The following is a 282,739-nucleotide window of genomic DNA, read 5'->3' on the forward strand; positions in this document are numbered from 1 at the left end:
CAATAGAAAAGGAGAGAGTGATAAAGAGAAAAAGAGAGATAGATAAGAAGAGAGAGAAAAAAACAAAAAGAGAAAGAGTAAGGGACAGAGGGAGAGTGGGAAGAATAGAAAGAAGGAGAGAAAATGAAGGAGAAATAAAAATAAAATAAAAAAACCTTGCGTTTGAAGCCGGCTCCCGTAATTCACTTCCAAGAGCCGGCTTTTGGAGTCCTTTCGTTCATGAACGACGCGTTGCCAGTCGCATGGCAGAGAGAAGTCGGACCACTTGTGCGTCCTGGAACCAGTGCGAGGATATGTGCGCGTTATTTTCAAAGCCCGAGTGAGAGCGCTCACAGGAGCCTGACATTTGACGGCGGAGTTAGAAATCAAAACCCCCAAACAGCGCAAGCGTAAAAACAAAGTGATAACTTGGGACGTTTGTTTTGGCCGTGGAATACCCGGAGTAGTTGTGTAGCAGCACGTGCATCCATGACATTTGTACTTGGAGACTATTTATCACACTGAGGACCACCGCGCACCATCCTGCCACAAAACAGAAGGAAGGGAAATCCCACCGAGAAAAACGTAGATTCTTTATTTTTGTCATTTTTAGCTGCACGTGGAGAGTGCGTTTTTTTCCCTTCTTCGCTGAGACAACATTGAGTTTGAACCAAACTGGAAGTGATTTGATGCGTTCAGGCTCGCTCACCGTGAGATGGACGTAAGATTTTACCCTGCACCCCCGGCCACTGTGGGTTCATGTTCCCTACCTGCTGACCCAAGTTGCTTGAGCTCGCTGGACTATTATCACTCAAACAAGGTAAAGTATACCTCTAAAAGTAATCACCATGTTGTGTATTCGTGGGTGCTGTATGTTTGTGCGCACCAACCTTAAGCACTAATCCGCGACGTTTTTCCGCGCTGCTTTCTCCCCTATCAACCACAAAAAACAGTCTTTACTATTGTTCTAGTCATTGCAGATTAAAGTTTAGTGTAACTTTCAATTTCTATATTGTTTCCCGTTTCGCTTAGGGTGACGCACCGGACATACCTGTCAACCTGTACGGTTTTGCCGTACAAAGTACGTTTATTATGCATTTTAAGACCTGTACGAGGTACAAGAAAATCTGTACGGAAAAATGTGAATTTGTTAATTATGGGTGCCATCCGGTTTACACCGACTATCACAAAACGGCATATCAATCAAGCCAAACGAGTTCGAGTTGTGTAGTGAAAGGAAGTCCGTCTCTTTGTAGAGAACCGGCTTTTTCGGCTCAAGTCATTAAAGAGAGCTGGCTCTCAAACGGCTCGCTTGCTTTGATGCATTATATTACGAATTATTATTTTGTATAAAGAAGTTAAGAAAAAAAGAAAAGGAAGTATAAAAGGAGAAAATGAAAAAGGGCAGGTTTGTGGGTATCCCTTTAATCAGTATATTACCAACAATAATTTAATGCAGAAAATTGATTCATAAATTGAATAAGAAAATGTATTGTTCTACTTAATTATATTTGCAAGTATTTTTTCCTTCTACAGTGAACGTCCAAGCGACTTCATTTTTGAACTTTTTTTTTACAATAAACCTCATTCATGTCGAGCAACTCCGGTTCTCACAACAAAATGTTAATTAACAATATGTATATAATATAACGAAACACATGTACAATATAACACGTTAAACTACATAAATAAACACGTTTGAAAAAAATAATATGGTGTAAGATTATTTAGTATTTTCTGAGGTAAAATAGGACAGTTTGTAAGGGCGTGGAGCTGTGGAGGTTGACAGGTATGTGGACCGCTAAAATCTGGCGTGAAAGAGCAGATCAGGTTGTAAAGATTCCATTGGGGACTCTGTTGAGTCGTTCCTTTTTTCCTATAAGGTTAACTGATTAAGTAAAGAGTAATAATGTACTAATTGTGACATGTACCACATGCCTCAAGTTTCTCTTTGACAGTACAAAGCATATTTTAATAAAATCTATCGAGAAGGGTGAGAACCAGTCCTCGAATTGTTTACATATGTCACGCAACAAACAAATATTTTGCTAGATGTACTTCTAACTAAAACCGATTTCTCCGAGATGGATGCTCAGTTTGATTGACAGTCAATTGACATAATGTTCGTTGCAGCAACACACCAACCGAATCTGTTTTATATGTTTTGTACATGCCATGTTCTTATTTTCAAGTGGGTAAAGTGTAATTTAACCGTGCAGGATTCCATAAAAAGTTTTATCTTTCCAGGCATTTCAAGTAATACCTGTTAACTGCTCCTTTTAACGATAATTGCTATTCCTCTTATTAAGCAGTAATACATTTTACAAACAACGTGGTACCTATTTACTAACAGCAAGAAAAAGTGTGTAGGAAAAAAAACTGGTATTTTTTGTAAACAACGTTATTATTTTTTTTTACCACATAAACAACACAAATAATTATTTCAGCATATCTTATATTTCTTTCCCCATTGACACTAGGAGGATCCGTATTTCAGCCCTAATCGGCAGGATGTGATTGATCCAACAAAAACCAGTTGTTTTTAAATGTTTTAAGAATTAATTTCCTCTACAAAAATTGGGATATGGCTTTCACAATTGGAAATTATTTATATATATAAAAAAACTATACAAAATACAGGGAAAAGTTGTTGACGGGTAGGAATTTTGCTTTTATGCCTTAATCACATTGAAGTAGCACACTAGGGTCCTTTCTAAAATGTTAAATTAGCAAGATAAGTTTCAAATACGGCCACTCACCCGTTCAGTCCGGCAAGTTGAGTTGATCTCTCATGAACTGTCTTTACAAAAGAGACTTTTCACCTTTTTACAGGGAATGATAGATGACACAGGAACTGACAGTGTGGGCAATGGAAAGGGCAACTGAATGGAAAATTTCAGTAATGAGTCGAAAGAACAGAGAGTGGCTGGGGTAGAAAAGTTCACAGTCAATCACATATTTACACCTGTTAATCAAATGACTTCCCTCCGGCTCGCACTTTTGCGGCTAAAGATCATCCAAATGATGTGTTTAGCGCATAGTCCAGGGACTAAGGGCCGCAAATGTGATGACACTTCTAGGATAGAAGGATTGAAATACCCGAGCCAGGCCGCATGACACGTGTAAGTACGTTTGCAATCAATGCCGTGTTTGTCTTAGTAGCGCGATGAAGTTCAAGGTTGTCGCTCATTAGTAGAGTCGGGTATTCGTTCTGCTCAAAATCCTCGAGATCAAAACATCATGCCTGACATTTTGATTTTACGCTTTCTTGTCCACTGTGGAGCCACAATGTCAATTGATATCATCCCGGTTTTGCACATTATCACAACTTCTTTGTTTGATTATTTCGATTGCATTAATCCTTCGCTTTTTGATTGGGTTTGCGTTCCTTAAAGCAGTTATTTTCACGACACACTAGTGTGCCGTAAGAGATCGTCAGGTGTGCCGTGAGAAATTATCCAATGTCACTTTTTAAAAATGTAGAAAACATTTATGATTCATTTTCTGCAAATATGACGTCACTGTCATGTATCTGTGCTGTAAAAACTGGGGGTATTATAAAATGTCTGGCGCTGCAAAATTTAAAAACATTGTATAAGCCTTATGGAAACATACAGTATACTGTATCTATGTATTGTTCATTAGTAAACGATGGGAATGTGTCCTTTTTGTGCTTTCACAGAAACCATATCTTTTTTACCATAATCAATATTTTTTTGAACAAGCCCTCGAGTGCCAATTGGGCACAACAAAGACCTGCTTATAGCTCCAGAGGAAAATTATCAGGGCGAGAAGTCAAACTTTGTTGGTTTTAGAAAGTATCTACCACAGTCTTTTGCTGCCTTTGTCGGTCCAGAGCATTTTGTTGACAAGGTGGCTTTAGAAAAACTTGAAGTTGAATAAAATTAGGGCGTACATAAAGTTGGTTTGTCGAGCGGTTTTCTGTATGTCTACAACTCAGACTGCAAAGTTAGAGATGCGCAGGCAGACACAAGCAGAAAAGGGGCGGGGTGTCGATTTAGCCCATCAGAATGCGAAACACATTTTACGATGAAGCTCAGAGAAGTAGTAAAACAGCGATACATAAACCATGTTACTTCAAGGGATTACTGAACTCATGATAAGGAATTAAATACCTTTATGGCTTAATGTGAGCTTGTGTTTTTAGATCATTCTTACGGTGACTTTATTTACAAATCCTGCAGTGTGCCGGGTTGGTTAACGGATGCTGCGCGGATGCGACCGCAAGCCGACTTTGAGCAATTAGCAAGTTTATGTGACAGCAAACACGTGCAACCGCTGCATCCCACTGCTCATTTTTGCGACTCCGCTGATTTCATTCATAGTCGTTTGCTTGGATCCTGGTTGATGATTCTTCACCAACTCTGTCAAAATCCATTACCTGGTTAATCAGTAAGAAAATAGTATGAAGCTTACTGAGTTCAAAACACAAAAAATTGTATGCATGAATTTTTGCCTCAGGCTCTACAATCCACTATTGTTTGTTGTGCCACTTTAGTCGGTTGAATGACAGTACAGTGGAACGTATCTAAAACATCCAAAACCAAGTTGTCTCTGTTTGATTCAGAACCAAATTGCGGATAGTGGATTGAATTGTCGTCACTAATATTGTCACTCAAAAAGGACCGTGTTGTGTCATAAGCATATTGTACAACAATTGTGCAAAATACAAATTATTACTCCATTGGCAAAAAATTCTGGTAAATTTAAGAATTTTTTGAAACATTTTTCTTGTGATTAAAGGCTATACAAATAAACACAACATGACTTAAGTTGTTCCTCAAAACAGAAAGTCCCTGAGCTAAAAGGAGTAGATCATTTTGTTTGTTTTAAAGGGACAGTGAGTATTAGTTAGCACCCCTAAGTGGTAAAAAAACATTAATATTTATTTAAAAATAAGCAAAACAATTCAATTCACGGGCTATAATATAAGTCTGATTATTGAAAAATACTCGTAAATTGAGAAACTTACATTTATTTTGCAAAACATGAGCCTTACCTTGAGGAAGTTGACATAATTGTCCTCCATCTTGCTGCTACGGGTACCAGAACAAGCAAAAACCGTGTGAAAGGCAAGGTTTAAAAAATGAAAAAGGAAATTATGTGGTTTGGGTCTCTATAGTTTGTATTCTTCCTTTTTCTTTTTCGTATTTGTTTTTGGTTGCACAACACAATACAGCAGAATTTAGTTGTCAAATAATACACACAAGATATTATTTTTTCTTTTTTTTCTTTCTTTCTCTCATATAAGAAAAGCCTTAATACAGATACGACTTTTTTAGCCAATGGATGGTAAACAGTTTTTTTTTAATTTACTACTTTCATCCACGATCCCAAAAAGATCTATTCATTTATCTATCTACCCTGGTCATATCCCTCGAGAGGGGTGACCGACAGCAAGACAAAAACAAAGAAAACAAAAAAAAGGGGAAAAGTAGAAAAAAACACACAACATTTTTTTGGGACTATGGTCAACCCAAATGCCCAAACACCCAAAAGAGTTAGGCACCTCGGCACCCAAGTTGGTCATGCCTTCGTCTCTCCAGATGAAACAGGGCACAAGAAAGCGGCTGTGTCAATTGGGACACAACACATTCTTCTGTACAACAGCAGGGCCCGACAGCTTTCACTGGTTTACCCTTGATGCATCATACAGGTGCCCTGCCCATCCCTTAGAACAAGTCCAAACATCCCACTATCCTTTCACAACACCTCCCCACTCATTCCTATCACCAACAACAGCTCTAGCTTCCACTATATTTAGACCTCTTTCCTGCAAAGCACTCATAACACTATCCAATTAGTCAATCGTGGCCTTCCTCTTGGTCTCTTTCCATTGACTTCTGCTCTGTAGATCCTCTTCAACATTCGCTCCTCATCCATCCTCTCCATGTGTCCAAACCAACCGAGTACTCTCTTATACACACGCTTGCTCAGTTCCACTACTACTCCAGTTCTGTCTCTCACAATTTCAAGTGAGAAAAAATACAAAAACAATGTTAAAACAATCTTCCATCTACTAGTTAAGGCAATATTGCACATTTCAAGTTTACGTTGTATTACTCTACAAGAAAAACAAGTAAAAATATCTTTGAAATTTCGATGTTAAACAAGTATAATTAGCTCAGCTAGCAGTTGTTGAATACATTTGCTCATTTTAAGGAACACTTCCAACCAAATTGAGAAAAAAAGTGAAAATACTCTAGGCGAGGGGTCAGCAACCTTTTTGGTTTGGAGTGCCACTCTAAAATGTCTGTGTAAATCAGTTTGCCACACCTAGATTAATGACTCGCACAACTTTTTTTTTATAACTAACAGAGCTGTAATTTTACACCAGTCCAAATATACAACATGAAAAGCACGGCAGCTGAGTGGTTAGCGCGTCTGCGGCACAGTTCTGAGGTCATGAGATCGAACCTTCCTGTGTGGTGTTTGCATGTTCTCCCCATGCTTGCATGGGTTTCCCCCGGGCTCTCGGTTTCCTCCCACATTCTAAAAACATGCATGTCAAGTTATTTGGCCGGTCCAAATTGTACCGAGGTGTGATTGAGCGAGTGAGTTGTCCGTCTCTGTGTGCCCTGCGACTGGTTGGCAACCAGTTCAGGGTGTCCCGTGCCAACTGCTCGAAGATGGCTGGGATAGGCTCCAGTACCCCAAGGACCCTACTGTGGGTAAGCGGTGCAGATAATGGATGGATGGATGGATAAATATACATTGAAATTGTATAACTGACAAATTTATATTCCACTTGTCTTGTTCATCAATAAACTCAAAAATGAATGTGAGCAACATGAGGAAAGGCCTGTAGACTTCCATGACTTCAACCATTCTTCATCAACAATGAATTACAATCAAAAAACAAGTGATATCGACAGCAACCATAACATTGATCGATTAAATCTTATTGCAGAAAATATCAAAACTTACAAAATAACAGCAGCAAGGCAGAAGGCTACTTGTGCAACAGAAATAACCACTGAACAGGAGCACGCACGCACGCACACACACGTGCGCTTCTTTAATATATTCGCCATCAGTAAATGTTTTTTTGTGCTTTGCTATGCAGTGAGCAATGTGATAACTTTTGTTTTTAGCAGTGAAAAAGGTTTTCAGGGTCCGTGTTTGTTTGCCGTACCTGGATACAGCGCGTTTTATTGTCTCCGCCTTGTCAGACCCATGCTCGAATTCATCTTCATATTTCGTCTCGTAATGACGTTTAACACTTGACGTGCGAGGTACAACACTCTCGAGGCATAATGCACAAATACGGCCATTTTTTTGCTGTTGCAAAAAGCCCCAGTCATCCGTCCAAGCTGGCTGGAAAGGCTGATTTTTTTTCGCTGGAGGAGCTTCCACGATTAATTCATTTATCGCGCGTCAGTGTTTCTGTGGTTGCGATAAAACACGGATCTTTCCTCCTCTGCGAGGTGCGGCGCAGACACACACAGAGCAGAGGAGGAGGAGTAAAGCCCCTGAACAACACGGCGCGCAACTGAAAATGTCTAAAATGTAGGTAAAAATGTGCATTTTTAAAAATCGTCATTATTATTTTTATCATTTTGCCGTGCGCTCTCGCTCCACTGGTTAACTCCTGGCACGCCGCTGCTGGGACGCGTGTCATTGTCACAGACCAGAACGGAAACAGGACTCAATAGCGCATTTTTCTCAGTTTTTATATGAAAAGAGAGGGAGAGTAAGGCTTGCTTGCTTGATCCGAGGACTGACAGAAAACAGGAGCGAGCGAGGCGGGAGTGACACTTCCGTGTCGGATGGAGACAGCCGGGAATGTTGGAATAGTGAGTCGTTGGCCGGGGCTGGAGATCAAAGGCGATGTCGTGTTCGTAAGCAAGGTTGTAGGCAGGAGGCAGGCAGGTAACAAGGCAAAACGGGTCAGGTAACAGGAGGCAGGCAGAACGGGCGTAATCAGGTCCAGAAACAGGTCAATAACAAAGATCAGGCAGGAAAAAGGCTTAGCAGAAACCGCATCGGACGAGAATGCTCACTGAGTGGAATGCAACAGTTTGCAATGATCTGACAGTCACTGAGAGGAAGCCGGGGGTTTAAAAAGGGGGTGTCCACCAATCAGCTGTCTGGGCTGTTGGTGCCAAACAAGCTGCCGCAGGTGCTCCAAATTGGCAATCACGACTGTCATAGGCAGTGCCCCCTCTAAGCTGCGCGCGTGCGCAATTGCGCACTGCTCGCACCTTCTCAGCGCACAAGAAAATCTAGCCACCGCACAAAAATGAGGGCTCAAAATTACTAATTAAAAAGCGACTTAAGTCAAAGTTACAGTGCAGGAAGGTAAAAATACACGGGTTCCCCTGACGTTGTCTCCTAAATGCGGTATTTTGAAGTCAATGTCAAACGAAGTTGAAAAGTAAAATCAGTAGAGTTTGTCGAGAACCGGCTTCTTCGGCTCGGCTCATTAAAAGGAACCGGCTCCTTCGGGTCCGAAACGGCTCTTCAGGTTGTTTTTGCTTCTTAATTCCCAACATGACCAAATATTATGTAGAATTATGCACAAAATAACCTAAAGGAATGGGGGAACAGAACAAAAAAGAAAAAGATACCAGAATGAAAAAGTAGTGAAAATCAGAGAAAAAAGGAAACAAGAGGAAGTGAAAAAAATAAGGAAAAATTTAGAAAAAAGCCAGAAAGAAAGAAATGTAAGAAAAAAAGTAACAGCACGGAAAAAATAAACACAACGAGATTTTTTTAAAAGGAATTTAAAAAAAAGTAGAAAAAAACACGGAAAAAATAAGAAAAAGTTTGTGTCGCATTCAAATGATTTCCAATTATATCAAGTGAATCTTGTTGCCAACATTGTACTTCTACTAAAAAATGTGTTTAAGTACAGTTCTGTATCTTACAACCGACTAAATAAGCCCCCAAAAATGTTAATATTATGCGACAAAATATGTCAGGAAATAAAAAGAAATGGATATCTTGTGAAAGAATTGTAAGAACAAACGATGTTTGTAGGCCGTACAACCTTTGCAATAGTACATGAGTCAATTCATTCAAAAGAGAAAAATCATTTTGCATTGCCGGAAACTCAGCAAAATGTAACTTGATGTCAAGTTTCGGACATGTTTGATAATTAATTATCTTGCCACACTTGGGATTATGGTTGCTCACTGTTGTTTCAAGCGTTGCTCACCGACTTTGTCTGAACGCTCAGACCCGTGGAAAATTAGAGGGAACATTGGTCATAGTGCTCATTTTAAGTATGAATTATTTTGATTTTACGAGGAGGATTTAGACCTGCACGCACATCTAAATCAATTAACCCATTTTGTTGATCAAAAACATCCCCCTTCCTGTAATGAACGCTTGTCGCGATGTTTTTGGAATCCCTTGCAGTTAGATGCGAAAGAAAGGCTGCAGAACTGTGGAGGATACTTCATGTGCAGCATGAGATGATTCAGAAAGATCCATAAATAACACTAAAGATTTCTACTTCACTACTTTTCAGCTCACGCATTTTCACTATGCGTTTCGCGTCTTTTATCTCACCGGCACTTTTGCAGCGCCTGGGAGAATTTATACTGAATAATAGCTCCGCAGCTTTGAACGGGGACAATATGAAACTGTGTCATTTGTTAATGCTGTCTGTTGCCTCATGGGCTGCACCCATACGATTATTACTCATGCAGTGTACAAAAAGACACTTTTTGAAGGACCAGATACATTTTCCTCTCTCTTGTACAATTGAACAAGTCCCTAGAGAAAGTATTGGCACCCCAAAATTTTTTTGTCATAATGCCACATTTCAGGCTTCAAACTTAAAGCTAAAAAATATTTTCCAAGATTCAAAAACATGTGAGACAAAATTGGGGACGGGAATCAATTTTTTCAACATTTATTACTATAGTTACAATAAAAAAACTGAAAATAAGGTGTTGTTATTATTGGGCCCCTGTTTTCTCAGCTTAGCCAAAGGACTCTAGAAATTCCTTGATGTCTTCTTAAGGATCCTATGTCGACTTTAACACGAACAATATCAAACAGAGAGGACCTGTACATCATTGAGGCTAGCTTCACACTGCAGAGCTTTGCTCATTTATGATTTTTGGGTGAAGGTCTAGTGAGATCATTCACATTTCTGACTAAATATGACTTGTATGCGACTTTATTTCCTGTGTGAACACCACAAGTGTCTCGCATGCGCAGAAAATGACACGTGACGTGAGACGAAATGCGTTCAGTGTTTGCAGAAGTATTCATGGATATTAACAGTGCAGCTTTTCCCCCCGAAATATAAATCCTAATTCAAAATCTCGCTTTCCCTACATTAAATGCTCTCTGTGTGTGGTGTGAATTAAATGTGAATATTGTAAAGTACCACTAGAGGATACTATCGCTAAGAGTGAACTCCACTGCTGTGAATCCAGTTGTATTTGATGCAATGTCGGCTGTTCCGTAGTTACAGAATAAACAAGTGTTCGTCTTCCACAAATAACACTCCCCTTTTTCCCCCACCACGTTGAACGCAGAATATTGACTTGTGGTGCTTATCGATGACAAGCAGGTCACATGAATACGTCTCGACCGATCACACAGCAGTCAGATTCCAAAAGATTAAATGGTAAATGGTCTTCATTTATATAACGCTTTTCAAGTCAATGAAGACTTCCCAAAGCGCTTTACAATGTGCTTCACTCTTACCCATTCACACACACACTCACACACAAATAGGGAGTCAGCAATGCACCTACCTGCTTATAGGGGGCATTAGGGATTCAGTGTTTTGCTCAAGGACACTTTGACATATAACGAGGAGCCGGGAATCGATCCTGCGACTTCTTGATCCCAAGACGAGCCCTCTACCTCCTGAGCTAATGCCGCCCAGATTAGAAACGTATCGGATTTAGGACCACATATGAAAGTGGCCTGGGTCTGGTGTGAAAGAATATATTATATGTGCCGTTCGGACGGACTTTAACAAATCAGTTACAGGTCGCGTCGGTGCAAAAAATCTGATTTATCCGCAATGTGAACCACCAGTCTCAGTTTAAATGCACCTGCTCTTTGATGGTCTCAAAGGTCTGTGAAAGCAAACACTAACCAGAAAAAAACCGGGAGGCCCATGATCACATTGGATGACCTGAAGACTTAAACAGTGGAGGTGGGACAATTCGTGCATAAGACAACCATTAGTGGTACTGTGTATAAATCTGCTCTTTGTGGAAGATTGACAAAAAGGAAGCCCCTTCTGAAAGAATACAAAAGAAGAGCGCATTTTTAAGAAGCCACATGGGAGGCAAAATATACACATGGAAAAGGTGCTTTGGTCAAATGAGACTTTCTGGGCTAAATACACGTGCACTAGAATGACAATAAAGTAGATCTGAATCTGAAATCTGAATCTAAATGTAAAGTTTGGCAGAAGAGTAAAACTGCATATCAGCCTGAAATGACCATGCTCACCTTCAAAACTTGGTTGTGGCAGCATCATGCCCTGGGGTTGTTTTTTTCAGCAGGGATTGGGAAGGTTGGTAGAGTTGATGGGAAGATGGATAAAGCCAAATACAGGGCCTTTCTGGCAGAAAATCTGTTAAAGTCTAAAATCTACAATGGAGTGGTTTAAAACAGACACTATAAAGGTGTTAAAATGACAAAGCCAAAGTCCAGACCTCAATCGTAGAGAGCATTTGTGGAAAGAACTAAAAAATGTTTAACACAAACGATCACTATCAAACTTGAGCAGTTTTGTAACAAAAATGGGCCAATATTTCTGTTTCAATTTGTTCAATACGTACAGAGACATACGCAAAAATATTTTAAGTGGCCAATATTTTTGCAATGCCTACTTTTTTTTAAACACAATATTATATTTTGAATACATTTGGTTTCTTCCCACGATTGTGTCTCACATGCTGTTGATTCTACTTGAACTGTGCAGGGGAAATTTGTTTATCATTCTCCCTTGGTTTGCTCTAGGAGAAGGGAACACCTCCTTTATTTGAATACCTTCATCAAACAAGGGTGACTTCTCGAGTTAGGCATTGGCTACAGTGCCAGAATACAGAGAGAGCTGGCCTTGGTGTTGATAAACACAAACCACACCCAGCTCATATATCCTCTCAACAACTGATATCTGTCTGGATAAGACATGACTGAAGAGCTCATGCTTTGTTGCCTGGTGGTCCTCTGATAAGCTGGGAAATGATGCGCTCCATTTGAATGCCTTATCGTTCACCTGCTTTTATTAAAGTACTGGCTTGTATGCATGTGCATGCGTGCGCGCATTTTCGTGTATGTGGTGCAAAGGTTACTCGCATTTTACATATTCAGACTGTTTTCATCCAGGCTTGTCGTACATTAGGCAAGGTCGTAAGGTGTGAATACAAGCATATAAAACGGATAATGTCAATCAGTGCAAAATTTCCCTTGTGAAAAGAAAGAGTATATTTTTTTCATTAGGCGTTCACAATGTACCAAATGGTTTGTAAGCAGTGTTAGTTGTAACGCGTTACACCTTCCTGGAATGCAAATACTTTTCTCTGTTTTGAGTATTTTAACACTTTACTTACAAGGGAAAATCATTAATCTATTAACTACCAATGACAATTACAGATGTCATGGACCATTTTGAATTTAGTGCCATTGACGGATTTAGACCTGGACCCTCCATTTTCTGGATAGTAAAAGTTCATCTTTTTGGCAGTGACTGAGTTAAAAGCCACAAAAACTAGCGTGTAACTAACTTGACTCGTTTAATTAGTTAACCGGGCTAGCAGTGAACGCCCTAATGACGTAATTAGCTTGTAACTAATTTGCTTAAAAGACAGAATGACCTAGTTAGCTAAAACTATCTATCTTAGCTAAAAGCTAACTACCAAATAAACGTCTTGAGAGGAAAATAGAAGATTGACATCTAAATCCGTCAATGGCAATGAATTGAGGTGAAAAATACATTTAAAATTCTGCAAGCTAATACTGATTATCAAATAATAGCTACTAACTAGTTCATTATTGCATGTATGCAAATTAGTTACAAACTAACTAGTTATTTATGGAATTAACCGTCTGCCCAATGCCAGGTTTATATAGTGGAAAGTACAGACTTGATGTGTAAATCTGTCAGTTGAACATATTTAAAATGCATTATTGATGTCTGTATCTCTCATTGGTAGTGAATGAGTTAATGACAACGTTCTCTTTTCAATGATTATTTTGCTTCTTCTATAAGTTCAGTTTCTTCATCTTGTTAAGATCCTTTGCAAAATGATAGAGTTTGATCGGTCAACACTTGTCCATGAAGTTGTGCCCCAAGACCTTTGCTATTGGCTGTTTTTGTTTTTGTTCTGCACAGTATAGTGTTACTTATTCATACCAGCTTAATATGTTCCAGGATCGTGCTTGTAGCTCATTGTTAGAATTGATTGTCTAGCAAATTTGCCCTATATGAAATAGTTAGAAAACAATTGGCCCGTTCCAGATCTTCCAAAAGCCTCAAAGTCAACCTTAAAAAGCAATTTAACAAACCTTTCTGATCACTAAAAACAAATTTGAATCAACCTTGCAGAATACTTTATGTACAGAGGTCTTGTGCAACTTACAAACCAGGGGCTATTTTTATATGCTGTACAAAAATGGAAACACAATTATGCTTGTTTCGAACAATAATTTTAACAAGCAGTTGCACACTAATGTATTCTGTACTTTATTCAACCGTCAATTTGCGAATCCTTAGGACAGCAGAATCTCGGGATACAACATTAATCCATTCGGAGGTAAGGATCGCAAAGCTTGTAATTTGTATGTTTTTTGAGCACGCAAAACAAATGTTTTGTAATAGGTTGAGTGGGGAAAATGCTGTAAAGAGGGGCTGAAAAAGCTTCTTATTCTAAACAGAATGTGAAAATGTTGGAAGGTTGGAATGTCGTATCCCGGGAACTACTGTATTCCAAATGAATGATTCCAAAACACTATAATTAAAAAAAAAAAGCCTTATTTTTTCCTGAACCCATTGCGGCGGTGTGGTGCTCTGCCACGCCGGAAGGTTCTGGTTTAACTGCATACAGTCACTTCCTCTGCGCCCGTCGCGCTGAGCCTAAGAGGACTGGGAGCACACGGGCTTTAGGGGTTGGGGCAAGAGGTAGCCGCAATGCGCCGGTGCGGCCGGGTCGTTGCCGGTGGGGTTTACTTCCACCGTGTGGTCACCAAGCCCCCCCCTGGGTGCGTCACATTCTGCGGCAGTCCCTTGGCCTTCCCTTGGCCCGTCCTTTTGACGCCAGCGGCTTGCGAGTAGCCTTGGTGCAAGGGACGGTCTTTTCCTGTACCCGTCAGTCCCACCCTTTTTCCAGGCCTGGCTGCGGCCGGGTCAGGGTTCAGTCCACCTTCGGTGCCAGCGCGGTCCGGCTGCCCTTGCAAATCACAACTCGGCCACCGGTTACGCAATACTTTCCCTGCTCCTTTGGCGCTGGGCGGGGCTTTAAAGCTGTGTTCAAGTCGTGACAGGCCCTCGCACTAGACTCGCGCGTCTATATACCAGAAAAGGCGCAAGATTGGTCTTAAATTCCATTGGATGTGGTCTTGGAAAGGTCTTAAAAAATCTTAAATTTGAATGGAAAAATCAAGGAGGAACCCTGCTACTGATTCCATCAGAATGACAACTGAAAGTCTGGATCCGGCCCCAAGGCTAAACCGAGTTTGACATCCCTCGTAACAAACAAACCTTATGGTAATATCGTTGAATAATTGTTCTGGTTACCAGAACGCACCGCCCACCCTGTCGCCCATATACCAACTGTATCAGGAAGGCTGTAGCATATTCATGTGCATGTTAACTGTTGTTGCTTTTAGCTGATAACAAATTTAGTGGCATGTCACTGCAAAGTGGGAATTCAGAGTCAAAGGATGACTCAAATGGGTTGAAATAATCAGTGGCCCGGTATGTGAGCAGTGCCTGTGTGTGTGCATGCTTGTGTAAGTCAGGGCCATTCAAGTGTTTTGCTGACTCAGGAATCACAATCATAATTGTTTTCATAGCTCTGTGCAGAGAAAGGCTCTGTGTACCACTGTGAAAAAACTAGTGACACACAGTGAGGGCCACAGGGGGGAGGGTATTGGTGGCAAGCACAAACAAAAACTGCATTCTCATCACTATGAGACAGAGGTTGCCTTCTATATGTAACGGAGACCAAATGAAATATTGGAATATGAAATACAGGTACAATTTGAGTAAAACCATAATTGGGTGTGTTCAAACAGTTTTTGTCTTCCTTCTTTTCAACCTCTGTGATTATAAGTGCCTTGTGTCACATGCTAGGTCATTTCCTACTATTATACCTACTTTGGAAACCTAGTGCATTATGAGATAGCATTAACAACATTCTAACCAACACTACCGCTTTATGCATTAGCTCACCATTTTTCTCCCCTTTCTTTTTTTTGGTTTCTATTATACAGTTTTTTCAAATTTAGACAAAAAAAGATGCATATTTGAGTCTAGTATTTTGGTCTACAGCTGCTTTATTTACTTGGTGCATTTTGGTCACTTAGAGTCTCCAAAGGTTGTATTTTTCTTTATGCTTTTTACTATTATCTTGCTGTGACGGGCACCCAAAAATCCCCAAAACCTCAAGAAAGGCTAGGCAAAAGAAAAAAAATTGCTGTTTAGTCACTTCATATGTCTATAGTGTCTATTCATTGTTTCTTTTGGCACTCATTTTTGATTTCACTCTACCAAACAACGACATTTAGTGGTCAACAACCGGTCCCTTTGAAAAAATAAATCCGAAGATGTTTATAATTCATTCAGTTTTTGTGAATGTAACTTTGCCAGGAGGATTTAATGTCATCAGTTGGTTACCAAAATCATCAGGTGATTTTAATACTGAACCACAACACCCTCCCAGTGGCGAGCTGGCAATGGTGGCCAAATCACTGACATTTCCTCCTCCTGGCTCCCTCCAGCTCCATTACCAGCAAGAGGCTCTTTTTCTGCTGCCTCACCCATTCTGCGAGCTGCCATTTTCGTTTCCCTCCCTTTCACTCCCATGGCTGTAAGCATCCTCTATACTGACTTGGCGCGGAATCGTCTACAACCGACCTCACCTGGGGACAACCAACCCTGCCATCCCTCCTCCCTTCAGTCATGCCATAGGTGCTGATATTTGGCTCTCTTTATTTCGGATGACTCCTCACATCCCCCTTTCCATGGGACTGTGAGTTCTATGAGGACAACCTTCTATGCCGCTTCAGGCCACATTACCACATCTGGCCTTAGGGTCATCTGGACAACCGAAGGAAATTACAGTCTTCCCCGCAGAAAAAGGTGGGGAACGGTTCCAATTGTCATAGATCTCCCCATGTGATCTTTTTCTTCCTTAGGTACCATTTGGGCCATGCTACCTGGGACACCGGCTGCACTGCTTTTACCCTCCGGCCTTCCTCTTCTAAGCTTTGTACACCCTCCTAGATCATGGCTCCTTGGTCCTTGGTTCCTGCCTTCGTCCATTGTTGGGAGTTGGAAGGCCTAAGGCCCTGTCTTTCTTTGCATGGTGTTCCGATGATGCCACAGATGAAGGTTGGGCTGCCCATATCTTATATACAGGCCTACTAATGTGAAACTTGGAGGGATTCCCAACCGTTTCTGGAGGTTCTTGTGATCTTCTTATTCATTCCTCCTACGCTTGTTATTGGAACATCATACAGGGTCATCAACCTCATGAATCTTGGCAGCAACCCATGCTGATACAGCCATGCCTTGAATTTCCCTGGGAGCCCTGATTTTTCAATCCCCTCAGAGTCCTATGTCTGCTTTTCTGTTTTGGTGACACTGTTCCATTCAGTAAGTGAATCATCAAACCACCTTTCAAGCCACCTAATTGGATTAATAATAACTTCTTCTTGCACCTGCAGCCCTTGTCAATTTACCTTTTCTGAACACCATTGCCCTGGATTTCTGGCCCAGGCCGCCATTTTGTCCAGAACTGTTAGCACCCACCTCACCTCCACATGGGTTGTGGTTGTTACTGTAAGATCGTCCATGTACCCTAGTATTAGGAGTTGTCGTTTGCAGATTTCATTTTTGGCCATATAATAGTGCATGTATTTTGCTTATTATTCAAATAATATTTTTTTTACCACTGAGAGTTGCTTAATTATGCACAATGTCTCTTTGATCCACATCTGCATCTAAATATGATCTCTGCTTGGAGTTGCTCATGCACAGTAGCCAAATGTGTCTATGTTTTGAGTGGAAACATATAGAAATGGCGTCATCATCATCAACTAAGCATACCAAACCTTCTTTGGTTTGGTATACAGTGAAAAAAAAGACTACCGTATTTTCCAGGCTATTAGGCACAGCTTTTTTGTGGTTTAGCCTGGGGGTGCGAATTATACTCCGGTGAGATTTATACGTGAAATTATAAACACCAGGTATTCCATTTAAAATGTTAATTTCACACTAAAAGCCTGTGTCGCTAATTTGAACCTTGATGTGTCGTGCTGAAAAATGTCGCCCCCGTGTGGAATGCCCAGCAGAATGCCCAACAGTAAAGCACAGAGAATTTGTACACTGTATACAAATCACTTTTGAGCAAGTTAAAAATATTTACTTTGGCGAAATGACAACTTTTCTTACCAAATGGAACACCAACATTCAGAAGATAAGGGATCTTCTATATGGTTTTTCCTTCTGAATCATGCATTTTAGGATGTTACGACTTATACTCCGGACCGATTTACATTTCGGAAAATTTCGTAATTGTAATGTTTGCAACCAGACCTTGCATATCATGGCGGTAGATCTGTGACGCACAAACATTTAAAGAGCACGTCAGACAGACTCGGTAAGATTCAGGTCATATTAGTGGTTTAATGATGTGATTGTCTATTTAATCCACGTGTGTTTCTCTTCAAAAAGGCTTGAGCGTTCTGCCAGACTGTGTTTTAAATTAAATGCATGCAGTCCTAAGTACAAAAACTTAAAAAGGTTAAAAACGACAACTGTAATTTGTTAAAACTTCCTAATTTCACACTGTTGCTAATTTTTAAGTTCTTTTGTTACAGATTTTGCAGCAGACCACTGAGTCAACTTCACAAAATGCACCCAATGTTTGCTTTATTTACTGTTCTACTGCTGCTAATGAGCCTGTTCATGGTTTACACTCTTTACAGTGATACAAATGTTCACTTGATTTTGATTTGTTATTTAAAATTCTGTCCCTAAATATGGACAGATGTTTATTCAAGGATTTATGTCTTTACTGACTGAGCACTGCTCCTAATTGGTTTCAGATTTGTATTTAATTTTTGCACAAATCCACTGTATGTTCATTAAAATATCTATCAGTATTTTATCTATTTTTCTTGTGTTTATTATCGTTTCCCACGTAACTTTATGCTATAATTAGGAAGAAATATATATTCAACCGATTATTCGACTAATCGTTTCAATATTTTGGTGACTCGTCGACTATTGAAATAGTCGTTAGTTGCAGCCCTAGTTTATATACGGGACATGTACTAAACGTACGGTATATGTTGGCCATGTATGCATATGCGTATGAATGGAAAAGGCAGGAATCTGCACAAACATTCCCGGTTGTCTCAGCTTCCCGAGGTATGTCCTGTGCAAACACAGTGCGCCCTGAGCTCAGCTCTTTGCCAAGGTTGTAAGGCTTTTTTTTTCTTTCTGTTTTAGTGGAATATCCTTGACAAATACAATCGGCTCCAGTGTTTGCACTACAGGTTGAAGAAACACTGCACACCCGCAAGTGGATTCGATGCCCGTTTACTAAGATACGACAAAACTGCAAAGTGGGTGGGCCAAGTCCATGTGATCTGTCAAAATACTTCTTTATCATGCCTGACATATTTACCAGGCTGATATAATTGCCTGGCCAAGGCTGAAATTGTATCAGAGGCCACACGAGCCCACAGAAGAACTGTGGGAATCTAAGTTCTGCTCCTTGTTAAGGGATAATAACTGAGCTCCATGATAGTTAACAAGTGCTGGTGAAGAGTTTGAGGATGTCTGCTATATGGAAGTTACAGTGCCTTGCAAAAGTATTGGCCCACCAATAACCTTTTAACTTAACTTATTGCCGTATTTCAGGTTTTAAACTTATAGATAAATATTGATATTTTATACGAAACTACATGTGTGGCACAATCGTGAAAAGAAACCAAATTTAGTCAACATTTTTTCTTCTGCTTAACGCTTTGCATTTAGCTCCACAAGTTCAATTTTGGTCTCACCTGACCAGAGCACCTTGTCCCACATGTTACTTGTGTCTACCATGTGGCTTCATGCAAACGCCAAACGGGCCTTGATATGGTATTCCATCAGAAAGGGCCTTTTTTCTTGCCACTCTTCAAAAAAGGGCAGATTTTTGCCGAGTATGACTAATAGTTGTTTTATGCACAGATTGGCCCATCTCAGCTCTGTATGCCTGCTGGTTTTCTGATGTCATCACACCGCTTGGTTGCTTCTCTGATTAGTTTTCTCCATGTTTGAGCAGAAAGTTTGTAGTTTTGCAGGGTTTTATGTTCTCACCATTATTATATCGCTCGCACAATGCTCTGGGAAATATGTAAATCTCATGAAATTAGTCATTTAGGTCAATATTGGATCATCCAGAAGTCATCAGGGAACATCTGGAGTCAGTTGGCTGAGCTGAGAAAACGGGGGGCCAATATCTAAAAGCACAGTTATGGAAAGAGAAAGGATTGTGACTGAGGTTGTTGGAAAAGAAAAACAGAAGTCAGAGGGTGGAGAAAATGACAAGAAAAGTAAGGGAAAAAAGTCATTTTTTGGTGTTGTCCAATTGCACTATATCATGGCCATGAGAAATGCAGATGAGATAAGTGTAGAAAGTGTAGAATGAAAAGTGTCATTGTGGAAATTATGACATTAAGGTAATGTAGGCGCATTTCCATGGTCTCTTTCTTGTCTTTTCAAGCTTTAGCAACTTAAGATCCTATTGCGAGGGTTGTTAACAGACAGGGTAGGGTAACTTGAGCTGATCTTTTTATAGTTTTCTTAATAACACACCAGACAGTAAAATGAAAAAAAAAATCCAACTAGCCTAAAGCAGCACTTACTGGCACAACCCACAAGAACCACGAAAGCGCACTGTATGTCTGTGTGTGAGTGTGCCAAGCTTTTGTGTGTTGCTGTATTTCCAGAAACGCATCTGTATCTGCATAGGTTGTGTGCAATTGCATCCCACACCACACTGATATCAATGCTGCGTATTGTGTATGCCATGGATACTTTTTCAGCATGCAAACTACTTAAAAATGACGAGGTCAAAATGATCCACCAGCCTCAAAGAATGGAAATTGTAATCAATAACATACAAGGTCATATAAATATTTTTCTTTTCAGCTTCAATTGGGAAATTAATCAACTGTGTAGGAGTGCTGCATTGTCTTAGATGTAATTGCTTAGCTAAGGAGCTCATATTATTGTGTACCGTGAAATTTGCCCTGGTAACAGGTGGTGTCATTTAACCTGGGAAAACAATAATCAGGGCTTTCATTTCTCCACAACAAACCGTTAAAGCCGCAGCAACATCCTTTCGGTCATATGTGCCACTGAATGGAAGACAGAAAACAATTTCAAATGTAACCATTTTATAATGTTTGCAATGGAGCTCCTTCTTGCATCAAATAAATAATACATTTGGAGGGATTTTTTCAGGTTTCCAGTACTGTTATTATTAGTAAAGTTGTACAGTATTTGGAACTTTTTTACTTGTGCCGGCCATCTCCACGCTTTTGTCATCATTGCATCCCCTGTCGTCCCATATAAGATGCGGGTACGTGCATTCTTAGACCCGCTCAAATAAACTCTTGTTTTGTTTTCATCTTTCTTGGAGTTTGGGTTGGGTTTGGGTTATTACTTTCACGTTTTTATGCTACACTAACAAACAGAAACAAAACATAAACCCGTAGGAACAAGTATGGCTTTACTCTTCAAAATTCCCCCTACTTTCTCCTACCTAATGTGTTCTGCCTCAAACATCTTTGCTAAAAGTAAAATAAAAACAGATAGGTGTGGTGGAGAATGAAGTACAAAGGGGCTTTAAAGTCATTTGGGCATTGTTAATAACTACTAAATAGAGAAAAGAGCTATACGGAGAGTTTGTTACTCTCTGCCGCCATCTTCTGACTCGTGTAGTCATTACAGCCTCAGTTAACTCATTCACGATGCACATGTAAGTACAGTGGAACCTCGGTTCTCGACCATAATCCCTTCCAGAACCCTGTTCGAAAACCGATTTGGTCGATCACGGAAAATCGTTTTTCCCATTAAAAGTAATGTAAAATCGTTTTAATCCGTTCCAACACCCTGAATGTTTAGCAAGAACTTAAACATGAAGCTAACCCAGGCTAATCGTACGTTTGCGTTAGCTAACATGAACATGTAAAAATAAAAAAAATCAGGTCGTTTACACGTCATTTAGCACCCGGGTCTCCACAACAAGTGGTGAGCAGTTAAAGGATAAAGAAAAGAATTATGAATAGGATTTCTTACCTTTGTGGTGCTCAGCAGAAGCCATGCTATATGTATAGCAAGATCAGAAACTCGCACACCTTCTTCATATTTTGCTATTATTTCTTTCTTAAATGCAATAGTTGTACGACCTACTCTTCTTTTTCCACCTGGAGCAACTTTGCTGCTTGCACCGAACTTCTTCCAAGGCATAATTAGGGGTTAAAACACTCCGTTTACCGATATTCAAAACGAAAGCAAAAAGAAGTGCGCGCTCACGTGACAACAGTTCTTCAGGAGGGGTGGGGGCAATCTACACCCGTACGCCGCTCAGCATCGCCCCTAGCGTACCAGCGTTCAAACTCCGATTTTTTGAACGAAAAGCGAAGCAAGAATTTCTCGAAATTTTTGGTCGAGAACCGATTTGTTCGAACTGAGAGGCGTTCGAAAACCGAGGTTCGACTGTACGTGAATTTCTTTGACACGCTCGAATAAACTTTTTTCATCTTTCTTGGGGTAATAAATCAACATTTTTTGAAAACTGCGGGGATGAGCATGACGTCACTCTCCAGCACTCCTTCCAGCTCCACTCCTTGAACGTATCCTGTCCTAAACAGCTTTGCTGAAAGTAAGATAAAAGCAGATAGGCGTTGTGGAAAGTAAAGCATAAGGGCTCTTTGAACCCAGTTAGCACATACAACATTCTACATCCCATTTTTTAAAAATACCTGAAACGGCGCATCCAACCTTTAAGCAAGAACCATATACAGTAATCCCTCGGTTATCGCGGTTAATGGGGACCAAAACCACCAGTAGTGACGCCCCTTCAAAAATGCTTAAAAAAAGTTTCTTTTAATTATTTTATTTTATTATTATTATTTTTTAGATCCGCGAAGCTCTGAACCGGCGAACGTGGAACCGCAAAGTAGCGAGGTCCCACTGTATTATATGCCATTTTCATCCAAACAAAACTAGGGCATTTTTCTATAGTACCAAAGCTGAATATGTACCATTTGTATACCTGAAGGAGAAACCGCTTACAGTGTCATAAGCAGCAACGCATGTTTGTGTCGCAGTGGTGAAAAGCTAGTGAAACTGAGAGATCGTCATGTTTTATTAAGCCCGATTATACCGCCTAATCTGTGGTTCGAGTTACACAGTGCTTTTGTGGTAATTAGAGATCATGTCATTTGCCTGGCCTTGCTGAAAAACTGCACTCCACCCTAATCCCCCTTTCTCCGCCTTTCTCTCTGCACCCCCATTCTCCCCCTTGGTTGTTCTGTTACTCGCACGAGGTATTTTGCAGGCTTCTTGTTAACAAAGCACATCCATGCCCGTACAGAGGTAGATGCTCATGCAACGATTATTCGACGTTGTCGACAAATCGATAATAGAAGTAGAAAAAAATTAACTCCATTATTTGCTACTGTCGCCAAATACAATTATTTCAACACAGTGAGGCATCCCTACGTGAAACTAATCTCAACAGAGAGTTGCTTATGGGCAATAGCGTCTTTGGCTCACGCGGTAACATAAACATACAGAAATGGCGGAGTCAACATCAGGCACGTGTACAAAAAGTTCAACAGATTGGGAGCATTTTAAACGTACAGCGAATCAAAAGACTACTTGCAAAGTTTGCAAAACAAAAGCTGCGTATCATGGCAGTACCTCTTCGATGCATAAATATTTAAAGAGACAAAGTGGGGTTCAAGCCAATACGGTTTTGATGACGTGATTTTTACATTTTATACGTGTATATTACGCTACAAAAGAGAACTTGTGTGTTATGACAGACTGTGCCTAACAAACTTATTAGAAATTAAATGCATGCAGTCCAAAGAACAATTGTCAGTTGATAACACGTTAAAAACGACAAAAGTCAGTTGTTTATAGTGTTTGATTTCAAACTATTGTGAATCGGTAAGTACTTCTGTTACAAACTTTGCAGTTGACCCCTGAATGTAATTCACAAGATGCTCATAATATTTGTTTTACTGCTGCTAGCAAGGCTGTTCTGGTATTTCAGGATAACAAATGGTTACTTGATTTTAATTCATTATTTATTTGCCTATCACTAAAAAACTGAAATAATTTTTATTAATGGATTTATGTCGCTAGTGACAGAGCACTGTGAGTAATTGGTCTTAAGTGAGCATTTTTATTGAATTTTTATATGCTGTATGTTAATTCAAAGATGTATTTTCCTCATTTACCTTCTGTTTATTTATAGTTTTCACATAATTGAATTAACCTCATGCTGAGTTTAGGAGAGAAAAAATAATTATTATCCGATTATTCAACTAATCATTTTGAAAGTCGGTGACTAGTGGACTAATAAAATAGTCGTCAGTTGCAGCCCGACGAGAAAGAGAGAAGCCATTTGAAATAAAATTCAGGCCATACTTGCCCAAGACACACCACAGGAAACGATGCCCCTTCCACCCTAGTCGTTAAGGGAAACCCCCCTCACAAAATATTTTTGACCTGCTCAGAATTCTATTAGAGGAAATGAATATTTGAGGCCACTGTGCTTTTGTGGAACTTGTTAGATGGACGACTTAAGCCCGTGTGGCAAGCGCTCCAAGTCTAGTATGAGCTAAACACTGGCACTTGATACAGAGCACATGTAGCTTTGGAATCTATGAAGCTGAGCAAGGTCATTTTTATTATGATTTTTAAATGCGGTCCATCATTTTTAACCCACATAAAAACCCAGGCACTGCATGTTTTCCCCAAATGGAAAACATAATCAACGTTTGTCTTGCCCAGCGTTTGCCAAGGGAATAAAATGGTAACAAAAGAAAATAAAAAGAAAACTGAAAGAAAGTATGATATCAAAGGGAATTAAAGAAAAAAGAAATAAGAAAAAGAAAAAATTCAAAAACATGTAAAAAAAGAAGAAAATTAAAGACAACAGGGAAGCAACAGAGGAAAAAAACGAGAAAAAAGGGAAAACAGAAAGAAAGTAAAAAGACCGGTTTTTGGGTACCCTTAAACGCAAGATGTCGGAACAATATGTCAGGCCCCTCTAGATCAGACTTTTGAAATATAAGAAAAAATGAAACGTTCTCGATGTTCCTACTGCACCACACTAAGTTTTATTAACCTCCTCGATTCCTCTATAGCCACGAGATGAGATCTCGTAAATTATTATTCTAACACAAGGGAGGAGCGTGTGCTGTATCATGAATATTATACGGCTGTCACATAAGTAACTGTCTCGCACATAAGACCTTTTAGAGCATTTGCATATAATTGTATTAAAATGCAAATGATTCTTCTATAGATTTGTCTTGTGATTATTGCCTCTGCGGCATTCAAGAGTATTGATGGAAAAATCATATGTTAGTGAAAATTTTGTTAAAAATAACATAACTAAACCACAGATACATTTGCGCATCTGCAAAAAAACATGATTCAAACCAGAAAATTGAAGAGTTAGCTTTTAATCTCTTTAAAATGTAATTCATTTGGCCATAAAAAAAGGTGTTCGAGCCCTGCTTTTTAGGACTGAACATTAAAAATACATCATTATAATCATACTTTACACTTAGGTGCACAATTATGTGTTACTTTAATGTAACTGTATTGTTGGGAGAGTATTGTGCTCCTATTTTACGCTATTAACTCCCATCGATGCCCCTCACCCCGTTCAAATCTACACATCTTTTTGGACCAGTGCATGAGGTGCAATGTCTGCACGAGGAAGCTCAAAGGAAAATGATAATCCCATGTTGCCCAATTAGAGTGGTAAATTTTGAACCTTACAGTACCCTCCCTGCACACACAAACACATGCACAGTCATGTACACGCACACACTCGCAAGCATATAGCTTCAAGGCATTTCATTTCCTTTCCTACTATGACAACATCACAATATAATAGGACACGATGTCACGTGACACCGAGAACATGGAACAATGAAATCACTCCTCTGTGTCTCTGTCTTGAAGGGCAAAGCTGGTATTAAATGAATAAACTAGAACAGGTTCAAATATCTCCCAAAAATGTGCTTTGTGCCCTTGAACGGAGTTGATAAGTTAGTTTGTGTATTTATCTTTGTCGGGATTTGTTTGATTGCATACTTTGGGCTTTATTTGTCCATGTTTGCTTACGGTCAATCCTGATAAGACTGGAGCTTTCGAATATGCTGATTTCATTTAAAAATGATTCAGTTTTTATTTGAACATGACTGTCGGGCATAAATTTAATGTGGCGGCAAATAGCATTTCCAGATGTCATTGGAAATCAGCGACTTTTTTGTTGGATGCGTGCAAATAGTTTATTGTGTGTTTTTGTTTGCTAATGATTGATGTTGGGGTTTTGTTGTTGTTTGCCTCATAAAAGACTCACACAAAAGAATTTCTAAACTAGAGGTTGGTCGCACGTTTACCCAAATAACCTCCCTTTAAAGCTGTCTGCTTAACTCCTGACCTTGCAGGAAACTTTATATCTCATCTGATTGTACATTGAGTGTTTTTATACAGCACCTTGAGTTGCATTTCAGTGTCTGAAAAGTGCTATACAGTATACAAATATTTGAATCAAAATGACCTCGTCTATTAAAATACGTTCTCAAAGCGCCTTTTGCCGGACCAAATTGCTCCTACAATTTTGTCATCAGGTCAAGAGAAAATGCAATACACTAACTTATTTGCATTGATTTAACATGCTGAGTGCTGCATAAATCGCGTGACACAACAAATCGATAATGAAGTTGGCTGCCAACACTTTTAGTGGGGCTCCCAAGGATGCTTGAAAAGTCTTAAAATGCATTGAATTAATTATTCTGAAAATAAGGCTTTAAATGTCTTAAATCCAATTTTCGAAAGTCTTAAAAATGTGAACACATTACTAAGATGATATATTTGTTTGGACAAAACAGATTGAGTAACATCTATCATTTGTCCTTTTTAATAATTCACCGATTTACTTTTGTGGCAACCTCGCGTGATCACAGTAACGGAACAATCAAAACAGTGATGTGGTTTCAGTCTGGCCTTTGAGAGCAGCCGCATGTCGCTGTTTTACCCACAACACCCATAGTAACCAAGGACAGAAACGTTTACTTTGGACCATGGAAAAGTGTACATTTAATGAGAAGTGACTGTGCGCCGAACATTTTTCGCCATGGCTAAAAGGTGTGCTAGGTAATGTGCATGAGGCACGATGAATTGTGCGCCAGAAATATTTGTGTTTTTTGCCGACTAGGTCTTAAATTTGAGTTTAAAAAGTCTTAATAAGTCTTTAATTTAAATTCTCTTGGAAGAACCCTGTTCAATAATTCCTTTTAATTGATTTTAATATTTTTTTAGCGAATCTCTGGGTCAGCCGTAATCTTTTCATTATATTTTTATCACTTTTGTCTGGCGGGCTGGATTAAAAAGCTTGCCGGGTTATATGTGGTTCAGAGTTTGCCCGTCCTTGCTTCAAATGGTCATGCTAATACACTCCTTCGGAACTCTTTTCTGAAAGTTGGCCCACTTTTTGACCTTTTGTTGGTATGGCAGCACTAACGTCAAACAATGAAGGAAATGTGTCAATCAAATCAGCAAGTCAAAGAGTGAGAGACAAGCAGACACTGCCTGAATTCTTGTTCTTATAAACTGCTCTTCTGCCAGCATATAATGTTTTGTTTTTAGTATTTAAAGGGTGGCGACAACTTTGATTAAGCCATAAAGTGCAAACGGCAAGTGGCTTTCGACCCGCCTGCAACAACTGTTTTTTTTAGAAACCAAACTATATCGTCATCACCTAATCAAATCATTATTACGTCAGCCCCTAAAGCATGTAGAAACATAATTCCCAAAACATTTCATTCTTTACATCTGTGGCGTGCACAAAAACACATGCTTATTATCTTAAATCCAGCATATGTGTTTTTTTTTAAATGTCAGCAAACCCAACAGAGAATTTCAAAGAAATAAACATAATGATGTGTGAATAATATGGTTATTTTACATATTTTGGTTCATATTTTTCATATTGTAATTATATTTATGAAATCTGGTTATGTTTGCAGTCATTTATGATATAATGTTCCTCTTTCCTGTCAGAGAGTCAATAGTGGTTTCAAATGATTTTTCAGTAAAAATGGGATAGAATACAGCAAATGAAGAAAGTACAGGAGTTTTACAGATCTGAGACGCATTTAAACCGTTTCCACGTCAGGAATTCAATTCAGTGGTTAACATTTTTCCGCCAAGCAGTTATTTTATTTATGTTATACCTTCAACATGTTCGTTAGTTGAATTTATGTCTTAACAAAAACAAAACACAGCCTTCCACATTTTCTTAACCAAGGCTATCACCATCCTCAACAAGCACACGAGACTGTGAAAAATATAAATCTTCTCTATTTGTAGAAAAATATGTGTTCATGTCATACATATCGACTTGTTTTGGGAATTTTGTTACCGCTAAATGTGTTATTGCACTATTTTTCATCGCACTATTTTTACAATGCACCATTGTTACATGCAACATAGGCCAGTCTCCAAGAACTTCCTTGTAAATATGTAAATATGACATTCTTTTCATCTTTTTTTCCCTCTTTGAAGTCTTCATTATGTGTTTATCCTGGCATTCTTGGTCTAATCTCGTAATAAACCATTTTCACTAAGTTGCTATAAATGACAATAAACAAAATTCTAATTCAGGTCTTTAAATTTCCCAATGGATCCTTGAAAAAAAAATCATCATTCATGCAAATCACATTCAGATAGAAATGTACAAAAATGGGATTAGACTATAACCTTATGCCGTGTTTATTCTGAGGCATTTGATTGGCAGAGAGAAAAGTGCCAATTTCTTCCCATCCTTTATGGGTTGAAGGTACAAATTTTCCATTCCATATGATTTAAAGTGCATTTTTTTCAAGTTTTGTATGGGTGATTAGAAGCCTTCAAAATGCTTGAATTTTAATGCTGTGTTGTCAACAATTACCAAGTCTTTCAAATTGGGTGAAGTGCTTGTAAATGCCTGAAATTGTTGCCATGTTTCTCAAAAATGGCACTTACACTCCTCTTGCTTTCTCATTGTATTTCTTTCTTCGGGATTAATGGCGGATGGCATTAGTTTTACTGGCATTGACCCATGAAGTGTCTAGAGGACCGGTGTATGCCTCACCAAAACATGGCATTATAAAACGTGTACTAGTATAAGGATTATGTATCAATTACGTACATTTTTATGGGCCATGCGTTATGGTAGTGTTTCCCAGTAGTATATTGTAATGGGAAGAACTTTCTGCTAGTGAAAATGTAGGCTACATATTGCCAACATTTTACCCAACACCTTTATGAGGAGATATTTGTCAAAAAATAACACGGATTATTCAGAATTACCGTATTTTCCGCACTATAAGGCGCACCTAAAAGCCTTTATTTTTTTCAAAAGCTGACCATGCACCTTATAATACAGTGCGCCTTATTTATGGATCAATTTTAAAATTGCAAAGTTTTCCAACTAACTTGCAGCCGCCGACTCGATTTTCCCCCGATCGCCAAGTAGTACGCGGTGTATGCTGGGATTTATTTACCGGTGTTTCATTGGCTAACCAATGTGTCAATCATCATTTGAATCAATCACTATTGGCTAAAGTTATTCCGAGGTCAAGGGGCGGATCCTTTTTATCATTTACAGGCTGGCATTGGCTTAAACGGCAACACAAAGCCTGCAATTTGTCCAAAACAACGGTGTATGCTGGGATTTATTTACCGGCGTTTCATTGGCTGACCAATGTGTCAATCATCATTTGAATTGATCACTATTGGCTAAAGTTATTCGGAGGTCAAGGGGCGGATCCTTTTTATCATTTACAGGCTGGCATTGGCTTAAACGGCAACACAAAGCCTGCAATTGGCCAAAACAACGGTGTATGCTGGGATTTATTTGCCGGCGTTTCATTTGCTAACCAATATGTCAATCATCATTTGAACCGATCACTATTGGCTAAAGTTATTCGGAGGTCAAGAGGCGGATCCTTTTTATCATTTACAGGCTGGCATTGGCTTAAACGGCAACACAAAGCCTGCAATTGGCCAAAAAAGATGAATGTTTATGGCACGTCGCTGACGGCATAGAGAAAGCATTTTTTTCTATTCTGTATTTGAAATTATTTTATTCTCCTGGATTTACTACCCTCACGGATATAAGAGGACATTGGCTGCACATTATTATGAACACAACGACTTTGGTGAGCTACTTCGGGTTTTATATTGTCCCTGTATCTTGTTTCAGACTGAACTCGATGTTTCTGTGTTAAGCGGTGCAGATAATGGATGGAATGGAGTGTCTATTTTTAAATTAAACTCAATTCCAAGTGTTTATTGTCATATGCACAGTAAAGTTGCGAGCGAAAAAGAAAATAGAAACTCAGGAATGGTTGGCATTTCTTGAATCCCAAGACTTGAACCTTCCGAATGATGGAACGATGCATTTGAGTGACATCGTATGGACACCGCATCCGCACGTGTTCTCGACACGTATTTGCGTCTTTGCAAGCTTTGGGAATGTTAAGGGGGTAATAAGTTGGACTTAACTATCTGACTGTTTTGTCCACGTTCCCATTATAATCCGGTGCGTCTTATCTATGTCAAAAATTGGACCAAAAACTATTTTTTCGGGGTGCGCCCTATTACCCGGTGCGCCTTATAGTGCGGAAAATACGGTACTCAAGATTTAATGTCCTGATAAATACACACACAAGCTTAAAAATCATATTTGTGGATTTGCAAAATACACGAGTCAAATTGTATTTCTTCTTTTAATGATAGTTACGACATTGAAAAATTGGCTTTTAAAGTCCTTAAAAGTGCTCGAATTTGGCCATTAAAAAGGTGTACGATCCCTGTTTTTACAATCCTTTAGTTTGCTCCACAAGCACGCAGTAAAAAGATCTCTTCAAACATTTGCTCTTTCACCTTAGATCCATGCTTATGTCTTCACATTTCTTCGCATTGTAACCGTATGCTCCTCCATAGCACAATTTCCAGATGAGCCTGTAATTAAGTCATTTCGGAGCCTTGAGAAGCACTCTGTCGCGCACTGAACTGAGACCAATCTGCCACTAATTCTCTCTAGTTTTAATTTCTAATGGAATTAGGGCCGGAGGGAACGTAGCTTAATGAGATGCACTTATGGCGAATGCGTGCTCTCTTTTATCTGTTTACTGTAACTGATTTGGCCCCAGTGGATAAGAGAACGAGTGAGTTGAGCAAGATGTTCCATATTGATGTTTTAAACGTGTTTGAATTTATAGCACATAGCGCGGTGAGTAAGCAAGCACCTCTCTAAACTGTTAATTTACAGACTGCGAATGATAAATGCAACATCAAATGGCTCATTTATGAGTGTATTGCGGGAGCAAATTTGGGTTAAGATTAAATGGCGGAACCGGCTCCGCTACAAATTTGTGGGACAATGGGGATCCTTTCCAAAGACTTTTTGGCCTTGGCGTCAGATATAGTGCTTAGTTAGCGCGGTTGGAGGCTGGAACTGTGAAGGCTGTTTACATAGCCTTGGGAGTGTTTGTGTCTTGATTTAGAGTCCAGACATTTCAACATCCAAATAAATCGCCTTGGACTTGTAAACAGACAAGTAAACCACTAAAGGAGGAGAGGTTCCAGCTGTGTTTGAATTTTATTTGGCATTGTTAAGGTAGATGTCAAAAGTCAGAATGTGCGTTCATACACAGTGAAAAATTTGGACGTGGTTCATTTATTTTGAGTCTTTTGAAGCTTACCTGGGCTGTTCTTAAAGGCAGAGTGTGTTATTTGGTGCTTTCTTGTGGTAAAAAAAAACTAAATTCATCAAAGAAGAAAAACAAACAACAGAATTTTGTCATGTTTCTATACAAAAGGCGCACCAAACTAGAAGGTGCTATCAAATTGAGAATACACAAAAGCTACTTGTTTATTCGTGTCTGTTTATACACTTACGGTATATGTGTAATAATTGATCGATCATTAAGTTGTTTTTGATTAGAATTACCCAATATTTTTTGCTACATGAACTGAACCCAGGTAGTGGTGGTGAGGGCACCAACATATTAACACCAGACCACCAGTGGTTCAGATGATACACGAAAAAAGCGTTAGAGCTTATCTCATAATCCCACTATTTTATTCATGATGCCAGAAACACTTATTTGCCTAGTACATTTTGCTATGCATTCTGATAAGTTAAACAGTCTCTCCACTTCTTAACTTGTGTGTCAATATAGTACGTAAAAGAGATTGTATAGTATTTTGTCGAAAGAGTGTTTTTTGTTGGTGTCTGGCAACGTTGTTCTCAGCGCCTAAACCTTGTTGCATAGAATGTATTGCGATTTAGGTCGATGATGATTGTTTATTGATACATGAGTACTCAAATACTGTAGTATACTGTAAAACCTTATGTAGTGACGTATTCTTATTAATACTGTATGCATCTGCAATCATAGCCACCGTATTCTGTGGTTAATAAAGTGCCCTGGGTTACAAGTCCTTCTTTTAAATATCTGGACAATTTGGGGTTTTTAGGTACGCCTTATAGTCTGGAAAAAACAGTACATTGGAGAAGTTTTGCACACTATTTTCCTCTCTTGGATGTTAAGTTAATGACGCATACACATGAGCACACAGCGCAAAGTGATTTACAAGCAACAAATGTATAAAACAAAAATCAGCCCAAAGACAAATGACTTTATGAATATTTCAAACACTTTAATGACTTCACTGTAATTTTTCTACCTTATCGCTTCTGAGTGCAGTTTGCTTTTGCGACTGGCTCAAGGCCCTTCCTCTTATTGTTTCAATATGTCAGAGCATTGTTTGAATGAGGTCACCCATTACCGATCTGGCCCCAGGCCAGTTTGACTTCAGCTGATTTAATTGAATCTCCAACATGAGTCAAACTCAAACAAGCAGAGACTGCCTTGCTATGACAGTCTCATTACTCCACATTAAGAACTCATTTCACAATGCATTGTGACTTCAGCTATGACAAATGGTGAAAATAGATGAAATCAAATAAGTGAGCACATTTTGCCAGACTTTTCTTGGAATTTGCAAGATGAAAATCCTCAAGTGCTACTATAGGCAAATTATCAAAAAACTAAAAGGTCTGCCTTTTTTTTAACTCATTCAATGCAATAACATATAATTACGTTTGAGAGTCAAAATGTAAGTTTTGTTTTGTATAAAGGGTTTGGCGCACCTCATCAGTTAGTATCACGCCTCTGGGAATGATTTCAATATGATAAATCTCCTTGAAATGGCTCGGGTGGCTTCGATCAGATTATTGTTCACACATCAAGGAAACCCCCACTTCATAGTTTACTTCCTTATCCAGCAATTGAAGTGTGTAGGCGCTAGTGGGCACCCATATGGCGAGTAAGCTTTGTGAAGCAGTGTTGTGAGATAAGCAAATATATGGATAAGTACAGACAATAAGCTCTTTTTTTTTTCTTTTCTAAAAAAGATGACAAAATCCCTTGAGCATCGTTGGTGCAGAAAGGGATGAGGTTTCGTGTACGTCCGCAGGAACGCAAATGCCATTGTGACTGAAATCGTGAAAACATCAGGCGTTGAAAGGTTCTAGCAAATTTCACACATCGCTCATGCATCTGTCCAGTGTTCTTGCAATTTTTAAAATTTTGCTAGACAAGTGCCCGTGTGTTTATGGAAAGCATGGTTTAACGATTGGAGATTTCACAAATGCAAATTGGAAAAAAAGCACCAAAGTGAAAGTTCTGCTTGAAAAGTTTTCTGTGAAACGAGTATTTAAAAAAATGTTGCAATGTTCAACTGTTGTTTATTAAATGATGGTAAAAGCTACTTTTTTTCTTATGCAAGATTAGGGCGGAAGCGTTCTTTTGATATGTCCTACGTCTTTATAGCTGCAGAACTAAATCTTAGGCCTTTAAAAATGAGTCAAAATGGCAAACATTGGCAGGCTCTTCCCATTTGAGAAAAACATCTGGCATTGAATGAGTTAATATAAACAAATCTAAATGGCTTCTGGGTTAAGTGTTCCCATGTTTGCCATTTACAGTAATGGAATCACAGCCAATGCCATTTCCCCTCTAAAATTTGTCAAAGCATTCCGAATTCAACCTGCCTTGTCACTCAAGTTGAAAACAGTGGTGAAAGAATATGTGAATGGAACCTTTCAGTTCACATTTTCACTGTGAGAAATAATGACGCCTTAATCACGTCTGCCACACGACAAACAAAGAGGCCTTTCTTGTCACATACAAGATGTAATATCAGGCTCTAAAATGGCATACATTATGCATATAACATTCATAGCATCCCGAGAAATATTTCAACATTACATCAGCTCTAACCTCAACATAATTTCCCAATTAAGCGTGCATTCTTTGCGATCTACTTGAAACTTTGCCATATCCTACAGAAGGGGGAAAAAGGAAAAAAAATCTACAGGAGGAACAGTGTGCCAGTGCTTTCACCCCCCCTACAATGGAGAAGGAAATGTTGAGACTGCAAGGGCTGCTCAGTAGAGATATGGCAGTGTTTGCTTAGGGCTAGGTATCGGGCACAATAACAAACATGGCTGCCCTTAATGAGCCTGTTTGCCTGCCAAAGGTAAATACAGCTGTTGTCTTCAGACACAAAAGGTACAACAAACCTCAGTGACCATAGTAACACCGCTGTGTGTACTCTAAAGGGAAATGATTAAGTCCGCCTTATGAAATAACAGTAAGTTATATTTAAATTCTCTATAGTTTCTGTTGTTATCTAGAAACATGGTCGGCAACCATCTGGCCGCCGACCCACCAATGTCTTATTTTTTGCTCATTCCATTTATTTGTGTATACAGTTCATGCTTTTTTTTTTACCCCAAAAATAATTCAATGTTTGCGTGCGCTGGTGAAAACGTTTTGTGGTAGTATATTCTCGTAAATCAGCACTGATTGATCAATGGGTACGTATCGCTGATGTTGTTATTATTATACTAGACCGACCCAAGTGAAGGGGAAGCAGGAGCTAAGGCGGGGGTGCCCAAAATAAGGATCATATTCAATAAAAGAAATAAAAACAGGAACAAAGTAGCAAACGAACAAAGGGGCACAAAACAAATGTCCAAACAAAAATTAAATCAGACAAAGTCCTAACCAGAAACAAAGACTGAAACAGGAAATGGAATATTCAAGGAACAAATTGACAATAAAACAAGTGGGTGCAAAACAATAAACAACATGTTCAAACCAGAAGCAGGAAACAAAAAAACAAATCTGATGTAGCAAAAACTCCTAACATAATGTCAAAACGAGAAACCGGAAACAAAGACCAAATCAGAGGTAGCAATAACAGTGGAAATTAAAACGACCTGACGATGTGTGCTGTGCAAAATTTCATTGTAAAGGCTCAGATAACTAAGGACAAGTGTGTGGCAATATTCCGGAATATATGCAAGTTTAAACCTTTGAAAGCGATGATACATTCAGTTGAAAGTGGTAAGTACTTCAGATTTTCAATTGTATTTAATCTTGTTTGACTTTTTCACTGGGGCAGCACGGTGTCGCAGTGGTAAGCGCGTGTGTGGCACAGTTCTGAGGTCGAGAGATCAAACCTCGTGTGTGGAGTTTGCATGTTCTCCCCGTGCTTGTGTGGGTTTCCTCCGGGCACTCCGGTTTCCTTCCACATTCCAAAAACATGCATGTCAGGTTAATTGGCCTGTCCAAATTGTCCGTAGGTGTGTATGAGCGAACGAATTGTCTGTTCCTGTGTGCCCTGCGACTGGCTGGCAACCAGTTCAGGGTGTCCCCTGCCAATTGCCCGAAGACAGCTGAGATGGGCTCCAGCATCCCCGCGACCCTACTGAGGATAAGCGGTGCAGATAATGGATGGATGGTCTTTTTCACTGCTTCAAAATACTGTTTTCTGACGAAGCTTTTGGGCCTGTTTATTTTTCTGTGGTAGCGTTTTAGCATGCTTGTTTGCACGCTTGTTTGTGTGTGTAAGCATGTTTGTTGACTACGGAAATCACGCAGTGTATGTAACCTATGCATGCCATCCCCTGTTTTATATCACCAAAATCAGTCTTGCAAAAGTTTTGCGTTTCAGTGTTACATGTTTCACTTCATTGTCAAAAAAAACAAAATTGCGGTCAGATCAGCTCATAGTAGGACGTCTCCACAGGGTTGGACATTTCGTCAGAACACCAAAACTGGTGGTCAGACTATCCATGTGTTCGCCTGTGACACTTGCTCTAAATAGCCCATTGGTGTGAATGTCAATGTAAATCAGTGTTTGTCTTAAAGTTCTGGCTCAACTGCAACCAAAATTGGGAAACAAGTACCACATGAACCGGGCAAGTTGATCTTTGTGTCTTTTTTCCTCGCTAAGTAAAGTTATAAAAAACTAAAGAAATTAATTTAGCACCTCCTGCAGAATACACTGTACGTGTAAAAACAAACAGTGCACATTCCATTGATTATTACTGTGCAAGGAATATATTTGTACTGTACAAAGTCCCATTACTTTGGGCGCATGAAATAGAAAACAATGTTAAAAAACTTTGCATTCACTGTTTGATAAAGAGGACCACTCATCATTCAACTGTTTGAAGAGGCCTCACCTCCTTTGCCTTTTAGCATCTGTCCTTTGAGAGCGCCATAATCGCACTAAAAACCTCTCCTCGTAAAAGTGTCTCCTCTTAAGATCACTAATGCACATGGATTTAGGCAAAGTGGTGGCCACAGTGAGAAAATTAGTACGTTTCTAGCTGCACTTGTCCGACTCAATCCGTGCATACTGCGAGCTGCGTGCTACGCTAATTCTAGACAACTCTAGCAGGAAGGTTGAGATGCATTAACCGTGAGAGATAGATTGCAAGAAAGTGTGCTTGCTAAATGTCCACATGTCAAGTGCTTGAATGCAACCTCCATTGAAACAGAATTCCCCCGATTGGCCCCACCATCACTTTCCTGACTCTGTTAACAACTCTAGGAGCTATTGGCCATGCACACTTCACTATTGTTGTTCTTGTTTCGGATTGACAGTGCTACAATGGACTTGTTCTGTAAAGCGTAATGAATTATAAATCGCACCCCTAAATGTTTGTCTTTTATAGAATCTTTTTCATATATAAGGCACACCGGACTATGAGGCGCATGAAATTAAAAGACCAGTAAGAGGTACATAGAATAAATGCAGTTAAGTACCGTTTTTAAGCATTGATTAATCAGTCAAAATATATCGCTGATCACAATAGTAAATATTGAATGCAACGAGAACCGAAACAGTGTCAATGTGGGGAGTGGGCTAGACCTTACCCACAAAACTACTAGGAATACAGAAGATACATTCATTTTTAAACTTTGTTTCAATTTTTAAAACCTACCCATACTAATTTGGTAATTATCAGTTATGCAGATGACAAACGAAAAGGTTTTAGGTTTTATGTCATCATCACACTATTTTTGATGTTATTATTGAGCCGGCCTTTGATAATATTGTCAGACATTAAACCACTCTGTGGTACAAAAAGGTTTGGGGCCCACTGAAATACAGTATTGTATCGCCCACTTGGAAATTCTTTATGAAGGGCACAAGGTTTTGATATAATAAAGAGAAAGGCAGTGTGGGAAGTAACTTGGTCTTCCTGAAAGATAGAAGTAAATGCATAGCCTTGCGTATTCAACAGTGTTTGTCATTTACAATGCTTAGTTTAAGCGAAGAGAAAGTGAAACTTTACACCGATTTTTAATAACTTTCTGATTTATTATTTCTCCAAGATTTTATGTGGTACCTTGACTGATAATATTGTAATGATATGATTGTGGTCAGTGCTAAATATCGACAGATCAATAATTGCGCAAACATGATAATACACTGGTATTCTTTTCATATTTTTCCGCACACAAGTTATAAGACGCACACTCAAAGTTCTGGCCAATTCGGAGTTTTTTTGGATACGATTTATAGTCTGGTAATTGAGATACTGCAACACTCATGTATATTAGAGGTCGACTGATTATCTGGCTGCTGATTATCGGCACCAATATTTGAAAATTGCTCTCCATTTTTATGGCTCAATTATGGCTCAGATGGAGCCAAGCCTCTCTCGCCTTCTTTTCCCAGCCTCTGTCTTTGACGCTACCCACGGACGGTATTTTATTAGATATCGTCCAATATCTCAGATATCCGCTCTCATATTCAAGCAGTCCATTCCAGTTTCCTCCTCTTTTTTATGTAGTTTTTTTGTTGGCCACTCGAATTTGATTAAAAAAGACTAAAATTAAGGTCGATATAATAATTTAGAGGAACCAGAATCGTCTTAATTGTGGGTTGGCAAACTACTACGGCCTGTGATCCGGTTCACAGGCCCTAGATGAGGGTTAACTTTTAAAAACAACCTTTTTTTTTAAGATATTAAATTTTGTGCAATAATACACTTCTGAAACAATCGTATTGCATTGATTTTTTTCAAAGCAAGTGATCCAGTTTGGTGTTTGAAAAAGGATTAATTTACTTTGATTTTACTTTAATCAACATTTTTATTTATAAATAAATATATTTATTGTATATTTTGAGTGTTTCAAAACCAGTTGCATCAAATAATCCCATTGAAAACACATACGCAACGAAACTTAACTTGTGCATGTAAATGCAAACGTAAAAAAAAATGATTGGCTTATGTTATGCAGTTTCCTCATTTAATGCCGAGGTATCTGATTTGAGACGCTCTTTTGGCGTATACAAAATATTACATACATCAGTCGGCCCATATGCAAATTCCTTTCAAACTAATGCAGCCAGCCACTTAATTCCCTACCAAATTCAAACTGCACTGTGACTAATTTAAATTTAAAAAACAGTCACAAAAACACAACAAACAGCATAATTTATCATTTCTGCTGATATTGGATTGGATAGTACAGTTATCGAACAATATTGCGGACTGCAATCGCAGAATCATTCTGGAATTGAAAAAGCCTTCATTTTAATAAGTCTTTTTTTGAAACTGCAATGGCAGACTGTTTATTCAAGTAAAGATTTGGTCTACAGTAAAATATATCTCTGAAATAGCAAGGCGATGTCCAGTGACAGTTAAATAGGCATCGATTCCACTGGAATGACTTAATGCCACGTAAATAACTTTTTTTTTAAATATTCATTGATTCGTTGCCCAACCATTTACTGTCACAGGAGCTTTGTGAGCAGCGGGTAGTACATGAACAGTTTAGAATAATACTTCAAATGAATGCACACTTAAGAGTAGGACTAAATTAATAAAACAGGGTTCGTACAGGTGCTTGAAATCCTTGAATATGTTTGAGTTTTAATGTAGTGTTTTCACTGTTTGAAAAGTGCTTGATAATTGGGTTAAGTGCTTGTAAATGCTTGAAATAGTGGCTATGTTTCTTGACAGTCTGACTCCGACACGCGTGCTTGGCTGTTTTCCCTTTGTCATTGCATTTCTTCGTCCTTCGTGATCAACGCCAGCTGGGATTAGTTTGTATGCCGTTGTCATGTGAAGCGTCAGAGAGCACTGGTGGATCAGACCAAAATGTTTTAACAAATGATGGCTAAAAAAGAGAAAATAGAAAATATGGCCAAAATGTTGAAAAAATCCACAAGCTGAATGCTGCAAAGTATGCAAAAAAGGGACCCAACTCATCACAATATCATAGTCAGCTCGCTCATGTCATATGAAAGGTAATTCACAGCGATTAACTATAAACTTGCTACTTAACCATACATTTTTTGCTAATCATTTACAACATGCTACACCTAAACAAACAGGGTACTTTGAAACTAATAAAATGTGTATTAGTGCAAGGATTAGGTATCATCTATGCACATGTAATATGGGCCATGTAAAAAATTAAGTTAGTGTTTCTCATTGGTAAATTTCTTCTTATAATGGAGAAATTGGAAAATTGGCTTTGAAAGGTGCTTGAATTCGGTCATGAAAAGGTGTATAAACCCGGGTAAAAGGGATCTCATCTCATCTCATTAGCTACACCGCTTATCCTCAGTAGGGTCGCGGGGGTGCTGGAGCCCATCCCAGCAATCATCGGGCAGTGGGCAGGGGACACCCTGAATTGGTTGCCAGCCAATCGCAGGGCACATGGGGACAGACAACTCACTCGCTCATTCACACCTAGGGACAATTTGGACCGGCCAATTCACCTGAAATGCATGTTTTTGGAATGTGGGAGGAAACCGGAGTGCCCGGAGGAAACCCACGCAAGCACGGGGAGAACATACAAACTCCGCACAGGAAGTCTGGAGCTGGATTTGAACCCACGCAGGAGGTTCCCAAGACATGAACTGTGCCGCACATGCGCTAACCACTGCGCCGCCGTGCTGCCCGGTAAAAGGGATAAAATATAATTATTTCATACAAAAAAGTATGCAGCAAGTACAATAAATATTTTCCAAATGCATTCTATGAAAATTAACAAAAAGAAAATCAAGTAAACTTACATTACTTTCCTATTCCAGCCTGTGTGTTAAGTGGCCATTTCAACGTCTGACCGCTTGCTGCTACAATAGAAATAAGGCAAAAGTTAATGCAAGTGATCCCTTTGAAGTGACAATGTTTCCTCATATTGTTTTTGGGAGACTGCGACCATTATCAAACTTGTAGCGTCTGTTATCTTGTTTCCTTGCATGTTGGAGGAACTAAAGTACTACTGTATATTGAAATTGTGCTGTGTTCGCTGCTTCTTGTCTTTTAGGATGCTAAACTTGATACATGTTTTGGGTGAAAAGAGCACGAGTTAGAAATGATAATTAAATAGCTTGTGTTGGTTGTTGATTGAGGATAAAAAGCCAATTATCATAATAGGATATGGGACATAATGACAGAATTAAATGAGTGTGACGGGCTCACAATGGCATGCTCTGTCATCGCCTTAGACTAGCTCTCCTATTAGAATTAATCTGGGTTGATTAAGAATGCAAATGTGTCACTCGCTAACAGAGTTTACATGTTTTTATTGCAGTCAAATGATTAAATAACATGAAATATAAGTTGTAAGAATTGTGCAACTGGGGCTTTTCGTTATTAATGTTTACATATGTTTACTGACATCACCTTCTAGGCATTGCGACAACAAAATATGTATTTTCTCAGGGGCAGAAGATAGCATAATCAGATTAGTCCTTCTCTCTTTTCATTATAAACTGACGGTTCAGTTCATCGAACCAAAACGAACAGTTAAATTGTTACAACATGATGTGAATTAGCAAAGTCTTAGTAATACCTACCTACTTTAGCGATCTCGGACGAGGCTTTTTTTTTAACCTAATCATTTTATTGCATTATAATATTAATAATAATGAAAACAACTAGTCTCTAAATTGCAAAGTTGTGGTTTATGCAACTGACCACATTATGAAAGAGTCTATCTGGGTCACGTGGGTGTTAGGTAACTTTCCAACTGTATAAACATGCATTTAACATGACTGTAGAGCTTTAGAAACTCAGCCAGCAGATATCTTTTGCATGTTTGATCTGTCTTGTACTGTATAATGTCAGTCTGCTAATACAGGAAAAGTTTGACATTTTTCTTTTGTTACTTTTATAGACTTGAGTTTGAATTTGGGGCAGTTCGGGGTAGTTTTTGTTGACTGAAACCTTCAAAATCCTATTACCATGCAAACACAAAGTCAATGGTGATTTTTGTTGTAGTTTTTACTCGCATGCATCCTTGTTAAACGACATCTAAAGTCATATGTCTCAAATATTGACTGATGTTAAAACAACGATCTATGAACGTGCAGTGTAGGGGAAATCTGGGCGCCATGGCGATTGCTCTATTTTCCATGTCAAGTCAAGTCAAGTCATGTTTATTTGTATAGCCTTTAATCACAAAGAGTCTCAAAGGGCTGCACAGACCACATATTATTGCAAAACCACAGACTATTATTACACCATCTCCTGATCTAAAAACTACATGAGGGCAAGGGAAAACTCAAAAACCCCAGCATAAGGAAAATGAAGAAACCTTGAGAAGGGACCGCACATGAGGTAATCCCCCTTCCAGGATGACCATGCTGCAACAGATATTGTCAACATAAAATATAGGTTATTCATATGCTATAGAATAGTGTGTTTTAAGCCTAGATTTAAACAGTTCCACTGAGGTTGCAGATCGAATCTCAGGGGAAAGAGCATTCCACAGCACCGGGGCCCGAATGGAGAACGCTCTCGATGTGTCTTTTTTACATTTCTTGTCACCCACATGTTTTTGTCTTTGACAAACAAGTAAAAACTTGAAGACTGTAACCGCACAGCTCCAGTCAGACTGGCTGCCACATCGCTTAAAGTCTTTAGAAGCATTACAACTGCTTTTTGCTAGATTTTTTTTGAATGTGACTTTGAATTTAGCTGCACAAATATTCATACATGATGTGGTGTGAAAAATGTAATACAAAGTGTATTTGGTGTTTAGCGCTGAAGCAATCGTCAACAGTTTTAGGTGTGTTACTGAACAACAGCAATTAGTTACAGTTACTAGTTACTTTGTTTAAAAAACAATGGGGCAACCCCTTAAATTACTGACACCCACCAAAATAGTTGTTTTTGTCAAGGTCTCCTAATGTTTTTTAAAGTTTCATCGCAGTTGAAGACTTGCCTAGTAACATCGCCTTCAGCTGCAACAATGCTGTTAAAGTTTTCAACAAACCCCTCCGCTGCCATCTTGTCGGAGCTGGAAGCCGCAGCGTGCCTAATGGCCTGCGTGATCGCGTCTCCAGCGAGCTTTTTTTCTAGTATCCAAATCATAAGAAGCGTTTCCGTTTTTTCATCTAATGCTGTCCTGAAACAGTGATACCCATCGCTACTGTCGTAGACTTTATCGTCTCTTTTTGTCTTAAGACGGTGGAGATTTTCGACATGCATTGCCTGTATTCCTTCGCCAAATCTGCGACTTTACCCCCGCTCTCATATCCTAATGATATTTTGCTCTTTTTCGATCGTAAGTGGAGCCCTGGCTCTCTTTTTCTTTCTCCTTTTCGCCACACCCATGGCTGGAAAAATAAGCAATGCACAATGGCGAAAATGAACTGAGCCCTGGTGTTGGAGACCCCTGCTCTAGGTCATTTCTATCTTAAGGTATTATTTTTTTTTAATTAAAAGCAAATCAAATGCTCTCTTTGGCTGCCAGACGGCATTGTTGAGTTTGTATTGCGTGGTGAGTTGGTTTAGGAATAAAACTGTATTCTCTGAAATGTTAAAAAAAAAAACAGTTAACACATTCAATGCCAAACATGAAAATATTTGTCTCTGATGTTTCTGATTGAATGCATTCATCAAATCAAATTTCAAAACAAATGTACTTGTCAATCAAATTTAAGGCAAAAAAATTGAAATTGCCACTCGAAGTGCTGTATAAAAGCACTCAGCACACAAGACAATAAAATCACCCCTGACACACGCAGTAGTTAAAATGCCATAAAATCAAAATAAATGGTCATACAGATAAAGGATTATGGTAAAGCACAGACTAACCATGTAAGGCGAGGGACCTGGGGGAGGCTTATCCACAATGATGGGGATGGTAGCAGATGGCCTTGGGATTTTCAGCCATTGAACCATACCGTACCAGTGTGGTACCCCCAAGTGACGAAACAGTGCAAAAGGTAAATAGAAACAAAAGTTTTAGATTCCTTAAAAAAGATGGCAGGTGTTTTAAGGGGAGAAAAACGGTAGTCTAATACATAAAGCGTTAGTGTTGGTAGGTATGTAAATGTGTTGTGTTTAGAAATCCCTTGTCCTCTGTTATTCTGAGATCCAGGCTAGGTTACTAGTGTCGGCTAAATGCTAAGCATCATACTTAAAAATAATTTTAAAAATTTAAAGTTGATATTCTTTTACTGATCCGGCCCGTCTAAGAACAGGAAGATTGCATCTGGGACTAGGGCCAAACTGAGTTTGACATCCCTGTCCTAGAGCATGGACATTTCCCATCGTCAGGCCGAAAAATAATTCTGGTAATTTTGGTGAAAACATATCATTTCGTTTGTGAATTAAGAAAACAAATGTCTCATGATGTGTTGACAGTAGTACAGGATCAATTCTAACTCAGTGTCCGAATATCAGCTGGATATGTTTTAATGGAAAGTATGCTATTGATCTGTGTGCATTAGTGCTCCACAGCAACATAAGCAAAGAGTGGCAGAACAAAAGAGGCACTGTATGTCACACTGTAGGCAAGCGCCTGTTCAAGAGGACAGCGAGCTTCAAGCAGGCTTTTGGCATGTCATCGTTTATCGTTTCAAATCTCAATGTATATTTGTCTTTGGAGGGAAGAATTTTATCCACTTTAAAACATCTGGAAAAGATTTTAGCCGGTTAAGACTACAAAAGGCCAATCCGCTGTTTGCCCTGCAGTGTGGGCTTTTATTAAGTTCCCATATTCCATACATTTGAACACCTGTAATTCTATTAACATTCTACTTTGATCATATAGGTAGAAAAAGCATTTGTATTAGAGCTCGCACTAAGGTCACTATGTGTGTTGCCCAAAGAATATGGCCAATAATTGAAGTGACTGCAATTGATGTATTGTAGCTGTCTTTCCTCACCATCATCAGCCAATTTTTATTGGAAGGCTTTACTCAAAAAGTTACAAGGTATATACAGGTGCTTGAAATCCTTGAAAATGTTTGAATCTTAATGTTGTGTTTTCAAGGATTGGAAAGTGCTTGAATTCCGGGTGAAGCGCTATTGCATGCTTGGAATTTTTGCTGTGTTTCTTAACAATTTGCTTAAAAATTAGGTCGACACTGCTCTCTGGAGGCTTTGCTTTGCCATTTAATTTTTTTTTACTGTAATTAACGGCTGCTGGCATCAGTCTGTATGGCAATGTCCAATGAAGGATCAACCCCCCCAAGAAGACAGGTGCCTGCTACTCCTAATCGAAATGTGTATTAATTCAAGGATTACTTGTTGATTAATATTTATTATGGACCAGGCAAAAGAATTATGGTAGTGTAGTGTAGTTTCCAGTTGTGAATTGTAATGAGTAGAGTTCCTGCAACTAAAAATGTAAGCTAAATATTTCTCACTTTCCCCACACCTATATGGGGAGAGTTTTTTCTCTGAAACAAGTATATTCATTATCAACTCAGGATCTATACATAAATGCACACGAAATTTAAAAATCCCAAAAATAATTGGCAGAGTTATCTGTTGCTCTGCAAAATGCATAATTGGCGCAGATTGACTGAACAGGAAGAAGGGATTAAGCAGGGCATGATTGCCATCTATTGGGGCAGCAGTAGCTCAGGAGGTAGAGCGATCGTTTTAAGGGATCCCAGTTCGAATCCCGGCTTGTCCGTGTTACATGCCGAAGTGTCCTTGGGTAAGACACTGAACCCCCAATACCCCCAATAAGCAGGTTAGCGCCTTACATGGCTGCACAGATCACGGCCGCTATTGGGAAATGTGAAGCACTATGTAAAGCGCTTTGGGAAGTCATTGACTTGAAAAGCGCTATATAAATGCAGATCATTTCATTTCATATTCTTAAAGAGTGTAATTGCCCCTTCATTTTTTCTCCCCTTTATGTCGTGGACCATGGTTTTCCACATTTGTCTGAAAGATATCTCAGAAAGTCTTGACCAGATGCTTCATTCACATTATTATGTTTCAAGAATTTTAACGTTAGCTTGACAATGTAATGGAATTGGATTTTATAGTTGAGGGAGTTTAAAGGTCAGATACATTTTAATAGTCGCTCGGATATCGGTCATGCATGCAAAACAGCCGAACTACAGGTGATCTTGTAAATAGATTGTGTTTTTGAACGCATACATACATCCCATTTTGGTATTTGCAACTGAATCTTATTCATTTCCACCAGGTGCAAAACACAATTACAATATTGTTGTGTTCTTCCTAATTTTGCACATTTTAGTCAGCCAGGATAAAAGTGTCGTAAGGTTGGAACTAGTCACGCATTGGCATGTAAAATTTTTCAGTATCATATTGTAGTTTCAGGTCAAGTCACATTTATTTGTATATAATCAGAAAAAGAATCGTGGGATCAAACCTCCTGTGTGGAGTTTGCATGTTCTCCCATTCATGGTTCCCTCTAATTTTCCACAGGTTTGAGCGTTCACACAAAGTCGGTGAGCAAAGCTTTTCTTCTGGCATTTTTTCTGAATTTTTCCTGCTCTTTTTTTCTCTTTTTCTCTCGTTTTGTTTCTTTTTTTCCCAACTCTTCACTACTTTGTCATTTTGTTATTTTTTAAATTTTTTGTTCTATTGCCCCCGCCCCTTTCTTTAAGTCATTTTGTGCATAATTTTAGATAATATTTGGTCGTGTATGGATTAAAGAAGCAAAAACAACCCGAAGAGCCGTTTGGGACCCGAAAGAGCCGGTTCTTTTTAGTGAGCCGAGCTGAAGAAGCCGGTTGTCAAAAAAACTACTGACTTTCCTCTACTTCGACCTTGACTTCCAAATACAGCATTTAGAACACAACGTCAGGGGAACCCTTATATTTTTACCTTCATGCACTGTAACTTTGACTTAATTCGCTTCTTAATTAGCAATTTTGAGCCCTGACTTTTGTGAGCTGGCTAGATTTTCTTGTGCGCGGAAAAGCTCTGGACAGTGCGCAATTGCACACACACGCAGCTTAGAGGGAACATTGCTCCCCGTGCTTGCGTGGGTTTCCTCCGGGAACTCCGATTTCCCCCAACATTCCAAAAACATCCATGTCAGATTAATTGGCAGGTCCTAATTGTCCCTTGGTGTGAATGAGCAAGCGAATTGTCTGTCCCTATGTGCCCTGCGACTGGCTGGCAACCAATTCAGGGTGTGCCCTGCCCAATGTTCCCTCTAATTTTCCACGGGTCTGAGCGTTCACACAAAGTCGGTGAGCAACCCTTGAAACAACAGTGAGCAACCATAATCCCAAGTGTGGCCAGATAATTAATTATCAAACATGTCCAAAACTTGACATCACATTACATTTTGCTGAGTTTCCGGCAATGCAAAATTATTTTTCTCTTTTGAATGAATTGACTCATGTACTATATTGCAAAGGTTGTACGGCCTACAAACGTTGTTTGTTCTTACAATTCTTTCACAAGATATCCATTTCTTTTTATTTCCTGATATATTTTGTCCAATAATATTAACATTTTTGGGGGCTTATTTAGTCGGTTGTAAGATACAGAACTGTACTTAATCACTTTTTTAGTGGAAGTACAATGTTGGCAACAAGATTCACTTGATATAATTGGAAATTATTTGAATGCAACACAAACTTTTTCTTCTTTTTTTTGTGTTTTTTTCTACTTTTTTTAAAATTCCTTTAAATAAATCTCATTGTGTTTATTTTTTCTGAGCTGTTACTTTTTTCTTTTTTTTCTCTATTCACTTTTTTCCTACATTTCTTTCTTTTCTTTTTTTCTGGCTTTTTTCTAAATTTCTCTCTTCATTTTGTTTCTTTTTTTTCTCAGGTTTTCATTACTTTTTGATTTTGGTATTATTTTCTTTTTTGTTCTATTCCCCCCTTTCTTTAAATCATTTTGTGCATAATTTTACCTAATTATGCACAAAATATTTGGTCATGTTGGGATTAAAGAAGCAAAAACAACCTGAAAAGCCGTTTAGGGCCCGAAAGAGCTGGTTCCTTTCAGTGAGCCGAGGCGAAGAAGCCGGTTCTCGAGTAACTCTACTAACTTTACTAAACTTCGTTCTAATTCGACTCGACTTCAAAATACCACATTTAGGACACAACGTCAGGGGAACCCGTGTATTTTTACCTTCATGCACTGTAACTTTGACTTAAGTCGCTTCTTAATTAGTAATTTTGAGCCCTCATTTTTGTGCGTTGGCTAGATTTTGTTGTGCGCTGAGAATGTGCGAGCAGCGCGCAATTGCGCACGCGCGCAGCTTAGAGAGAACACTGCCCCTGCCCACTGCCTGAAGATAGCTGGGATGGGCTCCAGCACCCCCCGCGACCCTACTGAGGATAAGCGGTGCAGATAATGGATGGATGGATAGATAATCAGAAAAAGTCTCAAAGGGCTCCAACGAGCACCATTACAATATCCCCTGATATCAATAAAACCTCAGCCTGAGGAAAATCTTGAAAAAGGAGTCACACGTTCCCCTTTCAGGAAAGCCAGGCTGCAATGGATGTTGCAAGGAGATCAATACGCAATACCCAGTCAAAATCAATATTAAATGTACTGTATTTATGTGTATAACTCAAAGTTTGGGTGGGCATACTATTTGAGGTTTTACGGCGAACATTCAAAAAATATTGCTTTGCAGAATCGCAAAACATTATATGCTATGGGTATCGAACCTGGAACTGGCTGATGAGAGCGCCAAATCCTAACCACTAGACCAGTGTTTTTCAATCTTTTTTTAGCCAAAAAAAAAAAAAAAGTTGGTAAAGATCTCATCTCATCTCATTAGCCGTACCGCTTATCTCATTAGGGTCGCGGGGGGGGCTGGAGCCCATCCCAGCCATCTTCGGGCAGTGGGCAGGGGACACCCTGAACTGGTTGCCAGCCAATCGCAGGACACACGGGGACAGACAACTCATTTGCTCATTCACACCTAGGGACAATTTGGACCGGCCAATTCACCTGAAAATGCATGTTTTTGGAATGTGGGAGGAAACCGGAGTGCCCGAAGGAAACCCACGCAAGCGCGGGGAGAACATACAAACTCCGCACAGAAAGTCTGGAGCTGGATTTGAACCCACGACAGGTTCCCATGACATGAACTGTGCCGCACAAGCGCTAACCACTGCGCCGCCGTGCTGCCCCCGTTGGTAAAGATAAATGTTAGAAATCTTTTTAATTCAAACGAATAAAATTGTTTTAAGACTTTTCAAAATTGAAAACATTCCGATGCCTTATTCATAGAATTATAAATTCAATGCCTTTTTTTTACAAATGAAAAATAGCTTTCGCTAGACCGCACAGCCTCCTAGGTGGAATAATTTCCCACGGCCCAGTACGACAATTAACTGCAGTAGATGAAAAACACTGTTATAGACCACCACTGATATAAATGACATATGAAAAGACATTATAATTTATCTGATCACACTTTTTTTATTCACTGTACCAGAGAGGATTGTTAGAGAATGGACAATTAGAATCTTGTCCTGAAATATATAAGTAAACAAAAGCGCGACGAGAGAAACATTTTTTGCTGTATTTGATCATGAATTGGACTCTGAAAAACATTGAATGATTTCATTGCAAATTTTATGTTGGTATTTTGTTCATACTTTACGTTGTCAATGAATTATTTTAATCATTCCCGCACGTATTCAACGGGGTTTGTCACTTACAATGCAGGTTAAATCAACACCTACAATTTTTTGTATTGAAGTGAATGCTATAAGGAGGTTGTGGAAAACCTGCAACCACATCTGAGCATGTCATTGAGACCTATTTGGAAACTGCGCTGAGTATCTGTACCTCTGCAATGACGGCAGGAAATGAGGTGGTGACAAGGAAAACTTTCATGCGCCACCACACTCAGGGCCAAAATGGTGGAGTTGATGTGACCACAAAAGAACACTTTGCTCTAGGGACTTTTTGCCAGCCTTTTAATGATTATGACCGACATAATAACATAATTTACCTGACCGAGTTGCAACACATGTAACATTTCGTTTTGGAGAAAAACTGGAACGTTTTCACAACATAGGGAGTCATATTTGCTAACAATCTTTTTTTTAAGATTTTAATATCTTAATTATTAGAAAATACCTAAAAATAAATAAATAAAGCAATTGCAGGTCACAACAAGAGCCCTGACTAAGAGTTTAAAATTTCCAAATGGCTTTATAATTCGCGAGTGAGTGTGTGTGTGTGTGTGTGTGTGTGTTTGTGTGTGTATGTGACTTATACTAAAACGGCTGAACTGATTTTTGTAAACTTTTTCTCAGTTTCTTTAAGCCTCCGCCAGCGTTTTTAGCTAGGTTTCGTGTCAAGGCAACCCCAATTAATACCAAATTAGTTTTGTGTTGTCTGGTTTTGCAGGGTCTATAATGCCCTCTGGTGGCCAAATTGGGCACTTAAGTGCATTACAATTGACCACTTCAAGCAGTCAAATCCAATCTTCTATCGGCCAGGCATCGCCTGGCCATTTGGCCTGTTTGAACTAAAGTAAGATTGCGACTGACTACCAGGCCATCAAAAAACATATTAAGTTTTAAGTAGTTAAGGTGATATTTTGCATAATATCAGAAAGAGTCAGAAAGAGTCAGTAGTTAAGGTGATATTTTGCATAATATCAGAAAGAGTCACGCTTTTTAATTCGCAATATTGTGAACCAAACTCACTTACTCATTCATTGCTTTACATTGAGGCATATTTGAAGATTAATTAATTCTGGCCTCGACCAAAATAGTTGTAATAATCTCGATATCAACGTTGTCTTTGGTACGACTTAGGGGCGGGCAATGTGTATAAGATTGTTAATGACTTTAAAGATATTGCGATCTAAAAAAAAAAAAACAACCCAAAGATCGTTTTGTTACCCACTTATTAAATTTGAATTCACATTCTAGTCTGCAATTAGTTTTCCTAGTTGATTCATTTACTTTTTTGAGTCTCACTGAGATTTTCATATAATTCATCTTAGAATTAAAAGCTATCCGCGACCGTTGGGAGGTTAAGGGTTGGTAATTGAATGAATGAATGAATATAACTATTGACTAAGCAGTGCTTTATCAAGTACGTGAGTACACCCATGCTCCACCAAGCCGCTGCCGGCTTACAAATCCAGAAGTCCATGTATGGGCAAACGGTATGGATCTCTAAAGCTTTGAGCACCTGAATACAACTCTTCTTTTCAATTTTATTTTTTATTTCAGAAAGAAAACTTGGTTGCTGAAAAATTGTTGCATCCATTGTTAGAATCTATTATACTCTACATAGGCAGAATGTTCTGCCATCTACACTTTTAAATACTTTTTCATAGATTCGGTTTGGGTAAGGCAGCACGGCGGCTGAGTGGTTAGCAAGTCTGCGGCACAGTTCTGAGGTGAGAATGAACATTCCTTTGTGGAGTTTGCATGTTCTCCCAATGCTTGCGTAGGTTTCCTCCGGGCACTCCAGTTTCCTACCACATTCCCAAAAACACGCATGTTAGGTTAATTGGCCCGTCCAAATTGTCCCTAGGTGGGAATGAGCGAGTGAGTTATGCCCTGCAACTAGCTGGCAACCAGTTCAGGGTGTCCCCTGCACGCTGCCCGAAGATGGCTGGGATGGGCTCCAGCTCTCCTGCGACCCTTCTGAGAATATGTGCTGCAGATAATGGATAGTTTGGGTAAATTCTTTGACATTGTAGATGGCAGATAATTTTGCCCATTTTAAGTGTTACTTAGACTCTTAGATTGTTCTCGAAATAAACCCTTAAAAACACGTATAACAATTTTAAAAGGGGTGAAATTGGCTAGAAACAGAACAAGAGAATTTTCCTTTCAAAAATGAGAATGAAAATGGGAATTAATTTACTACATTTGTCTTTCAACTTGTCTTTTCAAATGAGTTTATATTTTAAAATTGCCCATTGGAAAAAGAAAATAAAGCCTGATTTTCGTCTTACAATATGTTTAATGATCTGTAATTGGGCTATAATTTGTTCCTTTTAAACCCGCTGCTGATGGTGAAGAAGAAAAGATAGCAAGTAGTCTTCTAGTTCAGCACAACTTCAAACGGGCAGAACTTGCTTGAACTTTTTCGATCCACTCTGCTTTTCTCTTGCACTTAGAAGCGAATCTCCAGGAGAAACACAGACTTGTTGAAAAGATGGCGACTGTCAATCTCACTGGATTTCAGGATGGGCAAATTTAAACATAAACTTGCGTTGGTGAGGAAGGAATAAACTTCTTTCCAGGCCACACCGAAAATATGACCGGTTCATTGTACATACCGTTCGTAATCTTGACTATTGTTCCAATATTGGGTACCTGTTTTTTTTTTAAAGTTTTCAAATAATACTTGTAAGAGAATAAAATACCTTGTACCTAAATGACCTTGATCTTGCCTACCTTTTGCTGGATGAATGCAGAGAACACAAGACTTATATAGCTTTTGTCATTGCACACTTGAGTGAATACCATCTCTATCTGTGTCCAAACTATATCTACCAGCTCGTAGTTTGGTTCTGTTTATCTAGAACGGGGTTGTCAAAATCAAATGGAAATGAATCAAAAATTATACTACAAGCTGATGGCCGAACCAATGGAATGTTGACAAATTTCAAATGCTGCATAGTCTAGTGAAGCTTATTGAAACTACTGAAAACCCAGGAAATATATATAAATAGAATTAGATAAATAAATACATCTTTTCTTATGGCCTTGTCTGTCATTTGAAATACCCAATACATGGACATTGCATTAAATAGGCTTGTAATGCTAGTTGCAGCCAATGACCCCTAAATATAGTGTGAGTGTCCGTAATGTCAGCTGCTGAACTTGCTAATGAAATGTTAGTCGACCCCTTAAGCAAGGTGTGCTCATTACATGGATTTCGATCTACCGCTGGATCACTGAGGTAGTACTGGTGGATGCAGGAAAATTTAAAGTGCATCGTATTTCTTGGGATACTCTGCAATCTAGCGGTAAAATGCGACATTTCAGCATAAACATCAATGTTGCTTAGCATCATTAGCAAATTGGAGAACTCCAAATCTTGTAGATATAAGGTGTAATTTATAACAATTTTTATGTCTTTTATTTTTTTTTGCTTATGATGTAATATGTCTTTATGATTAAGAGTCCAAACAAATGTAATTGCCTTTACATTGATATATGATAAAAAATAAAATAATATTAAATTGGAGTATTTCAATATGCCTTACAAATATGTAGAGGAAAATACTGTTCATCAAATTGCTCTTTAGGTATATGTTGGAATTTTGATTTTTAACCACAAATGTAAGTATCTTCCTAGTTTGAGTACAGGATATTTAACTTTTTTCCAGTTAATCAAACCGCACTACAGCAGTAAAGTAATACTTATTTATTGCAAGATCAAAAACACTTGCAATTTCATGGTGTTTACTATTGTATTAGATATTTCAATTACCGCAAATACTTTCCCAAGCTTTCATCCCTGCGACTTATACCACTGTGCGGCTAATTTAAGCATTTTGTCTAACGACCGCTAGGAGCACCCGAACAGTAAAAGCTAGACTGAGACGCGTGGAATATGTGTGGCGAGGAAGACGCAGGTTTAATGTAACTTTGAAGCCATTATGGCGGCCATTTGAAGAAATGGAAGACAGCCAGGGGACATAATGGTGAGTTACCTCAGCTTTATAGTTTTCGGGTATCTTGTTTCAGACTGATCGTGATGTTTCTCCAATGAGTATATTTTGAAATGTTCAGAATCCCACAAGTTTAAGCTTTCCAATGATATGTGGCATGACGTATTTCAGTGACTGGTGACATTGTACAGACACGTTTTTGTTTATCAAAGGTCTGGCGGCCCAACGGCGTGCTGTCAAAACTCTAAGGGTTTAGGGTACCGTATATTTTTAAAGCTCTATCTGTGTGATGTCTTTCTTTGTAAATATCCCACGTTTCAATGTGGGCATATGTGGCATAATCAGGTGCGGCTTATGCATGAACAAAATGTTCTTTCCTTTTAAACAATACTGGGTGCCTTATAGTCTGAATTTTATGGTAAATGTATTTGATTAATCAAAGCGGGCATTGAGAAATATTGTGAGCGTTCAATTTCACTATTAGAATACTTTCTTTGAAAGCTAGACTGCTCTTGAATAAAAATTCTCTTGAAGTGGGTAGATCCTTTTTACTTGGTCAATTCGCATGCTGAAAAAGTGGGAGCACCTTAACCAATGCTAGACGATACAAATACTAAAGCTAAAAGCTAAACACTGAAGCTCAATATGTGCTCACTACCTAAAGGCCCGGTCACACAGCCTTTCACGGGCGTATCGAGGCTGAATCAAGGCCAGAAGTTTCTGCCCGTGAAGCAGACGCGGTGGAAAATGTGCAAAATTGGCTAAACCCGCTGTTTACCCGTGGTATGCCCACGAAACAGACACCGGCGACTGTTCCGCGTCCTTATCGCAGGTAACCGCGGCTCCATCGCGTTTGACCATGCTTACACTGCGGTACACACGCTAATGCACGTGATAACACCGCGATACAGGTGCAGAACAAACGTGCTATGACCGTGCTCCACCCGCGATTACCCGCTAAAATTTCGCGTCCTACCACGTCTTGGCCGCGGCCGTAGCACGTCGTTCCGCGTCCGTACCGCGTCATTACCCCGTGTGTACCACGTGTGCCGCCCGCGGTTACCCGTGGTCTAAAGTTTTGAGCAGCGCAAAACTTTTTCGCGCGGCCAGCCGCGTGTGAATTTCTTACCGCGTGTAAAGCACTGCTGTATCTTGTCTGTATCGCGATCTCAAAGCGTCCAACAGCGTCTGCTTCACGGGCAGAAATTTCTGGCCGTGATTCAGCCTCAGTACGCCCGTGAAAGGCTGTGTGACCGGTCCTTAAAATGGGAAGGATATGATTATTTGAGCGGTGTATTATTTCCAGCCAGTTGGCCACAATTTTTCAGGCAATGTCAGTAGCCTAAAGCCTCTATTTGAGCAAAAATGGGACGATTTACTTTGAAGAAAAAGGTAATAATAGCAATTTTCTGTCATTCTTTCAACTGAATTTTTTTTGTAAATCGAATTAGACTTAAACACAATAAAGTTAAAACATCTGTTAACCATAAACAACCATTTTTTAATGGAAAGATATCAAGCAGTTTAAAAAGTTCTTAACGATTCCTGGTGTATGTGTTAAGAATTTATCAAGATCAAGATGGGCAGTAGAAAACCTTCTCGCAGGCCATATCTCCCCCCGGGGCCTTGACTTTGACTTATGTGATTAAAAAGATTACATCTGAACGGTCAAGCTGGGAAAGCCATCAGGCCCTGTAGGAATCGTTTACCAATTGCCCTAGGGGCCCGTCCTCATTTACATATCTACCCATTCATTCAGGGCGCTCATTAAAGGCTAATTACTTGAAATTAGTGTACGGTATTGTGTCGCTTTAATGAAGTCCTAGAAGGCTTGTGGGGTAGGGAATACTTCAGGGGGAAGGAGGCTCTCCTTAATTCAGATTGATACTCTGAAATTAGTGGTGGAGAGATATTCAATAAAAAAGAACAGATAAGTATAACATTACCATCTGAGATTGCTGCGGGCTGCTGTTTTGTGCGTATTTCAGCCTTTTTATTTCCTCGCCTTTTTCTAGCCTCGCAAGCTTGATATCTAACTCTGGACCGAGTTAAATTTAGTCCAAGTCAGAGCCCAAACCGACCTGAATTTCGGGTTGGCTCAGGCCTAAAATGTCAGTCGTTACATTCAGGATCGGGCCGGGCTTCTTTCTCACTGACTTTGAAAAAAAGAAACATGTTTTTTAAAATGTATACTAAAATTATGTGTCGCTACTACCAACTGCCCGAAGATAGCTCCAGCACTACCGCTACCCCAGTGGGGATAAGCGTGCACATGGTCCCAATGCATTGTATTGTATTGATGCAGTTACAAATTAAAGCTTTGTTAATACCTCCTCTCCTGTGGTCTCGGTGTCATATCGATGACACTCCAATTACCTCCTGTGATTGCTGCCGGCTGCTTCCTTTTCTTAGCCTAGCAAGCTTGACACTTAGTCCTGGAGGGAAAGTACACGTTACTGTATCAGAGGTGGCCAATCAGCATGATGGTGACGAAACCGCGTGTGTGTGTGGGTTGAAGAGTATGCGGATTTGTGTGTGTTGGCTCCCTGGCGGCGTGGTGAGTGTTTAATCTGGCCCGGTGGTGTGCCGTTGGCCTGGCTAATCACAGTGTGTCTGCAGGAGTGCGCCGAGCCAGGGGAGCACGCCGTCGCTAACAGTGCCTGACAGACTCATTAAAGAGGCCTGGCACTGAGCTCGCAACACACACACACAAAACCACACACACTGGAAAAGGTTCTCATATTTGGAGAAATCCCTAAGCTTGTTCCGACACGCTTGCCCACATGCATGCGCATGTACTGTACAATGCTGTTGAATAGAATAGAATAGAATAGAATAAAATTGAACACCTTGATTATCATTACCCAAAGTGTCAATAAAATTCAAAGTTGCACCATTGTACAACAGTGGTCTGGAACCACGAGTCTGCGGTATGGTACCGGGCTCTGGTTGGTTTGGTATTGGGCTTCACAGAAAAAAAAAATAGTTCCATTATTTTATACTACGTTGTCAGGGCTCCACCCAGAATGGTTTAAAAGCACAATGCAGAAACACAGATTAGTAATTTGATCTTCATTTCGGGGTAGATTCGGTACATGGAGAGGCAGGTTCTGAGGCCATCGTGTCAAGAACACCAGAAGCGGCAGTCATGGTCCAAGAGGCAGGGGAGGACTTGTAGTCCAGGAGGCAACAATAACGGCAGTCCAAAAATTCAGCTTGCATTGCAGCATTGTTAAAACAAAGTTAAGAGCAGATGTATGCTGTGGGGAAAAACATAATGGTTCATGGACCTTAGTGATCATTGTTGACACAAATATAGTCTGAAAAAATGTACTAGTTTCCACAAATGATGCACCCCACGTTCAAATAGTGAAGAGGGAGACGTGTGATTAGTTGTGCGTGTAGTAGTATGTACAGAGAATCAAGTAGTGTTTGTGCATGGGTATGACAGTATTCGTATGAGTATCGTGCATGTATGAGAGTATGAGATTATATGTGAGAGCAAGTATAATTTACTTCTCAAATGGCCTCTGATACACACACACGTGTGTACTTATGCTGTACAATGTGTGTGGTGCTTCACTGTGGAGGAACCACACACGCACATAAAAGCGGACACACACGCACACAGTGTTCTGCGTGTGAGAACAAGGCAGGCAGTGACCCCTCACAGTCGCAGCCCAAACACAGACAAGAGCCGGGAGCATCTGAGAAAAGCTGTGTAGAGGATGGAGGAGGTGTGGAGGGTGGGAAAAAATGATCAGTGCAAGTGAGAGAGAAATTCCACTCACTGTTCCTTCTCAAAGATTTACTGTAAATTCCGAACGACAAGCCGCTTTTTCTCTCCTACAATTTAAACACCGTGGCTTTAAACAAGATGCAGTTTTGTAGTTGATTTTTTTCTACTAGCCGGATGGTGGCATGGGTATTTGCCCTCGCCGCGGATCTGACCAGCTGCGGTGCCTGTCTAGGCCCCACGTCGACGCATCAACACTTTCCAACCTGTCCGGCGGCCGGCCCTCCGACGGTTCAACCTTTGCCGGCGCCGAGCAGTTAAAAAAAGAATCGTGATTTCTACCAAGAGCCATGTATGTCAAAGTAAAGAAAATGACGTTCTTTGGTAGCCCAATGCCTCATCTTTTGATCAGTGACACGCTTGAATGGATGAACAAGTTACCCGTTGACCCTATGGAATAAGATTGCGATCTTGGCAGACTCAGCAGGGAAATGTCCAAGGAAAATAACACAATGTGCTGCGATTAAGACACTCCTTTGCTGACTCCTTTGTGGATATTTTGCCTAATATGATGTAACAGTTTTTGGCCCGGAAGGAAATATATAACCGATAATTAGTCATCTTCTGCCACACTATAATGTTCATTCAGCTACTTGTTAGATATTCATTCAGCCGACACTACTTGTTAGAATGATTCCAAGTATTTATGTATGAGAATTTTCGTCGTACTCGTGCATCTATGTTTATGCAAATGTAATCAATATAGACTGATGCGCTAGTTGCTTTAGATTGACAGCTGCAAACAGTGTCAAAATCTGGCAGGCCACCTTCTCTAAGAGGATGCCAAAAAGGTGTGGAACTGGACAAAGCTATGGCTTATCCCCCCAAACACCTTTTTCTAATTATCCCAGGACTTTGTATTGACTGTCCGGACAGCACACTGCGTCGGGTCATTCCCATTGTCATCCTATTTTTACCATGTCAGGTCTTATTTTTGACATATAGTTGTTTTCTGACCACTTCTCTGTATGTTACTTTTTACCTCATTTTGTTATTAACTCCATTCCTCTTTGATAGAAATGCCTTACATTTAAACAAGAGCCCTTTGCTTGCAAACTAGCAATAGGATCGGGCCTAAAAAATCCAGCCCGACCTGACCTGGCCCGCTGGAATCAAAGCCTGGCGCAGCCCGGCCTGACTAATTGAATTGATTTGAATGACCAAGCCCGAAGAAAACATAATTTTTCATACTTTATGAATGGTGATTTTTGCCAAATGTGATTTTGTCCGCGGGCGTAGGATCTTACCTCTATTGCAAAATAACATTGTATTGCAAGAACTCTGAAATGCATGAACTTTGCAAAAACTTTTTTGCACACGATGTTTCTGGTGACCTCATCACACGATTTCAGTCACCATAGTGATTGCATTTCTGTGGATGTGCATAAACTGACCAGACTATAACGATAGCTCATCGTCGTCTTGATTTGAAAAAAAATATATATATGTTGAAGCGTTAACTGTCTGTACATATCCATATGTAAGCTCCTCTCACCAAACTGCTTCTCTACGCCTTCTCGCCACAAAGGGCTGCCTACACACGCTCAATCGCTGGATACAGGAAGAAAAACTAGGAATTGGGGGCTTCCTTGATTTTTGGACAAAGGTTTGACCCAAGCCAATCATGCCATTTAATGGTGATTTATCAAATAAGACTTTCTTTCGGTGAAATTAATTACCACTCAAGTGGCGCTAGAACAGCAAGTGGAAAGGGCCGAAGAGCGGGTGGATGCAAAAGCAGGTCAGTAGGTAGTTGAGCGTAAGCTTGCCAGATGTTCTGTCCCAATGCTCTGCTACAAATGATTGGCCATTCAGCAATCTACAAGAGAGGCAGAAGGGAAAAATAAGCATGACAGAATTTGTTTACTTTATGAGGTAACCCCCCTTCGAGGATGACCAGGCTGCAATGGACGTTGCAATAACAAATAATACATAGTTATTGTCAAGAGGAAATATTGACCATTCATAAGCTAGATAATGTGAATTTCCTTGCGGGGATGACTAAGTTATCCATCTATCTATCTATCTATCTATCTATCTATCTATCTATCTATCTATCTATCTATCTATCTATCTATCTATCTATCTATCTATCTATCTATCTATCTATCTATCTATCTATCTATCTATCTATCTATCTATCTATCTATCTATCTATCTATCTATCTATCTATCTATCTATCTATCTATCTATCTATCTATCTATCTATTTATCTATCTACAGGGTTGGGTAGGGTTACTTTAACTTGATTACTTTCAATTACTTTTGGATTACTCCAATACCAATTATGCTAATAAAAGACAAAAGAAACTAAATATGAATACAATTATGACTCACAACACGTTGTAAGATTTCTCTCCTGGCTTTGATCTCTTTGATCTCCGGCAAAACTAACATAAAATGCGACAGAAACTAAATGAAAATAAATCCAAACAGCTTGACAACATCATTTTTGCCGTTCCATGTGTTCCTTTACTCCCCAAGCCTGCAAAATGTAGTAATTTTATTCATATTTAGTTTCTTTTGTCTTTTACTAGCATATTTGGTATTGAAGTAATCCAAAAGTAATTGAAAGTAATCAAGTTAAAGTAACCCTACCCAACCCTGTCTATCTATCTAATAGAAGTGTGTTTTAAGCCTAGATTTAAACAGTTCCACTGAGGTTGCAGATCGAATCTCATATATGGGCAACTGCGCCTGCCCGTGCGAACCACACTAAATGATTTAATTAGTATCACCTCAAAGCTCCAATTTAAGTTCAGAAATGTATCGCTGTTAGTAAAACAACAATAGGTAAGAAAAATGGAGGACGTATTTTTCTTTCCGTGCAGCCCAGCACCAAACTACCAACAGGTGTGTGACACAGTGGTTTCCGGCACTGCTGTATACCTTCTTTCTCTCGTCTAAACCCTCCGAATACAATAGCAGCTTGCTCTTTGCTCTCAAGTATTCTACCTAACTGTCTCTCCTCCCCTACCCCCTCTCTCACTCTTTTCCACTATGGTGCTGTGACATTGAGGGAATGTGATGTGATATATTGTAGTGAATAATGTATTCAGCCAGGATTGTACAGAGCGCATAGAGCAGATGGCAGCGGGTTGATCTTGTTGTGTATGTGTATGCGCATGCACGTGTGTATTTAATGATGAGAGTGTGTATGTGTGACATGCATAAGAGTTTTTGTGTGTATGTATGTGCATGCTGACCCAGAATGGGGGAGGGGAAGGATGAAAGGTAGGGTGGGTGAAGGGGTTTTCTATGTGTTTGTGTGTGCGCAAGTGTGTGTGTTTCTCCTTTGTGAGATACAAAATGCAAATGGTGGATTATTTTAATGCTTTTTTCCTTTAACCCCAACCTTAATCCCTGAAGCAGTTGGAATAAAAATAGTATGCTTATTTTTTTTTATACTCGCTTACAATTTTGTTTCTCCTGCGTCATTCCCTGGTTGTTATTTACAAGCTGTCAAGGAACAAGATCCTCAACAACGTACTTGCATTTTGGTATTTCTTTCGGCCAATCAGCTAGGAGATAGAAAATAACCAAACCCTGTCAGCCCTTTACTGCAATACCCTTAACGTCTGTGAGTGGATTTTGTGCTATGTAAGGGTGAGACACAGACGCATTTCAAGGAAAGCAATGATTTGAATACATATAAATGAGATGGGAATAGAAAGTACTAAAAAAAAATCAGTCCAGTAGTTTTCAAGAGGAGTCACCTTTTTATCCGTGTATAACATACATTCGTGTATCATGTCGCACCATTAATTTTTTATTGAAAATCGGTGCAAGATTGTGTTTCACTTTTTCTAAGCTCCAACTACGCATTGTAAGTGACAAACCTTGAATACGTGCCGCCAAGATAATCATCATTTATTGACAACGTAAACCAGGGATGTCAAACCCTTCTTCTATCTGTTCTCAGCCGGGCCAGATCAGGAAAATAATTCCAACTCAGCGGTAATATACTTCCGTAAAAACCTCGTGTGTAACGTGCACCCAAACTTTGAATTCTATTTTAAGTTTAAGAAATGTTCGTCATATACAAATAAATACGGTTACTATCATCTAAGTAAGAATGAGTGAATCTATCATCTAGTGTTTTGAATATCTACTATACTTTTGTTGCATTGTCATGTTAATGATAATGAGACTGCCAGCAGATTTGCAGGGTGATTGCCGTTCTTTGATGTGATTGACTCTGTTCTTTTTCAGGACACAAACAAGTGGCAGCCACTTTCCTGCTGCAATTTTCTTTATGTATTTATTTTTCAAAGGTAACATGATTGAATGAGTCTTTATTGCTTTATTAAGTCATCAGCCAGGCTAATATCTGCTGAGAATGAAGCATGATTAGCGCAGTCAAGCAGCAGTTGTCGCCTATAGATGAAAAAAACAGATGGCGCCATGTGGATGATGATTTTTAAATAGTGAAGGTTATGAAGCTGTTATGCAAATTTGACCTTGATAGCTCAAAATCCGTAGATAATCATTGCGGCAATTGTGGGGTCATACAGAATTCCATATTTCTGTAACATTCTTCTGGTTATGACAAGTGCCAAAACTTGCTAGCTGTGAAATGATTTCTTGATAAGTAATGAATAGAGTACTTTTGATTTGGTTTCATTCAATCTTTTCTTTGTGATTTTCAGTTCTCAGATTTGATAACCCGAAATGAAAAATTTCCGCTTGAGAACAGAAAGCCTTGATCTGGCCACAGCGCAAAATTGTGATTTAAATGAGACATGACATATCTTGCTTTTAAAAAAAATAATGAAAACATGACAATCCCTTTAAAAAAAAAAGTCAGCCAGTGTCAATTTTCTTTCTCCAATCATGTGCTTGCACAAATTCCAACACATCTTTGCATTCCAAGCTCCCATCTCATGAAAACAGCTTATTGTATACACTTGACTGCAAGATACAGTACGTCATACCTGCCGATTTCTCTTTACTGTGTGGAATAATAATGTTTTGGGGCCCCTCTTTACAGCATTTCCCCCACTTTGGGACACCAACAAAAGTGTTTATAATAGCATCAGCCGTAATAAATCCATAAAAACCTAATTAAGAAATATGAGATAAAAAAAATCATAGTAACTGTGGATATCAGGCAAATGTTTCCCACATATTCCAAATGTATTTTGTTTAAGAGCCAATTTTAGCAAGAAATGTAATCGCTGGTGACATTAGTAGAGCAATCATTCCCCATCAATAACACTGGAAACATTGTTTTCTCACATTTGATAGAAGGAAAAGAATCATCCCAAATTACATGAAAGAAACCTAAATCTTGTTATGTTTTTTGTTTGAAGTCTAATGGTTGCTTAGATGCCTGTTTTTGGAGGTGGTGAAAAACTTGTACATGCATTGTCTCTTTGGCATTAGGGACAATGAGCATAATTGAGTAAATGTCTTTAAGTATTTCAGCGAGCTAGCGTAGCCTCTCTGGGATGGTTGATATTGTACTTGGAATGAATATTGCCTGAAGCTATTCATTAGTGGTAAATAATTGAGAGGCCCAGATAGTGCTAAGGTAAAACGCCTGTTATTATTTTATGTCGTTTGTGTTCTTCTGGCCCTTCAGTTTAAGGATATTAAAAATGCACAAGTCTTCCCACAAATCACTTACTTCAGAGACTCTCACTTGACTCATAACTACAATTCCCCATTGTAGTTCACATTCAGGGTTTGTACCGGTGCATCTAATCCTGGAACATGCTTAAAGTGTGGTTGAATGCTGAAAATTGTTGCCATGTTTCACAAGTCTGCTTAAAAATGAAGCAGCACTGCTTTCTTGTCACTTTGCTTTGCCATTGCATTTCTTCTTCCTTTGAGGGTAACAGTAGCAGGCATTAGTTTGTATGCTGTTCTCCTATGAAGCATCCTCGACCACTGCTGGTTGCACCCAAGATGACAGGTGCAGGCTAGGGCACTATGAAACGTGTATTAGTGCAAGGATTACGTATCACTTATGGAGATTTATTATGGGCCGTGCAAACAAGTAAGGTGGAATTTACAGTGTTAAATTGTAATGGAATTAACTTCCTGCAACCTATCTGGAGGGATTTGTCTTAAAAGCAAATGTATTGGCGATTTACTCAAATCATATCTATTGATAAATGCGCACACAAGGTTAAAAAAATGTATATATAAATTGCAGATAATATGTGGCTCTGCAGAATATGTGATTGAAATCTGGATTTTATTATTTTAATGATACTAGACAAATTGGAAAACTGGCTTTAGAAGTCTTTGAAAAGTCCTTCAATTTGGCAATGCAAACCCTATAAATTGTGACTTGACAATTCTGTATTACCTCCGACCAAGCTCTTTTAACATACTTATACTTTTTTTTAAATTCTTCCATGCAAAGCTAATATCCAGGCTCCCTCAGTTGAATTTTCCAACCAAAACAAAATGGTATGATGCTAAATGAATGACAAATATGTATGGTAAACATAGGGCATCCATTGTTATTGAGTTATCACACTGCAAAAGAAACAGTGTACACCTTACTGATGCCAGTGATGACTAGTCTCTATTTAAATTGGCTGTCGCTGAATGATGTGGCTATTCTAGTCATGCAATCTGGATTCCGAATACACTGGATGGCTACCTTTTTGATTGTGTTCTGTGGTCCAAGTTCTGGTTGGACAGATGCATATTTTTGTCAAAAGTAAGGCTTGTTTCAGATAAGTAATGTCGGCTTCAGGATGGTTTGAGCTAATTGAAGGCTAGTTCGTATAAACTGTGTTTTAAGGTGGTTAGATTGGGTTTTAAGCATGTATGTGGAATTGTAAATATTTTGCTAGCTTGGAACTATTTATGGAATACTCTTTCTTGCTTCTTTTACTGCTTGTAATCAACTATTCAGTGAGGTTAGACATCCTATTTTAGGCTTGTAGCCTGCAGGGTTATTCACAAGCCCGATTGAAATTGCAGTTGTTTTTTTAAACAAAATTAAATATTTTGTAATCAAAGCTACCTTTGAGATGAACTATTTGTGCAATTGTGTACAATTGAACACATTTTACAATTCCATTTTACCACATATAGGTACTGGACAGGTGATTATTCTAAATGATACAATCCTGGGACAAATAGAATAAGTTATCATAATTCTACCAGTGTCCAGGACCAAAGCAGGACAGTTTTCTTGAGAGTGGGACAAGCAATAATCGTCTCCAGAGTTACTCTAAGAAAAGTTTTTCCTTCTTTCTGATGATGAGGTACAATTTAAATACGGTATTACCAGCACTACAAGGCACAGATTGTAAAGTTCACCTACAAAAAGTAGTCATCGTTTTTATTTACAGTTGTACGCAAAAGTTTAGGCACCTGTGATCATTTTCAAGATTTTCCATTATAAATCATTGGTTGTTCAGATCAGCAATTTCAGTTAAATGTATCAAATAGCAGACAAACAAAGTGATATCTGTGAAGTGAAATTAAGTTTATAGGATTTACAGAAAATGTGCAATGATTTCTGAAACAAAATTAGGCAGGTGCATAAATTTGGGCACCCCAACAGAAAAATTACCTCAATATTTAGTACATCCTCCTTTTGCAGAAATAACAGCCTCGAAACGCTTCCTATAGCTTCCAATGAGGGTCTGGATTCTGGTTGAAGGTACTTTTGACCATTCTTCTTTACAAAACATCTCCACTTCAGTCAGGTTTGATGGTTTTAATCACACCACAGATTTTCATTAGTACTCAGGTCTAAGAACTGAGATGGCCATTCCTGAACATTGATCAGGGGTCAGCCACCTATGGCACGCGTGCCAGCAGTGCCTCTCAAGCGGTTAACCAGTGGCACGCTAGCGCACGGCCAAATAATGTTTTTTTTTTTTAAAGCGCATTCACCTGAAATTTAGACATCTTCAGTTGCGCGCCATGTTAAGTAAAGGATTTACGTTAGGTTTTACGTGGGGTTTTCAATGTGAGTTTGCCCGGCGCCTCACAGAGAGAGAGAGCGAGAGAGAGAGAGAGAGAGAGTGAGAGAGAGAGAGAGGGAGAGAGAGAGAGCGAGAGAGAGCAAGAGAGAGAGAGAGACCCAGCCAACGAATAAATGAACGAATTATGACGGTAAACAGGTGTTATGCCGAAAAATGCACCCCTGTCGAAATTTGCATCCCGTGACGTTGGATCATTTGTACTAGCAATAAATTACACCTGGGCAGCACGGAGGCGCAGTCGTTAGCGTGTGTGCGGCACATTTCTGAGGTCATGGGTTCAAGTCCAGCTACCAACCTTCCTGTGTGGAGTTTGCATGTTCTCCCCGGTTTCCTCCCACATTCCAAAAGCATGCATGTCAGGTTAATTGGCCGGTCTAAATTGTCCCTAGGTGTGAATGAGCGAGCTAATTGTCTGGCCTTGTGTGCCCTGCGACTGGCTGGCAACCAGTTCAGGGTATCCCCTGCCCACTGCCCGAAGATGGCTGGTATGGGCTCCAGCACCCCGGCGACCCTACTCAGGATAAGCGGTGCAGATAATGGATGGATGGATAAATGACACTTTTGATGTGACAATGTTAGGCACATCTCTCTTTATTCAAGTAAAATACAAAATACAATTATTGACTGTTACGTCTCGTTTGACGATGAGAAAAAATCAAACACGTTCGTCTCCCGTTTATCTATTGATGATTTGACAGTTCATTTCAGCATAATAAGCTTTATGGTAGAGTGCTTAACAGTTTCAATACGAGCGATTTGAGTAGAAAAAGGCAAAATAAACACGTTACATGCTCAAAAGTGATCTATATACGGTTTGCATTATCGTTCGATTGCATTCACAACAAATAGAAGACGGAATGGTTTAAGTTGTATTACATTCCCAACAAATGCAAGACGAAGTGTTTTTTGTTATGTGTTCGCAATTACATTCTCGAAAAGTGATATAAAAGTGAGATAAAACGAGGTAAAAGTGGTTATAGTAGCGGGAGTGACGTGTGCGCGCTCCCGCTACGGGATGCAAATTTCGGCAGGTTTGCATTTCTCGGCATAACAAAGCTCGCGCTCTCTCCAGCCAGCGTGGACAGATGACTGGGGCAAACACAGATCCTAAAAACCTTTGTCGCTCAGTTCAAAAAGGGTTGAAAAACACTGAGTTATACGATTAAAATGTCTATCCATGTTGTATATTTGGACAGTGTAAAATGACAGCTCTGTTGGATATTCAAAAAATGTTGCGTTAGTCATTAATCTTGGTGTGGCACACTGATTGACAAGGAAATTTGAAAGTGGCACCGAAAAGATTGCTGACCCCTGCTCTGGATGAATGCCTGAGTAGAATTTGAGCGGTGTTTGGGGTCGTTGTCTTGTTCAAGTATCCAGCCCTGGCACAACTTCAGCTTTGTCACTGATTCTAGAACATTGTTTGCAAGAATCTGCTGATACTGACTGGAATCCATGCAACCTTCAACTTTAACAAGATTGCTCGTACCTGCACTGGCCATACAGCCCCACAGCATGATGGAACTACCACCAAATTTTACTGTGGGTAGCAAGTGTTTGTTTTGGAATGCTGTGTTCTTCTTCCGCCATTTATACCGCCCCTTATTACTTCCAAATAACTCAATTTTAGTTTCATCAGTCTACGGCACCCTATTTCAAAGTAAAGCTGACTTGTCCAAATGTACTTTAGCGTACCTCAAAATACTCTGTGGCATGTGCGCAGGAAAGGCTTCTGTCGCATTACTCTCCCATACAGCATCTCTTTGTGCAAAGTGCACTGTATATTTGAACGTTGCGCAGTGACACCATTTGCGGCAAGATTATGTTGTAAGTCTTTGGAGCTGGTCTGTGGGTTGAGTTTGATTGTTCTCACCATCCTTCGCCTCTGCTTATCCGAGATTTTTCTTGGCCTGCCACTCCGAGCCTTAACTAGTACTGTGCCTGTGGAATTCCATTTCCCCACTATGTTCCTTACAGTGGAAACTGACAGCTGAAATATCTCAGCTAGCTTTTTGTATCCTTCCCCTAAACCATGACGTTGAACAATCTTTGTTTTCAGGTCATTTGACAGTTGTTCTGAGGCTCCCATGTTGCCACTCCTCAGAAAATGCAAAGAGGAGAACACTTGCAACTGGCCGCCTTAAATACACTCTTCTCATGATCGGCTTCACATGTGTATGTAGGTCAAGGTTCAATTAGCTTATCAAACAAATTTTGTGTTCCAATAATTAGTGCTAAAGGTATTCAAATCAATAAAACAACAAGGCTGCCCAAATGTATGCACCTGTCTACTTTTGTTTAGGTAATTATTGCACACTTTCTGTAAATACTATGAACTTCATTTCATTTCTCAGATATCATTGTGTTTGTCTGCTATATGATATATTTAACTGTAATTTCTGATCCGAACAACCAATGATTTATAAAGGAAAATCAAGGGTGCCCAAACTTTTGCATATGACTGTATAAGGGGCACTGGACTATAAGGCGCACCGGACTATAAGGCACATGTGATTAAGGCTACAGTAAGAGAGCCTACAGTAAGAGCTTCCGTGTGTACGGTTGCATATTATTGAGATGCATTATTTCCAACGCCTGTGCGTCAATAACCTCTCGGTTTAATTTGTAGGCGTACGCAAAAGAGCTTGGATAATATTTATTTCAAAGACTAGCTTATCTCTGTTCCATATCATATGTTGGTGTAGAAGTAGGGAGTGTTTAACCTTTTAGAATGCACTATGCAAATCAGTATTCCTGGCACCGCAAGTTAAAGCTGACTGGTAATAGGTCTTGTTGTATGCAATTTGTACCTCTAGTGGTCTAGGGGTATTCTCAGCGTTCACCGCTGTTATTTATGTTTGACTCCCGTTGCATACCTTGATTTGTAATTCAGGTAAAGGATGTTTGTTTATTTGATCAATTATTGCACAATCATTGCTCAAAATTTGGTGTTACAGCAAAACTTTGTATGGAAACGCATACCTATAATTACTACTAGCCTTTCCAAACGTAACTGTGTGCCTTTCCAACTATATCTGGCGTAATATGTATGCTATAAGGCGCACTCTCAAATTTCTGGCTTAACTAGGGTTTTTATGTATGCATTATAGTCCAAAAGTACAATAATTTTACAATTCCATTTTGCTATATGTAGGGACTAGTGAGTTTGTTAATCTAAACGATAGCAGGATGGTACAATATAAAATAGAAAAATATTTTTATATCAATGTTCAGGACTTAAGTGGGAACGGGTTTTTCTGAGAGTGGGAGAACTAAGAATTGTCTTCTGTCTAAGAAACGTTTTCTTTCTTTTTGCATGAGGCAAAAGCTGAAGTTTACTGCTGTGCTTTACAGTATTTCCGTTTTTTCTGCTCGATACGGGTGAGAATTGTAATTGTGTGTGCGTATAGCGAATGACGGGAGAGGCGTTGTTTTGGGTGGGGGCGGCTGTCAGCTCTTTGACCTCCACTCTCGGACAAGCCCCCCAAGGTGGAATCACTATGTTGTCTCCTCCCCTGCATGTGTGCATTTGGCATCGGAGTTGTAAAGGATTAGAGGTTTAACCGTATGCATATGTGTGTGCATGTGTGTTGAGTAGATATGTGTGTTTAACTTGACATGTTCCTTCACAAAATCCCTGCTTGTACCTCGCGAACTAAAGTCCACCATGTCATTTCCTTCCCCACTTTTGTCTTTTCTGTCTCCTCTTTTCCCTCTCGCTACCGTCTTTCTGTCTGGCTCTGTTTCTATATCTCAAACCACAGGCCCGCTACAGTGTGGGAGAGCGAGGGGTCAGGCTTCACTCTGCCCCCCCTCCAGGCATCAGTCCAGCTCGGAAAAGACTGCCCAGTGCTGTGGTGAGATACATGAGGCCTCTTTGTGTTGTACGGTTGTTTGGAGACCTTTGACTACTCATTTGAAGACAATAAATTGATGATGTCAACTCATAATAAAAATCACTAACAAAGATATTTTTAGGATAAAACAGGGACACTTTTTGTAACCAGTTTTGGGCGTGTCACTGAAAAAACTAATGCTTTCCATTTACCAGTTAATTCATTTAAAAAGTAGTTGTTTTACCACCCAGATTACTGACACCCAAAAGTAACTGCATATACTCACATCGAAGCAACACCCTAAGACTGGCTAAAAATAGCCTCATCATAAAAGAAGTAGTAGTGGAAGTGGTAAACCCTTCATATTTCTTGGCTTGTGCAATCTTGAAAGCTTACAAACAAACAAGCAAACACTTAGCCGAGACACTCCATATCGATTTTCCATTTCTGGGTAAAGTCTAAGATGATTCATTTCTTCTCTCCAGGCATGGTCTTTTGCAAAACAAATTTTACAAATAAAAGCACCAAATTCAGCACTCTTTTGTCGTAAATGCTGTGCTTCCATTTGCTCGATTTGTTGCCCATTAGTTGTTACTCTTGTATAAGCCAAGCCCGTCTCCTTACGCGCTGTCTACCATTTTCTGGTGGTGACACACAACCAATTATGTGCATACAAATTGACTCCCTGATTTCTGTATTTTGATTTATAGTTATGGCATAGATGCAAATATGTACAGTAAGAGGAATATTAGACTATTAGTAGTGAGAAATGAAACCTCATACTCTATGTGTGGGACGGCGCCACTGTAACTGAATTCTGTGGTATATTGTAGGTAGTTTTAAACATCCCGGCCTTTCTTACTTGTTGTGAAAAGTGTTGCTGGCAGAGTGAGGGTTGTGTATAACTTCATTTGTGAAGAAGCATCTGCCACAGTACTGAAGACATAAATTAATTATTGTCACTTTTAACCACTATAACAGCCAAACAGAAAATGTTGAGGAGTACGACAATTATTACTTAAATTCATCCCTAAATTTTATGTTGCGTCCCACCAAAATAGGGTTGATGAATCAGAGTTCATAGTTGACAAGTCCATAACCCAGGAAAGGCAAACTAACAACAATTCAATGAAATCAATTTCATGATGCTCTAAAATCTCTTAAGATCTTAATTCACATAGCAGTCCAATGACCAAGGGTAAGGAATTGTAGAAGCATAAATCCACTAATCAATGTTATGAAAGAATCCCATCTCTTTGTTGAAAAAAAAAACCATGCCACGAGTTAAAGTCGACAATGCAGAAAAAAACAGGCAAACAAGCAAATCCTAATTACTATTCATTGACTGTTAGCTAGCAACTAGTTTAGCCTGTATTATGTCTATTAACCAGAAAAAAATGTTGATCACCGTTTTCCGAAGTATAAGCTGAAGTTATTTGACTCAATATAAATGCATTTCTAATAAAATACATATATCAATAAATAAGTAAAAACAAATAAAAAAAGAAATTCCAATATATTTTGTTTGCACATCTGTCTATAGTATGGCTCCAGTCTTATCTGGCCCTTTTTTGGAAAACCGTCACATTTACTGGATTTTGTTTAAAGTTGTAGTGTGTAATTTCAAAAGCATGCATGATAGTAATCACTGTAAAGAGGAAACTAGCAGTTATAAACATATTGCACGGTTTTTCCTTGTCAACTGCACTAAGAGAGTTCGCACTAACGACTGTCTCGTGTAAATATTTGCGTATTTATCTACAACACTATTTTTTATTCTACTTTTTTTAAGTGTTTCATTACATATTTATCCCACACCGCCTCGTCTAATCCCATTGTGAACAATATTCACGATGTTGTTATCCATGACAATTAAGACAGTTATGTTCTATTCTGATGCCATAAGTTATTGTTGATGGATAGAGCAATGTTCCTTGTTCTGCAAAGTGCAAAATTGACATGGGGGACACTTATGAAAGTAGGCAAGTGTTTCCTGCGCTTGTAATCATTTGTCGTTGTCAGTACCACGACCATCAACCACTTTCTTGTTTCTTTCCTACTTGGTGCAAATGCGGCAAGCAGAAGATTGCAATGAGATAACCAATAATATGATGGAGGAAATCCGACTTATTTCCCTCCATTGCTGCTGTTATCTGATGCTGTGGTTAAGCCAGGCAAAGCGCTCTGGGTAACGTGACATCACCTCTGCCCTTCATCTTATCCTCGCCGATGTTTACCAAAGTTAAAAGTGCTTTGTACTTTGCATCCTCTCCTAAGAAAACCTCAACTACATACAGTACTGCTTTGGCAGGCTGTGCATTTCACACCAAGCCCTTCAGTGATTTAGAATAGAATAGAATATGCCTTTATTGTCATTGTTACAACATGGGATATGCTGTGACAACGAAATTGGACGACTCAAGTTCCACATTTACAGTGAGGATAAGGAAACAAAGAGATAAAGGAACAAAGAACTAACTGTCTTTGTTGTAAGTAAGCTTTGTTTTCCTGCGGAAGGGGGGGGGTGATGAGGGGTTTTATATTTAACCTTTTTTGTAAATCTGTCACTATTTTAACGTATGTTGCTTATGTTTTTAGGTGATCATTATTTTACATAACAAAAGTAAAGTTTATTCTTGTATTTCGTAGTTTATTTGATGTTGCATTTTCTTTTGTGTTTTTTTTGGAGATTCTGAGTTGCATGAACTGACATTTATTTTATATAAAAAGTTAAGCGGTAAAACGAGTTAGAAGTTCACTGTAGAGTGAAAAAATAAATGTTATTTTAATTTAGGGGTACAATAGATTTCAGACATTGGTGCATTACCGGCCCTTAGCTGACATTTCCTAAGGTCCAGCAAGAAGGCCTTGATGTCACCAATGAGGTAATCTGACAGCGTAATCGACATCCTTGTTATGCTACAAGGGCCTTCAGATCTTCTTGTGAATGCCTCCAGGCACATTTCTGAGCCTGGCAACAAGTAATGGCTGTAATTTGTTTGCTTAAATATGAAGGCACACATCTGGAAGCAGCGCAACCAGGGGGGGAAGCAAAGAAAGAAAGCTGACAGACAATTTGGAATTATGTAATACGTATTCATGGGTAAAATATAAATACATCACATGATTCAGATATGTTTAGGCCAGCAGAGAATGTATTGCAGGCCCTGACGGCCCGCTACTGCAGGATTGTATAGTATAGGTACACATTTACACAAACACACACATTCTCACATCAGACTGTGTAACTGTCAGGCAGACTGGTGGGATAATTACGTCCTTCCTGGTGGCACCTATGTAGTTAACTATAACTCCTTTGTGCACCTGCCCTGCTCAATGCTCGTGATGCTGCTGAGCTTGAAATTGGTCAAGTGTTTAGCATGCGGGTATCGATTATTCGCCGCTGCAGTGTGCAAAGCACTATCTATATATATATATATATATATATATATTTTTTTTTTTTTATACATCCGTGAAGCGCACATGATTTCTCATGGTTAGAACTACAGAGAAACACAAAAGCATTAGACCAATGCTTCAATTTACAAAAAAAGGGATCCTGCATTTTACTACACACACATGTACTAAACCGGGCTGACCGATACAATAAACTAATATCTGCTTTGTTTGGTAACGGATAATCTGACTGGCACCATTTGTAAATACAAAGCTAATCTTTTAGATTCAACATTTCGATGGATAAATAAAAGGATTTGATACAGCAGTGTCTCCAAAATAGTTTGTGACGGCTTTGTTTTTCATGTTTATGCATTCTTGTGTAAAACATTTTTTTTTTAAAAATGACATTTTGGTCAACATTGATTTGGAAATCCAACTATAGATGGGTTCTATAGTAACATTTCGATTTTAATCGATCAATCCGTTAATCCTTTGTCATTGTTAAATCAGCTCTGTAATAAATGACAATAAGATATTGTTATACGAATCAAAATACGGACTAAGAATGGACACAGAGTATCATAATGGTGGCAATACCAGTGTTTTTTTAAGGTATTTTACTGTTATTCAGTGTTTCCCATAGAATTTTGTGAGACCCCGGTAGGTGGACAGTCAAGGGAGGTCCGGGGAGATTCCCAGGACAGTGCCCGTGGTAGTGTCTATGGGCATGTCTGGGAGTTGCCCGCTCATATGAACCAATTAACCAAAAGTAAGTGGGAGAACTAAAAGAAAATGTTTTTTGTTTTTAATACAAGTTTAAGAACCTGGTACGGACTAATGAGATCCTGGTGGCCCACCAGAGTTTTATATGGTATGGGAAACACTAAAATTTGCAATGGTAGACAATACCAGAATCAACTGCCTTTTAGCGGCAGAGAAATACACCAATGGTATCAGCATATAATATATGTATCATTGACGACTTAAGATTTGGGTATCAGTATCCGTCTGAAAAAAATGTGGTATTGAACATCCACACTGACTTTTGTAATAACTATACAGAAATCCACCAAATGTATTAAGTGCATAAAACATATTAATTCACCATTGCCAACACAATGGTATTGGAGTTATGATTTTTTTTTATTTTGGCCTTTTTCGAAATGTCAAGTCTGGCCTTCCTGTCAATTGACCAATGCGCAAAGCACAGACAAAAGAAAAAGTAACTTCTTGTAAAACAAAACTCATATGTTAGTTGGTAGCTTAATGTATTATTTTTTTTTCTGCAACCTGAGTTCTTGCAGTATTTTCAAGTTAAAAAACTATAGAATTTAACTTGTACTGAGCACTCTGAATTTTCAGAATCAGAACTGTGAGTAGTTCTGATACAAAATTGTGATGTAATATGTGTAATATGAAAACAAAAAAGCACTGAAGGCAATCTATCCAAGTAAACCAAACAAAACGGTATGGTGGATCCGTTTTTGAATCTACATTTTATTTTTTATGAAAAATAAACAGCAAGAGGAGTGGTTTGTGCACTTTTAAGCAGGAAAGTTTGTGTTTTTTGTTGATAATTAAAATTACTTTGGCCACCGTTACAACCATAGCGATGCAAATCCATAAAGTATACTGAGTAAATTGAGAAAAAAATAAGGGAAGTATCATCTTAAGGTCGGTAAACATCACAAATTGTAGCATAATGACGTGATTATTTCATTTCTCATTCCATTATAAGTTACATTTTGGTAGTGGGAGGAAAATTAATCATTGAAATCGCTTGCCGTCTTGAAGATTGTGCTAGAATGTCCCAATGATGATATTTCAATTTTAATGAGAGCACAAAATCTCACCAAACCCGAGTTTAGAGTAGAAGCAAAATTTTCAGTTTTGCCTTCCTTCTCTTCCCATCTCAGCAGTTGAAGGTTTGAGATATTCACGGCTGCTTTCATGCAACAGACAGCAAATGAATAAAGTGGTTGAAACCTGTGTTGTGTTTTTTTGGGCATTAAATGTTCTTCCTGGGCTCCTTATTGAAGTTCTGCTGTTTCTTTGGATGTCATTTCATTTGAAAGTGCATTGGGGAGAGTTCAAATATACAGATAATGTGAGCAGCTTTTTTACCTTGGTACTAGTTTTCATGACAATTTAAGGTCTGTCGAGCGTTTTCTATTTAAGTTAGGAATGTCGCTGATTGATCCATGTGCCCACACATAATTGTGACTTTCTGCAAATAAATGTAAAGTCCCTGATACATTTTGAAGGCTTTCATATGTGTGTGTGTGGAAGTCAAGTCCATCTGTAGGTTCAGGAAGAGGCCCTGTTATTTATCATCCAAAAATCATACTCTCCAGGCTTTTTTTGCTTTCTTTTAAAATAATTTAAGTTATACTTTGGTAAAGCTAGCAATATTTAATGTGCATTGCTGGTTTGTATTAAATATGTTTAAACATTGATGCGCACAATTAATTGAGGATGAGGGGTGACATGCACAGGTTTATCAGAGGGTGCAATATGCTTTAGACCAGAGAGGGCGGACATGAGTAAAAAGAGACAATGCAAGGAAAAAAATTAGAGAAATTCAAATCAGTTTGTGGATCATTACTTGAATATGGTTGGTATGTACGTATCTTTAAGTATCTGATGCATCAGAAACAGTTGCACAGTCAGGGTAGGCAACTGAGGCTGTGCCTCACCTGTCAATGCAGAAATATAAAATTTAAAAAAAGCTTATTTTTGTTAATTTAATCAGAATGTAGTTCTTCCTCATTTAACTTAACAATGTTTGGATATTTTTTTCCAAAATTACTGAATTTTAACTTTATATTAACAATACTATTAGTACGTAATGTAATACTGCACTGAGCATCTGCAGATGCAGAGTGAGGCATGCAATTCTTTTGCGCCATCAGAAAGCGATTATGAGACTATTTGATTTCTGATTTGGTGCATAATTAGTGATGGTATTAGAAAGCTAACAGCAAGTCCAGCCATCCAATAATGTTTTTTTTTAGTGCATGGATTTTTTTTTTCTTAGTAGAGGATGCAAAGTACAATATATATATATAACCATTGCCAACACAATAGTATTGTATATATATATATATATATATATATATATATATATATATATATATATATTGGAGAATTACCTATTTATCGTTTATTCAACAGTAGGAGCACATAGAACTGGGGTAGGCATCAGGTGGCTCTGGAGCTGCATATGGCTCTTTAGCGCTCCCTAATGGCACCCCGGCACTTTTTCATTACCATGGAAAAATATATGGTTTCTGTAGGAGGACAAACATGACTCACACATTCATAATGTTTTTCAATTCATATAGATAAATAAAGATGTATGTGTTTATATATATATATACTTCATAACCATATAAGTAAAAATATTCTCACTGTTTAAACAATAAGGCATGCACGCATGTTATACATATTTCTGCTTATTTTCCCTGACAGTTTTTTATTTTTATCTTCAAAGTCATGGTAACATGTCTACCCTGAAGTGCCATGTCTAATCGCGTTTTACCACATTGATATAAACTACACTAAAGACAATTCATTATAAGGTCCATTGACCTTTACAAGGCAAAAGCTTAATGGTGCCACACATGAAATGAAATGAAATGAAATGATCTGCATTTATATAGCGCTTTTCAAGTCAATGACTTCCCAAAGCGCTTTACAACGTGCTCCACATTTCCCAATAGCGGCCGTGCAGCCATGTAAGGCGCTAACCTGCTTATTGGGGGTATCAGGGGTTCAGTGTCTTACCCAAGGACACTTCGGCATGTAACACGGACAAGCCGGGATTCGAACTGGGATCCCTTAATCCTAAAACGATCGCTCTACCTCCTGAGCTACTGCCGCCCCTGTGCTAGCTTTATTTATTTTCCTCAATCTCGTGCCAATCGCTGTCTTATTTTGCATCCTCCTTTCTAATATTTTAATTGTGGGTCTTGGGAAACATCAAAATTCAGGGGCACATTGTCTCAGATTGAGGTTTGTTCGGTGTCTCCTGCAGCTTAATTGAACACAGAAGGAGAGAGCGGGTGAGAGATGTGGAAAGAGAAATCAAGAGAAGAGGGTGAGGATGAGGAAGGAGTGTGCTCAAATAGGCATGCATATTGCATGAGGACACCCCCAGCCCCTACCCCCTTCGACACACCAGCTTCACCACCACCACACCCCTTTCTTCACAGAATGGCTGTGTACTGTTCTGAGCTTATTAATTCCGCTCGGTGAGAGAATTATTTTTAGAGACTTGCTTTGCTGGAAAGGGCTTTTAAAGTCACAAGTATTACACTTTCTGCTTGAGATTCCCTTATATACATTGAAAACTTCTTCAAGTTAGACAAGTGTCAAGAAATTGCACTTTTTTCCACCTATTTTCACGGCAAGGACTTATTTTGATGTAGAGTAAGCTATAAGTACAACTTTGCTTATAATGGGTTTCTTTTTATAACCACAGCCGTAAAAAATGTTAAAAAAAAAAGTTTTTAGAAGTGTAGTAGTGGATTTGGTAGAAAAAAAAATCAAATAAAATGCATTTTGATGAGCACAGATTGAGCCAAAACTGGGCACACCACCTGCATCTGTGAGGGCATTACAGTTTTTTTTAGCCATTTTGACATGATGATGATACGTTCACCTCATCTCATTAGCTGCACCGCTTATCCTCAGTAGGGTCGCGGGGGTGCTGGAGCCCATCCCTGCAATCATCGGGCAGTGGGCAGGGGACACCCTGAACTGGTTGCCAGCCAATCGCAGGGACAGACAATTCGCTCGCTCATTCACACCTAGGGACAATTTGGACCGGCCAATCCACCTGAAATGCATGTCTTTGGAATGGGGGAGGAAACCAGAGTGCCCGTAGGAAACCCACGCAAGCACGTGGAAAACATACAAACTCCGCACAGGAAGTCCGGTAGTTGGATTTGAATCCACACAGGAGGTTCCCAAGACCTTAGAACTGTGCCGCACACGCGCTATCCACTGCGCCAACCACTGCGTCGCCGTGCTGCCCTGATAGGTTCACATTGTCGAAAATATTTTTCCAAGTATTGACAGATGTACACGTGTCAACAAAATTCGGTCAACATTCAAGAGTCAAGTCAAAGTCAGCCTATTGTCAATTCTTCTGCAAAATCAGGGAATTGAAAATGCGTTTTTCTCAGCCCTCGGTGTCTAGAAAATAAAAACAAACACAAAAACACAATGCTAGGACACACTACACTAAGACACACATGTAGACAGTACGGCAGATAAATAGAGAGTGCTCACATAAGTCATACGTCTTTACATCTCTGGTCTTTATTAATCAGGTAATATCAAACAAAGGATGCAAATCCTTGAAATAGCAAAATCGTTAAAAAGTAAACCGCGTTAGTGATAATCTTTTGCACATGAATTTTGCTCTTATTTAAATGTCGAAGCTATGCAATACACATTACAGTCTAAAACTGTGGTACTTAACCTTTTCATTCTCTGTATTTGGCACTATAAGTTGAATTCGAATGGAACATTTTAATAGTTATTTAAAGGTGATGAACAGAATTTTTTTTAAAAAGCCATTCAAGCATAACCTTTCTGTGCGCCTTCTTAAAAGTCCATGATCAGCTTAGTTGTTGGGTATAGATTACTTGCGAAAAGGCAGTCATTATCACACTATTTTTAGTCCACTTACCAAAGATCAATGTAAACTTTGTAGAGCATTTCACATGTTACAATGACAATAAATGTCATTTGTCTTGGGTAACCTGACTAAAGAGTGTGATAGTGAGATAAAACTTAATGCTCTTTCATATGTTAACTATATCAGCGGTAGTCCAGTGGTAAGAGTTCAGTGTTCTTTCTGCAGTGATATGGGTTCAAGTCCCGTTTAAACCAATACCTTGGACCCAGATTTTGACAGTGGGCCATAGTTTGGGGTCTACTGATGTATGTCTTTCAAGCGGCCACACTCTATCTCACCTTTGACTTAATGATACACTGCAAGCAGTGCGCTGTTCCGTCAGCTCTGTGTAAATACTACACAATTTCCCTGGATGTGCTAGTTAGCGTTACTTCCACCTCGTGGCTTTATTAGCTTGAAGAAACTAGGCTTTGTCAATAATTGCGTAGCATGACCTAGTTGTGGGCCTCGCTATCTGCGCTACTTTTATCCCTATTGACTTCCTCTCTCTCTACCCCTCACCCCACTCAGTCCTTATTATTTATTGTCCCTCTCGATTTAAGGGCTCACCTTTATGTTCTTTGGTTTCCCCTATTATCCTTTTATGTGTGCATTCTTTAGTTTCTAATTCATCCCTCTCCCACATCCTATTATTACTGTCTCAAATCCTTTTGCTTCCTCTCTGACTGCATCACGTGTCATGCATGGAAACGTTGCAAGCAGTGGTCCCTGCTGAACAATTACCATGCAAGGCAATCCAAATAGAGATGTTTGCCGAAAACAACATGTGTGTAATTACTGCTTAATGAGGCCCTTGTCTCAGGCAGAATGCCCAATTAGACTGCCGGGGAGCGAGCAATGCCAAGGCGCTCCGAAGAAAGAGCAGAAAGAAGGAGAAGCAGGCTGAAACGGCAATGAGAGGTTTGAGATGATGAGAACATGAGAGGGAGAAAGTCACAAGGGGTGTGGAGAGAAATGGAAAAGCAGTGAATGAGAAGATGATTTCAGCTGTAAATGTGGAGTAATGGCAGAGCAGATAGCATTGAGTCCAGGATAAATTGGTATTTTAAGTGTTATAGTGAATCGGTGAATAGAGGAGATGGAGAAGTGGGGAGGAGGGTGGGCGTTGTCAAGGTGCTTTACGTTGCAATATATGAGCAGCCATGTTGAAGCACAAAATGTCTGACCTTTCTTATTGGATTCTGTCTTCTTGAGTAATGTTTTTTCCAACCACATTTAATGTGATTTATTATTATTTGTAGCAGGTCACCGAGTGAGTGTTAATTTTGCATGGTTTCAGTGTAAGGGAGGTGTGTTTACCCATTATTTAATGCTGCTGCATATTACTGCTGGGGGACATGGACGATTTTCTTTTTTTAGTCTGGATTATTATTGTTGCAATACATTTTAAATAAAAATTAAACCTAAATTAATTTCGCATCATCGTGGTAAAAAAATACATCATTCAAACAATATTGATTAAGATAGAAAGAATACATGAACTATAATCCAAACATGAATTTTTAAAAATACCACCATCTTGCTGCTAAGGGTCACGAAAAACTCAAAAAATGGGATTTTAAAATGAAAAGTACAATGGTGCATTTTGGTCTCCTTGAGTCTCCATAGTTTGAATTATTCCTTGTGCTTTTAGCATCTGGTTTTGGTTGCACAACACAATACATTGACACATAGTGGTCAAATAACATCATCCTTAAAAAATATGGATATTGGATATGGCATATGAATAACTTTTGTTTTTATTGATTCAAATTTAACACTTATATGTTTAGCCTTGTTGTCACTTAAGAAAATAGTTAAATCTTGGATTTTGGAAATAATGACCGAATCAAAGTATTTTTTGCCGAGGTCTATTTCGTGGATAGAGAGCAAATGCTTGTTTGTCACATGATACCATGCATGCATCTCACTGGTGACATTCATGGGAAATATTAAATGGGATAAGTCAAGTCAAGTCAAGTCATTTTTATTTGTATAGCCCTAAATCACAAAGAGTCTAAAAGGGCTTCACAGATTATTACACAGACTATTTTTCAGCTGACGAGAAGAGTAGGTTATTCATATGCTATGGAGTAGAAGTGAGTTTTAGGCTTAGATTTAAGCATTTCCACTGAGGTTGCAGATCGGATCTCAGGGGGAAGAGCATTCCACAGCACCGGTGCCCGGATGGAGAACGCTCTCGAACCAGCAGAACACTTCTTTGCTCTTGGGATCACCAGAAGACCGGCACTCTCAGATCGTAGGCTTCGGACCGGGACATAGGGGCAAATCAGATCTGAAAGATAAGAGGGAGAAAGTCCATGTATGATTTTGTATAATACTAAGAGAACCTTGAAATCACATCTAAGGCTAACTGGGAGCCAATGCAGGTTAGCCAAAATCGGTGTTATGTGATCGTACTTTTTTGTCCTAGTTAAGGGGCCTGTCACACAGACATTTGCGGCTGAATCACGGCCAGAAATTTCTGCCTTTGAGGCGGACACTATTGGACGCATTGAGTTCACCATTAAGACGAGATACAGCGGTGCTCAACACGAGTTCGCAAATTCGCGCGCGGGTGGCAGCGCGAAAAAGTTTTACCCTGCTCAATTCTTCAGGGTACACAGCCTTTCACGAGCGTATTGAGGCTGAACCACGGCCAGAAATTTCTGACCGTGAAGCAGATGCTGTTGGGCGCTGTTGGACGTTTTGAGACCGCCATATAGACGAGATAGAGCAGTGCTTTACTCGCGGTCGGATATTTTCACGTGGTTGGCCGCGTTCAAAACTTTTGAGCTGCTCAAAAGTTTGAGCACGTGTTAAACCGCGTGCCGCACACGTGGTCAACACGAGGAAATGACGCGGAAATGACGCGGAACGACGTGCTCTGGCCGCGGCCAGGGCGTGCTTACACATGGGTAGGACGGGAAATTTCAGCGGGTAATCGTGGGTGGAGCATGGTAATAGCATGTTCTGTGCCTGTATCGCGGTGTTATTACGTGAAATTAGCGTGTTACGCGTGTGACAGTCAAACACCTTTCTCCGCGTATAAACAGCGCGAATGCCGAGCACACGTCAGTTGTGCTCATGACGTCAAGGGGGTGAACATGGATCCCCGTCAGCGTAGTTTCTCTTCATTTCGAATAAATCTTTCGGTGCATTCGCAATGGTCACAGCAAGGCTTTAATGCTAGGACCTTAACTTGGCCTTTTAGCTGAGAGTAAGAGTCCCGGCTCCTAAGCTTTGTATCGTATTATGAACTGATCGATAATGGATAATGAATAAAGAAGACCCTTAACCCTTAAACCCCCCCCGTCAGCGTAGTGACCTCGTCTTAATCCATTTATATTTCTTGACATTTCTTTTCAAGATAATAAAATTAAAATGATGCCATAGTTTGAAATCTTGATCTTCACGAGACTGTGTCTTGTGCGGTTATGATTTCTACAGCCCGGTGCCGAGATTTGCATCCCCTCGCTACTACATCCACATTTACCTCGTTTTATCTCACTTTTAGGGAATGTAATGGCGAATATATAACCAAAACCACTTCGTCTTGCATTTGTTGGAAATGTATTACAACTTAAACCATTCCGTCTTTGTTTTTGTTGTGAATCATCCCCCCTCGCGTGAACGCGCATTCTGCTGCGCTTCCAACGAAAGCGATCGTATTCTATATAAAACGCTTATTAAAACAATAAAGCGAGCTAATTATAACAATTGGGAGATCCTAGTCTATATAACGCGTTTATTTAAACAATAAAGTGCGATCGTATTCTACAAAATGCGTTTGTTAACGTGGATGAAAAAGTCACGCGAGGGGGTGGGGCGGTGTGGGTGTTGTGTAGGAGTCGGATTTGGGCACAACACCGGCTCGGGAGCTTTTATACCCGTGATCCACGCGAGAAAATGACGCAGAAATGACGCGATGAGGAAGCGGAACAGTCGCCGGCGTCTTTTTTCCGGCCATACCACAGACGAACGGCGGGTTGTCAAATTTTGCGCATTTTCCATCCCGGGCAACCACGGGCAAAAAAAAAATGCAAAATTTTAGCCGTGATTCAGTCGCAAATATCTGTGTGACAGGCCCCTAAAAGCCTCGCTGCGGCATTTTGTACCAGCTGAAGAGACTTGATTCTAGACTTCGGGAGACCAGAGAGTAGTGCATTACAGTAATCGAAACGGGAGGTAACAAATGCATGAATTATAATTTCCGCATTAGACTGAGACGAATGGAGAACGCTTTCGAACCTGCGGATCTCTTCTTGGCTCTTGGGATCACTAGTAGACCAGCATTTTCAGAGCAAAGTCCCCGGACCCGAACATAGGAGGAAATTAAATCTGAAAGATATGAGGGAGCAAGTCCATGCATGATTTTGTAAACTACCAACATAACCTTAAAATCAAATCTTAAACTAACAGGGAGCTAATGCAGGTGAGCTAAAATCGGGGTAATGTGGTCAAACTTTCTTGTCTTAGTTAAAAGCCTCGCTGTAGCATTTTGTACTAGCTGAAGGCTCTTGATTTTGGACTTCGGGAGACCGGAGGGTAGTGCATTACAGTAATCGAGACGGGCGGTAACAAACGCATGAATTATAATCCCCGCATCCGACTGAGACAGCATAGGGCGAATTTTAGCAATGATGCGGAGATGGTGAAAAGCTGTTCTAGTAATATTCTTAATGTGTGTTTGAAAGAACAGGTCAGGGTCAAATATGACACCTTTTTGACTGAGTCACTCTGGGTGATATTACATTTGTCAATGTTCAGAGCTGTTTTTGGGAACAAGTCACGGCATTTAGATGTACCAATAACTAGAATTTCGGTCTTTTCAGAGTTAAGGCGCAAGAAGTTGAGTGGCATCCATTCTTTTATCTCAGTGAGGCAGGCCTCCAAATTTCCACAGTTTAGTGTGGCAGATTCCTCCATCGGAAGATATAGTTGAGTGTCATCTGCGTAGCAATGAAAACTGATATTATACCTGCGAATAATATCACCTAATCGAAGGATGTAAATGCTGAAAAGAAGGGGGCCAAGTACTGAACCCTGCGGAACACCAAAGGTAACACTAAAGGGCTCAGATGTTATTTCACCTTATTTAACACAGTGCGTCCTATCTGAGAGGTAGGGTCTGAACCGTAAGAGGACGGTTCCTGAGAGATCAATCCATTTTTCCAACCGTTCTAGTAAGATATTATGGTCCACAGTGTCAAAGGCAGCACTAAGGTCCAGCAGCAGCAAGAGTGATGAAGCGCCGGAGTCCATTGCCAGAAGATCATTGGTTACCTTAATCAGGGCTGTCTCATTAGAGTGTTTAGCCCTGAATCCTGATTGCATACATTCGAAAAGATTGTTCTCGCATATAAAATCATTCAGCTGCTGTGCCACAACTTTTTTAAGTAAGGTGCACACAATACAAAATCCAACTTATTAAATATTAGTTTCTACCGTTTTTCGTAAGTCAAATGGTTGTAAGTAGGGGGGCGTCTGTATTGTCATTGAATCATCATGGTGAAAGATATTGCCATCTATTCTAATTTAAATTTATTTACAACGCTTATTTTAAATAAATTACAAGATTGATCCAAACATGGTTGGTGGTACTAGAGAATGGCGTGATCTTGCAGGGATTTAACCTTTTTTTGCAACGCGCTAAAACAGTGCAGTTACATGGGTAGAGAGAGGATAGTTACTAGTAAGTTACTCTGAAAAACAATTTGGCCTACTAAAGCTTATATCTTTTGCGCTTTTTGTGGCCAAAGATCAGACCACAGACAGACCTTTTTTTACAAAAACATGTTTGCGTTTTTGTCACTTCGAGTCTCTGTAGTTTGTGTTCTTCATGGGGCTTTTTAGCACTTGTTTTTGGTTTAACTAGACAATACAGCGATATCTTGTGGTAAAAAAAAATACACACTTTCCCCTTAAGGCAGGGGTCTCCAACATGATGCCCGTGGGAACTAGGGTGTCTCCTTAGGACAGGTGAGGTGCCCACGGACTTGTTCTGAATATAACTCTGTCACGAGGCGTGGTGGGATCGAAGGAGTGACCGGACCAGAACGGAAGCAGGAGGCAGGAAGGGAGAACTCAAATGCGTTGACAATCCATAGGTTTTATTTAACAAAATAAAAGTTGTCCATAACTCTGGGACATGACAAAACAAACAAGTTTCTTCCAACTCAACTAAACAAGACAAGGCATAACAGACGGAAAATGTTTAAACCTAAAACAGGACAAGGCATAACAGACCTGGGATTGTGTAGATATGTATAATGAGCCAGCGCCCGCCAAACCCAAAATCCAGCCTTAAATAGCAGACCAGCAATCAGCTGATCTGCTTCAGCTTGAGTTCGGGGGCGTGGCATACTGGTCGTCATGGCGACCGTGACAAACTCACTTGTTTTGTATATTTAGGGATCAGAATTTTCCGCGGATCCGCGGATTTCCGCTGTTTTTGAACCCCAAAGGCATTCCGACTTTTTCACTTTTTCTCTTGCGTAGCAAACAAATTCAAAATCCGACTGTCTCACTCTTTCCTTTATTGCTCTGGCGCACCCTGGCGGCCGTTAGAAAAATTGGCCGCATTGTTCCTCAAGGCTGAAAATGAAAATCTCCATTCTGATCCCTGTATATTGTGATTTTCTAGTAAAATTAATTTTGCAGTGGTTGATTGAGTATATTTTAGCCTACTTCCAATGAATAACATGGTAATAACATAGTAGCATCATACTAATAACACAATAAGTTGTTATTTTAGAAATGCATATAAAACTGTGTGCCCTCTGCGCTAATTAGAAACAAAAACTTGCCCTCAGATTTAAAAAGGTTGGACCAATGTGAATATATTGCCATGCAAAGATCATTTTAGTCTAAAGCAATTGGAAAACCAGGTGTAAATCCTAAAATCTCCAAAACACTGTCATTTTTTCATCTAGGATTCAGGGGATATTCCGAAAATAGAAATAGGACCTTGGATCCTTGTAATTTCAAGTGTATTGATTTTGCAGATGACAAATGCTTAAACCTTGATGAAGGTCATGGTTTTTAACCAGCTATGTCATCTTTTATTTCTTCTCCTCGCTTTTCCAGTATGGCTTATTTTGTCTTCAAGGCTTTTCTTTTCTTTTTTGCGCCTGTGCGTGTGTGAGCAAAGATGGCCACCCGAATTTAGAAAGGGCTTCCAGTAGCTTCACTTCTGAGGAATCCGGAGTGGAACGCTGTCGAGTTTGATCATGTTGTCTCTGCTGTCTGGCTTCTGCGCAGTGATATTACAAAGAGTGACCTCAGTCTGCAAACAAAAAAGGGGACTTCATTTGACACATTGAGTTTCTTTGCGTGTACATGTGTGTGCGCGCCATTGTTATTACCTGGCCCAGTCAAGGTTCGTTTCATTTGCTTTGTGAGTGGCATGAAAAAGTGCGATGCCTTTGGAAGCCAAGGGCGTTTCACAATATGTCTTCTCCCTTTAACAGTGTAACAGTTTCTCCGTTACCTTGACACCGCACCTGTTCACTTGCTGAGCTGTTTGTGGGGAAGGAGTCTCATTTTCTCCAGAGCTAAAAACAGAAAGCAACTTGTCCACATCACCTTTTTGTCACATCTGATCCCCGCAGGGAATTCCTCAGGGATTACCATAATTTCCACACCATGAGGCGCACCTAAAAACTCCAATTTGCCCAGGAATTTTGAAAGTGCACCTCGTAACTCGGTACGCCTCATTTATTGCAGAATGCGGCAGATAAGCTGGGAAATGCTTTACCATACAAAGTGTTGAGGTTACACGGTATTCGATCCAAAATTGTTCATATTGATTAATATCTTATAATAATAAAACATTGTATGTAACGATCAATCAAACCCGAGTACCAGCGATGGTGAGGGTACAGTCACTGTATTACTGGAACACCACGGTACAAATGACTTGTTATTAGACCTTATCCCATTATCACACTATTTTTGCACACAATGCCTAGAACACCAATTTGCGTAGTGCATTCTGATAAGTTAAACCTGCCATGTCGAACACAATGCCTGCAGACAGGATCTGGCGCGTTGGGTTATTTAATCTGACCCGCCATAAATGTCTTACTATGTCCAAAAAGAAGCGAGTATCTAGGTCATTTCTGTCAAAAGTTATGACTTCTCTCTCAGGCCCAAAAAGGTAGGTATTTACTTTTTATAGCGTGGTGAGTTGGTTCATGTATAAAACTACATTCACTCTATTCTTAAAATAAACAAGTTCAATGAGATGAAAATCGTTTTCCCCATTGTGAATAAATGCATTCATGCCAACCTTTTGACACGAAAAAAACAGTATATTACATTGCTAACTCTATTTTTACACAATCGGTCTAAATACAAAAAAACCTACATGCTTGTTTAAACAGGAAGTGGCACAATTTTACCAAAAATCTCGTGCAATCGTTGGAGCAGTTCATTCGCGCGCAAAGACTTTCAAAGAGTTTCGCTTCAGAATGAAGAAGCTGTCGAATAAAATACTAGTTTTGGGTCAATATTTTGTTGTTGTATACATTTTAAAAAGTTATGGATTATTTTTTTTTACAGTGGGCATTTTTGAGTGGTATCCTAACACATAAAAAGGTAGTTTTGACGGGTAATTAAATGTGTTGTGTTTTGAAAGGTATAGTCTTACATGATTACAATATGTAGGGTGGGTTACTAATGATTAAGCATGACATGAAAAAAAGGCTAAAAATTTGGAATTGACCTTCTTTTATTAATCTGCACAGCCTGAGAACAGAAGGTCTGGATCAAACCTCACAGCCAATTTTAGCATGACATACCTTCTTAGAACATATCTCATTATAAAACTATTTTTACTCACGCTACCAGAAAGACTCATTTTCACATTGCATTCTGATAGGTCAAACAGTTGAAAAAGTGGCCATACTGCTTAACCTAACAGAATGCACTATACAAATCCGTGGTGTGGCACCGTAAAAATAGAGCGATAATAGGATAAGCTCTAATGCCATTTCATATGTTAGCCGTACCACTAGTGGTCTACTTTAAATTTCTCAGCGTTCTCACTGCGACTACTCAGGTTCGATTCCCATTGCATACAATGTTTTGCGATTTTGGTCTGTGGCACATATTAATTAATGCATTGAACTAATATGGAACTGTACACACAAAAGTTCTTATTGTAGTCTCAATTTCATATGCCTTTTGTATGAAAAATGAATTACAAAATACAAGTGCAAAAAAATACGCTATTCCTTGCAGCGCACTTGACATACGAGCTAGCGTGTTGCTTGGAACACTCAAGCGGCAGCCCGACACTCTCGGTGGGGCAGGTTAAGAGGGTCACTGTTGGAGTCCTAACCCCCGTCAGACAATGTTTTGGCACCTGCAGCAAGTTATCTTTCAATGCCTCGTTAGCTTGCTCCAGAAGAGCCGGCGTGTCGCCGCTGCTTGCTGATTCATTCACACTCTTTCTCACAAGCCACAGGGCCCACACGCGGAGCAGCAAATCTCTTAACACTAAGCTTGCATAGCCCCATTACTAACTCCACTGATAAACAGTTATTACGCACAGTTCCATGCCACACATCTAAGGTTTAACCAAAGTGACTAATTCATTAAACTCATACATGAGGACACTTGTAAAGGGCTTTCCTGCCAGGGTGCCCCTCTGCTGATTCTATTTGTGTGCCTTATAATCTGGAGCACGTTGCGTTCTGATAACATTGGAGATGCGAAATACCATTGGAGAAAACATTGGAAATACCATATTTAGGCAATTATTGATCAGTTGATAAAAGATAACCACAATGGCATCATGATGGTGGCAACAGGGATTAAACCTGAGGAATGGTAAGAGCACCAAATCTTAACCACCAGGGCGCTAGGGACCTAATTACATCCCACCATGCCTTTCTCTTAATTCAGTTATGAATCTAGTGAGCTTTGTAAAGACTTTGCGAGTCGGCTGTACCACGGACCAGTTTAAAGACTGACAATATTCCCACAGCCTGTTCCAATAATAACATCAGCAATTTGATAACGGGTTTAAAAATAGTGTGATAATGGATCAAGACCTAATGCCTTTTCATGTGTCATCTGTATCCCTAGCGGATATGATCTGGTTCACTCTATCACATGAACTGGTTTTGATACCCGCTTCATCCTATGTTATGCAGTTGTTATTAGTGATATATTCTGACTGATCAATAAATATGCAAATATGGCACTTGTCTATTTTCTGTGCAACACTAGCCCCTGCTGTAGGTTTAATTTCATCCACTTTATTGTCAGGTGCACCTTAGATATGACAATAATATCCCAAAAGATTTTATTTTGGGGTAACACCTTATAATCTGGTTGGCCTTATCGTGTAGAAAATACAATTGTCAAATTTATCTGGATAGCATGCTAATGTCTCTATTTGTTTCCTCCCCACAGTTTGATGGTGACAACATGTACATGAATGATAATAACCAAGAGTTTCGTTCACCAAACCAGGTATGTGGGGACATTTGTCATCTTTTTATGTGACATCATAGACCTGAAATAAATATGTGTCTTTTATATTTATGTGATTGGATTTTTCAGTTAGATGGTTTAAATTGACAGTGTGTAGTAGATCATCACTACGGGTCTTTCTAGTCATAGAATGTAGCCAAAGCGTGTGCCTTCAAATAGGCCGCATTATAGAAGGCCAAAGGGTACAAAATTTTCAAGCCTAATTCAACATTTACATTTGCATGAGATAAGGAAAAAGGAGGCTGGAATCCCGCAAGAGACAACAATCATGAATCATGCGACCTAGGTGTGGAAAGGGAGTGACAGCAAAAGAGAAAGCTTTTATTCAAAAGAAGCTTCTGCTTAGTGGTGAACCTTAGGTCACAGCCAAGTCGCTAACATTGTCACAGAGCAGGAACGGAGACGGGACACAATTGCGTTCGTTTTACTCAGTTTTTATTAAGAAGGAGAACAAGACTTGCATCCACGATCTGATGATCGTCGATCATGGGTGGCAGATAGCTGGAACGCGGAAGAGGCACTTCCGTGTCGAGCGAAGGTAGTCGTTGACAGCGAGAACAAACAGGTCGATGGCCGGGGGGGAGGAGCAAAAACTTAACATAAAAACACAACATAAAAGGGGCGATCTGGATTCTTACCCTGTTGATGCTGGGCACTAACAGTCGCATTCACAACTTTGGCATCTACCATGCAAGGTCCTGGAGTGGCCTACACAGTCTCCAGATCTTAACCCCATAGAAAATCTGTGGTGGGAGTTGAAAGTCTGTGTTATCCAACGTCGGCCCAAAAACATCACTGTTCTAGAGGATGACTACATAGAAAAATACCAGCAAAGGTGTGTGAAAAGCTTGTGAAGAGTTACCAAAAACGTTTAGCCTCCGTTATTGCCAACAAAGGGTACATAACAAATGATTGAGATGAACTTTTGGTATTTTTTTCTAACCATGATTTGCAAATAAAGTCTTTAAAAATCAAACAATGTAATTTTCTGGGTTTTATTCTTTATTCTGTGTCTCATGGTGGAGGTTTACCCGTGTTGACAATAACAGGTTTTTCTGATATTTTCAAGTGGAAGAATTTACACAATTAGTGGGTGACTAAGTACTTATTTTTCCGACTGTTCAATCAAGCTTCAATACAAGAATCTATTTTTTGCCCTAAATTAAGTTAACTCCGATTTATTTTTCATTAGGGCCCGGTCACACAGCCGTTAGCGTCTGTATTGCGCAAAATTGGCCAACCCGCTGTTCATCCGTGGTATGCCCGTGAAACAGACGCCGGCAACCGTTCCGCTTCCTCATCGCGTCAGTTCCACGTCATATTCGCGTGTGGACCACGGGTATAAAAGCTGACGAGCCGGGCTGTAGAAATTATTACCGCTCAAGACACAGTCCCGTGAAGATAAAGATTTCAAGCTATGGCACCGAAGAAGAAGCCAATATATTATTATTGTAATAGTTTTTCATTTTTATTTTATTATCTTGTTATGAAATGAAAAGAAATGTCAAGAAATAAAAATGGATTAAGACGAGGTCACTACGGTGACGGGGATCCATCTTCACCCCTTGACGTCTCGAGCACAACTGACGTGTGCTCGGCAAATCGCGCTGTATATACGCGGAGAAAGGCGTTTGACCGTCACACGTGTTACACACGCTAATTCACGTGATAACGCCGCGATACAGGCGCAGAACAAACGTGCTATGACCGTGCTCCACCCGCGATTACCCGCATGTAACCACGCCCTGGCAGCGACCATAGCATGTCGTTCCGCGTCTGTACCGCGTCATATCCGCGTGTGTACCACGTGTGCCGCCCGTTGTTACCCGTGGTCTAAAGTTTTGAGCAGCGTAAAACTTTTTCCCGCTGGCCAACCGCGTGTGAAGTTCTTGCCACGTGTAAAGCACGGCTGTATCTCGTCTGTATCGCGATCTCTAAGCGTCCAACAGCATCTGCTTCACGGGCAGAAATTTCTGGTCGTGATTCAGCCGCGATACAGACGCAAACGGCTGTGTGACCGGGCCCTTACGTTGTTGATTGGGCTTGTAGTTTTGATTTAATTACTGGAAAAATGGCTTTTGAAAAAAGCAAGTTGTTTTACTACGTGTACAACTCAGATCAAAACATCGTTGACACATAATCCGAAATGGGTTGGTGCGAATGTTAAGCCGATCAGAATGTACAACACAATGCACAAGGAAAAATCCACACAATTTCAAAAGATCAATAAATTAACCCCAAAATAATAATATTTCTGTAACTAGAATTTAAAGCATGTAACTAAGAAGTGAATCAATTATTACTGTTCTACTGCCTTTACCATCACCCACTCAAAGCGACATTGGTGTTTTCACTTTTTCTCCTAATGTAAGAGATAACCATTACATCAATCTCAACCAACCACAAGTTGTGTGCCTTTTGAGAGATTATGTTAGTTTAAACATGGCATGTGGATTACACCATTCTCAGTGTGATATCACGGCATGAGCCTACGTGCCACTGCTAGTTTAGAGCTGCCACATCACACCACTTGCTATGGTTGCACAGTCATGGTCACAGTCGGGGGGTACGGGCAGGAGCGACATTGAGTGCTCCCAGCTGCCAGGCATATGCTACGTTTTGGAATGCTGTGATTTGTTGATCCAGCAGTCAGAAAAGACAGTTAAATCATGGTGAGGTTGAACCCCCTTCCCTTCAATTAACACCTTAATAAATACCGTCAATGACAGGCCAGGACCAGCGGGTTTGCAAAAACACACAACCGCTTGTCACTTTCTGCGCTGTAATTGCATGTGACATTTTTTTTAGGTGCTAAATGTGTAAGCTGTGTTAAACCTTTATCCTTTTCTCTTCTGTCATAAAGATGAGCTAAAACCCAATGCACTGATCATTTATATTTCCACCAATTTATCGTAATACCTTTCCTTAGTTCAGGGGTCAGGAACGTATGGCAAATGCAACATAAAAGCCCCAAAGTTCTGCTTGAAACACATACTTTCACAATAAGCTGTTTTTCTCTGAGGTCTTCTTAGAAACAACTATTTTCAAGAAGCAAGAAGCAATTTTCTTCCTTTGGTAACTAAACAATGGTAAAAGCTAAAAACTTGTTTTCTAATAAAAGATGAGGGTTCAAGCTTTCTTTTGAAGTGTCCTATGCTTATGTAGTGACGAAAAAATATTTTCTGTAGGTCTTCAAAAATGGGTCAAAAAATGACTGGCACGGGGTTTCCCAATTACGATAAAAACATCTGGCGTTTAATGAGTTAGCCAATACCGTCATAATCAAGTGTGCAAAAATGTGGAAACATATCCTGAGACATATATTGGAATTTCTGTTGTTACTGCTGAATGTTTTTTTTTTTTTTTCGCGGCTGATAAATGTTATTTCACTTGGGCCATTCTCAAAGGTCTACTTTATATTTAGTATTGTCTATTTATCCTGACAGTATTTTATATCATCATCTCTTTGAAGTCTATTCGACACATTTACTCTGGAGTGCCATGTCTAATCCCACTGCCTACAATGTTTCACAATGTTGATATCAATGACAAAAAAAGGTAATTCAATTGAATTCAAACACACACTTTTGATTACCGTACAGTCATAAGGTTGTCTAACCTTCGATTTAGAGATTGAGTGAGTGTAATAAGCGGTTGAGAGGTAGCTTTAAAGCTTTGTCGTCTACTTATAGCTCACAAAACAGACTGGGGGTCAATTATTGTTCGCCACATTCACGAGCCTGCCCTAATTATGTCACTTTACATGCATACACGTTCATGCGCTAATTGTGATTAATATCCGGTTTGGGACTTTCTCCGCTGCGGCGGCCATGCGTCAATCAGCGGCTGCCTTGGCTTGTCTGCACTGTTCTGTCAACAAACAGCTTTTTAGTGGATAAAGCAATTTGGACTTTTCAAAACATCTCAGCTGCACTTGATGCTCTGTCAGTAATGTCAAAAGAAAAGCTTACTTACCAGTCCTGAAACTCTGAAACACAAACACAAAGTTCACTCTATGGCTTTCATTTTCAAAACCCTTCAATGCACCACGGTAGTTTGAAATGCGAAAGTATTTTGCATGGTTTGGGTGGAGTGTTGATGGTTTCAAATACTAAGCAGAATAATAAATAACTTGACCTTCACTTTCGCTAATGTTGATGAAAGCCTAAATTTAGAGCCACCTGTCAAATTGGAGCCTGCTGTTCCTTATTATGCAGAAGAGAGTTGTTACCACAACACTTGGCAACCAATTTGGAGTTGGTGCTTGATGTTACTTACAGTAGAATTAGAAGGCATATCATTTTCATTGAGTTACTGTATTTTCCAGAATGTAAGGCGCACCTAAGAACACCAAATTGGCAACATTTTTGACAGGGCCACATATTCTGTGTACAGTGAATTTAAGTGTCCTGAAAGTCACTTCAAAATAAAATGGTATAGTTTTCATTATTATAATAACCTGGTCCATCTTATATACCCGAAAATACAGTGGATCAAATAGGGAAACGCATACAGTATTTATTTGTTTGTGATACAACACAAAGCTGTATAGTATACTACCGTATTTGTGCAATGATAGATCAATAGAATAACATTTCGGACCAAAATTGCAAAACCCTGCATCCTACAAAAATCAAACCCGAATCGCATTATATATGAAAAATATATGACAAAAGACAATTTTTGGAGGTCTCCCTAGATACCTGTTGTGCCTTATAGTGCAGGAAATACTGTGCATCCTCATAAAATAAAATGATCTACAGTTTTTAATATGAATATTAATCATCTGAAGTGAGGTATTTGTAGTTTCTCCAATAATGTCTTTTGATCAATAGTGTATTTTTCCTTTTTTTAATATTCAATTTGCAGTAACTGGACCTAGTCAATGTCATTTGTATGGCACAATAGCCAGTGGTTGGTTTACTACTCTACGGCTGAAAAGGTTGGTTACAAATGACCTTTTATTGGTAGCCTGGTGATGCGAAAATAAAGGCCTGGTGGCCTGCTGGGCTTGTAAAGATTTTTGGCAAATCATTCATGCATAAGAGTGAAAACAAACTTTCCAAATTTGATTCTGTTTCTTTTGCAATGGCACTTTTGTTATATTTTGCAGGTAGAGCCAAGTAAAGGGAAGCAGAAGCTGGAGGCAGGGGTGTGCTAAAAATAGATGGTATTTAATAACAAATCCTAAAACAGAGTAACAACAAGGGGTCTCAAAAAAAATTGCATGTCCAAACAAAATCAAACCTGACCATTTTTAAACTTGAAACATAGACTCATATTGAAAAGCAATTATCCAACCCGATGTGCTGACAGAGCAGTCAATATAAAGTCTTTGGATGATTCGCAAATAACTATAGTTTTATTATTTAAATATTCAATAATTTATAATTAGATGCAATATCCGTGGAGTTTGCATGTTCTCCCTGTGCTTGCGTGGGTTTCCTCCTGGCACTCCGGTTTCCTCCCACATTCCAAAAACATGCATGTCAGGTTAATTGGACGGTCCAAATTGTGAATTGTCTGTCCCTTTGTGCCCTACGACTGGCTGGCAACCAGTCCAGGGTGTCCCCTGCCCACTGCCCAAAGATAGCTGGGATGAGGTCCAGCCCCCCCGCGACCCTACTGAGGATAAGCGGTGCAGATAATGGATGGAGGGAGAGATAGATGCAATATCCCGAGAAATTTGATGTCCATTTCAATCAGTGCTTAATTTTATGCATTTCATTTAATTAATGGTTCAACATTGCATCAGACAAATCATTGTAGTTCCTTAAGTAGCAGCCTACGGCAATGCATTGCTGATGTTTATATATTTGAAGCTCACCTCCAGTCTTAAATATGAAATAATGCTGTCGTTCCATTTGAAACAGGTATGATATATTCATGTGGAATATATCTAATCCTGTATAACATTTCCTCGACAGGCGCAGTAGATTGAGCATGCCCTTAATGAAAGAAGAGCCACTTACTGCGACTTTTGACTGAGGTTTCAAGACCTTATAGAAGCTTTACCATGATGCATGCCAGTGAGAAAAGTGCATGTAGCCAGAACAGAGTGTCCATTGTTCTCATCTTCCACAGTCTGCATAGTGAGCTCGCAGTTTGACACAGCCAGGAAGATTGCATTACACATAACATCTCTGTACTCTTAAAAAGAAAAAGCCACTAATCAAGAACAGCTTTAAAGTGGGCCGTTTACTGTCTGTTTGGACGCAATCACTTCATTCAAACAAGATGTTTTCAAGGTTTTGACCACTGTATAGTTTCTATATCATAGTGATGTGTTCCATGTGTCCCATCTTTCTCACCGTGTCAAAATGTCGTTCAGTTTGCACAGTACTTCTATCAAGAACCATTACAGCAATGGCAAAATTAGGTACCGTATTTTTTGCACTATAATGCGCACCAGGTTATAAAAAATATGATAGAATACCGTGAAACCGTAAAAATACTGAATGCATTTCCTATTTTGTCCACAATATTATCCACTGTATAAGGCACACCTTCAAATATCTGGCCAATTTGGAGCTTTGAGGTGTGACTTATAGTCCAGAAAATATGATAATGCTAACTTCAGTGTATGGCTGAGTAGTTCAGGCTCCATGTAGGATTTGGTTTTATACAACCATAACGTGGTATTTTAAGACAAACTTTTACAAGGAATTAGCAATTGTAACATTACACTTCTTATGATGTTGCAGAACAGTTCACAAAAATAATGATTGACTTTTATCTGTTAAAATGAATTTAAGTGCTATTCTTGTGGCAATTAAAAGTTGTCTGTCACTTTAGAGCATGAGAGCTGCCTCAAGCCCCTCCCCAGTACCTCTGTAGCCATCCTTACCATTGGTGAACTATTCTCACTTCATTTTGATTATTATGCCTGTGTCAAATAATCTAGCAGTGTATATTTTGTTTGCTGGATAATAGCTGCACGACAAGACTGACCACTAAACCAAAATGGCTACCTTCAACTGTTACCACACATTTTCTAATTTGGTACAATGGACAATAAGTGGTTGTTGGATTCATATCAGGCCTGTTCATTGGCCGTTTGTGTATACATGCCCATGTATATTCTGGAACATTTTGGCTGGTTTCTGTTCACTCTGTAATTAGCCTGCAAGCATGTGCGCACTGAACACATTAGATAGTGAAGGGAAAATGAAAGACAACAAAAGGAGGACTTAGAGAGCAGCTGTGTATGTGGAGAAGTTGGTTCTTATTTTCGTTTTTGAGGGGGGTTAAAATTAGTCTGTGTATGTCCCTTTAGGTTGCTTTGTGTTCATATAAAGCAGAGGAACGGGCCACTAGTCCCTGAAAATGTACTAACAGGGTTCAGACGGGTCCTTGAAATCCTTGAAAATGCTTGAATTTTAATTATTTGTTTTCCAGGACTGAAAAGTGCTTGATTTTTTGGTCAAGGGTTTTTAAATGCTTGCAATTGTTGCCATGTTTACCAACAACTGCTTAAAAATGATGCTGAATCCGCTCTCTGGTAGCTTAACTTTTTTATTGTATTTCTTTTCCCCTCGTGATTGAATGCAGCTGGCATTAGTTTGTACGGCATTGATTTTTAAGCGGCATCACCCCCTAGAGGTAACACCAAAGAGGACCGAATCATGCTACACATAAACAGGGCAATATGAAATGTGTATTTGTGCAAGGATACATACCAATTGTGGACATTTACTGTATCACGGGCCTTGCAAAAAATTAAGGTAGTTTTTTTTCAGTGCTAAATTGTAATGGGAAGAACTGACTTACAACTTAAGATGTAATATAATGTTTATTGAAAGTATTGTTAGATACATTAATCAAAACATGACACAAAACTAATGCTGAGAGTGAGCATGGCCAATTTGGTCACCTGACGCTCCCTCCCCTAAGAAAATTTGAAAAATCTATCTCTGCCAACCTTTGCTTAAAAGTTTGCACCGAATTTGCACTAACAACCCGGTCAGGCAAAAAAATTCCAAATTTTTGGTATCCTGAAAGAAATAAAGTTTCCACGCAAGTTGCTAGTAGGTCTAGGCACCTGTAACTTACTATATATCTGTGGCCACGTAAACCATCGACACGACAGAACTCAAAAAATTGATCAAAGGGCACATTGATCATTCCATGTAGTACTTTGAACACAAAAATTAAATCAAATCGAATTCTGCGGAGCTCCAAAAAGTGCAAGTTCAGCCTTTGTAGTCTTTCCGGATATGACAAATTGTGCATCCCAGGTATCCGCTTCGTATACCGACGTTGAACTCCTTCCAGTAGGTTGATGTCTTTGAGTAAGTAAGGCTTCCACACAACGCTGTTATATTCTAACCCGGGTCTAACATACACGCAAAACATTCGAACTAAGAATGCTGGGTTCTTGTTGTAAAAATTTCTGTAAATGTTTGATGCTACGTTATTGGCTTTGTTAGTAATTTTGGCGATATGCGTGATGAACTTTAGGTTTGAAGTAAGAGTGACACCCAGATCCTTATGTTCAGTAACAACATGCAAATCATGATCATTAATGCTATACAGCGGAACAGAACCATGAAAAAACGACTGTGCTAAGCATTTATCAGATGACGGTTGCAGTGGCCACTGTTTGGCCCAAAGAAAAACTGATTTAATGTTATTTTGAAGATAATCAATTGTTCCTGCAACCTGGGTTTTTGGTAAGAAAGCCGACAGTCTAGCATCATCGGCAAAAATTGAGATTTCACTACTTTGAATGACCTCGGGTAGGTCGTTCACAAAAAACAGGAATAATAATGGTCCTGGTACTGAGCCCTGCGGTACCCCACTACAAACTTCCGACCACGCTGAAAGAACATCGTCAATTTTTACGCATTGTTTACGATTTGACAAGTATGCAGTTATCCATTCAAGCAGTTTTCCACTAATACCATAACATTTCAGTTTTCGTAAAAGCTTGACATGAGACACTTTATCAAAAGCCTTGCAAAAGTCTAAGTAAACAACATGACCAGCCATATTGCAAACGAAAAACATACTGGTAATATTATTCAAATGAGCTATCAAGTTAGTCATGGTAGAATGTCCGGACCTAAACCCATGTTGCTTAAACGTATAAATTTCAATATGGCATTTGAACTAATTCTCTCAAACACTTTACAGATGCAGCTAGTCAAGCTAACTGGTCTATAGTTAGCTGCACTTGTTGTGCCCCCCACACCCCCCCCCTTTAAAAAGGGGTAAGACAATAGCACTAAGCCAGTCCTCAGGCCGATGTGAATCCTCAAAAGATCTAGAAAACAGGTAAAATAATGGTTTGTGCACATAAAAAGTTAGCTAGCTTTTTAAGCAAGAAATTTGGAATTTTGTCAGGGCCGGCTGAAAATTTGCTGGGAAGTTTTATCAAGTATTTATGAATTAACTCCTTTGAAAGTTCCACAGAATTTAGAACAGCTGAAGTTCTGCCGGGAAAGTCGGGTGAAACACCATTGTCACGACCAAAAACACTGCCATACTGATCATTTAATATACGGACATTATCAACATTATCAGTAGCAACGGTACCGTCAGATGCCTTCAGGTTGGGAATAAATGCCTTAGAAATTAGTTTACGGTTGATGTATGAAAAGAATTTACGAGTATTATTAGACTCTAAAACTTTATTTTCCTCAGCCACCCTTTCCCTTGCCAGCATTTCCTCCATTAGGCTAGTCGACATTTTGGCAACTTCTGGCATCATTATTTCCCGGACAAGGGTTGGAACCATGGCCTTCACGGTTTCACGGACAGTGGAGACCAAATCAGCAGCGTTCAGGGTACCGGACAGTCCAGACGACCCGGATAAGGGTAATGGAGTGCTGTCCACGTAGGTGAGCACCGTTCCAGAGCTACTCAGAGAGGCGTAAGAATCCTTATCATCAGCAGATAAACTGTAATTACATATTGCTGTTATTTTTACCCAACACCTTTATGGGGATAGATTTTTCTCCACAACCAATATATTCACAATTTACTCAATTATATGTTGATGTAAGCACCAAGAGATTAAAAATTGCACATGGAAATCGTAGAAAAATGTGTGGCTCTGCAAAATACATGATTCACCCAGATTCTTTCTCATCAGATAAATTGGCAAATTGGCTCTGAAAGTCCTTTAAAGTGCTTGAATTTGGCCATGAAAAAGGTGTACGAACCCTGTCGTAAATTTCTTCCTGTGAATTCTTCTGACAGATGTCTTGCTGTGCCATGCGTCAAAATTGATTTGGACAACTTGAAGAGAACAGTGGCCGTTGTTATAATAGAGAGCTCTGTAGTCGCTCTTGTGATCCCTATGATATTTTATGTCACTCTAGTCTATTTTTGTCTGTTTATAGACTCTCTGAATCTCTTTTATTGGGGATCTTTCTTCTTCATGTTTTTATCTCAGGTGGATTGACTTTATACAAGCAAATTCATTTCTTAGCTTTGCATTCATTATAAAAAAGAGGACTATTTTACCATGTATACGCATAATAAATGCTCAGCCATCTAAAAGTGTAGATAATGTTTAGCTTGTGAGGTTTAGACCATTGGTTGTGGTTCTCATCTGATTTCAGGACCCACCATCTCATTCTAATGATGAGTTTTGATGCAAATAATAAAAAAAAAAACGACTTTTCAGATAAACTGAATGAAAGAATTGTGGAGTTTAATCTGGAGATAGTTGAATGTATTCACTTTTGATAAATATGAACACAAATTGAACACCAATCATCACGACTTTGAGCAATAATATTCCTTTTAAGTGACAGTACGTATATTTTAGCGCTTCCTAGTGTTAAAAAAATGTATAGATTTAAATAAAAAGCATAACTAATTTCAATACATATGTATAGTCATTTTCTAAAATACATGAAAGTGGGATTTGTGCATTCATTTTTCTTAACATAAACCTCACCTAGAGGAACCTGGCTCAACTGTCTGGCATCTTGCTGCTACTCCTACACTAAAAAAATCCAAAGCTCGCAAAAGGAATGGCTAGGAATGATGAGAAAAATGTCTCAATTTGGTCCCTTTGAGTCTGTATAGTTTTTATTCTTCTTTGTGCTTTTTAGCACTCTTTTTCAGAAACACTACACAAGACAGCGACACACTGTCCCTTGATTGATCAATTAGCTGCATTTTCAATGGAATCTAAAAATGTTATACTTCAGTTGCTTTCGTGTTCAAGATAATAAAATCCGTGTTTAGTGTTTATTCTCCACTAGATCTGTATTTGGCCTTGCTTGACATGTCTAAACAACCATAACTTTTTTTTCTGTGGTGTGAAATGGCAGGTGTCAACTTGCATTTGCAGGGTCATCTACTTCATAGGAGTACTTTGTTATTTCCTTAGCATTATTTTGCCGATATAAAGGTCTGCTTCCCACTCAAAATAGGTCTGCGTTCTACTTTTGGGTCACGACCCAGCAGTTGAGAAAAAGAGATTAAGACTAAGCTAAGTTTACGTTGAGTAATAACTAAGAATCTTGTGAAATAAAAGATCATCATTAATTTAATTATGAATTCATATGTGGATATGTAGGATAACTAAAAATCCCTTTTGTACTTTCCAGTATGATAGGAAATTGATCTTAGCACTTCCTTAAACTGTCATAAGGTATTGGAACATGATGTTTGTACTGCAGATATTGTGGGACCGTACTTCATATTTTGTTAGGTGATTATGTTAGCAAACTTCCTCTTTTTGTACTCGTCACTCCTTAGTTCACCTTTTTAAAGTTAGTTTGGACTTTTGCGCTTCAGTTATTGTTGGAGGCTCCCAGTTTAACAGTATATTTATACAGAACCAGTCTTGATACAAAGGGTGTGTCTTTGTATTCCACTTCTTGAATACTGGTACACAATGAAAACAGCAGAGTGTGGTTAATTGTTTACAGTTTGGATGTCCTTCTTTGTTTCTGAGATGTTCCATTTTTTTCAATGTTGATAGTTTGACATGACAATGTTCTCTGTAGGGAGCTTCCTGTGTTGTTTTCATGCTACTTAAAGGCCGATCGTAGGCTTATTGTTTTTACTTTCAAGGTTCCTAAATGAAGAAGTGAGGTTAAAATCTTTTTTGAATTCCACCGTGGCTAACTTGTCAGAGCTAGTCAACAAATGTTAGATTTGCCCATCCAGTTGATTATTCGGACTTCCATCATTAAAAATTCTGATTCGATTCGGCCTGTAAACAGCTAATTTCCGCCTTTATAGGTAATCCCAAATTCTTGAACATGCAAAATGTTCTGAAATAGTCCAAAAAACACATGTTAAACAGCGAGGCTAATAGGGAACCAACAACGGAAAAAGGCAATGGTTTTGATAAATGCGAAGCTGGCGAGGAATAAACCAAGGGACACGGCTAAATTGACGCTATTGCCAGGCTAACCGGTCAAACAACACATGGTGGGCAGCCAACGAGCACCAACGGGGAGCAAAACAAAACAGAAAATCCCATAGCAGCCCCGACGCTAATGGGGAGATGTCCGGACAATAACACCATAAAATAGCCACAATCGTCTACTTCCATGAATGAATGGTACCCAATCGCTGTACACTACAATTGCTGTCTGTTTTATAGCTGGCCTTACATGTCGTGTTAGTGGTATTCGCCATTTTGAAAGTGTTCTGTTCCTTCAACGTTGTCACCGTTCTTCAACAAACAAACCTGATGGGTCAACTTTGAGACTAAATTTCCCAAGTCCCCCGGCGCGTGAAATAATTTGCAACATATTTGCATAATTTTAGGGAGGAGCACTACACGTTCTATGTCGAACAACAAAATATCGCTTTGAAAATACTTTTAACTCTTCTATCGCTGCCTCCTCCTCCTCGCCATCCATCTCTGAGTCACTTCAGTACACCCTTGCCCCACACACCCTGATGTAGGCGAAGGCATGGTTACTCAATAGTGACTCAGAATGCACCGTAATAGTCCTACTGCCACTCTCCTCACCCTTATCTTTGAATCTGCGTGTCTTTCGCTGCCATAAAGGGACATTGAAGTAAGGACAAGCAATAAAAATCAAGTGTCTGAAAACGCCAACACACGTTTCAATCTGACTTTGAGGTCACACAAAGCCGCTGGCGAGGTCGGGAGCGTCTAGAATTATATTCAAATTTGAAAAGTTTAGTGTTGTCAAGTCAGGCTAAACACTTTTTTGAGACGATAAAAATCAATATATGAAAAAAGAGCTGCAGGAACATCAGTTACATCGGCGCAACATCAACGGCGATGCAACGGGAGGTTCCAAAGAGCCATAAACAGATCCGTGGTTCTTTATGTAGGTCAGCCCATGCCCGCCAATAAGTCCAATTACCGTCAGCCTCACAAATGGAATAAGCAGCGACCTCTGCTCTGCTTTCATGAGCATGAAATGGATGCAGGACTTGATGTAAGGATGCTACATTGTTAAAAAGTAAAAAACAAGGGGGGGTGGCTTGAGAGAGCACTGGCTGGTCTTAGTTTCTTCAGAACGCCGAGACTCCATCCGGTCCAGACCTGAAAGCAGAAGGCCGGCGTCTTCTGGTATGCCATCCTTCTCAAAAAAGTTTTGCAACAAGATACTTTTTTTTGTTCCCGAAAGGTAAACTAAGAAAATATATCATGTTTTGGTGCGAGGGCAAATAATACTTCATTTCTGGCATGTTTTGAAGGAATTCCCGGTCCTCTAAATAAGTTGATTGTTGTAACTAGGTTTATGGATCAATAATTCCATTATTGATAGTGAATTTCTTTCCTCGTTCCTGTTTTCGAAGACTGTGAATGCTTGTGTCAACAATGTCCTTTTATTCTTTTGTGTCATTCAATTATCCTTTGTCATGTACTCAATTGTATTTTATTGTATCAAACACATGCATTATTTCTTTGTGTGTCTCTACTATTTTCCTTCTGGACTGATCAATCATTATCCATATCAATTTACTGAAAAATCCATAATTGAAAACGAAAATTAAAATATGATTATCTTATTACTTCCTTCATGATAAATGCGAGAAACAATATGAGGCTACGTCGAATTAATTCGGGTGGGAAACCGTTAACACTACCCAAGTAATATACTGAATTACATAAATGTAATTTAAAGCAATTTACTCTGTATATAAAGGAATTCATCAATTTTTGCGGTTATGGGGACCAGAACTACCCGCAAAAAGTGAAAATCTGTGAAGTAGTGTCACACTTTCATAAAAGACCTCAAGGGGTAAACTTACCTTGAAGTGACGTCGTTACCGACTGAGAGTTATATGATTGTTACAAAATACCAACCACAGATAAACAAATAATAACACAAAACACATATTTGCAGTTAAATGAATGGTTTTAATCCGAGGATATTCATCAAAAGCACGCGCATTTTCAGGTATGAGCGAAAAGCCACAACACACCATCACCTCCAATCCCCAATTCTTTGTGTTCTTCTGACCTTCTTTAGAGTCTGATTTAATTGATAAAATTATTTTTAATGTAACAATCCGGCAAAAGCTAGCAGCCGCTATCCTTCTGAGTTTTTTATTTTTTTATATGGGGAGTTGACTGGCACACCCCAGCTGTTGGACTGACAACATACAGCAGCCTATCATAGTCCCCCACACAATCACACCTATCCAACAACTAAATGTTCTTGTTTCAATCTAAAAAACTAGTTTAAAGGGTTTGGCGCTGCTCATCGGTAAGTAACAGGCCTCTTGGAATTATTTCAGTATGATAAATCACCATTAGATGGCAAAAGTGACTTTAATCATATCCACACAATGAGCTAGCCCAACTTCCTAATGTTTCTTCCTTTTTCCGGCGAATGAGTGTGCATAGGCGGCCCCATATGACAAACAGGCAAAGTGAAGCAACACAACTACTTTTTTGAATGTAGTCCCTATTAACGGGAACCAATTACTTCTTTTCAGTGTTGCGCCCGATACTGCCCCTCGCCCCGGCTCTCTCCGGGATGCTGTTTAAAATGCACCATCGTCCCTCCCTGCAAAAAGCAGAAACTTATCAGCACCAAGAGGGCACTCAATGATTCATATACTCTTAACTCTAAACCTTGCCTCTATTTTGGTCCCGGCATCCCGTGGTAAATGCGGCACGATGGAGCGGAGGGATTTAGCGCGACTAAGTTGTTGGATATTCCTATTGGCTTTCTGTGTGTATTTCCTGTTTACTCTCGCTCACTCTCTCTCATTCTACTAGTGATCTTTCTCATCACATGGAGACCAAGGTCATGGCTGATTGAAATATAATAGAAGTTTAGACATCTGGCCTAATACTGTGGGAAGTTAAATCTATTTTAATGGCCCCTGCTGCAGTGGATTCTCTCTGATGCACTCTTGCGCTTCGCTGACAGTAAATCACAATGTTCTCTTATTACCCTGACTGGAATGAGGGCATGGAGAAAGAACAATGAGGGATCCACATCATTTGTTTTCCCCCCGCCCTTGCTTTTTCCTCTCATTTTCACGCCGCCCTTTTTGCCTTCTTTGCTCTCTGTTGCGAGTCATAAAGCAAGGTGCGAGATCTGTGACATCATGAAAATAAAAATAAAGGCGATTATACGCCAGCTATTGTTCCATATGTGGTTACTGAGGCTTCTACTGTATGTGCCCTGGGGAATGAACCTCTGAATTAAGCTAACTGTATTTTCAAGACTATAAAGTGCACCGGATAATAAGGCGCACCCCTCAAAAAAACAAAGCTGTCCTCGCGTGTTTGTCTATCAGTCGTGAGTAGGATATGAACAATAGATGTACGTTCTGTGGAATGTACATATTGCATGTTTCTGACATCCTGTAAGGCAAATTATTTCTTTAACGTATGTCTTCATCTGTGCTTTTACAGTATATTAGAAAAGAGGGGACATTTTAAGCTACAAGTTTAACATCTATTGAATAAATTGCAGTGGCAATCACAAAAGCAGAAGCAGTTGTATTTATTTAGGGTTTTTGCATGAGTGTGATTGCAGCGTATGATTCTAAACATTTCTAAGACATAAGCATTTATCAAGAGGGAGTATGGAGTCTGAAAAAGCGCGGATACAAAATATAATTTAGAAGCACAAAGACTGTAAAGATTTTAGGGAAGTACTTTCATAGAATGTTGAAGAATACGGCGTTTTCCAAACTATAAGGCGGAACCCCAAAGAATATTCTTTTGTGATCTATGTTTCATATATAAGGCGCAAAAAATAAATTAATTTAGATTAAGATAAATTATTTCAGAGATCATAACTTAACAGTATGACATCTGGTCTCACCACTAAAAGTCATTGATTCATAAATATTTACTGCGCTGTCCTCTCTCCGCGGTATCCCCTTTTTCCCCTGCTAGACAGCTAGTGAATAACCAGACTTCTTTTCTGTCCTTGCAGTTTAATGGGACAGTGGCCTCAACCTTAACCCATAAAAGATAAGTCCAAAAAGTCCCGTTAGCTTGCTAACCATACTGATGATACATTCTCAGCTAAACTGAGACATGCTAACCGCAAATCAAAAAAGAGTTGGTTGGTTAGATCTCTTAACCATTTAGGTCGTAGGGGCATCGTTTCCTGTGGTGTCACACATCCCTCTCGAGGCCAACATACAAAAATCTTTATTCAATCAATCACAATATGTTTCATACTTACATGAAACTATTGTTCAAAACAACAATAAAAGATCATTTTACAAATGAGCTGCCATCGAAATTTTGCATGTCTATTTAGTTTTGTTTTAGCTACAAACGCGCTGCTTTACTGCGCATACTTGGGGCCCATTCTCAAGCGCTACATGAAGGGAACACTAAGAAGTGGGGTCTTCCTCGATGTGTGGACAAAGAGCTAATCAAAGCCACTCCTGCCATCTAATAAGGTTTTTTACAAAATGAATTCCCAGAGATGTGACACTTACTATTGAGCTGCACCAAACCTTTGATAATGGTTCTTTTTTAAAATAGAAAAACGTTTTTGGTACGTTTTAACACACAGAGACAACGCTTCTGAAAACTTAATTATACGTTTTGGCATTGAATGAGTTAGTTGTAACTATTCATTTTCCAATTCTATCCACAATATTCTCCAATATATAAGGCGCACCGGATTATAAGGTGCACTTTCAAATTCCCGGCTAATTGGGGATTTTTAGGTGCACCATAAAATTTGTACCAATAGAACATTTCTCAGAGCGCTTTTAGTGTAGAGATTTTTTTAAATTATCCAACAGAAAGAAATACAAAAGGCGAATGTGGCGAAAGCTAGTTTTCTGACTTCTTCATCCGAGTCCACCCACATCTGCAATTGTGGGTTGTGTGTTTCCTAAAATGAGATCCGTTTTGATGTGACATTTGAGACAATTACCAGCGCACGTTTAAAGCAAGAAAGAGGTTAGCTCACTTTTTGTAGCCCACCTTCCTTCAGTGACGGACAGGAACTTACGACCCTGTCGTATTCTCGTACCACCCACCCAACTCGCACAATTCACTTATCCCCCTTCTGTCCTGCTGTCAGTCAACCAGGTGCTATTTTATTCTTCTCTATCGCACCGTCCGCTGCAGTTGATACCAAAATGCTCCCTTGTCTTTTCAAAAGACAGGGTCAGGTCGGCTTTTGGGACGCATTGTGTAGCTGATGATGAGCGTGATTGCTTGCCACAAGGTCACCTTTGAAGGTGAATTGTGAAATTTCCCATAAGATGTTTTCAAAAGAGTTACTGTTTCCATGTGTCTATCTGATATGCACAAACTGGACGTAAGTTCTTTATGTATGCATGGCCAGCTGTTGTTTGTTGCCAAAACCATGCTGCACTGTCATTTTATTCACAGAGTAGCATATGGCTGAATGACTTTTCATAGGACATTGTATACTCATTCAAAGTTGTTTCGTTTTATGAGGGTTTTGTTTTGTTTTGTTTTTCTATTCTGTTATTATCGTTGTCCTCCTGGTGTGCTTTTGTTCCATTAAACCAGTGTTCCCTGAATGGGGCGCATGTACCTCTGTGGGGTTGTGAGGGCACTTCAGGGGTATGTTAAATTTTGAAGAAAATTAATTAATAAAACTAAAAGGATTTATTGACATTTTAATTTATTTCCACTGATCATCAGTTGCAAGTTTATGGTGAATTCGAAATTAACAGCTTTAACAAACAACTGACTGAACAAAAAGGAAAAAAAAAGTACAATGGGAAAAATTGTGAGAGCACTAGGACTCACAGGAGCTGAAGCAAGCCAGATTCCCGTTCATTTTCTTTGGCGGTGGACTTCACGACAGTTGTCCTCATCCAGATGACTGGATTCCAAGCCCGGAGACCTGGTCAGCCATTTTGATCCAGCCCCTATACAAACTCAGCACTGCCCTCGAGCGGTATTAAAAATAAATGATATATTTTGATAGAAATGAAACCTAGACACTTCACAGGCTCACAGGCCATATTTTTGACATGCCAGGTTTACACCATTTTCACTATCCACCAGTAATGTTGCTGTTCTTTGATAACCACACCTTTTTGGGAAGATCAGCTTTTTGTAACTCAGGAGATTTGATAAAAAGAAAGTGTTCAGGAGAGGGCTTTTGGAACAGAATTGGAAATTGGCATTGTGACGGTTTCATTTAAGTCTACTCACCTTATTTTGATTGTCTACTAAACAATAAACTTATCAAGTATATTCAACTGGTACAATATTATGTGATTGAGGATTACTGCTTGAAATAAAATTATATATGGATTGTAGGAAAAATGTTGTAGTGCACTCATTTATTCTGATAAGTGTTCAGAATGGACATTTGTTAAAAAAATGACTTGTAAAATTTCTCCTCCGAAAAGGTTAGAGTGGTGAAGGTTAGGAGAGGGCTGAATCAACATTTGGTGTTTCATTTTGACCCCTCTTTGGTTCACTCTCCTTCATGTTATGCAAGACAGTATATTTATGAATTATTTATCTTACATTTGAAAATATTAAGCATGGAATGTCCTTGTTCTGTGGCTTATCTCCAAGGACATCATAGTAAGCCATAAAGATGGGGCGAGGGACTATTGAATAGCCTCAAAAAGCATTTACACCAGTGAAATTGCAAATGTCAACATTTGTGTTTTATTACAGAGTGAAGGTTTTTAAAATACAGCGAGTATGCATCCGTTATTGACTAATAAATAATGTTTTTCCATTTGAATGAATGCCTACGAACAATTTAACTTTGCCCTACTTGCGCTTATGTTTCTATTAAATGCACTTCGACTAAATGCACTGCATGTTAATGGACTCAGTTTTGACTAAAGAGAACATTTCATTTGATGTTCACTCATCAGAAAATTACGCGGTAGCACATAAACATGTACACGCACGTAAAACTTCTGAAAGCAGTTCAAACTAAGACTTAGTTTTTCCTCAATAATTTGATTCTTATCTGCACTTTCATCCAAAGAACAATGTCAGCTTTTATGTTTACGTTGTTTTTCTTGGAGTTATCCTCGTGTTTGACAGCTCCTAACAATAGCTTAATTGGCTGGTAACTGCATTTTAAAATGGCTGCATTCACTCTATCGGAAGAGGTTACTTGTCAGCAATGTTAAATGCAAACTTGAAGTAATTAAACTGAGAAAGGTATTCATCTCACTTAGATGTGTTTTATCAAATAATCAGTATTTTTGAAAAGCTTTATTTAAGATCGAGGTTGATTTGAGCAGTGAGACTTGAAATGAAAAACAAGTAGTAGATTTCTATTAAATAGATTTGTATAATATTTTTCTTCCTATTAAAACATAATGACCAGGGTTGCCAGGCATTTTAACTGGGAAAGGTTGTTGGGGCTGTGGTTTGTTGAAACTTGTGCACAAGAAAAAACTGCATCAGTGTTCCGATAGAAAATTGAATTTGGCCGCTTGGTGTGGTCTTGGTTGAAACTACAGTACCTAATTTGGCCACCAGAGGGGTGTTAGAAACTTCACAAAAGTAGACCACACAACAGCAGAAGTTTATCGATTATGTTGGTATATACTGTATTGGGGGCGGCATGGCGGGGCAGTGGTTAGCGCGTGTGCGGCACATTTCTAAGGTCTTGGGAACCTCCTGTGTGGGTTCAAATCCAGCTACCGGACTTCCTGTGTGGAGTTTGTATGTTCCCCCCGTGCTTGCGTGGGTTTCCTCCGGGCACTCCAGTTTCCTCCCACATTCCAAAGACATGCATTTCAGGTGGATTGGCCGGTCCAAATTGTCCCTAGGTGTGAATGAGCGAGCGAGTTGTCTGTCCCTGTGTGCCCTGCGATTGGCTGGCAACCAGTTCAGGGTGTCCCCTGCCCACTGCCCGATGATTGCTGGGATGGGCTCCGGCACCCCCGCGACCCTACTGAGGATAAGCGGTGCAGCTAATGAGATGAGATGAGATACTGTATTGGGGGGCCTCGATGCAAAACCGAGCTGAAGACCCTTGCAGAGACATAAAATATAACAATGGAGGTTTTCATGAAAATCAGTTCAGCCATTTTAGAACTTATAAGTCACATTCAAACACACACACACACACACACACACACACACACACACACACACACACACACAAATCAAGATTGCTAAAATACCTTAGCTTATAAAACCCATTACTTTTTCACACGTGAGACAGGAGAAGTGCCAGATGTATCTTTGAGGATAATCTTAGCCTAGTTGTTAACCTGTTCATGAGAAAGCTAGCTGTAGGGAATACATCACCACAGTTACTGAGCAGAGCAAAACATGACCTGCTTTCATGCTAGTGACTTTAGGCCGAATTCGGCCAAGAAAATAAACTTATTGGTATTATGTTTTTGTTGTACTGTGTACCGAAACATATCTCCTCCACACCCACTCACCTTTTTAACCACCGACCCATTTTCATGCCAGACTATGAAATATGTATTAGTGAAGGATTACGCATCAATAATTGACATTTATTATGGGCCATGTAAAAAATTAAGGTCGGGTTTCCCAGGGGTAAATTGTAATGGAAAGAACTTCCAGCAACTGAGAATGTAAGCTACATATTACCGTCATTTTTACGGGAACACACACTGCATTCTTCTTTTAATGGTACTGGAAAATTTGGAAAATTGGCTTTGAAAGTCCTTAAAAAAGTGCTTGAGTATGGCTATCAAAAAGGTGCACGAACTTTGTTTTTCAATTCAGGAGTTATTTTTCTTGTATTAGTACAAAACTAGTACAATAGAGAAATGGAAACCATAATTTTACCTTTCATGGTACACATTGACAGATTCCGTACATATTTCAACCTTGGATGATTGTAGAAAGAGTGACCATTTATTTTATTTGTACGCCGAGATTCCGCCAATCGTAATGTGAAATGACATCAAGCGTTGCAAAAACCTTTCATTGAGAGGGGGGGGCAACTGTAAGTGATCATTTTAAGCAATCATCAAGGAAAAGACCTATTCAGCGCTCATAATAAAATGTTTGAGTGTTATTACATTCTTTGCAATAACGACATGCATTAGGAGAGTTCCAGCTTAACTCGAGGCACCAGTTGGGTTTGGGCAATATCATAGCTGTTATGCTTCCACATTTTCTGTTTGCTTTAAATGTTTATTTGTAAGATGAATTGCTGCACAGGCGGGCGGGATGACAGGCTACATGAGGAAGCTATTGAATTGATTCCAGAAATGTTGCAGAACGGAGCAGTTGATATGTACCACGAGACATGAATAATAAAAATTCTATTAAAAAGCTCTTGAATGGCTGACACCGGAATATTATTTGTGAAGATTAATTTTCCCGAGTCATTATAAAAGGGAGTTGGCATCAGATTGCTGCTGCCAAAATTGCTTTTCATTCCCTGTTGAATACCCTCAGTATGCTTTTGAGAGCAGAAAACCATCTTTCTCTATGCAGCATTATGTCAAGACAAGCTCTGCAGAAGACAACCTGAGACGCATCTCATGCATCACCCACAATGCATTTTGTTTTTACACGTGTTATTTATACACGCCATATTTGTTTTATAATGAAACTCTTTCCCCGCTTTTTGTTATTTGACCGTACAGTAGTTTTTGGTTGAAAAAAAACTTTTATACAGTACTTCTATTTGTCCAACCAATGCTTGAGTCTACAGAAAAAGTTTGTTCTTTGGTTTTGGAGCATTATAGCACATTTTATTGTATAATAACAAGCAGAATGGCGGCAGATAGAAGATTACATTTGGCTGTTTGGAGTAGTCGGTGGTAAGGAGCTGCAGTATCCAATTTGGCCTGCAGAGGGCATCAGAGACCCCATGGAGCAAGACTATATGAAAGCAATTATTTATCGATTTTATTGGGATTTATTGGAGCTGCCTTGACACAAAACCTGGCTAAAAACAGCCATGGCAGCCTAAAGTACAACTGTTAATTTTTAAAGAAAATTGTTCAGCTGTTAAATACAGAAATCGGGATTTATAGGTAGGTTAGATTAAGAGAGATTAGATGAGATAGATTTTGAAAAAAATAAAGGCTTACTACTTTACTTAGCGGATTTTGCCTATCACAGGTTATTTTCGTAACGTAGCACCTGTAATACACAAGGGATTAGTGTATGTATATATATATATATATATATATATACAGGTATATATATACACACATAGAGTGGAACCTCGGTTCTCGACCATAATCCGTTCCAGAACCCTGTTCGAAAACCAATTTGTTCGATCCCCGAAATCATTTTTCCCATTAAAAATAATGTAAATCGTTTTAACCCGTTCCAACACCCTGACTGTTTACCTTGAATGTTTAACGCAAACATAAAGCTAACCAGGGCTAATCGTATGTTCGCGTTATCGTAATCTTCCGTACGAAAGATTACGCTAACATGAACGTGTAAAAATAAAAAAAGGATAAAGAAAAGAATTATGAATAGGATTTTTTGACCTTTGTGGTGGTCAGCAGAAGGCGCAGGTGGACGGTGGGGAGAGGAAAATCATCAAAAGTTTTTCAACCTCTTCCAAAACTTGCGGCCGTTGCTTGCTTATAGCACTCACTCCCTTAGCCACATCACTAGATTTCACAGCCTCCTTATTCTTTAGTATCGTACTGATCATAGATTTAGCCATGCTGTATTCCCTAGCAAGATCAGACACTCGCACACCTCCTTCATATTTTGCTATTCTTTCTTTCTTAAATGCAATAGTTGTACGCACTACTTTTCTTTTTTCACCTGTAGCAACATTGCTGCTTGCACTGACTTTCTTCAGAGGCATAATAAGGGGCTAAAACACCGGTACCCCGCTCAGCATCGCACCCTAGCGTACGCACTCACGCATCACCGGCGTTCGAACTCGAATTCGAATTTTTTGACCGAACAGCGAAGCAAGAACTTCTCGAAATTTTTGGTCGGACTCCGATTTGTTCGAATTGAGAGGCGTTCGAAAACCGAGGTTCTACTGTATATATATATATATATATATATATATATATATATATATATATATATATATATATATATATATATATATATATATATATATATATACATATATAAAATCACATAAACACAACGTTAATCCCCCATTTTATAATCTAAAACAACAACAAAAACAGCTGTGGAGTGTGATTGGTCTTGAGTATTGAGTTTGTAATGGCTCACAACATTGCAGGAGTTGCTGGTTTTGTGAAATTCCAGCAGTCTGGGCCAAAAATGCAGGAATTGTTGTAGACGAGCTAAATTGCAATAATTGATCGTTTGACTTGAACATTGCATTTTTGCTCTCACTGATGTTAAATCTATCGGTGGTGAGTTTTCTAACATGAGTATCGGTTCAGCTTTAGATTGAGGTTCAAACTTTTAACAATTTAATTGTATTTTCATGAATTTCATTCCGTACATGCTCCGGTTCCCACCCACATACGTAAAGCAATGTATGCCGGCTGTAAATTGCCCTTTGGTATGAATGGAGGTCCTGTTTGTAACCTGCATTGCTCGTGTTTTTCGAATGACCCTGTCGGCATTTATTGGCAAACTAGTAAGCATGCACAAGAAGTCAAGATCACGCTTCATTATTTTTTTTCTCCTGTACATTTGCAGAGCTACTCCAGTCAAGGCAGAGGCAGCAACGGCGCTAGCGGCGGTGGAGGAGGAGGAGCAGGGGACGAAGACTACGAAATCCCCCCAATTACGCCCCCTAATCACGCTGACCCTTCTCTGCTGCACCTCATGGAGCATGAGTCAGGGTACCCCTTTCACTCTTTGCCTCACAATGGCCTGCTCAACACCTACTCCTACCCCGAGCTGCCCGCCCTCATGATGTCCAACATGCTAGGTCAGGACACCCACCTCCTCTCAGGGCCTATGCACTCAGTAAGTATTAACCTTGCCCTATTCCTTGCCAAGGGTTCGCACGGGCGCCTGAAATCACTGGAAATGCTTGAATTTTATTATCGTGTTTTCAAGGGTTGAAAAGTGCTTGAATTCTGGATATAGTGCTCGTAAATGCTTTAAATTGTTGCCATGTTTCACAACAAGTCTGTTTCAAAAATGACGCTGACGCTGCTCTCTGGTGGCGTTGCTTTACCTTTGCATTTCATCAAGACCTAAAAATCATGTCTTGACAAATGCACACACAAGACTATACGAGTTTTACAAAATTTTTTTACAATCCTCTGCCACCTTGAAGTCATGATTGCAGCTTTAGTCAGATTGTTCGGATGTGTGTGCATTTACATGCATATTTTAGAAGCGCTCGAGTAAACTCTTCTTCATTCGTCTTTTTGGGGGTTTTGGCTGGTGTTGGACGTTACTAGAAGCAGCATTTTTCTTACCTTCACTTTGTTTTCTTGCTACACTGTCAAATAGAAATACAATAAAAAACTTCAAGGACGAGCATGACATCCCTCTCCATCACTCCTCCCAGTCCCCATTAGTCGAACATAATGTGTTCCGCCCTGAACAGCTCCGTTAAAAGTGACTTAAAAGCAGATAGGCGCAGTGGAAAATAAAGCATGAGGGCTCTTTGAACTCAGTCCGGCATTGTGAACAAATAATTTATAAAGAATGTATTTAACTTTCAACGTTTTATTGACACCTCAAACAACACAGGCTTTGAACGTTTTGGCTTTGAACGTTCTTAAAACTTGTTGGAATTTGCCATGAAAAATGTGCCCTTTTTGTCGCAACATCCCTTCCCCTGCCGTTCTGGATTGTCTGTGATCATTTTTTCATAATAGTAAAACGTTCATCCATTTGCGCGATGATTAGCACTGTTAGAGGCCACGGAAGCTAACACGGTGCAGTCAAAGACGAAGCCTGGGGTACGTGTATATAATATTTATAAAAAGAGCATCTTTGCAGCACACAGCTCCTCTAATATTGCCTCGGTTGCGCTAGTCAAAGATTTCACTACTTCAAAGCCAGCAAAAAAAAGAAGCAAGACACTCTTAAGTTGCACATTTTTATTTGTGACGACCAGCGTTTGAAGTAACCCGTGGCAAATGTTCCAGGAATGCTAAATCTTTTTTCGGTGAGAATTACTGTAGTGCTGTTAGGGTCCACCAGAGGGCGCCTAATTAGTTTGTATGGGAGTGGGGAGATTGTACACACCTGTCCCTAATCAGCCTCACCCTGAATAAGGACAGCATTCAGTGTCAGGTGGTTTTCATTTCCACTTTAGTTTTTCATTGTCACATTTTACTAGGTCATCCTGCTTTCTAAGGGGCCGGTCACACAGCCGTTTGCAGCTGAATCACGGCTAAAATTTTGCGTTTTTTTTTTCCGCTTCCTCATCGCGTCATTTCCGCGTCATTTTCTCGTGTGGACCACGGGTATAAAAGCTCCCGAGCCGGTGTTGTGCCCAAATCCGACTCCTACGCAAAATACACCCCCCCCCCTCGCGTGAACGCGCATTCTGCTGCGATCGCTTTTGTTGGAAGCGTGCATTGACGTTGGTGACTTTTTCATCCGCGTTAACAAACGCATTTTGTAGAATACGATCGCACTTTATTGTTTAAATAAATGCGTTATATAGACTAGGATCTCCCAATTGTTATAATTAGCTCGCTTTATTGTTTTATTAAGCGTTTTATATAGAATACGATCGCTTTTGTTGGAAGCGCAGCAGAATGCGCGTTCACGCGAGGGGCGGAGGATTTTATATACGGTGTGCATTACCGTTCGATTACGTTCACAACAAAAACAAAGACGGAATGGTTTAAGTTGTATTACATTCCCAACAAATGCAAGACAAAGTGGTTTTGGTTATATGTTCGCCATTACATTCCCTAAAAGTGATATAAAAGTGAGATAAAACGAGGTAAAAGTGGTTGTAGTAGCGAGGGGATGCAAATCTTGGCAGGGATGTATTTCTCTGCATAACACCGGGCTGTAGAAATCATAACCGCTCAAGACACAGTCCCGTGAAGATCAAGATTTCAAGCTATGGCACCGAAGAAGCCAATATGTTATTATTGTAGTAGTTTTTCATTTTTATTTTATTATCTTGTTATGAAATCAAAAAAAATGTCAAGAAATAAAAATGGATTAAGACGAGGTCACTACGGTGACGGGGATCCATGTTCACCCCTTGACGTCTCGAGCACAACTGACGTGTGCTCGGCAAATCGCGCTGTATATACGCGGAGAAGGGCGTTTGACCGTCACACGTGTAACACGCCAATTTCACGTAATAACACCGCGATACAGGCGCAGAACATGCTATTACCATGCTCCACCCACGATTACCCGCTGAAATTTCCCGTCCTACCCTTGTGTAACCACGCCCTGGCCGCGGCCAGAGCACGTCGTTCCGCTTCATTTCCGCGTCATTACCTCGTGTGCCGCCCGCGGATAACACGTGCTCAAAGTTTTGAGCAGCTCAAAACTTTTTCGCGCGACCAACCGCGTGTGAATTTCCGACCGCGAGTAAAGCACTGCTGTATCTCGTCTTTATGGCGGTCTCAAAGCGTCTAACAGCGCCCAACAGCGTCTGCTTCACGGCCAGAAATTTCTGGCCGTGGTTCAGCCTCGATATGCCCGTGAAAGTCTGTGTACCCGCGCTCTAAAGAATTGAGCAGCGCAAAACTTTTTCGCGCTGCCACCCGCGCGCGAATTTCCGACCGCGTGTTAAGCACTGCTGTATCTCGTCTGTATGGCGATCTCAAAGCGTCCAATAGCGTCCGCCTCACAGGCAGAAATTTCTGGCCGTGATTCAGCCGCAAACGGCTGTGTGACCGGGCCCTAAGGTTTGTTTATTGTTTTATGATTCAGATACTTTAATTGTTGTTTTGGCCATTTGTTTACTTTATTGAGCATTTTTGTCTTTAAATACAATTATTTTTTTGAGCACTGTGAGTTTCCAGCTTCCTGTGTTTGGGTCCATTGAAAAACCACAACAAATGCGTTATTAGCATTTTGTGAAATAATTGTCGTTACAGCATGATACGTTACCCTCTTACTTTTTAAAGGCGGAAAAAGAATATCAAAGCATTTATTCCTCCTCCCCTAATGTAGTAATACAAGACTATCGTCCCATCAGCAACATGATGGGGTCAGTTAAAATGCACATGTTTTGTTGTGTGTCATCAGTAGCGAATGGTTGGCAGTGCATGGGTAGGTGGAGTGGCTTATACAGAAACAGAGAAAGCAATGGGGCAAACGTGAACAGAGAACTTACGGTTGAAAAGTGCTGAATTTTGGTCTTTTTATTTGTAAAATTATTATTGCAATACACCATGCCTGGAGGAAATGTCTTGAACAATACGTAGTAATCAAAAAGAAAATATTGGAGTGGTTTGAAGACAAAAGACAAAATCGATGTGGAGTGTCTCAATCATTAGTTTGCAATCTCTCAAGAAAAGAAAATAAATATGAAGGCATCATCGCTTCCACAGGTTGGTGTACATGTTTTTTTTAAATTTCTTATATTATGCGGTTATTTCTAAGCGGTTTTAGAAGGTCAGCTTTAAAATATGATAATTTGTAACCAGCTTGGTAATTTCAAAGTTACGCTCTACTTTTGGGTATCAGTAATTGGGGTGGTTACAGAAAGTTTGACTAAAAATGGGAATGTCCCTTTTTAGCGACTTTTCCTTTTCTAAAAGCGACCCTCGGCCCTCTCTGCGAAAGGAAAGGGAACTTTTTCTTGTGTTGAACATGCTTCACACCTAACATGTAAACACCCCCGCTGAACAGTCAGATGTTTTGATCATAGAATCGAACCAGATTAATTATAGATGCCCCGTGTCGTTAATTATTCAACGTCATATACTTTCATCTGACATAAATATGACTTTTTTCTCCAGCTTTAACCCCCTACACGCTGCCATTATGAATATTAATGCTCTAATGTGAGCATCTGTGGCATTTATCCTCTGTTAATCAGGTCTTATGTGGTTTTCTTTCTCAAACAGCATAAGTTGTCCGCTATGATTTCACTGCGGGTTGCTGCTAAAGACCTTTGTTAGTCAAGATTTGGTCACATTTTGCCTTGCAGAAAAATACTGATCCATAAAAAGATGATTTAGACTAACATAGGACTGCCTTGACACTTATTCATTAGTCCAGAGGTGATCACTTTATAGATTTCGATCTACGGGTGGATCGCAGAGATAGTACTGGTAGATCACAGGAAAGTGTATTCAGGGCATTGTACTGTTAGGATACACGCACATCGAGTCATGAAATGCAGCATGTGAGATCAAACATCAACGTTGCTCCAAATTATGTTGATGATAAGTGTAATTTATTAAAATTATAATTGTTTTTAAAATGGTGTAGGTTTTTTACTCATGATTTAATGGGTATTTTATTATTAAGCGTTCGAATGAAATGTAACATTTACATTTATGTATCGTAGAATATACGACAATGTGGTTCATCAAAATGCCTTACAAATCAATCAAGAAAAAATAATGTTAATACATTTTCTCTTACGCTATCAATTGTAATCTGTATTAGAAAACAAAATGTTAAGTACTCTACAGTAGTACCTCTACTTACAAATGCCTCACGTACGAAAGTTTCAGGTTATGAAATATATGAATGGGAAAATATCACCTCTTGTAACGAAGATTGCCGCTCCCAGAGTTTATCAAACGTAAACAAACTGGCTATGACTTAAATCTGCCTGGCAACTAGTGCACATGTAAGGTCCCGGACAGATTGTTGAAAGCCGGCAAAAGCAGATGTCATTGGATCAGTTTTTCAATAAATGTAAGGCAAAAAGGTAAATAAAATAATAAAATATTTTTATTTCCTTTTTCTTCTTTTTTTTACAATATGTGCCTCTCATTTTATGTTTATTGTACGGTTATCTAATTTTTACTTGTAGTTGTTTCGTTTTCTGATGGTCTTTTATGATTTTTTAAAAATATATCATACTGTACTTTGCTGGGCTTGGAACAGATTACATACAAAATGTGTCTGTACTTTTTCAGGTTACGAAGCTACTTCCAGAATGAACTAAATTTGTAAGTTGGTGCTACTGTATTTACCTAGATTGAGTAAAGAGTATTTAATCATTTCCGATTAATTGATTGTCACTAAAGCAAAAAAGTGTTAAAAATGTCTTAAAATGAGTATCACCTGACACCAAAAAAGACTGACTTAAATTTAGTCATAGAGTTGACACTTATTACAATTTGTCTATTGCATCACTTAAACATTAAACATATTTGATTTATTTAGATTGCACTGATAAATAATCGATTAAATTGCACTAAAAAGGACACTTTTTTAATTACTAGATTTTCTGGAATTGCAATTTTTTTAGGTGTGTTTTGATGGGTAGATAAGCACATACAGACCTTGACTATGATGCAATTATTTGTAAAATAACTGTGTTTACGCACTTGGAGACGACGTTTCTTTTTGTTTTTGTTTTGAGTCCTAGCAATTATTTTCCTAGCCCTTCACGTTTCGTTTTTGGCCGGTCCAATTTCACCGCGTGTGGTTGCTTAAGACCTTTGTTAGTCAAGATTTGGTCACATATTCCTTTGCCATAAAATATAAAGATTGTGAGACTTCTGCATCAGGTGTTTTTGTTTGTCAGAGAAGAACTAGCCAAACAGACCTTGACTACGATGGATTCATGTTTGACTTTTTAAATAAATCGTAGGAAAGCAACATTGTTTTGTTTTTTTACAATACCTGTGTTTATGAATTTGGAGGAGTTTCTGTTTCCTTTTTTTTTCAAGCCAGTAATTATTTACCTTCAAATAGCCCTTTGGGGTAATGTTCCGTTTTTGTATTTCACACCCGCTATTCTCATAAATGGACCGCCATACCAGTAAATCACTGCACAAATACAGATTTGCACACGTGCTGAAAGGGTGCAAGATTTATGTAACACATTCATGTTTCCCACTTTCACATTTTAGTACTACTCTTGCAGAGCCCGACTAATAATAGCCACTAATAATATTTCTTGTTGCCTAGCAACCGCCACAAGTAATAGCTTACTCTGGAAAAATAGATGACCGATAAGAAAGAAAAAGGAGGGGGTTAGAAGTGGGAGTTGGTGGGTTGGTGAGGTTGGGGGGGATTTCAATTCATTTATTATCTCCCGGGACACGAGGAGCTTATTTCTCAGGCAGCGGAATAGGAAAGTAGCCAGTATATTGAGAAATATTTAAAGAAATTGAAAATGACGTTGTTTTCATTTCGTTTCCATTAAGGTTGTTTCATTCGATGCTTCCCCCACAAAGTCAATTAACCTTAGTTTCATACTGATAAGGATATAATAAGTGGGATTGAATTGTGGTCTGCTGAATGCTTGAAGCAAATAAGGGTGAATTAAATAAATCAGGTTCTCGGTCTCAGTGTGACTGGCCATGTAAGATGAAACATCACTTAGGGCTGCATTGACAACCTAAGCAAGGGTTCATACGGGTGCTTGAAATCCCTGAAAATGTTTGAATTTTAATTTTTGTATTTTCAAGATTCGAAAAGTGCTTTAATTTTGGGTAAAGTGCTTGTAATGGCTTGAAATTCTTGCCAATTTTCTGGAAAACATCTGTTTAAAAATGCCGCCAACACCGCTCCATGATGGCTTTGCTTTGCCATTGCATTTGTTCTCCCATTTGTGATTAACGGCAGCTGGCATCAGTTTGTTTGGCATGTTTCATCTAAACAGAGCAGATTGTCTATTGATTATACTATGGACATTAAGGGCCATGCAAAATAATAAGGTACCCTTTTCCGGTGGTAAAATGTAATTGGACGATCTTCTTGCAACTTAAAATGTGATTTACACTTTTTTGACATTTTTACCCAATATGAAGAGATAAATTTGTCTCAAAATCAAATAGACTTGTGCTTTACTTAAGTTCTAAGAATTATTTCTTTATTAATGCACACGCAAGATTAAAAATTGGAAATGTAAACATCACATATACTATAGCTGTGGCTCTGCAAATGCATTATTCACGCTGGATTCCTATTTTAATGGTATTGTAAATATTACAAATTTGTCTTTGGAAGTCCTTTGAAAGGTACTGGAATTTGAACATGAAAAAGGTGTACGAACCCTGAAAAGTGTTAATCGCTTGCTGGCCATCATTCGCCATAAGTTGAAAAAGAAGCAAATAAAAGGCTATAGCTTAAGGATACACTTCTCTGCAAAAAAAGCTATCCTTCAGTGCACAAATAAACTCTCTTCAAGTACAAGCTCAGCTGGAGCAGCAGATTCGTGTTTTCTCAGGGGATGTTGTTGCTGGTTTTTGTACAACATGTAGCCTAAGGCTAAAGCTCTGTAAACTTCTCCTTGCTTTGGGATTCTCTTTCTCAGTGGCATCGATCCTACAGCAAGCCGAGTTAAATCATTTCACGAATGAGAGCAGTGGTTTGACCACCATCATCCTGCTTAGGCACAAAATGTTCACTTTAAACGGCGCCACACAAAAGTCCAATTCACCCTGGCTGCCTCTTCCTATGATCGGGACTCTGCATGCAGAACACGTATTAGCTGCTAAATCACAAGATGTGATGCATATTGATGCCGAGGCACGAGCCATTTGAATGGGATCTAAATCAAACCTTGTATGGTCTTCTTTTTATTGCGATGCAGAAGTCATTTGAACGTTGCTTGATGTAATGTTTTCAAGGACCCTTTAATTCTTCAAAACCGGAAATACAAAGTTTTAACATTGACATAAATTAAAGCATTGTTCTATTTTGTTCAAGAGAAAGCTAGGTTCTGTTAGTGCTCATACTCAGGAGCAAAGCATGTTCAATATTGATATCAATTGGAGGTTAGATTTTAGGCCCGAACCCACCTGAATTTCTGGCCTGGGTTGAGCCTAACCTGTCAATCATTATGATCGATTCGGACCGGGCTTCTCTGTCATCCACCCGCCATTGTTTTTTTTTGTTTTTTTATCTATGCCCTCTCGCTCTCTCTTAAAGTCCAGTGCTATATTCTTAAGGACGTACTGACGCTTTGGTTTAAGAGCTCATTTTTAACCTGTCCAAATGACAGACAGCCTTAAAATATTCCCTTCAACGCTTAAAAAAATCTGTCAATAATGGAGATTTGTCTGTTAGTTTAACCACTGCAGAAACAGAAATAAAGTTGCAAATGTTTATACTCTCTTGTTTAACTTAGATTTCTTTACAAAAGAGAGGCTTTAATTTGTTATCATAAACCACTACTGCTACTCAAGTGTTATTAGGGGGCCACCGGCCAACCTCAGAACAGAAAGTCTGTATATATCCGCATATAAGCTTATATTGCATATAAGTGACCCCCTAAGACTGTTTCAAAATAGCCACATACTAATAGAACTGTTTACCCAAAATATTAATAAAATATGTACCTAAACATGAATTATTATGCTGGTAAAAAAAGCTAAAAATATAGAATTTTCCAACCATTTCCTTTATCTTCCACCAGTGATTTTATGGCAGACACTTGTACATTGTTTTTGGAATTTGCAATCATCTTCTACTCTATAATTGTTGTCACTGTTTTCCACTTTTCCTTCAATTTATTACCGTCTTGGGACAATATTTTGGGCAAAAAAAAAGTAAATAAAACCAACAAAGTCACAATAAAATTAGATGCGGTCCCTCTCAAACACAATTGGCACAGCGCCGGTTGACCGAACTGGAAGAATAGATAGCGCAAGGCATAATCGCCATTCAGTGCTAATTGACCCTCCGTTTTTTTTCTTGTTACTATTTTATTTTACTTTGCCAATGCAAAGGACCCAGCCCACCAAGTGAGAAACACCGCTAGTTATCCACCGTAGTACATAAACAATTATGTTCATTTGTATTGTATTGCATATCGTTATATTTTGCATGTGGCCATAAACTTGTAGCTGGTTAGTGTGCCACTCTCCTGTCGATGCCTGACACTGAGTGCTATTTAGAGCCTTGCTCCCAATGTAAAAGCCCCATCCCTTCCATGCTGACCCTACGCGATTAGCGATTGTGACTCACAGCAGAACGATATTGGACCCGGATAAGTGCAAACTATGAAATGTAGCATGTAGAATTCCATTCTCATCCTTCACTTTCAAAATGCCTGCCAACCAGGGAAGAGGTGGCACTCTCGGGTCTTGTGTTCAACAAGCCCCCTGATCATTCAGGCCTGCTTGAGGCTTCTGTCGGGTTTTGTGTGCAAGGGATGCCAGCAAGCTCTAACTCTTTGATAAGATAAAGCAGTAGAGACGCTCGCTAGCAGATGCTAATGAGGGGTCGTGGAAGGGCCCAAAATAGCGTTTTAAGGGGCACAGTGGCGTTTAAATATTGAAACACTGCACCGGCCCTAGTCTCATTACTGCTATAATGAGGCGTGTTAAGGGAGGCCAAAGCCACAACTGCCAATAAAACAGCTGCCGGTTTAGCAACTTTATGCCACACACTCGGCTCGCAGGACTGCCACTCGTTCTGATGTTGGATTCAGAAATGTTTGCGGTTTAACAATCCTGTAAAATCTGCCTAAAATTCCAATCCAAGACATACCTAAATAAATGTAATCCGGAGGTTGAACTGTTTGGATAATCTGGACGGTGTTTTTCTCTTTTAAACGGTAACACTCTGAAGTTTTGTCCCCAACTGAATTAATCACTCCAAGTGTCTTTTTATTTTGTACAGAAATGCAGAGAGCACTTTCGAATGCAGCACAACGCAATCAAAGCATAGCATTGCGTTTCTGTGTGTGTGTTAACGCATGTGTCAGAGATTGTCATAGTCACTGATCGCGACAAGGTTATGTTAGCTTGATTCCATTCGACTTCATTTACTGTAATCTGACAGGAAATTTATTTTGCATCACTTGGCATTTAGGACAGAAGCGACAGTGGAGGGAATACTCATTTTAAAACTGTGACACGAAATCGATGCATCCGGCTATATTTTTTTGCGGCTTTGAGATTGTTTGATCAAGACCGAAAGAGGCAATTAAAAGAACCCAGTTACAGCGAAAAACATCATGTCTTCACAAACGTGGAGACGAGAGAAAGTCACACTAAATGACTTCATACCGTTGCTGGAAATCCTGAAATATACTTGAATTCTAATTTAGTGTTATCAGGGAAGTCCATTTTTTTTTACCCTCAAACCTTTTTGAAACCAGAGTTGAACATACTCATTGGCCATGATTGGGGCAAGAAAACTTGTACACCCTTTATTCAGTATGATTTCCTAAAACTTTTTTTGAGAAAACATGTTTACATAATTTCTGTCAAGGTTTGTACGGGTGCTTAATATCCTTGAAAATACTTCAATTTTAACGGTGTGTGTTCAAGGATTGAATAATGCTTGAATTTTGGGTAAGTGCATGTAAATTCTTGAAATTGTTGCCATGTTACTTAACAAGTCCGTTTAAAAATGATGCCGATACTGCTTTCCAGTGGCTTTGCTTTGCCATAGTATTTTTTCTTCCCCCGTTATTAACGACAGCTGGTATTACCGGTAGTTTGTATTGCATTATCCTATCTTCCCCCTAGTGTGTTGCACTCAAGAGTTCAGGTGAATAATACATCTAAACAAGGCACTATGAAAGTGTACTATTGCAATGATTACATATCAATTATGGACATTTATTTTGGGCCATGCGAATAAGGTAGCGTTCCCCTGTTGTAAATTGTATTGGGAAGAAGTTTTTGCAACTTTAAATTGTCATGATTTATCAATTGCCGTCACCTGCGCTGACTCTTTCAGCCCCAGCAGCCACCTGTTCCCTAAGTAGTCATCGTCCTATTTAAGCACGTCATTCTCGTTCACTCCTTGTCAGTCCGTTAGCGAACCCCTGCACATGCAAGGCAAGCATTTTTGACACTGGCTCCCGGTTTGTTCCCGACCTGTCCCTGTATCCTGCTCAATTTTGTCCCCGTTCCCTGTATTGATCCCCTGTCTTTGCCTTCCCAATCACATCCGGTTACCTGACTTCTGATCCACGCTTCGTCTCCCGTCCCGGCTACCCGACTTGTTCCGATCTCCGATCCACGCTCCGTCTCCCGTCCCGACTGCCCGACTTGTTGCCATCACCGATCCACTCTAAGTCTCCCGTCCTGACTGCCCGACTTGTTCCCATCGCCGATCCACGCTCCGTCTCCCGTCCAGGCTCCCCGACTTGTTCCGATCTCAGATCCACGCTCCGTCTCCCGTCCCGGCTGCCCAACTTGTTCCGATCTCCGATCCATGCTCTGTCTCCTGTCCCGACTGCCCGACTTGTTTCCATCACTGATCCACGCTCCGTCTCCCGTCCCGGCTGCCCAACCTGTTCCGATCTCTGACCACGCTGCGTTCTCCCGTCCCGGCTACCCGACTTGTTCCGATATCTGACCACGCTTCGTTCGCGAGGGCTTTCCACTCCAGCGAGCACCGCGTCGCGGTCTTTTCATCTCGCCCTGACTCTCTCTGTCCCTCAATAAAGCATTGTGTTACGCGTTTGGGTCCCCTGCTTGTCCTGTACGTGACAGTAAATGTAATATACATTTTACACCACATCTACGTGGGAAACTACTTGTTTCAAAAAGAAATATATTTGCTATCTACTCAAGATTCAAATTCATGTCATGATAAAATCACACACAAGAGTAAAATCACATATGTAAATGTATGGCCCTGCAAAGATAGACGATTGACACTGGATTACTTCTTTAGATGGTACTAGAGAAACTGCGATGTTGGTTTTGAAAGTCCTAAAAAAGTGCTTGAATTTGGTAATGGCATAGGTTTGGGAACCCTGCATATAAGACAAGGGCAAAAGAACACCTTTAACATCAATTATTAAAAAAAATCACTCTTTTTTGTTTTTAAGTGGCATCAAGTTGCAGTTTGCACTTTTCACATGTTCTTTGCTTGCTTGGATTACTTGTTTTTATTGAAACAGCTGTCTTTATTTCCAAAGGTTTCAGACATATCTCATATGACCTGCATGCTCTGCTGCCTTTTCACTGGGGCAGATATGACATCTTGGTGACATTCACAGATAAATCACTTTTTGGAGCGGGAGTCTTTTCATTTTATTAAAAAAAGGAGAGACAGATGCCCTTCGCTGTGTTACACTCCGACACAGGGCAAACAATGTGTCTTGTGGCTGTCAAGAGAAATGACGGCAAGATAATTGGAGGGGCGTTCATTTTTCATTTAAACTGAAACAAATAAGCTTTCTAAAAGAAGAGTGAATCAAAAAAGAGCTTCATTTTGCAGCATTCTATTGTGCACGCTTCCGAATAATGAATTGGAGTATTAGCGGACTGAGAATTGAAAATAAATGCACATTCATTGGCGTGCATGAATATTCATGGTACTAATGCAAACAACCTTAGGGGACTGTTAGGACTGATGAATATTTAAAACAGTTTGGTCACAGCAATTTGAATGCTTCTTTACAGCTGATTCTCTGGGAACATGATGTACAATGGTAACAATTTGAGGAAAAATGATAAGAGGTTATCAATTATCCATTTGGAGAGCAACACCCCTTGTTTGCATTGCGCTTTTGTTTCGGTTCATATAAAGAGACTTTGACGAAGGGCAAGAGAAAAACAGCACATTTGTTGGTGAATCAGTCATTAAAGGATTGAATAAGAATAGAAGAGTACAGTAATCCCTTGCCATATCGCAGTTCACTTATTGCAGTTTTGCTACTTTGCAGATTTTCATCATGCATTGTGGTCTGCATTTTCATTGGCTAAACAGTCGCCCCGCTCCTTTTATGCCTGTGTCTGCCTGTGTCCTGAGGTGTTCACCTACGTAAAAAAAACCTTGATAAACCTACATTACGTACACCCAATTTTTTTTCAATTTCATGTTTTTTCTAAAAGCCATCATGTCATTAAAGAAAACAAACGCTCTAGCCCAACAAAAGAACTGACGGCCGGGACAAAGAGGCAGAGGAAGAGGCTATCGCCAACCAATTTGGACTGCTAAAGAAGGGTTGAAGCAGTTTTCCATAACTTCAACATAATTGCGAATAGATACCTGAAGTAAAAACTTAATGTCCTGAAATAATTTCTGCCCAATTGTGCACCACTTGCATGCAGCAAAATTATTTACAAAATTCTAATTTGGCAGCACAGATTTTTTTTGTTTGAAAAAAAATGTCTGTAAGGTGCAGGGTTTTTTTTGTTAAACAAATGTAAATTACGTTTTTTATTGGTTTCAATGTGAACAAAAGCAAAAGTGTATAATTTGTATAAATCTGTATAATTTGGTTTGATCAACTGGCATGCCCTAAAAGAGCTCTAAACCCCATTATGTTGCATTCATTAATTACTTTTTTATTGTGAAGGGCTTTTGTTCGTGAAAGATTAGAGCAAATTGTCGAATACAGATTTGTTTTTTAATTAATCATGAAATTTCCATTTAGGGCTCTTCAGTATAATGACAACATGATGTTGTTGGTTTTTATCTTCTTAATATAAATGAAAAGTTGAGTGACACACTGAAAGAGGTCACAGGTCACTTTCATCTTTCCAACAAGTTGTTGAATGATTTAACACCAAAAATCATCAAAAAGAAAATTCAATGCTTCTCAAATTCAGATGTTAACTGAACCAGGAAAACCAGTTTGATGACTTAATCCAGCCCACATAAATGTCTGAGTATTTCAGAAAAATGACAGAGCCTCTAGTTAAATTTTGATCTGATGTAGTCTAGTCGTATTGCCCATACCCCGCTAAAACTTTTGTTTTGTATTTTATTTTTTATTCATTTTAAACTAGTAAGATAATTGAGGCAAAAACATATTGTTTTCATTGCTCCCACTACAGTTTGTATAGTGTGGTGAGTTGGGTCAGATGTAAAACTGCATTTACTCAACTGTTAAAATAAACGACCTAACAAATTCAATGCCAAACGCGAAAGCCCCTTTCTTTCCCCATCGTTTGTGAATAAATGCGTTTTCCCTTGATTATTATACGCAAGGGAGGCTACTAAAGGAGTCTAAATAACAAAGCATTATTTTTAAAATTCCAGTAAGCTAAAATTTCAAGTTGACATTCCTTTACTGATTTGTAAGACCAGAAGGTCTGGATCCGGCCCCAGAGCCAAACTTTGGCATACCTCCTTTAAATCTTGCTTAGTAACCACTGATTAACCCAAGTTATTATTTCAACGATTAAAAGGGAAAAAAATCTGACAGCTGTTATCTGATGTGCGGCGAGCAAAAATGCTGACAAATGACTGAAAGATGTGCCAGTGTTGATAAAGGCTTGTATTGTACACATGCAAATCGAAGGTTTTATACTGTTTTAATAGGAATACCTTTTCAACGATAAACAGGCTGAGCCAATAGAGTGGTGCGGTACAAGTGCAAACATACAAAAACACATTCAAACAAATGCTCATTTATCAAGAGGAGGGATTCCTCACGCAAGGGGTCAGTTGCGACTAGCAACAGATACAAATAAGGCAATCCTTAAAGCACACTGGTTCTCAATCGCTTTAAGGTCAGGACACACCATTTTACTCTAATGACAAGCTGCAACCCAAATCATCAAAAAAAGTTCCACTAATCAAATTTATCTAAGGAAAGGATTAAACAGGATTTAAACAGAGACATAATTTAGTTACCTTTCAAAAAAACAACAACAAAATGACCAGCAAAAAACAAAACAACTTAAAGTACCGTATGAACTTACATATAAGCCTATACGAAATGAGCTTCAAAATAGCCACAACCTAAAATATTAATAAAGTGTGTACCTAAAAATACATACACATTTAATCATGTAGGTAATACAGATTAATATAGTGGTATTTTTTTTTTTAATATTACATTTTAAAACCAGTCACTGTACATTCTAGCTGTGCTTCATCTCATACACCATTTTCGTATTTCGTAATTGTTTCCTTCTATGACTCAATCACTGCTTCACACTTTTTCTTCCACTTATCACTTACTTCCTTGGGACGCATTATTATGAGCAGAAAAAGGAAAAAAGACAACAAAATTACAATAAAAGGAGATGTAGTCTTTCTCAAACATACAATTGACTGAACACGTAGAAAAAATCGAGCAGGGCATTATTTTTTTTTTTTTTCTTCCTCTTTATTTTGCCACGGTAGAGGCCCACAAATCAGTTGAGAAACACCGCTTTAGCCGGCGTCTTTGACAAAAAACATACGTTGCTCATTTGCTATCATCGTGGAACTAAAATGATTAATTGTGTATTGCGTCTGCCCTAAGTGAAATGAAACACAAACATGTAAGGATTTGAAAAACTGGCTTCTGTCGAGAGTTTACATCTTAAATGGTTATGCTGAGCTTTGGAGAATCCCTCACCGCCTCGACTGTTTCCTTTGTGGGTTCAGAGCGATAGCTCGTCCCTCTCGTCAGCAACGTTACGCTAATTAGGCGCGCCACAAAGTCAGCCTGTGGGGATAATGTGCCATTATTAGAGTCATTTGTTTCAATTAAACACGCTGTGATTCTACAATAGCTAGGCGCAGCCCAGTGCAGGAAAATCATTACTCTTGCCCAAGGAACCTGTGAGGTTTGGGACAGAAGAGCGCGGTGGCCTCCTGCTGCCAGGGTTCATAAATGTAATCAAGGTTTCCTTGTTTCTGGATGTAAGGGCAAAGCATTTGCTTGTCGCCCTGAAGAGATAATTAGGGATCTGTTTTTCAATAATTTAACCTGGGCTGTGTAGACTGGCTAACCCCTGACTGGAGAGGATTTGCTGACTACTTCCTGTATTTATTTGTGAAATCCCTTGCTGTATCGCGGTTTACCTGTTTTGTGTTCTGATTGGCTAAACAGGGAAGATGATTACTATCGCCAACAACGTTAGACTTTTTGACCCTCTTAACTTGTTCCAGAGCCACATACAAGTCTTTGGCGCTCCCTAATGGCTCCCTAGCGCAGTTTGATCATGGAAAAATATATGGTTTTTGTAGGACAGTACCTGCAGGTAAATATAGTTTTCCATAACATACACATGATGGCGTTACCATGTAAAGTGAATTGTGTCCTTAAGTTATACAGATGTGCCATAAAACTGAAAGATTATTATTAAAATTATAATTTGACGGAACAAAAGTTATCCGTCAAAAAAAGTTTATGAATACAGTACTTTTATTTGCTAAACAAATCTTGAGTCTGCATTCTTTTTTTCTTGAGTAATAAAAGAGTAAATAAATTAATGAATGAAATGATCTGCATTTATATAGCTCTTTTCAAGTCAAGACTTCCCAAAGCGCTTGAATAAATAAAGGTTTCTTCTTTGCGGGTTTTAACTATCGCTGGACGTTTTTGGAACGCAACCGCTGCGAAAAATGAGGGATTACTGTACAACACACAGGTTAGAGTTCAGCACACTCACTTCCGTGACCCAAGTTCAAATCCCGTTGTGATAATACGGTAAAACCTGGTGTATAACACCCACCTGAATGTAGAGTTGAAAAAAAGCATGTTATAGACAATTACGATGGGTAGTAATGTACACTTGTGTATAACGCGCACTCCTTTTTTTTCATTAGAAATCGGTATCAATTTTTTTTTTACGTTTTCCCTGCTCAAACTTTGCTGTTGGGTACAAGACGATTCAAACCTAGGTTGTGGTGGTAAAAGCACCAAATTCTTACTCCTGGACCAGTGGTGGTATAGATGACAAATAAAAAGGCAGTAGATTTTGTCACATTGTCACACTATTTTCACAGTGTTGTCACGGTACTAGAGAGAAATGTATTTTGTTGTTCATTTCACATGTTACAATTACAATAAACATGTCACTTACAGTGCTTAGAATAGAAAAAGAAAATAGAATAGAAAAGTGAACTATCAATATTAGCCAATCAAATACCCTCAAAATAATATTGTACCTGTAGAGCAGGGGTCGGGAACCTTTTTGACTCAAAGAGCCATAAAAGCAAAATATATCAATTTTATTTTGGGAATGAGCCACACCATATATTATGAGACAAATTTACTAAATTGCTAAACCCGCGCCCCAGACAAAAGCTTAGTCTTCAGCACATTTATTTTTGATGATTTGATAAAAATTATGAAAAGAGAATAATGCCAGAGCCCGTGTCCCAAAATCAACAAACATACCACTTTAAACATGTCTCTTTCTTGCAATTACTCAAGATCGGTTAAACTCATTTTGACCCTTTTTTTCATACATATTGGTTTCAAAACCAGATGTAAGCAGTTATTTTGTAAAAACGTCTCAACATTCTGCAAACAGGGAGCCTGATGTTCTTATCTATGGCGCAGACAGCGAAGGGCGAGAGATGGGAGGGAGTGCTTGCACTTTTTGCATAGCTCCACCCATCCCTCCCACTCACCCAATCAAAAAACTTTAAGTTCTCTTCTGGTGTTTTGGCGGATTTACAGTTTGTTCTGTGGATTCATCATAAGGTATCTGAACACTGAAGACAGATAATATAGTGATGTTTTATATAACGGATTATTTAGCGTTGTACAGCCAGAACGAGTTTTTTTTTTTTTTTTGTGACACCTTGACTGTAAACTGTAGTGAAAAACGTGCCCTATATATACTGCAAAGTACTGCCACACTGTTAACTTTGGTTTGGCTCTGCGTGTATCTGAACAGGATTAGTAACTCATGTTTTGGACGAGATGGAGAAAATTTGCATGCAATCAAATTTGTTTCTGAGCCACAGGTACTCATAGAAAGAGCCATATATGGCTCGCGAGCCATAGGCCCGACCCCTGCTGTAGAGTAAAAGATAGGATCCTCCAACAGTGTTTTCCAACCTTTCTGAGCCAAGGCAAATATATTTGATTTTAAAACTTCGAGGCACATTGTTCATTGAAGATTTTTAATATTAATTCCTGGCACCAAATTATTTTTTTAAAGGTCAAATTATCATTTTGCCTTATAAACATTTTGTTATCTTTTGTGGTCACCATGACTCAGTGAGTAAAGCAATTTACTGATTTTGTAGTATAATTTTGCTGTAATTTTAGATTTGAATGTATTTTAATCTGTTTTTTCAAGGGTTGGGTTTTTTGTATATTGTATTTCTAGTAAAATAACACAAATGATAAAAATGTTCTACTACATCCAAAATTTAGTAAACTAAAATCATTAAAACCATTAAAATGATGTCAGATTTTTAATGTATTTGATTCATTTTACTTTTTTTTGCAGTGTCAAGTCAAGTCAAGTCATTTTTATTTGTATAGCCCTTAATCACAATTAGTCTCTAAGGGCTTCACAAGTTATTACATATAAGATTAGGTTACTCGTATGCTATAGAGTAGAAGTTAGTTTTAAGCCTAGATTTAAACATTTCCACCGAGGTTGCAGATCGGATCTCAGGGGGAAGAGCATTCCACAACACCGGTGCCCGGATGGAGAACGCTCTCGAACCAGCGGAACACTTCTTGGCTCTTGGGATCACCAGGAGACCGGCGCTCTCGGAACGAAGGCTTCGGGCCGGGACATAGGGGGAGATCAGATCTGAAAGATATGAGGGGGAAAGTCCATGTATGATTTTGTATAGTAGTAGGAGAACCTTAAAATCGCATCTTAGGCTAACAGGGAGCCAATGCAGGTTAGCCAAAATTGGGGTGATGTGATCGTACTTTTTTGTCCTTGTTAAAAGCCTCGCTGCAGCATTTTGTACCAGCTGAAGACTCTTGAGTCTGGTCATCGGAAGACCGGAAAGTAGTGCATTACAGTAGTCGAGACGGGAGGTAACAAACGCATGAATTATGATTTCCGCATCCGACTGAGAAAGTATAGGACGAATTTTAGCAATGTTACGGAGATGGAAGAAAGCGGTTCTAGTAATTTTCTTCACATGTGTTTGAAAGGACAGATCAGGGTCGAAAATGACACCTACATTTTTAAGTGAGTCACTCTGTGTGATGTGGCAATTGTCCAAGTTCACTACGGTTTTAGAGAATAAGTCACGGGACTTAGAAGGACCAATAACTAACATTTCAGTCTTTTCAGGGTTAAGACGCAGGAAATTGAGTGACATCCACTCTTTTATCTCAGTGAGGCAGGCCTCCAAAGTTCCACAGTTTAGTGTGGCAGATTCCTCCATCGGGAGATAGAGTTGAGTGTCATCTGCGTAGCAATGGAAACTGATATTATACTTACGAATAATATCACCTAGTGGAAGCATATAAATGCTGAAGAGAAGGGGGCCAAGCACTGAACCCTGCGGAACACCACAAGTAAAACTAAATGGCTCAGATGTCAATTCGCCATATTTAACGCAGTGTGTCCTTTCTGAGAGGTAGGATCTGAACCATAATAGGACGCTTCCTGAGAGAACAATCCATTTTTCCAACCGTTCTAGCAAGATAATATGGTCCACTGTGTCAAATGCAGCACTAAGGTCCAGTAGCAGCAAAAGTGATGATGTGCCCGAGTCCATTGCCCGTAGGAGATCATTGGTTACCTTAATCAGAGCTGTCTCAGTAGAGTGGTTAGCCCTGAATCCTGATTGCATTGATTCAAAGAGATTGTTCTCGGACATGAAATCATTCAGCTGCTGTGCCACTACTTTTTCAAGTATTTTAGAAAGAAACGGTAGGTTTGACACAGGTCTATAATTACATAAGTTTTCTGGATCTAGGTTGGGTCGTTTCAGTGTGGGTTTAATGACAGCGGACTTAAAAGCAGCTGGAACTACACCTGAGGCGAGTGATATGTTTAAAATATTTAGAACTGAAGGTGCAAGAACGCCAAAGAGACCTTTGATAAGTGAACCTGGAAGTGGGTCGAACTGGCAAGTCGTCGGTTTGGCCGTATTCACCATCTGTTTAAGATTTTCGAGTGACAGTTCACTAAAACGGGACAAAATACCTAGACAGCCACCATGTCGTGCATCTAGAGATTTGAGTGCTTTAGTATGTGTTGAATTAATACTGTCTTTAGCAATTTCTTCCTGTATGCTTTGGATCTTCTTAGTAAAGAAGACCATTATGTCGTGGGCAGAATGGGTGGAGCTATCTGGGATAGTCTGTTGCCTTGTTAGCGATGCTACAGTGTCGAAAAGGACCTTGGGATTGTTCTTTTGTGACGCAATCACTTTCGAAAGGTAGGCTGATTTTGCAGAGGCCAGGGCCGCTTTATACTTCAACAAACTATCACACCAGATTTGATGGAAAACTTCAAGCTTGGTAGCGCGCCATTTTCTTTCAGATTTCCTGCATTCTCGTTTAAGGGATCTAGTTTCATCATTAAACCAAGGTGTGCGTCTTTTAGGTCGTGATTTATGCCGGATGGGCGCAACTGAATCCAGGGCATTGGTGCTATCTTAAACAGCTTCTTCAAACAAAATACATTATTAAATATTATTTCCCTATCTAATTCATAATCAGATAGTTACTATACAAAAAGAAAGTAAATGGCAATTCGCTCCCATTTTATGTTATGGATGATCACTGGAAGTAAGCAAAAAATACTGACCAAAGGCATGGTTATTTATTTTTACTTTCTAGCAAAGCTAAAACTGGAAAATTTCCTGCAGCAGCCTAAACAAGCTGTCAAGTCGACACACTGGTTGAAATACACTGGATTAACAGTGTGTAGGATTTAATGAAACAAATGGTGTATTACTTACTAAACTTTCAGTCAGATTGTAATAGATGAGAAACTTGGCAAGAAATCACAAGTTCAACTCATCGAAGGAAAACTTTTACATTTTATTGCAACGTTATGTTGCCCAATATTTGACTTAGGGTCATCGTTTTTTGAAAAAGAACAGTGATGTTACTCCAAATAATGGTGGTGGGCTTTTAGGTTTTTTCTTTTGCCAGTATGCATGCAAACTGTGCCTTAAATTGTATTCCTAAATGGTCTTGAATCTGTTTGAGTAATGGCAGGGAAACCATAACATGCAGTACGTTCTACATCCCGGCATGACTAATATACACTTCGGAGGCTTTTGGGGCTTAGTTGTGAGAGTAAATCTTGATTTTATAGATCTCAGCATGTCACTCAGAGCATGATGTTAGGCCCCATGAGCCCCTCCTGTTATTTTGATCTGATGACCAGGCCCAATTAGCGGTATACGTTATTGTCGAGGAGAAAGTAGAAATTATCAAGAATTTTTGTTTACCGATCCTTTTAGCATTAAGTTAGTTTAAGTATGTCACATGTGATAATAAACAGAATAATATTGGCTACAATGAAAAGTACATCTTTTATCGAACATACTGTGGAATTGTCCAAAAATTAAATACTAACGCACCATCTAAAACCAATTACTCATGCATATATCCATGATTAAACCTTTCCATTTTTTTAGGGACAGGCAAATAAATAATAGATTAAAATCAACGTAACATTTTGTATCCTCGTAAATCAAGAAGAGGCACATTAGCTGCAGTAGAACAGTAAGTAAAACAAACACGATGTCCATTTTGTGAAGTACATTCAGTGGTCAACGGCAACGTCAAAAATACCTACCGGTTTATAACAGCTTGAAATCCAACGGTTTTAACAACTGACATTTGTACTTCGGACTGCATACATTTAACTTCTTATACCTGTATGTTTTTCAGGCACAGCCTGTCATAAAGCTCTCTTTATAGCAAAATAGGCACATATGAAATATACAATGAATGTTTTCAAACCTTATTGGCTTGAACGTTACTTGAATTTTAACGAAGAGTCAGATCTACCGCCATGATACCCAAGGTCCGCTTTGCAAGTACAGATGCTCCCCTACTTACGACCATTTGACAGATATGAACATTATTTTCGGGATGTCAAAAAATATCCGGACTTCGCTGTAAGTTAGGTTTTGTATTGTGTGCACCTTTTTCCGAGGACAGGACAGTACTGTAGTGCTTCTTTCCGCCGCTACCGGCATGTGGCGCTGTGAGACGTCACCCAGCGTCAACCCGGAAGAAAAGAAATCCGCTTCCTCTTCGTAGTTCATTTGTAAACATTTTATACTGTCTATACTATGTCTATACTCCAGCGTGCTAAGAAATTTGACATCTTTGTAGTTTAAAATCTCGTCCATCCATTCAATATGGTTGCTGTAAAGTGTAAAGAAGAGGCGAGCCATTTCTTTTGAAACGAAAATGGAATAAGAAAGCTTGATATGGTTAAGAAAAAGGTTGGGGTTTTTTTGGCCACTCTCTAACACGGGGGAGGACCTCTTAAAGCTCATCTTCACAAAGTAAGTTACTTACTCATCTTTATAGCGCATATTATTTTATGAAATGTTTATTTTTTTAGTACAAATCAATATGGGCTACTTATACAAGCCTTAAACATACAAAATATAGCACTGAAGCAACTTACGAACAAATTCAACTTACGAACGATCGTCCGGAATCTTGTTCGTTAGTAGGGCAGCGTCTGTCGTCTTTTTATTGGCTGTGTCCAGGCTACAACGCTCCCAAACTTAAGAAGTACTGGTGTCCGGTAAATGATGTTGACGCTGCCATTGTTGTATGTTTGTTTTACCGCTACAGACAGACACTGACTAACCCTACTCCTGTCATATTTTATTTGTGACCCAATTATTTCACCGTGTTAGTGTTAGTAAGCAAAAGAGAAGAGCTGCCTCTTGATTAGTAGGATACTCATTTAATCCCTCACACGCTTGGGAGCGTTTTGTCAATAAAGCCTGTATAGATCAGTTTCTCAGAATTCATTTCTGACAGAAATATGTTTTACATTTTACATTAGCGTGCTGACTACGGCTCACAGCTTGATGCTGAGTGAGCCACCTGGACTGGCAACAAAAAACAAATAATGTCGCTACATGGTTGCGGTCAAGAAATCGTGTCAGGATGTGTTTGGGCAGCTTTAACGCTACTTTTTAAGCCATCATTTGCATATTGTTTCATCAGCTCATGGAGCATGTAATGAATTAAAAAGGCTAAGCTCATACAACATGCAAACCACTTTTCGGTCCTTTCAGTACCGTATAATGGAAACTTCGATCGCTACCAAGAGGTTGCTGCCCTGTGATGCCTCTGTTGCCAGGCTCTCTCATTGGCTTTCGTCCCCCCCGCTGCTCAGATGTTTACAAAGAGACATCACCAGTTCACATTAAAGGGTTCAACTTGTCCCCTCAGGCTGTTGCTATGGAAATAACCCTCCTATGTTCTCCCGTTCATGTTTGATTAATTGTTTTTTCTCTCCGCATGGTAGCTTTTTGCTTCTACAACGACCTCATCATGGGGACATTTTAGCTTGAAAACAAACGACAGGAAAATGTTATTGCATTTGATCTTTTAAAATGTGCGACACTCTCTTATCTATGTGGCACCAATCCACGGAGTGAATGTTTAGACAAAGTCTTTGCCTTTACTGTATACTGTGTTCATGAACTCTTACCCGTGAAGAAGATCCTGTCTGATTTCTACCTGAATGGGAAGAAAAAAAAATCATCTTTTTGCCTTCTCCCCTTCCAAATTGCACACTGCAGTGCTGAGCTACAGCAACCCACTGGGGCCAATTAGAATGCCAGCAGAGCCAGGAAGTTCACAGCAGATGCTTTTTGCCGCTATTTATTAAAATCCAATCTGAATGGACCCCTCCAACAGCTCGTTAAACTACCGTTAATCTAATTAGCTTTCGCTCGCTACTGTTTTGACCGCATTACGAAATACAAAGGTCCCGACTTTGTAATTTAGCCTGATTAAGTCAGTCCAGTGCTGAGTGGAGATCCTCAAAGCTGTCAAAGCTTTTTTCCACCGGCTACTAAATCATGCACATCGAATTTGGCTTTGATTTCTGTTCTGAAGTTGGAAATAAAAAAGGTAATTTTAGCCTCTATCTTGTCTCCTGTCTTAAGACCGATTTTATATTAAAAATCTCAGAATATCACAAATGAACGACACAAAGACGGAAAGTCTATTAATTCTCGATCTGGTCTGGATCATTCTGACTGTTGTGCTCCAATGTTGATGTTTTCTAAAACCACAAGCATGAGTGTGCGCTTCCGGTTGATGATTGTTTGGACCCGGCTGTATTTTCATTTGGTGAGTGCTGTTTGGGGAATGATTGCCTGCTGCTTTAGGCTCAAAGATCTGTGAGGTGGCTTTGACATGCACTCTTACTCATTGCTTACAGATGGCTACTCTGACATGGTCCTTTAATTGTTTCCAGATGAAAAGTGCATGGTATATTCTCAAAATATGTCAAAAACTGCCAAACGTCACCTATGTGGACTGTTTTATACATTTTGTATAAAGAACAGGTAGTGAGCGTGCCATTTTAAAGCGTGATCACCTGTGTAGTTACACGTTTATTTATGGTCCTAAGTTTTGAAGATCAAACGGCTTTGTTTATATTTCCATTTTGTCAGCCACACTATGCCGGACCAATCTTGATAAGGCTGCATATTGCTTGCAGATGTTCATAAAAACAAAATGAATATCTACACAGCCACTAAATGTATACAGTCAAAGCAAACTATAAGCCACATGGCTTCTTACATAATTCATGACGTGATCTTTTTTTTTTTTAACCTGAATCTGGAAATTACAGTAGATGTTTAATCTTTTTAAGCGTCTTTATAGTTACACATGCATGTTTTGTGCTTAAGATTTATTTCTCAACCTGCATCCGTCTCCCTACAAGACTTTCAATTGAACCATTTTTCCTTCATGGTACATCTTGTGGTGAAAATCGTTAAAAAATGTCCGTATGGCGTTAGGAAGTTGCATTATTCTGATTGCTGTTGTTGCTGTTTCTTCTGCTGCTTTAACCATGGCCATTAATCTATTAATAAACCCAATAAGACTTGGAGTGCACCGACGACTGCTCTGAGCACTCTGACGCTTCCGTGCTTGGTGTTGAGAAAATGCTTTCTAGTGTACAACCTTTGCCTTTTTCCTTTTTGGGTCAGTCAATTACCCAATCAGCCCATGGGCCTCTACATCAATTTGCAAACAACAGATCATATCAAACCATTGGTATTCACACACCAATGAAATCGTTGGGAGTGTAGTACAGGTAATGCTACTGTAGTAATTTTTTATACGAGTATGTGTCCAGAAAAATTGAGCGGCTGAAACTACAAATAAAATGTACCGATACCACTAGGAGTATGACAGATGATTCCCCCAAAATGACTGAGAGACCAAAAAGATAACTTTATAGTTTAGTAGACACTCAAAATACGTAGAGAAGACATACATTTTGAACTAACAAGGAGAACAGGGAGAACAGTACAAAAAAACGCTCACGATAAAAAATTCCTAATCTGTTATTAAAGCTATCTCCCCACCCCTTACTTTTATTAAGTCTCATACGTTACAAAAAGCACATCTGGCCAAGAGAATGTGGAAAATCATAGAACAGCAACGTTATTGGTCTGATAGTGACAACGATTTAACCATTGCATATAAACAAAATAAACAACTGGCATTCTGTGCAATCTCCTTTGTAGGTGTATTTTAAATACAATATTAAAAACAGAAGTGAGCAGAATGAACATATCAATCCCTTAAAACATTTGTTATACATACCGTAAAATTCAGACTATTAGGCGCACCTGATTATAAGCCGCACCCAGTACATTTTTAAAGGAAAAAACATTTGACTATAAGCAGTGTTCTCGTTTGCCCTGCATCCTAGACGCATTATTTTTGCTGGGGACGCACTTTTTTGGACACAAAATTGTTACAAATTTTTAATAAAGATTCCGCACTCCAAACTTTTCGTCAGGTAGATCCGCCATTGTTGTTTTGGTCTCGCGGTTCGAGTTTTCGTCTGCACGCCAATCTCGGCAAACGAGATCTCTTTGTTTCGAGATTACGTCATTGTTGTGGTGGTTGTCGTTGAGTGAAGGTGACGGTTAAGTATGCTTCAGAAAAAAACAATTAGTATTAGGTGAAAATCAACACCAAATTGGTCATTTCTTCCGTGTCAGTAATAAGTCGACATATTGCAGAAAGTGATAACAACGGCAATAATCCCGGCACGAAAAAACGGCGGAGAAATTCTTCGGAAGAACGCGGAGGCAAGGAAAACACGTGGGTTGAAGCCAACGATTCGATGAAAGAAAATAAACAAAAGAATACTAGCAAGAAAAGGACTTTTCTGCCAAAATGGACTAAATTATATTCCTGGTTACGCTATGAGGAGCATGATAATGGAGGCTACACAACACCAGCTTATGAAGGTGCATCTTACCAAACAATTGGACCTTGAGAAGGCATTACAACTGTGGCGGGACAGCAAACCACGAAGAATATATGAACTGAAAAATCTGAAATGATAACTGCTTTGTATTACCAATTAACTGTGATGATAAAAACGGAATGAAAATATAGATTAGTATTTCAGCAATATTATTTTGTATAATGTACAATATTGTTCTGAACTGAAAACTCTTTAAGTGATAACTGATTTGTATTACCAATAAACTGTGATGATTAAAACTGAATGAATATATAGATTTATATTATATATTTGTCGCCAATTCACATTTTCAACCTTGATAACACAAAATTTTGGGGACCCATAGATCTCTGTTGGGACCCATAGATTTTTAAGCATGCGAGTCCCCGGGACCCATCACTTTTCAGAGGTAAAATGAACACTGCTATAAGCCACATGTGCCCACATTGAAACATGAGATATTTACCAAGAAAGACACTACACAGATTGATTAATGGGCGGTACCTTGACCCGTTAACGTTCTGATGGCTTGCTGGTGGGCCGCCAGGCTTTTGATAAACAAAAACACATCCGTACAATGTCACCAGTCATGCCACATATCACTGGAAAGTTTAGACTCTTGGGATTTAAGATATGATGACCTTATCAGAGAAACATCACGATCAGTCTGAAACATGATACTATAAAGTCGGGGTAACTCACCAGTACGTCCCCTGGGCCGTCTCCACCTTCTTTGAAGGTCTGCAAAACTAAAATATGAATAAAATTATGACTCACCACACGTGGTAAGCTTTCTCTCCTGGCTTTAATCTCTTTGATCTCCAGCAAAACTAACATAAAATGCAACAGAAACAAAATGAAAATAAATCTAAACAGCTTGCCAACATCATTTTTGCCGTTCCATGTATTCCGTTACTCCCCAAGCCTGCACAAAATTTAGTAATTTTATTCATATTTAGTTTCTTTTGTCTTTTATTAGCATATTTGGTATTGGAGTAATCCAAAAGTAATTGAAAGTAATCCAGTTAAAATAACCCTACCCATCCCTGCTGGCGACCATTAGAAAAAATGCATAAATTGGACGCATCGTTGCAAAAGCCGCAGGGTTGAAAGCTTGGGAATAATGTTAAGGCTTATAGTCCCAATTGTACGGTAAGTGCTAGAAATAAATGGAAACTTATTTTTATTTTTTTTAAATTATAGGTCCGAAATGTACGATTTTAGACAAAGGCAAATTTCGGCGCTATACAAACACGACCTCTTGATTTACGTCTAACACTTAAAGGAAATAGACTTTTTTCTTCGAATAAAAATATCTCAGTTTGTCAAAGTGTCATAAGCCAAAAGCTGTGTTTTTGCCCATTTACTTTCCCAAATATTCCTGATTGAAAACAACAGATTTGTTTTTTTTTTTTCTGTCTAAATTCCGCTAAACATAGCACGGTCCTAATAAACATTTCAAACAGTGTAATGGCTTCTAACACCTCTCCCTCGGTCCAACACTTCCCCAAATGGGCCTGGCAGCTGTTGACATCTGGAAAGCAAATGACTCAAGGGAATCTTTGCAAATGAAGACAATTAAGTTGAATGTCATTATATCGAGAACGCGTTCCAAACCGACAGGGCGCTGTATTCTTGAGCAGTAAATGACTTGATCTATCATTCCTCGTCATCACTGACAAGCGTTTGCAGCAAAGTCATTTACACGCCTTGAACATGTCTTTAATTTTCCTCTGCTGTGGAAAGTTTTGCGGGCACTTTTTTGCCCTCAGACTTCAGACCGTCAAATAAAAAGGGAATGGACGAGCAAACTGGAGGGTCAGATCAGCCTCGCCGACCGAATTAATTCCAGCCCATCAGACAACAGTTTGAGATGCTTGAGAGAAAAATGAGCTACATCCCATCAAACAACGACCAGCAGCTTTAAATATGTCCACTGGATGTCACCAAATCCAGGCTCCACTATTTATAAACCAGATAATATTTCAAGAAACACTCACATGTTATTTTATCTAAAATACAAGTCACGGAGTCTCTGTTTATGACAATGTGATTGCATTCACTTGTGGTGCTCGGTTGTCTCCATATTTGCTACCAAACTACGTTTTTTTGCCCAGTGAGGAAATGATAAAGGATGTATAATGTGCTGCCTTGATCCTGCTTCCACTCCAAATGGAAGCCATTGTTAAATTCCTAATTGTTTTCGGAACACAATGCCAACTGCATCTGGGATGTGCTGTGCTGCAACATCAGCCATGTAAAAGAGTTTTGTTTTTCATCAAGTCAATTCGGAACACTGCTATCTCCACGCCGCTGCTGTGGGAAGGCAATGATGATGATGATGATGATGCATACAGAACATTAAGAGAGCGCTTGGGTTACCAGTTTCCCACGGTTACCTGCTTTTAGAGCAGGGCTCGGCATATGACAGCCCGTGAGCCTTTTTTATCCGTCTCCCCCAAACAAAATGGTCAAAGTGTAATGACTGTATATAATAGTAAATAAAATATTACTTGTGAGAAAACATTTTATTTTATTTTTTACCGGGGGTTGGGGCAAGTTATTTCCCTTTCTGTTTCTACAACAAAAATACTTCTACAGGAATAATACAAAAATACAACAAAACTAAATATAAAATATACCTACCTACCTACCTTGGTCATATCCCTCAAGAGGGGTGACAGACAGCAAGACACACACATACAATAACAAAGAAAATAAAAGGGAAATAAATAGCATAAAAAAAACACACAAAATTTTTTGGACCATGGCCAACCCAATTGCCCAAACACCCAAACAAGTTAGGCACCTCGGCACCCAAGTTGGTCATGCTTTCGTCCCTCCAGATGAAATGGGACACCAGAAAGCGGCCATGTCACTCGGGTCAGGGTGACACAACACAATCTTTTGTTCAACAGCAGGGCCCGACAGCTTTCACTGGTTTACCCCTGCCGCATCATACGGGTGCCCAGCCCATCCTTAAGAACGCGTCCACAATCCCACTATCCTTTCACAACACCTCTCCACTCCTTTCTTTCACCAACAAGAGCTCTAGCTTCCATTATATTTAGACCTCTTTCCTGCAGTGCACTCATAACACCATCCATCCACGTCAATCGTGGCCTTCTTCTTGGTCTCCTTCCATTTACTTCTGCTCTGTAGATCCTCTTCAACATTCGCTCCTCATCCATCCTCTCCATGTGTCCAAACCAACCGAGTACTCTCTTATCAACACGCTTGCTCAGTTCCACGACTACTCCAGTTCTGTCTCTCACAATTTCATTTCTCAGTCTATCCAATCTTGTCACTCCTAACATAGTCCTCAAACAATTCATCTCAAAAACATTCAACTTCCTTCTTAAATCTGCGTTCAGGCTCCAAGTCTCTGCACCAACAACACAGTCGGCACAATCACACTCTCATACAGTCCCCTCTTAACATCCATACTCATACTCTTGTTGTTCATCACTCTCCTCAGAGCACCCAAAAGCAAATATAAAATATAGTTCTTAAAAACAGTCACCTATTATAAAAATATGATTTAAGATTCATGGATTTAATATTACAATAGAAGTATTACAAAATACACCCTCAGTAAAACAACAAAACCATTACAAAAATACTAAATAAATACTACAAGAATACTACTATGGAAGTACTACAAGAACACTACCACAGAAATACTTATAATACAGAAAAAATAATACAAATACAGAAACACCACCAGAGTGATACTATAATACAAAAATACCACCACAAGAATATACCTACTAAAATACTACAAATATATAACAACTGTAATACTACAAAATACTCGAGATATACTAAAAATCTACAAAGGAAATACTACAGAAACAGAAAAAAATACTGCTATGGGAATACTGCAAAAATACTACTACAGACATATGACAACAGAAATGCTAGAAAAAAAACAGAACCACAGCAATATGACAAGATACTACAGATATACTACAAAAATCGGATATGGAAATACTACAGAAATACTACACCACTACTAATGAAATACTATATAAATACTACTGAAGATATACGACAGAAATGTTTCAAATATAAAACTACAATGAGATTACGAAAATGCAACATAAATACTACAATAATCCGAGTTCAGAAATGCTACAAAAACACAAAAAAAATACAACTGCCGCATTACTACAAAACTAAATATGAAATTAAGTGCTCAAAACTGTAACCTTGTTTATTTTGCTTTAATCGGGATTGTTTCAAAACCAATTTGATGAAACTATTCTGTTTGAAAACAAATACAAAGAAATCTAAATTGTGAATGTGTTTATTTATTCCTAAATAAGAACATTTGGACAGGTTACATATTTTTACTAATTGTTGTCCGCGACTGTTTTCTAGCCTCATTTTGCCATATTTTAAACCACCAAGCTGTACATCGAGCTCGTCCTTCGTTTTGCTTCTCTTCTTACGATTTCATCTCTTTGGCCGCCGTTTTCATAGTGACGCAGTTATCGGACTGTCAATTCTAATCTCGTCTTGCTGATGCAGTGCTCTCAATTCAGAATTACACTCTTCTTGGGAGCATCCCCCCCAACACACATTAACACAATATTTCCGTCTCTCGCTTGCCTTCAGACAACAGAAACACTGATGGGATGTGCAAGCTGATGCTGACACCAGAGTTGAAGCTTTTAATGGCAAACTAGAAAGTGGAGTGCAATATATATTTAGAGTGACTGACTGGTTCTTCTGGTAACGAACGACAATAAGCGAAAATGCTTTAATGTGTAACCGCAACGTCGATCCGATCTGCCGAGTTCCAATTTGTTGCATAGTTTACGAGGAAAAAATGTCTGGCAGGCCTATTGTGGATCTCGGTAGATGATAAATTGAAATGATAGCCCTCTCTGATGCAGAATGGCATTTACTCAGATTGAGTGTGTGAGCCATCTTGCAAGAACTGGTTGGAATAGAAAGTGCAGCAAGCACACATAGCTTATATCATAACCATCTTCTTTCCCATCATCATCATCATTATAGTTACAGTTGTTATATTAATTAAACTAGGTGGCTTAGTACCCCTCCCCCCCAATGAATTGAGGATTTGCCTTCACTACTTTGTCTTCAACGGAACATTGCTTCAATAGTACCCCCTGCTGGTTGGCTTAGGGAGAATTATTTTTTTGCTTTTCTATACCCTGTATGACCAGATAGTAGGAACGCCTCTTGGATAATTTTCCAATTCCATCAGTTTTCACATTACCGGTACATGAAAATAGTCTAATAATTCTCAGTTACACCACCCAAAAAAAAAAAAACGTTTTGACATAGTGCCATATTTAAGGCTACAAAGTTATAGATTTAAAAAAATACTCAAAATATTTTCTAAGAATCTACAACATGTGAGACACAAACATAAAAGAAACCAGTTGTATTCAACATTTATAAATAAAAAAAATTGAAAAGTAGGTGTTACAAACCTATTGGTAGCCCTTTGAGTTAATACTTTGTACAACCTCCATTTGCTGCAATCACAGCCACAAGTCTTTTTGGGTATGTCTCTTAAACTTCAACACATCTTGAAACATAGAAATTTGCCCATTCTTCCTTACGAAACAGTTCAAGTATATTTAGGTTTGATGCTGATTGTTTGAGCACAGCATTTTTCAGATTTTTCCACAAATGCACTATAGCCGTGGTGTCAAACAGGCGGCCCGCGGGCCAGATCAGGCCCGCTAAGGGATTAAATCCAGCCCGCGAGTCAACGCTCGGAGAAGTGCAAGAGAAAAACGAGATGCAGGTTGAAATATATACACTTGATGTTGCCAAAGCCAGGTGCCTCTCACAAACGCTGTTCTTATACTTCTCTCTCTCTCGCTCTCTCTGTCTCTCTCTCCCTCAATATTCCTTCCACTCTTTATCTCTCTCTCTTTCACTCTCTTTCTTTGCTCCTCTTTGGCTCTGTATTTTTACCTTATTTCACTCTCACTTCCTTTTTTCCTCTTCTCTCACTATCTCTCTCGCTCTCTCTCTCCCTCTCTTGCTTTGCCCTTCTCTTTCTCTTCTTCTCTTTTCTCTCCTTGACTCTTTCTCTCTTTCTATTTCTCTTTGGATTTTGTTCTCTCTCTTTCTTTCCCCCTCTCTAACTACAGTATTTCTCTTTTTATCTATTTTGTTTTTTGCACTCTCTCTCTCTGTCTTTCTTTTCTCTCTCTCTTTCTCCCTTTCTCTCCATCTTTGCCCCACCCTTTCTACTATTCTCTCCCTCTCTTTCTCTCATTTCTTTCTCTCTTTTTTTGTTCTCTCTAATCTACTAGTCCGGCCCCCGAGAGAATGTTTGTTCTCTTGTGTGGCCTCCGGGTTAAAATGTGTTTGGCACCCCTGCTCTATAGAATAGAAGTCTGGACATTGGCTTGGCCATTCTTAGACTTTATATTTTTTGTTTTAAACCATTCCATTGGAGATTTTGCTCTAGGTCATTGTCCTGTCGGAAGGCGAGCCACCTCGGCAGTTTATGCCTGCAGGTCGTCCAATGTTTCTCTGAGAGGTTTTCTACTTCTTCAGCCTGAAAGTTTAGAGAGACAGACAAGTTTTGTTAGGTTTGAAGTGGTTTTATGCTCTCTCTCCATTTTGATATCATACCTTGCACAGCTCTTCGGAAGATGTGTAAATGTTGGAGATTTGTTTTTGTTCCTCATTCCTGTTTTGAACTTTTCCACAACTTTATCCAGGACCTGCCGTCTGTCTTCTTTGGTCCTCATAATGTTGTATAATATCTCATAATGCTTTGAGGTGCGTTTGAACTGAGACTGAGACAGGTGATTTATGTTTGTCACTGTTAGTCATTTATGTCGACATTGGATCATTCAGAAGTCATTGGGGAACTTTTGGCGTCAGTTGGCTGAGCTGAATAGGGCAGTGTTTTCCAACACCTAATTTTCTGCTTCTTTCGTAGTAAATATATTAAAAATGATGAAATAATTTGGTTCCACTTCACAATTGTGTCTTATATGTTGTTGATTCCGAGAAAATATTTTCAGTTTTTTTTCTTTTGCTTTACGTTTGAAGGCTGAAATGTGGCAAGAGGGGCGGACAATACTTTCACTAGCCACCCTAAATAGCTGTCAATGGATTCAGCATGAAACAAACAATCTTCAGAAATACATTGTACGACTGCTGTACATTGATAACATGTTTTTACTATGGCTGAAAATTAAGCTATAAAATCTGCAGGCTCATTTCCCTTTACAAGGCTAGAGAGAGGTACAGATTGCTCAAGATCTATGTTTGCCATTCAAGCAAGCAAACGCATTCAATCAACCAGGCTGGCAACCCCATACTTTCATTGTATTGCACCTTCGAGTCCAGTAAGTTTCTTTTGAGACCCCATACCATGAGTGCTTTTACCTGTTCTTTCAGTTTCAAAGCAGTTTCATCAGTGTTTGGACAGAAAAAACAGCAAACTGAAGGAGCAATTGAAAGCATGTGTCCATTGTTGAGTTGAGTAGATTGAATGTTGTTGCATGCTGTTGTCATCATGCTCTCTAGCGTACAATCAAAGTGTGTTTTCCCGGAAAACAGTACAGCTGTATTTTTCTCCCCACCCTTCACCCACGTTTTGCCAGTTCAATTTTGCCCGACCTTCAGTTGAGTGTCTTTTCACTTCAAAGGTTTGGATGGAACGTATGTCATACATAATGCTCATCTTCTGCCTCATTTCCTGAGATGGATGTCTAATTTTATTTTGGGGCACACAAAAAAACAATATTACTTAAGTACGCTTTGAAAAGTCGAGCGTAATTCACATCTACCTGAATTCCAACATATTTTTGTGTAATCTACTTTTAAACAAGTAGTCTTTGGGGCCTTGATGTTTTATTAGTTTACTGGGTTTTCCAAAAGTCTTGGACACAATTGAAGTCTATATTTCCTTAACTATAATTGGTAGGTAGAAGGTATGCCGTTTTACAGCCTATTCCATTTTTTTTTTTTGTATAGCTCTTGATTTTTCTTTTCTTTTTTAGACCTATTAATGGCATTCACTCCCTGAGAAAAGGTGTTTTGTGTGCTTGAATTTACAAAAACTTCAACATGCATTTTGCAGAAAATTCAGAAAACAGCCGCCAGAGAGAAGGTCCGTAGTAAGATTGTGTGGTAAAAATATAACAGATGGGTGCTAAAGCCCAGCTAAAACAAAAGGACGCCCGGCAACTTCAGATGTGATTGAACAAGTTTGAACTGCTTTTCAGTGGAGCCCCTGTAAATCGATCAGAAGAGCAAGTTGTGGGAACTCCAGTGTCCTGTTTGGTGCGTCTTCAATAGATGACTGCACATGACGCCTTACAAATTACAGTTAGTCCTAAAGATAAAGGACACTGATAAATCAGCTTGTCAAGAAGATGGGATATGGCAGTTTCCCTTCTGACAGTTTCAAAGTCAATTATTTTCTCTTTTCTATTTTAACAGTTAAAGAAGAAACACAGTGGCTAATGCTGTTGACCTTTAAAACTGTCACAAGTTTGGCTTTGTTTTGTGCAATTTTTGTGGAATTTAATCACAGCCAGTGAGTTACAATACAAATACCTCAGTCATTTACCTTCAAAGATTGGATCAAACTGTTACTGTAACATGTACAGTAATGTTTCAAAAATGCTTTGCCTCACTGGCACATTCATCATTTTATTTTCTAGATTTTGCTAGAACACAATGTATTTTTCAAGTAAAATACAAACAATTTCCTTAAAATTTGAAAAATTATAGTATTAAATGGCTTATGACAAATAACAATCGGGCACCACCCAGGAGCAAACAAAACAAGAAAGCCGTCAGAGTCCTCAACGCTAACTGGGAGCTAGCTGGACCAAATTCTAACAACCGCGTCACACGTGGTGAAGATTTCTAACAAAAACCACAATCAGCTACCTCCAAGCAGAAACGAGTGGCATGCAATTGCTGTTTGCCACAATACAATCACTGTTTCAGCGTTCGACTCATATCTTGCGTTAATAGGTTGTTCCATTTTGAAAGTGCTGTGTTCCTTCGATGACATCACAGCTCTATAGCAAACAGGGCGGATGGGTAAACTTTAAGACTCAATGTCTCGAGTTCCCCAACATATGGACTATTTTGCAACATTTTTGAGAAAAAAAAAACATTTTTGGGAATACCTTTAAACAAAATCCTGATGACAAAAAGGACACAAAAGATCTTGATTATCATAATGGGCTGCCTGCCAGTACATTTTCTGTTATGTTAATGAATAAAACCCATCAGGGAATCAGGTTAACTCATCTTGCACTGATTCAAATGGCCCCATCGAGCCATCACTACTTCCCAACAGGACGATTGCAATTTTTTCGTGCTTCCTTGCTGCACAACCCACAGCCCCTCTCCCTCCCTCTTTCTCCCCCTCTATCTCCTGTGTTTGATGTGTTCTCTCTGCATCCAAGAAGGCAATTTTCATACAAAATCACAACCAGGATCAGGTGACCTGAATTTGACTCCCCGTCTAAACCCCCTCACGAAAAATGAAAGTGCATTCATGTGTATTGGATGTTGCACATCACGCGGATATGAGCAGTTTACGCCTACTGAAAGTGGAGAGAGATTGCACAGTGGTATTGTAGACAAACCATGTGATTACAGCCTTTAAATAGACAGATTTACGATTTGATTTTTTTCTCACCTACTGTCTTTTGCCACAAAATTAAGATCCTTTACTCTAGGATGTGTTAGAAAGTATCTCTCTGCTTGCTAGATAATTACAAGTTATTTCTGTCCTTGGCCAGTTTTGCTCTTCAATACCCTAAAGCAGGGGTGGCGAACAAGTTTGACAAAAAGAGCTGAAATTTTTAACCGTGATAGTCAAAGAGCCACACCACACACTGACCGGCATTAGACGTAACCTACGCAGATGACTGGCAGTCACTTATGTGTCCGGAGCAGCATAAAAACAACAAATCTGCCAAATTAAAATATTATTTATTGTTTGTGATTAACTTTGATGGATTCAGGTGAGTTTTAAGAGGGGGGGTTAAACATGAAAAGAGGCAAAGAGCCAGAGTATATAGAAAATATGATGAGGCAAAGAGCCGCATTCTTATTGGCCAAGAGCCGCACGCTGTTAGTCATGATATAGATTCCTTCTCTCTAGAACAAACTCTGGCCGCACTTCGCACAACATGTGATTTTTCACCTTTTCTTCGTTTTTGTTTGAGTTGTCATGCAGTTAATCTTAAACAATCATTTGATAATTGTAATGTGTTTATAGACCATTTCTGAATTGTCTATAAAGACATTATCATCATGCCATGAGGCCCTTTAACTCCACCCGGCGGAGTAAAGGCCCATATTAAACCACACCCCCCACATTGCATATTACCGTATTTTTATTCTAGATACTCTATATAACACGCTACCATGGGTTTTAACACGTCACATTGGGTATTTGTGTATCGTATTCTTTTTGCTTTATTATTGTTTTGTTCTCCAGCGCAGGGATGCTGCTGGAAGTGTGAATTTCCCTGCGGGGATGAATAAAGTATCTCTATCTATCTATCTATCTATCTATCTATCTATCTATCTATCTATCTATCTATCTATCTATCTATCTATCTATCTATCTATCTATCTATCTATCTATCTATCTATCTATCTATCTATCTATTAATTTCTTATGAGGTGCACCCCTAAAGATATTCTATTGTTATATAGTTATCATATATAAGGCTCACTGGGCTATAAGCTGCATAAAATTAAAACAATCGTAAGAGCTCGGGTTGTTCGAAAATGAATCTGTTCTCCCTTTTTTTGTTTTCACCCTCTCAGTTTTTATTTGAGTGGGTTATGATGCAGTTGACCTTCATACAATTTGATAATTGCAATGTTTTAAGAGACAATTTCTGAACTTATTGACAGTATTTTCCCCACTCTTAAGACGAAACAGATTACAAGAGGCTCCCTTAAAAATAGTCCTTTGTGATATATTACTCATATATAAGGTGCACTGGACTATAAGTCGCATTAGAATTAAAATTACAAAAAATAATTACATTTATCTTGAAGTAATTCATTTTGTCAAACATAAACTAATCTTATAAATTAATTTATGAATGGTTACTTTGCTGTCTGCACTGCAGAGTATTGCCTTTTTCGCCAGCTAAATGCTAGTTAACCCACTTAAAAGGATTCACACCTATTATTGAAAAGTTTGGATCTGTGCTGCCATCCAGTTCTGCATTTTTCTTTTTTTCTTTTTTACCAACAAATAACTTAACATGTTAACTAAATTGGGCGCTCCAACACTACTACATATGTTTCTCAAAGACAGAACAGTGACCTAAAACAGGCACAAACGATTGTAAAACCAAACATTATTGATATCCGTTTCATTAAACATACACATTTTAAAAAATACAAACCATTGGATTCAAAGTTCCCAAATAATTGATTCCCTGAGAGTTGGCCAAAGACAAAAAATATTATTGTTGTATCTTGATTATTGTAAGAACCCATTTTAATCATTGGTTGAAATGTAACAAGCATATTTAAAAAAAAAAAAACAGGGGTCTCAAAACGTAGTGCCTGCGGGCACCAGGGTGGCCCCCTAAGGGCAGCTGAGGTAGGATCTGTACTGTAAATAGCTCATCAGTGCTGGATCATTGTGATAGTCTAATAAAAGTTATGGTTGACTGAGTCTATTTAACCCTACTTGCAATAATTAACCTGCTAATTACATAGTAAATACATAGTGATAACATCAGTTAAGTTAAATTAGAAAACGGGTGCCCTTTGCGTTTTTTGTAACAATAAGTTGTTTTCAGCTTGAAAGAGGTTGGAGATCCCTGGATTAGAATGTTATTCACATAAGGACACTCAAAGACCCATCTATAGCTCCTCAAAGGCAGAACAGTTCATATCTCTTGATTGTATCCACCATATTTTCAGTTATATAGGGTGCACCAGATTATAGGGCACACTTTTAAATTGCTGGCCAATTTGGTGTTTTCAGGTGTGCCTTACATGGTACACAATCGTCTTGCCCTCAGCTTTAATATCTGTTTCCCGACCTTTGCAGATAAGCAGTGACCAGCGGTCCTCGGCAGATATGATGAAGCCTAAACCCAAACCGCAAAAGAAGAAGAAGAAGAAAGATCCCAATGAGCCACAAAAACCCGTCTCGGCCTATGCGCTCTTCTTCAGGGATACCCAGGCAGCCATCAAGGGTCAGAACCCCAACGCCACCTTTGGGGATGTTTCCAAGATTGTGGCATCCATGTGGGACAGCCTAGGAGAGGAACAGAAGCAGGTACAAACGACACAAGATCTTTGAAATCGTTTTTTGATTATGACGACACAATGGAACTATTGATTCAATAATCACAATTGTACAGCTCATCTCCAAAGAGTGATCTTTTAAATAGTTAGAACCAGATTTTTTTCTTCTCGTTGTAAAGCGTTGACCAATATCTCCGAAGCAATCAAACAGTTGTTTTAACAGCAAGTGATGTCTTCTCCAATGAAAAGCTGTGTTGGCATATGAAGACATTGGCTGCTTGAGACCAATAAGAAGCAAATATGGCAGGAAAGACACATTTTTTGTTCAGAACTGGCTAACCCCTCAAAAACTAAAGGGGCGCTGTAATATTTGACCAATAGCTGTTGCTGTGCTCTATAATGCAACTGCAAATGACTGCTACAAATATCAAAGACAAAGACAAACAATGGAAACTCAAAGTAACCAAATCATTTTTCTTCTCATTTTTTGCCCACACTAGCAGCAAGACGGCGGACAATCATGCCAGCTCCTTCTCTTGCTTATTTAAACTAAATACAAATTTCTAAAACTACAAGTACTTTATAAACTCCCAGTTTTTACAATGATTGAAGTTTTTTACCTCTAAGAGACGCTACATACTGGAAATAATTTGTCTTTTCTTTTTTTTTTTTGGTTTAAACAAATTTATTGACACTAAAAACAGAAAACAATCATGACAATCTCAACAGCAATTAAGCACATTCACAATATTTTTAAGGGTTATTGATCTATCTTCGTTATTCATTATCCATTATCCGTTATCGGTCAGTTCATAATACGCTACAAAGCCTAGGAGCCGGGACACTTACTCTCAGCCAAAAGGCCAAGCTAAGGTCCTAGCCCTAAAGCCTTGCTGCGATCATTGCGAATGCACCGTTCCCGGAGGTACTGCAATACCGGGCCGATGCGTGGAGTGGACAGAGCAAGCTCAGTCCGTTTCTATGTGAATTAGAAAGAATGACAAATAAATCTTTCACCACAATGAAAATGTAGAAGTTGGTGCAAAATAATGGTACTGGTATGCCCATTCAGATCATGTTTCATGACAAAATGCCTAAATTATTGCAGGTATGGAGAGATTGGCGCCTTTCTCTCTGGGAATCGGCACTTAAATGCTACTCCATGGGCAAGCAGTGAATTGATCTCAGGTGTAACCACACCCAGCATGCACTGTGAGGTAGTGGTGGTTCACCATTTTATCCAATAGAAAAAGGTCTTGTCCCCTTTCAGATGGATCCTTGGGTTGCCACAATTATTTTGACTAAACTTTATTCACGTCCTGTAAAACGGACACTTACACAAAAGTGTATTCTTTTTGTGGCACACGAGAGACTAAAATATCCGTGCATCTAAAGAATATATAAAAATATGGGTCAAAAGTGCTTTGACCAAAAACTACATTTCCCACAATGCAAGTCAACCAAAATGCCCGCAAAGTGACGCATCGGCGCAACTACATGTTTTTATTGCAGGTTCGAGGTGGCCGGGCTTCAAAAGCTGATGGCCCGAGTCAAGTCAAGCTGTATTTTTTCGGACCTAACCTACCTCACCCCCATTTTTTCGGACTTACCGCCTCACGCCCACTTACAGAGCTTGTGCTTAACAACAAGGCACACTGAAACAAAAACTATGCTGAAAACAAAAATTATCTTTAAAACAGTTTAAATTGGGAAGTCACTATTTTTCGTATAACATAAGACTAGAACATTGTTATCTTTTTCTTGCAACAAAGGAAATAATATTGTTTTTCGTGTGAGGCTTGCAGCATGCAATATCCACTGTATAATTACCAGAGCGTTACTGTGAGATTACGTTCACTTTAATGAGCAAGTTTTTCCTCTTTCTTAAGATAATCTGTCCCTATTATCCGCAACTCCCCTGACTCTCGTTAAAATGATTTTCTCTCCAAATTTAGTTCCGCTCGATGGAAGAGAAAGGAGAAGGGCAAACAGCAGCAATAAAACAGTTAAGTTAATGAACCTGGACATTTTGCAGGCCGCTTTGGATTTTGTCACATGATCTCGTAAAACATCTGCTACGTCGGGTTGCTTTAGCCCATAAGGCCTTTATTTATCTTTATTATTTTTTTAATGGAATGGTTCTCATTAACTTGTGTTATTGTTTTACAGCGCCAGCATTTCTTGCAAGATGTTGTTTTTTTTTACATTTTATTTTGGCTGTGTTCATTTATAATAATTTTGTAAACATGTGCTACATGTATGTTTATGTCTTTTATGATGATCCATACTTGTCCAACATCTTGCTATTACAGGTGCCCCAAAACCTCAAAAAACTGGACAAAAAATGAGAAGTGAAATGGTATATTTTGGTCAGTTTGAGTCTCTGTAGTTTGTATTACTCATACTTGTGTTTTGTAGCACTCGTTTTTACTTGCATTGCCCAATGCAGCAACATTTAGTGGTCAAATAATCCTCACCGTGTTACGGTGTGAATGGGGTAGGGAAAGCAGGAACTGAGGTAAGAGGGCTTGCTCAAAATAAAGATGGTATTTATTATCAACGCCAGGAACAAAGTAAAAATTGAACAAGGGGCCCCACGAGTACTAATAAACTGTCCAAACAAGAAACCATAAACAAAAAAACGAACCAAAAAAACGGCAGTGGAAATTTAAAAAACAAAGAAACTAACAAAAACAAGTGGGCGAACAACTAGCAAAATGTCGAAACCAGAAACAGGAAACAAAAACAAAATATGATGTAATAATGATGTTTTGGAAATGAAACGACCCGACCATGTGTGCTGTCCAAAATGTTTTTATAAAGGCTCAGGATAATTAGGGACTAGGTTTGTGGTGATTGGACGCACCTGTGTCCTGTTCCAAACCCGGTTGGCACCCTCTTGTGAAAGGTGGTGAACACACTGTCCCTTTAAGATCAGAAAAATAAAATAAACACAATTATCTACAAACACACATGTATTACAGTTTTACTTATTTTATATATAATGTTCTTGTTTTACTACAAAAAAAGGCTAAAATATAATTTAAAAGATAAATTATATTTTAAATTACTAATCATTCTTTGCATTTTTAATTTCGGGCATCAGCCCAAAACTCATATCTGGGTATTTGTTGAGCTCTAACTTGGGGTTCAAACTGTCTTTTGACTTTTCCTATGCCTATATAGGTTTTTAACCATTTATTTCTGCATTCCTTCAAAAATGAGTCTAAATAACAAAAAATGGCTGGCACCCACTTTTCCCATTTAAGAGAAACGTCTTACAAGGAATGATTTATTCATTTTAACCTGTATGCTAGTGAAATCGTGTTTTCTTCATTCAGGAAAGCCGCACTTTTCTCGAAAAGAAAATTGTAGAAGAGCCAACGGCAAAGGTTATTGCAGCAATATTTTCCCCGTTTTATTATTATGATTTACTTTAGTTATTTCATCCATATCTATAATGTGCTAGGGAACATCCTACCCTGGTACTATAAAACTGGTTTTTATCTCCACATTTACAATAAAACCGATATCTCTGATAGTTCTTGCCGTAATAAGAAGGAGGGCAGTGTAATTCCTCCTTACTGTCTGTACTACCTTGCTGCAGAAATCTAGGACTGATAGTTGTGTTATTTGAGAACTGAAAAGAAGTTCCAGTCCATTTCGCGGACTGGATTGGAATAGAAATGATGTGTTTTCACAATAGAGATGAAGCAGTATTAGCACTGCGGTGAGGAAATAAAAATGTTCCGTGCCGTTGGGTCTGATGGAATGGGAAACATTAAGAATGTGTTTGGTTGTGTATGGTGGTGTGCCGAGCCCTTACCTCACCTGAAGTTGCCTGTTTTGATGTTGACATTTCTCTTTCAGGGTTACAAAAGAAAAACCGAAGCGGCAAAGAAGGAGTACCTGAAAGCCTTGGCGGCATACAGAGCCAGTCTGGTTTCCAAGGTAACTCTTATGACACACGTTCCTCGGTTTAGACTGATGATGGATAGGATGGGAGAGCCCCTTAATGGGCTGGGAAGGGCATCTATTGGGGGAGGGGTGTGCATGATGCAAAAAAAAAATCCATGTTTGGAACAATACTCTATTTCCCCCGGTGCAGATGCGAGAGCGGTGGGCTTATTGTACATGCATACATCGTGAGGCACTGGGGGATGGGTCAAACTATCCTATTGCAAACATTTGACCATAACACAGTGTTTTACAACCACCTTGCCACTGTAGTATAGTGTGCTGCAGGATTTTTTTTTATTTTGATCTTTGCATTAAAATATGCCATTATTCCATGGTGACCACAAAAACGTCATACTGTCAAGTTAGTGATCGTTTCAGCTTTAAAAACATCAAACTAATGCCAGGAATACTTTTATAAAAAAAATTGACGGAAAGAGTGCCTTACAATTTTTTTTGGGGTGGGAAAAATTGCGCCTTGGTTCATAAAAGATTGGGAAATTGCCACAACCGATATGCAATGATGGATTAAGCATATAAAGCACATGCGGCTACAAGAGAATGTCAATAGGAAGTAGGATTGCGACTCACGATTATTTGAATAGTAGGCTAGTCACCCATTATTCAAACAATTATTAGAACAATCGGATCATTTTTAGTATTTTCTCAAATTTAGCATAACGTTGATTTAATGATGTGGAAAATGATAATAAACACAAGATAAATGGGCACATACTGAAGATTTAAAGAAATTAAAATACAAATCTAAAACCAATTAGGCGCAGTGCTCGATCAGCAGACCCATAAATCTATAAATAAAATTCGGTCCATTTTTCATGGACAGGAAAATAAATAATAGATTAACTCATTTAGTGTTGATGTATTTTAACGTCAATTAAGTTTTGGGGGTTTTTTTGCAATGCAAAAAAAAAAATCTTTCCCCCTTGTCAAAAAATGTCACTTATTGTATTATTCTTTTGTATTCATACGATAGTTTTACTTCAATTTATAGATAAATTATACTTATTTCAAAAAATAACTAATAATTTTACCCCATTGTCATAATGTTGCTTATTTTATTTTTTATTAAGTTTATGACATTTTTACTTGAATGTATGACAAGATTACACTCACATTTCAAAAAAAATAATTCATATGCTTACTAGAGGTAAGATCGGGCCCAAAAAAAGCACCCGAGCCCGACGCAGGCCCGAGGGGTATTAAACCCGACCCGGACCGAGCCCGACTAATTAACTGGATTTGCTGGCCCGGCCCGAGGGGGCCCGAAATTACATATTTTATTTATAAGGAGGGGTGATTTATGATAACAAATTAAACTCTGCCTTTTGTTACAACATCTAGGCCTAAGTTAAATAAAACTGTATAAACATTTACATCTTTTATATTTCTGTGTCTGCACTGCAGATGTTACATTAAGCGACAATCTGTCATTGACGGTTTTTTTTTTTTGAGGTAGCGAAAACATTTAAGGGCGTCCGTCATTTTGACGACTTGATCATTGGGCCATAATCCACAGCAGCAGTAGTAGTACGTCCTTAAGATTTTAGCGCGGCACTATCATTGAGGGGGTGTTGACGTGTTGTGCCCTTTTCCGACTCCTATGCAAATCCCCCCCCCCCCTGATCGTATTCTATATAAAACGCTTATTAAAACAATAAAGCGAGCTAATTATAATAATTGGGAGATCCTAGTCTATATAACGCGTTTATTTAAACAATAAAGCGTGATTTTATTCTGCAAATTGCGTTTTTTAACGCGGATGAAAATGTCACCAACGTCAATGTACACTTCCGACAAAAGCGATCGTATTCTATATAAAACGCTTATTAAAACTCTTACCAGAGTGCGTTTTCCTCGTCAGTTCTCCTCTCTTGAGTTTATCCTTAACTTCTTGTTGGTCCGACTCCATATCGGGGATACCAGGCCAAAATCACGCGAATTTGCGGAGGGGAAGATTATTAAGAGGACAGCATTCACGTCACGTCACGTGCACAGAGCATGCTCTGGCTCCGTTAAAAGCAATTACAGCTCCTTCTCCGTTTTATCCAAATTATTTATTTTATAACAAATGATCTGAAATGATCTGCATTTATATAGCGCTTTTCAAGTCAATGACTTCCCAAAGCGCTTTACATTGTGCTTCACATTTCCCAATAGCGGCCATGATCTGTGCAGCCATGTAAGGCTGCTAACCTGCTTATTGGGGGTATTGGGGGTTCAGTGTCTTACCCAAGGACACTTCGGCATGTAACACGGACAAGCCGGGATTCGAACTGGGATCCCTTAATCCTAAAACGATCGCTCTACCTCCTGAGCTACTGCCGCCCCAAGTATTCCTTGGTCTAGTATCCATACATAGTTTAAGTATATATTTTTAATGAACATATATTTATAATTATTAATTAATTTAAAAAAAATAAATAAATAAATAAAAAAAATAAAAGCAGGACCGAACCCGACCCGACCCGACCGTATGACTGACATTTCAGGCCCGACCCGGCCCGAAATTGCCTCGGGTTCGGGTTCGGGCTCGGGCCATGAATCTTAGCTCTAATGCTTACCCCACAGTCAGAAAATCCCTTTTATTTTTTTTGTTATTATATAAAAATCTTACTTCAATTTATATCTACATGACACTCACACTACAAAAAACAAAAACGAATTTCACCCCATTGTAAGAAAATGTAATTTATTTTGATATTTTTTTCTAAATTTGTACTTTTACTTCAATTTAGAACAAAATTGCACTCACATTGTAAAAATGATTAATATTCTTACCCAAATGTTATTTTCTAGTGAATGTTTTTTTCTAATATTATTCTTTTTTTAAAACAGAAATTCCTAACAAAAACACAATACCAAGGCAAAAAATATGATAATCCAACCTACTTGTCACAAAATGTCACTTATTTTAGTTATTATTTCTGGGTTGTTTCTTTTTTTACTTATATTTTTCACCTTTATAGTTCATTTGTACTCTTTGGGGAAAAATAAATCTTACTTTATTGTTAGAAAGTGTTGCTTGTTTTTGTTTTTTTAATTTACAATATTTTTACTGAGATTTATAACTCTGTGCCAGGACCAGTACGAAGACAGGACCGATTTGCATGCGTTTCTCTTAGTTTTATTAGGAAAAAGGGAAAGGGTAGTACCATGAATTCCGGACTATAGAGCGCACCTGATCATAAGCCGCACCCACCACTTTTTAGGTGATCTGCAACTTTTATTCTTACACAAGCCGCACCCATGTATAAGCCGCATGCGCCCGTATTATAGCTTGTGACACAGTCACAGGTTTAACCCAGACCGGGCTGTAAGCTCCACTGTCGTAATTGCAAAGATAGTGCACAATTCTAGAGTCACAGTCGGTATCATAAATGGAAAATGATACCCGTAATTAACGTATGATGCAGACTTGTAAAGTCCGGGTCCCGTTGAAAGTAATCCAAGGAAACAAAATGTATATTTCCAAAGTTAAGGGTGGGAAAAATATATATCCGCTATTGTCCGCTGCGACAACAGACAGATCTACCGGTAACTCAGCTTTACCCCAATTCCCATCAGCCCGCGTGTGCTCTGCCCCTTCTTTTTGATTCGTCCGTAGAACACATAACAGAATAAATCTGTAAAATAAATACATTACAAAAATATACAGTTGCAAATTCATATTATACATGGTTACACATATTTACGAAGAAAGACGGTACACCGAGAGACTTTTCAAAGCTTTAATAATAATAATATAACTTTCACCCCAAACCGTGCCTTTAAAAGGTACCAACACGCTAGTAGGATCACGCTCGCAATGTATCAAACGTGCCTGTTAAAAAAAAGCATCCCGTAATTGTGAAATTCACGGAAGATCGTCCTCAACTTCCTACTCATAACTATCGCCATCAAGGGGGCCTTCCTCATTATCGGAACGTACCTTAACTTTACAGACAATGTATGCATAAACTTAGAGGTTGCAGTCTTTCTTGACGCCCATATTCTACTGGTCTTAATCTTACCTTTTATACTCTAGCGCCGCTGGTGGCCGTTAGAAAAATTCCATAAATTGGCTGCTTCACTGAATAAGCCGCAGGGCTGAACATTTGGGAAAAAAGTAGCGGCTTATAGTCCGGAATTTACGGTATACAGGATCCGTAGATTATTGATCGTGGGGAGCAGGTTACTCAGACGCGGAAGTGTTATTTCCGCGGCAAGCGAAGGCAGTGTCGAGAGCGGGGAAAAACAGATTGATGGGCGGAATGGGAGAGCAAAAACGTCGTCAAGTTCAGAAAAGGGGTCAGAGCCGGGAATCAAACAGGAATCAGGACAGGAGAGAGTCAGGGTTGAAATGGCTTGCCTAGCATGAGCAGAGGTTCGCAGACGGACTGACAACGGGTGACAGAAAGACAGGGGTTTCAAAAGAGACAAGCAGCCAATCAGCGTCCGAGGCATTTGGCGCCAAAGGAGCAGACTCAGGTGCCTCGCATCAGTAATCATGACAGTCTGAACTTAAAAATATATACATTTTCTAGCAGATTTTATGTGCTTATTATCTTGGTGGAAAATGTTTCGTAAAGGGACAGTGTGTATTAATTGACCACTGATGTTGTATTTAAAAAAGTACATTTCATTCTTTCGCTCAGATTTTTTAAAGAAAAGTAAAATGACAAGTTGCTTACTTTAAGTTTAAATAAATGTTTACTTCAATTTTGAACTTAATTGTACTTTAAAATAGACAAATTTGTCTGTTTAATAACATGTTTTGAGGCAGGGAAAACCTGACATGAAAATCGGTATTTGACACGAAATTAGTTAAAATAAAGTCAACATTTTGTATTCCTGTAAACCAAGAACATTCTCATTATCAGCTGCAGAACAGAAAATAAAACATATATGATGTGAATTTTGTGAAATACGTTCAGTGGTCAACTGCAAAGTATGTTACAAGAGAACTGAACGATTCTCAAAACAGTTTTGAGAACTGATCTTCGCACTGCATGCATTTAATTTGTCAGCCACAGTCTGGCATACCTTATAAGTAACTCACTCATGCTCTCTTTTACAGCAAAACATATGTGTATGAAATATACAATAAATCTCATCAAAACTGTATTGGCTTGAACGTTACTTGAATCTTACCAAGGCGAGTCAGACTCTGTTTCGATCCACTGTTCAACATGCCTTTTAAATGTTCGTGCCTCACAGAGCTACTGCTATGATATGCAAAGTCCGTTTTGCAAACTTTGCAAGCAGTCTTTTTATTCAACTAATTCAGGCTAAAATACTCCCAAACTTAAAAAGTTTTGGTTTGCGTCCTTGATGTTGACGCGGCCATTTCAGTGTTTATGTTACAGACAGAGACACTCTTGCGCATATGCGACTCTCAGCAGAGATTATATTCATATTGAGACCCTTCACTCAATTGGAAAAAAACGTGTTTGGTGACAAGAGTTGACAATGGAATTCATTGTTCAATGTTTTTATTTTCAAATTTTGTCCACAACATCGACCAATCATTGCAGCCCTAATAGTAAGATGTCGGGAATTCGATTTTTAATGAGCTATTTTTAGTTCTTGTTGATTTGGAGCATTAGCTTGCCATTGGAATGAATTACAGAAATGTGGCAGCATGGGAATAAAGAAGAGCGAGGAGGGGGCTGGGGATTGCATTGTTTAGTGCCGCTTTGTATTATGGGTACAACATAGTGCCAGGAAGATTCCTTTTGTCATTCCATTTGTTCTGCAAGCAAACAGCCTCATTTCTCCACCTTTCAATGTGCGTGCGTATGTGTGTGCCTGTTTGTATTCTCCCATCTCTGTCAAGGTGTCTATTGATCATTAGCCCGGTCTCACATCTATTCATACAAATGGCCTCCATTACTGTCTAATCAACACTGATGGTCGGAGATGAGCAGTGTGACAGCTCATCATAAAAGGCTAGAAGCTGGGGGCGCTCTCGCGGGTGCTACGCTTGTTCATAGCGCCCACAATGACAAAGGTCAAATCGCCAAGTTTTCGTTTTGGGGGACTTTGGGAGAGTTTTTACAGCATTGCAAGGCGGAAGCTCTTGCTAACCATCAAATTTCATCTGGCCATTCATTCATCACACAAAGTGCAATGAGGACGCGGAACATGCATTCTGAAAGCTGTCAAGCCAATGATCGATTGAAAATTAAGTCGGGATTCATTTTTGTGCTGCAAGTCGGTGCGCTAGTGCAATAAGCATGTTTGCCTCGCTGAATGTGGAGTCTTGCTTTTTTTGTTGTTGGGTTTTTTTCCCATCCTTTTCCTGGCTGAAGTGTTTCAACTATTAGACTTTACTGATATAATCGGAGAACACTTGCTGACCCTGGCCTGTGCTACAATATGAGATTACAACAATGTTGGAAAAAACCTACCAGAACATTCCAACTTTACGTTGGCTTAATCTGATGCAAAAAAAATCCCCGGAAAATATGTCTAATGGGCTCCCACAGTTCAAAACGTATATACATTGTTAGAACTAGAATTGTCTTTATTGTTACTGATAACAATGTAATGGGCATTGTTTTACAAGGTTGGACGCCATTATAAACGTGTGACAAGGACTTTAAAGGCGAAAATCAAATTTAAAAATAACGTTAGCATAAATAGGAAACATTTTTACAAGGTAGTTCTTGGTGACTGGCCTGATTTTTAAGTGTACGAGAACTATAGTGCAATGGAAATAATATTTGATATATAAATTAAAGGTTGGGGGCATTGTTTACATGTCTTCAAAAAAGATTAGAGTATTTACTCCTTCTTAATACAAACTATTTAATCTAAATATCTTCCATCATTTTTCTCTATCCAATCCATCTATCTGATCTTACTGGTTTTCTGATCGATTCTTCTGTATCTGACGTACGTGCTTACATGATTCTATGTGACTTATCGACTCCAAAATGGCTTACCCGAATTTTGTTAACATGTGCACGCAAGTGTCTTTAGCTAGGTTTTGTTTCAAAGGCAACCCTAAAAAATACCTACAAATTAGATAAACATTTGCTTTCACGTGGTCTGCTTTTGTGGAGTCTCTAATGCCCTCTGGTGGTCAAATTGGGTGCTATCCAATCTTCTTCATTTTGCTTGTTAAGTGTGTGTTAACAATGCCCAACTGCGTTCAAATAGCCCTTGGCCTTTTTTCTCCACGTGCCTATCTGCTTTTAGCAAAGAACACAATAGGTAGGAGGAATTGGGGGACGGGCTGGAGGGTGGATGGGTAGTAAAGAGTGACGTCATGCTCGTCCTCACGTTTTTTTGAATTTATTTGTTAGTGTAGCATGAAAATTGTGAAAGTAAGTAAAGGCCCGCGTCGAGTGCAGTCCAAATGCCAGGCCAAACAGCAAGAAAGATGAAAAAAGAAGTGTTTATTCAAGCGTGTCTTAGAAATGCACTTACTTGCACAGGTATCAAAAGGAGCTCGAATGAATGTATCATTTTTTTCTCTCCAGACATATAATGACCCTGAGCCAAAAAGTGCCCAGCAGACCAGCCAGCCGTCTCACCTGCTGCCCCCAAAGCAGTCCCTGTACAGTCCCCAGCCCTCTTCACCCTACCTGGGCTCGTCGGGTTCCTTCCCCCTGTCGGACCTCCAGAGTTACGCGGGACCACCGCGCCATAGTTTGGCCTCCACTCTCAGCCAATCGCAGATTATGCCACCCAGCATGAGTGCCTCGCCACCAACCCCATTCCAGATCAGCCCACCACTGCACCCCCACACCCAACTCTCCTTGCACCAGAGCTCGCTGCTCAACCAGCCAATCCGCATGCAGCAGTCGCAGCCAATCATCTCACACCAAATGGGACTCCAGCCACCTTTGCACTCCCCGCCACTCAGCCAACAGGTAAGTGTGGAGTGGTTACTAGGCTTGTGCGATACTGGGATTTTTGTTATCGATCCGATCCGAGTAAATACAGGGTAGTAGCATGATTGATACCGATATTTTGTGCTTGGAAGTCTCTCTAATCATTTAAGGATCAAACCCCTACAGTTAGTTTTTAATTACGATACATTCAGTGTAAAACTGGTCAATTTTTAATAAATGAATACAATGCAAACTTTAACCTTAAAAAATATACATACCGTAAATTCCGGACTATAGAGCGCACCTGATTATAAGCCGCACCCACCACATTTTAAGACTAAAACCGATTTTGTACTTACACAAGCCACACCTGTATATAAGCCGCATGCGCACACATTAAAAAATGTAACAGAAACACAAAATTAACCCAAACCCGACTTTAAGTCCCACGATTGAAACTAAATGTCCTTTATTAAAGTACAGTCCAAAAATCACAGCCGGCAAAATGAACGGAAAATACTGGTACTTAAGGTTTGATGCAGACCTGCAGAGTCCGGGTCCCGTTGAAAGTGATCCAAGGAAAAAAGTGTATATTTCCAAAGCTAAGGGTGGGAAAAATATATATCCACTATTGTCCGCTGCGTCCACAAACAGGTTCCTCACCTTTACCCCACTTCCCGTCACCCCGCGTTTGTTCCGCCCCTCCTTCTTCATTTGCCCGTGCAAAACATATCAGAATAAGTGTCTAAAATAAATACAAATAAATACATTACAAAAATATACAGTTTCAATTACATATTATACATGGGTTACACATATTTACAAAGAAAGACGGCACATCGAAAGAGTTTTCAAAGCTTTAATAATAATTATATAACTTTTATCCCAAACGGTGCCTGTGACAGGGCAGTTAATGGTAGCAACACGCTAGCAACACGCTCGCAACACAGTAAACGGGTCTGGTAAAAAAACATACCATACTTGTAAAAATCATGGTAAACCGTCCTCATCTTCCTCCTTAGAACTGAAGCCATCAAAGTCGTCTCCCTCAGTGTCGAAAATAAACTTTGTCATATAGACGTCATCCCACGCTCCCTTATTCCAAAACACCCTAGCAACACGCTCGCAACACAGTAAACGGGTCTGGTAAAAAAACATACCATACTTGTAAAAATCACGGTAAATCGTCCTCATCTTCAGCTTTTAGTTTGAAAGCTGCGTCATTTGCCTTTCTTTTTGCATTTTGCGTGTTGAGGGTATGTTTACGCTAATTTAATTTATGCACAAGCCAAGAAGTTGCAGTCTTCCTCGTCGCATATATTCCACCGGTCTAAATCTTACCTTTTGTACGTTAGAAAAATTACATAAATTGGCCGCATCACTGAATAAGCCGCAGGGTTGAAAGTTTGGGAAAAAAGTAGCGGCTTATAGTCCGGAATTTACGGTAGATATTTCTGTTTGAGATGTAATGTAAATACAAATATAAAAAGTCAACTTGACAACTAAAATCCATATCCATTGCACAATATTTTGAAAATTAAGTCAAAGTGTAAACAGTGTAAATAATACATTGTAAAATTTCAAACAGTATAAAAATTAAAATACTTTAACGACAACAACAAAACAACAAAAGCCAAGCAATCAACAATGTAACAAAAAAGAGAATACTGTACAACAATGTCGACATCTAAAATATTATATTTCTACGCTAAAACCCCAAATTTGCCAGAAATTGAAAAGTATGCCTTATAATCTAGTGCGCTTACAGAGCCTGTAATACAGTAAATACATTTGAACATGCATGATATAACAGGATGCCTCTACATATGGTAACCATTTATAAATAAAAAGATTAATTTTAGTTGTGAGATCAAATTCCCTATTTTTTAACAGCCATGAAAATTGACTCATTTATGCAAGAGGTACGATTGGGCCGGAAAAAATCCATCCCAACCTGACCCAGGCTTGCAGGTGTTAAGGCCTAACCCAGCCCGAGCCAACACTAATTCACTTGGTATACAGGCCTAGCCCAAAGAAAACAAAAAATTCTGCAGTTAAATATGTATTTGTACATAAGGGCTTGTATAGTATTTTGTTGAATGACTCTTGTTTTCTCCATTGTATAACATTATTTGGTGAAGAAGTGGCGACTATCCTATCAGAATGCACTATGCAAATCATTGTTTCTGGCTCTGTAAACTTTAAACCTGGTGGTCTCGTGGTAGTGTTCAACAACAGCAGCTTCTCCAAAAAGAAAAGCCGTCAGCTTTGACTGTCATTGTCTTGCAGCAGTATTAAATAATGGACCAGTAAGAAAGTGATGTACCGTATATATTAGTGCAATGATTCATCCAACAGGGCCTGAGCACGGGTTGTGTTCGTAAGGTTGCCGACACTCGACCTAGATCACTAGTGGTACAGATGAAATATGAAAATGACTTAGACCACATCTCTTTATCACACAGGGCCAGAAACACAGATTTGCATAGTGCATTTTGTTCTGCATCAAGATTCTTTCCACTTTTCACCTGTGTGTCAATAACGTTGCAGTTTAATATGTATACATTTGTCAGACAGCTTTTACAGGAATAGTATTTTGTTAAAAGACATTCTCTTTTCTGTCTGTGTCTTTCGCAATGTTATTAACGTCAAACTTTAGGACAATTTCAGGTTTTTAGGTGCACCTTACAGTCACATACGGCAGTCTCAACAATTTTTGAAAGAATGAATAAATAAAATTCTGTTCAAACACTTTTAGCCATTGTGCCACCCCCTAATTATTATTAATATGAATTTCTGATCCTCAGGGGTTTTCTCACATTCAGGCTGAGTACCAGAACAGTGTGGGGAGCTCGCAGTCCCCAGGGGCCCCCAACCCAGTGCATGGCCAGAACCCAGACTGGGATGGCGAATACTGCAACAGGGAGTGTGGATCCAACCCTTGCAGGTAAACTCGCTATTCCAGCTGCACAGAGTGAGAATTGTCAAGCATGTTATGAAATTTTTAAATGAGTCATTGCAAAGTGCCTCAGTTACATGGCCTGTCTTGGACCGACTTGAATTATAAACTCAAACGGGACGTGCAGCAGCAGCATCCCAGAGATCTGATTAAAGTCGCCTGTGTTTGGTTTAGCCCCCCATCACCTTATCAAACCTCTCAGTGGGAGGGATCTCGTTTTGTTTTGCACCTTAAAGTCACCTCACAAGGCCGAGATAGAGAGTGACGACTCGTCGCCACTCGGGGATAATTCCAGAGCCGTACGTCAAACGGAATCGTCCCCAAGTCCAATCACGTTTGCTGCTCTTTGAGGACCATGGAGTATTTGCATGAATGTTCTCGCTCGCGGAATAGCTTGTTGATGCCGTAAAGGGCCCTCACTCTCTCGGAACATAAATTGAAGGAAGATTTTTGCATTTGACAAGACAAATTATGCATGTCTCTTGATGAGAATGATCATGTCTACCGAGTTGCCTATTCCATTTACTATTTCCTGATAATCATAAACAGCATATATGGCCTGCATGTCTGTCTGCAATACAAAGTGTCGATTACAACCCCGGATGTGTCACCACCATTTTACAAACAAATTAACAAAAATAAATAGAAGAGAATTGTCTTTATTGTCGTTGATAAAGTGCTACACTGCTTACAACTAGATTAGATATGGCGCTCTAGGAGTAACATGTAATAAAAACTTACAATATAAAAATAAGATTAAATATTAATATATTTATTGTAGACTAGAGGTGGGCAAACTACAGCCAGTGGCCAGATGTGGCCAATCGGGCTTTTTGATCAGGCCGGCCAAACGAAAATGTCAAACATATAGTGATAATATGTATACAATGGATAAAAAAAAACATCACTGAGGAAATGTGTTGAATTGGTCCCCAGTGTCCCTAACATTCAACATACTTTATTCTTTGCTATTTCTATCACGTATTAACATTTGTTGGCCTGGAGAGTGATGGGCGCCACCAGGCTGTAATTGCCCAAGACACGCCACGGCAAGTGGTGCCCCTACGACCCTGGGGTTAAGAGATACAGCCACCCCACCAGTCCATTAATCTTATTTATTAAGATATTTATAACATTTAATGAAAGAAAAAACAGCTCCCGAGCTAGCCATATTGCATTTTGAGTTTTTCAATGCTTATTATAAAATGTAGTAGGGGACATCATCTATTACTTGCTCTAATTTGGAGTGTTTTAATACCAATTTGATTAAACGGTTTATTTATAGACAAATGATATAAATATAACAAGTACTTGTAAATGTCTGAATGATTGATTATTCATAAAAGCATGTTGTCTCTGCCATACTAAAATGACTTATTTCCATTTCCTTATATGTTTTTGACTTAATAGTATGTGCAAAAATGCACACTTTTTCAAAAGGCCTAATTGATCATTTTCCCTCATGTATCACCAAGGTATCTGATTCGAGACTGAGTCAATAGATATCAAAATAAAATCAATAAGGTTTTTTCCCCAGCCCTTTTGCCAAATATTTCAACACAAGGCAGCCCACCACTCAAAACATTTTCCACTCCTGTTGTAGATGTATGTCAAATTGGCTCAAAAAAGGTTGGGAAGTACTAGGTTATTGAACATATTATAAATGTGAAAATGGCATTAATGTCAATAATAAGTTTTGATGAGAAAGGCTAAAAACTGTTATTTTGAAAACACTTGCACTCGCACAACAATGAATTAGTACTGCGGCTGAGTGGTTAGCGCTACAGTTCTAAGGTCATGGGTTCAAATTCAGCCACCAGCCTTCCTTTGCATAGTTTGCATGATCTCCCCATGCTTTTTTGGGTTTCTTCCGGGAACTCTGATTTTCTCCCACATTTAAAAAACATGCATGTCAGGTTGATTGGTCGGTCCAAATTTTACTTTAGTGTGAATGAGCGAGTGAGTTGTCTGTCTCTGTGTGCCCTGCCACTGGCTGGCAACCAGTTCAGGGTGTCCTTTGCCCACTGCCTGAAGATAGCTGGGATGGGCTCCAGCACCCCCACAGCCCTACTGAGGATACTCGGTGCAGATAATACATGGATGAATGGATGGATGGAATTTGTATCGATACCACATGAGTTTGTTGAAACAATTGCTCATTAGCTAAGAAATACTTAATGCATTTTTTGTGAAATAGTGGCCTTACTGTTAAATATTTCTCATGCTTTAAAGGCCAAACATTATACAAACCTGCAGTAGTGCCATTACAGTAATCCCTCGGTTATCGCGGTTAATGGGGACCAAAACCACCCGCAAAAAGTGAAAATGCTCGAAGTAGCGACGCCCCTTCAAAAATGTATAATTTTTTTTTTATTATTATTTTATTTATTATTATTATTTTTTAGACCCGCAAAGCTCGGAACCCACGAACGTGGAACCGCGAAGTAGCGAGGTCCCAATGTATTGCACATAATTTTGATAATATCAATGTGATGCTATTTGATGAATTTTAGGAAACATTAATGGAATACAATTCTGGATTTTGTATGCGATAATGGCCCTACAGTACGTCAGTAAATCCATTATCACATACTAAGTGTGTAAGTAGTTAAAGCCATCATTGCATGTCAACAGTTTGATTACGAATTATTAATCATTTAGAATATTATTTAATTCCAATATTGAAAAGTTTTAAAAAATTGGAATAACTCAGACGGTCTTCCTAACCCCCATGCATCATACAAAATAAAATCAATATAGTGCCATTTCCAGACAAAATATATTCTAAGCAAGCAACTAGCAACGTTGAGGCAGTTGTTTAAGATTGTGGATACAAAAAGTATCAATCAATGTGTTTACATCCATTAAGCAGTGAAATTATGATAAATATTTTGCTGAGATTTGGGTTTTGTAAGGGCAGGACGGCAGCGCAGTGGTTAGTGCGTGTGCGGCACTGTTCTGAGGTCATGAGATCGAACCTCCCGTGTGGAGTTTGCATGTTCTCCCCGTGCCTGCGTGGGTTTCCTTTGGGCACTCTGGTTTCCTCCCACGTTCCAAAAACATGCATGTCAGGTTAATTGGCCGGTCCAAATTGTCCCTAGGTGTGAATGAGCGAGTGAATTGTTTATCTCTGTGTGCCCTGTGACTGGCTGGCAACCAGTTCAGGGTGTCCTCTGCCCACTGCCCGAAGATATCTAGGACGGGCTCCAGCACCCCCGCGAGCCAACAGAGGATAAGCGGTGCAGAAATTGAATGGATGGATGGGTTTTGTAAGGCCATGTAAGCACACACCGTAATCTGAATAGGCTGTTTAAGATTGCTAAAAAGTTGTATTTTATTCAATGTCACGGGTTAAATGCGGAAATGCCGTCTATGAAATGGATTATGTTAATCATGGGGGAAAAAGAAGAATTCTGATCTCATACGATTGTACGCTTCACAGACATGTTTGCTCGTCGTCTTGGCGTGATTAGAAGCTAACATGTGCTCTTTCTCAGCAGCGGCATGGGCGCTCGGGACAAGCCCCTCTACCTCACTTGAAGTCGGATGACTTACACGCAAGAGTGCGACTCCAGGGAGATTTCCGACTAAACATCGTCAATATATCTGCTTCGACACCGTTTTACTTCATCTTCCTGGTCTTCTGCCGGATTTGAAAAATCCCAAAGACCGCTCCAGCATCTTCACCTATTCGCCAAGCACTTAGAGCAGCCACACGCCCGAGGCACTTTTCTCTCCTCTCTCAATCTGTCTCTTTATCGCTCACTTCTCCTTTCTTTTACCAGTGAACTTTTCATTTACATGCAAGGGCAGCCAGCTTTGAGCTTCTGCCAGATTGGGAAGGAAGACACACAAAAAAAAAACCTTCTCATTTTGTGTTGGAGATCATAGAGATGCTCTCTTTTTGCCTCCTCGTCGCTGGAGCTGACATGCTCTAAGCATCGTCAGAGTTATTCGAATTAGTCTCCTCATTTGGGCGTACGCTTTTTTTCTGGAGGATTGCAAGATCATGATAAACACAAGATGTTTGCAAACCCAATTATTTTACCTTAATCAAGGACCTTTTGAATTGTTCTGATTTCTCACAAGGATTGTAAATACCACCTAAAAGGGTCCTTCTTATATGTGTATTTAGCAGCAGGCCCTCGACTGTCTTTGCTTTGTTTTCTTTTTGGATTTTGTGGTGAGGGGAATACACAAACTAAATGGGTGAAAAGATCCCCCCCCCAAGATAATCGCCAACTCCAGCCCGAGAGGTCCAAGCAAATATAAGTCACGTAACCTCAGGACGTTGCCCAAGCGCGGAAGTGAAAGATTGCAAATCTTTCCAGAAATGCCCCCACCCCACCACCTTCCTTTTGTCCCCGCACCACTTGTACAGGTGAATTTAAACGAAACAAAAAAGAAGCTAAATGTGAAATGTTAAACTAAAGAAAAAAAAAGTGGGGTTTTGAAGTTTTGACTAGTTTTTATTAGGTGTTTTAGAATTGTGTTGAACTCATCTTTATCATATTTTGTGAAGAATTCAAAAATACGATTTTTTGGTTTTCACTGTAGCGGGTTTCAAGAGGAACGGACATCGGGGTATAAAATTCACTTTTGTGTATAAAGCCAAATGTTCTTCTTTAATATTTTCGTGACAGAGACCCGATTAGTTTGGATGAATATTTGTTTAACAAAAGTTTGTTTGGGCAGTTTTACTTAAGTTTATTAATAAAAAAGAAGTGATATGTTGGCTTTTTTATCAGGGTTCCTTATTATTATTATTATTATTATCATCATCAACCTAATATTATAACATGTTCTATTAAAGTATTTTTCAGAAGCTGTTGGTACAATACCACTAAACCAGCATTGGACTCATTTTGTGTCACAAATATTCCTTTGTTTTCTTTTTGTCTGTAATAAAATGTCTAAAGTACGCTGCTGGGCAATTCTGTTTTTTGTCTAAGCATTGGTCAGCAACACCTGCGTTTCAATGCATACTCACCCACACTGCAGTTTTGGCGTATAAACTACCACTAAGGGATGGGCAGGGCACCTGTATGATGCGGCAGGGGTAAACCAGTGAAAGCTGTCGGGCCCTGCTGTTGAACAGAAGAGTTTTTTGTGTCACCCTGACCCGAATGACACCGCCACTTTCTTGGGTGTTTGGGCCTTTGGGTTTGCCATGATCCCAAAAAACCTTTTGTGTGTGTTTTTGCTTCTTTTTCTCTTTTATTTCTTTGTTTTTGTGTATGTGTTTGTCTTGCTGTCGACACCCCTCTCGAGGGATATGACTAAAGTAGATAGATAGAAAAAATTGCCTAATGAATTTTTGGTTTAAAAATCTTTTTTTGTTTGTTTGTTTTTCCATTTTCAAGTCAAGTCATTTTTATTTGCATAGCCCTTAATCACAAAGAGTCTCAAAGTGCTTCAGAGGTTATTAGACATGAGCAGTTTAGGTTATTCATATGCTATAGAGTAGAAGTGAGTTTTAAGCTTAGATTTAAACATTTCCACTGAGGTTGCAGATAGGATCTCAGGGGGAAGAGCATTCCACAACACCGGTGCCCGGATGGAGAACGCTCTCGAACCAGCGGAACACTTCTTGGTTCTTGGGATCACCAGAAATGGTATCAGTTTTTTTTTTTTTTTTTTTTTTTTTAACTTTTTATTTCTCACACCAATTTTGACAGAGGTTTGATTCCTCCATCATACATCAACACAAAATATATACACTTGACACACTCATAAATAACAGAAGAAACAACAAAGAAGAAAAAAAATACTATTAATAGAAAGGAAGAATAAATGTTCATACAATACATCCATACAAAAAGAAACATATATATATATATATATATATATATATATATATATATATATATATATATATATATATATATATATATATATATATACATATATATAAAATAATAAATCAAAATATACACCCAAAAAAAAAAAAAAAAAAAAACATAATAAATAAGGGGAGGTGTTTAGACATCAAGTAAAATTTGTGTGATAGGCTTCCATCTTTTCTCAAATTGGTGAAGTTTCAGTTGAAGTTTTGCAGTGATTTTTTCCATAATGTACATTTGCTTTAATTTGTCTCTCCATTGTTTTATGTCAGGAGGTTGTGGTTTCAGCCAGGACACTGTGATCATTTTCTTTGCTACCAGAAGCATTACCCTTAGTATATATTTCTGTTGACCAGATAGTAATTCTTCTGGCAAAATTCCTATTACGTAAGCCTTTGGGTCCAACCGCAACTCCCAGCCCGTGATTAATTTTATTTCTCTCTGGATACTTCTCCAAAAATTTAATATTACAGGGCAATTCCAGAAAATATGCGTAAAGTCACCGACCCCCCCACAGTTACGCCAGCATAGATTTGAGGTATTTTTATATTTTGAAGTGATAGAGGGTGTATAGAAGAATCGCATTTTTACTTTCCATTCAAACTCCCTCCATGTCGGGCTGTTGGTTATTTTGTGTCCCTCTTTCAATGTTTTTTCCCATTCGTTGTCTTTTATCGCTACATTAGTTTCTTGTTCCCATTTTTCCTTAACTGCCATGTCCTCATTACTGAGATCCATTCTCAGGGCTTTATATAGTTTTGATATAACCCCCTTTATTGATTGTCCTTTTGTATACGATATTAATAATTCCTCTACCTTAGTTGGCTCCTTACATATTTTCCCCCATTCCTCGTGTTTCTGGAGGTAATGCCTTAGTTGCAAATATTTGTAAAAATCATTTCTGGGTAGGTCAAACTCTTGTTGGAGTTGTTCGAATGATTTCATTGCCTGTGCTTCCAATACTTGGGTAATCAACATCAGTCCTTTTTGGGCCCATTTTTGAAACCCTGCCTCCATACCCCCAGGTTTAAAGTCTGGATTTTTCGCTATTTTGGTAGCCCTATTCACAGATCTTGATATTTTTAATTTTTTTTGTATTGTTGACCAAGTTTTAATAGTTCCCTTAATCCATTCATTCTGGATTTTTAATTTCTTCCACCTCGTGACTGATATGTATGGTAACGATTCCACCAGCATATTTGGACAAGATCGTTGCTCCATGTCCACCCATATCGCATCTTTGTCTGTAGTAATCCACAAGATGAGTGCTTTAATTTGAGCTGCCCAATAGTAATATTTAATATTGGGTAGGTCTAGGCCCCCCTTTTCTTTAGGAGCTAACAGGGTTTTGTATTTTATTCTAGGTTTCTTGTTTTGCCAAAGGAATTTTGCTATTAACTTATTTAACATTTTAAATGTGGATGCCGGGATCAGAATTGGAAGGGATTGAAACAGAAATAATAGTCTTGGTAATATGTTCATTCTGATTGTTTCTATCCTGCCGATAAGACTTAAGGGCAAAATTTCCCATTTTTCCAAATCTTTCCTTATTTCTTTTATCAACATTCCATAATTTGCATCAAACAGCTGTGTGGAATGTGGTGTAATGGTCACCCCCAAATATTTAAACCCTTTATTTGTCCATTTAAAATCAAACCTTTCAATCACATCTGTTGGACATTTTCCTGATATCATCATTGCTATTGATTTGCTCTCATTATTTGAATACCCAGCTACTTCTCCATATATTTTAAGGCTCTCCAACAGTGGTGGTATTGATAACGAAGGTTCCTTCAGCATTACCAACAGGTCGTCTGCAAACAATGATATTTTATGTTCTGTTCCTCCTTCATCCAATATCCCCCTTATTTGCTCATTTTGTCTAATTGATTCTGCGAGTGGTTCTATGCTTATTGCAAACAAGAGTGGGCTTAAGCAATCCCCTTGCCGGACTCCTCTTTTGATTTCAAAGAAATCTGAACAGTGACCATTTACTCTAAGACGAGATTTCGGATTTTTATAGATAATTTTCACCCATTCAACAAATATTGGAGGGAAGCCAAAAGCTATAAGAGATTGATGTAAGAAGCTCCATTTCACCCTATCGAAAGCTTTTTGTGCATCCAAGCTCAGTAACATCAAGGGTTGGGTCTTAGATTTTGTGCTCGTAATTATGTTTAGTATCCTCCTAATATTGTTTGCACCCTGCCTTCCCGGAATAAACCCTGTTTGATCATTTCTAATTAATTTCGCTATAAATTTCTGCATTCTTTTTGCCAGTATACTTGTAAGAATTTTTAGATCATTACAAAGTAAACTAACTGGTCTATAGCTTTCACACAATATTGGGTCTTTTCCTTCTTTGTGCAGGACTGTTATGATGGCTTCCGACCATGATTTGGGGGGATCTCCTTTTGTTAGAGCATAGTTAAATACTTTCTGCAGTACTGGTGTTAATTCTTCCTTAAAGCTTTTGTAGAACACCCCCGGGAATCCATCCGTTCCTGGTGATTTATTTATTTTTAAGTTATTTATTGTATATTGTATTTCCTGTTTTGTAATGGGGCGAATAATTTCTAATGTATCCCCCCCTGTTAGTGTTGGTAAATGTAGTTTTCCTAAAAAGTTTTGTGCCGTGTAGTTATCTAAGTCATTTTCTGAGTCCTTGTATAATTCTTTATAATAATCTGCAAATGCTTCTGCTATACCTTTGGGTTTTACTAAACATTGTTTAGAGATAGGATGTTTTATTTGTGATATAATTCTATCTGTTTGGGCCTTTTTAAGTTGGAAGGCTAGCAGTCGACTGGCTCTATTGCCCATTTCATAGTATCTCTGGTTCACAAAGCGCAGAGCCCCTTCTGCTTTATTTGTCAAAAGTTCATCTAATTTGCTTCTGGTTGTTTTTAATACCTGTAATCTGGATTCATTTGGTGTTTTTTTATGTTCTTCTTCTAGTTCCTTAATCTTATCCTCCAATTCCTTCTGATTCTTTAAGCGTATTCGTTTCAGCCGGGACGATATTTCTATTAATTTCCCCCTTATTACAGCTTTCCCTCCTTCCCATAATATTGTTGGAGAAACCTCATTGTTGTCATTGATTTGGAAATATTCTTTTATACACCTTTTTATTTCCTGTACTACGTTTTTATCTGAGAGGAGAGATACATTCATCCTCCAATACCTAAAATGGGGTTCATTGTCTAAACTTAATTTCAAAGTAATTGGAGAATGGTCACTTATAGTAATATTCTCTATACCACACTCTACTACTGTATGCATATGTTGTCTTGAAATGTAAAAGTAATCAATTCTCGAGTAGCTGCCATGCGGGTTTGAATAGAAAGTATAGTCTTTAGTTTGGGGATTCTTCTCTCTCCATGGATCTATCAATCCCAATTCTTTAGTTATGTTATTTAACATCCTCGACGTCTTTGTATTTGTTCCATGTACTGAAGGATACTTGTCCACTTTGCAATTCTGTACAGTGTTAAAGTCACCTCCTATAAGTAACATTCCCTTCGCACAGTTGGTTATTACTTTAGCTAATACTTGAAAAAAAGTCCCCTTTTCCTCAACTGGTGCATAAACATTCATTATTGATATTTCCCTACCGGCCATTGACCCTATAATCATTATATATCGCCCCAGATTGTCCTTCACTTCTTTTTCGACTTTAAACGCCACCCCTTTTCCAAGTAAAATTGCTACTCCCCTCCTTTTACCATAGGATGCATAGAACACCTGGTTCACCCATTCTCTTTTTAGCTTCTTATGTTCAATCTCGGTCAAATGTGTCTCTTGTAATAAGGCTATTGAGCTCTGCAATGTCTTGAGTTGATTCAATATCTTTTTTCTCTTGATGGGGTGGTTTAGCCCATGTACATTATATGAAACAATATTTAGATTGCTCATGCTTTGTATTGAGTCTCACTGATTTTTGAAGCATACAGAAACACTACATTAATTACTAACACCTCCATTGACAAAACAAACCAAATTACTAACAAACATATTGACAAGCACACATAATTTCCCACCAAAAAGAAAAAAAACACACCCAAAAAACAAAAACCCATGTCTTCCAAGAGTCCAATTGGAGAGTTGTGGCTACCCTCCTGGAAATATGCACTCAGTGCGTGAACAACTTTTGTACCGTCGTCCATAGTTATAACTAACTAAATATTTTAAAGTAGCTCTATGCCAATATATATACATACATTGTTTTAATTTAAAGATAACAATTTTACTTGGTATTTTACTTACTTCTAACTTATTTAATTTATAATAGAAAGGGCATATATGGTCCTTACTCTTTCTCCCCAAATCCGAATATGGCTTCGTTTTGCTCCATAGGAGCTTGTAAGTCACCTTCTATGATGGGGGTGTTCCCTTGTCTTCCTCTCGATTCCGGTCACTGTGGTCCAAATGTTCTTTGACAACATCTTTTGCAGTGTCTCCGTGTTGTCCTCTTCCACTTCGATCCCCATTTCTTTTAGCAATGTTGCTGCCTCCATCAGTGTAGAGAATGTTCTTATTCCTGAGTCCAAAAACATCTTCAGCTGGGCGGGATATGGTGATTGTGCCTTTACGTTCTTTTCCTTTAACTTTTTGATAACGTCCCTTACTTGTTTCCTCTTTTTTCGGATTTCTGTGGTGTAATCTTGGTTGAAGTAAACGGTCTTGCCTTCGTACGTTGTCTTCTGCTTCCATGCTTCTTTCATTACGGATTCTTTCACTATGTAGTCGGTGAAACGTACGATAATTGCCCGTGGCAGTGCTTTACCTAGAAACTTGTTCCCCAGTGAGCGGTGTGCCCTCTCAATGCGCACATCCATATGTTCGGTTGTCGGAATGTTCGATTTAATAAAGTTTGTTATGAAGCCGATTGTGTCGTTTCTCTCGGCCCCCTCAGGAATCCCATGTATCCTAATGTTGTTCCGTCGTGATCTCGACTCCAAGTCCTCACACTTTGTTGCTAGTTTGGTGGTTTGTTGGAGCAAGGAGACCGTTAATTGCTCTAGTTTTGACGTTCGCTCTTCCGTGTTAGCATGTAGCTCCTCCATGCTTTCCACCCTCCGCTCCAGCAACACAGTGCGCTCCAGAAGTTCTTCGATGCTCTTTTCCAGTCTTGTCATCGCATTCTTGCTCTCCTTTGCTGCTTCAGTGTGTTCTTGCCGTAATTTACGGATTTCGTGGAGGATGGCCGAGTCACGTCCCTCGTCGATCGACGCCATTCCTTCTGCTCCCTCGATCTTTTTCTCCTTAGCGCCCTTTTCCTCGACAAGTTTCCCCTTCTTGACCATGTTTTGTTGAATAATTTGTCTTTAATATGAGTCACAATTTATACCTTTTCTGTCTTTCTCCAAGTAAGTATTACATTACTCTTTAGTGATTTTTGTCAGAGCTACTTTCCTTGCTGCCGTCTACCTCATTGCGCCACCGGAAGTCGTTTTTATACTCATTATTTTTCTTATTTCTATTTTCTCATATAAATTAAAAAGGATGATGTTGGTTGAAATTCAGACTAAAGAAAAATATTTGGAATTCATTGTAAACGTTAAAAATCCACTATACGACTTGACTTGACAACAATTTTTTTTTACTCAAGGCTAGTATTTTAGTCTAGAGCTGTTTTATCTTGAAATGGGACTTAAGTCTTGGTGCATGAATAAACTAATCCAACCTGTCCAAAAAATACCACTCCATGTTTTAAACCAGCACATGTTTTTAATATTCTGGAAACAGATTGTGTTTCGCATGCAAAAATAGAGTGAACGATAATATCTACCGCTTTTTAACGTCAAAAGTTTGGCATGTATGGAAATGTCGGTATTTTCTTATTGTATTCGGTGGATTTAGTCATTGGCACAAAAAAGGGATTCATTCGTTGATTTAATATTTAGCGCCTCCTAGTGGTGTAAAAAAACATCCAGCAAAAGAATATTGATTTGAACAAAAAGAAAAAATATATGAACTTTCATACAAACGTGGATTTATTTAAATACTAGTTTGAGAAAAAATATTTGACGTAAGATGAGCCTCACCCAAAACCTTGTGAAAGTCACAATCGGTGCGTGTTACTGAAAAACAGTACGTTGTCACATTTACTAGTTACTTTGTTTAAAAAGTAATTCTGTTACCCCTCAAATTACTGTCACCAAAAAGTGTCACACATTTCTAAAAGTAACATGTTTCAAATTACCGTACATACTTGCATAGAAGCTGACCCCCTAAATAAAGGAAATTGAAGAAAACACGCACACAAACCTATGGGGGCAATGAACCCTTTATATTTCTTGGTCAGTGCAATCTTGAAAGCTTGCAAACGACTAATTGGCCAAGACACTCTATATCCATTTTGTCTCCAGGCTTCCAAGATTTCCTTAACCATTTATGGGTACTGTCCAAGACGTTTTCTTCTTTTCTCTTGGCATGGTGTTTTGCAAAGTTAATAAAAATTAATAATTAAAACAAATTCTGCACACTTATACTGAAGATTTTATGTGCTCGTGTTTGCCACATTGATTTCCTGTTGGTTTGTTGTTCCTATATGAGAAGGTTAAAAGTTGAGATTGTATTAAAAATTAAGAAACTCTTTCAGGTAAAGAAAGGGCAACACTCTTGAGTCGGAGATTGAGTTGGGTGGTCCTTTCATCGGAGGCGCATCCCACCCGAGATTTCCCTTAGATCTGCTTCCAAGATAGGCTCAGAGAGGAATCACACTCATCTGATAACTACCTTTCCATTCATTCAAAACTCAGGCGTAAAACAACATGTCTGATTGGCTGAAGCAAGATCACATGATTACATAAAACGATATAATGCTGGTCGCTAGGTGTCGCACTCATAATAAATGAGAAACAAAATCCAGCCAGCTGCCCAACTGACCGGAAGGTAAAGATTAGTCCTCTTGAAGAGAAAGGAGCTAAATATTTACGGTAACCAATGATAAAGTGTATTTCCAAGGAAGCATGAAGAGGCACATTTTAGGGAGGTGAGACAGCCAGGCGCCATGTCTGAAGGACTTCTTTTGATTAAAAACCATGAGGCGTCATCTACATGTCTGAAGGGAAAAATTAACTACCTAAGCTGATACAATTGTAACAAAAGACTACACCTGTATATAATATTTGGCTTTGTTAAAGTACTTTTGAGGATGAAATCATACAAAGTTACATTCAAACTATAATCAAACTATAATTTCCTCACACTATATTAGCCACGCCCCCTCTCCACGCACTGCCTAACATTTGCTCCTAGATACAAACAACCAAATATGTACATATAAGCTGACACTTTAATTTCAGTATTTTATATAACAGTTGTAAATTTGGCTTTGATACGAGGTAGGGAGAATATCTCCATTAGGGGAAATTCAGCGACCTCGTACTATGTGTTAGAGATGGCGCCGCTATAACTTCATGGTTGTGCTTTGTTGGTAAATACAAACATGGCCAACCTTTAGAAAATGTATGTGACAATGTGAGTGATGCAGGAGTATTCAGCAAACACAGGGCACTGTACTTTTTTTATCTGCCTCTACTGAGTAGCGGTATAATGCTAATTGAGTCACAACAGTAGTGTCACACAAAAAACATAACATGTTAGTTGTTATCGCAAAAAGTAACATATTATCCCATGATCTGAATTTGAGCCTTTCGCCCATGGATTGTTAGCAAGCTCAAGATAAAATGTCTTTCAATGTTAGCCTTTTTTGGCAGGCTATTTTGTTACCCCACCATACATAATCTATGTCATACATCAAGCCACATTTATCTGCCCACTGGTCGTTTTTGTTTTAAATTAGAGTAATTGCAGCAGAGCATAAGCCTTCCACGGGGACACCTGAGAAGAAAACGAACACATGAAACGCACACATAAGTGCACTGCCTTTTACTTTTAAATTTCACAAATGGATTAAAAATCGAATGAAAATGGTTTCTCACTTTTCCTCTCTGTTGATGAACACGCAGTGCCCCCTGCTGTTGATCTAAATTTAAAAAAGTCAAATGAAACCTTGTTTTCACATACAGTACAGTATAGGTCTAAACTGGAAAAAAAATGTATGCAAATGATGTTTTCATCTAAAATCTGCTTTAATAAAGAAGAATAAATTAATGAAATGGGTATAAAGCTCAAGAGAAGCACGAATGTCTTGTATTATTACTGTCAGCTAGTGATCAAAAAGCGCAATTAATTGATAAATATATGTTTTGCTTCTAATTGAATATCGCAATATTATCAACAAAATTAACACGAGGCAATAAAACAACAATACAAAAAAATCATGGGAACAATAAACGCAGCAGGATTACCTAGAAAATTAGAAATTAAAAAATTGCAATAATAATGAAAATATGTAGTAACTTCACACAAGTAAAAGATCCTTAAGTATGTTTGCTTATTGTTTGTTTATTTGTTTGCCTGTGCCTTTTTGTAGAAGCACAGAACAAAAAAACAACATCGGTCATTTAATTAAATACAAAATAAACTATTTGCACGAAACAGCTGTACAATGCAATAGTTCAATGCAATAGGAGTGGGCTAAAGCCTTTAATTGCCTACCAGTATTTCATTTTTTGAAGACATCATAATAAAAGCAAGAAAACAGAGCATTACCCCGCAAAGGGAAATTTAAAAACAAACTTAACATGCATTTCAGGTTAGTTGGCTGGTTCGAATTGTCCCTAGGTGTGAATGAGCGAGTGAGTTGTCTGTCTCTGCGTGTCCTGCTAATGACTGGCAACCAGTTCAAGGGCGTCCCCTGCCCACTGCCCCGATCGCTGCACCCCCGCGACCCTACTGAGGGTAAGCGGTGCAGATAATGGATGGATGAAATGGTAAATGGTCTGTATTTATATAGCCTCTTTCAAGTCACAGAAGCCGAGAGAATACATTGCTAAGTGTGAGGATGTAGTTGTGAGGTTTTGAAGATGGAAGAGGCTGGGCGGTGCATAATTTTGGTGCATTTTTTTTCTTATTTTAGACTAAATCCTCTTGACAATTTGGTGTTGTAGTATAGACATTATCGTGCAAAAATACGTGAACTTGATCAATTTTAGAAGAAATTATCTTCCAATTACATAAATGGCATTTCAAACTTAATAATAATATCACTCGCGATTCTTACGACATTTAATAGAATAACTCTTCATATATAAATCTTCCTTAGTATGTTTAGCTATAATACTAATACACTCCAGTACATGATTTTTTTAATTAATGTAAATTAGGGACATTCTAAGGCCATCATTACTATATTATGTATACATTGTACATTGGGATTGCTTATCACATTTAAAGATTTGACCCCAATAATAAAATTTGTCGACGTTTTTATATAGATACAAAATTTGGCAATAAATAGAAGGAAATAATTGGCCTTACTTCTAGTTTCTACCATGACTAACTTAATAGCTCATTTGAATAATATTACCAGTATGTTTTTTGTTCACAATATGGCTGGTCATGTTGTTTACTTAGACTTTTGCAAGGCTTTTGATAAAGTGTCTCATAACAAGCTTTTAAAAAAACTGAAATGCTATGGTATTAGGGGAAAACTGCTTGAATGGATAACAGCATATTTGTCAAATCGTAAACAATGCGTAAAAATTGATGATGTTCTTTCAGCGTGGTCGGAAGTTTGTAGTGGGGTACCGCAGGGCTCAGTACTAGGACCATTATTATTTCTGTTTTTGGTGAACGACCTACCTGAGGCCATTCAAAGAAGTGACATCTCAATTTTTGCCGATGATGCTAAACTGTCGGCTTTCTTACCAAAAACCCAGGTGACAGGAACAATTGATTCTCTCCAAAATGACATAAATCAGTTTTTCTTTGGTCCGAAAAGTGGCAACTGCAATTGTCATCTCATAAATGCTTAGCACAGTCGTTTTTACATGGTTCTGTTCCGCTGTATAACATTAATGATCATGATTTGCATGTTGTTACTGAACATAAGGATCTGGGTGTCACTCTTACTTCAAACTTAAAGTTTATCACGCATATCGCCAAAATTACCAACAAAGCCAATAACATAGCATCAAACATTTACAGAAACATTTACAACAAGAACCCAGCATTCTTAGTTCGAATGTTTTGCGTTTATGTTAGACCCGGGTTAGAATATAACAGCGTTGTGTGGAACCCTTACTTACTCAAGGACATTAACCTACTAGAAGGAGTTCAACGACGGTATACGAAGCGGATACCTGGGATGCACAGCTTGTCATATCCGGAAAGACTACAAAGACTGAACTTGGACTTTTTGGAGCTCCGTAGAATTCGAATTGATTTAATTTTTGTGTTCAAAGTACTGCATGGAATGATCGATGTGCCTTTTGATCAATTTTTTGAGTTCTGTCGTGTTAATGGTTTACGTGGTCACAGATATAAGTTACGGGTGTCTAGACCTACCAGCAACTTGCACGGAAACTTTATTTCTTTCAGGATACCAAACATTTGGAATTTTCTGCCTGACCGGGTTATTAGTGCAAATACGGTGCAAACCTTTAAGCAAAGGTTGGCAGAAACAGATCTGTCAAATTTCCTTAGGGGAGGGGGCGTAAGGTGACCATATTTGGCCATGCTCACTCTCAGCATTAGTTTTTCTTTTTGTGTCATGTTTTGATAAATGTATCCAACAATACCTTCAATAAACATTTTATTTCATTTCAAACATTTCATTTCATTAAATTTCATATTTTAATAAACGAAGGCTTCGTTTTTGATACCATGTTGCCATCTGTCGGCAAAAAGACGTACTGCAAGGCATTTACACCGGGCCTAAAGAATTCTGTGGCAACACCTACTAGTGCATATCGGAATTTTAAACTAAAATGCCCTTGTTTTGTGGTCAGATATCATACCTGTCAACCTGTACGTTTATTATTATTTATTATTGCATATGAATAATAACCTACTCTTCTTGTCGGCTGAAAAATAGTCTGTGTAACATAGTGTACTAATCTGTGAAGCCCTTAGAGACTTATTGTGATTACGGGCTATACAAATAAAAATGACTTGACTTGACTTGACTATTATGCATTTTAAGACGTGTACGACTTACAAGAAAATCTGTACAGAAAAACGCAAATTGACTATCACAAAACGGCAAACGACTTCCGAGTTGTGTAGTGAAAGGAAGTCCGTCTCTTTTTAGAGAACCGGCTTTTTCAGCTCAACTCATTAAAGAGAGCCGGCTCTAAAACGGCTCACTTGTTTTGATGCATTATATCTCGAATGATTATGTTGGATAAAGAAGTTAAGAAAAAAAGGAAGTATAGAATGAGAAAATGAAAAAAGACAGGTTTGTGGTTATCCCTTTAATCAGTATATTACCAACAATAATTTAATCCAGAAAATCAATTGATAATTTGAATAAGAAAATGTATTATTCTACTTAATTATATTTGCATGTATTTTTTCCTTCTACAGTGAACGTCCAAGCTACTTAATTTTTGAACTTTTTTTATAATAAACCTCATTCATGTCGAGCAACTCAGTATCTCACAACAAAATGTTAATTAACAATATATATATATAATATAACGAAACACATGTACAATATAACATGTTAAACTACATAAACACGTTTGAAAAAAAAATATGGTGTAAGATCATTTTGTAAGGGAAAATATGAGTTTGTAAGGGTATGGAGCCGTGGAGGTTGACAGGTATGAGAAATTGTGTTCATTTAATTATACTTGTTTGCTGCAAATTCCCAAAGATAAAATTAACAATATTCAAAACCCGCTTTGTGATTAATGTAACACATTTCAAAGCTTGTTTTCCTTGCTTTTTTATTTTGCATTACATTACTGAGGAACACATTCTTGGAAGGCAATTTATTTTCTCGGTATCGAGTGCTTTAATGCATTATTAATGCTTTTTTGTAACTCCACTGTCGTTACAACATAGCGCGTTACTCTGCAACTTATCAAAAGCAGATCAGAAATTACAAAATCTCCTGATCACCAACTGTTGTTGCCCATTCGTTGACGATGTAACATACAACCCTCATTCTGCCTGCAATGCTATAAAAGCGTGGACATTTACAGTGGCAATGTCTCAAGCACAGATTATGAAAATGCTGAATTTATGCTTATACAGTTCCACTTTATTTTCTATCGCGGATTTTCTTTAAATGTTGACTGCTATGTCTAATGACAACCGTAAAAATTATATTTTGCCAGCTATATTAAACCAACCCCTTTGCTTTGAATACATTTAGACATATTGTCTTTTCTGTGTCTTATCTTCTAATATTGTGTGAGCCAACAGTGCTCCTTTTTTTCTATCAGCCACCATTAGGTCCTTTTCATTTCCTCCTTGAGCGGATATGAGTTCCTGCCACCACTGCTAACGCACATATCTGCAAGTAATAAGACGAGACAAGCATTTTGCACCTTTTGTTACCCAACCGGTGCAAAACGACAGATCATCAACCACTTTTTGGTTCCAAACTGGCCTAAATTGGAGGCCATCAATGTGAATTCCTCTTTTGACAAAAGACAGACATTGAACAAAAATAGCTTTATTTTCACACAAACCTTCCATGGTCACAACCGTCTGATAGAAATTAGAAAGAGGTGCTTTTAGTAACGTCTGATTGAAGTTTTTTTAGAGAGTTGCTGGAAGGGAGTCAATGATTTGTTGCTTTAAAAATGATATCCTCATCTATTTCAGTAGTTCCATTCAAAAACACAGGACTAAAACTGTAATGAGCATAGATTTAAGAAATACATTCTTAAAAAATCCTCTGAACACATCATATTAGCCGATGTTGCTGTACTTATTTCTGATTGGATTGAGCTGCTCAGAGTGGTCAGGGGTCGGAGATGCAGTACTTAATTTGGCCGCAAGGAGGGTGTAAGAGATCTCGCAAAAGCAGATGACATGAAAGCAGATGATTATCAATTTTGTTGGTATTTATTAGGGCGCCCCTGACATGAAACATAGCTAGAGACACTCGCAAAGGCCTAACAAACTGAGTAAATTTCCATGAAAACTGGTACTGCGGTTTCAGAGCTTAAAAGTCAAACAAACACGCACGCGCACACATGTCAGGATTTATAAAGTTATTTAGATCGTTTTAGATTACCATTTTTCACAACCAAGATTCCAGTTCTCTTTAACTTGTGTGCCTCGCACTTTGGTGCGGTGCGCCCTTTGAGTCATGTGAGGGTGCGGACGCTGTGAATAAACAAAGGAATAGAACTACTGGAATAAAGTCAGTATTTTATCAATTAATTGGAAAGAAAATGTTAGATATCATGAAAATGGCGGATCCATACTACACTAATGTACACTATTTACTTAAATGATTTTCAAAATGTGCTTGCAGGTGTATACTCATCAAAGCTCCAACCTTTCAACATTCTGAATTGTAGCACATAAAATCACTTTTAATTATGACGGCTACAGAATCACAACACACTGACGCAAGCCTTTGTGATGCCTTCTACACAAATATTCCGCGACATAGAATTGGCAAACTGATCTACTGATTGACTCTTGATTGACAAATGTTTTTTGTTTTTTTTAACAATCAAACCAAAACGAAGTCTTTTACCATTTTGCCAAACAAGCTTTTAAACTTCACAATTTCACATGAATTGTAAATTGTTATTATTTCTGTCCTTTGAAGCAGTGGTTCCCAACTGGTCTGACATGAAGACCCACCCTTCCACCTTAATGACAAGCTGCAATCCAACTCAAGAGAAATTCTACTTCTCAAATGTATCGAAAGAAAGGATTTTGCTGTTTAAAGCTGAGCTAGTGGAATATATTGACCTTTTTATTTAAAAAAAAAGACCATAAAAATGCCCTTAAGTACAGTAAATACCTGAATACAAGCGACCCATTAAAACTGCTTTAAAATGGTCACATACTGAAAGAAGTTCATACCTAAAATATTACCTCATCGTGCATCTAAATAAAAGTTATAATTAGATTGTGAACATAATTGAGATCAATACATTGGTAAAAAAGCTGGGATATATAACATGTTCAAATCATTTACTGTACCTTCAAACAGTGCTTCAATGACAGACTCCTGTACAATCTTTTCATGTTTCAAAATCATTTTCTTCTTTGACTCAATCTCTGTTGTCCAAAACCCACTTTTGGGTCACGACCCACCAGTTGACAACCACTGTTTTGAGGCAGTTACCCAAAAACACCGGCTGCACAGAAAGCAGTTCAACATCAGCTAACGCACACACACATCATTTCACTGTATAGCTTGTGCTTCATGGATACAAAACTAAAAATATGAAGAAGTATCCTTAGAACATATTATATTAGTACAGTAGCTTGGCTAATTAATATTTGTATTAGTTGTTTTTGGTCTAGTCACGCTAGGATTCCTGTAGAATATGTTTTTTTCTCTTTTTGAGTGTTTTTCAGGTTTTCTAAAGAACGGGGTTTGTACACCCTTTTCATGGCCAAATTCAAGCATTTTTAAGGACTTTCAAAGCCAATTTTCCAATTTCTCCAGTACCAAAGGAAAGAATAAATCCTGTGTCAATATTGTATTTTGCAGAGCCAAACATATATCTGCGATTTACATATGTGATTTTTAATCTCGTGTGTGCATTTCTCTAGTACATATGATTTTTCGATTTTGAGTAAATCGCAAATATATTGTTTTGAGGGAAAAAAATCGCTCCCCATATATGTCTACGGTAAAAAAAAGACAGTAATATGCAGCTTGCATTTTCAGTTGCAGGAAGTTCTTCCCATTACAATTTACCACTGAGAAACGGTACATTTTTTTTTGCATGGCCCAATAATGAATGTCCGTAATTGATACATTATCCTTACTCATTTCAGAGTGCTCGGTCTATGTGTAGCATACACCGGTCTTCAAAGGCGCGACCCATAGGGGGCGATAATGCTTCATAAGAATGGCATAAAATATAATGCCAGCTGCCATTAATCACGGGGGAAGAAGAGATGCAAAGTGAAGCCAGCAGATAGAAGCATCGGCGTTCCTTTTGAGCAGACTTGTTGAGAAACAATTTGAAACATTTACAAGCACTTCACCCAAAGTTCAAGCACTTTTCAATTCCTTGAAAACAATAGTCTATAATTTGCAATAATCCGTGGTCTGTGCAACCCTTTGAGACTCCTGATAAAACGCGTTGCAAATAAACATGACTAGACTTGTATTTTCAAGGATTTCAAGCACTTGTACGAACCCTGACAGAAATTATGTAAACATGCTCCCACAATACAAGTTGTAGGAAGCCATTAAAAAACGTGTATGCTTTTTGTCGCTAAAATGCTGACCACCGTGTAATCGGCTTTGGTTTCATAAGAGTTTTCGGGGCAAAAAGAATGAATCGACCTTTCTTTTTGAGGTGAATCCTATTAAGTCTGAGTGAAACGTTACCAGGCATTTGAGGCAACTATTGTGTGCCTTATCTGTGCGCAGCTTATTTTGTAGTCCACAATAAATACAATTCGTAATGCACATTTTAAGCACACGCACGTATTTCACTCAAGTGCATACGTTCATGTAAACTCTCCTTGACCAAGATTGCAAAGCTCCACCACAAAAAGAAAATCAGCAAGTACCACAAAAACTGCAAATGGTAACGTAAACGAGATGGCGAATTATGAGTCGGTTGACCGCTGGCTGGGTTCCTTCTGCTTCTCTTCGGGGACAGCCAGAAGTACCTTTTGGCAAAAAATGGTGAAGAGTTCTGCAGACAACACAATCGTGATCATTAGATGAGGTATAACAAAATCTGATCATGCGATACTTGTAGTTCTAGCAGTAGGCGTACTTATAACAACACGGGAAGATGTCGTACAAGTGACTCTTGAGGTTTTCCTTGTTCAAGTCGCACTACTATTAGAAGTACTAGTAGCATTTGGAGCAATACTTGGGTAAGTACCTTTAGTAGTGGTAGTGAAGGTAGTACTTTACTTTACTTTAAGGATGTTTGATAAGATCAGACATTTATGTCAGACTGATACCCAAAACAGACCAGTATCTAAATTTTGAGTTTTCATTGTTACTGACATAACCTACAAATAACATTAATTCATAAAACTTATTTCCCTCTGCAAAGGACTGCAAAAATGCCTTTATGTTCCTATATATTTTTCTTAATACTGCATTTTTTAATGTAAATTTACCATTTATTGTCTTTAAGGTATCTGGTTGTTAAATGGCCACAAGAAGGCAGCCTATTGGTGTCGCCTACCATCACGAGAACAAGACCTTAAAACATCTTGTACCATCATCTACTAATTCCCATTATTTGTACCGGTACTTATCCATGCTTACATTAGTACTATTTAGTACTTTTAGCAGGACTGGTATTTCTAGATTCAAGGGGACTGTTTTACATTTTTGAGTTATGGCAAATGTAGTTGTTGTATTAATACTAGTAATTATTGTAGAAGTACTTATACTACTGGGAATGATGGTAGCAATATTTGTAGCATACTATTTTTTGAAATCAGTCATACTTGTGGTAAAGGTAGTGGTCTATGAATTACGAGTAGGAGTTTTGAAATTCTCTGAAACTTGTATTAGTACATCTAACAGCAACAGTGTTTGTAGTTGTTATTGTAGAACTATGCGGTCAATCAAGTTTTTTGCGAAAACCGTGTACTATTTCCTCACATTGAGAATTCGGGATTAGCTTTAAGACTTCACATAAACCCACTCAGGGCAACAGGGGCCACATGTGCTTGCAAGCAAAATAGACTAAAGTGTCGCACAAATCCGGGCATCCACCTGGCTTATTTTCATCCGATTTCAAAACAAAAGCAGCTCACCGAGCATCTTCTTGACCACACGCGGCTTCTTCCACTTGTAGCCCAGCAGGTAGGCCGGGATGCCCGTGAGAATGATGCCGCAGCCTATCAGGCACTCGATAGGGGCCGCCCAAAAAGACACCACAATCATGAAGACGCAGCCCAGGACAAACACCACGGGGATAAACAACCATATCTGTGGAATGCAATGCATTAGGAAACCAATTGCGAATCCAATAAAAAGCCGATTTTATTAATACAGAGACCCCTTAATCACTTTCTTCTTCTTCTTCTAAAAAAAAAAAAAAAAAAAAAAAAAAAAGCCAATGCTCCAAATACAGACTGGTTAAGCCGTGAAAAATAATTGTGCTCCCTTCCTGATTTGTGTTTGATTTGCATAGTTATCGCTCAGAAAGGTTTCATGTCATCAAACCAATTTTAATATCACACAGAGACAACCCAAGAAAATAAAATTGATTATTTTTATTAAGGCACAAATAAAAACAAAAAATAAAACCTCAGGTAGGCGCTATGTGCAAAATCTATTGACCTTTAACCCAATAGTGAGTTGGGCCACCTTTGGGAGCAATAACAGAAATCGTTTCCAATAATTAGTGATAAGTCTTTCTTGCGCCACAGCATCCTAATTGGATTTAAATCCGGACTTTGAATTTGCCACTCCAGAACCTTCTTTTTGTACTTCCTGGTTTGTTTTGGATTGTTGTCATGCTGCATGGTCCAAAACCGCTCGAGTTTGAAGGCACGAACTGATGGCCAGATGTTCTCTTTCAGGAACTTATGGTCACTAGAATCCCTTATTCCATCAACCATACCAAGTTGTCCTGGTCCTGAGGTAGCAAAGCAGCTCCAGACCATCCCACTGTCACTACCATTCTTCACTGATTACATTGTGTTCTTTTTGTCAAACGTTGTGGCATTTCAACTGTTTGATTTTTGACCACAGAATGTTTCTCCAGAAGTCTTGAGGATAAACAAAATGTTTTTAGGCAAATGTGAGATGACTCTTTGTGCACTTTTGTGTCAGCAAAAACTGGAACTCTCCCATTGATGGCATTTTTGCCCTGTGTCTTTCTCATAGTGGCCCCAGTGAGGCCTGCAGTCCTTTGGATGTTTTCTGAGGTTCTTTTGTAACCTCCTAGATGAGCCGTCATCGCACAACTATAGTAATTTTAGTGGGTCCACCAGGGAAGGTGTGCCACTGTTCCCAATTTTCTCCGTTCGTGGATAATGGCTCAGACAGTGGTTCGCTGGAGCCCTACCACCTTGGAAATGGCTTAGTGACTTTTTCTGGATTGACAGATTGTAATCACTTTTTTAAAAAAATTATTTTGGAATTTATTCGGACCGCGGCATGACAGTTGTGTTCTGGAAGATTTGTAGCTTACTTTACTTTGTCTAAAAAGATTTCATGTAAGTGATTTCAACACAGGTGGCGTGAATCCATTGTGGTTGTAGCCTATGGAGTTTAACTCATCTTTCCCAAAACTGTGGTTAGTCACAGTTACGTTGTGATTTAACAAGGGTGGGCAATTACCTTTTCACATAGGGCAAGATAGGCCTAGATTTATTTTGTGTCCTAATAAATGGAATCAATATCTCAAAACTGCATTTTATATTTCCTTAAGATGTCTTTGTGTGATATTAAATTGTTTTGATGATCTGAAATGATTGTGAGTGATAAATATCCCAAAAAACACAGAAAACAGGAAGAGGGCAAATCCTTTTTTCACGATACTGTAGGCGTATTGGGCCTAATCCTGATAAGAACTATAGAACAGCAAGTCTGACTAAATTATTATTAGAGACAACTTAAAGGCACAGTGTGTATTATTTAGTGCCTCCTAGTGGTAAACCCCCTTATTAAAAAATATATTAATTTGAATAATGAGGAAAAATACATTAACTATCAAATAAACTTAAATTTTTTTTAAACTCCTCTTACGTCAAGATATTACCATTTATTTTAGATAACATGAGCCTCACCTAAAAGGAGCAAACACAATTGTTCGCCATCTTGCTGCTACGGGTACCTAAAAACCTCAAAAAAATTGGGCAAAGAAATAAGAAGTTTAATGGTACATTTTCGTCACATAGAATTTGTGTAGTTTGTGTTCTTGTGCTTTAAGCGCTCGTTTTAGGTTGCACAACACAATACAGCAACATCAAGTGCTTAGATGTGTATCATTTAGCGCATTCTAGTGATAAAAAAAAGCTTAATTCAAAAAACCTTGGAAAAGGCAGGGCAAAAAAATGAGAAGAAAAATGATGCATTTTGATCACTTTGAGTCTAAGTAGTTTGTAGTGTTCCTTGCACTTCGTAGCAGGTGTTTTCAGTTGCACGACACAATACATCGAATACATATAGTGATTAAATGTTACCCTTTAAGGAAACATTTTAAATGTGTTTTTGGACAATGCTACCCAAAAAGAATTGAACAGAAAATAAGGTATTGCATTTATTGCTCTGGAAATTTGTTATTTAAAGGTCACGTGAATTATTTTAATGGTACACCCACTGCATTATTACGTTTTTTTGAACAGGACTTTTTCATGGTCATGAAAAGCTCACAAAGAGACGGAGTAATCTGCAAGGCAATTTAAAAGATGAAGGACAACGCGTGAGCAAAGAGACAATGGAGGCAACCAAAATAACATAGGCTAGCAGGTATCAAATATCGGTACTAATTTCATATACAGGTAAAGACAAATTTGGTTCATGAAAGGACTGTCTGAAGTGAAGATCACCCAGTGGATTTCAGCATTTACATATTTCAAAACTGCATTTTGTATTTCCTTGGGTTGTCTTTGTGTGATATTTATTTATTTTGCTAATCTGAAACGATTGTGAGTGATAAATATCCCAAAAACACAGATTTCAGGAAGAGGGCCAATACTTTTTCACGGCACTGTACGAGCATAGGGCCTAATCCTGATGAGAAACTAATGAACGACAAGTCTGACTAATTTGTTATTAGAAACAACTTAAAGGGACAGTGTGTAATTTTTCTCTTGTGTTTCCTTCAGCACTGTCTTGCGGGCCAAATAAAACGATGTGGCAGGCCACAATTGCTCTGCAGACCTTTAGTTTGACACTTGTACTTTTCAATCTCATCTCATTCGTCCATACATAAAATGACTGTACCTTAATAGGCCTTCTGAGATTGGGCTTTCTAAATCGGAGCCAGACCATTCCAGCGATGGCCATGCCGACACAAAGCCAAGTGAAGAAACTGAAAAGGTTGATGACGGAGAAGATATCTTGGGAAATAGCGTAAAGCATGGACAGCAGACACTGAAAGGAAAGACAAATGATGGATCTGATCAGGTTACTCAAAGTAGATTTATAGAGTAAACATGCTATTTAAAATTCAAATGCAGAGCTTGAAACTTAATAAAAGCTAATACAAGATTTTTGATTTTATCAAAGACCCTGTAACAGGTAACATATACAGTATTATCCTTTGTACTGAAGAGGTTGATATAAGATTTTTTTTTTTTGGTAGTAAATATCATTTTGGTTTAAAAAGGCTTGTTGGACTGCAAACAGCCCCCAAGCTGCAGTTTGGACACCTTGGTTCTGAGAGTACTCTGTTCCTCTTACAGCTAAACCACCACATTAAAACACTGGAGCTAAAACACAACCCGAAAATAGGCAAGCTAAAAGACAATTACGTTAAGTCGCAATATTTAATATGATCCTTAATCACAGATTGTCAAAAGGCTGAACCTTCCATACAGTTAAACATGTTCCACTTTGTTCCAAATGTTATACTCAATTTCAGGCAAAAAAAGTAGTTTTTCCCAAGTAATTCAAGATACGCTATCACTATTGTCACACAAACGCCACTTCACATCTTTTGCTAAGGTCCAGCTCATCTCTGAAGAGCGAGGTGAGGCTGTACACCAAAAAACAACGGTGACCAGATAACGAAAGTGCTGTATCTGAGTCAGAGAAGGAGGGTTCTCCTGTTACTGGTAACCATGAAATCCAATACTGTCAAGTGGGAGAGCAAACTTTTTAAAAAGGGCAAGGAGAGAAATGGGTGGTGTCAGGCTGTTCTTGCCCAAGAAAAACCACAGAAAGTGGTGCCACTACAACCCGGACGGTTAAGAGATCCGTGAGCCATCAGCCAAATTTGAAGGGAAGGTCAACCCATGTTGTATGTCCTTTAGTAACTTCTTTAAGTACAAACATCCTCATCCCCTGCTGCTCATTTGATTTTCCCCTTTCTTAGTCCATCTCAATCCAACCAGCAGAAGCAGATGGTCTATCCACACGGAACTTTGCTTGTGTTTAGGTTACTTCCTTTGAGAAACCTTTTCGTGACTCTGCTGCCCAGTGTTGGTTCCTGCAGTGTTCTTTGGGGTTATTCCAGTTTGAAGTCAAGTCATGTTTATTTGTATAGCTGTTCATCACAAAAGGTCTCAAGGGCCTGCGCAGACCACTGTTACAACAACCCCGGATCTGTAACCTACATGAGGGTAAGAAAGAAATCAAGAATTTCAGAATGAGGAAAATTAAGAAAAATTGAGAGGGGGCCGCACATGAAGACATTCCCCCTTCCAGGATGAGCAGGCTGCAACAGGTGTTGCAAGGGCATCAACAGACATCAACAACATTAATATGACTTAGTGTCCAGTTAACAGCTTCCTGCTCAGGTATATTGACTAATGTCAATATCTATCTTCGGTGTTTTTCGTCCCATTTGACAACTACACTTTGGATTACTTTCTATCCTATCGTTATGGGTTTTAACACACAAAAATGCATTTATTGGAGGAATCAACTCCTTGCCGTGAAAAATTCTCGTGCCGGCGTGATGAGGGGCCCTATCGTGGATGGAGAGACGGAGCTAGCTAAGCGGCTAGCGGCGTTATAAGTCTTCGGTACCGTCCGTAATCATGGTAAATGTGAACTCTCTACCAATAAAACCGACAAACTGGCTGTGCTGGTGAAAAACGTCAAAGCGCACAGGGAGTGCAATTTGCTGTTTTTTACAGATACGTGGCTCACGTCTAGCATCCCTGACGCTAACGTGGAGCTACCCGGCTTCAGCGCTGTTAAGGACAGAGACCCAAAAGCCTGCAAGAAGCGGAGAGGAGGTGGACTCGCTATCTACGTGAACACGAGGTGGTGTAACACTGGGCACAAAGATTTCCATCTGCTGCAGGAACGTCAAACTTTTGGACTAGCGTGTGATGCGATCAACTCCGCCGTGGCTAAACTACAACAAAGCATCCCGAGGGCATCCTGTTAATAAACAACAAAGGAGACTGCTGGAAGAGTGAATTTCCCTATGGGGATGAATAAATTATCTATCTATCTATCTATCTATCTAATGCAACAGGTTGTAGATAATGGCGTACATCAGGTTTAAGTGCTGGTAAGATGGCTCGAAATGCAATTGCTGTGCAACAACCAGGATCATCCTTCTCTGTCAAGGACATGAAGACAAGAGTACAATGTCAACATCACTCATAGCTGTAGTGTGTTTTAAGCATCAAATTCAACACTTGAACAGTAGTTGCAAATCGTATCTCAGAGGGCAGAGCATTCATGGCTCTGAGAATCACTCGTGAACCAGCATTTTACGAGCAATGGCCCCGAGCAGGAACATAGGGGACTGTTAAATCAGAAAGATATGAGGGGGCAAGTCCATGAAAAAGAATTAAGGTTACCAAAATAGCCTTCAAATCACATCTTAAACCTGTTCTAATATGGATACCTGTCAACCTCCATGGCTCCATGCCCTATCAAATTGTCGTATTTTCCCTTACAAAAACAAAAATAATCTTACACCATATTTTTTTCCAACCGTGTTTATTTATGTAGTTTAACATGTTATATTGTACATGTGTTTCGTTATATCATATATGTTGTTAATTAAGACTTTTAGACTTGAAAAATATTTAAAATTTCAATCAATAAAAAACAAGTTGGAGTAGGTTAATTCTTAAAGAAGTCATGGTTGATGTTTTAAACAGGAAGTTCAAGTGGGACAGTTCAGGGGCAATAGAGAGCAAGGCTTTACCGATTGGCACATTCACATTTTTTTTAGATGAGTCAGAAAAAGAAAAGTCAGCAGACCATGTTTGAATTTTTAAAATTTCAGACCAATTAAGGAAAAAGCATTTCATGTGAAATACTTTTTTCTTAATTCTATGTATTTTACTGCATCCTTAAATTAACTGCAAACCTATGGAGACTCATTTGTAGTTCAATCTGAGTGGGTATGCAAGGAGAGCAGGTGTTTGGCCTTAACCCGTCGAAATTTCTGCGGGCCAAATTCCACCTCAGTGGGATTATTATGCTTTCAAAAGTACATTAGAGTGCTGTTGTTTTAGCTGCTCTTACTGTGAAGATGAGGGATGGAACTGGCGTGAAGAGATCAGTGTGAACAAGCCCGAGAGCAGCAGGAAGCTGACCTTCGCGGGCTCCAGCATAGAACAGACTGCAAGAAACGGTGCATGTTACATTCTTTTTTTTTTTTTACCCATGTGAGGTTTGCAGGTGAAAACAGACACTCGGTTGATGGGAGCACTTGATTGTCAATCACATAAGGCTTGAAGACATGTTACAATCTCAAAGGATTATATCCCATGTGATATTAGTCACAATCACCATCGTACTTTTTAACATTGAGGAAGGACAAAGACAAGAAGGCGTAGAACGAGTAGAATAATAAGTTGAAGGGAGTGGAACTGAAATAAGGAAGATAAAAAGAAAAAGGCGAAAATGAGGAAATGAAGATAGTAGCAACAGGGGGAGGAAAATAAAACAAAGAAAATGATGGAAAATGAGGAAAAGAAAAGCTAGTAGTAGTAGTAGAACAAGAAGGTAGACGATGAGGCAAAGTAACAGAAGGAAGCGAAATACAAGAAGAACAATGTGGAAGAGTGGAGGAATAAGTCCAATAAATAAGAGTAATAGGATAAGGTAAAGTAGGAAAAGGGTGTCCAAAAAGAAAATATGAAGAGAAGTAGGATAAGAAGAAAAGTAGAAGAAAGAAAAATAGAAGAAAAATAAGGAAGAGGAAAAAGGAGGTGACGAAAGAATGAATGAAAACTTTATTTCGAACATTAAAATAAAAACAGGATAAAAACAATGACTCAATAACAAAATAATGTTAACATAACATGTTTGAAAAGGGGAAGTATGAAGCAGACGCTTATTTTCCCTACCCCTTCATCTTCCCTATTAATTACATTCTATATATAGCTTCTCTCTTGTGTCTAAATACAACACAATCTGAAAAAGACAAAAAAGAAAGGAGGGTAAGCAGGAGAAGCAGAAAAGGGGGAAGTAAGGAATATATGAAAGAGAATGATATGAGTAAAAGTAGAAGAAGATGAATAAGGAGGACTAAAAGAATAGGTAAAACAAAAAAGAGGAATAGAATAATGAGGAGAAAGAGAAGTAGATGATTGAGGAAAAGCACAAGTACAGAAAATATGAAGCAGAGGAAAATATGAAGAATGGGAATTTGAAGAAGGAAAAGTATAGGTATAAAAACAGAAAAAAGAGGAAAAGAGGATTAGAAGAAAGAGTAGAAATTGAAGGAGGATTGTAGGAGAAGACGGGGTAAGTAGAACAAGAAGAATGGGAGAAAGAAATGAAAAAGAAAAGTACAAGTAGAAGAAGAATGACTAGAAGAATAGGTACAGAAAAGGGAGTAGAATGAGAAGGAGTAGAAGTAAAGGAAGAAGGAGTAGTACAAGTCTAAAAAGGAAGAAGAGATGAAGAGAATTAGAAGAATTGAGAATTAAAGAAGGACAAGTAGTGAAAGACAAAGAAGGAAAAGAAAAAGAAGAGGGAAAAGAAGGAGGGAATGATAAGCCTGAGAAGAAGAAGGGAGGAAGTAGAGGCAGGGGAATAGGAGAAAAATAAAAAGACAAGTATAAGTAGAAGAAGAATGAGGAGGACTAAGAGAAAGCAATGACAATAAATGGAGGAGGATAATCGGGAGAAACAGAATAATGGGGAAGTAGAGGCAGGGGAAGATGAGAAAGACAAAAAGAAGAGTACAAGTCGAAGATTGAGGAGGACTGGAAGAAAGAGTACCAAAAAAATGACGAGTAGGAGAATAAGGAGAAGTAGAAAAAGTACAAGTACAAAAACGACAATGTCAATAAGGGCAATAAGAAGAGGATATAGAAAAGTAAAAGATGAAAAGAAGAAAGAGGAACAGAAGGAGGGGTGGAAGAAAGACAAGAAGATTTGAGAATAAGGAGAAGACGATTAAGGGTAAAATTATGAGATTTTTTTTTTTTTTTTTTTTTTACCGTGCTGAAGTAAACAAAGATCCGTTCACAGCTCCAAAACAAGAGAGCCCAACAAACACTGGAATGAGCCAGGACATCACACCAAGATGGTAATCGCCAAAACTCTGCACACAGGTTACACTTCTATAAATGATTTCTAAAAATCACTCAACACAATCAAACTACTCGACGGGTAATAACGCACCACAGCAACAGCCTCCGACTCGATCATGTCTTGGGGGGAAATGGTTGTGAAGTAGGCCAAGTTGGTCAAGATGTAAACAATCGTCACAATAGGCATGGAGATGATAATTGACAGGGGCAAATTTCTAATGGCAAGAAGAGACAGCGTTCATTTCGATTGTTTTATTTGATCACGTCATACTCCAAAAAAACACAAAATTATTTTCTGTGAGAACGACATTTATATAATTGGGAGGAAAAAGTAATTTTGTAGGAATTATCGTATAAGGAACCAATTTTATTTCTTGACTTATTTTGGAAATATGTTGCAGTTAAAAGTCATTGAGATACTTTTCATTGGGCTATCCTGATTCACATTTAATTTAGGTCAGTCTCCAAGCATTACCTTGTAAATTACTTAGCTGTTTATCCTAACATTTTTTAACCTTATTTTTATATTTTATTCCTTTCTGTTGGTGATAGGAATGAGTGGAGAGGTGTTGTGAAAGGATAGTGGGATGTTTGGACGCGTTCTAAGGGATGGGCAGGGCACCTGTATGATGCTGCAGGGGTAAACTGGTGAAAGCTGTCGGTCCCTGCTGTTGAACAATAGAGTGTGTTGTGTCACCCTGACCCGAGTGACATGGCCTCTTGTGTCCCGTTTCATCTGGAGGGACAAAAGCATGACCGACTTGGGTGCCGAGGTGCTTAACTTGTTTGGGTGTTTGAGTGTTTGGGCATTTGGAATGGCCATGGTCCCCAAAAAGTTGCGTGTGTTTTTGCCACTTTTTACCTTTTTTATTTTCCTTGTTTTTGTGTATGTGTTTGTCTTGCTGTCGGTCACCCCTCTCGTGGGAAATGACCAGGGTAGATAGATAGGTATCCTTACCACATGCTTATCCTGGAGTGCCATGTCCTATTCCGTAAACAACGTCCACTAAATGGTGATCAATGACAATAAAAACGATTGTAATTCTAGTAAAAATGAAGTCATGTTTTCTTTTCCATTATTTTCACAGTTAATCTTTTTTTACAAACATTTGGTCACGTCATACAAAAAAGAAAAAAAAAACATTATCTGTGAGGAAGACACGTGCAACCCAAAGTGGGAGAAATTGGTAATATTGTGAGGAAAAAACAAATACATTAAAAATCATATGGAATAATTGTATGATAAGCAATTGTATTTCTCGACTTATTTGGGAAATAAGTTCTCGCAAATTGGACGGCACGGCAACTGAGTGGTTAGCACGTCCGCGGCACAGTTCTGAGATTATCAAATCCACCTGTGTGGAGTTTGCATGTTCTCCCTGTGCTTGTGTGGGTTTCATCCGGGCACTCCGGTTTCCTCCCATATTCCAAAAATATGCATGTAAGGTTAATTGGCCGGTTCAAATTGTCTCTAGGTGTGAATGAGGGAGTGAGTTGTATGTTCCACCAGTTCAGGGTGTCCCCTGCCCACTGCCCGAAGATTCTTGGGATGGGCTCCAGCACCCCCGCGACCCTACTGAGGATAAGCGGTACAGATAATGGATGGATGGAAATTGTCAGGGCAATGCTTTTTCATTGTGCTATCCTTTTAATGCTCTTACAACTTAGGCCAGTCTCCAAGGACTACCTAGTAAATTGTTTGCCTGTTTATCCTAACATTCTTTTTTACTTTTATCTTTTAAGTCTTTACTACATGATTAGCCTGCAGTGCCATGTTTATTTATTTTTTTGTAAACAATGTCCAATGCATTCTTATTAATGACAATGAGGCCAATTCTAATTATAATAAGAGTTACCGTAAGGTTTTTTTTTTTTATACAGTTAAATCTATTTTGCAGCACGTGATACCAGAAAGAAAACAAAATCACGATCTATAAAAACAAAAATAAGGTGTGATCTAAAATGTAATCAATTGGCAACATTGTGGGCAAAAAAACAGATATTTTTTTAAGTCATAAGTAATAATATGGTTCATTTATCTTTATATTCATCTTGAAATAGTTTAATGAAAATATGAATAATCACTTGACAAAAAAAAAAATTATTTCCTGAAAATTCATGTGAACAAAGTAACAAGGTATTCCAGGGCTTTTTTTACCAAAACATATCACCCAATAACTTCAGAATTATGTCAGCTTTTTTTAGATAGAATTAATTATTTTGTTTACTTTATTTATTTACGACTATATTTAAACTAAATCTTAGGTTATGTTTCACTGAAAAAGAGAGAAATCATCCATTTTAAAAAATAAAAGCCAAGTTTATTTTTTAAGATGGTAGAGACACTGCCCTACTTAGGAATGAGACGATCGTTCGTAAGTTGAATTTGTTTGTAAGTTGCTTCAGTGCTATGTTTTGTATGTTTAAGGTTTATAGAAGTATGTTTAAGGCTTGTATACGTAACCTGTATTGTTTTGTACTAAAAACATAAAAATGTCATAAAATGATATGCTCTATAAAAATATAAAGTGAAGTTTAACTTTCTTTAGGAAGATAGCTTCAAGAAGTCATCTTCCATAGTAGAGTGGATGAAAAAAAAAGCGATCCAACTATTTTCTTGTCCGCATCAAACTATTCCCCTTTCATTTCAAATGAAACGGCTCGCCTCTTCTTTACACTTTACACCACCCACATCGAATGAATGCACGAGATATTAAACAATAAAAATGTCAAAGTTCTTAGTGCGTTGGAGATACAGTATAGTATGTTTACACAGGAACTAGGAAGAGGAAGCGGATTTCTTCTTCGGGGTGGATGTTGGGTGACCTCTCACAGTCCCACACGCCGGTAGCGGCGGAGAAAAACACTACAGTAGTGTCCTGTACTCTGAAAAAGGTGCACACAATCCAAAATCTAACTTAAAGAAATGTACGGATATTTTTCGACATCCCGGAAAAAATGTTAAAATCTACCGTTTTTCGTAAGTCAAATGGTCGTAAGTAGGGGAGCGTCTGTTATTGATCGTCATTCGTTAAAAAAAAGAACAGTAAAGTTTTTACTATGCCAAATTCTACTTTTACAGTGATTGAGAATTAGAATAGTCTTTGTGTTATTTTTGCAAGAGATGCACCAAAAAGGGGATTATGTAAATACTTGAAAAATATGTAGTTCAAAAAATAAAATAGTATGTGTTTCATTTAAGATAATTAGGCTCTTTTTAACAAAAAGTACCTAGTATTGTTGGAAAAAAATGGTATAATCTTTTTAGGGAAAAGTTTAAAATAGTTTTAAAAAATTTTAAATAATGAAATCTTATAGGGGGGAAAATAAACTCAAAGTGATTCTTGAGTTATTTGCTCATAAAAATGTCGGATTTTGCTTGAGAAAAGTCTTAATTTCATGACAAGGTTATGAGAAACATGCAATAATTCCTGTCCTATAGCATTCATACTGTAAATATTTAAAACGTTGAAAATTCCATCATGCATATAAAAAGCATGCTTTTGAATCTCAAAGTGAAGTCATGCTATTGGCAAATACTAACAGGAGAACCATCCTCAAAACAATCTCCATCACATTTAAGTCACCTCTCTGGATTGATCATCTCCTCGGTTACGTAATTCAGGTAATTCCTAAGGAGAAAACCAAAAACAACATGTGCCTTTGAATGTTCCAAATGTTGATACATTCTTGTGCTAATAGGAGGAATGTATACATATTTTTGGTTCAATGATTAGAAAAACAGTAACCGTACTTTCGCATAATGAGGCGCCCGAAATTTTATAAGGCGCACACTTCAAAAAAATGTCGTTTTATAATGCACAAAATAAGACTAAAGCGCATGGAACTAAAACTCCTGTAAAAGCTACCGTATCTATTTATACAGTTGTGAGTGCAACCATCTATCTGTCAAAAAAATCTCACTGACCAAAATCACAAAATGTTGTATCCAATGGGAATCGAACCCGGGTCACGTCGGAAAGAGCATCCAAAACTAACCACTTTGACCACCATTAATACAAATGATATATGAAAAGGCATTAGATTTGATTTAATTATCACACTATTTTAACAGTGCAGAAAGTCACCCTGAAAGATATAGATAAATGCAATGTCAAATTTGTTATCAGATGCACGAAAGAGTTGTTAATTTCAGTTTCTGTTCTCTCCAATCTGGCACCACTAACATAGTGTGTCAAATAAATTAAACTGCATTTTTGTATGTCGTCTGTATCACTGGTAGTCAGGTGTTTAGGGTTCTCGCTGTCGGTAGGGTTCGATTCCCGTTGCATACAATGTTTTGTGATTTTGGTCATATTTTTCAAATGATCAATTATTGTAAAATAAATACTGTATGGATTTCCAATTTTATCCACTGCTGTTTGCAGGTGCATAAGGCGCACCCGGTTATAAGGCGCACTTTTCAAATTTCTGGCCAAATTGTTGTCTCTAAACTCGCCTTATAGTCCAGGAAATACGGCAAGACAAATTTAAGTGCAGGTGGATATGAGACAGGAAGTTACTGTTTCTAATTTTGAACATTAATCCGTGACAAATGACTCACCAGCCTCCAAAGGCGAACAAACCACTGTACAGGGCCAAGACAATATTGTCAACACCCGTTTTGCTTCCTTCAAAGGCATTCTCTGGCTTCAGGTAGGGCACATCACCTACAGAAGACAAAAATACTGCATTTCAATTGGATATCATTTTTTCTTTAATTCTAAAATAGGAGTCTCCAATGGCCATGCATTTTACACCTGGGCCTTCAGTAGTGCTATGTCTGAATCAAGCTAACCCTCAAAAACTATTTTATGGCTATATAACATTTACTGCAGCTAAAACATTTACCATGATCTTGTACAATAGTACTATCATTCAGGAATAAAGCCACATTTAACTCGGAAAAAAATCATGGCCTAAAATCATGTACTCTGTCGTAGAAGTGATCCACGCGTTTCAGCTCCATCAATAAGTTTTTTTCTGATGTCATTGAAGCAAATACAGAAATTCGTATTTCTTTTTTTAAACGATGTTGGACTGAAAAATGTCCTTTCCACAGTAGCAGTGGTCACAGGGATATTTTTTTTCACCTTTTCCTTGTAAAGCACCGCTATCGCCCCCTAGCTAATCATAGTTAAGGGTTTGTACACCTTATTCATGGCCAAATTTAAGCACTTTTTAGGGACTCTTTAAGCCAATGTTTAATTTTTCTCCAGTACCCCTAAAAGGAAAAGTCTGGGGTGAATTATGCATTTTGCAGAGCCACCAATATATCTGCAATTTACATATGGAATTATTAATCTTGTGTGTTACATCAGACATTATATCTTGAGGTAATAGCAAATCAATTTGTTTTTGAGACATATCTCTCCTCCTATAGGTTTTGGGTAAAAATCAAAGTAATATGTAGCGCACATTTTCAGTTGCAGGAATTTCTTCCCATTACAATATACCACTGGGAAACGCTACCTTATTTTTTTGCTCAGTACATAATAAATGTCCGTAATTAATATGTGATCCTTGCACTAACACACATTTCATAGTGCTCTGTCTAGCTGTAGCATGCATCCTCTTGGGTGACCCATAGGGGGCGATGACACTTCATAGGACAATGCCATACAAACTAATGCCAACTACCGTTAATTATGTGGGAAGAAAAACTGCATGGCAAAACGAAGCCACCAGATAGCAGTGCCAATTTAATTTATGAGGAGGCATGTTGACAAATTTTAAGCATTTAAAAGAACCACCCGAAATTCAAGCACTTTTCAACCCTAGAAATCACAATATTAACATTCAAGCATTTTCAAGAATTTCAAGGACCCGTACAATCCCTGAAAGTTTGTGAAATTGCTGAAGTTTTCCTACGCCTGCTAAAAGGCCACAATATTGCTCATTCAAAATCTGATTGGTTAAAGCAACAGCCTTGTTTACACTCATTGTATGCTACAGGTTCTCCAGAATTGACTGTGAAGTCCTGGTAGATGTCTGACCCTGGCAAGAAGTCACAGCAGAAATGTGATTGGTTAAATTATAATTATTTTTGTTTAATTTTAAAGAACTATAATAAAGAGTTTGGGGCAACTCATCAGTAAGTATCAGGCCTCTCGGAATGATTCCAGTATGATGAATCAGTAGTGGCTTTGATGAGATTCTGTCCACACATCAATGAAGCCTTCCGGATGACTGAGCTTCTCACCTCATCTCTGAGGGAAACCCAGACACCCTGTGGAGGAAACTTATTTCGGCCACTTGTATCCGGGATCGTGTTCTTTCGGTCAAAACTTAAAGTTCACGACCATAGGTGAGGGTAAGAACGTAGATCGACCGGTAGATCAAGAGCTTTGCTATATATATATATATATATATATATATATATATACAGTATATATATATATATATATATAGTTGCAATTCCTGCCTGAACCTGTTTGGTTGAGATGTTGACACTTTCTTTGCTTTTTTTAGCGGCCTCGTAAATGTGTGTGTCGTACAGCAGCCCAAACGGTTCACTAAGTCGTCACCATGGCAACGCAGTGACGAGCATAACGCGTGTGGGCGTGGCCTTCAAATTAAGAGCACTGGAGGAGCAGGTGGAACTTGACTGGAATTTTTGGCTTGCTTGCTGGCTTTATTCCTTCAAACAATGTGGTGTTCAGTAAATGTTCATGTTGTCACTATGATAAAAAACAAAGGCTATATTAATTAGTACGGGTGTTAGATCTGATGCTTGGTTTCATAGGGGTTTCTTTAGAATTAAAATTGTCTTTATTGTTATTAATGGCAAAGTAGTGAACGTTGTTTACACATACCTGTCAACCTCCACGGGTCCATGCCCTTACAAACTGTCGTATTTTCCCTTAGAAAATACAAAATGATCTTACACCATATTTACGTGTTTATTTATGTAGTTTAACATGTTATATTGTACATGTGTCTCCTTATATCATATATATTGTTAATTAACATTTTGTTGTAAGATACGGAGTTGCTCAACATGAATGAGGTTTATTATAAAAAAGGTTCAAAAATGAAGTAGCTTGGACGTTCACTGTAGAAGTAAAAAATACATGCAAATATAATTAAGTAGAATAATTCATTTTCTTATTCAAATTATGACTTCATTTTCTGCATTAAATTATTGTTGGTAATATACTGATTAAAGGGATAACCACAAACCTGTCTTTTTTCATTTTCTCCTTTTATACTTCCTTTTTTTCTTAACTTCTTTATAAAACATAATAATTCGTAATATAATGCATCAAAGCAAGTGAGTCGCTTAAAAGCCGGCTCTCTTTAATGAGTTGAGCTGAAAAAAGCCGGTTCTCTAAAAAGAGATGGACTTCCTTTCATTACACAACTACCACGGAATGATGCATGATGGGAAATCCCCAGGCGGCAGATGCATGCGCACAGTAGCATCAAGCCGCTTGCTTCGTTTGCAACGAAAAAAAAACGATACCGAGGATAGAGCTACTGCGGCGAACTGACTTAATTGATTTGCCGTTTTGTGATAGTCGGTGTATACTGGATGGTACCCATGTTCTCCCCGTGCTTGCGTGGGTTTCCTCTGGGCACTCCGGTTTCCTCCCACATTCCAAAAACATGCATGTTAGTTTAAATGACCGGTCCAAATTATCCCTAGGTGTAAATGAGCGAGCGAATCGTCTGTCCCTGTGTGCCCTGCGACTGGCTGGCAACCAGTTCTGGGTGTCCCCTGCCTGAAGATAGCTGGGATGGGCTCCAGCACCCCCGCGACCCTACTGAGGATAAGCGGTGCAGATAATGGATGTATGTATGTGAATACAGTCTTGTCTAGCTTCCATTTAATTTTTTTACCTGAGTCTGAACTTTACATTACTATATTAATATAATTGATATAATCACATTTGGCATTTGTATTCTATGCAAACCAAGTGACATATTTATTTTTTCCATTTATTGTTCAAAATATAACCGTTCCCACAAAAACATTGTATATAGCTGTTGTGCTCTGTACAGCCCTTTCAGACTTTTTGTGAAAAAGGGCTATACAAATACATATGACTTCAATTGTTTTACTTAGATTTGGTTGCAAAAGCATAACTCACCTCTCCTCCCAAATCCTCACTAATAAAATATAAAATTTCAGGTTACTTCGTTATCGGACCTGCAAATAAAGTAAATTGTTAGGCTCTGGTTGTCGAGCTTGTGGGCCTTGGTCGGGTCGGTGCTGGACATTAGCTCTGGACTTGTTGCGAGAGCATGGTAACAATAGTGCAATGGAAAATAGTGCATTGTAGCAATAGTGTAATGGAAAATGCAGCAATAACATTTAGCAGCAAGAGAATCTAACATGAAAACCCATATTTTTACACTAGATCCATTTTTCAATACATATGGCAAGACATTTTTTAATCTTGCATGCTTGTTTAGAGTGATTATGGTCCTGGGGAAGAAACTGTTTCTCAGCCTCTTAGTCCTTGTTTTAAGGATCCTGTCGCACCTACCAAAGCCAGAGTAAGAACAGCAATTCTATTGACCACATTCATGATGCCTTGTGGTAATTTATTTGCACCCTATATATTTGTGGCACCTTTAAATGCTAGATCCTGACAAGCTATTGATTGCTGAGGCGTTCAATCATGAACTGAACCCCGGCCATTCGAGAAGCGCTTTTAATCGCGTGTACAAACAAGCAAGTGAGCACTCAACACACGTTCATGTTCAATTAATCGTGATAGATAACAGTTTGTGCAGCATTCAAGACAAAAGATTGAAGCCTCCTTCCCAGTCAATAGTGTTTGTCTATCCGTGTCCTGCAAATAGGATGGATTAGAGGTAGGATTTTAAGCCTCAACCCGACCCAAATTTTGGGTGGGTCCGGCCTAAAATGTGCAATCATTACTTTCTGGTCAGGGCGGGCTTTGCCCTCGCTGACGTATTTTTTTATTTTTTTATTAAATCTACCAATTTTTTGTCTCTCTCTGCCTCTCTCTTTTAAAGTGCTGCATAGCCTTTAAATGGTTCCATCAATTCTTTAAAAAGAAATGTCAATGATGGAACATTTTCGGTTAGTATAATCTCTGAAAAAACAGAAATAAAAAAGATATAAACATTCATACAGTCTTGTTTAACTTAGGTCTAGTTACAAAGGACAGGCTGTGTCTTGCAAATAAAAGCGGGCGCGCAGAGGGAGCTGGCGTCAGCCAAAATCATCCCTCTTCCTCCCGAGTCTTCATAAAATAAAATGTGAAATTTCAGGTTAGCTTCAGGCTTGGTCCAGCAGGTTCGGTTTATTTAGGCTTTAATACCTGCAAGCTTGGGTCAGATTGTGGTGGATCTTTGAGGGACGATCTTAACTCGAAGATGTATGGATCGACATAAATACCTTGGGAATAGTTCAATCAGAATGGATATATAATTTTTTTGTGACGTAGGAAAGAAAAATATGTCAGCATATAGATTATCTTTCATTGCACTATTATTACAACTTTGCCCAGTCTCCAAGGACAACCTTGTAAACATTTTTGCCTGTGTATCTTTTTTTTTGTCTTTTAAGTCTTCATTACATCTTTTGCCCTGGAGTGCTAAGTCTAATCTCATTGCCAACATATTAATGACCATGAAGACAATTCTAATTCTTAATCATTGTAAACATAGAAAAGTGTGCAGTTGTCCCTTTAAGAAAAAGAGTGCTTTTAGTTTTAGTTTTTAAACTACCATGATAAATTTCACCTTTAAATTTTTCTTCTTAGCACAACATGAATTGTTCTAAGTTCCATCCAACCAGATTTGGACAGCTTCTTACGTGGACAATCATGAACTAAGCTTCAAAAAACAAGTTCTAAGTGTCGTGTCAGTATTAGATTAGATTGCTTTATTTATTTATGTATGTTTCTTGATTAAAATACAATGAAACCTTTAAAAACAGTACACTAAATTCACTTAGAGGGACAGGGTGTATTATATAACTGGAAGATGTAACTGTAGGCTATGGTGTAGTGCAACTGAAAATGAGTGCTAAAAATCACAAGAACAAACACATACTCTGACTAGCCTCACAGTGATCAAACAACACCATTTTACTTGTCTTTTTCAATTTTTCCAGGTATCAGTAGCAGCAAGATGGCAAACAATCATGTCAGCCCCCTTTGGTGATGCTCATAGTGGGTCTAATAAATTCTTACTTCTCAATCAAGTATTTAAAAAAAAATGCAAGCTCATATGATAGTTCATGTGTCTTTGCTTAAATGAATGTTTTTTCATCCACTCTAAATAATACACACTGACCCTTTCAATATTTCTGTGACAAGCCTTCAGATTATAAGATTAATTGCAAGGTTTTTCATCAGTCCTCCTTATAAAACAATCTAAAAACGGATGTGGTGCTCTGAAAGGCAAGACAATCTTAATATAAATAGATGGTTTCCTCCGATTGATTCATCAATGGATTTTTTTTGTCCAAATATTTTATTAACCACTACATTCACTATGCTAAATGTTGCTGTGGAGCTCACCAGTGAAAATCTGTATGAAGCCAAAGAGGATGATGATGATCAGCGCAAGCAGCTTTGAGACCGTAAACAAGTCTTGGACTTTGGTTGCAGCTCTCACACTGATACAGTTGACGAAGGTCAGAGCGCCTGAAAGAAGAAATAAGCAGCGAGAGAGTAAAATCTCAGCACTTGTTAAACAATTACTCAATTTAGACATATTACAGGTATTTATATAAAATAAGATTCACAAAACGTTTTCACAAAATCATATTAGTTATAAACATTCGATACTAATAACGAGTTTTTTAATACAATAATTTTCCCTCTTAAAAATGGTTAATGAATACATTAAAAAAAAGTTTGCAGTATACACCAATACTTGATACCAGGGGTGTCAAATTCATTTTCACCAGCGGGCTTCATCAATGTAATGGCTGTCCTCAAAACGCCTGATGAAAGTTATAAATGTAACTACCATATTTTGCGGACTGTAAATCTGAAGTATATGTCGCATCAGTCAAAAAACGCCTAGTTCAGAAGGAATAAACATGTATTTTAAACAATATTGATTATGAATTATCTGTCACAGACCCTGAGCAAGATTGCCCTGCTTGGACTCAACACCAAGCTGCAACTTCCCTTCAGCAGTCTGGCAGAAAAGCTCATGGTTTCCCCAGCCAGAGAAGTCTTGCTTTACTGAGATTCCACTGATAGAGTAGTCACTTGAGCAGGAGGGGAGAACAGAACAGGGAAGAAGTGGCATTCCCAGGAGGCAGTAGAGCGGCCCGACTGCGATGCATCACACTGGTGGGAACCGTAGCTACAGGCCAGGCCGGGCTGAGTAGCAATCTGAGTTCATGCTACAGCAGGACCAAAGGACAGGAAAGGCGAATGCTTATCTAGGACGAGGTTTGTGCTGAGGTGAAAGAGGAGCGCTTCAGCAGAGTTGTGGGCATAAGCAAACAAGGGGCCTGGACAAAATGAGGGCACATAGCTGGCCATAAGATCACCTAGACCAAACTCTGGAAGGTGGAGCCATACCACTTCAAATTCCTGGTCAAATCGGTGTATGATCTCCTTACAAGCCCTGCCAACCGGTTCACCTGAGGCCTGATACTCACTTGAGTGCCAGCTCTGTGAGAAATGAGTAACTTTAAACACATCCTGTCGCCGGCAGGTATCAGTGGCACCACGGCAAGGTCCTCCGGGCAATTGCAGACGCAATGTGCACTGGCATCAACACCAGCGAGCGACAACATCTAACCAGGAGCACAATTTCCTTTGTCAGAGCAGGAGAGAAACCTCAACCATCCAAGAAGACTCAGGGGCCCTTCTCACAACTGCAAGGGACTGGAGGCCACTGGTGGACATAGGGAAGCAGTTGCAATTCCCAGAATTCATTGCAGCTATAACACTCCAGCCAGACATGGTGATGATGTCTGAAGCCCGCAAGCAGGTGGTCCTCCTTGAGCTGACGTTCCCCTGGGAGAGGACCGGATAGCTCAGGAGAAGAAGAGGGCAAAGTACGCCGATCTCGTGGCTGAATGCCGGAGGAATGGGTGGAAGGCCCACTGCGGGCCTATTGAGGAGCTTTGCAGGCAGGTCTTTACACTGTGTCCTCAGGCTCCTTGGGACTTGTGGATTGTGCCGGAGGGAGGAGGCATGGTAGTGGGGTACCTGGACACAAGTCCAGGAACTGATCACACTCGGCTGTGTGTCTGACTAAAACCCGAAACACCTGATTACCCTGGGAGATTCACTGATGATGTGTTCAGGTTGCACAATGAAGTGTATTGTGCAACAATCGAAAATATCAACAAATATATATTTATGTATTAAATTATTTGTGCCCTCTATTAGTTTTATACTTTGTATTACTGCACATCTTCCAATTAAATCTAGTACACCTAAGTCAAATACAAGGTTGGGCGGAACGTGGCCCCGAGAAGGTTTATCTTGATTCATTATATTATATAGTATACCAGGAATTTTGTGTACGTCAAGTCTCCCTGGAGAAAGTCTTGTTTTTGATTAAATGATTCAACTTTATTGTATTTCATTCCAATTATTTAAAAAAATATTTCAGTTAAGTAAAAAATTGCTCTCTATTTTTTTTTTTAACTTTGAAGTGATTTTATCCTGCCTTTGCTAAATATCGGTTACTGATAGTGCTTGAATAATGAAGCATATTATGTTTACGTTAGGATGATTTATATTAAAGGAATGTGTCTTTTTGTCCGATTAAATCGAAAGAGAGACATCAGTAAATACGATTTAATTTAGTTTTGCTTTTTTTATCTGATCCTATTGGAATATATTTGTTAGGTTTTCAGTAGGTGTACTAGACTATATACGTTTTTTAACACGCTGCTTGTATTAGATCACCTACTCGTTTTGGGATTTTAAAAGTATGCAAAACCCACATACATTGATTTATTGCCTCAAAGCTTCTTGGCTTTGTCAGGAATGTAATTTTAATTAAATAAGGTAAAAAAAAAAAATCACTACATTTTAAAACGGTCTAATTGAAATTCTATTGTCGGTTTCGACCCGGCTATAAAAACAAGATTATGAAACACTAGCTACAGCCAAAACTGAAATCATAAGTGGACAGGAAATATTGTTCGTCAACTGAAGGTCTCACTGAAAGGAACACACTAAAGGGAATATTTTTGCCCCACAACTTAACACATACTTGCATACAAGTGCGAGTTCTTGCATGCAGTCACTTTTGCTCTCTTACTGTAATTTTGCAATGTATTTGTTATGAAACAAGTAATTGATCTAGGTCCTTCTTGGCTGTTCTTTTGTTTGGTCTTGCAAATTTATATTTTCTGTTTTGACTTGTTCTGCTTTTTATTTAATATTTACATTTAAGTTCTATGGTGCAGGAAGGGATTTTTTTTTTTTAGCCTTGTCTTTATAGTAAATACATACGGGTTGAAACCGACCCTAGCACTACAGATGTTATAACAGAAAATAGTTTTAAAATGAGTAATTTTATATATCCATCCATCATCTGCACCGCTTATCCTCAGTAGGGTCACGGGGGTGCTGGGCCCCACCCCAGCTATCTTCGGGCAGTGGGCAGGGGACACCCTGAACTGGTTGCCAGACAGTCACAGGGCACACAGAGACAGACCACTCACTCGCTCATGCACACCTAGGGACAATTTGTACCGGCCAATTAACCTGACATGCATGTTTTTGGAATGTGGGAGGAAACCGGAGAGCCCGGAGAAAACCCACGCAAGCACAGGGAGAACGTGCAAACTCCACATATTATGACCTCAGAACTGTGCCGCACATGCGCTATCCAGTGCGCTGCCTTTTATATATATATATATATATATATATATATATATATATTAATAAAACATAATTTCCTTTCTTTATACGGTTAGGAGCAGGGTACGGGTTGCCACCGACATGCTAACACTGGGTGTGTTGCTAAAAAATGTCAACATTTGACAGCTTAATCTTTTATTTGGCCCTTCTATTCATTTGACTTTGACACCCCGATTTAGTTTAACAAATGATGTCAGTATTTTACTTGAGGTACTCACTGAGGCAGAGGCAAGCAAGGAGCTTGGCGGCACTGTCAGGCACACTGCAGGTAGGATAGACGGGTTTGAGGAGGTAGGTCGCAAACACCAGTGAGACCACATACTGCGAGGACGGCCGGATGATCAGCATCTCAACCCACAGTTTGAGAAAAGCGGCCAGCTCTCCATACACCTCCAGGATGTATGTGTAGTCTCCGCCCGATTTCGTAATTGTGGTACCCAGCTCGGCATAGCACAGCGCCCCCATGGTGGAGATCACCCCACACACTGTCCAGATCACTAGCGAGAGTCCAGCTGAGCCGGTTTCTTTCACTACACCCGTCGGTGTGACAAAGATGCCCGAGCCAATGATGGTGCCGATGATCATGCCGATGCCATTGAAGAGGGTAATGCTGCGCTTCAGCTCGATCTTCTCACTTTTATCAGTCGGAGCGTCGGATGGGACAGAGGCGGCAGCCATCATGTGGGTGGCCGGAGACACGCTTTCTGTCATCTGGCTGTCTGGGTCCTGGTCTGAAGAGATTACAGAAAGAAGATGATTAGCTACTGGTGCTTCTAGTCCAGGGTTCAGGAACCCTGTTCCTCGAAAAGCAGTCCTGCCTGTTTTCTATGAGAACCTTGTTCAACCCAACTGCAAACCATCAGCAAAGTTAAGCTAAAATGAGAGGGGGCAGCAGGACTATGGATCTCCAAGTCCAGAGTTTCTTTTCAAATACCAGTATTTGTCAAACTCAAACTAGTTTTTTTACTTTCTGGACTTGGGATCCATACCTGTAAACTTCAGCCAATTGCTCCCATAATTATTAATTGCTATAACCTTATCAATCATAAATAAACCTTGCAATCACACCTATTTACACACAGCAAAAATGACTTTATATAATAAAAACAAAAACAATGTGTGCAAATGTTATCGATTATAACATACATAATGCTGTGTTCACGGATCCCTTAACCACCTGGGTCACAAGGGCACAACCTCCAGTGGTCAGTCTTGGGCAAGAATAGCCTGGCGGGGTTGGGGGGTAACGGATTACACGCAACGGCGTTACGGTAATAAGATACTAAATACAGGTAACTAAGTAAAGGCAAAGTATAGGCAAAAACAGTTATCAGATTACATATACATTCTGTGAGCATGGGGGTTATTTAACAGGATTACAATACGTGCGAGGTTGCGCCATCTTTGGCCCTTTTACTAATTTAATTAATGTTTTTATTCATTTATTAGTTTATATTGGTGTGGCTTGTATGTTTTGGGCTTTTCATCATCATTATTTTATTATTATTATTACTATTAATATTATTTGCCATCCGCACTTTTACGTAGATGACACTCAACTGTATGTGCCACTGGAAAAAACTGGACATTTAAGTTGTAGAAATCTGGAGGCTTGCCTTACTGAGATTCAAAGACGGATGTCACTTAATTTTTTACGCCTTAACCTAGAAAAAACTGAAATGTTGATTATTGGTCCAGCTCACTGTTGTCAGTTGTTTTCAAACACTACCCTGAACCTAGACAAATGTAATATCACCCATAGTGACTCGGTCAAGAATCTATGTGTTATATTTGATCCTAATCTGTCGTTTCAGTTACACGTGAAAAATATTACTAGAATAGCTTTCTACCACCTCCATAATATTGCGAAGATTCGTTCGATGCTGTCCCAATCAGATACAGAGATTTTAATTCATGCGTTTATTATTTCTCGGCTTTATTACTGTAATGTATTGCTTTCTGGTCTCCCAAAGTCTAGCATTAAAAGTTTGCAGCTGGTTCAGAATGCGGCAGCTAGACTTTTGACTAAGACCAAAAAGTTTGAGCATATTACTCCTGTATTGGCCAACCTGCACTGGCTCCCAGTCCACTTAAGATGTGACTTTAAGGTTCTCTTATTAACATATAAACGTTTGCATGGGCTTGCACCCTGTTATCTCTCCCATTTGATTTCCCCCTATGTTCCTGCACGGAGTCTGCGCTCGGAAAATGCCGGTCTACTTGTGACTCCGAGAGCCAAGAAGTCTGCAGGCTCGAGAGCGTTCTCCATCCGGGCCCCGGTGTTATGGAATGCCCTGCCTCTGGAGATAAGATCTGCAACCTCAACGGAAGTTTTTAAATCGAGGCTTTTGACACACTTCTATTCTAAAGCGTATGATTGATGCCCACCTCATATCCTGTTTTGTCCTGTCTTTTTCCGATGCCTGCCTGGCTGATACGAAGGAGAAGGATGATTTGGGATGGGTCAGCGGACCAGCGTCTGACCTGCAGCATGTCAACCCCTGCATTTACCAGCTGGCAGAGACGGGAGGCAGCGTCGTGGCCGTCATAGACTTTCTGGACTGGTTTGCAGGCTGGGGGCGTCGTTGATGTCATGCACTTTCCGGACATTTTCAACATCTTACCTAATGTTTACTGTTATGTGTACTAATTGTAATTCACCCTGGTCAATCCTGGAAGGGGTATTACCACATGTGAGGTCCTTTCTCAAGGTTTCTCTTTTCTCCTCACACTGAGGTTTTTGAGTTGTTCCTTGCCCGCATGCTGGTTTAAGATCAGGTAATTGTGTAATTTTGTAATTGTAATCCTGTGCAGTCCTTTGAGACATTTTTGTGATTAAGGGCTATATAAATAAATGTGACTTGACTTGACGTAATGACGACAATAGCGACGATTGCTTCTCTGCTGGCAGTGCATGACAGCCTAGCAGAAGAACAAGCATGGAGAAAAATGCATTTACAGGGTAGAGGCTGAAGTCTAAATTCATCTTCAAGGAAGAAAAGATGAAGAACATCATTGTGAGGTGCAAATCGTGCCTGCCAAAGGTTCACATCCCGTCAGCGTCGAAGGACTCCACCTCGAACTTTAAAAAAAACCCTTCTGGTAAGATTGCCAATATTCATGTCGTGTCAGCAGAACGTACATTCACTGGGTAAAACAATAGTATTGTCCGGCCGTCAATATTCTCACTGAGTAATTTTATAAGTAATTGTATTTTTGTTTATCTCCAATATGAAGTTGAACTGGTCGGTGAACTGAGAAGGCCTTAAATGAGTCCAAACTGACTGTTTAACAGGGTTGTAGTTTGATTTGTCAATTATTGCTGATAGTATTCAGACTGAACCAAAAATGATTTTTAACTATATAAATGTAATACTTGCAAAACGTGTTTGTTTGGGTAAATAATCGTCATTTTTTTTTCAAAAGAATTAAAATTGATTTCTAGCCTTTTGGAAAAGAGCTCTTCATTTCTATTTTTACATTATGCTACTTTACAGACTATTTTGTAATAAAGTGGATATGAAGCTCAGCATAATAATTAATTATAGTTTAGTAAATCTGTTTCTCTTCAAACCTTCCTGTGTGGAGTTTGCATGTTCTCCCCTTGCTTGTGTGGGTTTCCCCTGGGCCCCACGGTTTCCTCCCGCATTCCAAAAATATGCATGTCAGGTTAATTGGCCGAGGTGGGAATGAGCGAGTGAGTGGTCTGTCTCTGTGTCCCCCTGCGACTGGATGGCAACCGGTTTAGAGTGTCCCCTGCCCACTGCCCGAAGATAGCTTGTATGAGCCCCAGCACTCTCCCGACCCTACTGAGGATAAGCGGTGTAGGTATTGGATGGATGGATGGATGGATGGATGTTTCTCTCTATCTTTAAGGAGTAAGCATCCAGTAGTTCTTCTGAAGAGCATATTTAGTCCATCTGATACTGGGCAAGATGACGTGGCAGGCAGTTCTACCACATCAGCTACTCAACCCCCTTTGAGGCAAGCAAGGATCACGTCAGGGTTCAATGTGTAAGGTGTTTTTTTTAATTGCATTTGGTTAATGTTCAAAGACTTTATTCTTGACACTCCGTTGCAGTGTCCAAAAAAAAAACAAGACGAATAAAATGTAATATAAAAGTCTTTCATTGGTCATTTTTTCCTAAAGTAGAGTGGTGACAACCCTATACACCTTTTGACGGCTGTTGGAACACGTTTCACGTGGCCTAGCAGTGTCTGAAACCAATGACAAAAAGTTACCGGACACCAGGGCAGACAATTCTGAAAAGTTGCCTGCCCAGCCAGAAAGTTGCCTGCCCCATTTTTCACAACTTGAAACACAATTAGACGACTAATCGCAAAAACAAACATTGTTGTGAAGTATTAAGGATTGATAATAAGAATATAAAAGAACAACACTTTAAAATTAAGTTTATTATAAATCTACTTATAACGTTCATTGCATGGATATGACATCACTGTTTTTCATCTGCCATCAGTATGTACGTGTATTTACTCATCTTCATTCAAGAAGTTTGCGTTGCGTCGTTGCTCCAAGCCACGTGAACTCCTCTTTCCACAATGCTACGTACGTACGTTTACGTTTTATAGCGTCATAAATTTTGTTAGCTTATTTTCAATATTTCTTCTGGGGATGAGGTTTTGGCTTGATTCCTTACCACTTATCCATTGTTCTCTATGCGTTTACTTTGGAAAATGATATGCAAATGCACGACATTAATACACTCGGGAAAATCTGGAAGCACAAAGTTATTTGATGCAGGCTTCTGATCGGCTCCCGAGTATGCGTATTGCCTGAAATTCTGAAATTTCTAAACTGAACGAAGGCTTCTAAATCGGAATAAAGCAAACGTTTGATTTGGAAAAAAAAATACCACATTTTTTTTTTCTTTTCTTGAAAAGACGTTTTGAAAAGTTGTACACCTGACGTCAAAGATGCACGCCCCGGGCGTCCGCGCAGACGTTATTTCAGACACTGGGCATAGTCACCTGACATGGGCATTGTGAGACGCTTGTGCATTGATATCTCTCAGCCAGATGAACAAGGGTCGATACAGTACTCATTTAAACCTTAAACTAATCTAAAAGTAACTCGTTACATTACTTTTTAAAAGTAATGGAAAAAGTTACACTAGAATTACATTTTAAACAAGGTAAATTGTAAATGTAACGTATTACAGTTTTAAAGTGACTTACCCAACACATATATACATATACATAATTTTTTAGATATATACTTGTATATTATATTTTATGGCAAGTGGGGTAAGAACTGAGAAAGAGTTTAAAAGAATTGTGTTGTTACTTGTTAAATAAACATACTTACATACATATTTACATCTTTGTTTTTATTATACAAAGTCTGTTTTGTTGTGAGCAAATAAGTACAGTACCGCGTTGTGTTTGAAGGTTTATAATCGCTTAATGAGGGGAAATTGCAATCATTAATCAGGGGAGCAATTCGCTGAGGTTGATGGGTAGCTGTAAGGTCTAATTTTTACTGTACTTAATCGCCCATTCAAACATGCAGTGGGCAAAAAACAACATCAAAAGAGATGTCATTTAAGCAGCGCCATCTGTGCTTCATTCTTTAAATCTCAGAACGTGACAAAAGTGGGTTAGTTGTATGTGATTCCAAGCATACAAGTGCAACCTTCTTTGTGTACATATTTAAAGATTGACAAACAATACTGCCATTTCAATTATCTTGTCGGTTTTTTTTTCCAGTTACGAGCAAGAGTTTGAGTACACATTGGATTCACCTGTCTGGGCCATCATTTACATACCTCCTTCAGGCATCATCTCCGCCCTGAAATATTGCGTCAGCCCACATGTACGATTAGTGCAGATTAAGCGCCATGTGCAAGAGTGTAATGTGTTTTAATGTTATGGTGTGCGGAACCCAACCTACCTCCCATCTTCTCCTTGGAAACGCTCTCCCGGCTGCCCCGTAGTTTCAGCTCCGGCTCGGCCATGATTTCCTCCTAAACTGTCTCCTTATATTCGGTCTTTTTCTTCAGCGTCCTCTGCCTCGTTTTGTCTGTGATTCTTCTTGCTCGTGCACTCAAACGCATGCACTTTTCTCCTTGCCGTTCCCCTGCCTCGTTTCTGAGCGCTCACTCATTTGCACACACAAACCGTGTGTCACTGTCTTCAACAATTCCCCATCAAGTGTGTCGTTCGCGAACAAATGAGCTTTATGAGCCAGCTCTTTGAAATGAGCGAAAGGGGTGGACTGCCCACCAATCAAGAGCCGGTTCCGTTCGAGACTCCCCCCCCCCCCCGTCTTGCTCTTTGTCAATATGCATTTTCTTTGCATTTCGTGTTAATTACTTTAAGTGTGTTGTTTGAAGGGACTGTGTGTAATATTTGGTGCCTCCTAGTGGTACCAAAAAACGTTGATTTGAATACCATGCAAGAATACATGAACTGTCATACAAATGTTAATTCGTATTAGAAATCTTAGGTTGAGAAATTTGTATTTCTTTTACACCGTGGAATCCCCACTTAAGTCGGGGCCATGTTTGTACGGCATCCTTCCACCACACTATGCCGTTTATCACTGGCCCTCGCGCGTACCGAACAAGACAGTGCCATCTAGTGGAGAAATATTACACATTGACCTGGAAACTACCAAAATATGACAAACAAAAAAAAACTACCAAGAAACGATCAAAAACTGACCAATACAAAAAACAAACACGTAATAATAAATTAACAAAAACAAAAAAAACACAAAAATTGACCCTAAAACAACCAATAAAACCTACAAGAAACGACCAGATAACGAGAAAAACACACCAAAAATGCACCAAACTGACAAAAAAATGAACAAAAATGGAGTAAAAACAATCATAATGTGAAAAAACAAACGTGAAAAAATCACTTAACATAATAACAAAAAAATGAACAAAAATATAAAAGATTAAGAAAAAAAAACTAAAACAAAAATCAAACAAAAATTGTCCAAGAACATGTACCATAATTGTATAAAATTAAAGTAAAATATGACGCGAAACAAGCAAAAAACAAAAAAAAACGACCAAAGTAAAAAAAAAAATACTCAAAGTTGACAAGAAAACTCCAAATAAAAACAATAAATAAATTGTCCAAAAAGAGCAACCAGAAAATGAAAAATAATTGCAACAAAAAAACAAACTGAAAAAACCAACAAAATGTAATGAGGAAATAACAAACAATTGGCCACTGACTCAAAAAAATTAACAGAAAAAAAAACGCCCGCCAAATTTTTTTTTAATGGAATTGTCTTAAAGATAGGTCATAAATTGACCAGGGAAGAATAAAAAAATGACGAGAAACGACCAAAACACAAAACAAAAATTTGTCCACAAAAATGAACAAAAAAATAAATGAATAATGTTCAAAAAAAACAAAATTGACAAGGAAACGTCGGAAATATTAACGAAAAGAAAATTGAACTAAAATTGTCGAAAAAAACGAATTTGTCAGAAAAAAGGTTTTTGTTGTTTAATTTTGTTGCTGAGTTTTAATTTGTTAGTACATGGAAGTAAAATAATTTTGTATGTCATCTCTTTTCATAGCTCTATAAATATTTTAATATACGTTTCATGCTTTTTCCATTGTCAATGTGTTTCACGATTACCTTTTTCTTTAAAAATGAAAATTTGATTCTTGTATTTCATAGTTTATTTGGTGTTGCACTGAAAAGCCTTTGTCTTAAACTTACTTTTTGTTGTGTTTTCCCTCATCTAAAAAAGTTTAAAGTTGAAACTAGTTAAAAGTTCATTTTAGATTGAAAAAAACCCTATTCTTTTGAAGTTGAATAATAGATTTTTTTAATAATTTAATTATATTTTGATTATTAATTTATTTTTTGCACAATGCTTGATAATAATTGGTATCCTATAGATTAAAAACAACCCCAAAAAAATCCAATGAGCCGTTTGTGAGCCAAAAGAGCCTCCTCTTTTCAATTAGCCTGGCCGAAAGAGACGGTTCTCTAAAAAGAGCCGAAATCCCGTTACCAGTCTCCATCTGACCCTGATCCTATATCTCCCTCACCCCATGCGCTCGACGTTGAGATGCTGAGCTAAGCTGCGCCCACTGCGAGCACAGAGGAATCCGAGGGCGAGGATTTTAAAGGAAGGGGGCTGGGGGGTCGGGGGTCGGTGTAGATATTAGTACAGGGGGCGCAACATGTAATGCTTTAATCTATTTGTGTGCTGCAGGCTAATCCATACGAAAACACAGCCTGGTCTTTGTGTTGGTGTGTGAATAGTCAAGAAGGATGCAACTGGATTGGACGACAAGATTCATATCTGTTCACTGACGTCATTGTGGGGGGAAATGACGTACAATAGATGAATGAATGAATGAATGACCCGTATCGTCATTGTACTCGTACAGGTATATCACATCTCATCTCATCTCATCAGCCGTACCGCTTATCCTCATTAGGGTCGCGGGGGAGGCTGGAGCCCATCCCAGCCATCTCCGGGCAGTGGGCAGGGGACACCCTGAACTGGTTGCCAGCCAATCGCAGGGCACACAGGGACAGACAACTCGCTCGCTCATTCACACCTAGGGACAATTTGGACCGGCCAATTCACCTGAAATGCATGTTTTTGGAACGTGGGAGGAAACCGGAGTGCCCGGAGGAAACCCACGCAAGCACGGGGAGAACATACAAACTCCGCACAGGAAGTCTGGAGCTGGATTTGAACCCACGACAGGTTCCCATGACATGAACTGTGCCGCACAAGCGCTAACCACTGCGCCGCCGTGCTGCCCTACAGGTATATCTACTTAGTAATTTATTGATTCCAGCCATAGGCGTAACCAGCCCGTTTTTAAATCTCTATTTTCCCTAATAAAGACAGGATAGGCTTATATATATTTGTAAATGGTAAATCTAATGCTTTTTAAATCATTGAAGGCCTCCCAAAGCGCTTTACAATGTACCTCACACTTATCCATTCACACACTCATTTATTTGCTTAATTTAATGAAGAATGTTCGCTAAAATATAATAAAAGTAAAACATAATAAAAATGTGAAAAACGCAGAATCCTAAACACTCCACTGCCTTGTTCATTCCAGTTGATTCCTAGCCCCGCTCCTCTTTTGCTCAGCCAATGTCACCTGCCGCATAGTGGCGGAGTCTGTGGAGGCACCGGTGTATTACTGTGAGAGTATCTCTGTCACAGACCAGAACGGGCACAGGACTCAATTGCATGCGTTTCTCTGATTTTATTGAAAGAGAGTGGGAGTAAGGCTTGCTTGATCCGAAGACTGGTGGAGAGCGGGAATGAGCAAGGCGGGAGTGACACTTCCGTGTCGGAAGAAGACAGGCGGGAATGGCAAGTCGTTTGACCAGGGCTGGAGATCAGAGGCGATGTAAAGCTCGTAATAGTGGTCGTAGGCAGGCAAAACAGGCGTAGACAGGTTCAGAAACGGGTCGAAAAACGGGAATCAGGCAGGAAACAGGTTTTAACAGGGACGGAGTCGGATGGGAACGTTCACCGAGTGAAACACAACAGCTCGCAACGATCTGACAAAGTTTGAACTGAAGTCGGGGGCTTAAGAAGGGTGTGGCCACCAATCAGCTTGTCCGGGTTGTTGGCGCCAATCAAGCTGCCACAGGTGTTCCAAATAGGGCAATTATGACAATGTCATTATGGAAGCCCAAGAATGCCATATATTAATTTAAAAAAACAACATGCAATTGATAAATCAGGGGCATGAAACATATATACAATAATAAAAAAACAACAAAGATCCAGTTGATTAAAACAGCTTTAGCAAAATATTTCAGATAAAATGTTTTCATAATTAAATACTACATTATATATCACTTGAAATGAAGTTTAAAAAAAAACGTTTTGAACCAGCCAGACACTCTGGGTGCTCAGACACCTTAAAACTCTCAACCCCAAATCGCCCCAGGTTCCAACAACATACACTTAGAGCAGATGTTCTTAACCCTGTTGGAGCTACGAAACTCTATCAGTTTCATATGTGCATAGACTGAACCCTATTTAAGCGCTTTTTTTTTAAAAACATATAATTTTCCTACTAGCGCACAAAATAGACTGTCCAAACGAAGCGAGCGGTTTGATGCTACTGTGCGCATGCGTCTGCCGCCTAGGTATTTCCCATCATGCATCATTCCGTGGTAGTTGTGTAGTGAAAGGAAGTCCATTGCTTTTTAGAGAACCGGCTCTTTCGGCTCAACTCATTAAGGAGAGCCGGTTCTCAACCGGCTCACTTGCTTTGATGCATTACATTACGAATCATTATGTTGTATAGAGAATTTGAGAAAAAAAGGAAGTATAGAATGAGAAAATGAAAAAAGACAGTTTTGTGGTTATCCCTTTAATCAGTATATTACCAACAACAATTTAATGCAGAAAATGAATTCATAATTTGAATAAGAAAATTCTACTTAATTATATTTGCAGGTTTTTTTTCCTTCTACAGTGAACGTCCAAACCACTTATTTTTTTATTTTTTTTTAATAATAAACCTCATTCATTTCGTGCAACTCAGTATCTCACAAGAAAATGTTAATTATCAATATATATGGGGTTTTTAAGGGTTATTGATCTATCTTCGTTATTCATTATCCATTATCCGATATCGGTCAGTTCATAATATGCTACAAAGCCTAGGAGCCGGGACACTTACTCTCAGCCAAAAGGCCAAGCTAAGGTCCTAGCCCTAAAGCCTTGCTGCGATCATTGCGAATGCACCGTTCCCGGAGGTACTGCAATACCGGGCCGATGCGTGGAGTGGACAGAGCAAGCTCATATTCCATCTCCGAAATGCAAAAATCAAAGGGCCAAGCTAAGGACCTAGCATCAAAGCCTTAAGCCAAGCTAAGGACTTAGCATCAAAGCTAGGCCAAACTAAGGGCCTAGCATCGGTATGCCTCTTTAAAAGATAGGCAAACAGATATAGATCCCAAAATAACGAATACAATATACATTGTTAAACTACATAAATAAACACGTTAGGAAATAAACATGTAAGATTATTTTGTACTTTGTAAGGGCATGGAGCCGTGGAGGTTGACAGCAATGCATTGGTTTTCAAAATGAACATCCGGAGACTAAGCCCCATTCGGTTATACGTTGTTCTTGCATTTCTCTTTCTGTGACAAGGTCTGCGAGATTTCGAAGAGCTCAGTTCATCCAGAACGTCTTAGCGTGATTGCATGAAACCAAGCATCAACCGCATTACGCGGGAACACTTTCTGTGCCGTGTCCGGGGACTTTCCTCTGAGCACCGATGAGAAACCAGATTCTCTGAATGTAGCTCAGAATGCAAGCCTTCCGAATGCCCGGATGTTACCATTGCGTTCGTCCCTTAATAAAGCAACTGAATTTAGTATTAAAATAGGTCATGGTTTTAAACTGAATACTTGTAAATTTAAAGGTATTCAACAATAACCAACATAAGCTTTAAGTGTGACTTCGATGAATACAAATTGGTATGATAACTTTGTGAAAGAGTTAAAAGTCTCGATGTTTAAGAGCGAAATGCATTGTGGGGGAATCGTAAACCAGCCTATTGAATTTGCTTACCATTAATCACGGAAACAAGTTCTTAGGTCAAATAATACAAGCGTTTTTTGAACATATATACACTTTTCCCAAGCTATATTTTTGTAAAGCATCAAAAATATATTCGTAAAAATGAGTAAAGACTCTTTCTATTCCATTTCCTTTGATCTATTCTTTCCCTTACATTTTTCTTTGTTTTTCCTTCGGTTTATCTATTTTCATTCTTCTTAACTTTCTTTTTTTAATTTGATTTGTTTACCCTTTTTATCATCGTGCTTCTAATATATCAAAAAATAAGATTTAAAAGAATTTTCAGGACGAATAGGCATTTTTTTACAATGCAGTGCTTAGAGACTGGCCTAAGTTATAATGATAGAAAACGAATAGTGAAATATATCAAAAGTGTATTGAAAATAAGTGAAATGCAAAAATGCTAATATTAATAATAATAATAAAATACTAATAATCCCCAAATAAATTGCAATATATATCTGCTATCAGTTTTGTGTAAAAACATATACATAAATAAATAAAATAAGTCACAAAGGGTTTTCATAGTTTTGTGGGTGCATTTAAATTGGTGATGGGCATAGGGCAGAAGCTGTCCCTGAGCCTGTTTGCCCTTTTTTGTAAATAGACGAAAGGGGAAAAAACTAAGAAAAATCGATCCACTTGGTATACACATCAAACAAACAATGAAAAACGTATTTACTCAAGATCATTTTTTGTGTATTTTTATATTGTAATAAATCATGTGAAGTTATATAAAAGAAGTCCTCGACGATCAAGCTGTTTCCCAGCATGCTTTGCAACACGCTTCTGTACATTTTAAAATTACTATTTAGATACTATTCAGATACTATTTTGATACATGGCACTTGTTTGTAATACTATTAGATTTATAACGAGAGGACAGGAGTATCTTTGTAATGATCCTGACTAAAATACGGGCGGATCTCGACCGTAATCGAAAGGTAATGCTACAAATTGTTGTTATATAGTCCAACGGCGTTCGACGTCATATCCGTGGGAGGAAGCTCATTGTAGAGGCCACGTGCTGAGTGCTCGTCACTCCTCCAATCACCTCGGGGAAGGTCTGAGACAAGAGCCAATTGCCGTCCTTGCAGGACGTCACCTGATTCGGGTGAGCGAGCCAACAGAAAGTACTGGTCACTGTGCTTTGTGGCAGGAGAAGCTAGGGGGCGCCGTTACTCCCCTAGCGGATGCGAAGTACACTCGACTTGGAACGACTCGCGGCTGGCAAATGAGTTCGATGAATGAGGTGGAGCACGTCTCCGGAACCCAATTCAGACTACTCACCTCCCACTTTTACTCCGCCTTCAAAATAAGCAACATTGTGCACTAATTACCCATTTTTGCAAATCTAAATTATTGGTTGATTGCAAGGCATAAAAGCGAGCAAAGCGGCCCTGCAACCAATAGGGGGGACAAAAAGTGCTTAACTTTTTGTCACTGTACTCAAAATTACTTCTCCTGAAATAAAACAAAATAACTACAAAACTATATATCAAATAAAGTGCTTAAAAGCAGGAGCCTCATATATTATTTTGCTTTCATTCTGAAAATATGAATAGAATTACAAAAAATACTACGACAGTAATATCCATCCATCCATTATCCGCACCGCTTATCCTCAGTAGGGTCGCGGGGGTGCTGGAGCCCATCCCAGCTATCTTCGGGCGGCGGGCAGGGGCCACCCTCAACTGGTTGCCAGCCAGTTGCAGGGCACACAGGGACAGACAATTCGCTCACTCACTCATTCACACCTAGGGACAATTTGGAGCGGAGTGCCCGGAGGAAACCCACGCAAGCACAGGGAGAACATGCAAACTCCACACAGGAAGGTTCGATCTCATGACCTCAGAACTGTGCCGCACACGCGCTAATCACTGCGCCGCCATATTAGAAATTGCAACTACAGAATTATTTACTCCAAAAATACTATAAAAAGTCAACTACATTAATATTACAAAAATACTAAAGAAATATGACTAAAATACTACTGTGGATATATCACAAAATTTTACAAGAATTCTACCGAAATACTAATTTTAAAAACATCAATTATACTACTGAAATACTAAAAAAATACCAGTACATAATACTATGATATAAAAAACTACTAGAGAATTATTACAACAACAATACTACTACAAGAGGATTACGATAGAAATTCTACAAATTACACCTACAATAATGATCCTATGGAATTATCACAAAAATACTACAAAAACAAAACTACAGTAAGACTGTCCTACAAAAATACTACAAAAATACTACAGAAATACTACAGATATACAACTTTCTAATATGGAAATACCACAAAATACAACAGAGATATTACAAAAATACTAATTATAAAACTACTGTAAAAATACAAATACATTACGAAAATACTACAGAAAAACTACAACATACCTGTCAACCTCCATGGCTCCTGTCGTATTTTTCCTTACAAAACACAAAATAATCTTCCACCATATATATATATATATATATATATATATATATATATATATATATATATATATATATATATATATATATTCTGTTTCGGAATGAAGCATGATCTTGATGATCTTGTTGGGAAATCCCCAGGCCGCAGACGCATGCGCACAGTAGCATCAAACACCTCGCTTCGTTTGTACCGAAAAAAAAACTATACAGAGATAGAGGCTTCCGCGGCGAACTCGTTTGACTTGATTGATTTGCTGTTTCGTGATAGTCGGTGTATACCTCATGGTACCCATAATTGACAAATTTGCGTTTTTCCGTACAGATTTTCTTGTATGTCGTACACGTCTTAAAATGCATAATAAACGTACTTTGTATGGCAAAAACGTACAGGTTGACAGGTATGCTACGATGAAAATACTTCATAAAAATTACTTCAGAAATTCTACAAAAATAGTGCAAAAATAAAACTACAGTAACAACATAAAACTCCAGAACTTCAATAAAAATCTCACTGAAAAAAAAAACCTACAGAAATACTTCAAAACTTAATGACAAATGAAGCGCTTAGAACGGCAGCCCGCGACTGCAAATAGTTGCCCACCCCTGGAGTAGAACATGGAATAAGTTCTAGTAGGTATAGAAATGTTCAAGTAATAGGCTTAGGGCCCCATGAAGGATTGGACCGGTCTTGGTTAGTTGGATCGCTTCACCACTACGGTTGTAGGGGCACCATTTCCTATGGTGTGCCTTGAACAAAGTTGCATTCCTTTTGACCACGGTGATTATGATAAAATTGAGAATTCAGACGTTTAGTGAGGTTCATCTCTTGTCCTCCATGATTAAAGCCACAGTGTGCAATACTTGACCACTATATTATATTATTGGGGGTTTTACTGTCGCGTTGTATGCAAATCTTTTTATACAGCAGTTTGAGTGGCAACTTCTTTTGCCTGAAAAGTGCTTCACACATATATTTGATTTGATTTATATGGCACCGTTTTGTCCAATGCGAATAAAACCCTGTACCGCATAGCACAACGCAGCAGTAAGCGGCCAGACTGTCATGCACGGTTGTCATGGCGCCCAGCTGGCCCCGCCTCTTGACACCGGCTGAGACGCAATGGACTGATTGCTCTAGGAGTACTTAAGCACGCTCCTTTGTACTGTGCGTTGCTGGAACGTTTGTTAAACCTGGTTAAACTCCGTGAGACTTCTGTGAGACTTCTGTTAAAACCTGTTAAATGCCTAGTTCTGTGAATCTGCCCGTATTTGATCCTGTTTTGTTTTTGGTCTGTGTGGTGTCGTGTAATACACTCCCCTTCCTGCAGTGTCGCTGTATACAAATGTGCAGCCTTGTCCTTGTGCTTGAGAACTACCGAGGAAGAAGTTAAGTAAACACTCTATGAATGTACCGTCCGTGCCTGTCTTGAATCTACTACAACCCTACTACAATCCTACTACATACACAACATATTGGCGATGAGGATGACTTGTATCGGAATCTCACAACCCCCTGCTTTGCTTGAAACCCCGGGTGAGCCTACGATGTTGTACACCACGTGGATTCAGATGTTCGAAAATTACCTGCTAGCATTGACTGCAAACGACATGCCGGACAAACGAAAACGCGCACTACTGCTGCACTGTTTAGCCACAGAAGGGCAGAGAATTTTTCTTTCTCTTCCCGACACTGGCACTTCTTACAAATCCGCCTGTGATGCGCTAAAAACTTTCTTTGTACCGAAGATGAATGTCGTGGCTGAGCGTAGCGAGTTCCGTCGGCGTGCTCAGAGACCGGGCGAGACCACTGCTCAGTTCATTGCCGCATTGAGGGAATTAATTACTAACTGTGACTTTGGCACGTTTGCTGATGATATGATTAGGGATCAATTCATTGAGAAGATGTCTTCAACTTACTGCTACATACTGCAACCAGAGTGCACATACTGACTTCTACATAGTTCCTGACGGTACTCCACTACTGGGAATGGACCTGTTCACTGCACTTCGCCTTCACATACAAGATGGGCAGATTGCAACACCTGCCGCATCGGAGATGAGTCACACTGTCAACACTACAAATGCTTTAGGCGTTGCTACAGGTTTTATACACAAAGTTAAAGTGCGTGCTGACGTGCCTCCAATCCAGCAAAAGCTACGCAGACTCCCATGTGCCGTGCGTGACAAGGTGTCGGAGGAGCTGCAAAACTGGAAACGAATACAAAACCGGGACATGAGAATGTTACTACAGATTGCTTGTCACGTTTGCCTCTCCCCATCACAGACGACCACGAGGAGATGGAGTTGGAGATGGTGGCTGCTGTGTCTCCTGATTTAGCTGCAGTCACTGCTGATGAGCTCTCCAGTGCGTGTGAGGAATGTCCGGTGCTACAGAAGGTGCGACACTACATGCAGAAGGGATGGCCTCGTACTGCAAAAGGCCTTGACCCCCTCATCGTGCCATACTTCTGTGTGCAAAATGAGCTTGCCGTGCAGAACAGTGTCATTGGCACTCATCATGTTGTGATACCACAACAGCTACAGGAAAAAATGATCCAACTTGCTCATGTTACACACCAAGGGATCATCCGCACAAAAAAAAGACTGAGAGACTTGTACTGGTGGCCAGGAATGGATTCTGAGGTTGAGCTCAAATCATGCACCACCTGCTTGCAGCATGACAAAACAGCAACCACACGTACTGCCCCGTTACAGCCTGTGCCTACCCCAACTGCTGCTTGGGAAAAGGTTGCTGTGGACATTGTTGGTCCTATTCACTCTGCGCTTGCTGATTGCCGCTTCGCCATCACCCTCATTGACTATTACAGCCGATGGCCTGAGATTGCCTTCTGCTCAAATGTTACTTCTGCCTCTGTTATGACTTTTCTTTCCATTGTGTTTAGCAGAGAAGGTAATCCACAGGGAATTGTTGCTGACAATGGCCCTCTGTTCGTGTCGACCGAGTTTGAAGCATTCCTTAGTGACGGGAACATCACACACCGCCGCAGCTCTGTGTACTACCCACAGGCCAACGGTGAAATCGAGCGTTTCAACAGAGTCTTCAAGGACTGTCTACAAACAGCCAACATCGATAGTAAACCACTGAAAGCCTTCTTCACTGAGTTTTTACACACTTACAGAGCCACACCACATGCCGTGACTTCAGTGTCCCCCGCTGAATACAAGCTTCACATCACAGGTCTTCACTCCATGCGCCCCACTGCTGACAAAGGCAACATGCTACAAAACATACAAAACAAACAACAGAAGTCAAAACAATACACTGACAAACGTCGTGGTGCAAAATCACCCAGCTTCCAGATTGGCTCTGCGGTTCGCATCCGCGAACCTGGAATCATTGCCAAAGGACACTCAAAGTTAACCAAGCCACTGACAGTGGTAGCCCAAAAGGGTCCAGCCACTTATCTACTGTCGGATGGAAAGGTGTGGAATGCTTTCCACTTTGCCCATTCTTCCACCTGTGCTGCTGCTTCAGCGCCACAGCCTGCTGATGCTGATGCTTGTCTCCTGCCAAGCAACCAAGGTGCTGAGCCTCCTGAACCTGAAACTGAAACTGTGCCCTCACCACATCCCTCTCCGAGTGCACCGAGAATACGACATGCTCCTGCATGGCTTCAAGATTACGTGACTTAAAAAAAAGAAAAAAAGATACAGAAAAGATGTGGTGATGTTAAAAAAAAACAGTAGTTAACCAACGTGTAAAGGGCAATACTATTGTGCAAGGGCATAGCTCTGCCATCCCACCCTCCCAAGCAGCTTCCTTCCAGTCCTCTGTGTGGGTCCTCTCCCTTCTTACTTCTACTTTCCACAACACAGGCCGTTGCTGCCGGGACCCCCACAGTGTAGCTCCGGTTCCCCCCTCCGGGTGGGTGCAGACGATTCTTCTTTATGGCTGCGTCCTAGGCCCGCCGCTCGCAGATTGTATGGTATCTGCAGCCATTTGGAGCACAGCCACGGGGGGGATCTGCCTGCACCTCCATACCAGCAGGTTTCTAGAGGTCCAGATGGCGTCCTTGTTGGCGCGAAGAGTGAGCCAGTCCCTGGCAAAGTCGTTCCGAGACCCCCTCGACCGACTCACCCCGTAAAGCACGTACTGTGCGTCAGGGACCTCCCCTGCTGGCAAGTCCGGGAACTTTCCTAGTTGGTCGGCCATTGTCCACAAGTCCTCGGCAGCGTTGCACTCACAAAAAAGGTGCCTCACCGACTCCTGGGCGCCACAGCCAGGTCGTGGGCATGTCGAAGTCGCTGACATTCCTCGGTGGTGCATTACGGCTCTGACTGGGAGAACCTCATGAGCCACCATCCATGACAAGTCTCGTAGTCTGTTTGGGAGGGCAGGATGATTCACGTTGCTCCAAACCGTTGTAGGTTCGCCAAACGCAAGCCCCCGCACAGGGTTTACTGTAGCTCGCTCTTGCACAATAGCAATAAGGGCCCTGTGGTTTTGTAAAGTGTGACATTCTTGTGTTTCCAAACCAAACTTCTTTAAAAAATCCCGAATAAAGAGATGTGTTGGTGGCAAGTTAAATGAAACTGGAATCAAACGATTGTTTGGTTCAAGCTTGTGCTTGAGAACTACCGAGGAAGAAGTTAAGTAAACACTCTATGAATGTACCGTCCGTGCCTGTCTTGAATCTACTACAACCCTACTACGATCCTACTACATACACAACAGTCTGACCTGTTTGTTTTTGACAACTTTTCTTTTGTTTGGATTTCCAATCCACTCCGCGACCATCGATCCCCGGATCGAGTTTGCGCACCTTCCCCATCCTTCCCCCAATAAATTGTGAGTAAGTCTACGCGAATGTGTCCTTTTTCCTTGTCTCCCGCTCCGCTTCGAGACACAGACAAACATTGTGACGACATTCCAATTTGTAAAGGAAATACAAATTTCTCGATCTATAATTTTTTTGTGTGTGCGTTAAATCAGAATCCTTGGTCTCACTAGCGTCCTCTAGCATGAGGTAAGAGAATTGCGTGGCTCACTCTCATCTGCAGACGCTTAGCACAGTCGTACCTTACATACTAATTGTATCAATAACATTAATAATATGTAAAAATTCAGCAATATAAAAATGTTAAGCTAAATGAGAGATAACTGGAAATGTAAGCATTTCATATTTTTCCATGATGAAAGATGAGGCACAGCCTGATCTGTCTCCCCTGACTGCACAACACTGGAACAAACATGTTAGCTTGATAACAACTATGATTAATTCTATCATGGGGTACTGAAAGAAAATCCCCAAACTGTGAAATTAAATGAGAAATAACTTCAAGGCGGAGTGCAAGAGACCTTAAAAGTTGAAAGTGAAATATTTCTCTGCTTAGCATACCTGTCAACCTGTACGGTTTTGCCGTACAAAGTACGTTTTTTATGCATTTTAAGACGAGAACGACGTACAAGGAAATCCGTACGGAAAAACGCAAATTTGTCAATCGTATGCATGTCCCGCCTGGGGATTTCCCATCATGCCTCATTCCGGGAAAAAAAAATATGGTATACGGTTATTTTGTATTTTGTACAGGAAAATACAAAATTTTGTACGGGCATGGAGCCGTGGAGGTTGAAAGGTCAAGTCAAGTCACATTTATTTATATAGCCCTTAATCACAAAAATGTCTCAAAGGACTGCACAGCATTACAATTACAAAATTACACAATTACCTGATCTTAAACCAGCATGCGGGCAAGGAACAACTCAAAACCCTCAGTATGAGGAGAAAAGAGAAACCTTGAGAAATGACCTCACATGTGGTAATCCCCCTCCCAGGATTGACCAGGGTGAATTACAATTAGCATTACTGTACACATAATAGTAAACATTAGGTAAGATGTTGAAATTGTCCGGTAGGTAGGTATGACTTACTATATTTAAAGTGCTCAACTGAGTTTGAACAGCCCTTATGCTATTGTTCCACTGCGCCTATCTGCTTTTATTTTTCAGCCAAACTGTTTGAGGAGGAACACATTATGTTGGTAGAAAGGGGGAGTGCGGGAGAGAATGCGGGAGAGAATGCTGGAGAGTGATGTCATGCTCTTCCCTGTGTTTTGTTTTGTTTCCATTTGTTGAAGTAGCATGAAAATGGTGAAAGTAAAAAGATGCTTTCTTCATGTACAATAAAACAATAATACAAACACCCAAAAGAAGGAAATTGATGAAAAGATTCAAATGTTTTTAAGAACTGCGTGTACTTGCACTTGCATCATGAATGAGCTGACGGAAGCTAAAATGCTAAAACCCAGGTTATGGCGGCCTTGAGTAAAAAAGTTTAATTATCCTTACAGCCATTGCATCACTGAAAAAATATACATTTAATACATTTTTTATCGTATTTTTTATTATATGAGTTACTACCAAACCTGCCTCCCCTGACTGCACATCGCTGCTATTAATGATGTGCACATTTACACATTTTTACAAAAATAGTACTTAGATATCATTTGCATCCCCTTTGTCTGTGCTGTATTAGTTTATCATGCATTTGAGATTAGACCTATTCATAGTATTCATAGAAAAATGAATTGGTCAGTCAAGCAGTTTCCACGTCATTAATTTTATTGCACGCCAGAAAACCGATTCAAAAGAATGCATTTACATAGCAAGTTCACATTATTGCTGAAGGGAATGGGGAAAAGTGAGTGAAGGGTGTGTTCGTTACTCATCGTTCACAGATCTATCATACATGGACAGTAAGAATAGTTGCCACATTTAGATTGTGTAACCATTACACTCTACATGGACTGACTGTATCTTCAACTATATTACTTACAGAACGTTTGATCACTCTACAATAAAATATTTGTGTTTACTTTCATCATTACACAGAAAACATCCACCCCTAAGATAAAATAGGTTTGTAAGTGTGTGTGTCTCTTAACACATTTGACATGAACGTAAATTCCCACTTCAATTTAACATCTTTTTATAATCTTATTTACAATCGAAAATTGAGAGTGCAGGTAGGTCCAGGTTCATTAAAGTGCAAGAGTGGCACTGGGAAGTTTAGAAGGTCAATTTGACATGAATCTATCAGTTACTCTTTTCTTTAGTTAAGAGCGGGCAGAAACTTTCTTCTTTTCCACCAGCAGAGAAATGTGATTAATTTAAAGAAACAACAGCGTACAACATCACAAAGAAGACAAAAGGAAATCAGGCTAACGTGTTATTTACTCTTTCTGTTGTCTGTACGGAATTGCAGGTTGAGTACTGTAGGCACACAATAAGAAAGCATGCAACAATAATAATCTTCCCAATTTGTGTGCTTCTAATAAATCAGGAGTAGGAAAAGTGCCACATCAACATCAGCACAGACTCTGATCGCTCTATATAATATTGCATTGCATTCTATTTAGGTACTTTGTGTTGTCCCTTGTAGCAGGACGTCGCTCTTGGGCACCATGCCTTTGGGGAAATCAGAATTTACAGAAGAGCAACAACAACAATAAGATCTCCTTTTTTCACTTGTGCCGATGAAAGAAGTGTTGCGCTGTCAGTTGTTGTTCATGATCCACCAGGAAGCTGATGAAGACAACGACATCAGTTTTACTGTCTTTGACAACTCAAAGTCATTCTTCAGTATTGCATTGACACATCATCAACAAATGTCATCCATGAACTGAAATGTCCATTTGAGCTTAATTGGTCCTGATCATAAGTGTCCAAACCTTTTGTTTTGTGGGACATATACAAAAAAGTAAACAAGGGACAGTTTTATTTTATTTTACAGTACCGGTAATTTAGTAACCATAAGAATTTAAAAGAATGATTGGTTTAAAAATGAATGAACATAGTTAACCAAATGTACAAAAAAAAAAATCCCGTTTTGTTTTTAAACAGAAGTCAATTTCAATAAGATTAGTTTACCCGATCAATTTTATTTTAAAAAACGCAACTTTTATAATTGTAAATATATTTTTGTCAATGTATTATACACATTTACTAAGAGCAAGTATAGTATTCAGTATAGCCCGTGGGCTGTTGTAAATGGGCCACAAATGACCCCCTGCTTGTAGTGTGGACACCCTGGTCTAATGTGATTTTCTACAACAACAACAAAAAAACGGTTTGTCATTTTATTCAATACAGTCCCTTAAAGTTACAGGCCAGATGTTTGTCTGCTGATCTGCTATGTTAAGAATTACAGTACATACTCAGAGGGACATTATGTGTTATTTGACCACTGTATTGTGTCTTGCAAATGAGAATGAGTGCTAAAAAGGAATACAAATTATGGAGACTCACAATTACCAAACCGCACCATTATTGTTCTGATTTTTTTACTCAGCCTTGCACAAGGTTTTGGGGCTTTTGGAAATCCATAGCAGCAAGATGGCATGTCAGCTCCCTCTAGGTTAGCCTCAAGGTATACAAACTAAATGCAAATTTAAAGATAATATTTTAAGATTATATGATAGTTCATGTATTTTTGCCTATTTCTTTTAAATCAGAACAGTTTTTTTTTTTTCAATGAAGGCATTTTTTTAACCACTAGGAGGCTCCAAATATTACACACTCTCCTCGTCTAAAACTGTTGTATTACCTGGGAGAAGCATGGTTGACACGATCTCTTGCTCCTCCAGTGAGTCGATAATGCAGCGCTGGAACTTCTTACTGATGGACGACTGCAGGAAGCTAAGATTGAAAAACGAAGAATTACCATTAGTACTGGAAAGACCCCTTCTCATCCTGCACTTAGTTTTAGACTTTTGAAAATGTCTTTCTGCTCCTCACCTCATCCAGGAGAGTCGATCCTGCCAAAATTCGTACATGATGAAGCACGACCTGTCTGGCAGGTTTTGGACCGAAATGCTTGAAAGCGGAGTAGGAAAAAGATAAAGGCAAGTAAGAAATTGAAGCCGAGGCAAAAATGGGCTCGGGAAGTAGAGCATAGGCTAAAGGACTGACTGCAGGTTGTTTTGATGTCCGCTACTGGCCTCTGTGTAGCTCTTAAGTGCCTGCTGGAACCGTTCCACATCACGCTCCTTTACTGACATTTGTCTTTGGACCAGGAGAATGTTCTACAACGGGAGTATTAAAAACAATAAAATTAGCATGATTAGATACTACCATTCACTGTCTACGAAGTTGCAGTGATTATCATAGTATACTATGAGACAAGGTCATGTGAAACTATGAAACACCTTGTTCCCATTTCCTATTTACAGGCTACATTTATAGTTTAATAGACACTCAAATAAGGAGAGAATACATTAAAGTATTTTGAGCTTGCAAGAGAACAAGAATTTACAATACAAAAGCCTCAAGACATAAAAATCCAACCTGTTCTACAGGACCTCTCCCAAACCCTTTCTTTTTGTAAAAATCTTCAAGGTTATAATAAGCATATCAACCCTAAAGGATGTGTGAATCAAAGATCAGCACTACGAGTGGCTAAACGTGACAGTGATGCAAACAGTGCCTAAGCCCCCGAAATAGTCAAAATAATGAACAACAGTGGCCGATAATAGTCATAATTGTCACGGTCGCCATGACGACCAGTATGCCACGCCCCCGAACTCAAGCTGAAGCAGATCAGCTGATTGCTGGTCTGCTATTTAAGGCTGGATTTTGGGTTTGGCGGGCGCTGGCTCATTATACATATACACACTCCTGGTCTGTTATGCCTTGTCCTGTCTTAGTTTAAAACATTGTCTGTTCTGTTATGCCTTGTCCTGTTTAGTTGATTTGGAAGAATCAACTGTTTGTTTCGTCATGTCCCAGAGTTTTGGACAACTTTTATTTTGTTAAATAAAACTTTTGGATCGTTACGCAATTGAGTTCTCCCTTCCTGCCTCCTGCCTCCGTTCTGGTCCGATCACCCCTTCCAGTTCCACCTCGCCCCGCGACAGAATGAGCCAGCCACGACAAGAACTCAGCGAACGATCCCAGCGCGATTTGGGGAGACCTGTAGAACGCAGCTTGGCAAGCGCCCACTGAGTCCGACTTCGACTCCCTGCCTGTTCGAACCACGGCCCCGCCCGTCGTGGCCATTGCTGTGCCTCGAATGGGGTCCCGGGAGGAATTGACGCCTGCCTGTTCGACTCTCATGCCTGCCTGCCCGACTCCCGTGCCGATTGCCTGCTATTCAGTCTCCCCTGCGTGCCAGTCCGACTCCGCTGCCTGCCAGTCCGACTCCGCTGCCTGCCAGTCCGACTCCGCCGACTGCCGGTCCGACTCCCCTGCGTGCCAGTCCGACTCAGCGGCCTGCCAGTCCGACTCCGCGGCCTGCCAGTCCGACTCTGCGGCCTGCCAGTCCGACTCCGCTGCCTGCCAGTCCGACTCCTCTGCTCCTGTTTTGCCGGTTCTGATTTTGACTCTCTCATGTCTTGTCTGTTCTGATTCCGCCTGCCCTGCCTTGCCTGTTCTGATTCCGCCTGTCCTGTCTGAATCGCCACTTCTGAATCTGCCTGTCCTGAGTGTGACACTTCTGAATCGGTCTGTCCTGAGTGCGACTCTTCTGAATCGATCTGTCCTGAGTGCGACTCTTCTGAATCGGTCTGTCCTGAGTGCGACTCTTCTGAATCGGTCTGTCCTGAGTGCGACTCTTCTGAATCGGCCTGTCCTGAGTGCGACTCTTCTGAATCGGCCTGTCCTGAGTGCGACTCTTCGGAATCGGCCTGTCCTGAGTGCGACTCTTCTGATTTTGCCTGTCCTGTTTATCTGTCCTGTTCTCGTCGGTTCTGCCTGTCTGTTATCCCCTGTCCAGTTTGCCCGCCGGACCCCCCCCCTGCCGAGCGCCGATTCCGATCCGCCTGACGCAGATGGCGCCTGCCTCTCCCCGTTCCTGCGTGTTCGGAGGAGGGAGCGGGGTTGCCCCAATCGTGAGCGTCGAACCATTCCGGGGCGCGAGGTAGTATTTTTTTTTTTTCTTTTTGGGACCTCGGGAGCTGTCCCTTAAAGGGGGGGCTCTGTCACGGTCGCCATGACGACCAGTATGCCACGCCCCCGAACTCAAGCTGAAGCAGATCAGCTGATTGCTGGTCTGCTATTTAAGGCTGGATTTTGGGTTTGGCGGGCGCTGGCTCATTATACATATACACACTCCCGGTCTGCTATGCCTTGTCCTGTCTTAGTTTAAAACATTGTCTGTTCTGTTTTGCCTTGTCCTGTTTAGTTGATTTGGAAGAATCAACTGTTTGTTTCGTCATGTCCCAGAGTTTTGGACAACTTTTATTTTGTTAAATAAAACTTTTGGATCGTTACGCAATTGAGTTCTCCCTTCCTGCCTCCTGCCTCCGTTCTGGTCCGATCACCCCTTCCAGTTCCACCTCGCCCCGTGACAATAATAACCCGATGAATTGTTTTAAATAAACACATTTTTAATTTCCTGCTTATTATTTAAATATCATGTTTTTGACAGGTAGAGAAATAGTGCACAAAACAATAGAATGCTATATTTGTCATCTGTGTTTTTTATAGACAAATTGTCTTGGACGCCCTTTGCCGGAAAAAAGTGCTAATACAGGCGTGTCCAACCAACTCCATGCTTATTTGCATTAAATTAACATGCTGGGTGGCACATAAATTATGTAACACAACGAATCGATGTAATAATTTGTTTCCAACACTTTTAATAATCGATATGAATCAATTTGATCGATTTGTTGTTGCAGCCCTGTCCATCCATCCATCATCTGCACCACTTATCCTCAGTAGGGTGGCAGGGGTGCTGGAGCCCATTCCAAGAATCTTCGGGCAGTGGGCAGGAGACATCCTGAACTGATTACAGCAAGGCACACAGAGACCTAGGGACAATTTGGACCAGACATGCATGTTTTTGGAATGTGGGAGGACACCGGAGTGCCCGGAGGAAACCCACGCAACCACGGGGAGAACATGCAAACTCCGCACAGGTAAGGTGGTAGCTGGATTTGAACCCTTGACCTCGGATCTGTGTCGCCATTGCTTCAGCCACTCAGCTGCTATGCTGCCCCTGTTGCGGCCCTAAAAATATGATATATTATAATATCTTTGATTCATTGTTGCAGCCCAATTTAAGCACTGACACCCACACAAGAGAACATGTCTGGCTGGTCAAGCGATATAACATTAAAGAAGGTTGCCGGTTGCCATAGCAACAACAGATTTTTGGTTTCAATGCCACAGTACATTGTGTTACGTGTTAGAAAGAACTGATGAGAACATAACTGTGCGGCAGACAGACTCACCGACTTATATGTCCCTGCCAGTGTATCTTCTTTGAGAGGTTCAAGTTGTGGACTCTGAATGTGGGAGCAGAAAGAGGCGAGTCACACACAAGATGCAGCACTTTTATGACTTGCAAGCCAACCAGACATAATACATGTACAGATCAGAACCTGTTTGGAGGCTGAATCCCCAAGAAAACAAATGAAAACGGCAAAGATTAGGAATCTGCACACAAACCTCACACTCCAGCTTGTCTATGAGGTGCTCCAATTGGTCAACTTGAGATCCCCAGTGATAGTCAGTCTCCACGCTGACGCCTAAAACACAACAGCAACATAGTTTAAATCTTCAAGTATTCGATAAATCAGTGGTCCCCAAACTTTTTCTTGTGAGGGCAACATAACCTTTCCCTATTCTGATCAGGAGCCAAAGTAAGTTTGAAACAGAAAAAGTGAGACTATTGCAGGAGTGCCTGAATGTAAAAAGTTTTCCAGAAAGCCACATTTAAATACCTCTCCTGTATTCTTCACAGAACAAAAGTCAGTCACATTTCATGGTGCTCTGTTTAGGTGTAGCCTTCACTGGTTCTCTAATGCGTGACCTTTTGGGGGACGATGATGCTTCATATAACAATGCCATAAAAACTAATGGCAGCTGCCGTTTGTCACAAGAGAGGAAGCAATGGCAAAGCAGGCGTGTCAGCATCAGTTTCAAGCAGACTTGTTTATTTTTATTCATGTAATGCATGTTCTATCAAACGAGACAGCAGAGAAACATGGCAACAATTTCACTTCTCCCAAAATGCAGGTGATTTTCAAACCTTGAAAACACAACATTAAAATTCACTCGTTTGCATATCACTGGTAATCCAGTGGGAAAAGTTTCACCACTCTCACAGCTGCGATCCAGGTAAGAATCCCGTAACAACCAAAAACCAGCACCTGAACTTTGAGTTCTTTTTCAATGCAAAAAAAAAATCAGAATGCTCCGTGGTATTGTTCAGGGGATTGGACCAAATGTGGATGCGGGCTGTAGTTGGGGACCACTGCTGAAATTCATCAATTCACCGCAGCTCAATAAAAATAGATCATTGGCATCTATGGCCATCAATAGCAGTGTAGGATTTGAATGATGTCGTAAGCCTGACCTGTGGTCAGCATCCCAGAGTAAGGGTCCGTAGGAGAGAGACACATGTTCTTTTGGATTCGTCGGCCCAGACGTTTGGAGCCCTTTAGCATGGGCAGGTCCTCAGGCTTCTTGACTGATCGTTTTGTTGTGGAGCCTTGGTCATGGACAGCTTCCATAGCACAGTCTAGTGATGACTGCAGGGACTGCAGCTGGGTGGAGGTCTCCTTTAGTAGAAAACGTGTCACAAACTGACCTAGCACAGACGAACCTTGATATTCCTGCATGGTCAGAAGTGGAGACAGATAGGACAGATAAATAATTAACATGTAAGTTGGCAATGTGAAAAAAAAAAAGATCTGCATTTATATAGAGCTTTTCAAGTCAATGACTTCCCAAAGCGCTTTACAATGTGCTCCACATTTCCCAATAGCGGCCTTGCAGCCATGCAAGGCGCTAACCTGCTTATTGGGGGTATTAGGAGTTCAGTGTCTTACCCAAGGACACTTTGACATGTAACACGGATGAGCCGGGATTCGAACTGGGATCCCTTGATCCTAAGACGAGCGCTCTACCTCCTGAGCTACTGCCGCCCCAATGTGAATTTTCTTTCACATTTTCTAACACAGGGGTCATGAACATTTTTTTAAGCTGAGAGCTACCTTTTCTTACTGATTGGCACTATGGCCTACAAAGGGTTGTGATTATTAGAAGTTAAGTCAACCACTAAAACATCATGTCAGTCAGAAATCGAATTTACTAGAAAATCGCACTGAGTGATCACTTTTGAACTATTTTAAGAACCTGTCTTCAGGTGTTTTTAGGTGGCTACCTGATGCCCACAGGCACCACATTTCAGACCCCTGTTCTAACATTACCATTATTGTAAACCATTTGGAGCATAAATAATAAGTTGAAAGCAGAAAACCTGCGAGAGTCAATCTTGATTATAGTCTAGATTTCATGACATATACATCAAAATCATATTTGCGGAAGCTAAAGCTTGAACCAAACAATCGTTTGATTCCAGTTTTATTTAACTTGCCACCAACACATCTCTTTATTCGGGATTTTTTAAGGAGGTTTGATTTGGAAACACAAGAATGTCACACTTTACAAAACCACAGGGCCCTTATTGCTATTGTGCAAGGGCGAGCAACAGTAAGCCCTGTGTGGGGGCTTGCGTTTGGCGAACCTATCACGGTTTGGAGCAACGTGAATCATCCTGCCCTCCCAAACAGACTACGAGACTTGTCATGGATGGTGGCTCATGAGGTTCTCCCAGTCAGAGCCGTAATGCACCACCGAGGCATGTCAGCGACTTCGACATGCCCTCGACCTGGCTGTGGCGCCCAGGAGTCGGTGAGGCACCTTTTTTGTGAGTGCAGCGCTGCCAAGGACTTGTGGACAATGGCCGACCAACTAGGAAAGTTCCCGGACTTGCCAGCAGGGGCGGTCCCTGATGCACAGTACGTGCTTTACGGGGTGAGTCGTTCGAGGAGGTCTCGGAACGACTTTGCCAGGGACTGGCTCACTCTTGCCGCCATCAAGGACGCCATCTGGACCTCCAGAAACCTGCTGGTATGGAGGTGCAGGCAGATCCCCCCCGTGGCTGTGCTCCAAATGGCTGCAGATACCATACAATCTGCGAGCGGCGGGCCTAGGACGCAGCCATAAAGAAGAATCGTCTGCACCCACCCGGAGGGGGGAACCGGAGCTACACTGTGGGAGTCCCGGCAGCAACGGCCTGGGTTGTGGAACCCAGAAGGGAGAGGACCCACACAGAAGGGAGAGGACCCACACAGAGGACTGGAAGAATGCTGCTTGGGAGTGTGGGATGACAGAGCTATGCCCTTGCACAATAGTATTGCCCTTTACACGTTGGTTAACTACTGTTAAAAGATAATAACTCTGAAATTGTTTAATTGATGTTGAAAATGTCAGGAAAAAATGTTAAAACGTCATATCGTCACGTCATATTGTCAGATATAAAAAATTGTGAATATGCTTGATGGCTGTTGAGTGTTAGTTTTGCTGCTGTTGGTGTCGGTGGATTTGTTCAGACCGAGGACAATCGACTTTGGCCTGGACGGATCTATTGACACTAACAAAGATGTTATATAATAAAATTGTGAATATGCTTGATTGCTATTAAGATTTTCGAGAAGGGTTGTTCAAACCTCACATTGTGTTTGCTGTTAAAAACGTCATATTGAAATATAATATTGTGAATGTGCTTAATTGCTGTTGAGATTGTCATGATTGTTTTCTGTTATTAGTGTCAATAAATTTGTTCAAACCCAAAAAAAAAAACCATCAAAATCATGATAATTAGCGCATGGACTGATTTGTTTTCACGTTCAATCTATGCTTGATTGTTCATTTAGTACAGTGCATGAGGAGTTCACGGCGTGGCAACAACTGGTACACTATGGCCCCCAGCCCTATGTGGGTTCGAAAAAAAGATCGCAAGCATTGGTAAATCATGCTTTTTTTTTGCATGTCTTATTACAGTTATATTTATTTTTATTTTGTTTCTTGTTCATTAAAATTCAAACATAATCAAAGTGTCTTTTGCAGAATTGAAGACATAAAATAAAGAATAATCACCTGGCTTATGGGTATGCCTCTTATTAACATGAATGCCATTGTCAAGTTTGTGGTGTCATCTTTCAACCTTGACAATAGTGTTCTTGGGCCCCAAAATCAGTCTATGTGCTTGTGCACTCACTTTCCCCAATTATAATTTACAAATGTCTACATCAATAAATTAGAACATTTAATTTACAGTGAAGAAAACAAGTATTTGAACACCCTGCTATTAGAATTTCGCTCACTTAAAAGTCATGGGGGGTCTGAAATTTGTTATCGTAGATGCATGTTGACTGTGAGGGAGATAAACTAAAAAAAAAAAAAAAAAAAAAAAAAATCATAACGCGTGATTTTTTAACGATTTTTTTGTGTGATCTAGCTGCAAATAAGTATTTAAACACCTGAGAAAATGAATGTTAATATTTGGTACTTAAGCCTTTGTTTGCTATTGCACAGGTCAAACTTTTCTTGTAGTCTTTTACCAGGTTTGCACACACTGCATGAGGGATTTTTGCCCACTCCTCCACACAGATCTTCTCTAGATCAGTCTGGTTTCTGGGCTGTTGCTAAGAAAAACGGAGTTGGAGCTCCCTCCAAAGATTTTCGATTGGGTTCAGGTCTGGAGAATGGCTGGGCCATGCTAGAACCCTGATACATTTCTTATGCAGCCACTCCTTGGTTGTCCCGGCTGTGTGCTTTGGGTCTTTGTCGTGTTGAAAGACCCAGCCACGACATATCTGAAGTAAGGATGTTGTTCCCCAAAACCACACAATACACAGCCCCAGTCATCCTCTCTTTAATGCAGTGCACTTGTCCTTTCCCATGTGCAGAAAAACATCCCAAAGCCTGATGCTACCACCCCCACACTTCACAGAAGGGATGATGCTCTTTGGATTGTATTTTTCATTCTTCTTCCTCCAGACATGCATTGTAGAATTATGACCACAAAGTTCTATTTTGGTCTCATCTGACCACAAAACTTTCTCCCATGACTCCTCTGTATCATCCAAATGGTCATATGCAAACTTAAGATGGGCCTTGACATGTGTTGGTTAAAGCACAGGAACCTTTTGTGCCATGCATGATTTCAAATCATGACGTCTCAGTGTGTTACCTACAGTAACCTTGGAAATTGTGGTCCCAGCTCTTTTCAGGTCATTGACCAACTCATGTAGTGTAGTTCCGGATTCCTCACCTTTCTTAGAAAAACGGAAACCCCACAAGGTAATATCTTGCATGGGGCTCCAATCCGATTGAGATTGACCGTCATGTTTAGCTTCTTCTAATGATGGCTTCAACAAAGGACCCCTTTTCACCAAGCTGCTTGGCAATTGCTCCGCAGCCCTTTCCAGCCTTGTGGAGGTGTACAGTGTTGTGCTTGGTGTCTTTGGACAGCTCTTTGGTCTTCGCCATGTTACAAGTTACAGTTTTACCGATTGTATGGGGTGCACAAGTGTCTTAATGCATCTAACGACCGAAAACAGGTACATCTGATGCAGGGTGAAACATGGAGTGCAGGTGGACTTCTAATTGGCGGACTAACAGGTCTTTCAGGGTCAGAATTCTAGATGATACACAGGTGTTCAAACACTTTTTTTGCTGCTGTATCACACAAATAAATCGTTAAAAAAATCATGCATTGTGTTTTCTGGATTTTTATTTTTTAGTTCATCTCTCTCACAGTGGACATGCACCTACAATGAAAATGTCAGACCCCTCCATAATTTCTAAATGGGAGAAATAGCAAAATAGCAGGATGTTCAAATACTCATTTTCTTCACTGTATTTTCTGTAACGCAGTTGCCAAATGAAGATGTTAAACATTGTGGATTAATTACAAATCTACTGAATATATTGCAAACCTTTTTTATTTTAATGATTATGGCTCACAGCCTACAACACTCACATTTAGGACGGTGCACATCAATTAATTTTGAACTTTCAAGGAGAACAGGACAGAACGCCTTAGATAAGAAATCCCAGCCTGTTCTAAAAGCACTCCCATGAGATATTTGTTTTCATTTATTCTACAATAGCAGATTTGCCCTTAAGGGTGTGAAACCAAAGAACAACAACAATGTTGTCCGATAGTGAAAATGATGTAAACAGTGCACATTAGTCTAAATAAAAAACAGTGACGTATTATATTCAAAACAGAAAACAGTCAAAATAACAAACGGGCATTCTATGAAATCTCCTTTGCGGGTGTCCAATATTAACAAGAGAATTAACTCATTTATACTTTTCATGGCATATTTTGAGAAGGAAAATTCGTAATTCACCAAATATTATAACAATACAATTCTTGCAATATTTTCTTTGATTTGTAATTAATCCACAATGTTGACATTTCTCTGTTTTTAATGGCATTAAAGTACCGTAAATAAATAATGTATTAGTCATATTATTATTACTTTCTGAGATTCCTATATAAAAAGGTTGAAGCCACCCACCTCTTTAGTTTTATCCATTGCCTTTAAAATGGCCACATTGAGCTTCTCTAGGGCAGACAGCACGTTGATGTACTCTCCCACATGTGGAGTAAAGTACTCTGGAACAAGGACATGTGCTTTGTATTTATAATCTATCAGCTAATTGAAAAGAAAACAAAATAGTACCTGACAGTTTGTCGATGTCCATGTTGCTATGGGTAAGCATAAAAGACAAAAGAAGCAGTAATTAAGCAACTATACATTATTTATCCTCATACAATCTTAAGTACTGTGCTGCTTCAGGCTTTGGTCTATCAATAGGTTTAGCAAGCTGGCGCAAACATTCTTGAGTGTGATAAGGGAATCTTATACATAACAAGGAGATCTTGACTTAATGAATGTGGGTGTGCGAAGAGCTCACTCTGCATTCAGCCTGTCGATAGAGCGATAAAGCTCCTGCATCTGCTCGTCCGTGAGGACCCCGTCACTGAAGTAGGACTGGAACTCCTCCAAGGACAGCTTCCCGTCATCTAAAAGGCAGCCCAGCACACAAAAAGGCATGCAGAGCAATCATGAAAACATCAGTTGCAATTAATATGGAGTGAAAAGGAAAACACAGTGGGAATATGTAGGAGTTAACAAAGCAGCTCAAAGAGATGAGAACCTCTGGGCAAGTAGAACTGTCTAATTACTAACACAAAAAGATATTGCTGTTGTTTTTCTGGTCTTAGAGGATATTTATATATATATATATATATATATATATATATATATATATATATATATATATATATATATATATATATATATATATATATATAACAATAAAGACAATTCTAATTTTAATTTTAATTCTAAATCAAATTCTAATCCTAAAATAATTTTCGTAATTACACACAACCTCTCAGAATAACAGGTCCATCATCCGACTAGCAAACAATAGTCCAGGATATCACTCATCCAGTAAACCAATACGTCATCCCCCTACCATCAGTAGAATAATATTAAGGAGGGCCCGCCTCGGGAAAAACCTGATTCACTCATTACCTTTCTAGACAACAGATCCTGCTGACCAATGGAATTAGTCTGCCCTCTTGGCCCACTGTCATGTATGTATGTGTTTGTCATTCAGCTTTTTTCGTGTAATGAAATGCAATGTCTGTTCTTTCCCTTAATACAGTCAGTGTAAGTGAATTTCCCCAAGGAGATGAATAAATCAAATCTAAAATCTAAATATATGTCAAGTTGTTTGTAAATCTGACTGTGCCTCACCAGACACAAACCTCAGTGCACGTGATTGATTTCCTCCCAACATTAACCGTAAGCATCTGCTCTGTATTTAATGCCTGAACCCGTAGGAGTAAAATCAATGTGACTCATTTCTCCAGCTTCTGTTTTTCACAAAATGTTACTATAGAATTGAGGATGCTCGTGTGGGACATTATGCAATTGCTTGTCAAGAGAAGATAAATCCTGACTTTAATCTGTTCAATTTGCATCCCTCAAGATACGGCATTGTAACAATCGCTTAATGAATGCAATGTTATGAATCATTTGTCAAACGATTCTTTTAAATAATCTCATGCATATTGCAAGATCCAGTAATACAATATGCGCATGATACGCACTTGACAGAGCTATAATAAGAGCCCTCATTCTGGAAAATAATACATCAGTACTAACAAGATGTAGGAAGACATCTTGAGCTCCCTTTGCTGCCTAAGGAATATGCTTTTTAAGGGAATTATAAATCATAAGTAGGGGCAATGACATAAAAAATTCTTAAATGCGGGTCTTAAGTTGATTGTAAAACCAATATGGCCGGGCTGTGGACTGGGAGTGAACCATTTTATGAGGGTCATCTCATTAATATTGTTTGAAGATTATGAATTGCACTCACTGTGGATTGTGCGCTGCATAAGGAAACAATTGAGAAATAGATTTAACTGTTGAGCTATATTAATTATTATTTTAATTTTTTGAATCATTTTTACCCGTAAAATAATAAACCTGAGCACAATGACAAGTGAATTTTTATGATTATTTCGTTCTTTTACTACATTTTTAAAAAATGATGTTTGTATCAAACTAAAATGCTAAAATAATATTTCCATATGTTACCAAAAAGTTAGAAAAATGTAGTTAAATGTAGTACAGTGGAACCTCGGTTTTCAAACGCCTCTCAGTTCGAACAAATCGGTTCTCGACCAAAAGTTCTTGCTTCGCTTTTCGTCCATAAAATCGGAGTTCGATAGCCAATACGCTAGGGGCGATGCTGAGCGGCGTACGAGTGTAGATTGCCCCCACCCCTCGTGTAGAACTGTTGTCACGGCAACGCGCACTCCTTCTCTGCTTTCGTTTTTCAAAAGCGGTGAAGGGAGTGTTTTAACTCCTAATTATGCCTCGGAAGAAGGTTGGTGCAAGCAGCAAAGTTGCTACAGGTGAAAAAAGAGGAGTAGTGCGTACAACTATTGCATTTAAGAAAGAAATAATAGCAAAATATGAAGAAGGTGTGCCTTCTTTCAGGAATACAGCATGGCTTCTGGAGACAACCGCCAAGGTAAGTAATCCTACTCATAATTATTTTCTTTATCCTTTAACCGCTCACCACTTGTTGTGGAGACCCGGGTGCTAAATGACGTGTAGACGACCTGATTTTTTTATTTTTACACGTTCATGTTAGCGTAATCTTTCGTAAGATTACGCTAACGCGAACGTACGATTAGCCTGGGTTAGCTTCATGTTTACTTTCGTGGTAAACATTTAGGGTGTTGGAACGGATTAAAACAATTTTACATTACTTTTAATGGGAAAAAACGACTTCGGTGATCGTACAAATCGGTTTTCGTACAAAGAAATGGAACGGATTAGGGTCGAGAACCGAGGTTCCACTGTACTTGAAAAAAGCATTTCATCTTGTTGGAATTTTATTCTAAATTTAGAAAGCAAAAGATACAATAAATGAAGATATAAGATATATGTATAGAAAGATATATGTTTGTATTATTTGATTATTATATGATAGTTTGGCTCAAATAAATGATTTCTTTTGTGGTATAAAAGACTCTGCTTGGGTGATTTAATTATTTATTGATTTACATATTTGACAAGATTTTTACATCCTTTTAACCCGTAACCTAAAAAAAAGATCACTTCATTAAAATAGCATTTTTATTTTAGTCGAAAATTATTTAAAAATATAGCTGGATGATATATTTTTTTTAAATCTTTTTTTTTTTAAAACAGGTTAAAAACTATAGACAATACAAGAAAAGGAAAAAATAATTATTTTGTTTTTAAACTAAATTTTGTTTAACTTTAAATGTTATGACTTTTCCTAGATTGGTCCCAACAGTAGAAAAAAATGAAGTGTTTTTATTTACATTATCAAGTCAAATGTATGTAAAAGTACAAAAATGGTTCTTAAAAATAAGGACAACACGAGGGTTGAATTAAACAGAAATGAGCCAAATGATCTGAGACAAAAGATGTGGTTGAAACTATATTTTGCTGGGCATATAATTGGGAGAAAAATAGAGTTTTACAGGAACTAACCTAGTTTATACCGTTTGCCAGTGTGCACTGAGGGATCTTTGAGCTTAAACAATCTAATTACCAAAAAAGCTAATTTTTTTAATTCACAAGTTGCTGTACCTGTGTTAGCAAGTTGATGCAAACTCCCACGAGGTTACGAAATGTGAATCATGCAAAATAAAAAATTGGATTAATCATGTCAAATAGATGTTAGCTCCATTTGGCATTTCTGATTGTAATAAAACTTCAGTCTGGGACTGGAATGTGATGTTGTGAAGTACAATAATGATAAACAAAGCTAAAAAATTAGAGTTGACATCCTTTGACTGATCCGGCCTGCCCCAGAACAGAATCCAGCCCCAGAGCCAAACTGAGTTTGATGTCCCCAATTTGTTTTTTTCCTCCGACAGTTCTGAATCGAGCGTAAGCCATCATATCCGTCTGCATTGAGACGCTTGGCAGACCTACAAAGATTTTCAGTTTGTGCTTTACATGAAACACGCACATCTCTGGCACAGTGTGAAGATATACCGATCAAAAAAACCCCCTCATTATCTGGAAAATGTGCACTGCTCCCAGCAAATGGTGGAGATCCCACTCAGTTCTGACTCGAGGAAGGGGTACAAGGGGGGATGGTGAATTTCCCTCTCAAATCCTCACAGACTATGAGCACACAAACTGTGAAGACATGCCGCAGAAACAAGACACTGCACTCTCTTCTTGTTTAACCTTCTTTCTGTTCTGCACAGCAGTAAGCCATTAAAGGTGAAATGAGGAAACAAACTCGGATTTTCACCCAAGTATCATGAACTAAGCTACACAAGTAAGGCAAAACTTACTTTCTGAATATTATCTTGTGTTTTGTTAGAACAGGATCCTCCATGTGAAGAGGTGCATATTACTGGATCATCGTAAAGCATTATTTGTATGGAATGGGTATCTAACCGATTAGCAGTGACGAGAATATCTTCAAATCACCACAAGATTGCCAATGACACCGATAACATGTAAACTTCCACTAGATCACAGGCGTCAAACAGGCGGCCCGCGGGCCGGATCAGGCGGCAGTGGCTCAGGAGGTAGAGCGCTCGTCTTGGGATCAAGAGATCGCAGTTCGAATCCCGGCTCCTCCGTGTTACATGTCGAAGGGTCCTTGGGTAAGACACTGAACCCCTAATATCCCCAATAAGCAGGTTAGCTCCTTGCATGGCTGCACGGCCGCTATTGGGAAACGTGAAGCACACTGTAAAGCGCTTTGGGAAGTCTTGACTTGAAAAGCGCTATATAAATGCAGATCATTTCATTTAATTTCATCAGGCCCGCTAAGGGATTGAATCTGCGAGACAACACTCAGAGAGGCGCAAGAGAAAAACAAGCTTCAAGTTGAAACATATCAACTTGATGTTGCCAAAGCCAGGTGCCTCTCACAAAGACACTGTACTTGTATTTATTTCTCTCTCTCTTTATTTTCCACCCGTTTTTCTTTTTTTCTCTTCCTCTGTTGCTCTTTGTCTCTTTCACTCTGTGTGCCTTTTAACCTCTTTTGCTCTAACTTCCTTTTTTCCTTTCCTCTCTTTTCTCTTTTTCTCTTCATACCCTTTGCGTTTTCTTTTCTCTTTTCTCTCCTTCTGTCTTTCTATTTCTCTTTAGATTTCTTTCTTCCTATCCCTTTCTTTTCCCCCTCTCTCACGACTTTTTATCTTTTGTTTCTCACGCTCTCTTCCTCCCTTTCTTTTTATCTCCTTGTCCTGCCCTCTCTCCTTTTCCCTCCCTCTTTCTCTTTTTTCCATCTCTTTTTCTTTCTCTTTTATCTACTACAGAATGTTTGTTCTATCGTGTGGCCCCCGAGTTAAAATGAGTTTGACACCCCTGCACTAGATCATCCCATTATCTCAATATTTTTACTCACAGCGCCAAAACATAATTTGCATAATGCATTCTGATAGGTTAAGCAGTCTCTCCTTGTATAGTATTTTGTTAAAACACTTTTGGTTTTCTCAATTCTATTGTACCTGTTGGAGTGGAGAGACTGTTTAAACTATCAGAATGCACTATGAAAAGCCTAGTTACTGTGGCGCCCAATAGGCCTGGCCCGTCTGGCTCCAGCTGCGGCTCGTTGACTGATTGGCTTCCCTCCTATTTAAGCTCAGTGCTCTCACTCACCCTTTGTCAGTCCGTCAACGAACTTCTGCATCCGCAAGACGTCTGTTTTGACTCTGTCCGGTATCCTGTTTGTGTATCCTGTCCGGTATCGATCCTGCCTATTTTGTCCTGTTTTGATATCGGTCTCCGGTCTCCAGTGTCTGGTATCGTTCCCGTCTATCTCGTCCTGTCTGTTATCTGTCTCCAGTCTCCCATTTCTGTTATCAATCCTGTCAGTCCCGTTCTGTCGGGTATCGACACCATCTGTCCGGTACAGACTCGTGTAACTGGTATCGATCTCGTTGGTCTCTGTCTTCCTGTTGTTCCACACCAGACTGCTGTCTTTCTTCTTCCGCCCAGCGATCGCCAAATCACTGGCGTTTGTGTTAATGTGCATGACTGCCCTATTCCCGTAAAATAAAGCTTGCGTGAGAAATGTTACGCTTATGGGTCCTCCTCGTGTTACGGTTCTTGACAGTTACATGCTATTTGTTCCACTCTTTGTCTCGTGGTAAAGTATTGGCACTTTGACCGCCACCACTTGGGGCTCCCGTTGGACAGAGAGTAAATTTATGCCTGTGGTATCTAACATTTAAAGTGTGTCTACAAAGGCAGAAACAGCTCATGGGTGATTTTCAGAGAAAACCCCTTGCCTTATTCCGAAGACACTCCTAAAGCCTGAAAATAATGCAGCACACCACACCATTTTGAAATTATTGACAAGAGGTGTTAGAAGAAAGACATCCTCCTGGAAGGATTAAATGCACAAAATACCCATTTAGCATTGTGATGTGAGAACACGTGTGAATAGAAGCTGAAAAGAGAAAATATTTGCCTTGTCAGTTGCTGCTGTTTTCTATTAATCCTGCCAAACACTTGCTTTCTTAAAAAAAAGATTTTCTCTCATCGTGTTTCAGGCTTCATCATTTTCAAATCATGCGTAATCAAAGGAAGGAAGATTTTTGAAATTGATTTATATCAAGAACGACTCATTTTCTGCTAAATCATTTTAGAAATGATCTTTGAACAATAACATTGGAACAAAGAAGACACTGAGCAAAAAACAGCACATTTTCTGACTTACCATTTTTGTCAGCCCGACGAAATATCTGCAACAGAGAAAATGTGTTTAATAGATGGTAAAGATAAAAAGTAATGTGTTGAAATATGGAACTGTGAAGATATTGAGGGTCTTGTCTTTCACTGAGGCCTTTTTTCATTAAAATCTCCGAGGTTACAATAAGCAGATCAACCCCAAAGGGTGCAGTAATCAATGATGAAATGCAATCAGTGACAATCATGTAAACACAGATCGCAAATAGAACAACCCTGGCTTTACAAGTATATTCATCGCAAGGGTTGGATGATAATCAAAATAAAACAAACCTGGGATTATAGGCATTCTTCTTTGCAAGCATCCAATAGTCAAAATAAACTAACCCTGGCATAATGAGCATTTTTTTCTTTTCAAGAGCTAAAAGCAGGGTTTGAGGTGTCCCTAAAAAGTTGAGGGTAAAATATTTCCTCTATTAAGTATGTGTTAACAATGCCCAACTCAGTTCAAAGAGCCTTTGTATTTTTTCCCCACTGCGACTATATGATTTGATCTTACTTTTATCATCGCTGTTTCAAAACGAAAGGGTGGGGGAGATATTGAAGAGTGACTTTATGCTTGTCATTGCAGTTTTTGTTTGCATAGCATGAAAATGGTAAAAGTACAGATGGCCTGTTTCAATACAGTCCCAACACCAACCCAAACTCCCCAAAATATTTCCACTCTCCTCTGTTTTGTTTTATTTCACATATTTTCAGATTATTTCACCATTCAAAAAAGCAACTACCATATTGTTAGATAGTGATTAAGAAGATAGTATTTTCTAACATGCCGAAAGAAAAGGCGTATGAGGGCTGAGTCGCCAAAAATGTGAGCCCTATATTTGACAGCACCCGACTCGTGTCATTCGCGAAATGTCCGTATGACTTTTGGAAGTGAACAAAAGGAGCTGGCTCCCGACCAATTAAAAGCTGGTTTCCCCTGGTTTCATCATTTTTCCTGTTTTTCAGTGTTAATGTGTTTACATGCAAATGTAAAGTTTCTTCTTTTTCTTCTATTTTCCTTTTGTTATTGTATTTTTCTTTTATTTCTGTTTTTTTAAGCTTTTTATTTTTTGTTGTCTTTTTTAAATATGTTTTTTCACTTTTCAAGTAAATATTTGCATGATTTTACATAATAATTGGTTAAGTAGGGATTAAGCAACAAAAACAACCTGAAGAGGTGTTTGGGACCCGAAAGAGCAGTCTTTTTTGTTAAGTAGTCGGAATTCCCATCTCTTCAAGTAAACTCTGGTCTAAGACGTCACCATGGTGTTTTGTATTTGCTCTGAAATGTTCAAATTCTTTGACATAAAAGAAATTATTTTTAAAGTAACTGAAATAGCTACTGTCGATGGTAATTAGTTATTTATATAAATGCTATAGAGCTTTTCAATTACTAACTCTGTTACTCTTTAGAAGAAGTAGCCAGTAACTATAAATACTTACTATTTTAAAGTACCGTGCTGCGGACTGTCGATAATATATATTGAATTATTTTCTTTTCACGCCAACATCAATGATGCCCGCAAGGGTGCCAACAGTAAGTTATTCCGTCAAACAAAAAGTAATAAAAATGAGCTCCAGCAGAATCTTTGCACTGCAGGATGCTCTCTTCTTCTTTGTATCTGAATTGACGTAAGTGCTGTACTCCTACTGAGCTTCTAAGGACACGGTTAAAGCCCACAAAATTGAGGGGGAAAAACGCTTCTCAACTGAATTTTATTGAAGACGATAAAACCGCAGAAGCAGGGAGCAGCATCGAGAAGGAACGATTCCTACATTTCTCTCGGATGTACACCGCATAAGCCATGCGCTACTGTGGGTCCATTAAAACCAGCAATGGGGCCTTCAAATAGAATAATTGCAAACACAAAAGACCTGACGGACTCCATTAAAGAGTGTGAAGACTCAGTGAAAAGCACATAGTGTGTAGTTTTAATTAGGAAAGCAGCAGAATGTTATATTGGATTTGTGGTCTAATGCTTAGCCAAGGCCCAATTATCCCAAATTGGTATGCCGTTTTAAATGCAAAGCAGTTACACAAGCACAGATTTTTTCTTTGAAAACTGATGATTTTTTTTGTGTGTATAATTGGCGATTGTCTTTTATTTTAAAATAGTTTGTCCTGATTCAAATCAAACATTTTGCTATCGTCAAAATGAAATTTTGTGTCAGTCTTAAACTTGTTCACCACCAATGACGTGTAAGGACGTAGAATATCTGTTTTGAATTTAGTGCCATTGACGGATTTAAGTAGGCTGGCTAAGAAAGAACTGTGTAGGAAGTCAACGAGTTAAGCAAAGTTTGTTTGTGAAAATCATCAAATGTTTTGACTTGCATTTAATTGATACCATTCACAACTAAATATGTCAAAAATCGCTTCTAAATTCGGTGCCATTGAAAACCTAACTTTCCATTTTAATAGGTTCAATAAAGGCTTTAGTGGCACCATTCCATATATTTCTAACATTTTTCCTCATTAAAGAAAGGAAAAAATGTAAAACTATCGGATATTGCCAAAAAGGTCTTCATTCAACCTATTTAAATGTCAAATGGAGAATTAACGTCTTAAACCGTCAACGGCACTTAAATTAAGAAGTCAAGTCGAGTCATGTTTATTTGTATAGCCCTTAATCACAAAGTCTCAAAGCTTTGCACAGAATACAGATTGTTGCAAACCACAGACTAAAATTACACCATCCCTTTATCTAAAACCTACATGAGGGCAAGGAAGAACTCAAAAACCTCAATATGAGGAAAATGAAGAAACTTTGACAAGGGACCTTCCAAGGATGACCACGCTGTAATGGATGTTGCAATAACAAATAATACACAGCTATTGTCAACATAAAATATAGGTTATTCATATGCTATAGAATAGAAGTGTTTTAAGATTATATTTAAACATTTCCACTGAGGTTGCAGATCGAATTTCAGGGGGAAGAGCATTCTACAGCACCGAGGCCTGAATGGAGAACGCTTTCGAACCTGCGGATCTCTTCTTGGCTCTAGTAGACCAGCATTTTCAGAGCAAAGAACTGATTATCGAAATCTTTAGTCGTCATTGGCAGTGAATGAGTCTATCAAAGTAACCTTTTTCAATGACTGTACAGTATGCTTTTGGTCAGCACAGATGTGGGGGTAATTACAATTATTTTTAAAGGGACAGTGTGTATCATTTGACCACTTGATGTCTCAGTACTGCGTAGTGCAACTGTAATGAGTGCTAATAAGGAGACTCCAAGTGACCCACCCGCACCACTGTTTTTAATATTTTTTTGCCCAGCCTTTCGCAAGGTTTTTGAATCTTTAGATATCCAAAGCAGAAAAATGACAATTTTATTAAATGAGGCTTGTGTTACATAAAATATATACACATTTCCAACTTTTGAGGCATTTTCATATGATAGTTGATGTATTTTCACTTATTATTTGAACATTTTTCTGAAATGAATTTTTTAACACCAGATTGCGCTAAATACTACATACTGTCCCTTTAATAATGAATAGTGGCAAATGTAAATACGCCATATTTATGTTGGAAAAAGGAAGAACTCATTCGGGGTTTAATAAAACTGATTGTTTTAGATCAAGGTCTCAGCGTCACAAATAAAGATATTTTTGGTAACCGAATAGTAATGAATTTATGTTTTCTATACCAATAATTCTTAAAAAAAGTAGCGAGAAGAAGGTTTGAATTTTAGTTTTTTTATATTATTGAATTACCGGTAATCAACAAAATAATTGAAGGGTCAATTGTGTATAAAAATATATAAGTGTTTGATATCATATTTTTTGAGTAATCATTTATATCGATACCATATACCGATACAGTCTTGATTCATGTGTGTGTGTGTGTGTGTGTGTGTGTGTGTGTGTGTGTGTGTGTGTGTGTATGTGACTTATAGTCTCCAAAACAGCTGAACCAAATTCTGGAAAAATTCACACAGTTGTACTTTAGGCCTCTGCGAGTGTCTTTAGCTAGGTTTTGTGTCAAGGCACCCTCAATAAATACCAACAAAATTGCTAAACATTTGCTTTCTGTGGTCTGCTTTTGTGGGGTCTATAGCAACTTTTGGTAGTCAAATTGGGTACTGCAGCTTCCACTCCAAGCAGCCGAATCCAATCTTCTAACGTCCGAGCAACACAAGGCTTGTTAGCTTGTAAATAAATACATAAAGGTTTCTACTTAGCTGGTTTTGACTATTGCAGAACCGTTGGAGACCCTCCCCTCCTTCTCACCCACAAAAACGAGGGATTACTATACATGGTGGTATGCTTGCAAATTTTTCACCGTGTCTAGTCTTGTTGCAGGCAAATTTCCCAATGTTGATATCAACGACAACAAAGACTACTCAATTCAATTAACAAGATCACTTACCACAAATTAATGAAACTAAGATATTTTCTCTAGTTTTGAATCAAAAAGCATATTTTATACAAAATATTGTGAATGTATATTGTACTACCCTCTCTTACATAAAGAGGCTGCTGTGCATCAGCTCCACATGAATGGGGCCAGATTGATTTTTCTTCACCATTTACGATAAGCAGTGCAGACAACATCCTCCCCAGCCCCCACACCAAGACTATGCATCCAATCCCGCCACCCCTTAATGCACTACCCGTAAACGTGACCTCGACATGCTAGGAAACACGCAAAGACACTGGAAATATTAAAAAGTCCACCTACGTCGTGGAAAAGGGACGCGGTGCGGTTGTGGTTGTGAGCACAAACCCGCTGTTTGTTCAGGTTTTGCTGCTTAGCCGATTGAAGACACATTGTGATCATCTCAGTGCACGCCAGCATCTTTGTTCTTGCCTTTTTTCCCGAGATGAATGAGTGAAGGGATGAAGATAATGATGGAGGAGGTTGCTGAGTGCTCGCTGAAGTGGACTGAGGTGCGACGTCAGGGTGAGCTGGACGGAAAGATGCTGAGAGCATGCGCAGTGCGCACTCGACGGACTGCCTTCAGGTCATTTTAACAAGGCGCCCCCTGCTGTTCACAACAGTCTGGACAACATCAAGACAGATATATATGTATATATATATATATATATATATATATATATATATATATATATATATATATATATATATATATATATATATATATATATATATATATATATATATATATATATATATATATATATATATATATATATATATATATATATACATATATATTGGGCGGAGAGAGAAAAATGGTCCTATAGTGACCAAGATAAGTGAGATAATGAGATAAAATTTGTGTCAAGTCATATTTCTTTGTATAGTCCTTTATCAGAAACAGTCTCAAAGGGCTGAGCACAACAACAACAACAAAATAATAAAATAGTAAAATTTAATATCAGCTATATAAAATATTTTGTGGGATTATTTTAAGCAAAATGTGGAAAAAATAAATATGTAGCTTGGTTTACATAGAATCCGAATGCCAAATACGATGATATTGATGATGATATTAATATAATGAAAACTTCGTACTCGGGTAAAAAACGAAAGTAAGCTAGATAGATAGCTAGAATAAAAGCCATCTAAAAAGCCAAACTGAAAGCTCTACTGCCTTTTTGCAAGTCATCTATACCAGTGATCTTACACCTAAGCTGATCTTGGACATGTTGGGGGCACAACAGAGAGTTAATGTTTTATGGACTTTTTCTCTTCTTTTTGTATCTGTGAAGAGCCCGCAGAGCATTTTTTGATTATGTTCTTATTTCATAGCTAGTGTTATTTTTCATTTTCTGACTTTTGTTCTGGAAACAATCCTGAAGGATTATTTGATTGCGGCTTTCTGGAATACAATCATTTTTTTTAATGAGGCACTCTTGCCATCGTCCTCGGCCCTTATCAGGGAAGCGAAAGGTTATGTGGCCCTCACAGGAAAAAGTTTGGGGACCCATGTTGTAATGTGTTGATACTCTTAGATTACATCATCCGAGCAGTTCACCCCCACCCAGTGACAACGTGCAATGGGGGTGGTGATACAGACGCCGACTTTTTGGACCATCCCTCTACTTTTTCTTTTGAAGTTCGTCCTCAGTGCAGGTCAACAGGTGAGTCTTTAGAAAAACATTTTTTTATTGTCAGTGTTATAGTTGTTGTAATCATAAAACCTTATTTTATCTTCTGTGTTATAGGGAAAACAATGTATGTGGAGTTTATGCATTCTTTGCCTTCATATTCAAAGAACATCTTGTTTCTTATGTCTTAAAGTACTAAACTAAGCTTATTTTCATAATAACAGTAATCCTCGCTATAATGCAGTTTACTTTTTACGGTTTCGCTACTTTACGAAATTGCATCGTGGATTGTGTGATGCATTTTGACTGGCTGAACAGTCCCCCCACTTATTATTTGGCACACTGGATATTTGTTAAAAATAAATACAAATAAATTTTAAAAAACGTGTTTGCAGAACTATTATTTGTTAAATAACTATCTGAGCCTTTAACAAGGGTTTTTTGTTTAGTTTTAACGTATTATATACGTACTATATAATTGTAAAAAGATTTTATAATCATGGTTTGTACTTCACGTTTTTATTTTTAGGGGGGGTAACTCCCGCAATAAACGAGGGATTACTGTACAGGGTTAGTGACAAAAATGTTAGGATAATGGACAAGGTGCGTTGAAATAGATTTAAAATCAATAAGAACACATTCATCTATAAGATCTTAATTGTTGCCATTATTTGTAAATTTTAAGCAACGTACATAGCAAAATGAAAGCTTTTTTTGATGTCACACAACAAGATAGATTGAAAACAAGCTCAATTGACAGTCTGATGGAATTAACACCAAAAATGGGTTCTTTGTTTGGTGAAAGGCATTTCTTTGAAAGCCCAAAGTTGAGATAGACATCTGACCACAAGACAAAGCCAAAATATTTAAGAACGACTATCTTTTCACCGCAGGCTATGACAAAATGACCTCAGTGCATTTCAGCCATACAATAAAAGAGCTGCATTAAAACCTTTGCTGACGATAGAGTCTATCAATTATTAATTTCCTGTGGGATTGAAGTTTTTAAAGCTGTGTCTGCTACCTTCATGGCTTCCCCAGACGGGCAAATATACCGTAATTTTTTAACCAACAAAAGCAAATTTGGTTAAATGACCTATTTTGTGCTTATTGGTAATATAGCATATAAAGTTATGGATGAAAAACTGGTGAATCATTTGTGAAAGGAGCCTCTACTGATGACGTCTGACACTCAGCAGCTGCTGTGAGAAGATAAGCCTCACCCCGAAGGGGGCACCTTTACTTCTTAAAATCCTCTTAAGTAGAATTTCTTATCGATGCAACCTGTAGTAAATTGTCACATGTTATTATCCTTAAGTCCAGACAATAAAACACACCTGATTAAAATCTCCGTACCTAATAAGACAAAACTCACACTGGATTTTGCCTCAGGCTTGAAAAGCCATAAAATTAACTCTTTCGCGTTCATTTCATACATTTGAAAAAATTACCAATGGAAAATGTCCAGTACAGAAAAGTAACACATTGTGCCGCGATTCAGACACTTGTTTGCGGATTGTTCTGCAGCTGTCAATCTTAATCAACTAGCACAGAGGTCATAATTAATCAAATTGGAATTAACACATATGCGTGAATGCAACAAAAACATTCTAGAAAAAAAACTTAATATACTGTATTGACAGAAGCCCGATTTGCTATATTTATAGAATGATCAGTCGCATGATTCTAAGATCTCCCGTCCCACATGACAAAGTCATAGAGAACAGGCTAGGTACTGCTACTACGACATAAAAAATCAAATTGGGCTTCTGAATTTTAGTCAGCTCAGTACATTAAGGTTTTTCTAAGAATGTATTGGTCCACTCTTGTTTATGCAACAAATGTCCTAATTACAACACAGCGTCTACTTTTGTGTACTAGACATTTCCCCGCAGAATTTGCCAAAATCGCTATCTCTCTCCATAGGGACAGTGGGAATCTCATTTATCCATTCAGGCCGGTCACTAATTAGATGACGAGGCATTTGGTTACCGAAGAGAGTCATAGTTACTTCCGCTGTTTCCCCATGTTTCATTGAATTTATTCACTTCGACATTCAGAGCATCGAGCAGAAATCAGATCGCGTCATGCTCGCAGGTCCTCGTCATGCTTTGTTTTAATTAGACCGTCCAATTCCCCTGATCCAGACCAGCTCTAAACCATTTTCAGGGTGTTGGCCAAGGCAAACCGCCAGGTAAGTGGCGCACTGAGATCCACAAGAAGGGTCTGAAGTCCCAGCCAACATTAATCGCCTTGTTAAAAATGATTAAAATGGGAAAAAAAGTAGCGGCTTGTAGTCCAGGATTTACGGTATTTAAGAAAGCTATACATTTTCAAAAATTACTTCTACCTTGACACAGAGCAAGAAAAGCGGATTAAACATGGCTGCCCTCCTTCACTGCCCTTTCCTGAAGTCTGCCACCAAACCAGCTCTGAGAAAATCGAGCCCATGGCTATCCTTGGCCAAACAATGCCCAATCATCGCACGTCAGATCAGCGTCTGCAGTTTGGTTGCACTGGAGGACAAACAGGGCTCTTCCCCGGCCGGTTCAGGGGGTCACAAGCTTCCCACAATGCAACAGAAGAGGACATTCGCTCAAACTGCTCCCCAGGTAGCGGAGCAGGCGACCTCCAAGGCTTGCCCTTTCGTCAACTCTCGCATCGGGATGGTCCAGGCCTGCCCTAAAATGCAAGAGGATGTCAAAGATGGTAAGAAGCAGAAAATAAATCTTACAAAGCTAATAAATATTTACCTAAATTTAATCAACTATTTAATATTAAATAAATTGGCATTACATATAGGTTGGAGTGCAAAAAAAACATTCTCAGAAAACGCTTAGCCATGCGACTGAACGTAATCTTTCCCATCCCTTGCACACATGACAAAGAGAAAACCAAGTATGGATACTACTACATTAAAAAATAATTATACATGCCAACACTGACAGTGGGCTGACAGTTGCTGACTTTCAATTGGAAGCTGCCTTGTTGCTATCATGGATTTCTTAAATAATTTTACATATTACCTGTGTTTTTTCATTGATGTTTTGTGTATTGTCACCCAATGCAACATCTTTTGCAGCCTGGTCCTCCTGGAAGGTGTGGCTCCTTCTCAAGTTTTATTTTCCTCATGCTAAGGTTTTTTTATTTTTTCCTGGCTCGCATGCCGTTTTTGGATCAAGAGATAGTGTGGCCTGTGCAGTTAGACATATAACAAATAAATGTGACTTGATGACAGCTTAATATCATATGAAGTCACAGTTTTTGTCTTGATTAGAATAATATACCCGTGATTAGTCCCGTGCTGCCACTCTAAGATATTCAATTAGCCGTCACCCACTTGTTAGAAAGATTTCAAACATTTTTGTAAGTTTTTCTATGTAGTAGTCGCAATACTTAGTCAACACCCTATCACTTTGTCCGGTGCGCAAGGGATGGTAGATCTTAAAACTGAGTCGCATGGCTCGGCATGTGTATGGGCTGTTTTGATTGTACGGGTTTCTAAATTTTAGTTGGTGCAGTAGATTGAGTTTTGTTTTAAGAATGTTTTTGTCGCACTCACGTGTATAAGTTAATGCACATTTACTTAATATTGACTGCTGCGCTAGTCGATTAAAATTTACATCTGCAGACACAGTCTGCAGACTAGTGTCTTAATATGGCACAATGTGTTTTACTTTTCTGTACTAAACCCTTTTCCGCTGACTTCGTTTAAATGTAAGAAATGCTCATGAGTTAGTTCACTTTAATGGCTGTTTAAGCCTGCAGCTTAAAATACGGTGTAGCTTGTACAATTTAAAGTGGAGTTTCTTCCTTAATTGTGGGCATGAGGCTTTTAATCAGCTGCACTTTTTAGTCCGGAATTTACGGCAATGCAAATATAACAAAAAATAATAATAATGATAAATGATGTTGACACGTTTTTATAGGTGTGATGATTTCTCTGCTGGAGGAATTAAAAGATTCCTTTTTCCCCAAATCACGTCAAGACATCACCGTCACTCATCTCAAAGGCAACATGAGTATGTAACAGCCATTTTTACCCAATTATGAATTTTTGCTTTTACTGTAACTGTCCACTGAGACCCGTTTAACACATTACAATCTATGTTTATTAAAGTTAAATATCCTTTTTTAATATAACAAATATAACAATACAAGTACAGAATTTTTCTGTACTCTTTGATACAAAGTTATATTTGTACTTTCAAGGTAAGTTTCCTGTAACACTAGGAGTACCAAAGTCAAGAACACCAGCATTCTTTTAGTATTTGTTCTTGTGTCGATAACAATATTCTGCCAACAAGTAGTCCTTTTAGTACCTAGAACAACAAGTTAAATCAATGATTTGGTCATTGATTTTATCCAATGTTTCCTTTTTTTAATGTATTTTGTGACATCTACTAACATACAAACTAATAGAAAATATTTTTTTGTCTTATCTATTCTATAAAATTGTATTGTATTGTATTGTATTTTATTACATTGTATTGTATTGTATTCTATTCCATTCTATTCTATTCTATTCTGTTCTATTCTATTCTATTCTATTCTATTCTATTCTATTCTTTTTAGGAAGGTCACAAATAATGCAACATTAACAACTAACAGGAACTTCCTTTGGGGATATTCAAATAAAGTGTACAATGTTCACTCAAAAAGGGAATGGGACACAAAATAGGGCTTAACGCAGGAAAGGAATTTGTGTGCAGCAACTAAGCAAAAATACAGAGTTAGGATATACCTATACTATCTTTTCTGTGTAGGGGAATAATCTAATGCACAAGTAGTGTCAGTATCTAATTTTGATATTGCCGACTAGTAAGATGACTATTGTTTTCTGTCTGAAAAACAGTAGTATCATAAATACTAAAAAGCAAGACCTTCATACAGCAAATTTCCTTAAAATTGGAATTTTCAAGTACTTTCCTGTTTTCTTATAAAATACCTAGTTTGTATTGAAAATAATTTTGATGAAAACCTTGCTGACCAGCTGTTTATTACCTGTATTTTAGCAATCAAGGGTACTGATATTCCGAAAGCTGATCGGGTATCGACCCATTACAGATGACTAGAATTAATACTCACTAACCCTTCAAACAACCCAGATTCAAGCAAAGTTGTTGAAAAAAACTTTGTCTATGCCACTCTCATACACTTCCTGTCTGCAGTTGGGCCCAGCTACGACTACGACCGCTTTTTCTCCGAGAAGATTGCGGAGAAGAAGAAGGACCACACTTACAGAGTCTTTAAGACCGTAAACCGGAGCGCCGGCTCATTTCCTTTTGCGGAAGATTACTCCGTGTCTGACAGCGGAGGTTCCCAAGTGTCTGTGTGGTGCAGCAACGACTACTTGGGGATGAGTCGGCACCCCCGCATCCTCAGCGCCATCAGGTAAAATTAAGATCACACAACAAAAACTGTCATTTGGAGCTCAATGTACCCTGTTCATTTCAGCCTCCAGGGATAAACTTAAAGTGCAGTATTACAGTCTATTATATCCTGGACATGGACCATAATTTACGTCTTATCCTATGTTTTTCATTAGCGAGGCCTTGTTCAATCATGGTGCAGGAGCAGGGGGAACCAGAAACATCTCAGGTACCAGTAACTACCATGCGATCTTGGAGAAAGAGTTGGCCCAGCTCCATCAAAAAGACGCCGCACTGGTCTTCTCTTCCTGCTTTGTGGCCAATGACTCCACCCTCTTTACATTGGCCAAAATGCTGCCAGGTATAATAACCCTGACATGCACTTAATTGAATCGGATTAAATAGTCTTTATTGTCATTGATAACAACGAAGTTAACATTGTTTACAACAACATTAGAGATAGCATTGCAGGATAATTAACCTAATAAAGACTTAAAAGAAAATAAAAGATAAATAGAATGTCAGGATAAGTTGGCAGAGGTACTGCTAGAATATTGGCCCAAGTTTTTAGTGCATTGTAATAAAAGTGCAATTAAAATTTGTGCAATAATACTTGGCAGCAACAATATTTCCAATAAGTGGTTAAAGGAAATATGAATATCCTTTTTTATAAGAAAAAAAGTAAATATATATATATATATATATATATATATATATATATATATATATATATATATATATATATATATATATATATATAAAAACATATATAAAAAAAATAATATTATATTATATATATATATGGGGAGCACGGCGGCGCAGTGGTTAGCACATGTGCGGCACAGTTCATGTCATGGGAACCTCCTGCGTGGGTTCAAATCCAGTTCCAGACATCCTGTGCGGAGTTTGTATGTTCTCCCCGTGCTTGCGTGGGTTTCCTCCGGGCACTCCTGTTTCCTCCCACATTCCAAAAATATGCATTTCAGGTGAATTGGCCGGTCCAAATTGTCGCTAGGTGTGAATGAGCGAGTGAGTTGTCTGTCTCTGCGTGTCCTGCTAATGACTGGCAACCAGTTCAAGGGCGTCCCCTGCCCACTGCCCCGATCGCTGCACCCCCGCAACCCTACTGAGGGTAAGCGGTGCAGATAATGGATGGATGAAATGGTAAATGGTCTGTATTTATATAGCCTGGCTGGGATGGGCTCCAGCACCCCCGTGACACTACTGAGGATAAGCGGTGCAGCTGATGAGATGTATATATATATATATATATATATATATATATATATATATATATATATATATATATATATATATATATATATATATATATATATATATATATATATATATATATGCGAGATAAAATCATGTATATATATAAATATATATATATCTCATCTCATTAGCTGCACTGCTTATCCTCAGTAGGGTCGCGGGGGTGCTGGAGCCCATCCCAGCAATCATCGGGCAGTGGGCAGGGGACACCCTGAACTGGTTGCCAGCCAATTGCAGGGCACACAGGGACAGACAACTCGCTCGCTCATTCACAAAGAGACAATTTGGACCGGCCAATCCACCTGAAATTTATGTCTTTGGAATGTGGGAGGAAACCGGAGTGCCCGGAAACCCACGCAAGCACGGGGAGAACATACAAATTCCGCACAGTAAGTCTGGTCGCTGGATTTGAACCCACACAGAAGGTTCCCAAGACCTTAGAACTTATAATTTAGAAGACACTCAAAATACGGAGGGAAGACATCAATGAATATTGAACTGTTAAGGAAAACCGGAGATCACTGCAAAAAAAACCCAGAAGATGAAAAGATTCCAAATTGTTATATTTGACTTGCCTTGAGAACTTCCTTTTTATTCAATCTTCTAAGTTAAAAAAATTTGATCTGCCCTAAAGGTTGTGGAATCAAAGAACAGAACCATTATTGGTCAATAGTAGTACTAATAGTGATCTAGTGTATCATGTTAAAATAATGAACAAACCTGGCGGCCCACGCATTTTCCTTCGCATGTGTTCAATATTAAAAACAGAATCACATTCTTTATCAGAAGTCAGCAGAATAAACATTTAAAAGCCTAAAAATAAAAGCCTCATCTGCGAGATATTGTAAAAATTGCCTCGAACATTTTTAAGTGACAGCGTGTTTTTGCTAACCCGTTCGCAGGGTGCGAGATTTACTCTGATGCCGGCAACCACGCCTCAATGATTCAGGGCATCAGGAACAGCGGATGCAAGCGCTTCATATTTCGGCACAACGACGTACGACACTTGGAAGAGCTTCTCCAGCGTTCCGACCCAAAGACGCCCAAAATAGTCGCGTTTGAGACGGTGCATTCAATGGATGGTGAGACTTGCAAAATGTTCTGTTCTAAAATTGCTGATAGACACCACACTGAACGAATAAGGCTGAGAATTTATACTAATTTCTGGAAATAATTGAATTTCAGGTAAAATGCTATAACATTTTTGTTTAAATTTAATTTGAATATTAAAATATTTATAAATAACCCTCCAAAAATGAAGTACCGTACTTGATTAAAACACATTTGCATTTCAAGTTATATGTATTCGAACTTGTAAGATTAAATATTTGTTGTTATTATAAAATGAATAATAATCAAGTCTTACACAAGCATTGTTTTAATGTCATAATTGGAAATCAATAATTGTAAATGCAAACGTAATAATTCTGAAATGTACAAAAAGTGCAAGTCATGTCTTTCTTAAACATGGGGTGTGTCGTCTGAGGCGTCCCTGGATCCCCTAAATCTTAAAAAAAAAAAAAAATTAAATGAAGGCACTTTCCATTACTAGAACAAATTTCGATTTTCCAAATTATAGGAAACAATGAGCTATTTGTCATATTACTATAACTGCTTCCATTATGTTCTATTATTTAAAATTTGACCTTAAAGGTGGAGTACTTTAATTATTAAGTATTTGTTAACAATCCTCATTTGAGTTTAAAGAACTCTTATGCTATAGTTTCCACCCCACTTTTCTGCTTTTATCGTACATTTAACAGAGTTGTTTGGGACGCAACACTTAACGCTCATCCTCGCTGCCTTTTTTTGTTTGGATTTGTTAGTGTTGCATGAATATTGTGTAAGTAAGAAAAGACCTGACTCACGTAAAGTACAAACACCAACCTAAACCCCCAGAAATATAAAAAACAAAGACTCTATTCAAGCACATCTAGAAATGCACGTACTTGCACGCGCATCTTGAATGAGCTGACTGCTGCCGCAATGATGACACAAGCTGGGAGATGGCGGCAGAGAGTAACAAAGTTCCAAATTCCGTACAGCTCCTTTGAAGTATCCAATTTCATGTTTTGAAGACAAAACTTGATTTCTGATTTCAGGTGGCATATGTCCCTTAGAGGAGCTTTGCGATGTATCTCATCGTTACGGAGCTCTGACATTCGTCGATGAAGTCCACGCCGTGGGCCTGTATGGGGCCCAAGGAGCCGGAGTGGGGGAGAGGGACAATGTCATGCACAAGATTGATATAGTCTCTGGGACTCTGGGTGAGCAGACTCCTTTCTGTTTTCTTCACTATTTGAAGACATTTTCATGAAACACTCTTGACTTTTTGCTAAGGTCATGCTCACGCCCACTAACTGACACTGACATCATGCCAACTTTGCAATGATAACTCACAACATAGAGCATGGAGAGGAGAAGATGGCCTATTTGGAAAGAGTTGTCAAAGAGTTGTCACGGCAACACCCTCCAACTGTGACTCTCGCTGCGGTGTATTGATTAAAAAAAAAAAACGATAAATATTTTTCTCACTATGAGGCGTACCAAAAAACCCACTTTGGCCAGTGCACCGAATAATCAGGTGTGCCTTATATCCTGAAAAACACTGTGGAAAAGATTGGAAATTGTTACAATTAAATGATACTGCATGTGATAACTGTTCTGCCTTTGAGAAACATATAGACTGGTCAACAAGTTAATTCTTAAAACATTCTCGTTAAATTTCAAACAATGATGAGGGTTTTTTATAATAACAAAAATGCAACAAAAGTATTTGTCTTTTTCTCTTTTTTTTCTTCCTTTCTTTCTTTTTGTCTTTCTTTGCAAAACATTGGACCCCCCCAAAAATAGTGCCATTTGGTCACTTTGTGTCTCCATAATTCGTTATCCTCTCATTTGTTTTTGCTTGCATGACATAATACAGTCAAATATTCCTCATTGTCCCTTTAAAGGTGGAGTGTGTCGTTTGAGGTTTCCTTAAAAAGTTGAAGTATCTGCTTTTGTCTTACTTTTAGCAAAGCTGTTTGGCACACATTAGGAAGGAGAATAGTCAGGGGGACGGAAACTTTATGCTTGTCATCACAGTTTCTTGTTATTATAGCCTAAAAATTGTGAAAGTAAGAAAAATAATCTTTTACTTTCAGGCCAGATGACAACCCAAATTAAAAAAAGATGAAAAAAAATGAAAGGCTAATCGAGCCCAGCTAAGAAATGCACGTACTTGCATGTTTAAAAATAAGGTGCTAGAAACAGGCTGCAATGATGACACAAGCTAGAAGACTTTTTGAGTGAGTAGAAAAGTTTCAAATTTCATACAGTACATTAAAACATGAAGTGTTCATTTCAAACATAACACTACAAAATAAGCTGGGAAACACCAGACATAAATAAGAGTGGATATTTCAAACCCATAAAAAAAAGTTGCAATAAAGAAATAGTAATATAATTCTCTAATTACAATGTCCAACAGTTACTCTATGAAATGAATGATAAGGTGTCTCCTGATCTCCAGGCAAAGCCTACGGCTGTGTGGGAGGCTACATCGCTAGCAGCGCCGCCCTGGTGGACACAGTGCGATCCTACGCGGCCGGCTTCATTTTCACCACTGCTCTGCCTCCCATGGTTCTGGCCGGGGCCCTGGAATCCGTTCGGGTCCTTCAAGGTCCGGAGGGGCAGTCCCTGCGCAGGGCCCACCAGAGGAACGTCAAACACATGAGGCAATTGCTCATGGATAAAGGCCTCCCTGTTGTCCACTGCCCCAGTCATATTATCCCAATACGGGTATGGAGATTTATTAAAATAATCCAAAAAATGAAAACAGTAGAACATGCAGTGTTGGGCGCGTAACGAAAATAAGTAATTAGCTACCATTAATAATTACTTATTTCAAGAAGTAATTCCGTTACCCCCGGATTGCTGACACTCCAAAGAAGCATGTTGCTTTAAAAGTAATTACTTACAAATTACATTGAAGTCGACCTGTAATTGCTTAAGACTAGCCACATAATAAAAGAAATATGAAATGAAATGATATGCATTTATATAGCGCTTTTCAAGTCAATGACTTCCCAAAGCGCTTTACAATGTGCTCCACATTTCCCAATAGCGGCCTTGCAGCCATGTAAGGCGCTAACCTGCTTATTGAGGGTATTAGGGGTTCAGTGTCTTACCCAAGGACACTTCGACATGTAACACGGACGAGCCGGGATTCGAACTGGGATCCCTTGATCCCAAGACGAGCGCTACCTCCTGACCTACTGCCACCTCTCCGCTAACCTGTGCAGTGACTCCCATGTTTTTAGCCTTGTGTAATCTTGAGAGCTTGAAAATATACACTTATCCGAGACACCCCATAAACCATTTAGTCCATGGGCTTTTAACCACTCGAAGATATCCTCCTCCATACTGAGTGCTGACCAGGGATTTTCTTTTTTTTATCCAGGCATGGTGTTTTGCAAAAATAATTTTACAAATACAAAGATCAAAATTCAGCACTCTTCTACTGTAAATTCTGTACTTACATTTGCCCCGTTAATTATGTTGATCCTATATAAGCCAGCCCCCTCCCCCATGCGCTGCCTATCGTTTGCTACTGGTGACAATATGCGCATATGAACTGACCCCTGATTTCATTATTTTATTTTATAGTTTTAAATAGATGTAAGTATATACGGAAGGGAGAATATCAGTAGGGAGAAATCTTTGAACTCTTTGCTTTAGACTGTGCCACTGTAACTGTATGGAGTTGTACTTTGTAGGGCCATTGAACTATGTCAACTTTGCATCTCCAACATGATTAGCTGTGTGTTGCTGGCAGACCCAGGGTTAGACAATACATCCTGAGCGAAAGCCAGAACAGTTAGCGAATAAACGAAGTCGGAGTTTGTGAACGGTTTTTAATAAGTAACACCATAACACACAATTTTCTAACAAAGTTTGAGTCCAAATTTGTCAACGCAATACAGTACTCGTTACCTAGAAAAGTAATTACGTTCCAGGAATGTATTTCTTTGTAACGCGTTACTCTCAACACTGCGTACATGTAACCGGTTTCAAAATACAGAGGGTGTTTTTTTTATACAAAACTCAATTCCAATGAAGTTGGGAAAGTGTGTTAATTGCAAATAAAAATTGATCCAAGTAAATTGCAAATTCTTTTCAACCCATATTTAAATGAATGCACAGCAAAGACAACATATTTATTGTCTTCACTCATAAACTTTATTGTTTTGGGAGAAAATCATCAACTCTGTAATTTGATGACAGCAACACGTGCCAAAATAGTTGGGACAGGTGTCAATAACTACTCAGAAAGTGGATGAATGGAAATCAACCAACTATTTGCAGGTGAACAGATGAATTAGCAACAGGTGAGAGTTGTTACTGGGTATAAAAAAGGGAGACCCGAACAAGCTAAGTCATTCACATGCAAGGATGGGGCGAGGTTCACCTCTTTGTGAACAACTGCGTGAGCAAATTGTTGAACAGTTTAAAAACAACATTCCTCAAAGTACAATTGCAAGGAATTTAGGGATATCATCATCTACAGTCCATAATATTGTGAAAAGGTTCAGGGAATCTGGAGAAATCACTGTGCGTAAACGGCATGGCCGTAAACCATTATTGAATGCCCGTGACCTCCGAGCCCTCAAGCGGTACTGCATTAAGAACCGACATCAATGTGTAAAGGACATCACCACATGGGCTCAGGAACACTTTGGAAAACCACTGTCAGTCAATACAGTTCGACGCTATATCCGTAAGTGTGGGTTAAAACTTTATGTTGCAAAGCGTAAGCCATTCATCAACAACATCCAGAAACGCCGCAGGGTTCTCTGGGCCCGAGCCCATCTAAAATGGACTGATACAAAGTGGAAAAGTGTTCTGTGGTCTGATGAGTCAGTTTTCCAAATTGTGTTTGGAAATTGTGGACGTCGTGTCCTCCGGTCCAAAGAAGAACAGAACCACCCAGACTGTTATGCACGCAAAGTGCAAAAGCCAGCATCTGTGATGGTATGGGGGTGCATGAGTGGCCAAGGAATGGGTAACCTGCACATCTGTGAAGGCACCATTAATGCAGAAAAGTACATTCAGGTTTTGGAACAAAGTATGTTGCCATCCAAACAGAATCTTTACCATGGGCGCCCTTGCTTCTTCCAGCAGGATAATGCCAAGCCACACACTGCACGTCTCACGACAGCGTGGCTTCGTAGTAAGAGGGTGCGGGTGCTTGACTGGCCTGCCTGCAGTCCTGACCTGTCTCCCATTGAAAATGTGTGGCGCATTATAAAGCGCAGAATAAGACAAAGGAGACCCCGGACTGTTGAACAGCTGAAGCTGTACATAAAGCAAGAATGGGAAAGGATTCCACTATCAACGATTCAACAACTAGTCTCCTCACTTCCTAAACGTTTATTGAGTGTTATTAAAAGGAAAGGTGATGTAACACAATGGTGAAGAAGCCCCTTTCCCAACTACTTTGGCACTTGTTGCAATTATAAAATTCTAAGTTTATCATTATTTGCTTATGGAAATAAAGTTTATGAGTTTGAACATGGATAATCTTGTCTTTGTGGTGTATTCATTTAAATATGGGTTAGAAAAGGTTTGCAAGTCATTCTATTCTAATTTTACTGACATTTTAAACTTTTTCCCAACTTCAATGGAATTGACTTTTGTAGGATCTTGACCGTTTTGTCACTGCAGGTGGGCAATGCCGAGCTAAACAGCAAGGTGTGTGACATCCTGCTGGAAAGACACAACATCTATGTGCAGGCCATTAACTACCCGACGGTGCCTCGCGGAGAGGAACTGCTGCGACTGGCTCCGTCTCCTCATCACCAACCCGCCATGATGGAGTACTTTGTGGGTAAGGGATTCACACCAAAGGCATAACATATCTATAGTTATATTTATTCCATTAGATACTGCATACACGAGTCTTATTTTGAAATAAGAAAAGTACCGTATTTCCCGAACTATAAAGGTGCACCGCATTATAAGGTGCACCCCCAAGAAATAGTCTTTTGTGATACAAGCAGAAAGGCCTGGCGTTTGTTGGGGCCGTGGTTTGTTGAAAAAGCGCCAGGGAGCCACTTGGGAGAGTTAAAGATCCACATGGGTCCATGCATTTCTAGAGCCATTTGTACACGATGTGGGAACCCGGGGAATCAAACGCAGGTTTTACACTTGGAATCAAACAACCAAGAGACAGCTTTCCATATTTGAACAAAAGGTTTATTGACTGCTTCAAAACGCTTTGGGGAAATGGCGGATGAGGTCCAAAAAAAACAAAAGTTCTTCTCCGGTCGGAGGTAGACTTCTTGTGATAGGTGACAGAAAGAGCAAACAGTAAAAAATCAAATCAGGTCTGCTTTTGAGCACTCTCTGAAAGGACAGGGTTCAGTCCAGTCCTGACTTCTCTTCACAATTAACAAAACGGATATCCTATTCTTACTTTTCCAAAAAACATTCCGCCACTGGCCGCGTACCGCACGGTTTTGGAGTCTGGTCCTCACTCTTCCTGCCTTGGTGATCTCCTCTTCCCTGTCGGCAGCTGTCCTTAGATACAGCTCCTTGGATGATTAGCGGATTGGCAAACAAACAAAAAGCGAAAAAAAAAGAAAAAAAAAACCTCTGATGCTTCCCACACCAGTAAGAGCATTTCGGACAACATGTTTAACATGTCGGTGCTCTGTTGATGCCCTTGCAACACCGATTGCAGCCTGGTCATCCTTGGTGAGGCCCCTTTTCAACGTATCGTAATTTCCTCATGCTGATGTTTCTGAGTTTTTCCTTGCCCTGATGTCAGGCGATTGTGTAATAATAGTCTGTTGAGACTTTTGTGATTAAGGGCTTTACAAATAAACATGACTTAACTTGACCAATTGGCCAGCACCTCTTGACTTGGGATCTCTCAAGCCGATTACCCAATTCATATCATCGCGTCACCTGCTCTGCGTTCTCCTGTATGTCAAGTTAGTGTCCCGCTCCTTTCCTCTCGTCGTCCCGCCTAAACCACAAAGAGAGAGATCTCTCTCTCTCTCCCTCTCTCTCCCCCTCTCTCTCTCTCTATCTCTCTCGCTCTCTCTCTCGCTCTCTCTCTCTCTCTCTCCCTCTCTCTCTCTCTCTCTCTCTCTCTCTCTCTCTCTCTCTCTCTCTCGCTCTGTCTCTTGGTAAATCCACTCTAAAGAAGCCCCCCATAAAAAAAGGTGCGACACTATTTCACGTATATTCACTTTTTGTGCTTGGCTCCGGTCCCTATTAACCGTGAAAAACAAGGGATCTATGTATGTGCAAAACAAACACAAAAAAAAGATTTATAAGCAGAAGCCGCATAAAAAAAATATAACAAACTGTCTCTCTATGTTGTCACATTCACAGAGAAATTGGTGGACGTGTGGCAAGAGGTGGGGCTTGAACTCAGCAACCAAGCAGCTGTTTCCTGCACCTTCTGTGACCGCCCGCTGCATTTTGACCTCATGAGTGAATGGGAAAAGTCTTACTTTGGCAACATGGAGCCCCAATACATCACCGTGTCTGCATAGAGGACAGGGACATTTACCAGAAGCATAAGCACGATTTAGAATAAACTTAACAAACACATTTTGTGTTCTGATGAATCGAGAAGATGATTTGTGCTAAGCCTTCTTCATATATTATATTTTTACAACTGGTCTTTGATTTTTCATTAATAAATGCTTGCCTGTTGCCAATGTAGCTTTAATAGAATCGTGCCTCCTCTAATTCTAGAGCGTAAATCCTGCACAGTGGGCACTTTTTAATATAGATGTGATTGTTTGAATTAAATAAAATTAAGGGGCATCCTTCTTGTGTGACTGAATTAATTTGTTTAGTTTTTGTGTCGTGAAATTAAAATGTATAAACACGCTCAAATCAAGCTATCTTTAAAGGGAAACGATGTATTATTTAGCGCCTCAAAGTAGTAAAGAAAACTTCATTAAAATAAAAGCAATATTGATTTGAACTATGAAAAAAAAATACATGAGCTGTTACATGAACGTGCATGTGTAAAGTCTTAGTGTGTTCTATTTGACCACTAAATGGCACTGTTCTCTGATTCGGACAAAAACCAGTACTGTACTGCAGAAAACAAACAACACAGCAGACAAACATAGCAGCGGCTTAAGAAGGGATTCCACTTATGTAAAAAAAAAACAACAACACATTTCTCCACCTAGGATTTTTAATTAAAAAATAACATTAGTATGATAGTTCATGTATTTTTGCCGAGTGTTCAAATCAATGTTTATTTTACTGAATGAAAGTATTTTTTACCGCTAGGAGGCACTAAATATTACACACCTTCCCTTCAAAAAGCGTTCAAGTCTATTTTTTTTTCATTTGCATTTATTTTACTTAACATGAGGCTCACCTAGAGGTATCCGCAAAAACATCGCGAAAGAAAGAAGAAAATTGGTGCCATTTGGTCACTTTGAGTCTCAGTAATTTATATTCCTCCTTGTTATTTGTGGCACTTGTTTTGGGTTGCACTAAACAATTTGTCTAATCGTCAAATGTTACACAGTGTCCCTGTTTGTGGGTGAGTTTACATAAACACAGGTCCATTTTCTTTTGATCTTTTGAAATTGAGTTAGTGTTTCTAGTTCAGGGCAGCACGGCGGAGCAGTGGTTAGCGCGTGTGCTGCACAGTTCTGAGGTCATGAGATCAAACCTTCCTGTGTGGAGTTTGCATGTTCTCCCCGTGCTTGGGTGGGCTTCCTCTGGGCACTCCGGTTTCCTCCCACATTCCAAAAAACATGCATGTCAGGTTAATTGGCCGGTTCAAATTGTCCCTAGGTGTGAACGAGCGAGTTGTCTGTCTCTGTGTGCCCTGCGATTGGTTGGCAACCAGTTTAGGGTGTCCCCTGCCCACTGCCTGAAGATAGCTGGGATGGGCTCCAGCACCCCCGCGACCCTACTGAGGATAATAGATGGATGGATGGATGGATGTATCTAGTTAAGTAAAAAAAAATCATATGCAAAATTAGCTTAATTATTGGTGCTAGAGGCAGATCATTAAGCTCATTTTAGCTTTATTTTCAAAACTTTTACAATGTTTTGGACAACTTTTTTTTACGTTACTGTTCAGAAGTTTGGGGTTGCGTAGAAATTTCTATTCTTTGAGTTTGGTGAGTATACTGTATGTCTTTTTTCAAATAAAAATTATTCTAATCTTATCAATGTCTCAAATAAAATTTCTTTTTATTTTGCAACTTATTTGAAAAATGAAAACGTGTGACTTTTCAGGTAAAACACAAAATTGTCTGGGTGACTTTAATCTTTTGAACAGTGTTTGGCACTTTTTTTTGTAAATTGAGCTAAATTTTTTCCTCTTTTGGTGACAGTAAAACATGTTAAATGGTAAATGGTCTGCATTTATATAGCGCCTTTTCAAGTCAATGAAGACCTCCCAAAGCACTTTACAATGTTCTTCACACTTACCCATTCACACACACAGTCTCACACCAATAGCCATGCAAGGCGCTTACTTGCTTATTGGGGGCATTAGGGATTCATTTTCTTGCCCAAGGACACTTCAACATACGACAGGAAAATAATACCTGCCATGAGCAAAATTGCGAATAGAACAAAAACCTTTTTTTATTTCAGAGTATGAATTGGTCCATATGACAAAACAAGTGCCAGGTAAATCCAATCAATAAGTCATTCTCAAAAATAAGATGACAATGCAATAAAACCATGGCCTTATCCAGTGACGTGTTGTGACGTTCACGTGACGTGGGCAGTAAGATTTATAATTAAATTAACTTATATCGTATTCAGTGAGTGCAAGGAAGCAATATATAAACTGTAGCTTTAAACATGTTTTATTGTTTTACCACAACTTGTAAATGAAGTCCAAGCGCTGCCCCCGTTGAATAAAAGCATCAATACATGGGTAATACTCCATTATGAAAAAAAGTCCATGCAATGAGAAAAACAAATACTGGATGGCTTGATTTGCTGTGAGCCTGCTAATGTTATCACAAATTCTATTCCTTGGGGCTGAGGTGTGCGCCAAATCAGAATGCTTGGTCTCACTATCACTCCCTGACACGAGGAAAGAGAATTTTGTGCCTCACTCTGTATATGCAGACACTTAGCACAGTAATATGTTATGTACTAATATTCATAATCGGATGTTAAAAAAAAAGTAGTTAGATGACAAATAACTTTAACAATAAATAAACGTAACCATTTAATATATCGTTAATTTCATATTTTGGTGATGTGCCTCACCTGCGTCCCCTGACCCATGCTTGAACATTTCACTTCAGGTAGACTGCAAGCTTCCGAGTGATTAATATAATTCCACGGTCACACAAGAAAAGAACGTGACAGCCACAAATCATGGGCAGACGCAGAGCATCAGATTATCGTGAACGTTTTAGTATGGCACTTTAATTTACAGGATAATACACAATTTTTTGAGGGTGAGTTCTAAAAGTCACTGTGCTAAGTGACCAACCGTGTGGACTCCCTAGTTCAGTGGTTGGCAACCACCGGGCAGCACAGAAAGAAGTTTTATTATTTTTAACCTGTTGTTGTTTTACTGACATTGTAACATTTCAGACTGAACTCTAACCAGGGCTTTGAGTGTGATTCGCACGGGCGGGTGCAGCTACCTGCCGGGCGGTGAAACTCTCAGGTTGGAAATGAGTATTCCCGCCCACGGAAGATACAGTGAAGGCTGAATCAAACCAAACTTTTACACTTATACCCAATCAGCGTGGAGAATGTTCAACTACGTGATGCTAGAACGGTCGTAAACACTCTTGCTGCTATGGAAAAACTTTTGTCAATCGAGTTGGAGTATACACAGATCCTCAAGTCAGGAACATGTTCCTGAGATCACATACAACACCGACAAGCTTTTTGCGGGCTTGATTCATTTGGTGAGTTTCTATTTTTAATTACTTGGTACATCGATAGACGTGACATTTTGCGTTAAATGTCAAGACACCGACCAGTATGTTACTATTAGAACTGTGAAAAAACATTTTCCAAGCCGCCCTCCAGCCAAGTCGTGAAAATATTGTCAGACAATGAATCGGTCTGTAGTACAGAAAAGGTTGCCAAACACTGCATTAGTTGACATTACAAGAACCGACCATTTCACGTTTAACCTTTGCCTTTAGTCGACGCAGTTCCGTATTGTCAGTGTCCAAAACAAGACCGCACTCGATCAAGGTCCAAGCTTTACTCAGATGCTTCTCGCCGTATTGCTGCAGCGCACCCCTCAGAAAGCACTCTGCAACACGGACCCTTCCCAGTCCCTGGTCAAAGCACTGGATGCTGCGCTCCCTGTGGAGCTCAAGAGCCTTCCTGTAGTCATCCAGAGCTGGTCCTTCTCTGGAACACAGAAGGAGGCTTTGGCCACGGAGGCATAAATCCTCCGCCCAGAGTTGAGGATTTTCAGATGGACTGGCATCAGAACAGCCGTGCTTCTGAATGACTCCATCCAGGTCGGAAACGGTCCGCTCATGTGACCCCAGTCGTGCGAGGCAGGATGCACGCTGGCGGAGATATTGCAGTTTCTCTTTGTCTGCTGCTTGTACCGCCACCGTCAAAAGAGGAAGGGCCTGATCGCAGTGTCCATCTGAAGACAGGCTGCTGGCTTCCTTTGATGCTGCCTGCCATTGGAATGAGATATACTATAACAAAGCAGCCAAGCGTGAACTAAGACAAACAGTTTAAAGTAATGAAATATGGTAGTCCCTCGTTTTTCGCGGGTTGTGTTCCCAGAAAGACCAGCGGTGGGGAAAAGCTACAAAGTAGAAACCTTTGTTTTTTTACAATTACAGTGGTACCTCTTCCTACAATTTAAATTCCAGGAACGTAGCTCAAATTGCCCAGGTAACCAGCAAATTTTCCCCATATGATAATCAAAAACGAATTGGTTCACTCCCATCCTTCCAAAAGCATCCACGCAAACCCTAATGGCTATAAAGCACATCTTCCTGATCCCCTAAACACATTCAAATAGTGATTATACAATTAAAATACAGTAATACTGACTACATTAAGTTCTGCATGGACAATGTTGTTCCTATAAAGACTGTACGCTGCTATGCCAACAACAAGCCCTGGATCACGAGAGACATCAAGTGCCTTCTGAACCAAAAGAAGAGGGCCTTTAAAAATGGTGATCATCAGGAGCTAAAACGAGTACAGAAGGAGCTCAAAGTCCAGCTCCGGAAAGGGAAGGAGCAGTACAGGAGGAAGTTGGAGAAAAAGCTGCTGAACAACAACATGAAGGAGGTGTGGGAAGGGATGAAAACAATTACTGGCTGCAGCACCAAGCAGGGAGTGGCTGTGGATATAGATGTGGTGCGAGTCAACCAGTTGAACAACTTTTTCAACAGGTTTGACCACTCCGCCTCATCCTCACCCCTGAGTTGTGCAGCTGTCCTTCCCCCTCCCCCTCTGGACACTAGCATGGAAGACATCCCCCCACTAAAAATAACTTCAGCCCAGGTGTGTGGGGAGCTGAGAAGGCTACGAACCAGCAAGGCAGCTGGTCCGGATGGAATATCCCCCCGACTGCTGAAAGCCTGTGCGTCTGAGCTGGGAGACCCTCTACAGCGCATCTTCAACCTGAGCCTTGAACAGGGGAGGGTCCCTCAGCTGTGGAAAACATCCTGCATCATCCCAGTCCCAAAGAAATCAAGACCAGAGGAACTCAACGACTTCAGGCCAGTCGCCCTGACATCACATGTGATGAAGACCATGGAGCGGCTGCTGCTGCACCACCTGAGGCTACAGGTCCGTCACGCCATCGACCCACTGCAATTTGCTTACCAGGAGAAGGTGGGAGTGGAGGATGCTATATTATACATGTTACACCGATCCCTCTCTCACCTGGATAGGGCGAAGGGGGCTGTGAGGATTACATTTTTGGACTTCTCTAGTGCCTTCAATACCATACAGCCTCTGCTACTGAGTAGGAAATTGACAGAGATGGGAGTTAGCTCACACCTTGTAGAATGGATTACTGACTACCTGACAGGCAGACCGCAGTATGTGAAACAGGGGGGCTGTACATCGGACACCGTGGTTAGCAGCACAGGATCTCCGCAGGGGACCGTTCTCTCTCCGTTCCTATTCATTCTATATACATCGGACTTTAAGTACAACTCTGAGTCCTGCCATGTGCAAAAGTTTGCCGATGACACTGCGATCGTGGGATGTATCAGAAACGGGCAGGAGGAGGAGTACAGGAAATTGATTCAGGACTTTGTCCGATGGAGCGACGCAAACCACCTGCACCTAAACACCACCAAGACCAGAGAGATGGTGGTGGACTTCAGGAGAACCAGAACTCACCCGGTTCCTGTAACCATCAAGGGAGAATGTGTAGAATTTGTCCAGACCTACAAATACCTGGGTGTGCAGCTGGACAACAAACTGGACTGGACTGCCAACACAGAAGCTCTATGTAGGAAAGGGCAAAGCCGACTTTACTTCCTCAGAAGGCTGGCCTCCTTCAACATCTTCAAAAAGCTCCTGAAAATATTCTATGAGACAGTAGTGGCAAGCGCCCTCTTCTATGCGGCAGCGTGTTGGGGAGGCAGCGTCAAGAAGAAGGATGCCTCTCGTCTCAATAAACTGGCTAGGAAAGCGAGCTCTGTTGTGGGCAAAGAGCTGGACAGCCTAACAACAGCAGCTGAGAGACAGGCACTGAAAAAGCTGAGGTCAATCATGGACAATCCATCGCATCCGCTTCACAGCATTATCTCCGGACAGAAGAGCAGTTTCAGTGACAGACTGCTGTCACTGTCTTGTACTACGGACAGACTGAAGAGATCTTTTCTTCCTCATGCCATGAGGCTCTTTAACTCCACCCGGCAGAGTAAAGGCCCACATTAAACCACACCACCTACATTGGATCTTACTGCATTATGTGTTCTGTGTAGCACTATTTAGTTAATCTATATAACATGCTAAAGTGGGCATTTGCACGTCACACTGGGTATTTGTATATTGTTTTCTTTTGGCTTTATTATTGTATTGTTCTCAGCTCAGGGATGCTGCTGGAAATGTGAATTTCCCTTAGGGGATGAATAAAGTATCTATCTATCTATCTATCTATCTATCTATCTATCTATCTATCTATAAATAATATTAACTAAGTAAAATGAGAGTTTATTATGAGCATCGTAACGAATGTGTTCACACAACAAATGCGGAGGAAGAAGGGCTGGGGCAGTTGCAAGGAGGAGTGGTTGCATACCTGTCAACTTACACGTTTTCCCATATTTTATTCAATTTTTTTTAGCTTTTCAAACGGTGTATGCCACATATCATTTTTTTTTTCCAAAAGCCCAATCTCGTCTTGGCCATTTCCGCTCTAATGCCAATCATCTCGGTCACTCGTAACAGACAACAACATTAGTGTAGATTGCTAATATTGTCACGCTATACTACATAGTCTGTCTTGCTGGGAGTAGGTGCTGCATTGTGTTTGTAAGGTTTATTATCGCTTAACAAGGAGGCTTTGCAATATTTTACAAGGGGAGCAATTGGCGGAGGGTGACTAGTAAGAGATCGAAATCCGTACTCACCAGCATTGCCGTTTTTTGCGTTAGACTACAACTTTTCTCCCTTTAAAAACCCCTACCGATTTTGTTTAAAAATCGACCATTTTTTAAACTTCAAGAACAACAAAAACATTTTTGACTATAGACGTGCATTTTAGTCTACAGCTACCTTATCTTGAAGTGAGACTATAAACCACTCTAACGGTTGCATTAGATTACCGTTTTCATAAAGGTTTGATGCTTACAGTTTTAAACAAGCACGTTTTTTTTTTTAATATATATTCTGGAGATGGATTGTGTTTTGTGTGTAAAAATAAAGTGCATGATAGAATCTACCACTTATTAATGTCAAAAGTTTGGCATGTATGCACACCAAGTTTTTATTAAGGGGAGATAACTTTTTTTACCAGTAGATAGATAGATAGATACTTAATTCATCCCCGTAGGGAAATTTACACTTCCAGCAGTCTACCCCGTTATTTATTAACAGATTAACATGAGTATCAGACACTGGTATTGGTTGGGTATAGCTCTAAAAAAAAGAGGGGTATCAAACATCCCTAAACCATTTGGTTATTTGTATATTTACATTACAGTGAATTATCTCAACAAATGTGGTAATGGTTATAAATGCTTCCTAGAAAAAAATATTACAACTATATTCTCTTTCTTTCATTTTTATATTTTAATTCCAAAACAACTAAAATGGACAAGGGGAAGCTTATGTGTTACAGTGTAAAAAAGAGCCTAAAGCTTAGACAAACATCTAGAAAAAATTAAAAAAGTTCTGGAAAAGGGTTCCAAAGGTGATCTATAAATATCATTATGATAAAGCAGAAATTGAATTTCACTGCCAAAAAACATCCCTTTAATTCCTGATTTAAAAAAAACAAGTCTTCATCATTCTTGAATCTATTTCTGAAGATTTTGCACGTAAAAACAAGTACCGTATTTTCCGCACAATAAGGCGCACCTAAAAGCCTTTATTTTTTTCAAAAACTGACCATGCGCCTTATAATACTGTGCGCCTTATATATGGATCAATATTAAGTCGCAAAGTCTTGCAACTAAGGCAAGCAGCCGCCGACTAGATTTTCCCCCGAAGGCGAAGTCGTCCGCGGTGTATGCTGGGATACATATGCCAGCGTTTCATGTGTCAATCATCATTTGAATCGATCACTATTGGCTAAAGTTATTTGGAGGTAAAGGAGGCGGATCCTTTTTATCATTTACAGGCTTGCATAGGCTAAAGGGGCAAAATAAAGCCTGCAATTGGCCGAAAAAGATGATTGTGACTAGCATGTTTGGTTGTCTATGGCATAGAGAAAACATGTTTTACTATTCTGTATTTGTAAATATTTTACTCTCCTGGATTTACTACACTCACGGATATAAGAGGACCATGGTTGCACATTATTATTGAACGCAACGACTTCGGTGAGCGACTCCGGCTATATATTTTCCCAGTATCTTGTTTCAGAGTGATCTCGATGTTTCTGTGATGGGTCTTTTTTTAAATCAAACTAAATTCCAAGTGTTTATTGTCATATGCACAGTAAAGTTGCGAGCGAAAAATAAAATAGAAACAAAGGAATGGTTGGCATTTCTTGAATCCTAAGACTTTAACCTTCCGAATGATATTTGGAACGATGCATTTGAGTGACATCGTACAGACACTGTTTCCGTATATGTCTGAGACACGTATTTGCTTCTTTGCAGGCTTTTGGAATGTTAAGGGGGTAATAAGTTTGACTGAACTATCTGACTGTTTTGTCGACGTTCCCATTGTAGCGCCTTATAATCCGGTGCGCCTTATGTATGGAAGATATAGGACCAAAAACTATTTTTTGGGGGTGCGCCCTATAACCCGGTGCGCCCTATAGTGCGGAAAATACGGTATGTACTGTTGACAATTCTGAAAGGTTTTTGCTGATGAAAGAAAAGGACGCACCTTGGCTAAGTGTTTCCTCTGACTGGGTGGGATAAGAGTTAGCAAGAGATTCAAACAAGGCAGCTCTTCCTCAGCAAGTTTGGAGAGTCTACGAGCTGCACTGCAATAATTGTGCTGACAAGCCTCCATTACACCTGCCCTGGCCTGGGCTGCAGCATCTTTCAGCTCCTTGCCGAAAACTTGTCTCAGGTGAACACCTGCTGCTTTCACTTCCCCTGAAGCACATTAAATATCAGCCCAAACCGGTAAAATATTGCCTTGACATATTATTAATAACAATGAAAATACATTTTATTTTAAAGTGCCTTTCAACACCAAAGGTAGCACCTAATATAAAACAGTGACTACAATAAATAAAAAAAATAAAAACATATAACAGTAAAAGATGGAAAGAGAGTACAGTGAGATAGAGTGAATGATAATTGGGCCAGGGAAGTGTGGCAATATGTAGGAGGAGTGGAAAGAAATATTACATTTCTAAAAGATATTGCCTAGGGCAGGGACGTCAAACTCTGTTTGGCTCTGGGGCTGGATGCAGACTTTCTGTTCCCAGGCGGACCGGATCAGTAGCCTACCCGGCATATCATAATCACGGATTAAAAGGGATTTTTCTAAGTACGACACATTCTTTAACAAACAATGGGGGAAAACGGATTATTATTTTGGCAGTGAATGTGTTAACTGGTTAATTTCAAGAATTGTGTTAAGCCAGTTTTACACCTGAACCAGCTCACCACGCTAAGTTTGAGTTTGTAATTTTTGCCTTAAATGTCATACTGGTTGGAAATAAATAAAAAATAGACTGAAAATTAAAGTTAAATAGTGCACGACTTCAGTTTATTTACACATTTACACCCTATAGTTGCTAGAGTGAGCATTTATTTTTAAAATAATATTCATAAAAGTGACTGAATGAGTCGCATATTTTAAATACTTATAAGTGAATGACAAGCCCATTAAAGTCATCCAACGTGCCAAGTCTGTATGTTTGGAACGCCTGGGGAAGGAGGTACGTTATGAAGAGTAGGGGCCCCAGAACAGAGCCCTGGGGCACACTTCTGGTAAGTGGAGAGGGGTCGGAGAAAAAGGACTTGAGTTGTATGAATTGAGGTGTTCTGTGATGTAGGAATGTAACCATTGGAGGGGGGTGTGGGTGAAGTTTAATGAGAAGCGTCTACTGACAAGGATTGGGTGAAGAAATGGTTTTAAAGGCGGTGCTCAGGTCGAGGAGGAAGAGAACGGAAGTGAACCAGAGTCCGCTGCAGTGATGAGATTATTAATGATCAATTCGAAAAGATTCACCTTTGGCTAAAAGTATGTCAATGCAGAGGATGTGCCATTTGGTGGCAGAGCTATCACTCCTGGTCAGATAATCACAGATAACTGAAGCCTCTTTGAGCCGATCCTCGTGGCAGGGGACAGCATTGGCCAAAAGGACGTCTGACAGGATGCCCCTGCATATGTCGTGCATCCAATCACACAGCTGCCTGCGTGATCTGTCTTTGAGTGATAGGAGTTCTTTGGTGACCTCGTCAGGGTTTATCTTCAGTGCCGACAGGATGTCATTTGTGCATTCCTGCAGTAGGAAGAAAGTCGAAGATTAAATTTATAGCCTGGAAGCTACAGTTTAGGGGGAAATCAATTTTTTGTGTTTTATTTATTTAAAAACTATATAATTGACACAAATTTTTCAAAGCACATTTCAGGATTCAACAACGAAAAGATGTAACAGGTTAATATTTTAGTAGGCACTTAAAATATGGAGATGAGACATCAATGCATTTTGAACTTGCAAAGTGAAGACTAAAAAAGTGTCAAGATACAAAATTCCAAATCTGTATGAAACGCCCTCCCCTGATCCTTTTCTTTAGATTAATCTCCCAGGTTACAAAAGCAGATCCACCGTAAAGGTTGTGAAATTCAAAGAACAGCAACATTATTAGCCAATAGTTACAATGATGTAGGCAACATAACAAACAACGGTGAGAAATAATAGTCAAAATAACGAACTGAAAACATATGCAATCTGCTTTGCAGGCGTCCAATATTTAAAAAAGAATCATTTTGTCAAATTGAAATACCAAATTACCAAATACTGTGACTTTTTTCTGGAACTCACCACCAAAAGGGCACTTGTTTACAAATAAAAACTAAGGTGAAAAACACATTCAATTCATTTTTCCCATAAAAATTAAATATTTAAAAATCTTACTAATGAAATAACATGTTTGTCCTGCTTTACACAAACCCCTTAAAATAATAACATAATAATAACACACAGATAATGATTTTGCTGAGTCATTCGACACATACTGGTGGAGAATTTACAAGTCAACTACGCGAAGTTGTAAATCTGCCAACACAGATCGATTGTCATTTCATTGTTAAATATTTTTTTATCAAATTACGTTCATGTAATTATTATTATGGTGGCATGCACCTGGGTGGTTGGCGCAAAGCCCCACAGCTCAGAGGTCCAGGGTTTGATTCCAGCTACCGCGGCCTCCCTGTGTGGAGTTCGCATGTTTTCCCCGTGCCTGCGTGGGTTTCCTCCCACATTCCAAAAACATGCATATCAGGTTAATTGGCCGGTCCAAATTGTCCCTAGGTGTGAATGAGCGAGTGTGTTGTATGTCCTTGTGTGCCCTGCGACTCGCTGGCAACCAGTTCAGGGTGTTCCCTGCCCACTGGCGAAGACGGCCGGGATGGGCTCCAGGACCCCCTGTGACCCTAGTGAGGATAAGCGGTGCAGAAAATGAATGGATGGATGGATAATTATTATTTATGTAATGTGTATTATAGCACGGCGGCGCAGTGGTTAGCGCATGTGGGGCACAGTTCTGAGGTCGTGGGAACCTCCTGCGTGGGTTCAAATCCAGCTACCGGCCTTACTGTGCGGAGTTTGTATGTTCTCCCCATGCTTGCATGGATTTACTCCGGGCACTCCCGTCTCCTCCCACATTCCAAAGACATGCATTTCAGGTGAATTGGCCGGGCCAAATTGTCCCTAGGTGTGACTGAGCGAGTGAGTTGTCTGTCCCCGTGTGCCCTGCAATTGGCTGGCAACCAGTTCAGGGTGTCCCCTGCCCACTGCCCGGAGATGACTGGGATGGGCTCCAGCCCCCCCGCGACCCTGATAAGGATAAGCGGTACAGCTAATGAGATGAGATGAGGTGTATTGTATATGTGACCACCAATAATTTCCTGTTTTAAAATATAAAATAAATATAAATTATGG

At 39.2% G+C, this 282,739-nt stretch overlaps 5 protein-coding genes and 3 non-coding genes across 10 annotated transcripts in view; 3 read left to right on the top strand and 5 right to left on the bottom strand.

Annotated features, from left to right (window-relative positions):
* The first annotated feature begins 233 nt into the window (after nt 1-233).
* Nucleotides 234-170,258, top strand: LOC148369853 (TOX high mobility group box family member 2-like). 3 transcript variants are annotated; one of them, XM_088332082.1, is made up of 9 exons: nt 234-799; nt 68,212-68,304; nt 87,794-87,853; nt 111,876-112,148; nt 150,381-150,611; nt 154,451-154,531; nt 162,025-162,417; nt 165,186-165,325; nt 168,835-170,258. In XM_088332082.1, exons 1-9 carry the CDS (start codon nt 695-697, stop codon nt 168,875-168,877), a joined length of 1,419 nt encoding a protein of 472 aa, XP_088188208.1. In that variant the 5' UTR covers nt 234-694; the 3' UTR covers nt 168,878-170,258. The 3 variants fall into 3 exon arrangements, with proteins under 3 accessions (XP_088188208.1, XP_088188209.1, XP_088188210.1); XM_088332083.1 differs by having other exon boundaries at nt 168,838-170,258; XM_088332084.1 differs by lacking the exon at nt 68,212-68,304.
* A 13,444-nt stretch (nt 170,259-183,702) lies between these two features.
* Nucleotides 183,703-216,358, bottom strand: LOC148369854 (large neutral amino acids transporter small subunit 1-like). Its single transcript, XM_088332085.1, has 11 exons — nt 216,100-216,358; nt 210,404-210,916; nt 206,859-206,984; nt 200,921-201,026; nt 199,944-199,988; nt 196,448-196,571; nt 196,264-196,367; nt 194,336-194,432; nt 191,123-191,272; nt 187,981-188,155; nt 183,703-186,893 (listed from the first exon to the last, which is right to left on the bottom strand). Exons 1-11 carry the CDS (start codon nt 216,161-216,163, stop codon nt 186,805-186,807), a joined length of 1,593 nt encoding a protein of 530 aa, XP_088188211.1. The 5' UTR covers nt 216,164-216,358; the 3' UTR covers nt 183,703-186,804.
* A 4,552-nt stretch (nt 216,359-220,910) lies between these two features.
* On the bottom strand, nt 220,911-221,096 carry LOC148369855 (U2 spliceosomal RNA). The gene has a single exon (XR_015850159.1). It is a non-coding gene; the product is annotated as a U2 spliceosomal RNA (small nuclear RNA).
* A 172-nt stretch (nt 221,097-221,268) lies between these two features.
* On the bottom strand, nt 221,269-221,513 carry LOC148369856 (RNase MRP). Its single transcript, XR_015850156.1, has one exon.
* A 1,247-nt stretch (nt 221,514-222,760) lies between these two features.
* LOC148369857 (Nuclear RNase P) lies at nt 222,761-223,061 on the top strand. Its single transcript, XR_015850167.1, has one exon.
* Nucleotides 223,062-230,774: 7,713 nt separating this feature from the next.
* On the bottom strand, nt 230,775-254,261 carry LOC148369858 (N-terminal EF-hand calcium-binding protein 1-like). The gene is made up of 12 exons (XM_088332086.1): nt 254,001-254,261; nt 249,297-249,321; nt 242,958-243,066; nt 242,723-242,748; nt 242,558-242,655; nt 237,535-237,793; nt 236,625-236,704; nt 236,408-236,461; nt 233,145-233,257; nt 232,971-233,048; nt 232,780-232,871; nt 230,775-231,758 (listed from the first exon to the last, which is right to left on the bottom strand). Exons 1-12 carry the CDS (start codon nt 254,250-254,252, stop codon nt 231,730-231,732), a joined length of 1,215 nt encoding a protein of 404 aa, XP_088188212.1. The 5' UTR covers nt 254,253-254,261; the 3' UTR covers nt 230,775-231,729.
* Nucleotides 254,262-255,209: 948 nt separating this feature from the next.
* On the top strand, nt 255,210-270,829 carry alas2 (5'-aminolevulinate synthase 2). Its single transcript, XM_088332088.1, has 10 exons — nt 255,210-255,367; nt 257,695-258,043; nt 259,264-259,356; nt 260,506-260,728; nt 260,883-261,067; nt 262,887-263,066; nt 264,087-264,251; nt 265,499-265,767; nt 268,693-268,855; nt 270,370-270,829. Exons 1-10 carry the CDS (start codon nt 255,284-255,286, stop codon nt 270,531-270,533), a joined length of 1,875 nt encoding a protein of 624 aa, XP_088188214.1. The 5' UTR covers nt 255,210-255,283; the 3' UTR covers nt 270,534-270,829.
* A 2,127-nt stretch (nt 270,830-272,956) lies between these two features.
* Nucleotides 272,957-282,739, bottom strand: part of ttc34 (tetratricopeptide repeat domain 34) — a 14,383-nt gene continuing 4,600 nt past the window's right edge. Inside the window, exons 5-7 of the mRNA XM_088330018.1 lie at nt 280,804-281,077; nt 279,502-279,716; nt 272,957-274,643 (exon numbers count right to left, since the gene is read on the bottom strand). Of these exons, the coding sequence (XP_088186144.1) occupies nt 274,098-274,643; nt 279,502-279,716; nt 280,804-281,077 (1,035 nt within the window). The 3' untranslated portion in view covers nt 272,957-274,097. The remainder of the gene's footprint in view (nt 274,644-279,501; nt 279,717-280,803; nt 281,078-282,739) is intronic.

This window comes from Urocampus carinirostris, chromosome 3 (genome assembly GCF_059441175.1).
Source record: "Urocampus carinirostris isolate Australia breed hairy pipefish chromosome 3, RoL_Ucar_1.0, whole genome shotgun sequence".
Taxonomy (NCBI): domain Eukaryota; kingdom Metazoa; phylum Chordata; class Actinopteri; order Syngnathiformes; family Syngnathidae; genus Urocampus; species Urocampus carinirostris.

Excerpts from the sequence above, each read along its gene's own strand:
- LOC148369853 (XM_088332082.1), top strand. The coding sequence starts at position 695 with ATGGACGTAAGATTTTACCCTGCACCCCCGGCCACTGTGGGTTCATGT. Across the intron at positions 112,149-150,380 it reads TCTCAGGGCCTATGCACTCA|ATAAGCAGTGACCAGCGGTC; the intron begins GTAAGTATTAAC and ends CGACCTTTGCAG. Across the intron at positions 154,532-162,024 it reads GAGCCAGTCTGGTTTCCAAG|ACATATAATGACCCTGAGCC; the intron begins GTAACTCTTATG and ends TTTTCTCTCCAG.
- LOC148369854 (XM_088332085.1), bottom strand. The coding sequence starts at position 216,163 with ATGGCCGAGCCGGAGCTGAAACTACGGGGCAGCCGGGAGAGCGTTTCC. Across the intron at positions 206,985-210,403 it reads CCTTGCTTGCCTCTGCCTCA|GCGCTCTGACCTTCGTCAAC; the intron begins GTGAGTACCTCA and ends TTCTTCTTTCAG. Across the intron at positions 188,156-191,122 it reads ATCTCAGAAGGCCTATTAAG|ATATGGTTGTTTATCCCCGT; the intron begins GTACAGTCATTT and ends TGCATTCCACAG.
- LOC148369858 (XM_088332086.1), bottom strand. The coding sequence starts at position 254,252 with ATGCTCTCAGCATCTTTCCGTCCAGCTCACCCTGACGTCGCACCTCAG. Across the intron at positions 249,322-254,000 it reads CCGCGTCCCTTTTCCACGAC|ATATTTCGTCGGGCTGACAA; the intron begins GTAGGTGGACTT and ends TCTCTGTTGCAG. Across the intron at positions 237,794-242,557 it reads CAATGGATAAAACTAAAGAG|GAATATCAAGGTTCGTCTGT; the intron begins GTGGGTGGCTTC and ends CTGACCATGCAG.
- alas2 (XM_088332088.1), top strand. The coding sequence starts at position 255,284 with ATGGGGGTGGTGATACAGACGCCGACTTTTTGGACCATCCCTCTACTT. Across the intron at positions 261,068-262,886 it reads ATTGGCCAAAATGCTGCCAG|GGTGCGAGATTTACTCTGAT; the intron begins GTATAATAACCC and ends ACCCGTTCGCAG. Across the intron at positions 264,252-265,498 it reads TATAGTCTCTGGGACTCTGG|GCAAAGCCTACGGCTGTGTG; the intron begins GTGAGCAGACTC and ends CCTGATCTCCAG.